The sequence below is a fragment of the Lynx rufus genome, unplaced genomic scaffold (genome assembly GCF_022079265.1).
Source record: "Lynx rufus isolate CCGP_SWC_20201006 ecotype Redwood Valley unplaced genomic scaffold, mLynRuf1.p SCAF_1, whole genome shotgun sequence".
In the NCBI taxonomy this organism is placed as follows: Eukaryota; Metazoa; Chordata; class Mammalia; order Carnivora; family Felidae; genus Lynx; species Lynx rufus.
In genome coordinates, this window is record NW_025814823.1 from 20,842,103 (window position 1) to 21,130,460 (window position 288,358).

At 39.5% G+C, this 288,358-nt stretch overlaps 1 long non-coding RNA gene and 1 pseudogene across 1 annotated transcript; one reads left to right on the forward strand and one right to left on the reverse strand.

Annotated features, from left to right (window-relative positions):
- Positions 1 to 13,231: 13,231 nt before the first annotated feature.
- On the reverse strand, positions 13,232 to 220,613 carry LOC124511004 (uncharacterized). Its single transcript, XR_006961807.1, has 3 exons — positions 220,495 to 220,613; positions 76,027 to 76,221; positions 13,232 to 13,352 (listed from the first exon to the last, which is right to left on the reverse strand). It is a non-coding gene; the product is annotated as an uncharacterized LOC124511004 (long non-coding RNA).
- LOC124523264 (uncharacterized) lies at positions 201,533 to 201,630 on the forward strand (annotated as a pseudogene).
- Positions 220,614 to 288,358: the final 67,745 nt, after the last annotated feature.

Genomic DNA, 288,358 nt, shown 5'->3' on the forward strand with positions numbered 1-288,358 from the left:
CCTTCAGCCAAAGACTCCAGAAGAATTCAGAAAGAAGTGGTGGGTTCTAACAACTGACATGGACTTTGAAGCTGAACTTGTAGAGTGACCAACCGCCAGTGTTTTTGCCCTGGGACTGTCTTGTTTTTGCACTGAAGGTTCCACAGCCCATCAGGACTGGACGAATCGGGATGATTTGTCACCCTGCCTAGGTTTCAAACCCAGCTCCACCGCTTTTTAGCTGTGAGACCTTGAGCAAATATCTGAACGACTCTTTGTGAGTTTCTCCATGCGTAAGACGGGGAGAATAATAGCACCCGATCCACAGGTTAGATGAGTATTTATAAGTGCTGGGAACAGTACTTGGTAAGAGCTGTATGAGTATTTGTCAAACAAAAGAAATTACGTCAAGCTTCGTGGAGTCTTATTGTGGCTTTTTACAACCAATGTGCGCAGCAGGGCACTGAGTGCTCTTAAGCTGCATGACTGCATTGGTGGAGACGGAAGCGTGAGGCTACAAGTATCTTTCACCAGGATAGCTATTCAGTGAGTCAACAGGCTACAAAACCAAAGCAAGAGACCAGCATTTCCTTTATCTCCACATCCTCTCCCGCCCTTGTCATTTCTCCGTTTTTCATGTCAGCCATTCTGACAGGTGTAAAGTGGTGTCCCATACGTCGTTGAGGCAAAGCTGGTGCCACGACTGTGAGAGACAGTATGGAGATTCCTCAAAAGTTTGAAAATAGGATTACCCTATGATCTAGTAATTCCACTACTGGGTATTTACCCAAAGAAAATAAAAAACGTTAATTCGAAAAGATATATGCACCCCTATGTTTACTTCAGCATTATTTATAATAGCCCAGATATGAAAGCAACCCAAGTGTCCATCAATAGATGAATAGGTAAAGATGTGGTATATATATATATATATATATATATATATATATATATATATACATACACAATGGAATACTACTTGGCCATAAAAAAGAGAATGACATCTTGCCATTTGCAACAATATGGATGTATCTACAGGATATAATGTTATGTGAAATAAGCCAGACAGAGAAAGACAAACACCATGTGATTTCACTCACAAGCAGAATTTAAGAAACAAACAAACAAATGAAGAAAAAGAGACAAGCAAAAAAAAAATAAGACTCCTAAATACAGAGAATAAACTAGTGGTTGCTAGAGGAAAGATGGGGGAGGGGACCGGTGAAGGGGATTATGTGATGAGCTCTGAGTAATAGATAGAATTGTTGAATCATTATATTGTACCCCTGAAACTAATGCAACACTGTTAAATATCAAACAGTGTTGCATTAGTTTCAGGTGTACAATATAATGATATATATATATATAGAGAGAGAGAGAGAGAGATAAAGATAGATAGATAGATAGATAGATAGATAGATACCAGCATTTCATTTGTCCCACCTCAGCCCACCCTTCTGATCCTTGCTGGTTCAAATCTCTTGCCCTAACTGATGGGCACACAATCAGCTCACGATAAATATTAAATGAAGGTGTAAATGTTTCTTACACAGGCCTATCCAGGGTGGCTCCAAGGAGTTTGTATCTTTGCTTTCTCCTGCTTATTTGCAAAGGAGTATAGCTAATGCTAAGGTTTCGGGCATACGGCTTACCTATGATGAGATTTCCTGATACTGTAAAATGAAGTAACTGCAGAGAAGAGAGAAGGGTCCTCTTCTTTGGCAGTTATTTACGGTTCTGATCTGTGGGTAGCCTGAACACAGAAATGCACGCATCAGTCATAAATCGGTCAGCGCTCCGGACACCTGAAGCCTTGAGAGCCTGTGGCGCGGCTTGGCAGGCTGCTTCTGCAGAGAAGTTTGCACAGTCGTCCACATGCACACACTCAGCCACTTCCATGCCCGCCTGGGCAAAACCGTCTGCATTCTGGAGACCCGCCAGGACACGTGGGTCTGCCTGCCTGCTGGGTTCCACCCCAGCTGAGTCCTGAGTCAATGGTGGGGCCGGTGGCAGAACCACAGACCTCAAGATGTGCAGGCAAGCTTTGCAGACGTCTCCACTCCTGCACTGCTTAACCAGCAGCATATGTTTTTTTGGCTAAAAGGTGTTTAAATGAACTCATTTTTTCCATATTACTTTGAAAAGTTTATTTCATCAGCATGAAAATGTTTAATAATATTATTGGGGGGGTTAAAAAAATAAATCATCATTTTGAAGATGTTTCTTTTTTATTCACTCAGGGAAAAGAACACAGTGATATTTAATCCTTTCCTTAAACGATGCAAGTGACTCCGACTTTAGATGAACAGTACTTTGGGAATCAAACAGCACAAATGTCTGTGCCAAAACAGAGAAGGAAGATTTGTTCCCTACAGACCGGTACTGGTGTAAGGTGACTGCTTGGGTTTGGTTTGAGTGATGATTGTAATAAAATAGAGCAGGCCCCCTACCCAGTCAGCTTTGCAAGGTCACTCGTGTGCCACTAGGAGAGTACGTGCCAAGGCCAGTATCCCAAGGCTGGAAGATTCTGGAACTGTAACAGCTGTTTCCCCAGAGAGCCACATTCCATCGAGGGGGCAAATGCTTCAATGGAGAAGCTCCAGGGATCTCTAGAAGGCTGGGCTGGGGGATTCAGCACCTAGCCTCCCCTTTCATTCAGCAGAAAGCACTCCTCTCTGATCATTCTCACCCTGAGCAATAAAATCAGACTGCCCCAAGCTGCTATCCCAAGCAGAATTACTCCTAGCATGTGCCCTAGTAAGCTGAGCACAAAGAATGCAAAGGAAGGCCTGCCTAGTATAATAGGTCTAGACACTTCAGTTATATAGCATGCTAACAAACGATTAAACGGGTCTACTCCTCTGTCTTAATAGATAAACCTGGAAGGCTTCCCGCACATTTAGAATTTACTCCTCAGAGCTCAGCACTGGAACTTGGAGGCTTAGGGAAAGCTGGACCCTATCACCCAGCTCCTGGCCTGTGACACATCTTCCTGCCCTTTCCTCCCCTGGTTCTGTCCAACAACACAGAGGGCTGACATCCCAGCCCTCACCTCTAAGCTCTGTCCTCACTGCCCACACAGCCCCCCATTGGCCACTGCTCAATGCCAGACACGTTTGCACACAGACCCTGGAAGGGGGCTTGGGCTATTGAGTAGTCATCCAGGGTCCTGGGTCGCAACTATCTAGAGCAACCTAGAAGAGGCAGTGTAAGTTCTGAGTGGTCATAGGGGCAGGGGCAGGCAGAGGGGAGCTGAGAGGAAGTCTCTAAAAAGCAGGACCCACATCTGGCCTCAAACCCAGGTAATCAGCACTGAAGAGAAAGAAGACAGACAGAAAACACCAGCAAAGGGCACAACAGGGCGATGCCCGGTCAGGACTGCTGAGCTCTCAGATTCAGGGGCAACTTGTGTTTCCCTGAGCTGGAGGGAGGTAGCGAGAGGAGAGGAAAGGACACCAAAAGGTCTCAGTGATGCTTTGCTCAAGGGGTGTGAATGAAAGAAGACAAGCATTTAACTTTAACAGGATGAATCAGGGTCGACTATTTGGGACTTGGCATGGGCTGAAAATGGTGGATCAAATTTTTATCTCTGGAGATATGCCCTGTCTCTCACAAACGCGATGTCAAAGAAAGGTCAGACATTAAAGTAACCACAAGGAACCTAAAAATATGTTCTTCATAGCTGTAGAACTTTGAAGAGCTTTTCTTTTTAAATGAAGGGGAGGGGGGCGGGTCTTAATCAAGTCTCCTTTCGAAGTCCTAATGGTTTTCAGGTTTTCTCAAGACCTTTCTATAAAACCAAAAGACACAGATGAATTTAAAAAACAATTTTTTTAAGCACATATGGGAGAAAAATAGGATCCAAAGCCTGAGGTTTGGTGAAAGAAAGAAATCAAGAACAGAGTAGCAGAACAGAAGTCTGTGTGTTGATGAGAGCAAATGAGGCACCGAATGAACATAAGGCAGAGAGGTGATCTCATGCATAGCCTCTTGAGACTGTATGTATGATGCAAGCACTGTATTTAGTCAACACTTTGTTCCAAGAGATTCAATCTTCCTCTACCTACATTAAATCCTATCCATATTCTATAAGGCAACTTGTATTTCTTCACACCCCTTCCCTTTCTGTGAGAATCACAAAACCCTATCTTCTCTTCTCTGTACCCTTAATCTTGTCCCCACAGCCCAAAGGGCCACATGGTGGGGACAGATTACTATAAGAATGAGGTACCTCCAGACTTGGGCGTAGGGATTACAGACTATGAAAAGAAACTCAATGGCCAAGAATTGAGAGAAGAGGCCAAAATTACTTTTGCCACCAGTGAGAAATTTTAGATTTCAAAAGATTTAATAACTTGTCCTAAAGCAAGAGTGGAAGGCAGAAGGAGACTGCAGACTCCCAGGTACTGATCCGTGCTCCAGGCATCGGGGTCCAAGCACAGCCCCATTACCATTATCCCTGCACAGGGTAGAGCCCCAAAGCATAAGAAAATGATAATACACAGAGGAAATTTGAAGAGCAGCATGAAAATAATTATGGGTTGGAAGGATTTACTCCAAAGGCTTAAATGTATATAACCTGGCCAAGCGATCACATCGCTATAAGGAAATACGATAGTGGTGGATAAAGAAACAAGCATCCAAAGGGCATAAACAAAGCCTTAGACTACTCCATGGGAGACATAAATTCAGTGATGTGATGGAAAATATAGGCTCACTATGGGAGGGGGGGGTAGAATTACTATATTGGGAAGATCTATTAATCTGTTGACAGTTTCTCAAAGAAAGTGATGGCAGCCTGCTAATTTGCCTCATTTGAAACCAGTCTGTATGAGGAACTGGAAAATCTATCTCAGGGAGCAGTACTGAGCAGTAGGCGAGGGATGAGTTGCCCTCATAAATCTTGTTCATTTTTCATCTTGACGATTTTTCTCTCCTGTTTCCTCTCATTCTCTTTTCCATTCTCTTGCCAAGCCCCCCTCAGATCTGCGAAATCCTCTTCTATGGAAAACTTTCTGGGCGAAGGGAAGCGGGGGTGGGGGGGGTGTGCTAACCAATGGCTTGGGATTATGAGCAGGGTCAGCAGATGGTCTGCATAACCCAGACCCTTCAAAGCTAACAAAGGGGTTTTCATCTCAGGTTACCCTCTTCTGCAGACCTGAGTTGTCTGCACCTCTGCTGTTTGGTACCCCAGGAATAGACCTTAAAGATGTCGACTTTTAAATCAGGAGTTCAGATCCCAGTTCAAACGGCTGACACGGTCTGGGTGAGCTAAGAGACTTTTTCAGCTCTGGTCAGAAGACTGAGCAACAGTCTCTCACACCTTTACAGCAGGAGTGTGGCAATGTCCCTAATGCTTTTTCAAGGGCTTTCATTTTTATCCAAATAGCCTCCAGTGTTGCCAAGTCAAAGGAAAGGTGTCGCTATCGTCCAAACTATAAGTGAGCAGTATAGTCTTATGTGAATCCAATTGAAAGAGAATTTTGCTGGAAGGTCCAAATAGCAAACCACTTTTTTCCAGATGTCAGAAAGCTTGAGGTCTGTGTGAAGAGAAATGCAGCATTCTGGACTTTTTATCTGGTGTGTCTATGGAAGGACATGGATGAAAGGCTGGTAAAGCAAATGTGTGCTTCAACGGCTGCCGCTTTGTGCTGTGAGGGCGCCCCAACGGCCCCTGAGTTAGTATTTCAGAAATACACTCTGTGAGAGGCAAAACTGTCCTGGGAAAAACAGGACTTGGCCCCTCGCTTTTATTTACTAAAATAAAGATTGCAGAAATAGATAGGGATGGAGAAAATGGTCTTGAAATATGTTCCTTGTTATAACCCTGTTGCCAGCACTTAAATAAAAGGGGGGTTTCAAGAAGAAAAATCCCTTCTCAGAGTCCCAGGGGAGCAATCCGGTCTTTGGGATCCCTGCCGACGCAGCTGATGCAGACTCAAAACGTCGGCCGGGATGAAATGCTCTGTGGCTAAAAGGAGAACCAAATCCTTCAAGTGAGAAGGAGTCCCACTACGTGAAAGCAAACCACATGAGGCTCTGCTGGTGACGCCTCCCCAAGAACCTAGCCTAGCTCCCTACACTCAGGAAGCACCTAACAAATAATAAAACCCAAAGAATGAATTCGAGTTTTTAGAGCATAAAATATTAACCTACAAAAGCCACAAGCTGACACAAGGTTTGTTCTCTGGAGCACGTAAAGGGCGCAGCTGGCCTCCCCACCCTCCTTCACCTGCGTTCCTTACTCACTGCTCTTTCTTGAGTCCGTGTTCTCGGCTTGTCTCCTGTAATTCCTCCCCAACCTGTTTAGCAGGCCCAATGGGTGTCCTCCATCAGAGAGTAAGTTCTGCTCTGTTCCTTCCAAGTAGGCAGATGTGCTTGCCATCTTTCTGGGGTTCTAAGTCCTCTAACACCCGAGGGGTACGTTGTCCTTTGGTAAGTATACCGGCCTCCAGGAGACCCGGCGTACTCTGTGATTTGTCTGGAGTTTCATGGGGAGCTTGGGTGCTCAGTACCCCTTCTGGCTCTAAATTCTGCTCCTGAACTCCCTCTCTTTCTCAGCTGTTTCTCACCTCTGGAGTGGCTGCCCCTTTTCTGCATACATGACCCTATGCCGGGCATCCTCCCGATTCCATCTATCCTTGAAGCAGCAGACTTCTACCGAAGGCTGGGGTTTGTGAAGTCAGGCGAGCAATTACATATGCAGAACAGCACAGAGAACAATTTAAAATTAGACACCAGATTGCCTAGGTTGAAATTCCAGCACTGTTGTTTAACAGCTGTCTGACCTTGGGCACGTCACTTAACCTCTTCATGCCTCCGTTTCTCATTTGGAAATTGGGAATAAAAATAGTACCTATTTCAGAGGGCTGTGGTGAGGATTAAGCAGGTAAATACATGTAAAGTACTAGAATAGTGTCTGGCATATGGTTAATTTTCTATAAGTGTTGCTGTCATTTCGTTTATTTCACCTGGTACCTTCCTGACCACACTCCTACTGTTTAACTATTGAAGGGTCTGAACAAAAATAAAAGTTTATCCTCTGCGGAGAATTTGTCCACTAATCTTGAGACACATTTCTGCTTTCTAGATGGTTAGCCACAAACTTCTAGGAACTGGAAGAAGTGCACCCTACTGGCAGAACGATCATGCTCGTTCAATATCCACTATTCAACAGGCATTTATTATGCACCATATTAATTTTCTAGGGCTGCTATAATGAAGGACCTCAAACTAGGTGGTTTAGAATGGCATAAATTTATTGTTCCACTGGTCAAGAAGCCAAAGTCTGAAATCAAGATGTAGACAAGGCCATGCTCCCTGTTGAAGATGCTAGGGAAGGATGTGTTCCAGGCCTTTCTCTCTGCTTCTGTCAGTTGCAAGCACTCGTTGGCTTGCAGATAGCTGTCTTTTTCCTGTGTCTCTTCACATCTTCCCTCTGTGCATGTCTCTTTGTGTCTAAATTTCCCCTTCGTGTACAGGCACATCTTGGATTAGGGCCCACCCTAGTGACCTCATCTTAACGTGATCATCTGAAAAGATCCTATCTCCAGATTAGGCCATGTTCATAGGTACTGAGGGTGAATACTCCAGCATCCATAGGGGGGACACAATTTAAGCCAGAACATGCATCTAGTATTTTCCAGAACATCTAGGTACTGCAAACATAACCATGAAAAAAAAAAAAAAAGAGTTTCTGCTCTCATGGAGTTTATACTCTGCTTGGAGGAAATAAGAAATATAAAAAGTGTCAGGTAATGAATGGTACCATGAAGAAGAATCAACAATGCTGAGGGACTGAGCATCATGGAGAGTGTGGTGTTGCTGTTTTATATTTGTGATCAGGAAAGACCACTCTGGTAAGCTGACCTCCAACAAGAACCTGAAAAGTGAGGGATGAGTTATGGGGACACATCAGGAAGAAAGCTCCAGGCAGAAGGACAAGAGGTTCAATGCCCTGAGGAAACAATGCCTGGCTTCTCAAGACATAGCCTGGAGGCTAGTGTGGCAGAAGAGAAGGTAGTGGGGACAGTGGCCAGAGGAAATGGGGTCAGGATAGGATGGGGGCTGAGGGCATGGCACACAGGGTCTGATCAAGAGCCATGGTAAGTTTCCCCTGGCTACTACACTCAGTTCTACGGTGTCGGAGTCCATTCGAGGTGGCATCATAAAATGCCACTGAGTAGGTGGCTTATAAACAACAGAAATTTATTTGTCACAGTTCTGGAAGGGTAATGTCCGAGATCAGGGCGCCACTGTGGCTAGGTGAGGGTCCTCTTGTGGGTCACAGAACTGCTCATTGTGTCCTCACATTATGGAAGGGGAGAGGAGCTCTCTATAGCTTCTTTTTTTTTATGTTTATTAATTTCTGAGAGAGAGACAGAGCATGAGTGGAGGAGAAGCAGAGAGAGACGGAGACACAGAATCTGAAGCAGGCTTCAGGCTCTGAGCTCATGACCTGAGCCAAAGTCAGACACTTAACTGAATGAGCCACCCACGTGCCCCTCGATAGCTTCTTTTATAAGGGAATTAATCCCATACATGAGGGCTTCACCCTCATGACCTCATCACTTCCCAAAGACCCCACCCTCTTAACACTATCACTTTGGGGGTTAGGATTTCAACATAAGGATTTGGGGGTTGGACACACATATTCAGACCCTAGCAGATGGGAAGTCTCAGGAGTGCTTAAGGCAGAGGAAGCAAATCTGACCTACATTTTAGAAGGCATCCTTCGAGCTTCTCAGTGAAGAGACTGGTAGCTGGTCAGGGGTAGGGGCAAGTGTACCAGCCATGACCTTTACACAGAGAACTGGGTATTCTTCAACCCCTCAGGCTCATGCAGGGAGGTAAGGACAGTTAAGCATCCCTTGCCTCTTCTAGAAACAGAATCCCTACTTCTTGTGGGACACCTACTCATGTGGGACACCTACTTCTTGTGGGACACCTACTCCCCCCCACCCAGCCACATGGGTAGCCATGTTTCTAATCCTGACCAGTTAGAGGACTGCTTGGCCAGGGCTCCAATGTCCACAGATGAGTGAGTCTGGACCAAGGAGAAGCTGGACCAACCCCTACCTAGGATGATTGTCTGATCCATGGGCTTGCTGAGCTATAGGCAGAGAGCCTGGGGCATGTTTACCAGTTATAGCTGTCTAAGAGATAAGGAAGCGAATAAGCCCTTCCCTTGAGCCTTCACTGTGAGCACCTTCTAAAAGCTACGTATAGAGAAATCATTAAACCCTCACAACCACTGTATGAAGTGTCTGATATTATTACATCATTTTAGAGATGAGGAATGAGGCATGAAGAAGTTATAAAAACCTCCCTAAGACTGTAATGCTAGGAAGTAGGACAGCCTCGATTCAAACCAATGACCTTTGGTTCTAAGAGCCTGAATTCCTAAACCCCACTCTAGATTAGGGAGGATCTCAGGACTGCAAAGGGGAGAAAGGGCCTTAAAGATGATTAAGTCCAGTGGTTTTCAACTCTAGCAAACTCAATGTTCTTTTTGATGACAAATATTTTCTCACATCTCATCTAGTATTCTAAAATGAACTCCATAGACAATATAGTTTACCTGCACAAATAATTGTTAGAAAATTAACACCCTTCTGTAATTATAATATAGAGTAAAACTAAAAGAAAATAGTTTATAATTTAAAAAGACATGTATGGGGCGCCTGGGTGGCTGAGTCATATATACATATATACAGTCGTATGTAGGAATTGGTCACATGCACATGGAGGCCAAGAAATCCCACAATCTGCCAACCACAAGGTGGAGAATCAGAAAAGCTGGTGGTTAATTCAGTCCTGATTCAAAGGCCTGTGAATCCAGGACCGGGGTGTAAGTCACAGCCTGTGTCCAAAAGCCTAAGAACCAGTTGCACCAACATCCCAGGGCAGGAGAAAATGGATGTCTCAGCTCCAGCAGAGAAAGTGAACTTGCCCTCCTTCCACCTTCTGTTCAGGCCCTCAAGGTAAGATGATGCTCAGTAGCATTGGTGAGAGTGGTTTTCTTTACTCAGTTTCCTCAATAAACTTTACTCAGGTTACTCAATTCAAATGCTAATCTCTCCCAGAAACATGTCTTACAAATGCATCCAGGAATAATGTTTCACCAGATATCCGGGCATCCTTTAGCCCAGTCAAGTTAACACATAAAACTAACCGTCACACAGGCTCACATTACAGCTGAATGAAAGCCATAATTGCAAGCACTTTCAAAAATTAGCTTTCAATATGTTATATGCAGAATTACTGCAAAATCAAACTAATGAAGACTTAAACACCAGGTTCATTATTACCATTGGTGATGCCATTTTCCAAAACAATGAACAATTCTTGGTAAAGGGCTGAATGAAACAAGGCACTATCTTCTCTCAGTATGCACAGTAGGACCAGTCTTGGTAAAGTCTTACATTTACTAAAACTCAAGGAAGTATTTGTGTGTGTTTGTGTACATACAGTCAGGTTTAGGTGCTACGTTTAGATAATTTAACATATTTGAGTTTGATTCTAAGCTTGGATAACTATAAACAGGGTTTTCCACCCACATGAATGTCCAAGCTATTAGCAAGCTGTGTGGGTATGAGATCATTCTTCGTCGTGCAGGACATCTCAGGGAATAGCAGGTCACTTAACATTGCCGGCCTCCACCGCAAGCCACTAGTTCACCCCAACTGCTGCAACAACCAAAAACACCCCCTAAACTTCCAAAACCCACCACAGAGGGTACTGCCCCATTTGGGAACCAATGGTCTAGTCCCAACACACACTTCTGGTTCTTAAACCTCCCCTATAACATCCTAAGCACACACTCAATATACTTGTTGAATGAATAAAAATATGAATGAAGGAAAGTGTGGAACTGTTGAATACTAAAAACTCTGGAGAGTAATTAATTATCAGTAAACAAATTCTTTTTATAGGCATAGAAAGTTTCCTTGAGGCAACCATGCACATATGATATTTGTTTGTCTGTCCTTTTATGGATTCTTAAACTACTCAACTATTTCTTGAATTTGGAGAAGTTTTAAGTTGCTTAGAGAACTACTAATGAGTTATAGTTACATAACTAAACTCTGAGGGAACCTTATATATTCTTGTCTTCTGCCTCTTTATTTTCAATCTTAAGGGCAAAGCCCTAAGTCCGTACCTTATATTATAGAAACGTGCTGGTCTCCGGAATTCACATCGTCCAACAGTAATGAAAATCACCTGTCCCTCTTCTAATGCTCTACAAGAGCTCTCAATTGCCTTCTGCACAATATTAAAACTCTAGTTAAAGGCTTTGATGCCTTCCACGGATGAATTCTTCTCACTGTAAGCCCCGGCTTCTACTCTCTGCCCTACTCCAGCAACATTGGCCACTCCTCTGCGTCTCTGTCCTCATGGAAAAGTCTCACTCCTTCCCACTTGCAAATCACTGCTTTGAGAATAGCTCAGCTAATGCTATTCACACAGACAGTTCTCAAAACTGATCATGCATTAGAATCACCTGAAGATTTTCAAAAATCTTAGCAGGATCCACCCAGGACCTACTACACCATAATCTTTCAGGGGTTGGAACCGAGACACGAATATTTTAAAACTTTCAGAGGTTCCCAGTATTCATCCAGGCTTGAGAACCACTACCCTGAGGTCGCACACTACACCTGTATTTTATTAAGCTTGGATTCTATCTGTTGCACCTGCAAATGGTTTCCTGGCATGGACTTTTTCTCTCCCTCTTCAGAAAGACAGAAAGCTCTCAAGACCTCTGAACCTTAAATCACTTGGGTATCTTGTCCAAATGTGAATTTTGATTCAGGGGTCTGGTGTGGGTGCCTAAGATTCTGCATTCCCAATAAGCTCTGAAGTGTCCCAAAATATGCTCCCAGAATACAACCATATATGTGTAATATATGTGTCATTACATGTATGTGTGATAGGTGTGCAATTACCATATATATGTGGAATTACATATATGTGTTGTAGTCCTATCTATGTTATGTAACATAAGAATTACTCTCAAGATAAGAATTTTAAGGCATGAAGAAAGGGAGGCCTATTCCTTAATTGGTTCTCTGAGAAGATGATTGGAGCTGTTACTAGGGTAGGTGGCACCCGGGACAAATATTTTTTACTGTGCCTATATCTAAAAAAATAATTTGATTAAAAATACATTACACCAAACAGAAACCACAGTGAGATACCACTTCACACCCATTAGGATGGCTATAATCAGAATTAATGTAAAATAACAAGTGTTGGTGAGGGTATAAAAGAAGTTCGAACCCTCATACTCTGCTGGTATGAATACAAAATGATGCAGCTGCTTTGGAAAACTCCCCTCAAGTGATTCCACATCCAGTTACTATATGAGCCAGCAATTCCACTCCTAGGTATATACCCAAAAGAGCTGAAAACAAAACCTATACACAAGTGTTCGTAGCAGCACTATTCACAGCAGCCAAAAGGTGGAAACGACCCAAATGTCAACTGATAAACCAAATGTGCTATAGCCATACCACAAAGTATTATTCAGCCACATGAAGGAATGAAGCACCGATCCATGATACAACATGGTGGAACCTCAAAAACATGCTAAGTAAAAGAAGCCAAATGCAAAAGACCATATATTGTATACTTCCATTTATACGAAGTATCAAGAATAGGGAATCCATATAGAGAAAGATTAATGGTTGCTAGAAACTGGGGGAAAAAAAAGCAAATGGGAGTCATTTCTTAGTGGATACAGGGCTTTCTTTCAGTGTGATAAAAGTATCTTGTAAGTAGATAGAGGTGGTGGTTGTACAACATTGTGAAAGTACTAAATGCCGCTGAATTGTACAGTTTATTCTCTTAATTTTTTATTTGAGTATAGTTGACACACAACATTACATTAGTTTCAGGTGCACAACTAGTGATTCAACAACTCTATATGTGATGCTGTGCTCACCACCAGTGCAACTACTGTCTGTCACCATCCATCACTATTACTCTGTCATTGACTGTGTTCCCTGTGCCGTGTCTTTCATCCCTGTGACTTACTCCTTCTGTAAATGAAAGCCTGTATCTCCCACTCGCCTTCACCCATTTTGCCCATCCTCCCACCCCTGAACTGTATACTTGAAAAGGATTAATTTTATGTTACATGAATTTAACTTCAAAAAAATATTTACAAAATCAGAGATCGCATGTGAGATATAGTGATTTCTCAGTGAAGATTTAGAGTACTAGGTAGAGATGAGCTACTTACCTACTCTTTGTCTAATTGTCCAATCGGCACGTGTGCTTTCTGGGCACCACCGCTTCCAGCTGAGGTCCAGGAACTCTCTCTTTAGGCTCTTTATTGTCGATTGTGCCCTTGCTGGTCAATTTCATATCTGCCATCATGAAGCAAAAGTAGCCACACTGTTATTAGCCACGGTATCATGGCTCTTCAGAGCCTGTGTATATTAAAACATTTCAGATCTTGCCCCTGAATTTACTTGATAATGATTACATCATAACCATGTGAATATTGGCTTCTAATAACTCACTCCAAGGTTGTTACCGTGCCTGATTCACGAATGAGGACCACAAATACAAGTCATATCCAGAGAATGTAGGCAAAATTAGACAATAATTTCTTTTCTGATCATGTTAAATTTACCGTTCAGAATTTTGTACAATAAACATAGAACAACACATCTTCCAACCGTGTCTGCTCCTGTACTTTTTAGGATGTAATCTCTGCATTCCCGCAACGTGACTTTTTCAGTGTTGGCCGCACCTCTGCTATTTTTAGACTGCCACCAAAAAAGACGACAAGAAGGGCCTGTAGGCAGACTGATAAAGGGTGGTCTCATTCACATAAGAAATGTCATTCCTGTACCCTGGGTAGCTTAAGATTGACCTGGGAGAGTGTGATATCACCACGTCAAGTGGGCACTACAAGAGAGAACATATATTGGTAGGGCCATTTGTCACTGAGGAGTGATACTATCGAAAGCTCTTGGAGGAAAAAGGCACAGGTGTTTGCTTGGGTCTGAAAGTGGTACCAGTTCAGAGGCAAGTATGGCCCTCCTGCTCTGTGAAGCACAGTTGTCTGTTTGGTGTATAAAAGAAGGTATCTTCATACATCCACCTCTCTCGACTTAGGATTTAATAGCTTTCTTTCTCTCTCTTTAAATTGTAAGTCTACCAAGCAAGATCAAGTCATGAGTCTTCAAAAACACAATCTTGGGGCTCAACCAAATTTGAGTTTTGATTTTCAAATGAATGCAAATTGTTGCAAATAACAAAATGGATTATCACCAAAATGCAAGATCTTGATGGCTAAAATTCTGTCCCCCCACCTTTCACCAATATAACATCAGTATTTGCCTGTTGTTTTTCAAATAAAAAAAAAAAACACTATAACTTTCTGGACACTCCAGTGGGATGAATCCTATGGACAAAATGAACTTCAAAACATTCTAAAACTGGGGTGCCTGGGTGGCTCAGTCAGTTAAGTGGCAGACTTCAACTCAGGTCATGTTCTCGTGCCCCGTGAGTTCGAGCCCCATGTCAGGCTCTGTGCTGACAGCTCAGAACCTAGAGCCTGCTTCGGATTCTGTGTCTCCTTTTCTCTGTGCCCCTCCACCTCTTGCACTCTCTCTCTCACTCTCAAAAATAAATAAACATTAAAACATTTAAAAAAAATAAAGCATTCTAAAACTATTTGTTGTTATCACAGTGTTAGTAGTAGACTTTATATTGTAATTTAGAAACTGTTGTGTGCAAATGAATACTTCTTTTAAAAATCTAATAGAAAATATAGGCTAAGAGAAAATAGATTGGATATTGGAAAATATGTTTAAATGGTGAAATGTCTAGAATTATCAAAGTTGCTGAGAAGTGGTTAAATTGTCCAAGTAGTATAAAGCAGTACTATTTGAGGCACTCTAGCACAGACTATAAAAGGCAAATGTAAACACGCTGTACGCAATTTTGCATCCCCCAAATTTTTCCTCTCTTTATTTTTTGTCAATGTATAGTAAGAATGGGAACAGAGTGGGATAGAAGGTGAAAGGCCCTGACAACACACTAAACTCACCAGGCCTGGGCATGGGTAACCTCACATTCTTACCACATTAAGTAGGAACTTAATCATCCACTCACCTGACTATCATAGACTCACACAATGTAAGACTTCCACAGATCAGACGAGATGATCTATTCAGTCCACCCATTTCCCAGATAAGTAAACTAAGGCTTAACCAGATGATACTCAAACTCAGAAACAAGGAAGCCTGAGATGAAGTAGTGTCAAAACCAAAACAAGGACATGGGCCTAGTCCCTGGGCCAGTCTACTGTACCAAACCTCGCTCCATTACATCAACCACAAGGCATTTCAGTGCTGCGTGGAAGGAACCTGCACCCCTCCACCACGGGAGAGTGCAAGAACAACTTTCTATCTGGACAACTGGCATTTTAAAGTCAACCAGATAGAAACAGAAGTGAAAATATTGACTTTTTTTCACAGTAACATTCTGCTGTCATCTCTGGTGTGGAAAAACACTTCACTGGAGTCTACATGGGATGAACATTGCCCTCCACAGTAGCACAGTGTGAGGCGACACAAGGCAAATGCTTCCACTTTGTGCAGTCCTAAGCATTTTCCTCTTGCCTACATTGGTTCCATGGAGTTCGAAATGCTTTTTGAAAAAACACAGACCTAGACTCAGACCAGATATGGAAGGTCCAAGTTTGCACCCACACCTGATTTTAACAACTTGCCTTCAAAACCTTGTTTTCAATGTCCTGAAAGAGAGCAGGGAGGGAAATCACATTTTTCTTCCCTTTATCAATTTATGACTTTCTTCTTTGTTGACTTATGGCTCTTTGATATTTATTTTGGAAATTTCCCCTAAATCAGTAGGGAAAAAAAGTCCAAAAGATTCCAAGAAAACTTTTCACTTGTATAGGTCTGGTATCCACATTAAGAACCAATAGCTTTGCTTACAAGCAGCCAGGGCCATGGAAATGACCTAACCCTTGAACTGCAGTGAAGGCTTTTTAGTCATGGCCCATAAGAGAGGCTCAATGACCATCATTATTTGGTTTCCATGACTCTGATAACCCTTCCCAATAGGATGTTCACAAATCTTGATTATAAGGAAATGATGAAGCTTGTCGACAAGTGAGAGATGAGCAATCTCATTTTGACATGGTAATTCCCCTTCAAAAATATAAACCCAATATAACTGAGTTGTTCTGTGTCAGTAGCTCTGTGTCAACTTATAGCTATAAATAAGCACTATCATCTGGAAACTGAGAATTTACTTCAGAAAAACATATCCTTAGTTTCAGCAGCCCGTCTAAAGAAATTTCTAGCTTTTGAAAGATAACTGAATTCATCAGACCAGTATCTCTCTGAACGCTTCCAACAAACTTAACGTACAAAGAATGCAGTTCTAACAACAAATTTAGTAGCCATTATGAAAGAGCTATTCATTCATTTATTCATTCACTCATTCATTCTACATTTTTATTAAGTTTCTACTTTCTGCCCAATAGGAGTTGGAAATATGTAGGTAAAGACGATAGACACCACCCCTGCCTTCATGATATCAAGAAAGATACTAAACAAAAACACAAGAGATTGTAGAATTACAGTTGCGATTAATATTGCAAAGAAAAATCCAGGGAGCTATGAAATTTTATAAGAGCAGGAACTAACATCTTATACAAGTCAAGGAAGTTCTGTTGGCAAGGAGAGTTGTAATTTATAGTTACTTAAGCTGAACCCTTGAAAGACGAGAAGGAGGTCACTGCTGTCCCCTTAGATATCTGTTGTTTTTTTTATTTTCTGAAAAATCTTCAGCATTTATTTTAGCGCTATTTTTCGTTATTCCCACCAAATAGTCACTCAATAAAAAAAAGGAGGGGGGGCTAAATTGGCACATAGATGAAGAAGCGGCACAACTCTTATTCAGGGCTACATTATCATCATTCTAAATTACCCAGATCCTAATTTAACATCCTAAATCTAAGCTAGTCTCCATTCCTTGCTCATTAGCATCAAGGAAAAGAAATTGAACTCAGAACTCCCGCCTCTACTGTTGACTCTTGCATGCTCATTAATCACATAAAGTCGCTGGACTGTTTAGACACCTTTCCAGGCAACTTAGAGCAACACGTCCCTTATGTCTGTCAGTAATTTTTCAGCTCCACAGTAATTGCAGTGTTCTCTGTGAGACACAGTGTGAGAAATAATTTACTTGAGTGTGATTATTTTATTTGGATAGAGATCAACAGGGAATAGAAAGGGAAAGTATTTTAAAAGTCAATGATGCAGGTCTCAAGCTCCAGAGATGGCTCTCCTTTGGAATATTTTTAGCAGAAATGGATTTATTTTATTTTATTTTTTATTTTTAAAAATTTATATCCAAATTAGTTAGCATATACTGCAACAATGATTTCAGGAGTAGATTCCATAGGGCCCCTTACCCATTTAGCCCATCCTCCCTCCCACAACCCCTCCAGTAACCCTCAGTTTGTTCTCCATATTTATGAGTCTCTTCTGTTTTGTCCCCCTCCCTGTTTTTATATTCTTTTTGTTTCCCTTCCCTTATGTTCATCTGTTTTGTCTCCTAAAGTCCTCATGTGAGTGAAGTCATATGAGTTTTGTCTTTCTCTGACTAATTTCACTTAGCATAATACCCTCCAGTTCCATCCACGTAGTTGCAAATGGCAAGATTTCATTCTTTTTGATTGCCGAGTAATACTCCAGTGTGTGTGTGTGTGTGTGTGTGTGTGTGTGTGTGTGTATACCACATCTTCTTTATCCATTCCACCAATGGACATTTGGGCTCTTTCCATACTTTGGCTATTGTCTATAGTGCTTCTATAAACATGGGGGTGCATGTGTCCCTTCAAAACAGCACACCTGTATCCTGTGGATAAATGCCTAGTAGTGCAGTTGCTGGGTCGTAGCATAGTTGTATTTTTCGTTTTTTGAGGAACCTCCGTACTGTTTTCCAGAGTGGCTGTACCAGCTTGCATTCCCACCAACAATGCAAAAAGCTGAAATGGATTTCTATATACCAATCATAGATGGTCTTATCTTCGTTGTCTCTTGTTCTTCTTTCGTCTTCTTTGAAGACATACTGGCACTTGATTATCTTCAATCGCCAAATGCCTCATTCAATCAGACAAAGAAAAACTGATTTTATACACTCAAGAACACTCACTTTATCAAAGACATTTTTCTAGGTTAGTTTTTGGATCTCCTGTGAGTTTTCATATGTGTATAGATTAGATCTTCCTACGGACTAATGAAAAAATACTACAAAACAGTCCCTGATGTTCACACTCCAGCTTTAGAGTGAGTAATTCACAGCAGAGCATCCCCAACGTCCTCCATGTAACAGGCTGTCTTGGCACATTGGGAACACTCTGCCCACGTGTCTCCAACGTCCATGCAGCAACATTCACAATCACCTGCCAGCTCCCACTATCCTGCACTTATCTCGGGCTCGTGGTCATGGCTTAATTGAATTAAACCTTTGTGAGATCCAAGTCAGAGCCAGGCAATGGACCCACAGCATCAACTCCCAAAGCCTCTATTCCAGTCTCTGAGGTGATAAAAGGAAACAACTCCGCTAATGGGCCAGTTCCAAGGGCTTCTGAGAATAGAAAACAAAGTGTTTCTTTAATCTGTGCCCAGCGTTGTGCATCCCTATCATTCTCCCAGGTATGAGGTTGTGAAGCAGCCTCTTCCATTTTGGCTGCCTTTAGTTTATTTTGTCCAGCATTTCAGAGGCGTCTCCTGCCTCTGTCCTCAGCCTGGAGAAGAGAAACTCAGCAGAAATAACAGGATTTGTTTGTCCTCAGTTGACCTCCAAGGAAACTAGGACAGTGAGAGGCTAAGAAGACAAGGTCTCTCAATAGCGCACCAGTGGTCGAAGCTGGCTCTCAGTGGCGCCTCTCCAAGCAGTCCAGATCGGTGTCAAACCACCAGTCCATGCAGCCTTTCCAAGATGCTCTGAGTGTTTATTCAGCCACTAAGTGTTCTGCCCAAAGTGGACTCCACCCAATGGTGAGCTAAGGCAAATCAAACACTCATTCACACGGTTGGGAGGGGCGTGCCCACCCAGCCCCGCCTCTGAGGCCTGCAAAGTCTAGCTGCAGCTGGCTCCAAGATCACAGGTGCCAGGAATCTGGCCAAGCACGGCAGTGATCTCGGGGGCCGGGGAAGGAGATGTTTAACAGGGCACCACCCCCCCTCTCCCACCAGGAGCAACAGTGAAGGACACGCCAGGTTGTAGAGAGAAGATATGTTCAAACCCCACCGACCAAGATTTGGATCCCAGCTCGGTCTCTTTCTACCTGTACATCCTTGAGCAAGTTCCTTAATGGGGCTGGAACTCAATTTGCCCATCTGTATAGTGAGCACAATGATCATACTACCTCATGGTGTTGCTGTGAGGATGAAAGAAGAACCTGGAAGAGAGTATGGTCACAGTAGGGGGTCAAATAGATGATAGCTATGAGCAAAAGGGCTTACCCAAAGGAGTGACCAGGTTCCCAACTGGCAGGGGATCCCCTTTGTCCCAAGTCTGCTGATGAGACCCCTGTGGGCTGTGCAGGCAGTCAGGTATGGTAGAAAGACTCTCCTGGGAGACAGAGGCCTGGCCTCTCTCTCCTTTTAACCTGTTCTGTGGCTTTGCTCTGAATGATTTACCTCACTTCTCCCGGTCTCACCTTATTCACTTACAGGATGGGATTGTTTTGAGTTGTTAATCTTTAGGCTTGGGGTTTTATTCATTCCCTTGTCAATCATTATGTAGCTTTTACAAATGAATTCTCCATCTTTCTTCTCAAAATGCTTGTGGCTGAGCGTCCACAGAATAGGCACATACAGCTACCCAGAATCTTAACTATTAGCTCTCAAAAAGGCAGGATGTAAGCCTTTATGAGGGATTTAGTCCAAAATTCACCACCTATGGACAGTCCTGTGCTATATATTTAGGCCACAGTTAATGATCTCCACTGTACCAGTGCAGGGAATTTATGTCCAATGATGCAAGATTTTCAAACATGAGCAAAGGTTCCATTACAGCTTCTAAATAGTATTTACTGATAAAGGTAAGCAGACTTCTCAGAAATATTTTCAACTCCAAATATGGGAATAAATAAGTTTTCCTATTAGTGAAGTTCATCAGAAAATCAAATGTCCGAACTTCCCTTTCCCCAACCGTTCCAGTTGTCCAGAGCCTCAATTGCATGGGTAGAAAGGGCCACCTAACCCTGTGCTCCCAGGAACTTTTCCAACAGCCCAAAGGGGTAGCACAACCTATCAACGCATTTTATAACTTCCACATTCACAACTCTCATGAAATACACCAACAGAGTCCACTCTTGGAACTAATGGAGAGGCAAAGAAATCTCTTCCAAAAAAACAAGTATTCCTGCTTCTGGAACTGCTGCTCTAATCTTGGTTTCAAAGAATCTGGGAAATAGTGAATGCCATTAATTTTCCAAAGTACTATGGCTTCTTCCTACCCACTTTCTACCACAGAATTCAGCTAACAACAATACATGATGTCATCTCAATAATTTGCTGATTAAAACGTCCCTAAAAAAAGACACCCTTCATGCCCAGGGGGCCACCGACTCAGCTAGTCTCTGAAACAGTGTTTATATTTCTATCTTTAGGCATGAAGCGAGGCTGAGAATTTTCTATACAATGTTGGCATAACCTTCCCTGTATCTCTGGGTTAGGCATTTCAGCCCGATGAAAAAAGGATAATAAAATACATAAGCATGTTCCTGTGTGCTGTTTATGCATATGTCATGAAACATCTGGTCCTGGCTTCTTCTGAGACATTCTTCTCGAGTGTTAGAATTTGTAGTTATTTTGATAGAGAACCATTGGCATACATAACCTCCCTACACATCTTACAGTAAAGTTTTCCACCGAACACCAGGATTAAGTGTCTATCTTTTGCAAGAGAAAGGAACATCATTTGTTTACTTTTTCTCAACATATTTCTTGGATGGATCTTTCGACTGGTATCTTTAAAAGTTCTCTGAGAGCTTACTCAGATCATAGAAAGTGTTCAAAAGGCTTTATGGGTTGTTTTGCTAGTGCTTGGAACTAGTGGGCACTCAATAAAAATTTTCTGGATAAATGAAAATGCCTTACAATTATTTACTATAAAACAGAAAATAGCACAGCTGGGAAGCCATTAAGTTATAGATGGAGAAGAAATCGTGGACAGTGAGATTATGCTTTTGCTTTGAGTTGTAAGAAAAGAAGAAAGAAGAAGTGGTAACAAATGGGAATGAGGCAGAGCTGCGAAGGAACAAAATGAAATATCTCTTAATTGTTTCTGGAATACACTTGCATGTGTGTGAATGTACACACACACACACACACACACACACACACCCCACAGGTCAGGCTGGTGAAAAGCCAAATTCACAGTCAGGGTTTCCCAGCGACACTCCCTCTCTCCAATATTTCTTCCTAACAGTGTGAAACCCACTGAATTACATAAATCTTTCCATGTCTGTGTCATTTGCTTGGGGCACAGTGAGGACCAGGGGCTTATGGGAGCTTATTTTTACATTGTGGTAAAATTTAACTGGACTCAAAATGTTGCCTCTCCCATTTTCTTCTCAGCTATCCTGTCAAAAGTTTCTTCAATTATTTCCCCTAATACTCTTGACAAAATTTTACTTCCAATGCAGAGCGCTGCAGGAAGTATGAGAATTCAGAAACAAAAAGCCATGAGATGTGTTATTTTCTACCTCTTCTTCCCCACACCCATAACTTTGTGGTTTTAGTATGACGTGAAATAAAAGTGCACAATATACTAGTAGGGGAACTATATTGTCAGGTGTTAACGGAAAAACCACAAAACGCAGAATTTCAGCTGATCCAATTGAACTGTACGTCCTGAATCATGTGCATGCCACGGCTTCTTGAACTTGTAGAGATCATAGCCCATCAGGGTTCTTTATCCAATGTTCAGGTAATTAGACCCCGAGAACAGCTTCTCATGGCCAGGATACAGCATGCAGATTTAAAACTTTATATTTACTTTAGGTGTAATGCACAATATATACAAGTCATACATGCAAAATTTCAGATAACATTTGAATATTCAAATTATATTACATTTTGGTTTTGGTTTGAGGAGGCAGGGCATGCCAGAGGCCCATTTACCCTGATCCCCATCCCTAGCATGCTCAGAAACCACAGGAACAGCTTTCTTCAACACATATTTATTGAGTGCTGTTCTGTGCCAGGCACCGTGGTGGGTGGTAGAGAAACCATGGTGAACAAAACAGACAAGGATCCTGCTCTCATGAAGCATATGGTCCATCACGGGGGCATATATAATAAATAAGCAAACACATGGAGAATACGTAATGTTTCACATGGCAGTAAGTGCCACAAAGAATAGTAAAGGACCATAAAGGGATGAAATGAGTATGTCCTTTCGGGGAGGAAGGTCAGGAAGAACCTCTATTATGAGATGACCTTTAACCACAGGCTTCAGTGAATTGTGAGACTGAGCCAACAGGTACACAGAGGAAGAAGTTTCCAGACTAGAGGAGGAGGTTGGGAAGATGGTGGAATTAGAGGACCCTCAGCTCACCTCGTCTCATGAATACATCCTGATAAGACTCACATCCGCAGAAATACCCCCAGAAAACAACCTGAAGACTGGCAGAATAAACTCCACAACCACAGGTGGAGAAGATGCCACACTGTAGAGGGCAGGAAGGGGGAAGATGAAGTGGGAAGAGAGAGGAACCGTGACTGCTGGAGGTGGTGGGGGCAGGTGGTGGAGGGGAGCCACAGACATGAAGAAGAGTGAGAAACAGACTGTCACACTGGGAGTCCATGGAGGGAAGGTGAATCCCCATAAAATTTGGCTTTGAAAGAGAGGGGCTGAATTTTGTGAGCTCTTATAGCCACAGGAACTTAACGCCTGGAATTTTAAAAATCAGCTACTTAGTTCTGGGGAACACCAAGGGTGAAGGAAACTGAGTTCTGCCCTTAAAGAGACTGCACGACAAACAGCCCATAGAGATACACTGTAGAAGCTGTAGTTTGAAAAACCTCTGGGACATATAGAGGGAGAGCTATTTACTCATCTCAGAGCACATCTAGGAGGGAAAAGAGATCACAGGAAGACCCTTCCAGGAACAAAGGAGCTGGTAGGTATCATTTCCCCCTCCCACCCCTCAGTATAAACACATGGCCACCTGCAGGAACCAGCATGGCACCTACATTCACCACCTAACTTGCTTAACCAACTCCCCCAGACACCACCCTCCATGCTTTGGCCCATCCACTCTCCCCAGTCAAACTTGCCTAAGTCCCAGCTCTGTGAGTCTCCTCCCCCAGAAGACCAGCACAAACCGTCCAACGCCACATCTCCTGACTAGCGCACCTTGTGGGACCTTGGTCATAGCGGTGGTGGCAGCGGCAGCAGGCCTGTGGAAGCCCAGGGCGCACCTTGTTAAAATTTCATGCTCCACCCACGCAGCCCCAGTCCCTGCACCTGCAACTGTAGTCTCATTTCACAAACAGGCTGGTATGCACACACCTTCTTAACCTGCATGCCGCACCCCACCAAATACTGCCCACAACAGGGAAACAGGATGACTGGATGGAAGGAAAAAGCAGCTAAGCGAAAACAGTAGGGCGCATGCAACACACATAGAAGACACCCCCTGAGACACCAGGTTCTGGGGAACGGAGGACACTGCCCTGCAGGGCACCACAGGACCTCTTCTTCATAAGGTCATTACTTTCAAGAGCAGGAGATGTAGCTGACTTTCCCAACACACAAAACAGACACAGAGAGTTTGACAAAATGAAGAGAGGGATATGTCCCAAATGAAAGAAGAGGACAAAATCACGGCAACAGGCGAAAGTAACACTGATATAAATTATATGCCTGTTAGAGAATTAAAAGTAGTGATCACAAAGATACTGTAACTGGACTTGAGAAAAGAGAGGAGGACATTAGTGAGACTCTTAACAAAGAGATAAAAAGAACCAATCAGAGGTGAAGAACACAAAAAATAAAATTTAAAAATTATCTAGTTGGAATAAATAGAGGCTAGAGGAAATAGAGAAGCAAATTAGGAACCTGAAAGACAGGGTAATGGAAATTAATCCCCCTGAGCCCATGAGAGAAAATAAAATTCTGCAAAATGGGTGTAACTTAGAACTCAGTGACTCCATCAAGCATAATAACATCTGCATTATAAGGATGCCAAAAGAAGGAGAGGAAGGGGGAAGAAAATTTATTTGAAGAAATAATAGCTGAAAACTTCCCAAATCTGGGGAAGGAAACAGATATGCAGATCCAGAAGGCACAGATATCCCCCCAACAAAATAACAACCCAAGGAAGCCCACACATAGTAATCAAAATGGCAAAAAGTAGTGATAAAGAATTTTCAAAGTAGCAAGAGAAAAGAAGACAGTTATATAAAAGGGAAACCCCATAAAGCTATCAGTGGAGTTTTCAGCAGAAACTTTGCAGGCCAGAAGAGAGTGGCATGATATAATCAAAGTGCTGAAAGGGAAAATTTTGCAGCCAAGAATACTCTATCCAATAAGGCAATCATACAGAGAAGAAGAGATAAAGACTTTCTTAGACAAACAAAGCCAAAGGTCATGACCACTGAACCAACCCTACAAGAAATATTAAAGAGTATAAAATATAGGAAACACAAGAGAAGTAAAAATAAGTGTATCTGCAAAAATCAGTCAAGGGATTCACAAACTAAAAGGATGTAAAAATATGACAATATATGCCTAAAACGTGGGGGGGAGAGGAGTAAGAATGGGTTCAATCTTAAGCAACCATCAACTTCATATAAACTGCTATATGCTGAAGATGTTATACACAATCCTAAATCAAAACTCAAAAACCAGTCATAGACTTGCAAACAATAAAGAGAAAGCAATCCAAGTGTATCACCAAGGAAAGCCAGCAGACCATGAAAGAGAGCAAGAGAAGAAAGGATCAGAGAAAAACTACAAAAACAATCACAAAACACATACCAAATGGCAACAAATACATATCTATCAATAATTATTTTGAATGTAAATGGACTAAATGCTCCAATCAAGACACATGGTGATGAAATGGATAAAAAAAAACAAGACCCATCTATATGCAGCCTGGAAGAGACTCATTTCAGACCTAAAGATACATGCAGATTGAAAGTGAGGAGATGAATAAACATGTATTGTGCAAAAGGATGTCAAAAGAAAGTCAGAGTAGCAATACTTACATTGGACAAAACAGACTTTACAACAAAGTCTGTAACAATACACATAGAAGGACACTACCTAATCATAAAGGGAACGATCCAACAAGAAGATGTAACACATGTAAATATTTATGAACCCAACGTGGGTTCATCGCAAACATAAATGAACTAATTGATCATAATGCAACAACAGTAGGGGACTTTAACACCCCGTGTACATCAATGGACAAATCATCCAAATGGAAAATCAACAAGGAAACAGTGGATTTGAATGACACACTGGACCAGATGGATTTAACAAATATATTCAGGACATTCCACCCTAAAACAGCAGAATACACATTCTTTTCAAGCGTACATGGAATCTTCTCTAGAATAGATCCCATATTGGTCCACAAAATAAGTATCAACAATTTCAAAAAGATCTAAGTCATACCATGCAACTTTTCTGACCACCACGCTATGAAACTAGAAATAAAACACAAGAAAAAATCTGGAAAGAGCACAAATACATTCAGGTTAAGTAACATGCTACTAAGCAATGAGTGGGTCAACCAAGAAATCAAAGAAGAAATACAATATTACAAGGAAACAAATGCAAATGAAAACATAGTCGTCCAATTTGGGATGCAGCAAAAGTGGTTCTAAGAAAGTTTATTGTAATACAAGTCTACATCAAAAAGCAAGAAAAATCTTGCAAATAAACAATCTAATACAAGTCTACATCAAAAAGCAAGAAAAATCTTGCAAACAATCTAACCTTATATCTAAAGGAGCTAGAAAAAGGAAAACAAAGAAAATCACAAAGCATCAGAAGGAAGCAAATACTAAAGATTAGGGCAGAAATAAATGATATATAACCTAAAAAAAAAATAGAACAGATCAATGAAACTAGGAGCTGTTTCTTTAAAAAAAATCAACAAAGCACACCTGGTGGCTCAGTCAGTTAAGCATCTGACTCTTGATTTTGCCTCAGGTCATGATCTTATGGTTTGTGAGTTTGAGCCTGCCATTGGGCTCTGTGCTGACAGCACAGAGCCTGCTTAGGATCCTCTCTGTCTCTCTGTCTCTCTGTCTCTCTCTCTGTCTCTCTCTCTGTCTCTCTCTGTCTCTCTCTCTCTCTCTCTCTCTCTCCCCCTCCCCTGCTCATGCTTTCTCTCTCTCAAAATAAATAAATAATAAAACACTTTTTAAAAAATCCATAAAACTGATAAACCTCTAGCCAGACTCATCAAAAAAAAAAAAAAAAACAGAGAGAGACAGAGAAAGAGAGAGAAAGACAGAGAGAGAGGAAAAGAGAAAGATAGGACTTAAATAAACAAAATAACAAATGGAAGAAGAAAAAAACCCAACACCCCAGAAATACAAACAATTGTCAGAGGATGTTATGAAAAATTATATGCCAACAAACTGGACAACTTAGCAGGAATGGATACATTCTTAGAACATATAACCCACCAAAACTGATGCAGGAAGAAATAGAAAATTTCAATAGATCATTACTAGCAATTAAATTTAGTCAGTAATCAACTCCCAACGAACAAAAGTCCAGGACCAGACAGCTTCATAGGTGAATTCTACCAAATATGTATAGAAGAGTTAATACCTATTCTTTTCAAATATTCCAAAGAAATAGAAAAGAAAGGAAAACTTCCAAATTCATTCTATGAGGCCAACATTACCCTGATGCCAAAACCAGATAAAGATACCACCAAAAAAGAATCACAAGCCAATATCTCTGATGGGCATGGATGCAAAAATCCTCAACAAAGTATTAGCAAACCAAATCCAACAATACATTATAAAAATCATTCACCACGATCAAGTATCATTTATTCCCAGGATGCATGGGTGATACAATATTCACAAATCAACGTGATACATCACATCAATAAGAGGAAGGGTAAAAACTATATGATCATTTCAATAGATACAGAAAAAGCATTTGACAAAGTACAACATCCATTCATGATAAAAACCCTCAATAAAGTAGGGTTAGAGGGAACATACCTTAACACAATAAAAACCTTATATAAAAAGCCACAGCTAGCATTGTACTCAATGGTGAAGAACTGAGAGCTTTTCCCGTAAAGTCAGGAACAAGACAAAGGTGTCCACTCTCACCACTTTTTTTTCAACATAGTACTGGAAGTTCTAGCCACAGCAATAAGAGAACAAAAAGAAATCAACGGTATCCAAGTTGGTAAGGAAAAAGTAAAACTTTCACTATTTGTAGATGACATATTATATAGAGAAAACCCTAAAGATTTCACCAAAACACTCTAGAACTGAAAAATGAATTCAGAAAGGTCATAGGATACAAATCAACACAGTAAAATCTTGGATTGTGAGTAACTTGTTTTACGAGTGTTCTGCAAGAAAAGCAAACATTTCTAATAAATTTTAACTTGATGAACGAGCGGTGTCTTGCAATACAAGTAGTAGGTGATGCCAAACGTCACAGAATCAAAGCTGAGCCAAAGGTTCTTCTCTCTCTCTTTCATTGCGGGACTGTGTGTGATCATCAATGAAATGTCATATTTCCACAAAATTCCTAAAAGTAACCAAAAGCAAGTGACATTGGATAGATTTCTTGTGAAAGGTGCACAAAAAGAAATATTCCATTGCTCCAATAGATAGCAGTGATTGTGTTAGTGATAGAGAAAGTTGTCCTACACAGTAATCCTCCTGTCTCTTGTCTCCCTCACACCAGCCACGAAGGCTTTCAAAGGGAAGTGCAAGTTAATTTATTTATTTTTCTTTGTAATTTGTATTTTATTTTTTATTTTGCATTATACTACAGTATTATAATCATTTTTATATGAATATTTTTGGGTTGTGGAATAAGTCGTCTGAGTTTCCATTATTTATTATGGGGAAATTCACTTTGATATACAAGTGCTTTGGATTATAAACATGTTTCCAGAACGAATTACGCTCGCAAACCAAAGTTTTACTGCATACAGAAATCTGTTGCATTTCTATATACTGATATTGAAGCAACAGAAAGAGAAATTAAGAAAAAAAATCCCATTTACAATTGCACCAAAAATTATTAGATACCTAGGAATAAACTTAACCAAAGAGGTGAAAGACCTGTGTTCTGAAAACTATAAAACACTGATGAAAGAAATTGAAGATGACACAAAGAACTGGAAAGATATTCCATGGTCATGACTGGAAGAATAAATATTGTTAAAATGCCTCTAATACCCAAAATAATCTACATATTTAATGCAATCCCTATCAAAATACCAACAACATTTTTCCCAGAACTAGAACAAACAATACTGAAATTTGTAGAGAACCACAAAAGACCCAAAACAGCCAAAACAATCTCAAAAAGGAAAAACAAAACTGGGCATATCACAGTTCCGGACATCAGGTTATATTACAAAGATGTAGTAATCGAAACAGTATGATACTGGCACAAAAATAGACACATAGACCAATAACAGGATAGAAAACCAGAAATATACCCACAATTATATGGTCAATTAATCTTTGACAAAGGAGGAAAGAATATGCAATGGGAAAAAGACACTGTCTTGAACAAATGATACCAGGGAAACTGGATATCTACATGCAAAAGAATGAAATTGGACAACTTCCTTACACAAAAATAAATTCAAAATGTATTGATGACCTAAATTTGAGACCAGAAACCATAAAAGTCCTAGAAGAAAATACAGCAGTAATTTCTCTGACATTGGTTGTGGCAACATCCTTCTAGATATGTCTCCCGAGGCAAGGGAAACAGAAGCAAAAATAAACTTACGGGTCTACATCAAAATCAAAGTTTCTACACAGCAGATAACCAACAAAACCAAAAGGCAACCTTCTGAATGGGAGAAGACACTCACAAATGACATATCTGATAAATGGTTAGTATCCAAAATATAAGTAACTTATATACCAGAACACCAAAAAATCTCCAAAGAACCCAATTTAAAAAATGGCGGAAGGGGTACCTGGTGGCTCAGTTGGTTAAGCATCTGACTTTTGATTTTGGCTCAGGTCATGACCTCATAGTTTTGTGAATTCGAGCCCTGCATTAGGCTCTGCATTGTCAGTGCTTGAGATTCTCCCTCTCTGCCTCTGCCCCTCCCCCACTCACACACTCTCTGGCTCTCTCAAGATAAATAAACTTAAAAAAATAGGTGGAATATATGAACAGATATTTACTCAAAGAAGAAATACAGAATGCCAAAAGACACATGAAAAGATGATCAACATCCCTCATTATCAGAGAAATGCAATCAAAACCCCAATGAAATACCACCTCACACCTGTCTAAAATCAAAAACTCAAGAAGCAAGTGTTGGTGAGGATGTGAAGGAAAAGGAACCCTTATGCACTGTTGGTTGGAATGCAAACTGGTGCAACTACTATGGAAAACAGTATGTAGGTTCCTCAAAAAATTAAAAATAGAACTACCCTAAGATCCAGGAATTACACTACTGGGTATTTACCCAAAGAATATGAAGGCACTAATTTAAATGGATACATGCATCCCTTTGTTTATTGCAGCATTATTTTTTTAATGTTTATTTATTTATATATTTATTGAGAGAGAGGGGCAAGGCAGAGAGAGAGAGAGAGAGAGAGAGAGAGAGAGAGAGAGAGTGAATCCCAAATAGGCTCCTTGCTCAGCATGGAGCCCAATATGGGGCTTGATCTCATGACTGCGAGATCATGACCTAAGCCAAAATCAAGAGTTGGATGCTTAACCAACTGAGCCACCAAGGTGCCCCTACTGCAGCATTATTTACAATAACCAAACTATGGAAGCAGCCAAAGTGTCCATCAATAGATGAAGAAGTTTGGGTATATATATATATATATATATATATATATATATATATATATAGGAATATTATTCAGCCATAGAAAATAATCAAATCTTGCCATTTGCAACAACATGGATGGCGCTAGAGAGTATAATGCTAAGTGAAATAATCCACTAAGAAAGACAAATACAATATGATTTCACTCATGTGGAATTTAAGAAACAAAGCAAATGAAGAAAAGGGAAAAAAGAGAAAGGCAAATCAAGAAACAGACTCTTAATTATAGAGAACACACAGGTTGTTACTGAGGGAAGATGGCTGGGGAGGGTGGGGAACGAGTGAAACAGATAAAGCAATTTAAGAGCACACTTATCTTGATGAGTATTGAGTATTATATGGAACTGCTGAATCACTATATTATACACCTGAAATTATTATAATACTCTATGTTAACTACACTGGAATTAAAATGATTAAAAAAAAAAAAAGGTTTCCAGACTACAGTTCAGTAGATGCAGAGGTTCTGAGGTAAGAACCAACCTGGGTGTTTCAGAAATGACAACTTGAATGGCTCAGTCAGTTAAGCATCTTTGACTCGACTTTGGCTCAGGTCATGATCTCACAGTTCCTGAGTTTGAGCCTCATGTCAGGGTCTACACGGACAGTGCAGAGCCTGCTTGAAATTCTCTTTCCCTCTCTCTGCCCCTCCCCCCCCAAAATACATAAGCTTTAAAAAGAAAAAAGAAATGACAAGCAGAAGGGTGTGTGAAGTAGCACAGCCAATAGTCAACTTGAAAGCACTTGGCCTTTAGGGCAGGTAGGTTCCGTTCATCTCCAAATGACTGTCATGTACAAAAGCAGAACTGATGTTGGCAAATCTATAAATTTTTTCAAAACAAACTGGGAAATGTGGATGTTTGTATAAAATACAATGTTTACATGTTGGCTCAAAGTTTTAAAATATTCTGTGAGCCAAAACAAAAATGTATGCAAGCCAAATCCTGCCTACAGCCGCCAATTCATAAACTCTTCTCTAGATAAATAGAAGAATTATTGATGTGTTAAAATGTTAGGTGTGTTCATCCTTCTTTTGGTTACCAAATTAAAAAAAAAAATACATTGATGTCCAATCCAAGCTAGAGCACTCTATTCTTTATATCACTACAGTTAGCTCTTATCACATTCTATTCGAGCTGCGTGAACCTCCATTTTCCTGATTTGAATATAAAGTTGCCCGAAGACTACCTTATTTGACTTAGTATTATCAGTACCCACTGCTTACCTGTGCCTAAGTGCCACATAACCCATCTCCACAACAAAGTTATTAAGATAATTAATCTGAATGAATCTTCTGAATGATGACATTTGACTGAAATAATTGATAAACTTATTGGCATTAATGACACATACAAAAATAAAATCAGAGAAGGAAAGATATTTTAAATGCTTTAAAAAAATTAGCATAAGAAATTGTGTTGTATTTGTAACAATTACAATTAAAATATAAAGAAGATGCACTACTATTTGAAAGAAAGTCAGAATCATGAGTAAGCATTTGGGAATCTAAAATATCACACTCTATGGAAACAAAAGTGAAAATCCAGAAAATGAACATGATGTAGCCACGATGATGCTATCTCCACAGTATAAAAATAGGGCATGTCTCAACCTACCCAAATTAGACATCAGATGAAAAGAATTTCTATAAGGAAAGGGGCCTATCTTTCATGAATTCTTTCCCTTCTCCCTTCTTAAACGGCCTGGTGGAGCTTTGCTTACACTCAGGCCTGAAGCACAGATGTATACACAAAGCTAACACAGTCACCACTTGGCATTGCTTTTGGCAGTTCCCAAAGCATCTTGCGTGTGTACTATCTCATATGATTCTCTCAATTACTCTTTAAGGTCAGGCAGATATTATTATTCCCATAAATACATGGGAAAACAAGCTCAGAGAATCAAGTGTCCAACCAAATATTACACAGCTACATCATGCTAGAGCCCATGCGAGAGCTAGAATCTTCTAAACCCAAAGCCAGTGATCTTTCTACTATACCATGTTGCTCTTTTCATACATATAAAGCTGAAGAAATATACATCTCTTCTAATAAAATAAAAATATAGAGTATGAAACAACTCTACATTACAGTTTTTATAAGTTTGTGACATTCCAAACATCAATCTTATGAGCCAGATAAAATGAAATACATTCTGATATTTCTGAGAAGAAAAATATCAGGACTTGTATAATAAAAAAGGAACTATTTCCAAGATTTGTTTTCATTAGGCTAAGGACCCTTTAAATAGAAAGCTAAATAATTATGGTCATGGTGTTAGACTAAAACATGAGCATCAAACCATGAATTTTTGTTTGTATGAATGGTTTGTACTTTTATGCCAACTGCAAAACACAGTTTCTCAAGCTACTCCACAGTATAAATTCCAACTACTATATATAACAATGTATCCAACCTCAGGAAATGAAATTAAGGCCAAAGAACAGAGTTAAAGCATCTATTCCCTAATGAAAAATTTCCTTATCACTGTAACATCAAAGTAAAAAAAATCAAGCATGTAACTTGCTTGAAAGTTTCAACTAAAAAAAAAACCTTGCCCCCACTTCATAGTGGACCTCTAGGGAGTCATAATTTTAAAGAATGAATACTGTTACCAGATTGTGAAATAACAGAAAGCACTGTTTTAGTAAACATGAATACAATCTTTATAACCTGGTTAAAAAGATAATAAAATTTTAAATCACTTAACCTAAAAATAGAGAAAAACACAAAATGAAATCTATAAACAATGCAAGAGAATTTTCAAATATGGTATTAAAAAGGACATCATATTATTTACTGACATCAGCCTAACCAGAATTATGAGGTTAAGACTATATGTAATTTACCCCTAAGAAAAAAGTAATCATAAGTGAAAATGATAGGGTTTTTTAGTAGCAATTCAAAATAGGGTAATTGGCACCAAAAATTATATGGCAATTTTAAAATGAGAAAAACTTGTTGGAGTATAGGTAAAGAAGACATATGGTGTTTGGTTGAATTTGCAGCTGGAAAGTGTGCTGCCTTGTCTAGTCCAAGGAAACTAAGTGCAGAACAACAGAGAAGTTATTCTATTTTTATAAGCCTCAGTTACCAATTCTGAAGCATAAGAAGAGTGATATAAATCTTAACTATTTCAAATGGACAGTACTAGGAAAAACTGAGTTTTAAAACTGAGTTAAAAGGCAAATATAAGATTGTGATTTTGTTCTTGATTTCTATGTCATTAGTAGGGTTTGCAAAGATAATGCAGCAGCCATTAACTTTTCATTATGATGTTCATAATAAAATAAGGAAGGAAAATGGATGTCTACTCTAGTGGGTATTTTTGGTTGTCATCTAGAATCCATTCCTCTTTTTCCCCATTCAAGCAACACTCTAGTCTATAGTCTTTGGGGAACCACTTGTCCCCCATTATTAGTCACCTGTTTTATTTAAGGCCAGATTGCCTCATTTATCAACACCCTGACCATAATAATTAGCACAAATTTGAGTACATAACTTGATACATAGATGAGCACAAACATAATCTGAATTAATGATATATGACAAGATATTTGCTGAGACTTCCAGAAAGAAAAACAAAAGCTTTTTAAAACCTTAGTAATTAGAAATTACAAAGCCTTCCCATTTTCTCTTTGACTTAAGAGTCAAACTATCATAACAAATAATTCAGAAGATAATTTAAGAAATAAGTTTATAAACTAAACTTGTGAGATACAGCCAAAACAGAAATATAAGGCAAAGTAATCATTTCAATTTTTATTAAATGAAATAGAGTGAAAATTTAAAAATTAAGCAAATAAATCAGTAAAATAAAAAGCAGAAAATAACAACTATAGAAGTTGGTTATTTGAAATCAACAACATGGGATATTAAATTATGGCAAGATTTACTACGAAAACAGAAAATTAACCAAATAAATATGAAGAAGATATACCACAGGAGAGATTCAAGTATTTATCGTGAAATGATAGAGAAAAAAATTTTTTAAATCTTAATAACCACTCTAGAACACAAGAAAATTTGGTTGGTAGAATAAACTTGTTCAGAAGCCCTTTACTGATAGATAGATAGATAGATAGATAGATAGATAGATAGATAGATAGATAGAAACAAAACATTAATGAAGTAAAAACCACTATGTAATGATACATGAGAACACTTTGCCTAAGTTGAAAGTGTATATAGGACACTCCAAACGCAGAAGTGATGTGTGTGAAAGGTAGAGTTTAGAGAATGAGTTAGCTGATTCCTACACCTGAAGCATTCAGGACAGTGGTTTTCTCTATGTACTCATTCATCCCTAATTTGGGACAAGATAAGTGGCTGACTTTTGCTTCTAAGAAGTATGAATGTGTAGGTCCAAAAGATAGGGAAGTTCCACAGAAGTTTAGCTATATTTTGGAGTAAGATATAACCCTACTCACCCAGAAGATGAGCTACCGTCACGTACTGCCCAGCTGAACAATTTACCTCTCCCCTACAATAACTCAAAGTAACTGCAATATATAACAGCATCTGTATAAAAATAATAAGGCAATTTGAAAGAAGTATAAGCCCAGAATCAACCAACACCTGGAGAAAAGTACCAAACCCAACAAAAAAAGAGCTAACATTTGAGGATACACAGTTAATAGAATAAATAAAAAATTTTTACAAAAGGGTAATAATATTCTCAAAGGAATAAGAGAAGATATCATATCTATGGTATAAGAAAAAGCTATTATGTAAAATAACTAGTTAGAGATCTTAAAATCAAAAATGTACAATCTTTGAAGCAAACTCAAAAGATTAGCTGAATAGCAAAATAAGTACTGATGAACAGCAAATTAGTAACCTCACATTAAGCTAAGGAAATCTCCCAGAACTTAATGTAAACAAAAATGTCATGGAAAGTATGAAATAAAGGTTTAGAGCATGAAGACAAGATTTAAAGTTTCAACATTTTTCTAATAACAGTTGAAGAAAGAGAACAGAGAAAATAAGAGGGCTGGAAAATCAAAATTAACTTAAAAATAATAGAAGACAATTTTACAGTTTACTCAATATCTGCCTAAGCGAAGTTTAAAAACAGATTTCAACAGAAGCACATTGATCTGCAGCAGCTTTAAGTGTTTGCTAAAACAAAGCTCAACACTCTAGAGGAGGACAACAAAATCCACTTAATATGCACCACAATGTTCAACATTCAATAAAAAATTAGTAAACATGCCAAGAGGTAGGAAATGTGACAGATAATCAGGAGAGAAATCTGTGAATTGATATCAACCCAGAGATAACAAAGATGATGGAACTAGTAGATAAGAATCCTAAAGGAACTATTATGATTATGTGCAAATATTTACAGGAAAACATGAACAGAATAAGGAGAGAAAAGGAAGCTATTTAAATGAACCTAAGGAAATGGTTAGAGATAAAAAATATATATGAAATTTGAAATGAAAAGTTTACCGAATGAGTTGAACACCAGATTAGACACTGCAAAAGAAAAGGTAAGTAAACTTGAAAGCATAATAATAGAATTTATACAATACAAAACACTAAGAGATATGAGGCGAAAATAAAATTACCGTAGTGTCCTCTAGGGTGATATCAAGAAGTCTAATATTTATGTAATTACAGTCTTAGAAAAAAAGGAGAGTAATAATGGCTGATTTTTTCAAAATTTTACTAAAGCTCTAAACCTACTGACTGAAGAAACACAATAAATCCCAAGCATAATAAACACACACACACACACACACACACACACACACACACACACACTCCAACAAACACAGAGTCATATAATAATAAAATTGTTAAAAATCCCTGATAAAGAGAATATCTTAAATGCAGCCAATTCTCACAAGAAAGTATGCAAGCCAGAAGACAATGAAATTATGTTTTTAAAATGATTTTAAAAATCCTTAAGTCCCATAATGCAATGTGCAATTAAAAATAGCTTTCAAAATGAGGGTGGTGTAAGAACTTCTGAGACCAAAAAGTTCAGAAAATTCATGAACAGTAGACGTACATTACAAAAAAAAATGTAAAAGGATATTCTTTAGGCAAAAGCCAAGTAATAACAAATGACAACAATAACAACAACAAAATGACAAAAGAGTTGATTCACCATGAAGTCATTACAATCCCAAATGTATGTGCACCCAAGAAAAGAATTTCAGTATATATGAGTCAAAAACTAACAGAACTGAAAGGAAAAATGGACAAAATGATGACTATAGTTACAAATTTCAACAATGCTCTCTTACTAATAGAAAAACAAGACTTAAAATTGGTAAGCACATGGAGGACTTGAGCAACACTAAAAATTTGACATGATTGACATTTTTGGAAGACTTTTCCCAATCACAGCAGAATACACATTTGTTTTTAAAAAAAATTTTTTTTAATGTTTATTTTTGAGAGAGAGAGAGAGAGAGACAGAGTGCGAGTGGGGGAGGGGCAGAGAGAGGGGGAGACACAGAATCTCAAGTAGGCTCCAGGCTCTGAGCTGTCAGCACAGACCAGGACACGGGGGCTCGAACCCACGAACTGTGAGATCATGACCTGAGCCGAAGTAGGACGCTCAGTCGACTGAGCCACCCAAGCGCCCCTATACACATTTGTTTTTTAAAGACACATGGAAGGGTGCCTGGGTGGCTCAGTCGGTTAAGCATCTGACTTCAGCTTAGGTCACGATCCCACCGTTCGTGGGTTTGAGCCCTGCATCAGCAACACACACATGCTGACAGCTCAGAGCCTAGGGCCTGCTTGGATTCTGTGTCTCCCTCTCTCTCTGCCCCTCCCTGACTTTCTCTCTCTCTCTCTCTCAAAAATAAACAAGCATTTAAAATTTTAAAAAATCAAAGATAACAAAAGCAAAAATAAACAAGTGGGACTACACCAAACTAAAAGGCTTCTGGGAGCACCTGGGTGGCTCAATTGGTTAAGTGTCCAACTTAGGCTCAGGTCATGATCTCATAGTTTGTGAGTTTGAGCCCCACATTTGGCTCTCTGCTGTCAGCATGTAGCCAGCCTCAGAACCTCTGTCTCCCTTTCTTTCCCCTCTGCCACTTTCATGCATGCTCTCTCTCTCTCTCACTCAAAAATAAACATTAAAAACTTTTTAAGGCTTCTGTACAACAAAGGTAACTATCAACAAAAAGAAAAGACAAACTACAGAATGAGAGAAAATGTTGGCAAATTATATATCTAATAAAGGACTAACAGCTCAAATATATAAAGAACATACAACTCAATAGCAAAAATAAATAATCAAACTATAAATGGGCAGAGGATCCGAATAGACATTTTCCCAAAGAAGATGCACAGATAGCCAAAAGGTACATGAAAATGTGCTTAACATCACTAATCAAGAAGGAACTGCAAATCAAAACCATAGTAAGATACAACCTCACACTTGTTAGAATGGCTATTATCAAAAATTATAAGAAATAATGAGAAAATGGAACCCTTGTGCATTGTTGGTGGGAATGTAAATTTGAGCAACAACTATGAAAAACGGCATGAAGTTTCTTTTAAAAAATTAAAAAGAGAACTACCATATACTTCTGTGTAGTTGTCCAAAGAAAATGAAAACACTAACTTGAAAAGATATGTGCACCCTATGTTCACTGCAGAATTATTTACAATAACCAAGACATGGAAGAAACCTAATTGTTCATCACTGAATGAATGGATAAAGAAAATGTGGTGTGTATACACACATACACACACACACACACACACATAGGACATATATTTGAGATACATAAAATTTGAGATATGTTAATATTATTCATCCAAAGGGAATTTGCCATTTTCAGCAACATGGATGGACCTTGAGAGCAGTATACTAAGTAAAATAAGTCAGAGAAAGACAAATACCATATGCTCTCACTTATATGTGAAATCTGAAAAACAAAACAAAATCAGACTCATAGATACAGAGGACAGATTGGCGGTTGCCAGAGGCAAGGGATGGGAAGTGGGTAAAATGGTTGAAGGTGACCAAAAAGTATAAACTTCCAAGTATAAAATAAGTAAGTCACGGAAATGTAATGTGCAGCATGGTTACTATGCTTAATAACTCGGAATCCCATATCTGAAAGTTGCCAAGAGTAAATCTTAAAAGTTTCTCATTGGAAGAAAAAAATTATAACTGTGTATGGTAATGAATGTTAACTAGACTTACTATGGTGATCATTTACCAACACATACAAATAATGAACCATGTTGTACACCCAAAACCAATATAATACTCCAATTAATAAATCTCAATTTTAAAAAAAAGTTGGTTCTTTGAAAACGGCAAATTTGATAAGATTCTAGTTAAAGTAGTCATCATCAGTAACAACAAAAACGATTGAAGTTACAAAATACCAATATCACAAACGAAACTAAAGGTGCTACTACAGACCATACAGACGTTAAAAGGGAAGTAAGCAAATATCACGACGAACATTAGAACAATAAATTGGACAGCTCTGGTGAAGTGGACAAATTCCTTGCAAATTCCATATTGCCAAAACAGCCTTATGAAGAAATTTAACATCATGAGACACCCACTACTAGTTAAAATTAAAAAGACTGGTTATACCAAATGTTGTCAGAATTTGCCACAACTGTAAATCTTATATACTGCTGGTAGGAAAATTGTACAGTCACTTCAGAAAACAAATGCACAGTTTCTTATAAAGTTGTACAGACTCCATTTCACCCAGAAACTCCATGTCTAAAGTATTTATACAGTAGAAATGAAAACATAGGTCCACACAAAGACTTACACACAAATATTCATAGCATCTACATTCATAATAGCCCAAAACTGGAACAAATATAAATATCCATCATCAAGTGAATGGACAAATTGTGGTATAGAAATACAAAAGAATACCACTTAGAAATAAAAAGAGTGAACTATGACAAGCTCAACAACATGGATGAATCTAAAAAAGATTATTATTGACTGAAAAAAATCCAGACACAAAAAACATATACTGTATGATTCCATTTAAATGAAACTCTATAGAAGGCAACTATAATCTATAGTGACAGAAAGCAAATTAGTGGTTGCCTGGGTCGGCAGTAGAGGGATTAACTGGAAAGGGGCACAGGGGAACTTTAGGGGATGACATAAATATTGTCTATCCCAGTTATGGTGTGGTTTCATGGGCATATGAGTTTGTCAAAACTCATCAAAATGAACATTCAAAATGGGTACATTTTATTGCATACAATTATACCTTAGTGGAGTTGATTTTTATGAAGGATTTTAGGATACCCTCTCTGGACTCCATTTCCCCTTTCAGCTACTTTTCTATTTCTTTAGCTAAACTTTTTGAAAGAATTATTCATACTCGCTTGCTCTAATTTCCCTCCTCTTCTCTCTTAAGCCTGCTCCAGTCTTTCGCTTTCACCTATCCCACCCTAATAAAATGACTCTGGTCAAAGTCACTAATGACTTGCCTTTTGCTAAATTCTTTTGCAGAACCCATTCTCATAGGACCTGTCTGTTGCACTCTATATCGTTGATTATTCTATCTTCTTGAGACACTTTATTTGTCTTCTAGTTTGTTACACTCCATGGTTTTCCTCCTATTACAAGCATTGCTTCTTCTTGGCTACTGGCTCTTCATCTTTCCCCCAAGCTTTAAATGTTGGAGTGCACCAGCACTCAGTCTTTGGACCTTTCCTCTACTCTGCTTATACTCATTCCTTTTGTGCGATTATCTATTGCCCTGGCTTACCACATGTTAACAACATCCATATTCATATCTTTAGGGCGACACTTTCCCGTGAACTCCAGATTCAAATCGAATTGTCTGTTCAGCATCTCTATTTGGATGCCTGTTAGATCATCTCAAGCTCAGTATCCCTCACATCCCCCCATAAATTTTTCCTCCCTCAGTGCCATATTCATAACGGCAATTCTGCTTGTTCAGGTTTTCGAACCAAAAACCATGAAGTCGCCGATTCTTTTCTCTATCTTACCCCCCACACACAATGTGGCCCTGTCTTTAACACATACTCAGAATCTGTTTATTTCCCACCACCTCTGTCGTCCTATTCCACGTTACCATGTCTTCTCGGTGTGATTGCAATAGTCCAACTACTCTGCCTGATTCCTTCCTTCTTTATAACCGGTTCTCAACACAGAGTGATTCTGTCAAGATACAATGGATCCTGCCAGGTCTCTGCTCAAAATTTTTTCCAGGGCTCATCATTTCGCGTAGAAGAAAAGTCAATGGCCTGTGAGACTTCACACACCCTTTGTTTTCTCTCTGACATCATCTCCTGTCACAACTGCAATATTGGGGTCTTTGCCTTTTCCTCAAACATATCGGGCATGTTTCCACCCTAGGGCCTTTTCACTTGCTGTTCCCCCTGCCTCTGACACTTACTCCTCGATTTTCCACTTGTACTCAGTGTCACCATAGCCTTCCCTCGTCACTCACTGCAGTTTCAACCTACCTCAGCACTTCTTTTTTCCATTCTCTGCTTTTCCAACTCTGCAGCACTTAGCACCCTCTAACATACTATATGTCTTCCTTATTAATGTTTAGTGTCTATCTCTCCCAACTGAAATGAAAGCTCCATACAGGCCAGAATTTTTGTCCATTTTATTCATCTTGGTATCTTCAGCACCTACAGCAATACGTGAAATGTAATAGGAGTTCAATAAAGATTTGTTAAATTAATATTAATGGGGGGCTGCTAACATTAAAATCAGTTTTAAAATAAGATTCCCCCCCCCATGACCATTATTTATCATTGTTCTGAAAGCTCTGGCCAACATAAACAAAGTTTTGATTAAAGAGAGAATTTTCCCCCTTTTTCAGATGGCATGACTTTATACCCAGAAAACTCAAAAGGAAAATAATTATATTATTTTAGAATTAGGAAGAGACTCAGTAAAGTAGCTGAATACTCCTTAAATATATACAAATAAATAGGTTTCCTATTTACAAGTTTTATGGGCTGAATTGTATCCCCACTCCAAGATTCATTTGAGTCCTAACCCCCAATACCTCAGAATGTGACAGTATTTGGAAATAGGGCCTATGAAGAAGTGGTTAAGTCAAACTGAAGCCATTAGGGTATGTCCTAATCCAATCTGATTGGTGTCCTTATTAAAGAGGAAATTTGGAAACAGGAGAGACACCTGACATGCATGTGTGCAAAGGAAAGACTATGTAAGGACAGCACAAGAAGATCATCAAGGAGAGAGGAGAGAGGTCAAGGAGAGAGGTCCCAAGAAACCAAACCCGCTGATACCTTGATCTTGGACTTCTAGCCTCCGAAATTATGAGAAAATAAACTGCTGTTGTTTAAGCCAGACAGTCTGTGCCATTTTGTTATGGTAGCCCTCGCAAACTATTACAACTAGCAAAAACCGATTAAAATATAAAACGGCGGAAGTAATTTCATTCACCTAAGCTACACAAGAACAAAATACCTAGGAATAATTCTAACCAGGAAAAATCAATGTCTTCTTTAATTATTATTAGCATCTATCATCCCCATAAGACTCTTGGCTACGGCAGGGACCAAGTTTGCCTTCTCCACCTTTGTATCCCAAGTGCCGAGCCCACACGGTAGTAGGATTATCTGCTATTGGCCACTAGAGAGGTCTCTGTCCAATACCACCATCATAGCTGTTAAGGGTGTTAAAAGGTTAGACTGTGGTCTCAGTTTTGATTCATTCCCAGCCCTCCAGATCAGGTGGGTTTGTTTTTCTTCATAAGAATGTATGCAGAGCAAAAGTAATAATTTCAATCACATGTCCTTTAAACAAGTAAAGATTTGAGGCACCAATGCTTGTTATAGTGGAAATGCCATGCCAAATTGCAGTGCAACCTGGTCTCTGAGTGCCATGGTGACCGGTCAGAGACCTCTGTGCCACGGTGGCTGGTTCACAAGAACACAAGGTGTAGGTTCAGGGACTCTTTGAAGCTATTCCTGCCTTGGGGACTGAGATGCCGCCTCTTGCAGCCGCCTTCTCCTTCCAGGTCTTCGCCGTGCTGATTCTTTCGCCTCATCGTTGGAGCCTCAGCTCAACGTGACCTCCTCAGAGACTCATCCAGACTCAAGAACCACCCCCAATCCCTCATCCCTTCCCATCGTCCTGTTCTACTTTTAATGGCTTCTCACCACTTAACAGTTATCTTTATTTTGTTTGTGATCTGCATTTCCTCATGCAGATAGCAAATTCCAAGAAAGCGGGGACTTTCTGTTTTGTCTTCAGTCTCCAGGGCTGATCCCCCGTTGCCTAGAACTATGCCTGCGGCAGGGTGGGCACAGAAGTATTTGCTGAGAAAATAAGTGATGAGACCAATAAAGAGAAGTCAAGCCTCTTTCTCTAGCTGAGATTACACAGAAATAAAGTTCCTGCCCTTGTCCTTGAGTTTTGAGAGGGAATGCCTCTTTTCCCTCCTGGTTTTCACAAGGATAGATTGTGCCTCTTTTCTCATCCCACCAAAGGGGAAGAGAGTTACTTGGGTTGAGAGTGATAGCCATTCTCCTGGAGTTGAGATAACCTATCAGAATTCTCAGAATAACAGACCTTCTTCCTCCTTCCTTCTGTAGCTCAACCAGTGGGAAGCTGTGGCTGAGGGGTTCTTTTGGGCTCTCATGCTGAGCTCTACCCTCAAGCTAGTCTCTATCAGTAATAAAGTGCTCCACCTGCTGACTCATGTTTTATTTATCATTTGGCTTATAAATCAGGCGGAGAGCGGTATCGGGTACCTTCAAAGATCCCAGCAATGAATGCTTGTTCATTGTTCAGTCCATTATATGGTTTCTACTGAGTTAAAAGGCTGCCACTCATAAAATGGACACCTGACCATTTATTCCTTAGCTGAAAAGGTTGAAGTCAGCCCTTAGGAAAGTTTGAGATTCACTGTTGCCACTGCAAATGGTCAAGGATGTTGAGATTAAAATATCATCTACAAAGAGATACTAGAGGAATGTTCTCTGTAATTAGAGGGGAGTCATTTACAAAGGCCAAATCTTAAAAAGAGCGGCAGTTTATGCCAGATGCTGAGCTCCCTCTGTGTGATTGTGTGTGTGCACTCACACACGTGCTTACACGTGCACCAAAGTGAAATAGTTTTGCAGGATCTTACAGTGGACAATGGTGAAATACTGGTGGACTGATGGTTCTCAAAATGTGCATGACCCATACAAAGAAAACAATAATAATATGTATCAGAAAGGATCGTGTCTTTATGTGAGAGATTTAATACTTTTAAAGTATTTCTTTTGTTCTAGTAGAAATTTCCTTAAGAAGAAAATGACCTAAAGTCCATTTATCAATATCAATGAGAGAAAAAAAACAGGTAAGAAGATTTTGAGAAGATAAAGTAATCCAGCAGACTTACTAAAATATAGTACTACTGTAGTTAAACAAAGTGGTATCGACAAGAATCATGAGGCTAAAAACAAACTACACTATATACTAATTTAACATCTGCTAAAGCAACAATAAATTATTCAACAAATAGTTTTGAGAAAATCAGCTGAACCATCAGATAAAAAAAAAATCTACCTAGAACTTCACTTCATGTATAAAAATAGCTTTTAAGTGGATTACAAACTTCAATATAAGATGATACCATGAAGTTTACGTACAGGTGTGTCTGTTGGGATGAGAAAAGCTTTCTAAGCCAAAGCAATTTTATGAATCGAAAAGTAAAACGGGATTCACCTGGCCATACAAAGAATTAAAATGCCTGTGTGTCAAAAATATCATTAATAAATAACAAAATGACAGAAAATCCTGAAAAAGTATTTGCAGTCTTTCTGGAAGACAATATATTAGTAATCTTAACATACAAAAAATTTTCCCAAGTCAACTGGAAATAACCCAAAACCTATAAACGCATGCACACTCACATGCATATACACACGCACACACCCTTCAGCACAGGCAGTTGTGAAGAGAAGGAAACTGAGACCCAGAAAAGCTAATTAACTTACACAGGTCACACAGTTAATAAGTAGCAGACTCTAGGCAGTCTGTTCCAGAATCCATGCCATGCCATGCCATGCCTTCATAGACAAAAGATAGGTTATAACGGCAGGGAAACAGCAAAATGCCAAAGGTGTTTCTTTCTCTCTGGCTTACAGACCTGTGGGTATTAACTTCCTTGGGTGAGTTGGAGGTAGGTCTCTGACCACAAGAGATCGAATGCTGGCATCTATGCTCTTATAGACAAAGACATTCTATGATGAATCCAGAATGATGTTCTAAGCTAAGCATCCCAGGCCCAAGTCAATTCAGTCCTCGATTGGACAATTGTCCAAAACACAGGTATGGACACCACAAAGGCCCCACCGGAGCCCTATCTCCTTTTGAAATTATGCTCTGAATCTCTGTCTTTCCTAGAGAAATTGATTCATATGAGATATTCCTCTAAGAAACAGATCTCTTCACCTATTATTTTTGCAAGGGCGGAGAGTCCCAGAATGTCACATTTTTCTTGGGAAATGAGACTGTTCTAGAACTGTTATATTGGCACATTTAACTGCATTCTCTTCCCTTTCTTCCAAACCCCGGTCCCCCAACCACTATGCAGATCTGGAGAGTTCCCTCTTCCCTAAGCAAGCAGGGTGACATCCTAGCATATGAAGTAAAACAGATGTCCACCTTTTATCATCTCTTCCTCCACCATTCCCCCGCGGCTTTCATTTACTGCAAACTTTCAGATAAATCACCTCCTGAATTAGTATCCCAGCCCCTGTATAGATGCTCTGTTTTTTCTATATTGGGCTTCTCATACCACATACCAATTACCCAGATTCATCCCATAATAGGCTACAAATGTCAGTGCCCTTTTTTTCTTCTTTGTTCCCTGTTGCATCTGCAACATCCCACACCAAGAAAAGCAAATGCCAGAGAGAGATATGGCCAGATGATTTCATAATTACTCAGACTACGCCAAGATGTCCCAAAGTCATAGATCTGCTTGAGTTTTCAGTGTTTGTTCCATATTTTAACCTTGACCTCTCTCAGTGTCTTTCTGCGCTTCCATTGCACAAAGCACCATCTCCTTCCCAGAAGAAGAATTCTCTAGCTGTGACCAAGTCTCTCCTATGTTGGAGGCCTTCAACACCTACCTGTTGATTCCCCTGGGGGCCAGGCCTCCATCCATGCTACTGGGTGGTCTTGAAAGTTCTCACAACTCCACCTCACTGCTTCTCCGTTTTCTGCTCCCAGATCCTGGGAAAGCCCACACTATCTTGTGAGTGAGAAGGGGTTTAAAGCAGCCACATGGCAACCCCGAAGTTCCCAGTTGGAACTTTGTGGAGAGGACCCTTTTCCTCCCAAGGCTGCACTAGACCCCCATTTTGACCACCATGTCAGCACACAGCAGTCTTCCCTTTACCTAGAATATCATCTCTGTCCTCTCCAACTTTGTCCTCTTAACAATCTGCCATTCCTTCTTCAGGGTTCATTCAAGGATTTCCTTCTCTAAAGAAACTTTTCTGCCTCCCTGCCACAATGAGGTCCCTCTGCTCTGGACTCCCATATTACTTTATAGAAATCCCCCACTATATCCTGTATCTGTTAGCTTTTTAATTGGCTGCATAAATAGAAAACTCCAGAATAATAGTGGCTTTAACAAGATAGAAACTTATTTCTCATGTTAAAAATAAAACAAAACAAATGAGAAGTAAGCAGTCCAGAGTTGATAAAACTGCTTTGTGGTATCATCAGAGACCTGGGCTATATCTCCCACCACTCTAGCACTTGACCTCCATAGTCAAGTTCCCTTCATGTTTTAAGATAGCTGCTTGAGTTTCCGGCTAGAAAAAGGAGTAAAGGCAACTGTGAAAAAAAGCAGTCCTTCGTCCTAAGTTAGCTTCCTTTCAGCAATCCTCTTGGAAAATCCATTATGTCTCTATTTACATCTCCCCAGACCATACCTAAGGGCAGAGCAAGCTGGGAAATATAACTGGTTGTTCTTGGTGATCACGTAACCAGATATAAACTGGGATGCATTTCTAAGGAGAAATAGGTAAGCAGATATTGGGGTAGGTAACTGTAGCCTCTGACACACAGCCCGTATTATGAACTACAATTACTTGTTTCTATTTATCTACCCTCCCTCTACATTATAAGCTTCTTGAGGTCCAGGATGTACTTCATTATCTCTAAGTCCACAGCAGCTTAAACAACGATCAGCATAAAAACAGGAGCTTTTCTATATCATGCATCACGTCACCAGAACAGATACTCAAAAAATACAAGAATAAATGAGGTACATCATTCCAATGTAAAAGTATGCCCTAATTATATGAAATCAATTCAATTCAACAAGCATTTATTAAGTACCATCTATTTTCAAGACTCTGGAAGAAAATAAGATCTAGCTTTAAGCAAAAGGCTCTGCACATACCTTATAAATTAAGTCAAAGTATTAACAGAAATTTAATCAAGCCAAGGTACTGTTAGAGAATCCAAACCAACATGAAAACTCTAGGAAGAACTTTATCTTGCCAGTGTCTGAGGCCCATGTCAAGTTGCCTCTTTTCTCTCTATTCTCCAGAACTTCATAGGGCATCCACAGATGAGGAGAAAAAAGCTAAATAATTTGCTCACCACTGACATAGTTGGAGAGAAAATCAAAATCTTCTAGCTTTAAGCCCATCAAATTAGTCACCATCAAATTGCCAGCCACATTGCCAGCTCACAGCAAGTTTCAGTCAACAGGTTCTTATTGATAAGTGAATGTCTTTCAATGGACATGTCCTGCCTTTTGGTTTCCATTTAAACTTTACCACTGGTGAGTCAGAAACCCATCTCACTCTGGCGACTGGATTTATAAATGTCAACCAGAAGACATCCATACTGGTTAAACAGGAGCTTGTAAAGACAATGCCAGGGCAGCAAAATTTGATTAATAAGCACTAATCAACCCAGTTTGGTGGGAACCTCCTATGAATATAACCAAATCTAAGTTCTACAAATTATCTTGATGACTCATTTTACAGGAAAATATGTTGCAGTCCCAGAGCTCTCTGAGAACCTAAATATTCTCATAACTCTCCTGAAATAATTTCCCCCTTGTAAAGATAGACTCAGTTAAAAGTAACTGCAAAAATAAATTATTTGACAAGTTATTCCACTTTGACACTATGAAAAGTCTACTTTCTAAGATGTTTTCATTATTTGAATAATTTCTATGAAAATTCTACTTCATAAGATGTTCCCATTATTTAAATAATTTTTTAAGACTGTAAATGGTTTTGAAAATGTGTCATATAAAAAATTAGGACAGGCTTTTTCAGCTTTTGGTTACCAAATTTGAGACCCTGTGAAATGGAACGCAATATGATCCTTGTTTAAAATGTCCATATTTATTGTGTATTTTATCCTGGGAACAAGGCCTAATCCAGAGACATTTTGAGCTCATCAGATATGTAAATTGTTTTTCAAACACTTTGGGGTTACCACAAAACCTAAATTGCTTTTAGCCAACCAAGCACTTTCTCCCTTTAGTTGAAAAGCCAATTGTATTTTTTCTAGGAAAATCTAATTCAGATGTTACTGATTCACTTGCACTTAAATAATTAAAATACTGTTTTGTAAAAACTGATCAGTGTGCAAGAAAGCTCTTATGTCTCTGGTCTAAGCCTCTTCAAGTCTGTTTTCTGAAAAACAGGAAGCCTTGCTTTGTCAAGAGTAAGCCAACTGCAATGGCACACTTGGGTTGAAAGTCTAATTTCGGTGCAAATCCAAAGCCATAATTTGAAGAGGGGTGAATCGTGTTAAGGCATCTCCTTCTGCCCTTTCCATCTCTACAGGATTGGCTATAAACCTGCTCCTGAGCGCAGGTAAATTCCCAGCTCAGGATGCTGAAAGGACCCACAGGCCTTTATCATGAACACTTTTGGAAACTTCTGAGGCTTGCAATATTTCTTTCTAACAACAATCTTGCTCTGGTTGATTTCTAAGCATCAGTAAGATTGTTTTTCAAGCCTGGATCAATTAAATTATGGAAATGCACGTGCATATTCCCAGGAGTCTACAGTGCTCTATCAGGATTTACTTTTTTTGTGGGGCAGTGGAGGGGTGGGGAGAAGAGGGAGGAAGGGATTACGCCTATCAAAATCTTCTGGAAAGCAATATAAGGATATTCTGGATCAACTGGGAGATAATAATGGAGCAAATAACTTTCGTACACACATACTTTTGTTTGGGATCTCCTTCTGATTGCAGCAATTAATTCTATTTCAACCACCCCCTATTAATGAGTAAGGCACCGGCTGCCTCTTCCCCTGCACTGCACCTTCCAATCCTATACTCACATTGTGAGGATTCGCTGGAATAAACATGTAATGAAAACCTGACACATTGGAAGCACTCCATAAAAAGTAGGTAATATTACTTTGCAGACTTTCATACAACACATGAACACTCAACAGAGTATATTTGTTGCCACTTCTTAAAGCAAATCCATTAAAAATAGTCTGTATCAAGTTATTGCAGTTAAGTGCAACACAATAAGCCCAGACCATATCAGTTTCCTGAACTGCATTGACTATGGAATTCAGAAGGTATCCTGTGGCCCTTAGCAAATTCTCACCTCCATCCAGACATACAGCTGGTTTAAGGGAAATCCAAACCCAGCTGCTAGCAATGAATATTCTTGGTGTCCATGTGGAAGGGTTGTCATGACACATGTGTCATGATCCAGAATTCTTCACGTTAACAAAAGCCCTTCTTAAATTTCGGAAGTTGATAATGGGAGTTTCCCTGTCTTCGAGGAAAAAACAATCTTCCATCCTGTGAAAGGTTTCCTTCTGGCTGTTAGCTGAATACCTTAGCTTCAAAAAAGTCTGGGGACACCGCTGACAGAGGGCAGCTGGACACAGACAAGAAAAGGCCATTAATTAGGATTGTGGCAGTTGATGTGATCGCACAAATATGTAATTAGCGCCTACTGTATTAGTCACTGTGCTTGATGCCATTAGAGACAGAAAACAGTAAGATCCAATTCAGTACCTGTCTTCAAGTTTAAGGAGCTTGAAAAAAAAAAAAGGACATTAGATTGGAATACAATTAATAATGAAAAGAATATGAAAAAGACTATGAGTGATACATGAAACAGTCCAGCGTAGCATTAAAAAAAAAACTGGAGGCATTTGGAGGAGATGACATTTAAAATGTGTCTAGAGGGGTGCCTGGGTGGCTCAGTCATTTATGTGGCCAACTTCAGCTCAGGTCACGATCTCGTGGTTCACGAGTTCGAACCCCACATTGGGCTCTATGCTGACAGCTCAGAGTCTAGAGCCTGTTTCGGATTCTGTCTCCCTCTCTGTCCCTCCTCCACTCATGTTCTGTGTCAAAAATAATAAATAAGTAAATAAATAAGTAAGTAAATAAATAAATAAATAAATAAAATGTGTCTAGAAATAGTGGTGATATTTAACAGGTAACTATGAAAGATAATACCATAAGTGAGAAATTCGTCTATACCAGTTTCTTCATTAGGGAAGTATTTTTATCTCCTTATATCTCAGTGCCTGGAGCATTATAAACACTGATTAATGTTGAAGTAAGTAATGGAGTGATTAACAGAGTGTTTACACTTAATTGATATTTGGAAGATGACAATAAATATTGAATCACTGAATGAGTCAATGGGTACAATACTCCAAATTAAGTAATTCTGGCGCAAAATCATACGATCTACTCTTATTCATTAGGTAGGAAAACTGAAGCCCAGAGAGCAGATTGATGGCATTAGCCTAGCTCACAGGACTAGAACTCGGACTGGAACCCATGTGTTTTCAATGTCAGTGATCTTTCCTCTCTTTCCAGCAGCTATTATTATTTATTTTAATTCAAATGCATTTCTGCTACATAATCTCTAATTCAGATTTCTGTGGTTCTCTCTGGAAAAATGGAGCTCACCTGTGTCAATCCCTTTATGCCCACAGTTGAAACCAGGTTGCTTTCTCCTCATCACCATGGCCATAACAACTACTCCCTTACAGAAACTCAAATCCAGACTTCCTAACCAGCTGTGGGTCCCACTGGATCAGGGCTGATTGAGAGAGGCTGGCATTCAGTTCCTGGGCATTGCCCTGCCCCCAAGCAGAGCCACAGCAGCAAGAGCTCAGAGATGGGGTAGTCAGGGAGCAGAGACTAAGCTTGGGGTCACTGAAAGGATTGTTTTGTTTTCTTGTGTTGTATTTCATTTTTTAGAAGTGATACCCACTTTTCAAAACACAAGAATAGGACTTCTGGTAGATTTCCTCAAAGGCAACTACTGAGAGATTTGCCAAAGCCATTGCCCTAGGGGTTGGTTTAGATAAACAAGGGCACAGGGAAGCCGTGTAATCTAAACTTTCCCCTCTGGCCTATGCCAGCATTTAGCTGCCAATAAGTAGACATGCCTTCTGCTTCCAAAAATATAAAGTGATTATACTCTTGCTACCCAAACCTACCCCTGGCCACTGCACAGACCATCACAAAGAGATGATGAAGGACGCACTTTGTGGTATTGTTTTTGGAAAACTCTTGTTCAAAAAACTTTTGAGGGTGTGCTGTCATGAAGGGGCTGACTGCTGTGGCCAAGCCGTGGCCGCCTAATGGAGCCCGTGGAAGTGGCTCTCCCACCGGGACACATGGCTTCCATTAGTCAAGAGCCCACTGGTTTTGTGACCTCGAGTCCTCTCTCATTGCTGTATGTGTCTGATGCTTCTCTAGGCTGGACATAAAGGTAAGAAGGAAAAACTGGAAAACTGGGTAACTATGAAAGAGAAAGAACATCTTAGGTTACTATTATAAAGGACTTCGAAATGTCATCTCTCTTCCGAAAGCGCAGTAAATATAGAAAGATCTGCAATCCCATCTCATACCGTTATTCTTCACTCTTCACAGAAGTCCACAGCCTCCCTTACACTCAGGGTGACTAGGTCATCCCAGTTTGCCTGCAACTTCCCTGGTTTTAGTACTGGAAGTTCCTCAAAGGCCCACTACTAGTAATGACCTTGTGCTAGTGATACACATAGAAAGAACAGAATGGAAGAAAGAGGAATATTAGGCCACCCTCTACTGCTGCAGGCATTGTCCAAAATTCTCCAAGGAATAAAGGAAATCTTCTTCAAGACTATGCAGGGTAGAGGGGTGCCTGGGTGGCTTAGTCAGTTAAATATCTGACTTTGGCTCAGGTCATAATCTTGTGGTTCAAGAGTTCAATCCCTGTGTCAATGAAAATCCCTGTGTCTGTAGAGCCTGCTACAGATTCTGTGTGTGTGTGTGTGTGTGTGTGTGTGTGTGTGTGTGTGTGTGTCTGACCCTCCCCTGCTCATGCTCAGACTCTCTCAATAAATAAATAAATATGTAAATAAACAAACACACAAACACACATACATTTTTTTTTTTAATTTTTAAAGACTATGCAGGGTAGAAAATAAGCATAGCATCAGGGGTCCTAAATAATAGCCTATTTTGAAAGATTTTGGGAATCTTGCACTTGACATGATGTGCAATAAATTATTAAATACTTGATTCTTTCTTCTCTTTTCATCATTACTTTCACATTTCCAAAGTTTATTTTCTTCTAAATAAGCAATACCGGTGAAATGCTACCTAGTCCAACATCAATTATCTGTTTTTTTTAAAAAATGTATTGGAATGAATAGATTATGTTCTGTTCTGGACCTCGTCTGTGGGCTCACAACTCTATCTTCTGTATGCCTCAGTGCAAGGAGTAGAAAACATTCAATAAATGTCTATTGAAGGGATGAATGGGTGAATAGATTAATGCACCAATAAAATGCTTTTGATATCCTTAAGGAACACATATTTATGAGAAGTCTTGAGGAAAAATGGCATATGCAATATGGAGTCTATTTTTTAATCAAAACACATTTTTAAAGGATTTACTATAAATGCTGGAAGCATATATTGTAGACCCCAAAGCATAAAAGCTGGGTTCCAAATACAATCAAATTTATCTCTTTATCATCATATACAATAATACAGGCTACATTAAAAAAGCTATTTATCTTTCTAACAACAGAAGCACCTTTATTATTGTGGATTTCCATCAAAGAAAACTCATTGTGAAAATTCAAATGACAATGCAAGTAAAAAAGTAGAAAATAAAAGTACTTCCTTAATCCCACCCATTAGTGGTAACAACTGTTAACAGCTTTCATGTATTCACTGATTTCTCTGTGAACATATGAACATAATGTATATAAATCTATGCATTTGTTTAATATGAATGTCATAGACTATTATGTACATCTTCCCATGTCAAAACATAGATCTAACATATTCTTATTAATTGTTGCATGATATTCCATTGTAAAAAAGTGATTTTAATATACAGATCTTATTAAGAATGAAAATTTGCATAATTTGAATCTCTAGGGAAATTACTAGCAACTTTAGATGATGATTTCTCAGCAAATGAGCTAAAACCTCATCACCTGTGATCAACAACATCACTCATTTCCAGAAGCCTAGTAAGGGTTGGGGAAAGTACTCTGAAAAGCTCAGCTTGTCACCTGTCCAACAGTATCCTGCTGGTTCTAGAATACTGAAAAGATCTCTTGGTCACGAGCCACACCCCACTAATGAGAGCTAGGGCCATATGAGCCTCCATACTGGTCATCTGCCAGGTAAGATCCCAGCACTCTCCCAGATCCTGCTTGCTAGATCTGTGGAATGAATCTACCTGGAAAACAAGCAACGGCTTTAGATTCGAATCATCTTTGTTAATAGGTATTTATTTAGTTATCACCTAATTATATTTCTGGGCATCAGCACAGTAAAAATAAACTGAACAAGCCAGGTCCTTCTCTTTTCAATTCAATGCAACTGCTATCTAGGGATTTAAAATGTTGCCATCAAGAATGACTCCGTTAATCGTGAATCAAAAATATATTTCATAGATGTTCATTGCAATGTTATTTAATACCCATCAGGAAAAACAGAATGGAAACAACCTAACTATTCAATAATATAGAATTGGTTAAGACCCCATCATGGAGTCATTAAAGAAAACATAGTTGCAAAAGAATACTTAGTACATCAGAGTTGTTCAAAACATATCAAGTAAGAAGAAGCAATTTTTACAAAACTGCATTTTCAAAGACCACTTGGAAGCAGAACATAATGAGTAAAAAATACGGAGCATAAAAGCATTATTTAGAAAATATCAAGTAAAAAAGCATTAGGAATAATATTAATACCAAAAGATTAACAGCAATTATCTTCTAAAATTATTAGTGATTTTAAAATTTTTCTTATGTTTCCTTACATTCTTTTCTAAAATCAGTACATATTACTTTTGTTATAAGAAAAAAAATTTTGTAATAAGAAAACAATTCAAGAAATAAAAACTAAACTCAGCACGGTTTATCAAAAGGCAGACATAATCCTTTTCTTCAAAGTAAGCAGATGTCCACTACAGTCATGATTCCCCCAAAACACGTTGGTGAGAGGGTCACTTAGGTCGGAGAGGTGGGTATATTAACAGACTGGCAATCACAGGATAGGATTCTGACACCAAGTATTCAAATCACAATTTTCCAATGAGAGAACAGAAGTTGGGAGAGACTAAGAGACTTGCCCAAGGTCACAGGAGGGAGCCTAGGTCCAAACCCAAATCTACCTGACTCCAAGCTCATCCTTTTTCCACTTATGAATATTATGGCTTGAGAAAAGGGTATGTGGGGTCAGTCTGCCTGGATTCAAAGCCCTGTGCTGCCATTAATGAGCCACACAACTTCAGGTGCATTTTTAACCTCCTCATGCCTCAGGATTTCACATAAAGTTGTTGTGAAGCTTAAAGGAGTTAACATGTGTGGAGCGCTCAGAGCATTGTGTAACACAGAGTAAATACTACATAAATGTTAGCTAATTTTACTACCGTATAGGTGACCCATGCCCCAGTCAGTGCTAACTGCTCTAGAGGGGGGACACTTGGCTCTAGGTAGACCAGTGGACTCAGGGACTGGGAAGGTTGTGCTGAGTGGGAGGTTCTCATAGATTCTATCTTCTCCAGACCACATCTTTAAAGAGTTTGCACAGTCACTGTTCAGGCCATTGGCTAGCAAATCCCCTGGGTCTGTGGATTTAAGGCCCCTGGCCACTGCATATCTATGATATATGAGTCAGATCTATCCATGTGAGTTTCAAATACATATTCCAAGAAGCCAGGTGGGAAACTGCCACAGATACACAGGGCCTATTGGATTCGTTGATTTTATTGCACCTCTCATCTAATCCAGGACAAGTCCACAGAGCCCAACACCTGGTGGCTGAAAGCTGGCTTCCCTGTCACATCCAGAGGCCAAACGGGCATTTGCTTCAGAGCACAGGAGAAGGATATCAGTATCTCAAAGACCCCAGGTATATCCCATAGCAGCTTTTCCCCGAGCCGGTTCCCTGGAACACCACTTCTGAGATATGTTCACATCTGTTTTACAGGAAAAAAAAAAAAAAAGTGTTCTGTGGCCAAATAACTTTGGAAAACATTACATTAAACAAGATTATAGAGTTTCTCAGGATCATCAACATGCTAATACGGACTGTGAGTCTCCAAGAGGGGGATATGAAACACAGGGTGTGTCATCACTGTATACCCTTTGTTCACATATTCCTAGTCAAGGACCTTATGTGCCATGAAACACATTTTGGGAATGTTACTCTGGCTCTGTAACCGCAGGTCCTCTTTGAAGGGCAAAACTGGCAAATTTCTTGGCCATGCAAGTATCCTGGTTTGGAGGACGGTTAGTTTAAGGAAGGGTAGGCAAATCCGTGGCCAAAAGGATGGAGGCAGGAATAAGAAATGTGAGCGAAGGCAAAAATGAAGATGGAGACAAAGTCAGAGATTTTGAACAGAAGGTGAGAAGGGGATGAAAAGGTATGTTAATTTCCTAGGGCTGCTGTAACCAATTATCACAGACTCAGTGGCTGTATCCTACACAAATGCATTCTCTTACAATTCTGGAGGTCAGAAGTTCAGAATAAGTTCTAAGGGGCCAAAATCAAAGTGTCAGCAGGGCTGATTCCTTCTGGAGGCTCCAGGGAAGAATCTATTCATTGCCTCTTTCAGTTTCGGGAAATGGCCATGGTTTATGTCCCCATCATTCCAATCTCTGCTTCTACAGTCACACTGCCTTCTTCTGTCTCTTACCTTGCTGCCTTCCTCTTATAAGGACCCTGTGATTACGATGGACTGCCTGGAAAATCTAGCATAATATTCCCATCTCAAAATCCTTAACTAGGGCTGCCTGGGTGGCTCAGTCAGTTGAGTGTCTGACTCTTAATTTTGGCTCAGGTCACAATCTCATAGCTCATGAGTTTGAGCCCCACTGTTAGTGCAGAGCCTGCTTAGGATTCTCTTTCTCCCTCTGTCTCTGCCCCTCCCCCCATAAACATAAATAAATAAACTTTTTAAAAAAGATCCTTAATTAAATTACATCAGCAAAGCTGTTTTTGCCATGTTACGGGTTACAGGTTCATAGGTTTTGGGGACAGATTTTGCCATGCCAGGTTACAGACTCATAGGTTCTGGGGACTATTCTGGACATATGCAGGAGACCACTATTCAGCCTGCTATAAGGAAGAAGAGACTAGAGGTGGGAAGGGAGGTGGAGAATCAATCGATAAACCGTGGTAAATCAGGATGGCTTAGTATCCTCACCAGAAGCAGCCAAGATCTCCCCCTGCCACTCTCCTTTTATAACAGGAGGGATTACTGTTCCCCACAGGTACATTTCAGCACAGAATGCAAGACAACCCCTCCGTGCATTACAGGCGGGGTCAAAAGTTTCACCCAAACTGCCGCAGATGGCTACATTTTCTTTCTAATTTGGGTGCTAGAAACAAAACTACAAAATAAACTTGTGTAGGAAAGAGGAGAGTTAATTCAGGGGTTTAAAACCTGAGTTGCTGTTTCTCTCATTCACCAGTTGTTATACGTATGCTATGCATAGAATTTTAAAGCACATCTTTTATTCTGCTAAGGATACACCCTGAAGAAGAAAACACACATACATGTACACACAAATTATATAGTGAGATTGAACCAAGGGTGTGTTGAATGACATGGATAAATTTATACAGAGCTAGGTTATATCTTGGACAAATATTTTAAGGCGCAGGTTACTCAAAGCTGCCAGTGTGGGGGCTCTGTCCATGTCTTGCCAGGAAACTCAAGGATGCACTTAACCAGCCAGCCGGTTACAGTCTGCGGCTTCCTTACCCTCCACAATCCCCCATTACCTAAGCAAGAATGGACAACGTCTTCATTGGAGGAACACTATTCCCATTCTCACAAAGCTACAGCCTTCCCCGGGAAGCAAGGGATGCTCCAGGTCCTGTCTATAAAGATCTCCACACAGGACACGCGGTATGGAGATAAACATAAGCCACACTTTCGTGTGACAGCATTGTTTTCCCTAATGTTACATTTTAGATCTCTTAAAAATCCAATTCCTGCAGCTCATGTGTCAACGTGAGAAGAGCTAGGCTATTTTCAATCTGCCAATTTCCCAAGGAGAAACAAAGATTTTTTTCATGTGTGCAAGAATTCCCAACTTTAGTCAAGACTGGAATTTCACTGTTTTTAGTTTTTATAGCAGCTGTGTTTTGCCCATAGAGGGGAAAAATAAAGAAACTGGGAAAAGAGACAATTTGCCATTGACCAGGAGACAGGACTGGGGCTGAGAGGTGGAAATCACAACAAATTTTCCATTTTCCTCCTGAGGGATTTGGTCAGTTATTTGGTCAAACCCATAGGAGGATGTCAAATAATGCTGATACAAGGACCTTGAAAAATCACCTTTTGTTTTTGTGGGGAAAAGGAGAGAGGAAATTGAGGTGAAACTGCAAAATGTTTCATTTTTTTTTCATGAGGCCAGCAAAAGACAAGGTCCTCTTTAGCCGCCAGTGCAAATGTTTTTGCAAAGTTCAACTGCCAAGTGTCCTTTCATGCCTGCCAGTTTTCATAATTGAAAGATACCTTTTTAAATGAACTTGTTGGTCTTCTATTGGGTGAGAGGAAGCCTTCCCACGTGTGAATCGCTCTCTTCCGTCAAGGACTTTGTTGAAGATCGGTGATGCTAGAAGGCACATCACCACAAGAACATACATAATACTCAGTGGCACTATTTTGGGCCAAACGGATGGCTTAAGACCTTATGCAACAAATGACATGATGACATGCAAATCAGTAATCTCTGAGCAGTGTCAGACAATCACTTTCCACAGGAGAGTCTTATTGGTCAATAGAGACAAATCTCATCTTCCTGTTGAAAAGCTTTGCAGAAAACTTTCCCTGGGAGAATAACCGACTAGAGTGAAGGCGAACACTAACGTCTATAAGAAGACTATTATTTTTGTAGAGGGAAAGCCTGCATGAAGACACCGAAAGCGTGTTTTCATTGCACTCCATCAAGACATTTAATAAAACTGCCATCCCTAACACACTACTAGCTACTTCAGGATTGTTTTCACAGTTACTCAGCAGGAAACTAACATTTGAACCCACCAATCTTTTGAGTTGCAAATTCAATTTTAAACTTTTTATTTAAAAGGCCTCGAGAATATCTATCACTCCAGGCCGAGGGATGATAATAACATTAAGCTTTATGAGTGATTACTTTCCGATCAAGGGTGACAGACTTGCTTATATGAACAGGGTGAGACTTTTCATAAGCAGCAGAGTCCCATCCAAGTTCTCCCTGATTCTATTTGCCAAAGAAAGGAAAAGGATATTACATTTTAAAATAAAATTCCTCCAAATAAAATCCTACCAAAGCTTAATGTCGGAGAGATCTTGCGGTGCCTTTATGTTGTAAATGCTGAGGTTTTATATTACTTATATAAGCTTTAGTCTCCAATAGAGCTGGCACACAAACCCCAAGAATGCTGAAGCAGCTGAAGTCCTGCATCTGAGTCATTTGGGCCAAAACAGGCACGGACGGGGACATGAAACAGAAGTGTTCTCTCAGCTCACTGCAACTCTTTGCTCTCCATTGCAGCTTCCACACAAAGAGCTAGTGATAGCTTCTAATCGCACGAAAACTCAGTGAGGCATACAAGTTGCATATTAAGGCTGATACTTGCTAATATTTTTAAAGGGTCGCTTCAAAGGAGGACTTCAGGTTCTTAGAACTAAATCCAATTCCTTAGAGGCTTTGACCGTATTACCATTACAAAGAACGAATCTCACAGATATCCAAACAGCCAGTCCCAGTCAACAAGACATGTATTTTAAATCAGAAAACCAAACAAGGATGGCTACAAATCCTCTACACAAAACTGCATTAGTCCATGCTCCCATTAATTTGGGCAGTTACTGGACGGGCCTGAAGTTTGCTAAGTAAATCAGGGATGTGAAGAATTACAATTTAAATAGCTTAAGACAAACTGTTTCTTAAAATCCTTTTAAAATAATCTACAAGTATTTCTTCAACTATAAATAACTGACATGTTAATTATAAATAATGCCTTAAGAATGACATGATAATTATACATAATGCTCATCTGTAGGTCCTCTAACACCCCCTAGGAGGCAAGGGTTCTCTTTCCTTACGTAGTTTAAGTTACTCAGTGTCTGAGAAGGTGGTAAGCGCTTTACCTTTAAACATAGTTTATTAAAGCATGTGTCTCACAAATTCAGGTCGGAAATAGCACATTTGTACTGCAATTCCTTAGTGCGCCTTTGTTCCTAGACCATTAACTCACTGAAGGACCTTAGGCAAGTTACTTAACCTCTCTGAGCCTCAGTCTATTCCTCCAGGAAAATAATACAGTAGTACCTATTTGATCACTGGGTTAACGTACATAAAATGCTTAGAAAATACACGGAACAACGTAGCCACTCGGTAAAGAACAGCCGTTATTCATATTGGTTGTAGTCATATACACTATGGAAGGCTCACTTGCCATTTGAAGATACCAATTTATAATTTCTCAGATTTGGGGGCCAAAATCTGTAATAATTAAAGTGACTTTCACAAGAGCCCAAGAGGGAGTGCATAACCCATGTCGAGGGAGGAAGGGAAGCTCAGGACCCATTCAACAAGCATCATATCCAAATAATCCATCACTGTAACTAGTCAAGCAGGGTCCTTTAAGGTCAAGGAGACTTAGTAAATACTGGTTGGGTATCAGGAAGAGAAGCCACGTGAATGAAGACATCCACACACATAGACTCAGACTGATTACTGAGATTACATTACATTCCACTACGTCCCAGTCCACCTTCTTCTTCTCTGTAGGCTAAGTGTCAGTATCTTGACTTTAATATGATTGCTTTGAGAGGCCTCTACCCACTCACCTCAATTTTCTGGAAACCCCCATTTTCTCAACTCTCCAAGGCAGTTTTGCAGCCAAAGCATCTGTGAGCTCACTGGGGACTTAATCTACAACAATGTCAGGTTCTTCTGGTGGCATGGCAAAGAGGGAATTTGTGGTTGTTCTTATATGCAGAGCTGTCTTTCATATGGAAAAAGAAAGCTTTGGTGGTGGCAGAATGCAAGTGTGGCTCTGACTCGAAGGATCAGTGAATGTCCTTGACCCCTTCTTATACCCATAAATACTCCCTTTCATTCCCATTCAACTCAACACATCTTTCTACTTCCAGGTATTGTGCTGCAGTGTGTGGATGAAAGAGGAATAACAATAAGTGGCTTCTGTCCTCCAAGTGCAGGTACCATTTTAAGCCCTATTGCTATTTGCTGCTCCAAGTCTTACAAGTGCAGTGGTGCCCTTTCACATAGAAAGAGACACCCCCACAGCACAGATCTTTCTCTCTCTCTTTTTTTAATGTCTTTCTTTGTTTAGGAGGAGCTGTATTATGTGAATTTCCTTTTGTAATAAAGGTATTTACCTGTCCCTTGAAGGTTAGAAGTGAATTCATTCCAGCTTCATTCAAGCCAGAGTATCTATATCACTCCTTTATAATGAATGGAGATCATCTTTGAAATATGACGCAATATAATTCTCCTTTTCTAGAAGTTCCTTTCTTTCTCGGCTCTGCCACTTGCTGGGAGAGATTGAATGAGCTGCCTAACCTCCTGCACCTAGTTTGCTCATCTGTAACATGGGATGGGCTTAGGCCTTGCCTCATAGGGCTGTGGTAAGGCTTAAATAACACGAGATAGAATCCTCAAGGAACAATGCCTGGTACGCAGTAAGCAACTAATAAAGGTTGGCCATCATTATCATTATCACTTTTCAAATACAGTAGTACTAATTGTAGTATTATCCTGCTAGCATGTCAGTGGACCCTTTCAAGGAGTATCACAGGAGCGTGTAATGGTTCAGTATATACCAAAGTATCTCAACGTACCAAAGTATATCAGAATGCCATTAAACCATCAACCATACCATGTACCTTAGAGAATAAAAGAACTGAATCGGAGTATGGAAACTTCAGTTCTCCTACTGAACTGCTAACAATTTTTTTAGTGTACAGTTAAATACTGTTATTTACATTGTTGTGCAACAGATCTCTAGAACTTTTTCATCTTGCAAATTGAAACTCTACACCCACTAAATGCTAATTCCCCTCCACCCTCTCCCACTCTTGGTGACCACCTTTCTACTTTTTGTTGAAATGATTTTGACTATCTTAAGTACTTCACATTAGTATAATCATACGGTATTTGTCATTCTGTGTTTGGCTTATTTCACTCAGCGTAATGTCCTCAAGGTTTACAGATGTTGGAGCATGTGACAGAATGTCCTTCTTTTTTAAGGCTGCATAATATTCCACTATATGTGTATACCACATTTTCTTTATCCATCTACCTTTCAGCGGACATTTGAGTTGCTTCTAGCTCTTAGCTATTGTGAGTAATGCTGCCGTGAATATGGATGTGCAAATAGCTCTTTGAGATCCTGCTTTGAATTCTTTTGTATATGTACCCAGAAGTGGGATTGCTGAATCATTTGATAATTTTATGTTTAATTTCTTTGAAGAAACTCCATACTGTTTTACATAGTGGCTACATAATTTTATATGCCCACCGATAGTGTAGAAGTGTTCCAATTTCTCCATATCCTTGTCAACACTTGTTATTTTCTGTTCTTTTGATAGTGGCCATCCTAACAGGTGTGAGGTGATATCTCATTTTGGTTTTGATTATGGTTAGTGATGTTAGCATCTTTTCACATACTTGTTGGCTGACAATCACAATCTTTTCTACTCCATCTATTCAGTGCCAGAACCTCCACTTAAAGACGCCCTTACTGGCTCCCTAGGGAATACTGTTTTGTTTCAACCTCACATTGTGCAAAAGTGAAGTAAAATATATCAAGCTTACATATTATTGAGCATTTTTTAACTGCAGTGTCCCAGTGATAATGCATTCAGTTAGTATCGTTTAGGGAATGACTAAGGCCTCAGATGACTGCTTTTTTACCACTTTTGCCAGGAGAGTTAAACCAAACTCTACCTTTGTTAAGACAACAAAAGTTTAAAAAAAAAAATCTGTGGTCCATGTAGGCATGGTGAACAGAAATTTTGAGAATTCTCCAAAAAATTTATTAACATCTAGAATGTAAGGTGTCATCAACAAAAATGGGAGAGTAAAGGACTCCCCAAATCCTCTCCTATATAAAAGCAATGAGAAAACTGGCAAAAAGTGTCAATGGTAACTATAAGACTCTGGAAATGAACCAAAAGCTTGCAGTGATCTGAGGAATGTTTGTCCATAAAATGGTTGAATCTCAGTAAGATGGAGAGCTTTGTAGCATTTTTAACAGGTCCTCTTCCCATTATTCTCCCACTCAATCTTCGTCAGATCCACAGTAGCCTTGAAAACTAACAGCCCATGTTGAAACAGCAGCATTGTAGCCACTGGAAGGGGCAGAAAGAGGTTACGCTTTCTTCAAATATCCATTTCCAGAGAATTGTAACTATTTGTCTAGGGATACCCTGGAAAAACCCACTTGCAAGACTGCCTTTATTTGATCTGACTCACAGGTCGCCTAAACAAACAGACTTTTTCTCAGGGCTATTGGTTAAAAACCATCAGAAGTAAATGATGAATATTGCAGCTGTCTGAAGCAATGGAAAATGGTTGTTACAAACCACAGACTAACCAAAAGACTTGAAAGGAAAAGTTGAGATGCCCATAGATAACTTTGAAAAACTCCAACCTATTCCTGGAAATCAAAAGGTCATATGCATATGTGGAGTCCTGCACAAGTCCATGGCTATGCACATGCTCAGAGAATACCAGCGAACATGGTAACTTCTCAACTCCTACTAAACTTGAGTTTCTGTACAAACAGGAAATGATGGCTAAGGCAGAGTTGTCAAGTTCTTGGCTGAGTGTAGAAGATGTAAATCAATATGTACACAGAGTCCCTCAGCAAAGATGGGGAGATTTGCTGGTTCTAGACATCGAAAAAATCTCTTTCTGATCATTAACTGACCAGGGAAGAGGCTTCAGTAGCTACACCCAACAAAAAGGTGATGTTAGCAGAATGGACAAAAAATATGACTTAATATATGCTATCTACCCCAGGCACACTTTAGATTCAAAGACACACACACACACACACACACACACACACACACACACGTTGAAGCTAAATAAGCTAAATACAGAGAGGGAGGCAAATATAAGAGACTCTTAAATACAGAGAACAAACTGAGGGTTGCTGGAGGGGAGGGGAGTGGGGGGGCGCTAAATGGGTGATGGGCATTAAGGAGGGCATTTGTTGGGATGAGCACTGGGTGTTATATGGAAGTGATGAATCACTGGGTTCTACTCCTGTAACCAATACTACACTGTATGTTAACTAACTTGAATTTAAATAAGTAACTTTTAAAAAAAGAAAAGGATGGAAAAATATATACCACATGAATGTTAAACAAAAGGGGGCAGGACTGTCTATACCAATAGCAGACAAAATAGATTTTTAAGACAAAAATAGTTATTAGAGTGAAAGACCAATCCCTACAGTAAATACAGCATTTATAAGCAAGTATGCACCCACAAAGAGTCCTAAAATACATGAACCAAAAATCAAATGGAGGAATAAATGGACAGTTCAACATTAATAGTTGGAGGTTTCAGTACCCACTTTCAGTAATGCACAGATCAACTATACATAAGATAAAAAAGGAAATAGAAACTTGAACAACATTATAAACTAACTAAAACTAACAGATGTCTACTGAACACTGCACACAACAACAGTAGAATACACATTCTTCTGAAATACACATAGAAGGTTTTTTAAGATATACCATATGTTAGACCATAAAACAAGTCTCACTAAATTTACAAGGACTGAAATCATAGTGTGTTTTTCAATCATAATGGAATAAAGTTAGACATCAATTACTGAAAGATATGTAGGAAATTCACAAATATATGGAAATTAAGCAACATGTTCTTAAGTAATAAATAAATTAAATAAGACATCACAGGAGAAATTGGAAAACACTCTGACATGAATTAAAATGAAAAGATAATATATCAAAACTTATGTGATGCAGCTAAAGCAGCACTAAGAGGGAAACGTATAGCTATAAATATCTATTATGAAAAAGAAGAAAGATTTCAAATCAACAATCTTATACTTTAAGAAACCAAAAAAATAAGAGATAAATAACCATCCCTCCCCAAAAAAGGAAGGAAATAAATAATATATATTTGAGTGGAAATCAGTGAAATAGAAAAGAGAAAAATAAAGGAAATCAATGAAACTAAACGTCATTCTTTGAAAAGATCAACAAAATTGAGAAACCTTTAGCTTAGAGTTACCTCAAAAAAAGAGAGAACTTTAATTTCAAAATCAGGAATGAAAAAGAAATCTTGCAGAAATAAAATAAGTGATTTCTATTTACATAAAAAATAAAAAGGGTTAAAATGAACTATTTTAGTAATTTTATTCCAACAAATTATACACAAGTTATTGTGTCCTAAGATACAAACTACTGAAACTGACTCAGGAAGAAATAGAAAACATAAATAAACATAAAGAAGCCAAAAAAAAAATGTAGTAATAAAAACACTTTCCATGAAAGTAAAGCCCAGGAACAGAGAGCTTCAGTGGTAAATTCCACCAAATGTTTAAAGAAAAATTAACACAAATACTTCACAAACTCTTCCAAAACCATAGAAGGAAAGGTAATATTTCCTAATTCATTCAATGAAATCAGTGTTACCCTGACACCAAATCCAAAGACATCACAAGGAAAGAAAAAACTATAAACCAGCATCCCTAATGAATATATATGCAAAAGTTCTCAACAAAGTACTGGCACAGATGATTTAGCAATATAAAAAGAAAAGGGGGCAATTACACAAAATAATGAACTGGAGTTTATCCCTGAAGTGCAAAGTTGGTTCAACATACCAAAATCAATCAATGTCATACTCTGCATTAATAAGAAGAAAAAACGATCACATGATCAATAGACACAGAAAAATCATTTGAACAAATCCAGGATGAAAAAAAATCACATAAAAATCGTATTAAAACACTCAATAAACTGGGATGGAAAGGAGTTTCCTCAACCTGATAAACAGCATCTAAGAAAAGCCCACAGTTAACATCATACTTAATGCTGAAAGTGTGAAAGCTTTCCTACTAAGAACAGGAAAAAGATGTTCTTTCTAACCACTTCTATTCAACATCAAACTGGGACGTTATCACCAGGTTGATTAGTGAAGAAAGAGAAATAAAAGGCATCCAGAGAGGAGAGGAAGAAGTAAATCTATCTCTATTTGCTGATGATATGATCTTGTAAACAAAAACTTCTAAGGAATCCATTAATATCTATTAGAGCTAATAAACCAGTTCATCAAGTTTGCAGGATAAAAGATCAATATAGAAAAATCAATGGTATTTCCATGCCCTAGTAATGAGCAGTCAGGAAATAGAATTAAGAAAATTTCACCTACAATAGCATTAAAAAGAATAAAATTCTTAGGAATAAATTTAACAAAATAAGTGTAAGACTTGTACAGTGAAAAATACAAAACATCATTGAAACAAATTAAAGAAGACCTTAATTTCTGGAAAGACATCTAGGGGTCATGGATTAAAAAACTTAAAACTATTAAGATGGCAATACTCTCTGTTTTAATCTACAGATTTCAAAATCCCTATCTCTATCAAAATCCCAGCAACTTCTATTTGCAAAAATTAACAAGATAATCCTAAAGTTCATATGGAAATTCAAGGGACTCAGAATAACCAAAATAACTGGGAAAAGAACAAAGTTGGAAGACTCACATCCCAATTTTGAAAGCTTCATACTCTAGCCAGAAAACACGTGAAAAGATATTCAACATGGTTAGTCATGAGAGAAACGCAGATGTAAACCATAACACGGTAAAACTGAACACCCGCTAGGACAGCTTTAATTAGAAATACAGTATATATGTATTGGTGAGGATAAGGACAGATTGGAACCCTCATACAATGCTAGTGAAAATATAAAATGATAGTCCCTTCTAAAATGAGTTGGCAGTTCCCCAAAAAGTTTAGAGTTATAATATGACTCAGCAATTTCACATCTAGCTATATACCCAAGAGAACTGAAGAATACGTCCACAAAAATGTTTGTGTATATTCATAAAAGCATTAATTATGATAGCCAAAAAGTAGAAACAACCAAATGTCCATTACTGAGGAGTAGCTAAATGAAATGTGGAATATTCAAACAATGGAATATTATTCAGTCATATAAGGAATGAAGTTCTGACACATGCTACAACACGGATTGTAACTTTGTAAAAACATCATGCTAAGTGAAAGAAGCCAGACACAAAAGGCCATACATGATATGGCTCCATTTATATGAAAAATCCAAAATATGTAAATCCATAGACACAGAAAGGAGCTTAGTGATTACCAGGCACTGGACAAGGGGGTGACAGGAAGTCACTGCTAATGGGTATGAGGTTTCTTTTAGGAATGATGGAAATTTTCTGGAATTATATATTAATGACAGTTGCACAATTTTGTGACTATACTAAAAAACACTGAATCATGAATGACTTTAAATGAATGACTAGCGTATGTGAATTACATTGCAATTTTTACAAAAAGACTAGAACTTGGCATATCATTCCAAGTATTCAAATTAGATTAGTTTGCTCCTAAGACAAGTAACAAGTAGACAGTAGTCATCAAGATCCAGCATGGAGCTTTTTAAATTTTTTTTTTTTTTCAACGTTTATTTATTTTTGGGACAGAGAGAGACAGAGCATGAACGGGGGAGGGGCAGAGAGAGAGGGAGACACAGAATCGGAAACAGGCTCCAGGCTCTGAGCCATCAGCCCAGAGCCTGACGCGGGGCTCGAACTCCCGGACCGCGAGATCGTGACCTGGCTGAAGTCGGACGCTTAACCGACTGCGCCACCCAGGCGCCCCATGGAGCTTTTTAGAAGATGAGGAAAATCAGAAATAAGTGGTAGGAGGCCAACCCACCATAATTTTTTAGGTGAGCAGCAGGGGGAGCCCTTGATAGCAAAGAAAACTGCAAAAAATAATATTTATATTTCTGATCATAAAGCTAATACATTCTTTCTGCAGAAAGTGTGGAAAAATAGCAAATAAAGATAATTTTTAAAACCACTGTTAATCCCACTATCCTGATAACCACTATTAACACTTCATTTGTGCAAATCCTTCCAGTCTTTTTTCTGTTTGTACATATGTATATACACATATAACCAAACCCACCATTTTTTACAAAAGATAAAAAGCATGTTGTATGTGAAGCTTTGTATCCAATTTTGTCACTTCACATTAATTTTTTACTTTTTTTCCAAAGTCTTAAATATTTTTGAGAATATAATTCTTACTGCCTACAGATGTACTGTAATTATAAACATTATTTGTAGAATGTTTCCCTTTACAGTCAACATTGCAATAAACTTCCTTGTACCTAGATCTTTATATCCCTTGAAAATATTTTCTAAGGATAGATCCCTAGAAGAGGAATTATCAGGTAAAATATTACTCACAGCTTTAAGTCTTTGGATACATATTGCCACATTTCCAGCCAGAAACATTCAAAAATCTTCACACTTCCCTCGACCGTGTATGATACTTTTCTTTTCCTGAACTTTCTCCAAAATATGTAATCATCTGTTTCATTGTTCAAAACATTCATCAATTTAATAGACAAAAATGACTGTCTTCCTTCAATTGTTTTTAAATAGTTATCATTTACATTGGTAGAATTCCGTCTTTTTCGGACACAGGTCTACGAGTTTTGACAAACAGACACAGTCAAATAACCACCCTTCTACCAAACAGATGTTTCTGACACCCTGAGAAGTTCTGTAGCTCTCGTAATCAATCTCCTTCCTCTTACCCTCACCCCCTGGCAACCTCTGCTCTGTTTTCTGTCCCTATATATTCTCTGTAGTATTTTTATTTCTCAGGCTTCCAATTGGAACCAAAGCCAGCCATCAGCAACTAGCACAAAGTCCTCTGCTGCTCGTTTAACAGCCATGTTTTCTTTGCTGACGACCAACAGGTCAGTTCCCAAGTCAGCAAACCTGAACTCCAGCTCCAGACCCAGGCAGATTCCTCCCCTGAGACTTGGCCTGCCTTCAGTTGGGCCGTCATGTGCAGACAAGCCTGACAAGGCGAGGAGCCGGCAGGAAGGGTGGCCCTCGTGGCATGAGTGCCAATGGCACATGCGTGTGCATGTACGTGCGCACGTATGCACGCGGCAGAGTCCCAGTATATTTTTACAGGTTTTGTACATCTCCAGTGTGAGTAACATACTGGAGAGGAGATGAGCCAGCGGGTTCTGAGAAATAACCCTCTTTGAACTTTTCCTCTCTGTCATCTGATTGCTGAATGGTGTGAGCGTGCGGTCTGTGGGTGAGGGCTGGACGGTCTGGGGAGGGTTGGCTTCTACTGAGTCAAAACGCAACATCAACACCTTGGGGTGATCCAAGGCCTGAGAACCAATTTCAGAAACATGTAAGTTGCCAAAGAAATGCGCCTTTAAGCATAACGTCTGGAGCAGTTAAGAAGGTTTCTCATTTTTGTCATTTAACGTCCATGGCCTCCCCTGATACCTCTTTTCCTGGTTCCACACACATGGCTTGGGCTGCTTTCCTAGTTCGCTTAAACACCATTGTAAAGAAACCTATCTGTGGTTTTATGTTACCCCATTGGAGTGTTGTCTGTGAATACAGGGCATAAAAGAGGATAAATTGCCTAACTCAATCTACCCTTGAGGCCTGCCACATTAAAAAGATATACCGTGGAACTTTAGTCTGCCCTGGAACTGCTGGGAAACGAAGAGATCGTGGTGTTTAAGGAAAACTCTGAGTCCCACTTGATGAAGCTAACTCTCTGATCTACTGTTGTGCCTATATATAACATTTTATATTTGTCAAGGCCTTTCAACATTTACAGTTAATAACTAGTCCTGGAAGAATATTTGTAGCTTATATTAACTCTTACCCTGGAGACACATGAGGACAAGAAACGTGGGAGAATAAGGCATTTGGTAGGCTTACATTCAAACCCACAGACACACAGACTTCATCATCCACCTAGGTCTGGAGTTGACCACTTAGGGCTACTTTACCTCAAGCACAAAATATCTGAATTATATGTCACACTAAGAAGGTGCCTTATTGATTTCATCTGTTTTCTTTTTCCTCTTACTATGTCCCGGTTAATTGTTTATATATTAGGCATTCATTTAGCAGTACGTACAGAGAGGGGCCATACATGTTTGTCTGTTTGTAGTTAATCGTGTGAGGGAAGTTAGAGAACCTTCTATTTGCTAACTTGGTCCTTTATTGAGAAGGACTCTTGCCACCTCGCTAAGTCCAGCTCACCCGAGGTCTGTGCCATGAGGACTCCTGGTTTGAGAATCACTGGTTTAAATGGTGTTTCACTGTATCCATGGCCAGTTCTGCTGCTCTGCTCGGCAGAGATGCTGATTGGCAGGGTCTATGGATGGCCACGCAGACTCTGGTGCATCAGTTGCCCAGCTTGTGGGAAGGAGCTGTAGTCTTGGAAGGCAAAGGTGAACATTTTCATCACCAGCCTTCTTTCAGGTACTTCACTGAGCCCTGGGCTACAAATTTTCACCAGCAGGAGAGAAAGGCTCTGGTTCATGGTGCCACGGGCGTCTAGTGATGCCTTGGGCATCACCTGCCAGTCCCGTCTGACCGTCTCCTGTGTGCAAAGTGACAACCCGGTGATGCCTGTGGTGAATAACCAAGTCCCCTCCCACGAGAGCTCTGTGGCCCTTGCTACTCTACCTTCTCCTGGGCTCCAGCTGAGGATGGCTCATGTGAAGGCAGCAGGGCAAGTTCTGGGCTGCCTTGGGCTGATGATGGTGATACGAGAGTTAAATGTGGCATTTGCTTCAAAGAGGCTCCCCTCTCCGCATTCTCCAAATCATCAGACCTCCCTCCCTACATACACAAACAGGTGTGCGCTAAGATCGGCTACGTTTTGGAGAAAACAAGGAAATGATAACAAATAGCAAAACTTGTATTAAAATAACATTTTCCCCTGTATCAGGCACTGTGCTAAGAACCTCACATTCATGATCTCATGCAAGTCTCACAAGAGCCCCGTACAGACTGATGTTGCTGCTTCCCCATTTTGTAGATGGGAAAACTGAGTCATAGAGGTTAAAAAAACTGACCCGGGGGCGCCTGGGTGGCGCAGTCGGTTAAGCGTCCGACTTCAGCCAGGTCACGATCTCGCGGTCCGGGAGTTCGAGCCCCGCGTCAGGCTCTGGGCTGATGGCTCAGAGCCTGGAGCCTGTTTCCGATTCTGTGTCTCCCTCTCTCTCTGCCCCTCCCCCGTTCATGCTCTGTCTCTCTCTGTCCCAAAAATAAATAAACGTTGAAAAAAAAAAAACAAAACTGACCCGTAGGAGCACATACTCAGTAAGTGACTGCATCAGAGTTCACACCTAGTTTTGACCCCCAAGTGTGTCCTCTGAACTAGCATCCTTCTGTGCACATTTCACGTCTAGGAGCCCCATCAAGCCTTGCGACTACCAAAACAGTCGCGCAAATGAGGGCATTTAGAGTTCTGACTAGGAGAAGACTCAAAGCGAGAGCCCAGCTCAGCAGGGATGGAGAACGTGGGTGTATCCCCGTGGCCTGCTGGGACCTTGTCTAGGTCCATTTGTTTTTATAACCACGGGTACTGCACAGTCATTTAAAAACATGTGCTGGCCAGGGCGGAACATCTGATGGTGGTAACCCGCCTGGTGCTGGCAGCGGGCGAGGAGGGAACAGATCGGGTGAATATGGGTCAGCCCTTCCAGGGCAGAAAGGAAGGGAACGTTAATTTTTAGTAGGAACGATGAGGAAAGCAGTCCTGAAATGTTTTTTTACAGAAATAGAAACCAGTGAAACAGAAGCCAGCACTCTACTACTTTAGAAAAAGAAAGAGCCCTGCAACAGACAGGCAAGCGATCGGCAGCTACTGCCAAGCTCAGAAACTTGTCATATTTAGTTTGTTCCCCCAAAGTAGCGCCTACCCAAACCACCAGAGGAAGGTAAGCGATAACAAACAGATCCAAAGTCGGGGCCCCAGTCACAGCAACAATCACCGCTGTAGCTCGCAAATGCCACCCAAGTGCTAGGTCAGGGCTCACGGCGCACGTATAAACGGCCCCTGCTCCATCCAGCCGACGGAGACCATCCCAGCTGCAGGCAATAACCAGGCACGCAGCTTCTAACCTGGCCTCCAGGACCCAGTAAGTATAGATAATGCTTGACTTTGCTCTAAAGCCCTCCTAATTCTCCAAGGATCTGTCCCAGAGGGAAGACGATGCTTTATGAGAAGCAGAACCTATCTCTGGCCCCAGTGTCTGTGCCCAGAGCTGGGGAGCCAGGCCTTATACGCAGAATAATTGCTACATCTCATGCTGTACTGCACAGACTTCCTTACCAGCTGTAACTTTCTATTTGCCTGACCCTGTTATTACTGGCTCCTGCTTGATTTTAGGGACATTAACCTGCCCATATGCGTCTGCTGGTGCCTTGCCTGTCAACTCCAGCTTAAAGCCTTCTTAAAAAGGTGCTTTGTGAGCTTTCCTTTCACACGTCTTTTGGGGCCTTTTTCTTTCCAGGTTCCTCGCTTTTCTTCCGCTCACTCCTTCCCTCCACCTGGTTGAAGCAGAGGATTTGAGCTTTCCTTAGGATCACTTTACAAGCTGGCCAGTCACATTACTTGAGGATATGTGGTAAAAGCCTGTTTCCAGGTCACAGATTCAGATCTGTGGAAACTTCCCAGACAGTTCTGAAATTCTGAGCTGGGGTTCTGGTATCCAGACTCTAGCTAAGCTAGATCCTTGTGGGCTGCAAGCAGTCCTGATGACGTAGGCCATCTATCTAAGCCTCCCTGGGCTCCCAAACCCCAGGGAGTGGAGGAGAAGGGGGAGTATGGGAGACCTGCCCCCACTCACTATCAACAGGTCTTGTTAATTTCTCTGCTCTAAGAAGAAACAACATTTCTGTGCGGAAGCCAGAGTCCAGCTTATTTTAGTCATTCTTCTCTGTACGGTTGGTTGTCCTTGCTGCCCTGCGGGGGGGGCTCCAGCTCCAACCTGAGCTCTTAAACGTAACTAGTTCTGATATCCTCATCTGTTGCTATAAGGTGTCCACCATGACAGGTGGATCCGAGCACAGAATACAGCGTGAGCACGTGAGTGGTCTTCAGCCAGTTCCCGTGGCCGGTCGGACCGCTGCATACAGACCCGCTGTAAGAAAAAGGGGTCACAATCTACCACAGAAACTGCAACATGACAGGGAAACTTGTTCTTAGATGTTGTCTCCACCGGAGACAGAATCAGGGATATGGTTTAAACGTGTTTTGGCTTAGAATCAAAAAACCAGGTTTTGTGTCCCGCCCTTTTGGTTCACAATTCTTGAAGACGGTTCTTGCACAATCACACCCCCACAGAACCTTGGTGAGACTCCTATCACATGAGGAAATGCGTGCGAGATTGCTTTGGAAAACACCACAAATAAAAGAGGCCATTGTTGTCAGGCCTTGGTTCTGAGGCAAGAGAACCAGGGCATAGAGAAGTAAGAGTTAGAAATCACCGAGTCTCAGCTGCTGGGGGGTAACTCAGGCCTTCGCAGACCCTCCCTCTGGGGTCCGTCCTGGAATGTGCTGCTGTAACAGCAGAGGGAACACAGTGCTGCTCACAGTAGTGACGAAACGGCCAATTCCACTATCAGCTGTGATAGAACTCAGCCCAAATTATTTTCTTGAAGCTTGAATCTCATTGAATAGTCCTCAGCTCATTGGAGACAGAGATAAGTAGTGTCAAGACCATGGGCCATGGGACCAGACTGCCTGGGTGTGCGTCTATCTCTGCATCCCCTTAACTAGGCAACTTTAAACGAGTGACATGACCTATCTTTGCTTCAGTTTGCTCATCTGTAAAATGGTGATAAAAATACTATCCACTTCATACAGTTGAGAATAAAATGAATAATAAATGTAAAGTACTTTGAATAATTTCTGATGTGTGGTAAGCTCAGTGTGGCTATTATGCTTTTCCAATAAAATAATCTATTCTTTTTTTAAAGTTTATGAATTTATTTTGAGAGAGTGAGAGAGAGCACAAGCAGGAGAGGGGCAGAGAAAGGGGGAGAGAGACAATCCCAAGCAGGCTCCGCACTATCAGCATGGAGCTCGGTCCCACGAACAATGAGATCAGAACCTGCGCGGAAATCAAGAGTTGGACACTGAACCAACTGAGTCACCCAAGTACCCCTCAAATAATCTGTTCTTAAAAACTGAAGTGTGTGTTCTAAATTGCAAAAAGAGATGGGAAGAGATGGATTTTTTTTTTTTTTAAGGCATAATAGAGACTGGGGTTTGACGTGGCTTCAAGAAATCCAATCTCTCTCCCCCGACTCCAGTGTGTGGTGTCTAATGTGTCTGGGTGCCCGGGAAGGCAGTGATGACTTCTCCTCCCCCTGGCGGAGCCCAAGACTGGATGAAGACAGCTATGGCTAAACCCAGCCTCCTCCTCCACCAACCGCTGGACGACCATGGACACTTGGCTTATCTTCCCGTGCGTCACTTCCTAAACTTCGCAGTGAGAGAACAACAGTACCTTCCTCACGGGGTTGTTGCTCAGAGCAGTGCGCAGAGTAGATTCACAATAAATTTCAGCTATTCCTGTTATTACCGTACCATTCGCCACTCCCCAGCTTTGCAATTCAGAGTTTCAAGAAATTACAGCAGTTTCCCTTTTCAGGTTCAAGTAGAAGAGCTAAAACAGCAGACAACTGCAACCTGACATCGGATCGTCTACTGAAGACAAGGACAAGAAATGCCACATCATTACAATCAGGCTGTTTGTTCACACAATGTGACAATATCTACAGTCACTGACTCATGGCAAACTTTTTATGAATTACAGTGAGTTAGCTGTTCACATTTCAAAACCTCTCCATACGTGAAAACCCACCCCCCCCTTAGACATTCCTTAAGGTTGCGTAACAAACTGGCCCAGAAGACATGGGAGACCCCTCGTCTCTGGTTTTAACATCAGGTATGGTGGATACCAGCTACCACACCAGTGTCGACTGATTCCAGGCACTTGAAGTGCCACTTTCAGTTTTGCTGTGGTTTGGCCCACCTTCCTATTTGGAGGCGATACATTTTTGAGAACTGCTCATCAGAATGTTCGAAAAAACTCGCAAATGGCAAGCACTGAAAATGCCAAGTGATTTCAATTTTTTTAAATAGCTGTGTGGGGCTGGTGACCTTAGTCAGGTCGGCCATCAAGTTTTGGATCTGGCAATAAAAGTCACAGAGTGAGTCAACTAACAGTGCGGAAGGGATGAGACAGCATGATTTTTTTTTTCTTCTAGCTTCTCTAGCATCGGGGCTGACCCTGCAGACAGGGTGCTTGGTTTCTGACATGCTGGGAGGGTCCCCGGAGAATGCTAGAAATCAGAATAGGCTGCCAGAGTGAAAAGGCTCGTATCAGTAAGTTCACACAACATTCAATAGCACTGGAACATAGCCACCCGTTCCATTTCTCCAGCCTGATAATCCAGGACCATCAAGGGAAAGAGCAGAAATTTTGGTGGCTTTTAGGATTTTTAAAGTTTCATCTGGGCAAACCCAGAAACATCAATGTTATCCAGACCTTTCCACTGTTCATTTTTGAGACTCCAAGACTAAACCTAAGACTGGCCTAGCACAGCAGATGTTTTGCCTTTGCCTGAGAGAAGACAAAAACTTGAGAAGAAAGAGGGTCTTTGGAAACACTGGCTTTCCTTGAGGATCCCCTGAAGGTTGTCAAGCACCAGACAAGATGTCCTGATCCCCGACATGCTAAACAGAGTTACCTCCTTCACAATGACATGCAAATTTGCAAACGTTTTATGCCTTATTAAGAAAATTATTCAAGCCCAGGAAATGTGAGGGTTAAATGCCTTGCTTTCATAAACACACTGCAATGAGAAAGAAGATTTCAGATATTATGTGGAAAAATGCAATAAAAAGTGCTGACTTAGCCCATTCCACTCCATTGAATTGTTCAGCAATTATGGTCATCCCCAATGCCCTAGAAAATTAAAGTGCATGATGAAATCCCAATCTAAGGATATCAACTGCTATGTTACTAAATAAACGACACATCCCATTTTAAAAGCATTTAAAACTGTATCAAAAGAGGTCGTGCTGAAGAGGGACTATAATTTTAACATCATCTGCTGCACACTTAAATTTTATCTTGAAGCTAAACGTTGCAAAGTTAAATCAATTTTATTTGATCTCACGGGGGAATTTACGCTCCTTCATTTGGGATGGATGGAACCCTTGGCACAGTCCAGAATTTATTAAGACTCCTGTCCCACAGGAACAGTTAACTCTTTGATCCTAGCACACTCCCTCCTCCTAGAAGAGTTATTTAAAAGTTACACGTCCCCCCCCCCTTTTTTTTAAACCCAAGCCCAGCAGGCACAGACATACAATTCCCCTTTCTCTCTTTTTCTGTCTCTCCTTCCCTGGAGTCTCTAAAGCAGTTCCTTCAGCTCTAGTTTTCTTTTTCTAAATTTAAAAATGTGGCTTGTGGCTATAAAAGTCTCCCCCACCTTGAGCAGCGCACCCCCCCACACACAGTCCCCTGGGGCTGTTATTGGCATGATGTGTAAATTAACTGGAGTCACTTAGAGCCCTCAGTTAGCTTTTAGTCAAACATTAGCAGCAGTGTTTACTCTTGTGTAATCTTCAGTTGTTACTTAATTTAATGCCCGTCAGCATTAAAAAAAAAAAAATGTTCAGCAAATCCTTGGCACAGGCTGTTGGGTTTCGTTCCTCTTCCCCTCCCCCACCTTGACCCAAATCAAGCTCAACTGAATCTGAGTAAAGGCTTTCTAATATTTTTAATTCACGAATGCAGCTTGCTCTCTTTAAGACTTTGCTTTCTGAGGCAATCCAACCACATTCTACTCAGAAGCCTTTGCTTGGCACCCCCCACCCCACCTTACATCAAAGCGGGGGAACTGTAAATTGTATAGTTTTTGTTTCTGGTTCCTCTAGCAGTTATTTGTGAGTGATGTAAGATGGGAAGCATCCTCAAACTCACATTTGGAAGAGGATGGTGTGGCCCCCTGAGAAAAGCCCATTGAAAACTAACTTTGAAGGTCTGCCCAGTGGCGAGCTAAAAGCTGAACATATCACATCATAATTCATGCACAACTTTGTCTCTTTTGAACCTTCTTCCTCAGCTGCCACCACCTCTAAAGTAAATAAATAGAGCCCTGGCCATTCTGTGGCCTTCTGGAGCGCTCTTTTCATAATGTGAAATGCATCTATGTCCAGCAGGAGAACTTCTCCAAGGCTATCATCAAGGCAAAAGGAATTAATGACTTCAAATGCAGCAGGGAGGCTCAGCTTCGAGAGCAAAGCACATTCTTAAGGGGAAAAGAATGCAGGGGAAATTACGAGACTACCTTTCAAAGACACAAAGTACAGTTCCTCCTCTGTTGCCCCTCTCGGTCTCCTTGGGCTCTGTGCAGGAGAATGCTTTCCTCAGTCCAGGGGCTCTGGTTAGTAGCACCATACTCTGTATTCTGGGCCAAGAAGAGAAATGTCACCTGGAAAGTCTCATGCTTGTTCGGGAGATGTGATCAAAAGAATGTGTTCACCTAAGAAGGAAAAAAAGATCCTGAGTCAGCCAGGTCTCAACTCAATGTTCCATCCTCTTCCTCAAAACCTTGACTTTCAAGTGTCACCGTGTCTCAGCTGTACCTCTGTTTCTTGGTGACTAGAAATGGGGCTCTCTTCCATACATCACAAGGGAAAGTCCTACTGCTGAGAATCCTAACCATGGAAGGGTAGCCCCACTACGTCTCACAACCCTCTAAGAAGACCCTGGAGGGGTACGTGGGACAGGGAGAAAAAGAAAAGCAGAGACATGGGTCACTGAGGTTTCATCCAACGGCTGCAAATGAACAAATGCCAGAGGACGCACTTTTGCTCTCTCAGATAGGAAGGGAATTCCTGGACTGAATCCACGGAGAATTCGTTGTTGGATTTCTAGGAAAGCATCGCTGAGGGGCTGAATTATGTTCTATTAACTCGAGCTGCAGCTGTCCTGGGGGTCAACAGATCTGTCTGAGCTCATGTTACAAGTGCACACTGGTGGCCCACGGCCGGGGGCGGGTGGCACGGTGGGTGATCTTCAAAGCAGCCCAGGAGACACATGCGTCCCTGTCACCGACCACCGCCTCTCTCTTCTCCCTCATGCCCACCTCTGGGACATTGCCGACTAGGCTCCCAAATGCAGCTGTTAGGCTACACAAATGATGCAACTTCTACAATTTTCTTGAATTACCTGGACCGGGCTCATAGCACAGGGCTACACTGATAAGGGCTTTTAAGGCATAAGCACTTACTCCCAGATGACAGCTCCTCTCCTCTCAGCAAGGAGACTTGCCCAGGTCCCTCGGGGGTCCAAACCGGGAGCTCTCCTATAGAGAGAGCTCTCCTGTTGTTTTTCCCGCTGCTAAGCGACCCTATCGCTGGCACACAGGGTTCATTCTTCCATTTGCTTTCCACCACTTTTCTCAGCTCCCTCTTCAATATCTCTTTCTTGCCAATCCTTAACCCAGCTTATTCATTTGATGACGAATTGCTCAGTTCTCATGGACTGGTATGTGCCTTTAAAGCTCCTCAGAGGAGATCACTTGACAAATATAAAAAGGAAGCTTTTTATTTATTTTTTATTTTTTTAATGTGTATTTATTTTTGACAGAGAGACAGAGCACTAGCAGGAGAGGGGCAGAGAGAGAGGGAGACGGTGAATCTGAAGCAGGCTCCAGGCTCCGAGCTGTCAGCAAAGAGCCAGACGCGGGGCTCGAAGTCACGAACCATGAGATCGTGACCTGAGCTGAAGTCGGATGCTTCACCGACTGAGCCACCCAGGCGCCCTGAATGGAAGCTTTTTAGACAAATGTTCCATTAATTGAGGCGTCAGCCTTAATGATCAACAACAATAAATCCATTTCTTTTCTAGCTAATCCTGTGTGTGTGTGTATGTGTGTGTGTGTGTGTGTGTGTGTGTGTGTGTGTGAGAGAGAGAGAGAGAGAGAGAGAGAGAGAAATAGAGAAGTGCTGTGTTGTGTGACACCCTCTTCCTCTCTCTCTGCAGCATGGGCATGTGCATGTGTTTGTTTTGTTCACTGTGCAACGCCCAGCTTTCTAGGTTCCCCCAGGTCTGCTGCTCTAGTCAATGAGAAATCCAACAAATTGGCTGGGTTAAGCTGTTTCCACCAGTTCATAAAGGGAAAGCTTTGGGCGCATTCCCAAAAGGCCGGGCATGTGACTTAAGGCAGCAAAAGGAGGCTGGCTTGCAACGCCCCCACCCCCCATGCTCAGGGTTTACTCTGTTTATTCTGTCGACCCTGTTTATCCTTTCAAGTCTGGTTTCTCAGCAGGGCAACTCATCACACTACACCCAGATTGTGGGGACACATAGACAACATCCCAAAAGAACCATAGAGCACAGTCCTGCTGATTCATTCACTAAGCCATTTGTTAGCAAGCTGATTTGGGGTTTCTCTTTTCCAAATGTTCCAACACTTAAGGAATTAAAACTGCTGGCTGTTCTCATCTTTAAACAAAATATCCTAGATAATTGGCAATTTCAAATAAGTTTCACTATTAAAGTCTCTGTCAGAAACATGTCTGACAGTTAATGAAATATTTGGAAATCCACACCATGCAAAAGGACATGTAAAATGTTAAGGATAGAGTTAGTCAACACTCGGCAAACATTCGCCGATGCAGGGCTGGTTTCCTCAGGTTTAAAATGTATAACCAAGTGATGCATAAGTCCTGAAATATCATGGCACTGAATGAGAACTGGCAAGAGGCAATCAAAAAACAAAGGACATGATATAGCAGTGAGGCCATGGAATCAGACAGAACCAGACTCGGATTCGTTTCCGAGCTTGTTATGCGGCCTGGAACAAATGGCATGTTCTCACTGAGACTCAGTGTTCTCATCTCTAAAATGGGGATCATGAGGGTCGTCCCTCAACTCAGTGGGTTAGTGTGGGGATTAAAATTCGGAAATGCTTGTGAAACACTTGACTAACCACAGTTTCTAGCTCATGGTAAGCAGTTAATAAATGAAAACTGCTAAGTACTCAGGTCTTACAGAGAATGTCTTTAAAAATTGGGAATTTAATTTTAAAACTTAGGAAACAACACAGATCTCTTTGGAAATCTCAGACTCCCAACCCAGGTAACGGAACATCTTGGAAATCCAAACCACTTGAAACAGACTTGTTCAGATGCCAGAGACAAGGCTCCTACCCAGCTGACACTCAATAAACATTTATTGATACTGACCATGGTTTGTTGAGGTTTAAACTAAAACGTCTGGAAGAATTACAGAATCACTTGTGGTTATTCCTGAAATATTATGATATCAGAGTAAGAATTAAAAACACCACCACCAAAAAACAAAACAAAACAAAACAAAACCCTAGGTCCTAATTTTGCTTAAAGACTGAAATGACCCTAAACACATGTATCACAAGGAAAGTGGAGGTTCATAAAATTCTAAAACCAGGATTAAGAAAGAGTTCCCAGAAACAGACATTAGCCTCATGCGCTTCAGCAGAGAAATTTCTTCATTTGTCATCCCTTTGACTCCACAGAGTAAAGTCACAATGCAAGGGAGTTATCTTCGTAGTCCTTGGGTGAGACCATCAACCCTTTCCATCTAACCAAAGGGCCACCGAATTAGAGTGGAACACCAGCTGACTGAATAATTTAGAGTCACATTCAAACAGACCATCTCCCAGAGGGTAGCTCCCACACATAGAGAAAACTGAGGAAGGCAGTAGTTTAAAGTTTTTCTTTTTGTCAAAGAAGAGTTTGCAATGTGACAATGATTAAGCTATATGGGAGACTTTTAACAAAGTTTACTATAGCCTTGAAAATACTCACTAAAAAGACCTAATTTGCTTTTCTAATCCTCCTTTTAGTCTCGAAATTACCACTTCGTATTCTCTCTTGCGTGGCGCAAAAGAAGAAACAAAACCTACAGAATTCAATAAAGCTCTGATTAATTCAGGCTGGTCTCTCTTCTAGGTATCAGATATTACAAAGGAAGTCAACTAAGATATTACCTCCGTCCTTGAGAGTAAGTCCCTGATCTTTAGGGACACATTCTTAAAATGAGCCACTTAATCCTCACTAAATGCCAAATAAACCGATCTCTGGAATACTTAAAATCCCACGCTCTGTGGCTATACCGTGCAACAATAACAACAACAACAACAACAACAACACACACACAGGTAGAAAGCAAAAGGGGTCGGTTGTGTCTCTGGCTTGCTTTCCACAGTGACTAGCACTTTGCCAGTGCAGAGTAAAGCCACAATAGTAAACCCTTTGCAAGAAAGGGGCACATCTCCAAAGGAGGGAGGTTTGGCTGCAGGTGGCTATGGGAATGCAGAGTTTATGGAAACTTAGCTTGTTATTTATTTTATAATCTTTCCTGCAACCTGTGAGCTTAGCCAGCCTTCCCACTCTGACTTTTGGGAAACCCACCTTGAGGCCTTCCCAGACTCGTGGCTCAGGTTACAGACTTCAGTTGTGATGGACAGAAGCCTAGCCGTTCTACATGTGTCAACATGGAAATGTACCTTGCCCTCATAGTAGATTAAAATGCTCGGACACACTTACAGGGTAAATGCATTGTTGCATTGTTGACCAGTTTTCTTAAAAAAAAAAAAAAAGACGGAAGAGAAGCAAAGAAAAGAAAATCATGCTATACGTATATTTAGCAGGAAGCAGGATTTATTTAATTCATTAACGTGAAAGCAAGCAGAATGGTGGGGTTGATGCAAAGGGCATTTGAGGAACTGAATATATAAGAAAACTGAAGAAGAGACATCCAAATTAGATTACTAGATTACATAGAACACTGGTTAATGTCACACACGGCAATAAAAGTACAACCTGTAGGGTCATCTCTTCAATTAGATCAAAAGCACCTGCATTGCATCACTACCCAACAAAGTTCTACCAATAAACAAACACGTCACTTCACAGAGTCTGAGCCTTTATCAATAGCAAAGAGTTTGTTGGATAAGGCACCTTCCCTCCATGAATCTGTTGATCCTTGGGTGGGCCTGTTAGAAAATGTTCCAGTAAGACAGTGAAAGAACATACAGCTACGCTTTTGCCTTATTTCAAGTTGATACTTTCTTAATATCAGCAAAGGGCTTTGGGGGAAAAGATGTCTCATGTAGTAAGACAACTAAGGCCTTGGGACAGAGTTTTGTAGAAATTTAAATAGACCAGCATTGCCACTCAAACTGATGAATCCTAAGAAATAGAGTTAGAGGTGAAAGCAAGCCAAGTGTCCACTGAGAAACGAATGGAATAAAATGTGGCATACACACACAATGAAATATTATTCAGCCTTTAAAAGGAAAGAAATTCTGGGGCGCCTGGGTACCTCCATTGGTTGAGCGTCCAACTTCAGCTCAGGTCATGATCTCACAGTTCGTGAGTTCAGGCCCCATGTCGGGCTCTGTGCTGACAGCTCAGAGCCTGGAGCCTGCTTCGGATTCTGTGTCTCCCTCTCTCTCTCTCTGCCCCTCCCCGCCCCTGCTCATGCTCTGCTTTCCCTGTCTCTCAAAAATAAATAAACATTTGGGGCACCTGGGTGGCTCAGTTGGTTGAGCATCTGACTTTGGCTCAGGTCATGATCTCACCGCTTAGAGCTTGGAGTCTGCTTCGAATTCTGTGTCTCCCTCCCTTTCTCTTCCCCTCCTCCACTCATGCTTTCTCTGTCTCAAAAATAGGTAAACACTAAAAATCTAAAAAAATTTAAAAAGGAAGGAAATTCTGACATATGCTATAGAATGGATGAACCTTGAGGATATGCTCCATGAAATAAGTCAGTCACAAAAGATAAATATTTTATGACTCCACTTGTATGAGTTATCTAGAATATCAAATTCCTAGAAATAGAAAGTAGAATGGTGGTTACCAGGGGCTGGAAGAAGGGGGGGATGGGGAGTTTAATGGGTATAGAGTTTTAGTTTTGCAAGATGGAAAAGTTCTGGCGATTGGTTATGCAACAATGAGAAGGTGCTTGACGTTACTGAACTATATACACTTAGAAATGGTCAGGAGGGTAAATTTTATGTTATGCAGTGTTTTTTTTACCACAATACAAAATAATTTTTAAACATTCCAGAGTTGGTCTCACCAAAAAAGATGTGTGTTATACGGCAAGGGATTGACTCCCACCAGAGCAAAGCCAAAAGGTGGAGTCTAGGGGACCATCAGAAGTGCTAGATTGTGACTTAACCTACAATATGACACCAACCAGCAACCTAGCTATGCTGGACATAAGCCCACGTCGTGGAAACAATCAAGTAACGGGGCAGAGGTGGCTGCCTGAGCGGCCCATCCTGTCATGCCCGGAAAACCCAGCAGGAGCTGAGGCTGAGGTGTGCTGGCCAAAGCCCAATGTAGAGAAACCCCCCACAGCTACAAAGAACTATCTGCCCTTTTTTTAAGGATTTGTCCTTCATTTAAAATCACACGTCTTCCCCCCCCACATTTTACAAAAATGTATTCAAATGGATCATAGGCTTTAATGCAAGATGAAACAGTAGGACATTTTTAGAAGACAATATACGAGGAAATCATGCAATTTTTAGGTTGGCAATGAGTTTTTTGTTTTTGTTTTGTTATATAAAATTTGTCTCTTGCTAAGGTGTACAACTTGATGTTCTGATATACGTGACACATTATGAAATGATCACCCTAATCTAGCTGGTAAATATTCCATCACCCTACATCATGACCTTTCTTTTTCTTTTTCTTTTTTTTTATGGTGAGGACACTTACATTCTGCCCTCTTAGCAAGTTTCAAGTGATAATACAGTATTATTAACCAGAGCCACCACGCTGCATGTGGTGAGAAGTTATTGAGTCTGCACAACTGAAATTTTTGAATAAAAACTAAGAGGGCTCCCTACCACCACCCCTTTTAACTTCCCTTACCCCCTACTTAAGAGTTAAATGAGAAAAGATTCGACAATGTTCACTCAACAGTGGAGCTAGCTTTCTGACGGCTGAATTTGCTGCTTTTCTCAACTGTCCACACGCTTCTGTGTCAGGCCCTTGGAAAACTAGGCCTCCTGCAAAAAGTATGAAGACTCTTTTTCTTGTGACTTCCTCATGGCTGGTCTACACCCTCCAGCAGAACACGAGAGCCCTCGTGTAGCTTTGCCCCATACATACAACACATTTTTGCTCCCTCAAACTTGATTTAACTTCTCAGTAGAGCAATTCTGTCTTTACTTTTTTTCTTTCTTCCATTTTTCCTAACAGATACTTCTAATTTTTATGGTGGATTGACATGAGGCCACAGAAGGACGATTAAGACAGAATATGAAATCCAACTGCATTTTAAAATCCAAGTCTTGGGACGCCTGGGTGGCTCAGTCAGTTAAGCGACCGACTCTTGATTGTGGCTCAGTTCATGAACTCACGTTCCTGAGTTTGAGCCCTACATCGGGGCCTGGGATTCTCTGTCTCCCACTCTCTCTGCCCCTCCCCTGCTCATTCTCTCTCTTCCTCTCAAAATAAATAAACTTTTAAAAATCTCTAAAAATAAATAAAATAAAGTCCAAGTCCTTCATCAAGTCAGAGGACAATGGTGCCTGCCTCTGGCGGGCAGTGTCCTTCAATGCCTTACCTAATGCCACAGCCAGAGCACTGTACCATCTGCTCATTCAGTTTTCAGCATTATAAAAACTGAGAAAATTCATTCATTTGCAAAAAAACATCTGCCTAGCCCTAACACTCAACCCAATACTAAAACCAAAAACCAACAATGCCTAGAAACATTTTTTTTTCTTCCATCATACCTTCCACTGTTAAAATGAGCATTTCCTTGGGGGAAAAAAAGAGAGCACCCCCTTGAAACAAACTGCTGTTAAAATCAAATGCTCCTTAGAGTCAAAAGAGATCATTCTCTCTGACTTAGGAGGAGCCCTTCTTGGTATGATTTGTTTCACCATAAACTAATTCATTGAGGATTATGGAGGCTGTAAATTGAGGTATCACTTCTAAAACCCAGACAAATCAAACACACACAAAAATGACAACTGTAGAGAGAAGGAGGCATGCAGCTTAGCAAGGCTGGCTGTTTACTATCTTGTATTTTATTTGTTTTTGTTTCTGTGTTCACAAAGACTGGCTTTTTAATAGCAGGTGTAACCCAACTCAACCCACACAAAAATTCCTGTCTTTCCAGTTCCAACTGTCCCATGGCATGGAATGACTCTAGATGGTCAGCCAAGAAAATGATTATGGCAAGCTCAGAGAATTCTATAAAATGTTTAATAGTTACCTAACAAATTAACTATTGGAGGAAGCAGTCAGAATTAAATGCAAAAAGTTAATTTTGAGTGAGAGGGGAAAAAAAAAAACATGGCAGAAAGAAAGCAAGCCAAAGGAACGGGAAGGGAGAGGAGAAGGGAGCCGGAGAGAGAAGGGCAGTTATCTGTTCAAGCAGTTACAATCTAAAACTGTGGGTGCTGTAAAATATTTACTCGTCCTGAGTGCTTTCTCCTCTCCTGCCACATTGTGCCAGCTCACGGCATCTTGTAAACTCTTCCAGTTTTTATGGTCCTTTAAGTACAGATGCTCATCAGCCCAAAGGTAAACTGCAACTATTTCACAGGAAATAAACTCGGGGTATTTTTATGTGATCATTGCTCTGAGACAGCAAGGGAAGAAAAAGAAAGATCAGGACACTGACCATTTTTAAGTTTTGATCCCGGCCAAACCTCAGACCAAATCTGAGTCTGAGACTGGTCACCTTAGACCCCTTTTGATTTCCTCTCCACCAGAACATAATAACCTGACACTTCAACAAGTCACGAGTCCAGAAGTCACTATTGGTGCAGCTTGGTGGGCTGCCTGAGATTCTCGACACCGCCCTGGGTCCCATCCAGGGAGCACAGGGGTCACTGAAAGGATTGTATTCAAACGTTATTTTGGACCTTTGGGTGTTGCAGCTATGAAGAAAAGTTTCAATACCACACATGTACTGGGGTCCAAAAATCCCTTATGGGATACCTGAAAATAACTTTTGGAATAATGCAAATGTTGAAAGTAGCCCGAAGTGAAACTTCCATGTTTAATCAGCGGCCCAGCTGCCTGTGAAGCTGGCGCTGGGGCTGGGGGAGGAAGTAGTGGTTTCTCTTTGAAGCCTGGCTGCTCCCAGGCCAGGAGTGGCCAAGTCCGGCGATGGCGGTGGAGGGTGCGGGGTGGGAGGCTGCCTCCCCAGTCCACCCAGCCTTCTCTGGAGTGATGGAGACAAGCGAGTTGTCCTCTTGCTTCTTTCCTGAAGGCAGAAAAGAAGCAGGAAAACACGAAACACAAAAGGATGCGTTGGAAAATGCAGGGCTCTGGACTGAAACATTTTGTGGCAATTAAGTCGTAAAGAAACCAAGCTGCCTGCAGCAGAAGGAACTATGTTAACACCCAGCACACAGAGGTGGTTGAGAGTGGGTCTTTTATTTTCTGCTTTGATAAAAAGAAATTGAGATCCAAGAAATAAAAGGGAGAAGATGACCAAGCGGGACAAGCTGTCCAGTGGGTTATTTCATTTTATGTCTTTGGTAATGAAATACCAGTGAACCCAGAAAGTACACCATAATGTCCCTTCCTTCTCTTCTAAGCTAGTCTACAGCCAGGCACCTTGTGTCAAACTCTGCGGTCTATAGTGTGATTATAAAAGAGAACCTCCTCCCCCAAGCTGTTTCTCAGCCGAGGATTGGCTTCCTATGTCACTAAGAATGCAGAAGAGAAACTTCCATAAATACCCACCTCTCTGCTTCCAGACCATCACTTCCCTCCGGTTACTCTGTATGAATAATCCACTCCCCCCATGGTGTGGATTCCTCTTAACCCCATCTCACCAGCAACTACTACCCATTTATCTGTTTCCCCTTTACAATAAAACTACTTGAAAACATTGTCCATACCAGTGCTGTCCAGTAGAAATATAATGAGCCACATCTGTAACCTTGATTTCTCTAGTAGCTACCTTAAATTCTTTTACTAAAAAGGAACAAGTGAAATTAATTTTAATAATGTATTTTATTTAGGGGCACCTGGGTGGCTCAGTCGGTTAAGCATCTGACTTCAGCTCAGGTCATGATCTCGTGGTTCATGAGTTCGAGCCCTACGTCAGGCTCTGTGCTGACAGCTCAGAGCCTGGAGTCTGCTTCGGATTCTGTATCTCCCTCTCTCTCTCTGACCCTCCCCTGCTTGCACGCTGTCTCTCTCTCTCTCTCAAAAATAAATAAACACTAAAAAAATAATATATTTTATTTCACCCAACATATCCAAAAATAGTATCTTTTCAACATGTGATTGTTATCAAATTATTGAGATATTTTATATTCTCTTTGTAATTCTACTCTGATGCCTATGTTACCCTTATAGCACATTTCAACCCAGAGTACTCACGTTTCAAGTGCTCAATAGCCCCCTGTGTGCGGTGGCTCATACTGGACAGTGCAATTCTACTCTGTCCCAGTTTCTCCTCCCATCTTCCCTTGAACCCACTCCATTTAGGCTTTTGCCTTCACCACTCTTCTGAAATTGCTCTTGTCAAAGGCCCTAGTAATCCCCATTTTGCTCTACCCACAGATCAGCTCTTAGCTCCTATCTTGCCTGACCTGCCAGCGACATTCAACCCAGTCAATCACTCTTTCCTGCCTGATGAACTTCCTTCACTTGGCTTCTAAGACACCAACTGTCCTGGCTTTCCTCTTGTCTCTCTGGTTGCTGCCCTCAGTCTCCTTTGTTAGTTTATCCTCATCTCTCTGCCCTCTAAATAACATCCCGGTGGCAGGTCCCAAGGCTCAGTCCTTCATCTTGTTCACTCTTCTAGGTACCCTGACCTCTTGGTGATCTCACATATCTGTTTGTTAACAAGTCTCTAGCCTGTATCTCTTCTGAGCTGCAGCCCCATAATCTCCATTTGGACCTGTACATTTCTATTTGATATGTCTCACGGCATATCAAATTTAACGCATCCAAAACCTGATCTCTTGATCGCTATCTCCCGAAACTTCTTTTTCTGCTGTTCATCCCATCTTAGTATATGGCAACTCCTTGCTCCAGGGGCTCCTGGCAAAAGTTTTGGGGCCTCTTTGCTTCTCTTTTGCTCATGGCCTACATCCAGACCTTCAACAAATCCTGTCAACTACACCTTTGAAACATACCCTGAATCTATGTCCTTCCACCTTTTTTGTTTTGCCCCTCATAGTACATAACGCGGTAGTCAATAATAAGTAAGTGACTGCTTCTTAAACCCATGAGAAACAGAAAGAGTCTGGTGTTCTTAGTGGCTTATTCCCAACCAGTGTTACAGACCCTACAGCAATACGACACGACTGAGGGTAGGAGCAAGACAGGCTCAGAGACATCCCTGGGTGAGAAAGAGAGACAAAATAGAATGGCCGAATTGTGATCACTTACAGCGTAACCAGGTGGAGTGCCATGGCTCAGTCACTGCACTTTGTCCACTCCTTATCCACCCAAAGCCACCAGCCTAGGTGCGCTCATCATTACCCCCCGAGCCTTCTAGGAATCACCATCCCTCTCTCCTGCTCGGGTTGCTCTGATTGTAAAGGCCCCTATGCGAGTCCCGTGTGTCATCTTTCTTTCTCCCTCAACATGGTACAAGAGAAGGAAGACCTTCGTAGGCTCCTATTTTATCAATCAGCTTTTTACCCTAAGAATTTTTCCATGTCATTGAATCTAAAATACTTAAATCAGGGGGTAGAAATCACAAAGTAGGAAATTTGCAGATTTTACATATTAAAATGAAAATGTTCTGTATACATAAAAAAACTAATCAATACTAAAAATTACCCAACAAACCATGAAAAAATGTCACAGACACTAAGTTAAATGATTAATTTTTATACGACGCAGTAGGACAGGAAACAAATAAATGTGTAAAAACTACAAATAGTCCTTGAGAGCCAATACAGGTGGTTAGCAAACATGTTGAAAAATGTATTTGGGTATCCCTAAGAAAACAATTTGAAAAATGAAACCTGTATTCAAAAGGCTTAACATCAAACATTATTTTTCCAATAATGATAGAATAATTAAACTGTGATATATACATTTGGTATTAGTCATTAAAAAAGATGTTTTGCAAGAATCTATAACAATATGAAAAAATTCTAACTTACATTAAGAGTGGGATATTAAATTATATATCTGACGGGATCACAAACTGTAAAATAAGTGATAACTATGCATTGAAAAGATTAGAAAAAAGTTGCCAAAATATAAGCTTCTTTGTCTAGTGACCCTTTGGACATGACTGATATTTCTTCTACAATGAACATATGTTATCTTTATAGTGAAAAGAACTGCCTTATTTTTGTAAATAAAATGGCAAAAATAAACTCATTCCGCTGATCAAATTCTCACCTAAGCCCCCCCTTATTCATTAATAGGTTTGCATGGATGTAGTAAACACAAATCCTTTGTATTTATTTAATAACATCATTTTACTGTCTTTGTAGAATCTAAATTATTTGCAAACATGTTTCTAAAAAATGTGACATAGAATTCTGGTGAAAAATAAGCAATCATAGTTTCTTGCTGACTTAAAAAAATAAGAAAGAATTTAAAAGAATATGCCCCCCATTCCTCTCTGTTCCCCAAGAGGCAAAACAAAACAAAGTTTTGGATCCCTGAGGTCTTTCTTCTCTTCAAGGGGATAGTTGAAACACAGAATCTCCTTCTTGAAATTCCAGAAGGAATTTCAGCAATCAAATTTTTGAGAAGATATGGGTCAGAGGCTTAACAAACAGAAACGTTGATGTGCCCCTTGATCCAACAAAGCCAATATAAAACAAAATAAAACTAATACTATTTTTTAAATCATTAAATGCCCAGTCCATATTAAAAATGTCCAAGTTATCTTATAAAAATCTTTTTACTTCTTGTTTCTTCCAATCAGATGTAAATAATATCTACTTACTGGATCCAGTTATGTTCTCTTAAATCTAAAATCAAAATATTCAAAGCAATATAAATTCCCAATTACAGAAGAATGTCTAAATATATCATGTCATAGTTATGAAAAGAAATAATACACAATCAGTAAAAAATAATTGTTTCAAAGACTCTTTACTGGTATGGGGAAATGTTCCTGAGATCAAATTAAGTGATGGAAAAAAGTCACCCTCTTTTTTCTATAAGTTCTTAGATGTGGGATTTCTGTGTCAGAGTAATATATTTAATCCCAGCAACAGTGTATGAAATAACTCATTTCCCCTCATTCTCACCAGCTCTGGAGATTATAGGTTTCTGAACAAATTGATGAGCAGAAAATGTTATCAGCCCACGGAAACTGGGATGTTAAGTTGGGGTAAAGGTAAAAATTCTACATATATTTATTGGTCATTTTCATTTCTTCGTTGATGAAATACTTATTTCTAGACTTTATTACTCTGCCTCCTTTTTCTATATAAAAATATGTCTATGAATATAGAAGCTTTATGTGTGTGTTAAGAATATTAATTTCTTGTGTGTTACAAATATTTTCTTCACTCTGTTGTTTGCATTATAATGATAAAAATTTTAAAGTTAATGTAATATCATTTGGAAAACAGAAGTTTTAAATCTTTATGTAATCATATGCAGCTTTCTTTTGCCCCATGTCTTTCCTATTCTGAGCTTACTCTTAAAAAGTGTTTTTAAGTGTCTTCTATCTTTCTCTGTATGACTTATTTCACTCAGCATAACACTCTCCAGTTCCATCCACGTTGCTACAAAGGGCCGTATTTCATTCTTTCTCATTGCCACGTAGTATTCCATTGTGTATATAAACCACAATTTCTTTATCCATTCATCAGTTGGTGGACATTTAGGCTCTTTCCATAATTTGGCTACTGTTGAAAGTGCTGCTATAAACATTGGGGTACAAGTGCCCCTATGCATCAGCACTCCTTCATCCCTTGGGTAAATTCCTAGCAGTGTTATTGCTGGGTCATAGGGTAGATCTATTTTTAATGTTTTGAGGAACCTCCACACTGTTTTCCAGAGTGGCTGCACCAGTTTGCATTCCCACCAACAGTGCAAGAGGGTTCCCGTTTCTCCACATCCTCTCCAGCATCTATAGTCTCCTGATTTGTTCACTTTGGTTACTCTGACTGGTGTGAGGTGGTATCTCAGTGTGGTTTTGATTTGAATTTCCCTGATGAGGAGTGACATTGATACCATATGTTTTCACTCTTATGTGGATCCTGAGAAACTTAACAGAAGACCATTGTCGGGGCGGGGAAGGAAAAAAAAAGTTAGAGAGGGAGAGAGCCAAACCATAAGAGACTCTTAAAAACTGAGAATAAACTGAGGGTTGATGGGGGGGTGGGAGGGAGGGGAAAGTGGATGATGGGCATTGAGGAGGACACCTGTTGGGAGAAGCACTGGGTGCTGTATGGAAACCAATTGGACAATAAATTTCATATTAAAAAATAAAAATAAAAATAACTTTCATCTAATATTATACCTAGGCCTTTAGTTTATCTACAATGTGGTTTTATATGTGTTAGGAGAGGAAATCTAATAATATTTTCTTCTAAAATATCAATATATTAATATATATTTCTCAATAATACATTATTATCCCACTGATTTGAAATACCATCAATATCAAATCTTAGACTTAAATATATATTTAGTCTGTTCTTAGGCTCTTCTCTGTTCCACTGATTTACTGGTCTTTTCCTCTGCAAGTTCTGTATGATTCTTATTATAGCAGCTATAGAGTACTCTGAAATGTTTGGACAAATGTCTTTTCACTATTCTTTTCCAAAAATCTATTGCCAAGTTTTATACACTTTCTCTTTCATAAATCTATAGAGTTCCTTCAAAATCTTCCTTTATTTTCAGTTAAAAAGTATTACATTTACATATGCATTTGAGAAGGCCTGACAAAATCACATGAAAAGGAAGTTCTCTGCAGCAAAGTTAATAATAGCAACAAATTTAAGTAAACCATACCTATCATAATCAATAGAGGAATGGCTAAATAAGTTATGGTTTATCTACATATAGTAACTATTCTACAAGGAAGACCCTCCAATGAACCACACCGCCTAGGATTCATGTTGCTGTCCAGGCCCTCCCCACATTGAATCAAGGCTGGCATGTGTGTCCAACAAAATGTGGCAAAAGTTGGTCTTAAGAAGTTTTAAGATATCACCTTGGTCCTTGGGAACACATACTCTGGGGAAAGCGAGCTGCCATGTAAGAAGTTCAGTCACCATTGAGACTTTCCTGCTATAAGGTATCCTAAGCCCTACATGAAGAGGCCAAATGGAAGCAATAGCATGCCCAGCCAGTCTCAGCTGTTCCAATTATCGTAGTTGAGGCATCAAAACAATGTTAATGAAGAAATCATCTTAGATATTCAATTCGGTCAAGCCTTGGATTCCTATCCCAGCTACTTTCTGACTATAATCTCATGAGTAACTTCAAATGACAGCCTCATAGCCAAATTTAGTCAACCCATAAAACTGTGAGGCACAAAATAATTGTGTTAAGTCACTAAGTTTTGGAGTGAATGCATTTTCAGCCACAGATAGCCACAACAGAGATTGGTACCTGGGACTGGAGTGTTAACCATAACAAAATCTAAAACAGGTGACTTTGGCTTTGAATCAGGCAGTGGGCAGAGGCCAGAAGGTCTTGAGAAACTGTAAATGAAGGCTAAAAAGACATTGAGGATAATGTTATTGGAGACTGAAAGAAAGGACTGGTGTTATGTAGGGGTGACAAGTTTGCAATTTGTCATGCATGATAATATGAAAAACAAAAAAATATTCCTAATGAATTGGTGACTTTGGCTAGAGAATTCCAGACATAGCATTAAAATTGTTAAATAGTTTCTTTTAGTAACATATAAGGTACAGATTTAAAAAAAATTAGTTAGGAACAGAACTGCTCAGTTTTTTAATAGAATTTAAAGAAACTTCAAGATACCTAAGATCATCTTTCCTCACAGAAAAAGGGTCTCAAAGAAAGAAATGGCCTCAGGATAAAAATAAAAGATGTAGCTGTTAGACATTTTGTGAAATTCAACACATATACATGTTTTATGTTTGCATATATCAAACATAGATAAAACATGTCTGTGTGTTACATTTGTATACATTCACGATAGTTTTAAAATTTAAATTTTATTTCATTTTTAAGACATTTATGAATGTTGCTTTCATCGAATTAAATGAATCCCAATAAGATTCATAGGCAATACACAAAATTGTTAAGAGAATAGTACTCAGAGAAAACAGCTTTGATCAAAAGGAACAAAAACAGTTCAAAATGAAAAGAGATCCCAAAGCCCCGACATTCTACAGACTGAGATGGCCACTCAGTTGCAAATAAGGACTATTTCCAACAGATAAGGAAAAATGACTCAGAAAGCAGAGAAAAGAGTCATGGAGACTTAAATATATATTTAGTCTGTTCTTAGACTCTTCTCTGTTCTACTGATTTACCAGTCTTTTCCTCTGCAAGTTCCATATGATTCTTATTATAGTAGCTATAGAGTATGCTGAAATATCTGGACAAACGTCCAGGTAATAAGATTTGCCCCTAATATAGCAATTGGCATTATGTGCCTGACTGAGATGGAGAATTGCTATGGAACAGTAACTATATGCCTCCAGTTCTCATCTTTTTCATGTCATCCTATGTCTGTTTTATTATTGTAGCTTGAGTATGGGGTACGCATAGCTTGTCTCACACAATGGAATACTATGACAAATTGAAAAGAATGTGATAGATCTGGAATAAAGCTTGTAATACGACATGAAATGAGAAAGACTTTAATCTACTTGTTATTTAAATATTTAATATAGCATGATTTCATTTTGATTAAAGTAAATATGTATTCATACATGTATCTTCTATGTGTATCAACAGAGAAATAGATCCATAGACAGGTATAGGGCAGGTACATGTATAAATATATCTCTATAAGCATAAGAAAAATTACTCAAGAGTACATACTACAAACTGCTAATAATGGTTATTTCTAAGGATTGAAATGGATGGAAGTGAGACTTTGTTTCTTTATATAAATTCAAAACATGTGCTGGGATTGTAGGTAATTTTTGCTTTTGGATATTTTAGAGGTAATTTTAACTACAATAAAAGTTTAAAACTATATATGTATATATATATATATGTATATACATATATATATATGTATGCATATGTATATATATGTATGTATACATATATATGTATATATACATATACACATATACACACATACAAATGTGTGTGTTTAAATTTTAAAACCTACTCTATTTACATATAAACATGTATATACATAATACTTATATACATTATACTTATATACACTTATATGTGTATATATACATACACACTTATGTATACTTATACATGTATATATACATACATACATATGTATGTTACACTGAAAAGAGTACTGTTATGTGGAAGGCAGTATATTCCTTGTTACTTAGTTACAATACCAACCATACTTTAAAAGAAAAAAATCATTTAAAAAATGACGTTTTTATGATCAAAAGAAAACTATGTATTCAATTAAAAAGACTGGAAGATACACAGGCAATATGCTATAAAGCTATAAACCCCCAAAATCCCAGAGTTTGGAAAAATCAAGCTCTGGCAATAATAAGCCTCAGTAAAAATAAAATCCAGGCAGCCCCCTCTAAACCTATAGAACTTTGTAATGAAAATAATCAAAACAATAGCACAGGTGAGTCTTCTCAGGCAATTGACCCAGCATCACAAACAGATGTGATGCTATTTTCAGCTTTCAATACTGGGACTCATGATTCCTACTTCAATGGTTAAGTCCTTTAGGGTATTTGCTCAAAATAGATACCAGTCTCATCAAAACTTAAAAATAAACTGCAGAAATTCATTAAAGAATGTATTCGCAGTGTGAATAATTTTTATTCTACTTCAGTTTTTTTTCCTTGAAGTATATTGATAAGGCCTTTTTATTATTTTAAGAAAGCTCACCCCGAATATCTTCAAAATGTTAAAATTCTGGGGGAAAAAATCTCATATGAAGCTACACGATTTCCACCTTACATGGACACATTTCCCTACTTATCAATCGCACATCGGTTAATTGGCATTAAAGTAACTCATGTTATTGTAGAACACACTGTGCAACAAAATGTTAACATTAGTTATTCCTGGAATGTGAAACTATAATTATAATTTCTTTTGATAAGTTACATTTATCTTTTAATTTTTAATAATATGTATTATTTTCATAATTAGGACAAAAAGGTTGTGTTGGGTTTTTTTTTTTTTTAATTGGAACTGTCTCCTTCCTTTGTAGCTTCTCACGCTTGTGGAATAAAGACCTTAGTTCTGTGGCCAGTTTCTCTCAAACAGTACCTTCAAATGGTTGGCCACTTTGGCCTCAGCGAACTTCTTGGTTTTTTTACAGAATTTAGAATTTGTTTGAATTTAGGAAATGGTGGGAAAATATTGATCTATATTAGCTATGGGATACAAAGTGAAGAACTAAGGGGCAGTCCCAGGTTTTCTGAGATTATTTTTACTACAGAAAACCACTGCTGATGGTCCAAGGCAATTTCATTTTTTGTGAGGGTGCCTAGCTACTCTAGAAGCATCAAAGTGTTTTGGCCAATTTACTCTTCTGAAGTTGGCTTCATTGATCAAAGTCTGGAAAATCAGGCCCTCTAGAAATGAAAACCTTCAATAAGCAAATGTACTCTGCTCCTTTTCCAGCTTTAACCTGGCCTTTTATGACTCCATAAGCAAAGCATAGAATTCTTTCACTGTCACAAGTTGGAAGCAGACAAGGAAGGAATGGTCTTGGGTAGAAGGGGAAATGGTTTTTAGTAAACGTAAGACAGTTGTCAAATTGCAAGAATTTTATAAGCTATCCAAGAAGTGGTTGTTTTTAACCTGCATCTTAGAATATTAATTTAACTCTTCTGAAGATGACTGCTCGATCTCAGCTCTAGTTTTCTGAAATAACAGATTCAACTTCTATCATAACTATGGACAAGTTTATTTTCTTGACCTGAGGTCACAGGATATCCCTTTTTGGAAGTTTATGTTGATACTTCAAGAAAAATCACCCCACACTGAGAGTGGTGCAAGGATTTTAGCCTATAAAATGCCAGGCTGTGCACTGGAAGTCCTGGAATGATGTCCACCACAGGAGTCCAGGTAGATGAGATTATAACTGCTGAAACAGATGAATGACGCCATGGGCATAGTCCCACCATCATCAAAACCACAAAGTGTAAGCCCACCTTGCATCAATCTCATATCAGAACACCATCCAAATGATCCTTCCCTGTCTATTCCAACCTTAATATTTCATTTCCCAGAGCCTTTAACCAGGCCCACTAGAACTGTTTTTCATCGAACTTCCACTTGCCCTTGACCTTCTTTCTACCCACATGTCTTTCTCTTGAAAGACTTATACTGCATGTGTCTGTAGGATCGGCATCTTCTTTGTTCCCCATTGTTGCTTCTAGTCTATTAGCTTCTTATAAAAAATGTTAATTGTATGAATTAATAATTAATTTTGGGGACTCGGTTATTTGTTTATGCCATTTTTTCTACCATCTTGATGCTATCTTCTACTGATCTCTCTAATGTTCCCTTTATTCATTAAAGACTTTGTGACCTTGATCATGGTTTTTTCTGCCAGGAAACACAAAGCCTCTGGATAAGAGAACATAATATTTATTACTCACAGAGCATCTTAGCACCAGCTCCCTGAGCCCCAGTCCCCATAAGGTGACTTAATAAGAACCAAAAAGAAGTATCCTGTGCATACAGCAAAGTTGTACACAGGAGAAGGTCCCTAAAATGATAACCTTACAGTGGGTGGCTGATACATCTGTCCCTCCTCCCTTCTGGAAGGAAAAAGAGAAGGAGACTTAATCTGGAATGTGAATAAATCCTCTCTGAGAATTTGGGAGAAGGTCCTTGGGTTTTTACTATTCAGAAATGTAAGTATGTGATTCCATGAAAAATAAGTCTCTAAGTCTCTCTGGAGTAATATACTACCTCTAGCTTCTAAGGTATATTTGTCATTCAATCATCATTCAACCAACCTTGCTAGTGTTGTTTTCTTGGAAAGCCCAGATAGAACAGAAAAACATAAAAATATGCATGGAGAATTATCTCCCAGAGTTACCCTAGAACTAGTCATCACCCAAAACTTCTGTATAACCAAAATCATTAAATCATGTTCCTACTAACTCCTTTCCATCCAGCTTGTTTCTTTGGCTCCTCAGATTACAAATGTTCTTTAACCTCTTTAGGATCTCCATTCTACTGACCCTTCTGTTTTCTCTCAATCTATCAGCCTCCTTTTCCAAATCCCTCCTTTCCAACCTGATTTTCATGTTACATAATTTTTTTTAATTTTTTTTATTTATTTTTGAGACAGAGACAGAGCACGAGCAGGGGAGGGGCAGAGAGAGAGGGAGACACAGAATCTGAAGCAGGCTCCAGGCTCTGAGCTGTCAGCACAGAGCCCGACCTGGGGCTCAAACCCACGAACCATGAGATCATGACCTGAGCCAAAGTCAGACGACCAACCAACTGAGCCACCCAGGCGCCCCCATTTTACATCATTTGAATAACATATTTGCCAGTGTCCTATAATCCCTCCTTTTTATTTACATTTATATCAGCAGCTGCTAACAAAATGCCAATGTTACCTGAACCCAACTTTTTTCTTCCTCCATGCCCGAGGCCAAATAGACAAGTATTGATGGAGAAAGTGACATATGGAGTTTATTGGCATGTGAAGTTATAAGCACCAAAACCAGTGTGTTCTCAACACATCTTAGCAAGATTCCTATATGCATCTAAATCAGTTTTTTCCCCACTTTCTAGTAAATATTTCAAAATTTCTCCACCCTCTTTGGATCTCTAATTTGCCCTTTTATCCCCCACCTTCCCTCTCACACTTAACAACTGGCCCCACTTCCTACTTCACAAATAAAATAAAAGCCATAAGACAGAAGCTCCTGTGGTGAACTCCTTACATGTATTCATCCCCCCTTTCTCCTCTTCTGTTAGAAAGTAGAATCAGTCCTTCTCCTTTTCTAAGACAAATTTCTCCAATTATTACATTGGCCTTTCAAGGTACCTTTCACTGTCTCTTCTCTTTGTTTATATTCAGCATTTCCTCCAACTTGTATCTTTCTAATTGACATTTATACCTATTCAAGTTTCTCCCATCTACAAAGGAAAAAAGAAACCATCCTCATACCTCCTAACTAGTCTTCCCACACTTACTCTTGCTGTCCTCACAATCTATTCTCCATCCTGCAGCCTTTGTGATCTTTTCAGATTAGACCATGGTCACCCCCTCCCTATCCTGCCCCACGTACCATTCTTCAGCAGTTTCCCTTGCCCTTTGAATGACAACCTAAACCCTGCAAATGCCTTATCAGGTCCTGCTGGCCTCACCTCTGCCCCCTTTCCAACTTTGTTTTGCACCACCCTCCTCCCTCATTCTCTATATTGCATTTTCACTGCTCTTCTTTCTGCTCACATTTGCTGTTTCCTTTATCCCCAGGACCCTTGCACATGCTGCTGCAATTACCTGCAGTGCACTTCTTTTTATATGCTTCACCCATCCCTGACCAGCTCATCTGGTTCAGAAATTACCTCATTTGGGGAAGACTTCCCAGAACCCCCAAATCAGATAACTCTTCCTCCGAGTAATTATCTCTGAAATATGTTTATCTTTGTGATTATGTGATTAGTAGCTATGTGCCTCCAAGAAACTCTATTAGAAAAGAAGAAAAATCCAGCATTATTCCTTGAAGTTCAGCCAGTCATAAACAAAGTATTGAATACATTTCAGCTGAAGGAATAAATGAATGAACAAAGACTGGCACAGAATTACCCCTCATCCACCCAGCTCCCATAATCTTAACCATAGTCTCCATTTGTGAGGACAAATCTTGGTTTTCTAAGGAAGAAGTTGTCGTGGCCATATCACTGGTGTTCAGGTCCTAAAACAAGCTATATTGTGTACTAAAGGAAGAAGCAGGGCAAAGAGAGCTAGTCTTGCCTACTGCTCATCTAACCATCTTGCTAATCCCCCAAAGGAGGGCATTCACCACAAGGCAAAGTAGTCATCTCTGCTTCTATTATTCTTAGCATGTTCGTTGAGTGACAGGCCAATTACAGCCCTCTTGCCCCTGATTGCAGGGGTCATTTGAGCCTAAGAGAACTCACTCTTAATCCTGTCCAGAAAACACCATATCATATTCCAGTTTGGTGGTTGAATGTACCAGATGGGTACACATGGTCAAAACATTGCAGGGTTATGAACTCTGTGGGGTCTATATACTCACAGGAAAAAATTCTGAGATTTAAGCTCTTGGAAGAGATGACCACAGGAGCTGAGTTTTTAAATACACTTTTACAGGATCTTATTTTTTAATTTTTTAATGTTTTATTCATTTTAAGAGAGAGAGAGAGAAAGAGAAAGAGAGAAAGCAAGCAGGGGAGGGGAAGAGAGAGAGAGAGGGGGAGACACAGAATCCAAAGCAGGCTCCAAGCTCTGAGCTTCAGTACAGAGCCCAACATGGGGCTCAAACTCACAAACAGCAAGATCGTGACCTGAGCCAAAGTCAGATGCTCAACCAATCCAGCCACCCAGGTGCTCTGAAATCTTATCTTTTTAATGTTCATTGATTTTTGAGAGAGAGAGAGAGCCCGGGCAGAGAGCCCAATGCGAGGCTTGAACTCACAAACCCATGAGATCATGACCAGAGCACAAGTCAGATGCTCAACCAACTGAGCCACCCAAGTGCTCCTACAGGTTCTTATTTTTAAGCTGCTTCTTCACCATTAGTATAGAATCAGATGCTTGGGGAAGAACTTCTACAGAAAAAATGGATGCTTCTATTTCCAAGTGGACTCTTCACAAGACCTTGGAGTGAGCTCATCATTAGTTACCTAAAGACTTAAAATATTTAAATTAGGGGCTGCAAATGACAATGACAGCAACAACAGATACTCATTATGGATCTTCTTTTTAGAAGCCAAGGGGCTTCATATAATGTTCACAGCAATCCTATGAAATAGGAACACTTTTACCATTTTATATATAAGAAAACTGAATCTTAGGAAGGTAGTTTTCCCCAAGGTCCTCGGGTTGTAGGAGAAAGGTGTAAGTGAGAAAGCCAGATTTCGAACCCAATTTGTCTGAATCAAAAAATCTTGATGTTTCCTGATGATACCATGAAGATACCTGAAGTAACACAGAGACTATGACTTCTGGAAAGTGCTATATTTTTCCATAGATCCTCATCTACCTCCTGAATCCTTCAGATTCTCATGTCTTTCCCTCTCTCATTGCAAATCCATTTTCACTTGCCTACGGGAACACACAATAAGATCTCCTAAAGAGACGGCGACTTGCCTGGTTTCCTCCAGGAAAATTCCCTGAACTTCACCATGAACTACATTGAGCTAAAAAAGGCCTCTGTTGTATTTCAAAACACCTAGAGTCTACTCCTACCATTACATACACTAGGTTATAATGTTTACCAGTTTGTAGTTCCCTACTACCGAGCTTCTGAATAGAACAAGTCAAGTCATAGCTACATTTGCATCTCAAGCATTTAGCACTGTCTTGGCATAGAGTTGGTGCTCAGATACGTTTCTTTGGATTAAACTGCCTCAAGATACCTCCATACTTCTCCCAGATCCTTAAGAATGGACACCATACTTTTTAAAATTAAAAAATAAAAAACAAAACAAATTTGTAGAAAAAGGTCTTCAGGGACACAATGCCTGCCTAAAACAAGTTTAATGAGAATAACAGACAATGTAGTCCTGACTCCAAATCACCAGGCTAATAAGCGTCAAGTAACAAGCAACAGTGCAGAAGAATTATATGACTATGGAAACAGACTCCCTCTGAGGCATGGCTCAAAGGAAAAACCTAAAGCTGAAAATGAACATTGAGAAAAAGCCTCTGGCAAGCCAACCTCCACCCTAAACACAAAGTATCACTAGAGAAATTTGAAATCTATGATGTACTGTGGGTAATCGTAGCAACAACAATCCCCAGGACCAGCTCGATTCCTGACTAGGTTGACCAATAATCCACATTAAGGCCCATCAGGAAGAAGTGTATTTATTTCCAGGCACAAAAACCACACGTGTATGTACTGTCCTACACAAGATGTCCAGCTTTCAACAAAAAATTACGAACATACAAAAATAAAGCAAAAAGAAACAACACGCTGTCTAGAGTAAATAATTACAATCAGACTCAGATATGACACAAAGGTTGAAACTGTAAGATAGGAAATTTAAAATAACTATAATTAATATGTTAAAGGGTAAGGGGGTAAGGGGGACATGCAATCTTGGACAAGTAATTTCAGCAGACAGATGAAAACAACAAAGGAAGCTCAAATAGAGATGCTAGAAATAAAAAAACACAGATACAGAGATGAAGGTTGCCACTAACTGGTTCATTAGTAGATTTGACACAATCAAGGAAAGAATCAGTAAACCTGAATATAGGTCAATATAAATTACCCAAATTGAAACACAAAAAGAAAACAAGAGTGAAAAAGGCAGAATGGAACATCCAAAGAATATAGGACAATGACATATATCTAAGATATGTTTAAATGGAATCTTATAAGAAGGGAGAAGGAATAAAGCAGATAAAACATTTGATCATAAAATGGCCAAGAATTTTCCATAATTAATGACAGATACCAAGCTACAGGTCCAAGAAATACGGAGAACATCAAAAAGGATACACACAATACAATACAAAGCAAACAAACCCTAGACATACCTTAATCAAACTGCCAAAAAAGAAAAAAGAATAAACAAAACTGTCAAAAAACAAAAAAAAAAGAGAAGAAAATTTTGAAGGCAGACAAAAGTAAATGATACATTAGCACTGATATATATAAATGACTGAATAAGTAAAAACTGGAGGAGAAAAGACAAATCTCCCTTGCAGATGAATTCCAGATAAATTATGCAAATACCCTATACCCAAGGAGAGAGAGCATAACTCCCCACTCCTTAAATATGGGCTTTTCATACTCACTTCCTTCCAAAAAGTTCAGAAGGAAGGGAACAACTTTATAGTGCAGAAACCTAACAAATGCTACCTCAGTCAGATGGTCAAGCCAACATTAACAGTGATAATTCATATTGATTACATGCACCCTTGATGTGATGTGACAAAAATATCACTTTGCCTCTGCAGTCTTCCTCTCAAAACTCCGTAACCCCAGCCTAATTATGAGAAAAACATCAGAAAAATCCAAATTAAGGGAAATTCTAAAAAATACCAGACCAGGGGCGCCTGGGTGGCGCAGTCAGTTAAGCGTCCGACTTCAGCCAGGTCACGATCTCGCGGTCCGTGAGTTCGAGCCCCGCATCGGGCTCTGGGCTGATGGCTCGGAGCCTGGAGCCTGTTTCCGTTTCTGTGTCTCCCTCTCTCTCTGCCCCTCCCCCGTTCATGCTCTGTCTCTCTCTGTCCCAAAAATAAATAAACGTTGAAAAAAAAAAATTAAAAAAAAAAAAAATACCAGACCAATAACTCTTCAAAACTACCATGCTCATCAAAAACAAAGAAAGTCTGAAAAACAGACAAGAGGAGACTAAGGAAAAACGATGACTATATGTAACCTGGTATTTTAGATGGTATTCTAGAATACAAAAAGGACACAAGGTAAAAACTAAGAAAATCTGAATCAAGTATGGACTTTAGTTAATACTAATCTATCAATATTGTTTCATTAGTTGTAACAGATTTGTCATACTAATATAAGATATTAATAATAGAGGAAAATGGGTATGGTGTATATTGAAACTCTGTTCCACAAGTCACAATTTTTCTGTAAATCTAAAACTATTCTAAAAATAAATTTTATTAGAAACAACATAAAATTAAAGACATATCACATGGAGAGGAGCAAAGATAAAAACATACTTCTCAAACTGTGAAAACCAGAGAAAAAAATGGAGTGACATCTTTAAAGTGAAGATTTTTTTAAAAAAATCAACCCAGAATCTTGTACCCAGAAAAACATTTTTTTTAATGAAGGAACAGATTTTTTTTTTAACTGAGAGAATTTATTGCCAGTAGACCTGCACCTACAGGTCTTTTGAGCAGAAGGACTATAATATCAGCCAGAAAGTTCAATCTATGCAAACAAATGAAAAGGGCTACAAAGAGAATGAGTAAAGGTTTTTTTTTAATGCATTTTCATACTGGTAAGTGTTCTAAAAGATAACTATGTGAAACAAAAATAGTATCGGTGTGTTGTGTGCTTATAGCCTAGTAAAACTAAAATGTAGAGCACAAGCTATAGGATGGAGAAATTGGGAATATACTGTTGTAAGGCCCTCATACTATATGTGAAGAAATATTATTTGAAGGTAAACTCAGGTTAATCAAAGACACGTGTTGTAACTTTTACAAAAAGTAAAAATAAGGAAGAGGCATAAATAATAAGCCAACACTGAAGATAAAATGAAACAATAAAAAATTTTAAATTATCCAAAAAATGGCTGAAAAGGGCAAAATAATAAAGAACAGATAGAGCAAATAGAAAACAGCAAGCAAGTGGGTAGATTTTAATCTGACCATATTAATAATAACATTAAATATAAACATTCTCAACAAAATAATTAAAACCAGAAATTGTCAGGTTGAGTAAAAAAGCAAGACCCAAATTATAGGCTCTCTACCAGAAACTCATTTTAAATATAAAGATCAATTGGGGCACCTGGATGGCTCAGTCGGTTTAGCATGCGACTTCAGCTCAGGTCATGATCTCACGGTTCATGGGTTCAAGCCCTGCAGAGGGCTCTGTGCTGACAGCCCAGAGCCTGGAGCCTGCTTTGGATTCATTCTCTCTCTCTCTCTTTCTCTCTCTCTCTCTCTCTGTCCCTCCCCTGCTCATAGTCTGTCTCTGTCTCTCAAAAAGATAAAAATAAAATGTTAACAAATTAAAAAATATATATATATGAAGATCAATTAAAATAAAAGATAGAGAAATGTATACTATACCAAAAATAATCAAGGGAAAAGCTGGCATACTCAATTAATATAAAATGAAGTATACTACAAAAGGAATATTACCAAGGAAAAAGGAAAAAATAACCTCTGAACAAAAAGATAAATTCTCCAAGAAGATATAACAATCCTAAATGTGTATTTGCTTAGCAACAGAGCTTCAAAATTCTTGAAGTAAAAATTTATGGAACATAAATGAGAAATAGGGAAATCCAAAATAACAGTGGAAATTTCAACATTCCTCTTTCTGTAGAACAAGTAGACAGAACAAGTAGACCAAAGTCCTCATCATTAGTATCAACCAATTTGACCTAAGTTGACATTTGTAGACTATTACATCCAATTATACATTATACATTACATTATACATATTCTCTTCAAGTGCACTTATAACATTCAGTTAGATCATATTCTATTCCACAAACTTTACCAAATGTAAAAGAAAGATATCATCCTAAGAGTGTTCTTTTACCATACTGAAGTTAACTTAAAAAATTAGTAACAGAAGGGCACCTGGGTGGCTCAGTCGGTTAAGCAGCTGACTTAGGCTCAGGTCACCATCTCACAGTTCGTGAGTTCGAGCCCTGTGTCGGGCTCTTTGCTCACAGCTCAGAGCCTGGAGCCTGCTTCGGATTCTGTGTCTCCCTTTCTCTCTTCCCCTCCCCCACTCACCCTCTGTGTCTCTCGAAAATAAATAAATGTTAAAAAAAATTAGTAACAGAAAGATTATCTGTATATCCTCAAATATTTGGAAATTAAACAAGTCACTTTGAAGTAATGCATGGTCAAAGAGAAGGTCTCAAGGTCAATTTTAAAATATTTTGTACTGAAAGAAAATTAAAAACCAGCATGTAAAAATTTGTGGAATGCATCTAAAGCAGTGCTCAGAGAAAAATGTTAGCATTAAACCCTTATACAAACAGTCACAAAAATCCTGTATAAATATTAGTGAATGTAAGGTAGCAATCTATAAAAAATACATTTTAAAAGATAGTACATCATGGCCAAGTAAGGCTGGTTCAACATTCAAATAACAATTGATATAATTCACCAAATTACAAAGTAGAGAAGAAAATAATATGATCATCTTAATAGATGAAAAGAATGGGAACAAGGTAAGGATGTTCTTTATTGCTACTTTTATTCAACATCACACTGTAAATTCTAGCAGATGCAGTAGGAAAGAAAAATAAATAAAAGAAGGGCATACAGATTGGAAAGGAAGAAATGAAACCCCCTATCTGCAGCTTAAATGTTTGTCTAAGGAGAAATATGGAATCTACAGAAATAAATCTTTCTGAAACTAAACTAAACTAAACTAAACTAGTTTAGCTAGGCTGTAGGATAAAAATCAATATACAAAAATCCATTGTATTTCTATATATCAGCAATGAACAACTGAAACTCAAAATATATAAAAGGACACCATTGATTTTTTTAATGTTTATTTATTTATTTTTGAAACAGAGAGCATGGGAGGGGCAGAAAGAGGGAGAGAATCTCAATATCAACACGCAGGGCTTGATCTCATGAACCATGAGATCATGACCTGAGCTGAAATCAAGAGTCAGATGCTTAACTGACTGAGCCACCCAGGTGCCCCAAAATGATTACATTTACAGCACCCCCCCCACCAAATACTTAGTTATAAACTTAACAAAATACATGCAGAATAGATACGCTAAAAATTACAAAACACTGATGAAAAAGCAAAGTCCTAGGTAAGTGGAGAGATATATTCATAAATTGGAAGGTTCACTACTGTTAAGATGTCAATTTTCCCCCAAAGTGATCTATAGACACCATGCAAACTCAATCAATATCTCAAAAAGATTTTTATAAACATCAAATAGAATAGCCAAAACAGTTCTGAAAAACAAAAACACAAAGTTAAAGAGCCATTCTCTGTTCTCAAGTTTTATTATAAAACTTCAGTTAAAAAAAAAGCTTTGTATTTATAAAAGGATAGATATATAGATCAGTGAGACAGAATAGAATCCAGAGAAAAAATATGCACGTGCAAATATAGTCAACTAATTTTTGATAAAGGTGCAAAGGCAATTCCATGGGTAAAAAATAGTAGTTTCAAGAAATTGTATTAGAGCAATATATACATATATATGTATACATTATTATATATAATATATATACCATAATATGGTGAATATATATGATATACACATATATTCAAATGCATATATGTATGCAAAAAAATGAGCCTCAATCCATACCTTGCACTCTATGCAAAAATAACTTGAAATTGATCATGGACCTAATGTAAAAGATAAAACTAGAAAGTTTCTAGAGGAAAACATAGGAGAAATCTATGTGATTTTGTGTTAACTGATGAATTCTTAGATATACCACAAAAAGGACAATCTGTAAAAGAATATATTTATATAGTGTACTATATCAAGATTAAGAACTTTTGCTCTGTAAAAGATACTGGAAGGGAATCAAAGGACAAGTCAAATCCTGAGAGAACATATTTACAAATAATATATCTGACAAAGGGCCTATATGAGGAATATATAAAGAATTCCCAAAACTTAATAAGAAAACAACTCAGTTTAAAAATTGATGAGATTTGAACAGACCACCAAAAAAGGTACACAGATGGCAAAAAAGCACATGAAACATACTCACATCATTAGTCATCAGAGAGATCTAAATTAAAACCACAATGAGATACCAGTACTTACCTACACAAATGATTTACATTAAAAAACAAACTGACAATACCAAGAGTTGATTAGGATACAGAGCATCTGGAACTCTCATATCTTGCTGGCATGAAAGCAAAATATTACAGCTCCTTCGGAAAACAATTTAGCCATTTCTTACAAAGTTAAACCTATACTGACCGTATGACTCAACAAGTTCATTCTCAAGATTCTACCCAAGGGAAGTACAAGCCTATGTTCACACAAAAACCTGTATGCAAATGCTTATAGCTGCTTCATTCACAATCACTAAAAACTGGAAACAGTGCAAATGGCTCATGAGTGAATGGATAAACCAACTGTGGTACATCCACAAACGGCGTACTACTCAGCAATGAAAAGGAAGAATCTGCCGGTACATGAAACAACATGGATGAAGGTCAAATGGATTTTGCTAAAAGAATCATACCGAAAAGACTGCATACTATAGATTCCCTTCAAATGATTTTCAGCCAAAGGCAAATCTACAGGATGGAGAACAGCTCAGCAGTTGCCAGCAGCTGGAGGTGAGATGGAGAATTGACACAAACAAGCAGCATGAAGACAGTTTTTGAAGCAAAGTTACTCTCTGTATGTGGATCATGGTGGTAGATACATGATTCTACGTGTTTGTCAAATCTGGACATCACAAAGAGTGAATTTTACAGTTTGCAAATTTAAAAGTGAAACAGAATGAAAGGACTTCCATGCAAAGGAGAAGATAGAATTGAAGAAAACCAGTCCATTCTCTATAAATCTGGTCACCTTCCAGAAGGGGTCCTGCTCTCATGAAAAATCATGGCCCTGTCACACGGCCTCAGGCAAGCCATTTAGCACTGCGCTTCGCAAAAGCATTTCTGGGGGGAGGGGGGCAAGTGTACTTGGAGATAGCACAATCAAATCAGATATATCCTAATACTCCCTCTCCATGTATGAAAGGCCCTGATAACAGACCAGCACTGCAGAATGTTTGGGCAAACGTAACTCTTTTCCTCTTCAACAAACCAAGGACTGGAAAGCCTGTAAATGTGCTATTTCAGCTGTTTTAAGCAGCTTATCGTGATTTTCTGAGAGTCTGGCCTCAAGACTCTGGATCCCTTCTTAATAACATTTAATGCTACCATTATGTAATTGAATCCATTTTGTCAGTGTAGTGGGAATATCATTAAACTGTAATTCATTTCACTGTCTTCTAGCTTTCAGACCCTCAAATCCCAGAGTCCAGAACACCAGGAACTTGAAGCAGGGAGCGATCCTAATCCTCTCTCCTCCCACCGCCCTCCTGGGCCAGGCTGAGTTTTTCCACACTGCAGGGTAATCCATTTCATTATCGCCAACACTCTGGGATGCTTCAGGTTCTCTGAGCCATCTGCTGGGCCCCTCCTGACGTGTTAGTGCCTTAAACTCCCTGATACTGAATGACACCCCCAATTTGCTGAGTCTCAGTCTGGGCCCAGAGCATTTTTGGAAATGTAATCATATCAGGAGATGGTACTCTTTACATCAGTTGCCCCCTTGACGTTAAGAACCTGGCACCTTGCCCCCTAACGTGCAAGTAGCCACATGATTATTGAAACCACATGTTCATTAGCAAGGTTGGCACCAACTCAACCTCCACTGTCCGAAGTTAATGTTATATTCCATTATAGTCCAGACAAGGGGACAGTGTAGGATACAGTTTGGGCATGAGAACAAACAGTCTTCTTTGACGAAATCTGAGTCTTCAACTGTTAGAAATATGATCCGGTTTCTATCTTGACGTATGTCTGCACTGATGTTTCAGAGAGGGACATGTTTTGAAAGAAAATACCATTCTTTCACTGTTATCTTTGCAAAATTGTATTGATTCTTTCCACCACTTGCAGAGACAACCGGAGTCTGCCGGCTTCTTGCTGTGCTAATCACTTCATCCCTGGAGATTCATGCAAGAGTGTTTCACTTAATATAAAGGAGTGACTCAGAATCATTGCTTTCAATTAAGAAAGCCTGAGAGAGTTCTGAGAACAGTGTTCTCTTCTTTTGGAAGTAGAGAGGAGGAGGGGCACTTGGACAGGGAGGGAGGGAAGGAAAGAAGAGAAGAGAAAAAAATATAAGCAGAAAAATGACTTGTGCACTCAGAATGAAATCATCAATTCCATGCACTATTTTCATCAAATTTAATTCAGATTGCACAAGTTCTCAGCCTTTCAGACATGATTTATGTACAATGAATATTTACTTTTTCATTCCATCCTGATAGAAAGACATCCTGGGTTTTTAAAGCTTTTTTATCATTATTTATTCTTCATGTGCATCAGACACATAGGTCAGAGGGCTTTGATTTTCCAGTATCCCTTACTGGAGAAGCAAACCCCTTTATGCATGTGTGCTCAATAAAGCTGTCAAAAGCTTTTGTTTAACCCCACTAGTTGTGTTTTGGGGGGGTTTTGGGGTTTTTTTTTTTGCAAAAAAAAAAAAGTCTTCTACAGCAAAGCATGCATTCAAGCCCCTTCTTGTTTATCCATGGCAATCATAACGCAAAATTTTACAAATTTAGCAACGTGCATTGTGGGAAATGGATTAAAGTGTTTTTATGTTCGCTTCTGGAAATAGTAGTATTGAAGGCCAGTTTCTTCCCCCAGATGATCCATGAGATATTATAATCCTCCCATGTATGGCTAGGTCTATTATAATAAAATATTTTCCAGAAATCTGAGGGTGATCTAACCTTGCCAGTTTCTCCCCCAAAGCAGCTGTATTCCAACCAAAACTATACAGTGCTTTTAGATCACTATAAACGTATCAGTCAATAAACTACATCGGTGAGCAGACCATACTAACCAGTTTTTTCTTGACAAGTTATTACATTGGCTTCCTGAGACAATGGATCTGAGCTTTGGGCAATGGTGTGATATTGCCCAAAGCAAGGCAAGTATTCGGCTCTAATAAAGCAAAAACACTAAATTATGAGGGGGGAAAAAAAGGAAACCTTTGAAAGAATTTGGTATTCGCTGTTTCACAAAAATCACAGGTAAAAAGTCAGATAAAAGTCTACTTCTACTATCTTCTACTTATTTGTAGAGTACTACTATTTCTCTTTTGACTTGTGTTGGAGGGGCACAATCTTCATAGAGCTTTAAAGGTCTTCCTGTAGCTCTGGTCTGCTTATTGTCCTGAGACTAAGAGGAAAGATCCAACCAAACTAGTGAGTGAGTGCCTTCCCTCTCCCTGGATTCAGGCATTATCTCCACACTGGGTCTCTCCAGAGCTCCCAGCACTAACAGATCAAGTGAAAATTTCAACAATTCACTTCTGTTTTCTATTTCACACAAATTCAATTGAAAACCGCCTGAAGATAAGAAAACAATCTTCTTTCTTCTGTGTCAACAAAGGGTTAACACTGACAAACAATGTTCTAAATGTGTTCATTTATGCATGTGCTTGCATGTCTAGTTGGAACCACTCTGCACATGCTCATTTTCCATATGACCTTTTACAAGTAGCTAAGAAAGACGTCTATTGTTTCCTTGCATTTGGTGGGTTTAAAATCATAGTCCCCACAACTGAAAAGGCACGTCAGAGATGGAATGCCTAAAGCAAAGATAAAGCATTCTCCCCCAAGACAAGCCACGGAGCAAGCCAGTCACAAGATAGTGGTTAACTTAGAAATTGTACCCATATCGGGGCGCCTGGGTGGCTCAGTCGGCTAAGCGTCCGACTACAGCTCAGGTCACGATCTCACGGTCTGTGAGTTCGAGCCCCGCGTCGGGCTCTGGGCTGACGGCTCAGAGCCTGGAGCCTGCTTCCGACTCTGTGTCTCCCTCTCTCTCTCTGCCCCTCCCCCATTCATGCTCTGTCTCTCTCTCTCTCTCTCAAAACCAAATAAACGTTAAAAAAATTTTATTTTTAAAAAGAAATTGTACCCATATCTGTGAATTCTGTAGTGGATTGAATAGTTCTAAAATATAGCCTGTATGCACTCTTAAGCCCTCGTCCGGGTCCTTACACATTCTTTCTATGCCATGTAATTTTTATTTGCAAGCAAAACTGAGGCTATGTGACATTCATATGGGCTTACCTGGCTGAGCTGGCACTGAAGCATACTTCATTTCTTATATATGTATTGTATTCTAGTTATATTTACATGTATTATATAGAGGAATGATTATACACACACACACACACACACACACACACGATGGGTGGTAGTCTCTGATAAGTAAGCATGTTCTGACTTTCGCATTAACTATTGTAGCAGCTAGTGCATCTCCAAAGATGGCCCCAAATACTCCCACAATCCCACTCTTCTTTCTACATACATGCTGCTCCTCTCATAAAGACACTGAGCATATTTCCCTGCCCCTGAATCTTGGCTGGCCCCAAGACTACTTTGACCAATAGAATGTGGAAGAACGTTCTGGGACTTCTGAGCCCAGGCATGAAGAAGATCTGGCAGCTTCTGCTTCCTTCCAGAAGTCTTGAGCTGCCGTGCTAGAAGTCTAGGACATGCTACTAGACAGAGTGGTCATGGGGCCAGACTCTGAAAACTGAGACACCCTTTAGGGAGAGAAGCAACATGGAGAACTCCAAGGCCTGAGACACCCGTGTCAGCCCAGCTGCAGCCCTCAATCCACGAGAAATTCCATGAGAAACGCCAAGCAAGAGCACAGCTACCCAGTAGAGGAGCCACGAGATAAAATAAAATAGTTGTTTTAAGCCACGAAGTTTTGAGGTAGTTTCTTCTGCAGTAATCAATGAGACAGTATTTACTCAAGAGGCAGTTTTTGTCTATTTGGGCAAAATGACAACTTCAAATTTTAAATAGAAGACAACTTAAAAGATAAGCATTTATTGTTTGTCTTTTGGTTTGGGGATTTTTTTTTTTTGGATGAGTGGAAAACGAACATCGAGTAGTTCACATACAATAATATTTGAGCTAAGTAGAAACATCTAAATTAAATTACTTTTAAAATACAAATGATTTGTCAAATAAGAGGGAAAGTATTTGGCATGGTGTTTAGGACTTCAGTAATTCCAAAACGAGTTTTGAAGGAGTTCTCATGTGCTTGGTTACCACCACCTAGACCTAAAGCCTCACCAGTGTTTTAAGAGACACTCCCTCATTTTTCTAAAATTATTACAAAAAAATTTCAAACGTATTCAAACCACCATAGAAGAGTATAATAACCTCTCACACATCCAAAACTCAGTTTCAACAACTATCAACTTACTGCTACTTGTGTTTTATTTACACCCCAAGCCACTCCCTCCTCCCTTGATTATTTGAAGTACATACAAGAATATGTATCATTACACCCATAAATATTCCTGAGGATTCTTAAATAAAAGATAAAGATTCTTTTTTAAAAACAAAACTGCAGTACCATTATCATGCCTTAAAAATGTTCCATAGTGGGGGGCACCTAGGTGGCCCAGTCGGTAGAGTCTGACTCTAGATTGTAGCTCAGGTCGTCATCTCAGGGTTCATGGATTCAAGCCCCACATCAAGCTCTATGCTGACAGTGCAGAGCCTGCTTGGTATTTTCTCTCTCTGTCCCTCTCCTGCTTGCATGCTTTCTCTCTCTCTCTCAAAATAAATAAACATTTTTTAAAAGAATCTCTTTAAAGAATGCTTAACAATGATTTCTTAATAGTATCAGATATCTTATTAGTGCTTGAAAGAGTTTTATTCTGTTTTTATTTCTGAGATTCAAATAAGATCCATACATTTTTAAAAATTTATTTATTTAAATTCAGGTTAGTTAACATACAATGTAGTATTGGTTTCAGGAGTAGAACCTAATGATTTATCACTTCCATATAATACCCAGTGCTCATCCCAACAAGAGCTCTCCTTAATGCCCATCATCCATTTAACCCATCCCCATACCCAACACCCTTCCAGCAACCTTCAGCAACCCTCAGTTTGTTCTCTGTATTTAAGAGTCTTTTATGGTTTGCCTCCCTCTCTGTTTTTATCCTATTTTTCCTTCCCTTCCCCTATAGTTCATCTGTTTTGTTTCTTAGATTCCACATATGAGTGAAATAAAATATTTGTCTCTCTGATTGATTTATTTTGCTTAGCATTATACAGTCTATTTCCATCCACATTGTTGCAAATAGCAAGGTTTTATTCTTTTTCATGGCTGAGTAATATTCCAGTGTGTATGTATGTATGTATGTATGTATGTATGTACGTATGTGTATGTATGTGTGTTATATAGGATGCATGTGCACCTTTGAATCAGAGTTTTTTTATCCTTTGGATAAATGCCTAGTAATGCAATTTCTGGGTCACACGGTAGTTCTATTTTTAATTTTTTGAGGAGCCTCCATACTGTGTTCCAGACTGGCTGCACTAGTTTGCATTCCCACCAACAATGCAAAGGGGTTCCTCTTTCTCCACATCTTCACCAACATCTGTTGTTGCCTGAGTTGTTAATTTTAGGCATTCTGACAGGTGCAAGGTGGTACCTCATTGTGGTTTTGATTTGTATTTCCCTGATGATGAGTGACATTGAGCATCTTTTCATGTGTCTGTTGGCCATCTGGATGTCTTCTTTGGAAAAATGTCAATTCCTGAGTCTGTCCATTTCTTCACTGGATTATTTGTTTTTCTGGTGTCGAGTTTTGGAAGCTCTTCATAGATTCTGGATATTAACCCTTTATCAGATATGTTACTTGCAAATATCTTCTCCGGTTCCATCAGTTGCCTTTAAGTTTTGTTGATTGTTTCCTTTGCTGTGCAGAAGCTTTTTATCTTGATGAGGTCCCAATAGTTCATTTTTGTTTTTGTTTCCCTTGCCTTCAGAGTCATGTCTAGTAAGAAGCTGCTGCAGCTGAGGTCAAAGAGGTTGCTGCCTGTTTTCTCCCATAGGATAGCGATGGTTTCCTGTCTCACATGCAGATCTTTCATCCATTTTGAATTTATTTTTGTGTACGGTGTAAGAGTGGTCCAGTTTTCCCAGCACCATTTGAAGAGACTATCTTCTTTCCATTGGCGCTTCTTTCCTGCTTTGTCGAAGATTAATTGGCCATCCATTTGTTGGTCCGTTTCTGGGTTCTTATTCTGTTCCATTGATCTATGTGTCTGTTTTTGTTGCAATAGCATAATGTCTTGGTGATTCAGTTTTGTAACACAGCTTGAAGCACAGAACTGTGATGCCTCCAGCTTTGCTTTGCTTTTTCAACATTAGTTTGGCTACATTGGTTTTGGTTGACATGTTTCTTTATGCCATATCTCTTTCTCTCCTTTTCTTCCTTGCTATTTGTTATTTGTTGCTGCTGTCGTTTGTTGTTGTTGAGAATACTGGATTGCCTCCTCTACAGTTTTCCTCAATCTAGGTTTTGCTGACTGTATTCCCCGGGCCTCATAGAACATGTCCTGTTGTTCCTTGTGATCCTATTTTTAGGTAATTATTAGCCTTTTACCCCTCTGTTTGTAGAAGCTCATTTTATGTAATGATCTTTTGCCAACAACATAATTTTCAAACATTTTTAAAAATAAATTTGACATAAATTTCAAATATTTTCTATGTGTCATTTGTCTTCTTGCTTTTCTTACAGTAGGTTTTTTTCTGCCATGCAACATTTGCTTGTATTTATATTGTTTATCAATCTTTTCTAGTGTTGCTTCTGAGTTTTGAGTCACAGAAAAGTTTTCTCCACTATATTTCCTTCTTGTACTTGTAGAGTGTTGTGCTTTACATTTAAATCTCCAAAACACTTAAAGTTTATTTTGATGTGCAGTATGAAGAATGGACCCAATTTTATCTTTTTGCATAAGGTCATCCAGCTTTCACAACACTTTTTAAAAGTCCACCTCTTTCCCCACTGATGTGCATATGTAATTGAATCTATTTCTGGATGTTCTACTCTAGTGTATGAGTCTGACTGTTTATTCATGTACACAAACCACTCTCCTTGTAATGTGTTTTATTACCAGTTTGTGCTAGCTCCATTCTCTATCTTTGTTCTTTTCCTGGCTCTTCTTGTTTGTTATTCCAAGTGAACTTTTTATTCGACTTGTCTAACTGATTACAAAAAATTAAAAACCTGAATGGCATTAAATGTATAAACTAATTTAAGGAGAGTTGGCAACTTTATAATGTTGGATCATCCTATCCAAGAACATAGTATGCCTTACCATTTGTTCAAGTTTACTTTTGTATGTTGGCCAAAATGTTTATAGTTCTCTTTATATAGTTTTTTAATATGTCATTTTAAATATACACTTAGTTATTTTCTTTTACTTCATTTCATTTCTTTTCATTTCATTTTATTATTTTCTTTTATTGGCCACTATAAGTGGAGTCTTCTTTTATACTATATATATTTTTATATATATAGTATATAAACATATAATATATAGTATAGTAAATAATAAACTGCTTATTTTTGTATGCCTATTTTATAATCCATCACTCTATGAAATTATTTTATTATTTACACTAGTTTTTCAATTGATACCTTTGAGATTTCCAGACACTCAATCCAATATAATCTCTAAAGATAATCTTGCCTTTTCAGTTCCTTACTGTTAATTGCCTTGTTTTGCCTAATTGCGTTGGCTGATACCTACAACATAATGTAAAATGGTGGTAAAGGTAATAAAAGTCATTGTTTCATACCAGACTCTGCCTTTATCAGTAAACACACTATATTTGTCCATCAAATAAGAGGTTTTAACAGTGAGGTATATTATCACGTTTTTAAAATATCCAAGATTGGGGTGCTTGGGTGGCTCACTCAGTTAAGCATCTGACTTCAGGTCAGGTCATGATCTCACAGTTTGTGAGTTCGGGCCCCACGTCAGGCTCTGTGCTGTCAGCTCAGAACCTGGAGCCTGTTTCGGATTCTGTGTCTCCCTCTCTCTCTGCCCCTCCCCGCCTCACGCGCTGTCTCTGTCTCTCAAAAATGAATAAACATTAAAAAATGTAAAATATCCAAGATTACTGTTTTGTAGAATGTTTTAAAACATTAAAGAAGGGTAAATTTTGTTGAATGCCTTTTCCACATTTGAGAAAAATTTTTCCTTGATTCTTTGGATTTCCTAATATTAAATAAACTTTGTGCTCTTGGAGTAAACCCAACATGGTAATGATGTATTATTTTTTAATATGGTGTTATATTGTTTGCTAATATTTTTTTTAGAAATTTTATAAATCACTATTCATATGTTACATTAATCTGTAATTCTCTCCTTTTGTGCAGTCCTTGGCCAAATTTAGAAATCAATATTATCTCATAAACCAAATTTGAAAATCTTCTTTCTTTTCTTATATCTTGGTTTAATTTTATTAGAATTGAGATTGTTTTATATTTGAAGGTGTAGAATTCTCCTGTGAACATTTAAGGGCCTGGTGCTTCTTTTGTAGGAGAGCTCTTTATCTACTTTTCTATTTCTCCTACAATAATAGATCAGTTTATTTTGTCGCTATTGGGGTTAATTCTGCTGTTATTTTCTTTAAAAATTATACTTTTCATCTAGATTTCTTTTCATGCTTATTTATTCTGAGACTAACACAGACAGAGTGCGAGTTGGGGAGGAGCAGAGAGAGAGCAGAACCCAAAACAGGCTCCAGGCTCTGAGCAGTCAGCACAGAGCCCAAAGCTGGGCTCTCAGGAGCTGTGAGATCATGACCTGAGTTGAAGTCCTATGCTCAACCAACTGAGGCACCCAGGTGCCCCTCGATTTTTAAATTTATATGCATAGAATATGCAAAATAGTCTATGGTTATTTTAATTTTCTCTATTTGGATGGTTCCTTTCACCTTTTCATTTCTAATTTTGTTTATTTGTGGGGTTTGTATTTCACTTCTTTCTTGATTACATTAGCTAGTGGTTTGTCCATCTTGTTGATTTAAAAAAAAAAAAGTTGTTTGTTTGTTTTGGTTTTTTAGTGAGCTGTTCTACAATTTTTTTTTGTTTCTATCTAATTTCTGCCTTCATCTTATTATCTCCTTCTGCTTTTCATTGTTGATATTTTAAGTTGAATTTTTCGTTTATTTTCTTTTTTTTTCATTTTTTTATCATTGTAGGTATTTTTAAAGTTACAAATTTCCTTTCATAACTGTATTGATTGTATGCCGTGGATGCTAAGTCATGGTTCCCTTATCCTTATTTTCAAAAATTTCTCCAATTTAGTTTATTTCCCCTTTGACCTGAAAGTTAACCAGTAGAATTTTTATGGCTGTGTTAATTTCTATTTTATTGCTCCGTGATCAGAGAATTTTATTTGTAACTTTCTATTCTTTGAAATTGAATGAGGTTTTCTTTCTTGCTTAGACATAGTAAATTTTTGTGAATGTTTCACGTGCGTTTATAAACATAGTGTATTCTCTATTAACTGGATTCAGAATTGAACATTTCTCTATAAACTGTATCTTGATGATTATGTCATTGATATCTTCTATATCTTTATTAATATTTTTATCACTTGATCTATATTCAATTGAGAGAAGTGTGTTAAAACCACCTACTATTGGCATATTTTTCTCTGCTTCCTTCTTGCTCTGTTTTATAAATTTCATTGCTATATTACTGCAAATATAAACATTAATGACTTATATTTTCATTGTGGATTGTAGCCTTTAGTATCATAAAATGTTCTTTCTCTTTCAATACTTTTGTGTTTGAACACTATCTTGTCAAACATCAACATAGCAAGCCCTACTTTCTTTTTATATCTTTGTTATCTTCTGAATGTCTTTTTTAGGTGCATTGCCCATATATAACATACAATATTAGATTTTGCTTTTAGACAACGTCAATTTTTATTTATTTTAAAAAGTGAGTTAAGCCCATTTACATTTACTGATGTATTCAGTGCATTTGGCTTCAGTTTATATTGGTGTATGTGCTATATATTCAGTCTTTCAACGTGTGGTTTCTTTTGTTGCTCTTATTTCTTTTATTTTCCCCCCTTTGGTGTATCGTTCAATATTTACAAAGCTTTATATTTTTGTTCTAACGATTACCTTTATAGTAATCTAATATAGTATACTAATCTAATATAGTAAACTAATATCCTTAGTTTTCTCTCAACTTTTTTTTTTTTACTATTGCCTGTTGGTTCCCTATTCTACACATGGTTGAATTCAACTAATAAAAACTTCTCCCATTCTTTCTACTTCTTTAGTATCTAACTTGAAAAGTTTTCCTTTAGTCCCAATTTTACCAAGAAGTTCGGTAAGTGAAATTATTTTACTTACATTAATAATTTCCTGATTATCTCCTAAATTCTTTATAATTAATTACACTTATCTAGATTGTTAGAGGATATAGCCATTATGTATTATAAAATGTCTCCCTTATAAATATTATATAATCTTAATTAATCAAATAAATATACATTAAATGCTCTGAATTCATTCTCTCCAGTCATTTCAGTTGCTTAAAGCTTGTTTTTTTTAAACACATTTTTAAAGTTTATTTATTTATTTTTGAGAGAGAGAGACAGAGAGAGAGGAGGAGAGGGCCAGAGAGGAGAGAGGGAGACACAGAATCTGAAGCAGACTCCAGGCTCCGAGCTATCAGCACAGAGCCTGATGTGGGGCTCGAACTCACAGACTGCGAGATCATGACTTGAGCTGAAGTCGGACGCTCAACCGACTGAGCCACCCAGGCACCCCAAAGCTTGTTTTTTAGTAGAGCCTTCATGAAGTCTCAAAAAAAATATATTCTAAGAGTTTTTTCTATAGGCATAATAGTTTGTCTATGACATTTATAATTAAATGTCACTTTAACATGTTATAATATCTTTGGCTCAATTTCAATTACTGACTCTCTTAAATGTGTTATAATAAATGTTTTGCTTTGATGGCCAAATGATTGTTTCCTTTTCTTTAAAGTCCATAGTTTAGGTGAAATATATTTTGCATCAGTTTTCCCAGGTGTGCAATATTATCTTTCAATAAGTATATTCAAGTCAAGAAATGTTTTTTTGTTTTTTTGTTTTTTGAATCATGCTTTTGAGTACTTGTTCTATCCCATTGCCCTGGTTCTTTTCTTTCCTCGGGGACTCCTATTATATACTTGTTGGATTTCCTTGGCCTGTTTTTATAGTTGCCACCTTCTCTTCAGTTCTTTTAATTCCTTCATTTGTTTTTACAATTTTTTCCTTCTTTCCTTCACCTATTTATGTTAAGGTGTTTATTTGCTTTTGAGTTTCTTCTAGTTTAGATTTCATTGCTGAACTTGATTTTTTAATTTTATTACCAACTTTTTCTAAGTTCTGTCATCCCTCTTTCCAAATTTTATTTTTTCCAATCACCTCATCTCTGAAATGTGTATTATTCTTTCATTATTTGTTAGTGACTTCTCAATCTCCTTTGGCTCATTTTAAAATTAGGTTCAGTTTTTATCAACCTTGTAGGCCAGGCTTTCTGGAGTGATTTCATTGTCTTTAGATACAATACTCTACTCCTTCTTTTTTTTTCTTAAATAACTTCACACAAGATGGGACTGTAATCTTTTCCTGTTCCTCCTGTTAAAGTGAAATGAGTGTGCTTATACTTTTACAACAGTAATGAAGGCTTAAATTGATACTCTAGCACAATCTTTTCTCTTTTTTTTTCCATGAATGATCCCAAATTATAGCCTTTGAGATTTGCTTCTTCTACTCCTCCACCTCACTCTTGGTGGGACCTTCTCTTTCCATGCCCTTATGGTCCTCATTCTGTTCAATTTGAGTCCCACTCCCAGCATGTCAATGCAGGGCTCTGTTCTGAAAGTAAGCTTCACTTGGTTAGTTTCAAGAGTTCATAGAGCCAGAGAGCCACAGCATCATCTGCTCTTACCATGGTCTCACTGCACTCACCTAGAATTGGGTCCTACAAAGCCCCCTCCCAGAATCCAGTTGTTCTTCTCAGTGTAGACCACTGAGCTCCCATGAGTAGCACTGGTGATTTGGAGATTCTCCAGTAGCCAGGTCCAGTGTGAGTCTCAATGCCTTCCCTCCGTTTCTTTTTTTTTTTAATTTTCAGTTTATTTATTTATTTAGAGACACACAGAGAGAACAAGAGAGAGCACAAATAGGGTAGAGGGAGAGAGAGAGAAGGGGAAAGAATTCCAAGCAGGCTCTGTGCTTACAGCACTTTTTCCCCATAGGCGCATGTATTAAGGCATGTGTTTTGTGGGTTTGTTGTAGGTTTCATCTTTGCACTCTTGGTTTCGCTGCACTGCCTATGTTTCCTGGAGAATTCGGGGATAGTCATCAACTATACTGCCACTGCTGTCATCTCCCCAGAATTCTTATTCCCTTAATTTCTTACATAACATAGCTTGAAAATATAGTCACTTTTCTCCTCTACAGATTATATCTCATCTCTACCTCTATGAGACAGCTAAGAAATAATGAAAGCTTGGAAGATGATAAAAATGTAAATAAAACGTGTTCTGAAGCAGTACCTGGAAAGGCCTGTGAGTTCAATTCTTCTAGGTATTTTTGAATATTCTAGGTATACAGACATACATTCTGCGGAGGTTCAATGAGTGCTAAAGATATTAAATTCCTTACTTCTCTATATGGCTATTCTTTTTAATTGTGTTAGGTTTTTTTCTAACTTACTCTCTCACCCTTTTGTTATAGAACAGCAACTTTTTCCAGTATACAATGTGAGATAGTTTATTCGGCCATTGTTAATAGTTTCCTATAAATACACAGTTTAGATTTGTTGTAGGATTAAGTGAGTAAATGTATATAATGTAGTTAGAACAGTTAACAAACGTTATACCTGGAACATGGTAAATACTACATAAATTTTAGTTGCTATTATTATGATAATTGTTAAATTATTGTTTTTATCAAGGGAACATGTGTTCCAGCTCTTCCCCACTTGGCCTTCTATTAACTTGGAAAAAGGAGTGGGCTATGTGTTACATAGAATATTACTTTTGTAGAATATTAAAAAACATTGTGTTCAAAACTAGTTCTGTTATTGACCAAAAAAAATTGGAAAACTCCAGATTAAAGGAATATAAGATTTCACTTGTTCATCTGACAGTAAGTCCAAAGCACTTCTTTGTCACTGTGTTCACCTACTTTCCCGTTCTCCTCTTCCCACCACACTGTCCCCAGAATTATCAACACTTGGAGCTCACCCTCAAAGATACCATACTCATGCATAGTATTCACCTCAGATGCAAACTTAGCATAGTTCTCTTCACCTCAAAAGAAAGAATGGATAGAAAGGATACAGAAGAAGATTTGGGGGTTATGTTGTTTTTAAAGAATGGAATTTGCTTCCACTGATGTCTATAATTACTTCAAACATTCCATACAATCAATGTAATATAATGTTTCATCAGTTAAAGCTTTAATTCTAAAGGTGGTTAGCTACTATGACATCCAGAATGCAGATTTCATGTGTAGTCACCTACATTACTTCAGAAAAGATCATGCTCTAGAGTATGATCCTTCAGCTACCATCATTTCAGTGAATAAGCTACTTTACTAGTTAGCATCCATAATGTCAAAAATGGGTTCTATTGGTTAAACTAGTGACTATTGAGCATAATAAATATTAGAAATGGGCTCTCACTGGTGACATTAAGAGTACCAAGATATGCAAATAGACCACAAATGTTCAAAGATACTTGTATGAATGGAGTTTGAAAATCCAATGAATCCTGCAACCTGGATGATAGGAATTATGCCTCGTTCCAGTCATTGGCTTAAGAGGATTTCTGATTCATGGTACCTACTGGAGGGCACAAAATCCTGACCCTGGAATATCATGCCTGCTTGGAGCACATCTTTCATCCAAGATGTGGTTAAAGTGCCAAAAGGAAAGTTTAGACTTCATCAAACTTCAGAACAAGTTATGTGAACTGTTGTGTGCTTGCTTGTTAATAAAAGATAGTGCAATAAATGTATGGAGGAAGAATCTCTCCAAAGACTTATTCTTACTAAAGCCATGTAGGAAATTTGTGGGGGAGTAGCTAATCCTAGCCACCTCAAATTTCTTTGGTAGCCAATACTACCTACCAAAAAACAAATAAACAAGCAAGACAAAGCCCTAAATGTTGTGAATTAATCAAAGTACCACTTTTGGTCATTAAGGAATGCAAGAAGAATTTTGACAGAATTTTAATTACTAGAAGGATATCAGCTGGACAGTTGTCAAAGTACCTTTTTAAAAAAAAAGACTTTTTAAGAGTAATTTTAGGTTTATAGAATAATCAAAATATAGTATAGACAATTCTCATATACCCCACATCAAATTTCCCCATATTATTAACATCTTACATTAGTATGATACATTTGTTACAATTAATGAACCAATATTGAAACAGTATTAATAATCAACAATTGATACATTATTGGTTTATTACTAATAACTGAAGCTAATTGTCCATACTGTAACTTTGGAAAGAAGTCATGTGCAGATCATACCTAAGGAATGGGAGTTGTGATCCCCCTCCTTCAGGTGGTAGGAATATATATCTACATAAATTACTTGGTATTCTTCTCCATAGAGTCAAAGTATCTTTTAACTTGAGCTTTTATGATACTGTGAATGAGCTTTAGAAATCCCAACAACTCCACAAATGTTCTTCCTAGTTTTAAATGATTTGAAATATTTTCTAAGTCTCCTATGTAATTATTAGCAAACATATAGATTTAATACTTCATCAATTACTTGATTGTCAGACAAAATGTTAAAAAGTCAAAGAAATGGCTAGTAGTTTAACATAATGTAAACACCGCCCTATTACTGATTTCCTGGGTGTGAGAACAGCATCATTACTAAAAGATACACATGGATTACTCCCCAGAAAGCAATCAGATTCTGCGGAAAACAATTCTGTAACACTCTTCCTTGTTTACTGCAAGACAATATAAGCCATCCAAAGACATAAAAATAGACAGAGATCAGCAAGTGGTATTTTCCTCTGTTTATGTTTTAGGAACAAGAACTCAACTATGATAATTCCATAAATTTCCAGCAGTTAAGAAAACATACTAAACTACTAATTTGGAGGCAGAAACCCAGTATTTAACCATAGAGACACAAGCTTGTACAATAACTTGATGCTCTATAAATATCTCTCCCTTCTTGCTCCACGACTGTCAGATGAGGGCTCTCCATGAGAGCAGTATGGAAGAGATCAAAGGTCAAGAGTCCAATCATGAATTCCCAAGGGAGGAGACAAGCTCCTGGAAGGTTCGGAGTTTACAGCTATCTGTTTCATGCCAAAAAGACACCAGAAGCAAAAGGAGGAAGTCTGAATAAGCAGAAGAATGTTGTTTTCAGAGATAGGGTTATTTTCGAGCTGAACATTAAATATCCCCATTGCCCCAGAGAAGAGGCTAAAGTTAAAATAATTCTTTATGCTCTCAAAAGTATATTCATGCACAAATCATTCACCATCAAGCATGGGTGGCTGGATAAACTTAGGACAAAAAAATGGTTGTTGTGCTTTCCTTCACCCATTTCAAAGTACTTCTTGTCCTTTTCTCTAAAGTGAGGATAGAAAAAAACGTTTTTGTTTTTTGTTTTTTGTTTTTCTTTTTAAGAGAGAGAGAGAGAGAGCAGGGGAGAGAGGCAGAGGGAGAATCTTAAGACAATCTTAAGCAGGCTGCATGCTAAGCACAGAGCTCGACGTAGGACTCAATCCCACGATCATGACTTGACCTGAAATCAAGAGTCGTAAGTTCAACCAGCTGAGCCACACAGGCACCCTGAAAGAATATTTTTTTAAAAGACTATTTTAGCTCAAAATAGAAGAATTATGGTATATTTAACAATATGTGTGTATCTATATATTGACAATAAGTGGGTTTTTGTTGCCTACTTCAAGATAAGTTCAGGTACAGCAGTAGTGGTATTATAATAATAACATCTTCATTTTCAGCACTTTACAATTTAAAAAGCATTTTGACATTATATGTATATTTCAGCTTTACAGGCCATTAAAAGATGTTACTATTATTCCCATTTTACAGATAAGGAGGCAAGTTTGATTAGTTAAGTGACTGCTCAAAGTTTCAGAATTGGAACCCCAGTTCTACAGGAACCCAGTTCTTAAATTTCTGATCCTGGAATTTTTTCACCATCCTAGTTTTCCTTGTATGGGCATAAACAGATTGTCCCAGTCAAAAAGTTTGATCTTCCTTCTGCTAAGGTCTTGAACCTGGTTCATTAAAGATGAGTGAATATATATGTATCAATGTGTATCTATGTACACACACACACACACACACACACACACACACAGAGTCTTCCCTCTAATATATTATGACATCCCTTCCTGAAAAACCCCTAAGAATCACTGCATCTTTTCTATAGCAGCCAAAATTTTGACAATCTTTACTTTAAGTAGCTTGTATTAGGAAAGTGAACGTTTTTATTATTTATTTTCAAAGGTAAATAATATAATATTGAAAATGCTTTTTTAAAGACCTACTGTGTCCCAATCCCCATATACTGTTGTGGCTTTGTGGGGAGTGCTAAACTTCCCCTCCATGACTTCTACCAATGAACCTAAGTTTCTTCCTTCTGGCAAAGGAAAAATAAAATTGAAAGTAGAGACCACTTATCTGACTATGACCTGTCATTTGTGTTTGGTTTGACACATTAAAAGATGCCAAGAAATATCAAAATACAGCAAACATCCATTATTAAGGCATGTCAGAAAATGCTCAATCCACAAACTTGTTTTCCAAAATACCTAGAAGTCAGGAATGTTTGCAACATGCAAAATGATGGTAGAAATTAAAGTAATTTTCCAGGTAATTTAAATTGAAAAACTTCCTTCCCCTCATTTTGCTGTGGCATTTTGGCCTGAATTAGCCAGGTGGTTGATTCCATTCTGCACCTAACTTTGGAACCTGAAAAGTCCCTACCTTTGTAAGTGATGATGGATGTCAACACTAAGCTCGGAACCACATTTCTGACCAAAGCAGCACAAACTTCCTTGGCATAAATGCTTAAAGTAGTTCCCTCCCTGGAAAGAACAATCTGTCAGTCTCTCCAGCTCTCTCACCAAGTAATCAGAGAAATTCACGGTGAAAAACACTTTATTAGGTCATCTTGTCCATAAACGTACACACATAAGAACACTTCCTGTGGCTTACTCCCCCATACATTGCCTGAGCTTTCATGAGACTCCAACGACAGATATTCTACCTTGTCCTCAGGGACTCTTTTGCAGCTTAATATTCCTCACTGTCAGCATTTGCTGAATGCTGTTGACATTTTTCTCCATTTCTCATCATGACTCTTTGCCCTACTCTCCTGACACCTTTACTATGATTTATATGTCTTCATTGTCCTCAGCTAGATTGTAACAGCGGCTAATAATTAACGCGCATTTACTACGGAGCTAACATTTTCAAAGTACTTTAAATGTATTACTGCCTTTACTCCTCACGACAACTGTCTTGGGTGGCCGGGTACAATTATGATTCCCATTTTACAAATAGTGAAGCTGAGATTCAGGAGGATTAGGGCTGCACAGTTAGTACAAGGCAGATCAGATTCAGGATTTGGAGCTCTGCAGCCCAGCTTCAGAGACCATGCTGTAACCAACCACGCCTCCATGCTGAACCAACAAACTCCGTTGTCTGTTTGGCTCATCTGGACACCACACATGCAATTTTTCCTTGTCAGTGAATGCCTCTACCATTTTCTGTTGCAGAGAGTAGAAGGATCACTCTTAAGTTCATTCTACTGTCTAATGATTAAAAAGCAGGTCTTGTCAACTGAATCCTCTTTATCCATGCCCTAAGTATAAAATCTGGTCTTCTGAGCATAATTTTCAGAAAGCCTCCCTTAACAGAATAACAGCAACAAAACAACCAGATTTCTTCTTTCTCCTCAAGAAAACTTGATAGGTCACTTGGCCACTGTGATTATTTCCCCAAAGTCTGTCAAGGCTTAAAGGTACTTCTATTTGTCCCATTAAGACTATTTCTAAGCCTTTATTCCAAGTGATGGTCTCTCTGTCTCTTAAGCCAAGTTTTCCATATTAATAATAATAATAATAGCTAGCAACAGCTTAAACTTAAAATGTTCTAGGCACTCCTCCAACTGCTTTAGAGGAATTATAAACTCTACAACCCTATGAGATAGGCATTATTATTATCATTATTATCATATGCATGATATATACACATGAAAAGTGAGGCACAGAGAGTCCAACCACCTGCCAAAAGGCACACAGCTGGTAATAGGTAGGCCTCTAACTTCTGTTAATACTTGGGGCTCCACTAGCATACTTGTCGCTAACTATCTTCTGTGGAGAGATGGTAGTACTCACCAAATGTTCCATATGATCCTCTACCCTTCCCAGGTGCCTACATTCAGGCAGGGCCACGTGACTCGTTATAATCAACAGAGTATGAGAGAAAACAATGTGTAAAACTAAGACTCCTTGTGCTTATGCACCCATGCATTGAGATGGTGGCATCATATGATGAAAGAAATTCAGATCATCCACTTGAACAAGAAATGCTTTCAAGGATTCCTTGACCCGCATCAGACTTTTTGTGGCAAAAAAAAATGAGTTGTTATTCTGTTATATCATGGGATGCAGATGTCTATGTTATTAGTGCAATAGAGCATGGTAATATAATGTTACTCCAGTGCATTGATCATCTTCCTATTCTTCTGCTGGCTACGATCTTATATCTGGATTTTTCGTTGTAAGAATCTAATTTTATTGGGAAGGAAGAGATTCAAAGAATTTCTAATTCTACCAGCAATCAGTAGGACCACTGATTTAATGAAAATGGAAGAAATCTCTTAAAATGTTGGTCTCACATATGGATAGTAAGACTTCTATGAATACCTAATCCCTAACTCCTATTAATAGTATAATAGGGAGTACCTAATCCCTCCTATTGGCACTTAACTCCTGTTAATAGTATTTTAACTCCTTCATAAAAACCCCCAACAAATTAACTTTTCACATTCAAAACTCAAATATCCTGATTCAACAACTCATGTTGTGAGTACTGACCACAGACATTGAGTTCAAAGCAGAAAGAACAGTCAAGAAGATGAAAGCATGGATCAGAGTTCTGCCTTGCTAAATTATAGAGTATGCAAAGTTCCACGGAGCCAAAAGGAAAGATTCTTGTATGCAAGGATAGGTAATTGGGAATGTCTTCTATAGGCAGTAAAAACCACTGAAGGTTTCTGAGCAGAAGGGTGTAAGAGCTGAGCTTCAAAAAGACCTAACCTGACAGCTACACATCAGATAAGTTCCTCAAAGAGACTGGAAGGGAAGAGCCCAGTGGAGAGGCTATTGTCTGAGATCAGGGAGAGGCAGTAGAGAGACAGGAGAGCTTGCAGAGATAAGAAAGTCACCAGGATTTTTGTATGCATTCAGATGTGGGTAATAGTGAAAGGGAATGAGCAAAGATCCCCTTGAGATTTACAACATGGAAGACAGACAGGATGTTGGTTCCATGAATACACAGAGGAACACAAAAAAGAAGCAAGTTTAGAGCGAAATATATATGTATATATATAAATTCAGCTTATCATCCTACCAAGCTATTCGATGTACATTTAAACAAACTACATCGCACTAAAATATTAGAAAGCTTCCTATAGAGATGTCTGTGTCCTCAGAAAAGTTATTTGTAAGTTATTTTTCTCTCTTCCTAGAACTTGCTTTGTCTTCTGCTCTAACAAGCTCTCTTATCAGGCAAGGGTTAATCCAGTGGAGACTCCTCCTTAGAGCCAAAACTAACCTCCCCACCCACATCCCTTCCCTCCAGGCCATTTACTGTCAGAATCCCTCCTATTGGCACTTAACCAGACTGCTCACCACATACCTGGATTACAAGTCTCCAGAAGACAGAAAAATGTATGCTTCTTATGATGCCTTAACTTCATCATAATTGTATCATGATTATGTGCACATACAGAGAGATAAGCTGCTGCTGAGACAAGGGGGAGGGGTTGGTTGTTATTCATATGTTTGAACCATGGCATTCTTTTTTTTTTAAGTTGGTGTGTGTGTGCGTGCGTGCGTGTGTGTGTGCGTGTGTGTGTGTGAGAGAGAGAGAGAGAGAGAGAGAGAGAGACAGAGACAGAGAATGCGAGCGAGCCCATGCTAGAGCTGAGAAGAGGCACAGAGAGAGGGAGAGAGAAAATCCCAAGTAGGCTCTATGCTCCTGTTAGTGCAAAGCCCTGTGCAGGGCTGGAACTCACAAATGGGAAGTCAAAATCAAGAGTCCGACGCTTAATCAAATGAGCCACCCAGGCGCCCCCGAACCACAGCATTTTTATGCCCGATAAAATATGTATCCAATATTTGACAAATATTACAAAGTAAGCACTGTTAAAATATCTCTACCATATGTAATTTGTTACAATTATTGAGAAATACATTATGAAGTAATATATATGAGTGATGCAAAACAGGTGGTTTCTTCCTTACTGACCAAAATGTCACCATTAACCCCACTCATGTGTTCCAACAGTTAAGGATAAGGAATGGCCATCAAAGAATCGGTTTAAGAGATGGCAGTATGGACACAGAGAGAAGTTTTCTTAACTTCTTTGCAGTACCAAGAAGAAAGTTTCTGCTTCCTGTACCCAGACCCTCCATCCTTTTTTTTCTGAGCTCTCAGAAATGCTCGCATTGCCCAAGAGATCATATGAAGCATATCTCACACAATCTGAAACTTTGGGTAGATATATTTGTCTTCTCCTTGGCTATAAAAATGAAGTGCAAAAGTGAAGTAAGCAATCTGAATGACTATTAAAAGCAAAGTTGCTTTGGAAGCCAATGCCAACTTTCCTCCGAAACAGGACTCAGACTCACCACTTCTTCCCCAAACCATCTAAAATCAGGCTCAGAGCCCATTTCTAAATTCACTCAGAAGAGCCAAAGGGTTAAGAGATGATCCAGAAAGCATAACACACACAGTATTTCAAATTACTCTATTTCCAACTGAAATACAGCACATATTATTCAGACTTCTTTTCTCCCTTCTTACTCCCCTTCCCTCCATTCAAAAGGCATTCTCTTTTTTTAATAAAAAGAAATAAATCCCTATCTTAATTTAATCACGCAACCAGCATGAAAATGAACTCAATGAATAAAATTGTCAAAAGTGGTAAATGATAGGATTCCCTCTTAGCCAACTTCTCTGCCTAAAATTAGACTGCCTTTTAGGATTTACTGCCGTTATTAAGCGAACATCCTTTTGACGATAAAGCAGTGCTTCTTGGATGTAGAGTGCTATGGAACGCAGGCTAAAGTGCTCGGTGATGTACGACTTTGACGGACTCCAGGGATCTTACTGTTTCAAAGCTATCGTCTGTTCTTTGTTCACCAGACCAAGACACTGCAGTGGAATACACAGTTCAAGACCGGCGCTTGGAGAAGGATGAGTGTAAGGACGCAGAATACCTTGTTTTTGTCATGCTAACTTGATGAATTACAGTGTATTAAGAAAGTGTTGACACAAGTGGGAATAAGCTTTTGACAGGCTTGCCAGTAATTAACGCACATTGTATGTAAAGTCACTACAAAACATTGCAGTCTGGTTCTTGGTTCAGGGTCTTCTGCCAAGGGGTGTTATTCATAAGCTTGATGGAAAATACTTGTATCTACAAAATCTCTGTGGTTCACTGGATGATGAAGGCAAGAAGGAAGAGAGATTGGGTTTTACGAAAGCTTGCAATGTTCCTGCAGCTAGGTATAGTGATGGTCATCCTACTGCCCCAGAGGGCTGCAGATTTTAAAGATAAATCACCAAAAATAAACGGGGACTAACAGAATTGAGGAGATGTTTGGGAAAGGCAGCAAAGCTCCCCCTCTCCACTCCTTCCCCGACCAATTATCCTTACTGCCCCCGCCTTTAAAGGTTCAATCAAAAAAACCAAGGACTGTCTAATAGTGTTTCCCATTGCATTCCTTAAGCCCACCTGGCTCCTTACTCTTGGCTACTGCCAAGAAACTGGGCTTCCTATCTGTGATAATAACCAAGTGGATCTAGAGCTTACAAGCCCAAAGCCCATAGCCAGGCTTCTGACTGGAGCCAGCAACCTTTGTCCAGGCCCTTCACACTTGGCTTCCAATCATCTGCACAATCTCATTCTCCAGCCCAGCACAGACCTCAGCACCTAGCTCCCAGCCAGCAGCCATAAGGAACGGCATATCTTAGTTACCTCTCTTGCTGTCCAGCAAGATTTAGGACATTTATGACTTGCAAGGGCCGTATTGTATGTAGTCTGGCACTTTTAAACCTTATTTTCCTAATAAATTGTTTTATTGAGTGATAAGAAATAGAATTGACATCCAGGCCAGGTGTAATGGAAATTCTTGGAATTGCACATCACTAGGAACCAAACTAAACCTCTCATTCCCTAAGAAGGGTTGAACTGAAGAGTTCATGTAAACAATAGCCTCATACTGAGTAATTTTCACTAGAGAGCTATTATCCCAAATTGCAACTCCGTGAAGGACAGATATTCAAACTGGATACCTGACAACCACAGTGGTGAAGGAGAGGTTCTGCCCCGATACTCAAAGGGCCAGAAACACAGACCAGAGGTGGGGATGGGTTTTCACTTGCCTCAGTTTATCCTGCCAGAGACACCCTTGGCTTCTGCTCCCTTCCCTGACTGCTGAAATGGGCCAAAATGTCAGAACACTCTAACATATACTGTGAGCCTCTGACAACGGTTTGAACCTGGATGCACATTAAAATCACCCAGGAATTCTATGGCTGGGAGATCACTGTTAAAGGCTCCTAGGTGATTCTAACTTGCAGCCGAGGGGGAGGGCCACCAGCCCAGGGGATTTGTTCAAGTCATAGTAACAATGGTGACAACTCTAAATACAAGGTGGACATTTGTCATAGGCTTTGCACACAGTGTTCAGAAGACCGGTCACTTACTGTGTTCACACCTACTTTCTTTCTTCAAAAAAGATGATGCATTAATTTTGAATTATGAAAGTATAAAGTTATTAAAATATTCCTTGCTTAATACAGAAAATGTTTGGAAAATAAAGTGTAAAGAAAAATATAAAACCTCAAATCCGACCAACCAGATATAAATGCCTTTAATATTTTGAGGTCTTTGTTTCCAAAGTTTTTTTTTTTTTTTTTTTTTTTTTTTTTTTACAAATAATAGCATGCATATGCATTTTGTTTAAAAAATATTAGGATAATTCATGGTTAGACAGAAACAATTTATTTATAGTATTGGAATTATTTGTTCCTTGAAAGTTTGAAATAACTTACCCATAGAATTCCAAGGCTCTAAAGCCTTGTGTTGGGGGGAGACTGGGTGGCTCGGTTGGTTAGGCATCCAACGTGGGCTCAGGTCATGATCTCATGGTTTGTGGGTTCGAGCCCAGCGTCGGGCTCTGTGCTGACAGCTCGGAGCCTGGAGCCTGCTTCAGATTCTGTGTTTCCCTCTCCCTCTGCCCCTCCCCTGCTCACACTCTGTCTCTCCCTGACTCTCAAAAATAAATAAACATTAAAAAAAATTCTTTTAAAGCCTTGTGTTGGATATAAATCTCTGGCATTAAAAATTTTTAATGATATTTGTCTATATGATATCTTTTTCTTTTAATATCAACCTTGATAATTCATAATTTTCCAAGAAAAGAGTACATTTATTTGGAACTTTCCATTTTATTGGGATAGAGTTTAGTGTTACATTTCTTTATACTCTTTGCTATGTTATTCTCAACAGGAGCAGGGACAGCGGCACTGGGGGGGAATAGTGGAACATAATCTCCTGAGGGGTATTTTTAGAGCATGTGCTCCAACATTTTGCTAATGTTCCTAGTGTGCCCTATGCCCCTACCCCTCTGCCTCTGCCATTGTTGAATCACTGAAGAGAAAGGAGAACATCTACTGACAGGTGCACCTTACATATGCAAACAGCATGAAGTTATTTAAAAAAAAAAAACATTCTGAGAAGCACCAAGGTGCACTCTTACGCCAGACCTCCTTTTAGTGGAAGTCCTGAAATATCACCAGGACAGTGTGACCGTCATCTGGTTTGCCAGCATGCTCTAGCAATAAGGAGCACAACTTAAAGTAATATAGTTTATTTATGTGGTTACTTGGGGCTAACACTACTTACATTTAGAGGGGAGTAGACCATCCAAACTCATAAATTCTACACATGTTCCTACTATAAACAACTGGGCTTCACAATTAGATCCAATTACTTTCCACTTCCAAGAACTCAATCACCTCTGTCATAAGATGTTCATTACATCTGAATTTTTATTTTTGCTTTCTTGGCAATTTATAATCCCTCTTAACATTGGCTCTGAGGAAGACGTGGAGAGCTTCCAGGCCTGTAAAAAGACTTAGGTGTCTTTCTGGACAGCTCAATGAAGATGTATTCTCAATACACAGTGGTAATCAAAAAAAAAGTCAGAAATAGAATTTGAAAAAATACGGAATATATTATTATTCTATTTCATAAATCATCCATGATTTACCTTTATCACTCAGGGCCATCTTCTCTCAAAAGGGAAAACAATTCCACAAAAGAGCGATAAAAAGGAAGCAAGGCAGAATGAGGAGTTTCACATACAGAGGGATTAAAAAGCCTAGGACTTTCTTTTTGGAAAAGGACGATAATACTTAAGAATAATTAGAGAAACGTGAAATAATGTTCAGAGATGTAACAAAGTGAATTAAAACAAACAAAAGAATGAATGATTGCCATGCTATGCAAACACCAATTCACTTTAATCAAAACATACATAGGCACAATCACAATAATTCAGAATTTTTAACTCAATTTTTATCAACCTACCTGGGTTATTATAGTATTTATTTAAATGGAATTAAAAGCAATGATCTTTGGTATAAAATTCCAGGTCCTAAATGACTAGCAAAACAAATTGGTTTCTGACTTCTTCTGTCCTAGAAAACTATCAACCTCTAATTTAAATGTTATCAGCTATGCTTTAATACATGATACAAATAGATCAAATTAAGCAGTTTTAAGTGAAATATGGTCCCACATAAACAAAGGACCACCATGAAAATGTCATTTTCCTGGAGGACAACCCAGTACATAAAATGAAATCTGAAAATCATACAACAAAAAAAGAAGCTTTGTTAAAACAACACTCTCTGGGAAACACTTAATAAAGATGATTAACTCCCTACTTAGAACAACTGAAGGATGAAAGCTTTGGCACATTTATGAGAGCAATGATGAGTGGCCTCATATAAATGGAGTACACACAGCAGAGTGTATAATGTACCCTTCCCTATTTTTACATTCCACTTGGTCTATAAATGAGTTGAGAACAAACTACATGTGTTACAGACACAAAGATTAAAAAATTAAAACGGAGTCTCTACTAGAAATGCCCCAGCAACAGACAATCACCCTCACGTCTATGCTTTAAAAGCAAGCTGAAAATTTCTTGGACGTGGAGAAGTATTGTGAAGTCTCCACAATGGTGAAGGCTCACCATTTAGCTCTGTAGAACTCTACAGAGCCAGCGGACGAGGGGAAAACCCGATTCCAGGGAATACTGGTTCCGGAAGTGCCATCCACATCCCACAAGCCTATGTCCTCTAAAATGCCAGCACTACTCAGACAGAAATTATTTTTCCTATTTCTACAATTCTCTTAATCCCTAGATTGCATGCCTAGCAACTGACAGGTAGTCTAATAAGCGCATAAGATAGTACAGTGGTTAGCACACTGGCTTTAGCATTAAATGAACCCGGTATGATCACGTCACTTGCCACTTGCCACTTTCCAGCATCAAACCTTGCACGGGTTCCTCAACTTCTCTGAGTTTGTTTCCTCATTCATACAGTGAAGGCAACGACGGGCCTATCCTCTAGGCCTTCCGGGGGCCGGGGGGTGGTTTCACATGAAGGCAAAGTGCTTAAAACAGTGCCTCACGAATGGCAAGGTGTTAATAATATTGGCTATTTTCATAGAAAACTATAGTCACGACCTACATTACCTGAGAACATAGGCACATACAAACTGCACAAATCTTCCTGAAAAGCAATTTGACAATGTGCCTCGAAAGTCTTAAAAGTGTCAGTACAATTTGTGGGAGAAATCTCACTTTTAGGGATACAGCCTAAGGAAACAGAGACTCACATGCATAGGAATGCTCGCTGCAGTGATGTTTTTCAATTTGAACTTCTAATTTACAGATAATTGTACATTCGCAGCAGTTGTATAAAATAATACAGGAGATCCTGTATACGTTTTATCCAATTTCCCCTGATGTTTACATTTTACAAAGTATAATACAGTATCACAACCAGGATATTAACATTGATACAGTCAAGATGCTGATTTTTTTTAAAAAATATAATAAGGACATTAACTCCATGCCATCATCACAAGGAACTCCAAGTTACCCTTTATGGCCATATCATGTCCTTCCTACTCTCTCCACCTCCTCCTCCTTAACTCCTGGCAATCACTAATATGTTCTCAATTTATATAATATTGTTATTTCAAGAATGATACATAAATGGAATCATATAGTATGAAATCTTTGAGATTGGCTTTTTCCACTCAGCGTAACTCCCTGGGGATTCATCCAAGTTGCATGTCTCAATAGTTCATTCCTTTCTATTCCTGAGTAGTATCCCCTGGCATAGATGTACCATGGTTTGTTTAACCATGTACCCATGGAAGGATATCTAGGTTGTTTCCACAGTTTATGTCTTTTAATGAATAAAGTTGCCAAGAACATTTATGTACAGGTTTTTCTGTGAATGTAAGTTTTTATTTCTCTGGGAGGAATACCCAAGAGTTCAATTGCAGAGTAGCTACATACTTAGTTTATTTAGAAGCTGCCAGGGGCGCCTGGGTGGTTCGGTTAAGCATCCAACTCTTGATTTCAGCTCAGGTCATGATCTCACAGTTTGTGAGTCTGAGCCCTGTGTTGGGTTCTGCACTGACAAGCACAGAGCGTGCTTGGGATTCTCTCACTCCCTCTCTCTCTCTCTCTCTCTCTCTCTCTCTCTCTCTGCCCCTCTCTGGCTCTCCTCTTCTCACAAAATAAATAAATAAACATTAAAAAAAAAAAGAAGAAGAAGCTGCCAAATGTTTTCCAGAGTGCCTGTACCATTTGGCACACCCACCACCAATGTATGGGTAATCCACTGCATTATTTTAAACACCGAAAACAGTAAACCACATCTAGCGGCAACAACAAATAATGCTACAGTCTCAGGATGGACTAATATTAAGGTATTTAAAAATACTATTTAAATACATTTAATACACTTATAAAATCCTGTTTAATGCAATTTAAAAATTCAAATATAAGTAGGAATAAGTACAGTTTACTCTTACATGGTATGGGTGTAAAATATGCAGATTATTCCCGTAAATACAGAGCAGCACTGTAAATGCAGTTTTTCTTCCTTATGATTTTCTAAATAACATTTTCTTCCCTCTAGCTTACTTTATTGTAACAATACAGTCTATAATACATATAACATACAAAATATGTGTTAATCAACGGTTTATGTTATTGTTAAGGCTGCTAATCAGTGGTAGGGTATTAATAGCTAAGTTTTGGGGGAGTCAAAAGTTATATGCAGGTTTTCAATTGCACAGGAGTCAGCTCCCCTAACCCATTTTGTTCAAGGGTCAACTGTATAACCATATAAATATATATTACGTATATATGTACACATGTACACAGACACAGACATAATTGGAAAACTGGTGAAATAAAACTCTGAGAAACATAAATTAAAAATCTGGATTTTTTAATTCTTATTTTCTGAATTTTCTACGTCGGCTATGCGCTTTTATAATTTAAAACTGTTTCTTTTAATTAATTAATGATCTTCCCACCAAATCAACATCTCTTTTTAAAAAAAATGATACAGGGGCGCCTGGGTGGCGCAGTCGGTTACGCGTCCGACTTCAGGTCACGATCTCGCGGTCCGTGAGTTCGAGCCCCGCGTCGGGCTCTGGGCTGATGGCTCAGAGCCTGGAGCCTGTTTCCGATTCTGTGTCTCCCTCTCTCTCTGCCCCTTCCCCGTTCATGCTCTGTCTCTCTCTGTCCCAAAAATAAATAAAAAACGTTGAAAAAAAATTAAAAAAAAAATGATACATATGAATGTATCATTATTTATTCAACTTATGATCTAATTATACACATTGATGAGTTTTCCAGCTTTTTGCCCCTCAAACAATGGTATAAGAATCCTTGATTATATAGCCTTATACTCTGATGACTTTATTTCTGTGGGAGAAATGCTTAAAGGCAGAACTGATAGGTCAAAGAATATTATTCTTACTTTAATCTGCCAGATCACTTTCCCAAAAGAGAACATTTCATATTCTCGAGAGCAGTTTATGAGAACTACTTCCCCACATACTTTTTCCTCTAGATGTTATAAATTTTGGACATTTTTGCCAAATGCAAAATGCAAAATGCCAGATGCACGAAAATGACACCTTGCTGTCGCTTTGATTGGTATTTCCCTCACGTGTGATCTTTGCATCTTTTCATTTGTTTGTTGCCCATCTGATTTCCTCTTCCATCTAACCTGTTGATATACTTTGTCCAGTTTAAAGCAGGGTTACTTAGTTTTTCCTTATCAGTTTGTAGGATGTTTTAATATAATACGGACATTAACCCCTTGACCATTACATGTATCACACGTATTTTCTCCCTATATGATTTGTTTTCCACTTTGTCTATTGCCTTTATCCAAGCAAAAGTCTTTATTCTATAGTCAAATTTGTCAATCTTTTGGACTTCTGGATTTCTTATGTTGTTTAGAAGTCCTCCCAACCCACATGCACACACACCCAAGGTTATACAAAGGGTGTCCTAAGTTGCCTTCTAATATTGTAAATATTTTATAGTTAATTCCTTAAATTTACTTTTATTTTTATATAATAGTCTGTATACACAATACATGGTAAGCATCTACATAGATGGGAGGGGAGGGGATTATTTTCTTACCAATTTAAAAGGTCAAATTCCCATATGAACTTAGAATTGTTCCTGAATTCACTATTGGGGTTTATTTTATATATCTATTTTGTGATGCTGATACCACACAATTTTTAAAAACAGTTTTATAATAGATTTTAATATCTGATAAAGCAATTTTCAAAACTGCCTTCATGTTTCAAGCACACGTATTCTCTTACATGAAATTTAAATTTAGTTATATCGATGATATATTAGGTAAAAAAATGTCATGCTGCTGAACAGCATATATTGTATGATTTTATGGTCTAATAAACAGAAAACACTGGAGGCAGAGGAAAGGGAATGGAGGGATGGTGTGCATATGTGTGTTTGCATTAGTTTTTACCAACATAAAGAAAGGTCCAGAAAAAAGATCACAAAACCAAGCTGTCAACATTGGTTACCACAGAAGGATAGGATTAGGAGGTGTGGAGATTGGCCTTCTCATCCCCACTCCACCCAGTTGTTGGGTCGCCTTGTGGTTTGGCTTTTTGCAAGAATGCTAGTTTGAAAGAAAAACCCAATTAAATATTTCAAATAAATAAAATATAGTTACATTATTAGACCTGGAAGAGACCTCAGAGTTTATTTCTTCCAACTCTTACCCAAATAGGAGTCTCTCTGGCAGTATCTCCGCCAGATGGTCCTCCAGACTGTTTAAAAATGTCCAGAGATGCAGAGTTCTCTTATTTTTGCTCAGCTGCCTGCTCTATCATTGGAGAGCTGTAATTGTTGGAAGGCTCTTTCCTACCTTTATTCAAAATGTGTCAGTTCCTAATAACCACTCAGGTCTGTCTTCTGAAGCAAAATAGTATAAAGAAGACTTTTGCTTTGTTTAATTGTGTAACCCACTGTGAACTTGGTCAATCCTTCAACTGTGTTGATAGGTGTTGCTATACATGTGTTTAAAGTGTATCATGTACTAAGAACTGTGTCATTAAGCATTTTACGTGGATTTACTTAATTCTCACAATAGCCTAATGATGTGAGCTAGTAAATGATGATACCAAGACTCAAACCTAAGTCTGGGGATCTAGGGAAGATGGAAGAGTAGGAGGACCCGAAACTCACCTTGCCCCATAGATACAACTAGATAATACTTATATCAGTGTACATAACCCAGAGAACAACCCACAGACTGGCAGAACAAACTCCACAACTAAATGCAGAGAAGAGGCCACATCAAGTAGGGTAGGAAGGGCAGAGACACGGTGAGGAGCTAAATCCTGCAGGTCTGCCCCCACCCCCACCCCCCATCAGAGGAAGAGAGGGAGCCAGGGATGCAGAGAAGTAAGAGAAATAGAATCACACCAGGGAGTTTGTACAGGGAGGCTTTGAAAATCAGAGGGACTGGATTTTATGAGTTCAGCAGGACTTAAAGCCTGGTACTTTAAAAATCAGCAGCTTGGCTCTGGGAGGGCAATAGGACGCTCAGCCCCCACCCTTAAAGAAACAGTACAAGACACAACCAGGGAGATACAGCTTAAAAACAGTAGTTTGAAAAATTCCTGGGGCATACAGGAGATACAGTTAATTACTAATCTCAGAGTTCACTGAGGGACTAGTCTAGGAACAAAGGAGCTGGCAGTCACCACTTCCCTCCCCCAGCCCCCAGCATAATCACACAGGAACCTGCTCTAACAAGGGTGGCTCAGGCATTCACTACCTAACTTACATACACTGCACTCTGCCCCTCCAGCTTGGCCTCTTTGCTTGCCTCCCAGTGCCGCAGGCCTCCTCCCCCAGAAGACCCAGCACAAACTTTCCAATACTGTGACTCCTGACCCCTGTGGAAGACACGCACACCTTGTTAAAACTGCACCTCCTGGCTGCCTGTGCTGTGTACAACAGCCCCAACTGCCTGGGTCTCTACAGAGGCTGTGTGTCCCCCGTGGAAGAGGACAGGCACCGCCTTGTCAAAAGTGAAAGCCCATCCCACTACTTTTAAGAACAAGAGACTAGCTGAATTTCCTAACACAGAGAAACAGACACAGAGAGTTAGGCAAAATAAGGAGATGGAGGAATATGTTCCAAATCAAACAACAAGACAAAATCACAGCAAGAGACCTGACTGAAACAGAGATAAGCAATATGCCTGATGAAGATTTTAAAGTAATGATCATTAAGATACTTACTGGATTTGAGAAAAGAGTGGAGCACATCAGTGAGACCCTTAACACAGAGATAAAAAAAAAAGAACCAATCAGAAATGAAGAACATAATTATTAAAATTAAAAATACGTTTGATGGAATAAACAGCAGGCTAGAAGAAGAAGAGGAATAAAGCAATGACCTTGAAGACAGAGTAATGGAAAGTAATCAAGTTGAGCAAGCGAAAAAAAAAAAAGAAAAGGAATTACACAAAATGAAAACAGACTTACCGAATTCAAGCATAATAACATTCACGTTATAGGGATCCCAGAAGAAGAAGAAGAGAGAGAAAATGAGTCCGAAAATTTATTTGAAGAAATAATAGCTGAAAACTCCCAAATCTGGGGAAAGAAACACATATCCAGATCCAGGAGGGACAGAGATCTCAGAACAAAATTGACCCAAAGACATCCATGCCAAGACACATAAAATTAAAAAGGCAAAAAGTAGTGATAAAGAAAATTTTTTTAAAGTAGCAAGGGAAAAGAAGACAATTGCATACAAGGGAAACCCCATAAGGCTCTCAGAAGAGTTTTCAGCAGAAACTTTGCAAGTCAGAAGGGATTAGCATGATATATCCAAAGTGCCAAAAGTGAAAAGTCTGCAGCCAAGAATACTCTATCCAAGAAACCAATCATTTAGAGTAGAAGAAGTGATAAAGAGTTTCTCAAACAAACAAAAACTAAAGAAGTTCATGACCACTAAACTAGGCCTACAAGAAACATTAGAGACTCTTTGAGTGGAAGGGGAAGACCATAAATGAGAGTATGAAAAGTAGGAAACACAAAAGCAGTAAAAATAAGTATATTTGTGAAAATCAGTCAAGGGATTCACACACACACAAAAAAGGATATAAAATATGACAACATATATCTAAAATATGGAGGGGAAAGAGGAGTAAGAATGGGTTCAAACTTAAGCAACCATCAACTTCATGTAGATGGCTATATGCAGAAGCTGTTACACACAAACCTAAGGGTAACCACAAGTCAAAAATGAGTAATAGGGGGCAATTTGGTGGCTCAGTCAGTTAAGCATCCAACTCCTGGTTCCAGCTCAGGTCATGATCTCATGATTCATGAGTTTGAGCCCTGCATCAGGCTCTGCAGGGTGGAACTTGCTTGGGATTCTCTCTCTCCCTCTCTCTCTTTGCCCCTCCCTGACTCATGCATGCCCTCTCTCTCTCTCTCTCTCTCTCAAAATAAATAAACTTTAAAAAAAATTGTCTGAAAAGAAAAACAAAAATGGTAATAGATACACAAAGAAGAAAGAGAAAGCAATCCAAGTATATCAGTAAAGAAAACCAGCAGACCATGAAAGAGAGCAGGAGAAGAAAAGATTGGAGAAAAACTACAAAAACAATCACAAAACTAGTAACAAAATGTCAATAAATACATGCCTATGAGTAATTTACAATTTCACCAAAAATAATAAAATACCTAAGAATAAACTTAACCAAGGAGGTGAAAGACCTGCACTCTGAAAACTATAAAACATTGAAGAAAGAAATTGAAAATGACACAAATGGAAAGACATTCCATGCTCATGGATTTGAAGAACAAATTTTGTTAAAAAAATCTATGTTACCCAGAGCAAACAATCCTGAAATTTGCATAGAACCACAAAAGATACCCAATTGCCAAAGCAATCTTGAAAAAGGAAAACAAAACTGAAGTAATCACAATTCCAGACTTCAAGTTATGTTATAAAGCTATAGTAATCCAAACGGTATGGTACTGGCACAAAAATAGACACATACATCAATAGAACAGAATGGAGAGCCCAGAAATAAACCCAGAAATAAACTCATAACAATAAGGGCAATTAAGGAGGAAAGAGTATGCAATGAAAAAAAGTCTCTTCAACCAATGGTGCTGGGAAAACTGGACAGGTACATGCAAAAGAACAAAACTGAACCACTTTCTTACACTATACACAAAAACAAACTCAAAATGTGAGACTTGAAACCATAAAAATATTACAGGACAGCATAGGCAGTAATTTCTCTGACATCATCCTTAACTTTTCTAGGTATATCTCCTGGGGCAAGAGAAATAAAAGCAAAAATAAGCTATTGGGACTACATCAAAATAAAAAGCTTCTGCATACTGAAGGCAACAAGCAACAAAACTAAAATACAACCTACTTAATGGGAAAAGATATTTGCAAATGACATATCTGATAAGGGGTTAGTATCCAAAATATATAAAGAACTCAAAAAACTCAATACCCAAAAAAGAAATAATCCAATTATAAATGATCAGAAGACATGAGTAGACATTTCTCCAAAGAAGACATCCAGATGGCCAACAGACACACGAAAGGATGCTCAATATCACTCATCATCAGAGAAATGTAAACCAAAACTACAATGAGATATCACCTCACACCTGTCAGAATGGCTAAAATCAGAAACACAAGAAAGAACAACCATTGGCAAGGATATGGAGATAAAAGAACCCTTGAGCACTGTTGGTGGAAATGTAAACTGGTCCAGTCACTGTGGGAAACAGTATGAAGTTTCCTCACAAAGTTAAAAATACAGTAAAACCTTGGTTTGTCAGCATAATTCATTCTGGAAACATGCTTGTAATCCAAAGCACTCGTATATCAAGAACCATTGCTCAGTTGTGACATGTCACATGCTACTCATAGTGCAAGACATTGCTCGTTTATCAAGTTAAAATCTATTCGAAATGTTCGTTCATCTTGCAGAACACTCACAGAACAAGTGACTCACAATCCCAGGTTTTACCCTATGACCCAGTAATTGCACTACTGGGTGTTTACCCAAAGAATATAAGAACACTAATTCAAATGGATACATTCACCCCTATGTTTATAACAGAATTATTTACAATAGCCAAGGTTAGGAGCAGCCCAATGTCCATCAATTGATGAATGGATAAAGAAGATGTGGTATATACATATGCAATAGACTGTTATTCAGTCATAAAAAAGAATGAAATCTTGCCATTTGCAACAACACGGATGGAGCTAGAGAATATAATGCTAAGCGAAATAAGTCAGAGAAAGACATTTCCCTCATGTGTGTAATTTAAGAAACAAAGCAAATGAGCAAAGAAAAAAAGAGAGTGAAAGAGAGAGAGACAAATGAAGAAACAGACTCTGAACTGTAGAGAACAAACTGATGGTTACAGAGTGGGGAGGATGGAGGGACGGACACAATAGGTGATAGGGATTAAGGAACGTACTGTGATGAGCACAAGGTGATTTATGGAAGTGTTGAATTACTATATTGTACACCTGAAACTAATAAAACACTGTATCTTAACTGAAATTAAAATTTAAAAATTAATTAAAAAAATCTAAGTCTGGCTGGCTCCAAAGACTATAATCTAACTACTGCATTGCATTACAGTTCACTGACCCTCTGTTATAATATTATGCGATTTTTTTTTTCCTAGCACGAACAATGCCGCAATGAAAATCCCTGGGCGTGTATCCTTGGTACATGTCCCTGAGGTGAAAATCCAGTTCACAAGATATGTATGCCATCAGTTCTATAAGATACTACAAAATTGGCCTTACAATGTAGCTGGCCAACTTATACTTTTAATCTTAACTTTCTATGGGTAGTTGAATAATAGCCACAAGGATATCCAGATTCTAATCCCTAGAACCTGTGAATATTAGTTTTATGGCAAAAGGGGCTTTGCAGAAGAGATTAAGGTACAGAGAGGTTGAAGGAAATTTGACTAAAGCAATTAAAAAAAAATCAATGTGATGATGGATGCAGAGAGAGAAGAGATGATTCAGTTTGAGGGAGTAGTCACAGGCAAGCAAGGAATACAGGCGATTTCCAAGAAGCTGGAAAAGGCACAGAAATAGATTGTCCTCTAGAGTCTCCAGAAGGAACCAGACCTGACAACACCTTGGTTTTAGCCCCTTAAAACTATTTTTGGATTTCTGACCTCCAGAACTATAGGAGATTAAATTTATTTTGATTTAGGCCACAAAGTTTGCAATAATTTGTTGTAGCAGCCACAGGAAACTGATATAATATCTAAGGCAGTTTTTAAAAAATCATAAATGTGCTGAATTGTATTTATTCATTTTTTCTATGCATATTTCATCTTCTTGGTTAATATTCTGAATTACACTGATGACGCTGATGGATTTTCAATATCAAATAATCCTTACATCTCTGGGAAAAATCATACCTGGTCACGATGTATTTTTAAAATACATTGTTGAATTCCATTTGCTAATGTTTTGCTTAAAATTTTTGTACCATGTAAAAATCTCTTCTCGTTTTCTTCTACATCTTTTTTTAAACTTACTTTGAGAGTACAAGCAGAAGCAGGAGAGAGAGAGAGAGTCAGAGAATCCCAAGCAGGCTAGGCCCTGTCAGTGCAGAGCCCAGCCTGGGGCTCAATCACCCCCAACTGTGAGATCATGACCTGAGCTGAAACCAAGAGTCAGATGCTTAAATGACTGAGCCACCCAGGCGCCCCTTGTTTTCTTACTTATACTAACATTTCTTATTATACTAACATTGTCTGGTTGCACTGAGATTACTGGCCCAGTAAACCCTCTAGCACGTCCTCTCACGACATTTCAACTTTTTTCTCCCAGAGTCTTTTCCTAATAAGTTGTTGTCATTTAAGTATCCCCTCCTCTTGTATTGAGATAATTAATTTTTTTAAATGCAGTGTGTCCATCCTTTCATTTAGTAAAAATTAATTAAGTACCAAGGTGCCTGGCTAACTCAATCAGAGGAACATGCAACCCTTTTTGTCTGGGTTGTGAGTTTGAGCACCACGTTAGATGTAGAGATCACTAAAATAATAATAATAAGTGAGTAAGTAAGTACCTTTTGAGTACTTAATTTAAAATGTAAACACATAATCCACTCCCTCAAATAAAGTGCTGTCTGATGAAGAGAAAGACATATAAGGAGAGACTAATGGAATAAAGCTATTTCTTTAACAAAATATAGAAGAAACATCAAGAACAAAGGATAACCGATAACCGTGCAAGGTACATATCCTCTGCCTGGCCACAATTTCTGTCCCTTTCATAGTTCCAACTCACACTCCTCTGCAGAAATTGTCCTTGGTCCTCTTTAAGATTGATTCCATCAGCCACATTTCCACTAGACAATCCCCTAATTTCAGGCAGTCTGCTCCATCTTCCTTCATGACTACAGCACCTGGTCAGTTGTTCAGAAGGACTTCCCTGCCATCTTAAAAGATTTCATCTTCAGGGGCGCCTGGGTGGCGCAGTCGGTTAAGCGGTTAAGCGTCCGACTTCAGCCAGGTCACGATCTCGCGGTTCGAGCCCCGCGTCAGGCTCTGGGCTGATGGCTCAGAGCCTGGAGCCTGTTTCCGATTCTGTGTCTCCCTCTCTCTCTGCCCCTCCCCCGTTCATGCTCTCTCTCTATCCCAAAAATAAATAAACGTTTAAAAAAAAAAAAATTAAAGATTTCATCTTCAGAGGCACCTGGGTGGCTCAGTTGGTTAAGCATCTGACTTCATTTCAGGTCATGAACTAGCAGTTCATGAGTTCAAGCCCTGCCTTGGGCTCTGTGCTGACAGATTCTGTGTCTTCGGATTCTGTGTCTCCCTCTCTCTCTGTTCCTCCCCTACTTGCTCTCCCTCTCTCTCTCAAAAATAAATAAAGACTAAAGAAGTTTTTGTTTTTTGTTAATAAAAAGTTTTCATCTTCATCTCTCTCTTTCCTTTCTAATCCCTAGAACTGGGTGTCTTCCCTCCTCATGGCCCTCAAACCCAGGTTCCTTCTACTATTCATCTTCTCAAATAAAAATGTCCTCAACTCACCATCTCCCCAAGAAAACTGCCCTCTACTCGTTCCCTCAAATACAAGCTGCAAAGCTGTAAGAATCAAAGCTGTAAGTTCATAAACAAAGTTTTAAACTTTGTTGTAAGTTTATAGGACAGTAAATACACATAGCAAGGTCTCGGTAGTTGTTAATTGTTCAAGTGGTGTTTTCTGTTGTTATTCTTGTCGCTGTTGTTGTTACCATATCTTCCAGATTTATATTCCACCCTGCACAGAGATGACTCTGAACCTCCACTCCCCTCATCCTACCCCCACTCAGGCTACTCTTAGAAAGTCAACATGCTTGGTAGTTTCACTCATCCCACAGCCTTTTCTTTTCCCCATGACCACAACTTTTATTCTCTTGACCTTGTCATCTACAACACAAGTCCTGGCTCCTCCAGTACTAATGTGTTCAAAATTATGCTATAACTCTTTTAAGAAACTTAGACTTTTTGGAGGCAGTTTAGCATTATATAGGAACATTTTAAATATATTTACCCACTCAAACTATTTCTAGGAAATCATCCTAAGAAAATAATTGGAAAGATTTAGACAAAAGAGATGTTCATGACAGCATTGTCTGTAAACTAAAAAAATAAAAACAGCCTATATCAATAAAGAAATGGCTAAACAAATTTCAATATGGCTGCATTCTGGAATACTATACAGCCTTTAAAATTAGTGAAACAAATTCATATTTGTCAACATGGAGAAATGTCCATGACGTATTACCAATGAAAAAAGAAGGCTGCAGAGAAGTATGTGTAGTATGATTTAATATATGTAGAAACTGTGTGTATGTGATTATACATATACGTACATGCAGAAAAATAACCTTTAACACACTCAGCAGAATCTTTTTTATTGGAATATAATTAACATACAATGTTATATTAGTTTTAGGTGTACAACATGCTCATTCCACAACTTTAAAAATTTTTTTTAAACGTTGATTTATTTTTGAGAGAGAGAGAGACAGAGCATGAGCAGGGAAGGGGCAGAGAGAGAGATGGAGACATAGAATTCAAAGCAGGCCGCAGGCTCCCGGTGTGGGGCTTGAATTCACAAGCTGTGAGATCATGACCTGAGCTGAAGTCGGATGCTTAAGCAACTGAGCCACCCAGGCACGCCAACAATTCTATACATTACTCTGTACTCACCACAGTAAGCATAGTCACCACCTGTTACCATACAACGTCATTACAATATTATTGACTATATTCCCTATTCTGTACTTTTCATCTCCATTACTTACTTTTTTTTGAGTATAGTTCACACATGATCTTACATTAGCTTCCGGTGTACAACATAGTGATTTAACAACTCTAGACATTATGCTGTGCTCACCACACATGTAGCTATTGTCTGTCAACATGTAATGCTATTACAATACCACTGACTATATCCCTGTGCTTTATTCATTACATATCTGGAAGCCTGTATCTCCCACTCCATTTCACCCATTTTTCCCCATTCCCTTACTCCACTTGCCTCTGGCAACCAACAGTTTGTTCTCTACATTTATAGGTCCAAGCAGAATCTTAATTTAGGTTGCTATCTCTGTGTGGTGAGATTCTCCGTTGTCTTTGTAGGTATGTATGCGTATATGTATGCATGTGGGGTTTGTATGTGCGTGTACACAAAGTCGCTGTTGAGCCATGGTGGTGTTTAACAAAAATATTTTGGCAATCAAATGCTTATCTAATACCACCGTATTTTTTGCCTTTTTATATTAACTATGTTTACTTTTATAACCAGAATGAACACTAAAGCTACTTTCACTTTGAGAAAACGTAAGCTAGTATACTGGTTATCTACTACCAGGGCAATATTGTAGGACAACCAACCACAAAACGCAATGGCATAAAATAATAAGCATTTATCTATCTCACAAATATACTGGGCAGCTCTGTTCTCAGCTGAGCTCAACTGGTCTTGGCAAGTCTTACTCATGTACCTGCAGTCAACCAGTAGCACGGCCAGGAGCTTGCTGGTCTAGGTCGGCCGCAGCTGAGATGACCTGTCTCTGTTCTGAGTGATTTCTCACCCTCAGGCAGGTTAGCTTAGGCTTGTTCTCATGGTGGAGACAGGGTTCTAAAAGATGGGGTGCAAGTTCCCAAGGCCTCTTGAGGCCTCAGCTTGGAACTGGCCCACTATCACTTCCATTGCTTTCTTGTAGCTGCAGCAATTTACAGGCCAGCCGGATCCAAGAAGTGGGGAAACAGATTCTTTACTGGAGGGGCAACAAAGTCACAATGCAAAGGGTATGGGTACAGGAAGGGCACTCATTGGGGTCACTGACACAGTCAATCCACCAGAATCAGATTTACTCACAGTGGAAATGTATGGCAAAGGGAGACAAGGATAAGAAACCAATGGAAAGCATTTGACCACATACATTCATGGGAGAAAGATGAATCCATGGCCTCTGGAGTCAATGTGAAATAATGACATCATCCCTCCACCCCAAGGGCTATATCACCACTGTCACTTGGTAAATGGCTCTGCCATACTTTTTAATTCTGACATTTCTTATGGTGTGTGTGTGTGTGTGTGTGTATGTGTGTGCACGTGTGTATGTGCGTGCATATACAAGGTCTCATTTGACCCAGGGGCAAGGTGTGCTAAAAATATTTTAGCAACCAAAAGCTTTATCTAATACCACCATCTATAAAGCATAGGACTGGCCATAAAAAGGGAAAACTGGCCTACATGAACATGAATAAAGCCCCAAGACTTCTAGACAGATCCACTGTTGAAAAATCTCTATTTTTCATGTGTTCTCTTTATATAAAATTTGTATGTTATCCAAGATTCAACTGGATGTGACTTTCACATGATCACTCCAGAAATAAAGATTTAGTGATTATGTCAAAGGATGCCACCTGTTAACTTATAAATGTGAACAGTGACAGTTGACAGGTAGATAGAAACTGTTTATAGCAACTGCAGGCATTTCTAAGTGTACATTTACTCAATCTTTTAGAAATTAAACTTAGAATTTCTATAATGTGTAATGCTAAACACACCATTTTGGACTTAACATGGTACATAAACATGCTTATAAGAATTGTATTCATTTCTGAAAGGTTTCTTCTTAACCCAAAGAATTTTTATGTATTTTGGAGCATGTATTTATTTCACCAAAGGCTTAAAAGTTTTAAAAAGTGTAAAAATGGCTGAAGCATATGAGGGAATCCTGAGAAGCCATGGATGAAATGCTAAGGAAACACTGGAGAAGAGGTCCAATAAATACCAGAATTAAAACAAAATTCTAGGATGGTAAAGACAGAGGAGAAAAAACTTTAAAGAAAGAGAATGGCACTTGGAAAAGAGAAGGATGGGGGGAAGCATAGAAATACCAATAATTAAATTGGAAAAGTGCTTCAAGGAAAATGTATGGGCTGAAATAGGACACGGCAATACGGATATTGTCAACAAGTTAAACACAGAATAAATACAATCATGTTTTGTTAATAACTATTAAGGGCTGATAGACTAGATTACATTAAGTCAGGTATGGCTACAATACAGCAATGTGAGATGATCACGTACTACTCTTTATTAATCTGAGGGTTATAAATCACCTCACATATGCTAGTAAATTCTTATACCATCTCAGCTGATATTGTGGTGTCTTCCATACAGCTAGGAAAATAGGACGAGGCACAGACCCAGTCACACAGCATATTAATAGCAAGCTGGAAGAAGACCAAAATCTTAACCCATGAACTTCATTCCCACTCTTGGATCCACTGCACCAAACCATTCCCTTGAGATGTTAGATTGATTGCCTCTGAATTAAGTTGCCAAATTTTAACTGTTACTTTTATTCATGTAACCCTGCTGGGCTCCAGAAACTCAAGTTTAAAATCGTCCCTAGCTTTGCCTGCTAGCCCAACCACAGGAGAAATTAAGTGCTGGAAACCAACACCTTCATGCATTTCCTCATTTGATTTACTCGGCCTCGGAGGGAAACTCATGCGCCTGTCTCTATACTTGGAAAGCCAGTTTGATGACCAGAGCTGTATGAGGCAGGAGCCTTGATGCAGGAAGCTCCTGGCCATTCCCTCCTCTGGTGCCAGCCCACCTGGTCACATCACTGGGGGGGTGGGAGGGGGCTTTTGAGTTGACTGTGTCAAAAGAAAATGCTCCAATGGGAAATTAATGCCTGGAAACATTCCTTGATTTTTTTTAACAAAATAAAGTGTATAAGTCATTCGAGACTAGCAGGATAACCACAAAGTGTACCAATCAACTGAGTCCAATCTTCAGCCCTAGAGGTACCATGTCATCTTCTGTGTGCACAAGACCATGGGATGCCACTTTCTAAGAGAAAGTGTCCATAGACACCTTATTCAAAAGAGAAGATGTGCCCCCTTCTTATTCCATTATATATACATGTATACATGGAAAGAGAGAGAGAAATTTGAGGAAATGGAAAAAGCTTTGTCAACAGCCTTTTAAGCAAAGTTTAAAAAGGATTGAGGCAATGAGAAAAGACATTATGGGGAGAGGAACCACAGCACCCATTATTATTAATTCAAGGGAAATCATTATAGCTAGCAGGACCTTATGTGATGAATACAGGAGGAAGACTGTAAGAATAATGAGGGAGCAAAGGTAGAGAAAATGTGGAATACATAAACAATAAACATGTATGTATGAGAGACTCAGAGTCCGAGACCCAGGGAGTGGAGTGTCACAAGAGAGCGAGGTTGACTCACACATGTACTTTTTTTTCTCTAGAGGTTTCCCTGGTTATAACAATGAAGTTATCGTCCAGTCCCACTTCTGAGTAGGAGGAGCTGGAGATGACAACAGGGCCGAAATCCAGGAGGAGAATGGAGGACAGCATTTACATTGGCAGTAGCTGCTGAGCTAACCAGCTAGAGCCCAGGAAGAGAGTGTTAGAGGGCACTGGACACACGTGGGGCAGAGGAGATCCCTCAGGTCAAGGCACAATGGACACCGTGGCGACTGACATTAGATCTGAAGAACGCGGATAACTGGGCCTTCCCATGAGGACATTTTCTCCTCAGATGACCAGAGATCATCCTGGCTCGGCCTGACTGCAGGCTCAGCACAGGCATGTTCCTATTCATTTACAAACCCGTGGTGGTCTTCATTTCTGGCTCTGCCTGAGGAAAGGATCAGAGGACACGGTGGCTCTATCCACTTGTACAGCAGGACCACACTGACTCACCGTCTCATGGGTCCAAGCCACCTAAACTCCCCCTGTCACCCTCTGGGTGTTTCTTCCCCACCCGATCACACTGCTAGGTTGTTCCTGGAATGGAGGGGGGCCATAACACTGTCTGGGCACCACACACAACCTCACAATGCCACAGTGTGATTTGGAGAATGAGTTCAAGCTACAGTGATATCCAGCCAAGAGCAACACTTGATAAAGGAACTTCAGGGCAACATGAAGACAATTACCTAAGAGAAGGCAAAAGGAAAGGAGGCTTTCTCGGTAGAGTATTTTGTGTTGCCACTCTACTGGTTTTTAGTTTTCCTCTTTGGTTACCACAAAACGTTTAATTTACCCTCACAGTTGTGTTTTCTTAAAATATTCCTTCTGATACCTGTGAATTAGTTTCAGATTTGAATTTCAAGCTGTCCCTCCTGGTTAGCTTATGTCCCTGAGTTTTTGCTGTCCTTCGTGGCATGTCTCTCTCACCTGAATAGTTTAACTGACACCAGAGGATTTTGCCACCCTTTCCTCTCACTGGCAACGCATTACAAAAAATTAGCAACCAGTTCTCTGGTTTGTAGCATTATTAATGCTTTGTTGTTTTTCTTTTGGCCTGGTTCCTGGTCTTGATTTGAACTGTGTGATTTTCAATCCATGGTCCATCACTGTTACAGTTAAAAATATCTATGCATATGCTATAGAGATAGATTATATGCAGATACTTACATCTATCTATCTATGTATATATTATTCTAAATAATGATGTGTTATATATACCATTTTTTAAAAATTTCATTTATCTTTTTTCTTTTTTAAAAAATAAGCCTAACAGGGTGCCTGGGTAGCTCAGTCAGTTAAGCGGGTGACTCTTGATTTTGGCTCAGGTAAAGATCTCATGGTTCTTGAGTTTGAGCCCCACATCAGGCTCTGTGCTAACAGCTTGGAGCCTGCTTGGGGTTCTTTCTCTCCCTCTCCCTCTGCCCCTCCCCTGCTCTCTCTCTCTCTCTCTTTCTCTCTCTGTCCCTCTCGAAAACAAACAAACAAACAAACTAGGGGCACCTGCCTGGGTGGCTCAGTCGGTTAAGTGTCCAGCTTCGGCTCAGATCATGATCTCACGGCTGCTGAGTTTGAGCCCTGCGTTGGGCTCTGTGCTGACAGCTCAGAGCCTAGAGCCTGCTTTGGGTTCTGTGTCTCCTTCTCTCTCTGCCCCTCCCTCACTTGTGCTCTCTCTCTGTCTCAAAAATAAATAAATGTTAAAAAAATGTTTTTAATTAAATAGATAAACTAATAAAAAATATCTAACTCATATGAAAAGTATTGTTTGCCCCTATGAAGATGCACGAAAGTATATTTTGTTGGATTTTCTTGGCCACTTTGTAAACTCTTTCAGAAGACTCTCACCTGAATTCTCCAGTCTCTCCTGAAGACGGGCAACAATCCCAACATCAGGCAACATCATCTAGAATTCTAATTCCTGCAACAATAATGCCACGCATCCCAGACAGGCCTCCTACTGAGAATGTTTCAATTACTGAAAAGGCCCTTTTAAGCCAAAGCAATTTAAATACAATCTAATGTTTTCACACAACAGAATAGAGGAGGTTAAATTCTTGATCAATTAACGAAAGAATTTACCACAATGTCACAGATCATAAACTATGAATCATTTTTCAGTGAATTGTACAGTAAAAGACTCTCTTTTGAAACAATAAAGATTTTTTTTAAAAAAATCATACATACTTATAGCAGAAAACTATAAACTAAAGAGAAGGAAGAAAATTTTCCATTATTTATAATATAACTGATTTGTTTGTTTCGTTAGAAGTGATCACTGACAAATGTTATGTGGTTGAACCGGATGACTCATTTAAGCAACTGAAGAAAGGACTCAGTTGGCCTCAGCCATTGATTTCCCACAGAAAGTCAGGGCCTTCAGTTTGTTCCAATCTCCCTAATAATAGTACTGACAATAACAACACTCACAATAATCGTTATTATCAGTTCAGCTAACATGTATTGTTCATCATATTAAGCCCTTAATTTAACACTATACAGACATTACCTACTTTTAATGTTCGGAATTGTTTTATGAGAAAGGTATAATTATTCTCCCCATTTTGCAGATGAAGAAACTGAATTAAAAACCCCAATTCCCACAGCTGAAAGTGGTGGGGCCACGCTGGGTGATACCTGACTTCAAAGGCAGGTCTTTTGTTTTCTTTTCAATGTTTATTCATTTTTGAGAGAGAGGGAGAGAAGTCACGAGTGGGAAGGGAAACAGAGGGAGAGAGAGAGAGAGAGAGAGAGAGAGAGAGAATCCCAAGCAGGCTCCGCACTGTCGACACACAGCCCCACGCGGGGCTTGAAATCCTGAACCATGAGATCACGACCTGAGCCAAAATCAAGAGTCAGATGCTCACCCAACAAGCCACCCAGGCGCCCCCAAAGGCAGGTCTTATTACCGAACCAGTAGACTGTCAAACTTGAATAGCCGTAAAAATCACCTGGAAAATTCATTCAAATGCCAGAGTCTCCAGCTTCAGTTCTCGAGGCTCTGATTCTGTAGGTCTGAGCTGGGGCTGAGGAATCTGCAGTTTTGAAGCAGCCCAGGGGACTCTCGGGGAAGCAGCACCCCGGCAAGACACTGCTCTTCTGCCCGCATACATGCAGAAGCCAGAAACCGCCTTCACGTAGCTCCCTAGACTCGATGTCTGTAACCACAGTGGTCCGTAAGGTTTTGAGGGGATCCCAGGCCCCTCTGAGAACCCAGTGAAAGCTGTAGGCCTTCTCGCAATCAAAATGCACCCAAACATTTTTTTGCCTTCATTTTCTGGGAGTTAAAAGCCCGTACACTTCAAATTAAGGACTCCTGTTCTAGTCTCTCTCTACCCTTTCATTCTAGTGCCTCTTACCTCGTTCCCACCTCTAAGATAAAGACACTTATGGTCCTGGCTCCCTGCTTTGCCAGGCTATTAAGAGGATCTTTTTTTTTTTTTTAATACAGGGCTTTTGAGATACAGAAATAGAAACACCACATGTAAACTGCATGCTTACAACAAACAGAGAATTAAGGAAGAACAGATTTGAGTAGAAGGGGCTTCTAAAAAGAAACTCAGAACTAGTTAAGGGAAAACCCAGCAAATAACCATGAGCATGATCAGAATGGTCATTTACCATTTGTGGAGTACCTACTATGTACTCAGAGTACCTAAGGCCATTTCTGCCTTAACAGCATTTTTTCTAGTGCTCACAAACTCCTGGATGGCATCATCCTCTTTATTTTACAGTTGAAGAAAACCAGGCTGAGAGAGATTAAGCAACTTGCCCAATAGCAAACAGCTAGTCAAGTGACTCAGACCCAGGTCCGTCTGCGTGCGAAGCCCATCCACTCTTTATGATACAGAGATACGACCCGGATTCCATACGCGGACCAGGTGGGGTCTGAGGCAAGTCCCAGAATGGGCAACTGGGAGCCTTAGTCTCCACTTCACCCTCTTCGCAACCATCAATTTACCTCCTGGGATAATAGTTTGCAACCCTGCAATAGACTTCAGTTACTACTACCAATCAGTTGCTTTGTCCTCCCGGTGGAAGCAAAACAGCAGAAGGTACCAGAAATGCTTGGGTTCCTAATGGCAGGGCCACCAAAGACAGATCTGTAGCTTTGCGAAAGTGAACGTCTTTCTGTTTGCTTTGTGGCAAGTTTCTACTCTCAAAGCTCTTGGGACCAGCTCCGTGAGTCATACTTGTAAGTGCTGTTCCAACTAGTAGGAAACAGCCTTCCCTCTAAATAAATTTCGCTTTCAGAAAAGGCTTTAAAGCCCATTACAGATAGGGCCATGAAACATTTGGCTACATGTAAATCCTTCCACAGCAAAAGGAAACTTCCTCATGTACCAGTAAAGCTAAAACTAAGTCCAGGAAAGTCTTAGCCAGGAGGGCCGAGAAGATATCTGGTAGAAAAGAATGCTTTACTTCCATTCTGTTTCAGGCCCACAGCATTCTTTTGAAGGACTCTTTAATAATAAGAATTAATAGTGAGAACACACACACACACACAAAGTGTTAACTGAGGTACTAAGCCCAGCAGGTAGTCTGCTCTCCTTCTCCACAAGTCACCCTGCACTCCTCCCCTCCTGCCTCAGCCCATCCTAATGTCTTTTCCTTAAGGCTTTTTCTCACATCCTTGTTTTATGGAATAAAACTGTAACCCAAGCTTGCCTCAGCACTAACAGATGTCGTAAGGAATCACTTCGGCTTGAATTCTGACTCTGTCTCTTCACCCCACCAGTCCTGTCGATGCCACAGTCCTTTGCACAGAAATTCAGAGCTCTAAAGGTACCAGCCACTTCCTGCAGCATCCAATGAACCTTCTTCAGTTAATGTTTTCAAAAGGGGACCCAGATCCGTTAGATGTCTCAGACTACTCTTGCCTGGGTATTGGAGGAAATCTGTTACATCAAGCAGTTGCTTTTCTTGGTATTGAAGATAAGCTTTTCTGACCTAGAACTGGCCTGATTCTGTTATTTATTAACTCACCACATGCCTTGCAACAACTTATCTTACTTTTCTTTTCTTGCAATAACTTCCCTTAACTCTGACATAAGGGATCATGTTTTCAAAAACCATTAAAAAAAAAAAGGTCACAAACATAATGTTTCATTATAATGGTTATTGCTCTTGGCTTTTGTACTAACGTCATCCAGAGGTTTCTGAGACACCCAGGAACAAAGGCTCATTAACAACAGACAAGGCAAAGCTAGGCTCAGGCCCTGGATGGAGAAGTTAGTAGGCTCAACACTTTTCTAAACATATCAGAATTTAATATGCAACAGATTCAATATTTTATTAAACATAATAAAACCTCTAACCTTGGATTTCTAATTGCTTACCACTTACTAGAATACAGTGGACAAATATACAATAGCTTGGAATTTAGGAACCAAAAGTAACACATCAGTGGTTTCACCAATAATTGTCTAAAGCCAAGGCAACAGCAATGAGGGAGGGCAACCCTTGATAATGCCTAACTCATAAAGCTTGGTTTAGTTCTTCATTCCTGAGTCATAGTGGTCAGGGTTACACTGCAGAGAATAGAATTCAATCTGGCTAGGTTAAGCAGAACCAGGTTTATTACGCTGTACTAAATAGCTTACAGAGCATTGGGAGCGCTAATGAAACAAACTCCAGGTTCTTCTAGGGACAACTCCCAAGCCACCCAGCAGGACCAGGCCACCGAGGTTGCTGCCTGCTGATTGGGAAGCTGGTCTACAAACACACTGCCTCTGGCTGCCGTGAAGAGGAGACCTTCATGAGCCCCACTGTCGCTGCTGGCTCCAGGACTCCGCCAGGCCTGAGACCATCTCCACTGGCATTGGGGGGGGGGGGGGGAGGAGGGGCGAGCCCTGCCTCTCAGCATGCATGACGTTAATGGCCAGGCCCTGGGGCCTTTGCCTGTATGGCTACAGGGAAACCACCTGCCTCCCAGTCTTCCCAGCCTCTGCCTGCCTTCTGCCTTCCAAGTAAGAGAGCATCTAAATCCACCCACAACTCTGGGTGCAAGGGCACTGGGAAACATAGTTTTTAGCTTTTCAGCCCCGGCAGTATAGGAAAGCACAGCAGAAGGAGGCTGAAATGGATGTTGAGTGATAACCCCTCGCGCCCACCACAGAAGTCAATGCTAAAAGACTCACCTTCTCTTCCCCACCCACCCACCCACCAAGACTGCTGAGAGAGATATGGGAAAAGCGGGTGATAAATGTAGCGAGGATTTGGTTATACAAATGGATGGCTCACAGCACAACTGTTTACGTGAGGCTGCTTCCGGAGAGAAGTTACAACCAAGCTGAGGGAACTTTCTCTCCATCGGCCAGCAAAATTTAAGAAAAGGCATTTTTCTTCTTCTTGGGACCCTCGGGAAATACGGGACTATTCTCCCCCTGTCACTCTACTATATGCCCTACCCAAGATTAATGGAGGGTAACATGGTATGTCTTAAGTCTTCTCTTCAGAATGAGGCCATCAGATTCCTTATTCTGAGATTCACTTAACACCACTAGGCAGGCATTCCAGACTTACCAAGAGCTCTACTAACAGAAAATTATCCATTTCTTAATAAACCTGTAGCCAAAATAGCCTCTCTCTCTCTCTCTCTCTCTTTTTTTTTTTTTTTGCAAGGAGAGTTGCTATCGTACTATTGATATTTGCTATGTGCATGTATTTCCCAGCAGAGTCTTTGCTCTCACCCATGATGATGCTCTGTCTGCTATATTTTAGCACCTTCTGTCAAGTGACTCCAAATTCCACATTCCCATCAGGCATGAACAAAATCCTGTCAAGTGCTATTATATGTCAAGTACAAGAGACACAGAGATAAATAAGACAGATGTGGACCCTGCCCTTGTAGAGTATGCGGTCTAGAGATGAGTTCTGAAAGGTGCTCAACATCATAAACAATATCAGTCCAGCCCTCAGATCTGTGTGGAATTTCTGAGTAATAAATGTTCCAGTTACTCTCCTTTGGACTTTGTTCACACACATGGAGAAGTTTTAGCTATACGATAACATTGCTTCAACGTTCAAATGTGGAGAGTCTTCTAGAAGAACACACTAGCTAAGGGTGATATATAAGCCAAATGTAGTATTCCAGGCCCCAGTGCTGATGCTGGACAGGTGTTTCTGTCATGAAAGAGAGAGTCTGGAGCTGATATGACCATAAGTGAGGTGTGGGGTTTCTGGTCGAGGGTCTGGTCTAGAATCACCAGTGGAGACGCCTCACAAAACTCGACCTCAGTGACAATTAACTGGCCACAGGTCACATTTCAATTATCGTCCTGAGAAACAGGGATAAGAAGCAAGCCAAACTAACTTAGCCATGGTTTTCTTTACTGTCTGAACAGCACCTGCATCCATTTAGCTAGGGGGAAAAAAGCTTTAATTAAATTTCCCTCAAAATTCATGTGGGTTTAGATTAGGGAAAGGTGTTAAAAAAAGGGGGGGGGAATTTTGCCAAAAAGATTTAAAAATAGTTCTCTAGAGATGTTATGAAATCCCTCAGGCTATGAAACCCCACCTACCCCACCCCACCCCAGGTCAATTCCAGTTTGGTTTACATATAAGCTGAAATTTTAGATGACATTTCATTATATCAAAACAAGACCAACTAGTGGTCACATTGGGCTTTCTGGTTCCATAGTGGAAAAGAAAGGACCTAATTCTTGTCAGGGAGACCTCCTATCCCTCTTTTCAACAGTCTGTAGTATGAGTCAGGCAGTGCTGGGCACTAGAAATACTGAGATAAGTAAGATACGATCCCCGTCTTCCAGAGAAAGAGCCTGTACCTCACAAAAAGAGATCAAGTAAAATTCCATCAAAGACAAAGGGCCCCGTCTGACAATGGTCACACACGAGCAGCCTGACTTGGTCATCAAGCAAGTGTGGAAATAAGCGAAGACAAAGCAAATAAGAAAAACAAAGGCTGTTTGTTCAGAGCTCAGGACAGCAACATTGTCAGTCACCATCATTTGCGTTTTGACAGACTCAAAGGCAGTCAGAGGAATGGGAAAGTTCTGCGGTGAAACAAGGGAAGGCTGTGGGTGTGCCCTGAATGGAGGCTGGAAGCAGGAGGTGGTGCGACCAGCGGGGTATCCTATGTGACTAGTTGAGGGTGCACATTCTGCTCTCTTTAGTTAGTCCTAAGTTGGGAGTGGGGACTAAAAGAGGGACGCTGTCGGTTATTAACTAAGTCCTGGGCATTTGAGGCTCATGGTTACGGAAGTCATTGCTTAGCTTCCTGGATTGTTACCCGAGATGGCAATCTGGCTTCCTGAAACCTGGCTTCCTTCCTGTAGCAGGCTGCCTTCCAGGGATGTTTATTGTAGATAAGGGGGTTGCTTTCCTGGGCTGGGTGCTGCAGGTTGTGGGTCAGAGTTCTATTTTAATGTATGTCCAGGAACTGTCCCATTTGTATATTCACTCTGTCACAAGCCTAGGACTCTATTCTGTTCTGGCCCTAGGATTCCACTTGACATTAACTCCCCCTAGCAGTGCAGGCATCCCCAGAGCACCGCCCCCCCCCCACCCCCAAACCTCCTTAGTGTCTCCCAACATGCTCAACTTCTGGCCTTCACAACAGTGCTGGGAGAATGTTTCTGCCAGACCTCCCCAGGCAAGCCTCTTCCTGCCTCATTGCCCTAACTCCATTCTGTGTAAGATAAGGAGAACGAGATTTGCCCACAAAAGACAAGCAAGTTATCTTACATAAAACAGCAAGTCTTTGAATCATACGTGGCCCTGTGGCAAGGGCCTGGTTTATCTTTAATGGGATTAAACATCTATGAACATAAGCATCCATTTGCAAGCATAACAGCGAGACTATAGCAAAATAGAACATATAAACATTACTGATGAAAAGGCATTTAAAGAACAGTATGGTATACCATCCCATTCTAAATAACATGTATGTGTGTGTATGCAGAGGAAAAATACAAACGATAGAAAAAATTAAGTTCTCAGTTGTAAGGTGATTTTTTAAAACTTTTGCTTGCTCGATTTCCTAATCCTTTTGTTTTTACAACCAACATGCATTACTTGTGAAGTAATAAATAACAATAAAAGTTTAAACTTATTAAAAAGCCATAGTATACTTTAAAAAGACAGCCCTCTCATAGCAACACGTCTGACTCATTAAGAGCTGCCATTGTGAGCACTTACCACTTCAATGGCTATTACCCTCATAATTACAACGAATCTACAAGGTGAGTGTTTCTATCTATATTTTTTTTTGAGAGAGAGAGAGAGAGAACATGTGCAAGTGGGGGAGCGGCGGAGAGCGAGGATTCTGAAGTGGGCTCTGTGCTGACAGCAGGGAGCTCAATGCAGGGCTCAAACTCATGAACCACGAGATCATGACCTGAGCCGAAGTTGGCCACTTAACCAGGTGCTCCATCCTATTTTATAGAGGAGGAAACCAAAGTGCAGAGAGTAGAAGCAACCTGCCAGGGCTGTCAGACCCCTATGTTGGAGCTCTCAGCCACCATTCTGTTCTGCCTCCCTTCCAGGATGCATGGCCTTAAATTGTGACTCATACCAATTACATGACCACAGAAACTCACTTCCCACCTCCAAAATGGGAATGAGAATTGTACCTACCTCATATACAGTCATAAGGACAAGGAGATAACGCACATGCGAAGAGTTAACACAGGGCCCAAGGCCTAGGAAATGTTTAGTACATGATCATTGATATAAGGACCATTGTTTTCAGCATTTTATGAAATACTTTTAAATACAAATACTTTTATATTTAAGTTAAAAGAAACAGTAATGCATAATAAGAACCATTGTAATAGACACTTATGAAGAGATTTGGCTTTAGAAATAGCTAATATAATTAAGAATGAGTGTGAAGGATTTCTTTTTAACTCACTCTTGGAATTATCTTCTTCACTGTTTGACATTTATCTATTTCAGAAATGAGTTATGGTTTCCTTTGATAGAAAAATACAATAGAAAAAAGAAAAATTTGAAACTTCCTCAGGTAATCTCACCTGTGGCCAAAGTCAGGTTGCCTTAGGCCTAACAGTCAGGTCACCATAAGGCACTGGGAGGCCACACGCCCTGACTCTGACTCTGGCTGTCCAGCAAAGTAGTCAGGGAGCCTATAAGACATCCTGATGCCCAAACTCACCTCAGAGGTTTTGATCAAATTGGCAAGGGTGGGCCCTGGCTAAGGGAGGACTTAAAAGTATCCCAGGTAATTCAATGTGCAGCCAGCTGAGAACCACATGAACCTAAAACCACAGGGAAATAAACTTCTTTGGGACTCAATTTGCAAACCTAAATATAGGTGACAACAGTAACAATGCCCAGAGGCAAGCGGTCTGGTTAAAAGCAATTAACACTTACCTTGCGTTGAACACATTTTCATTAATTTTATTTTTAAACTCTCCACTAATGGGGTGCCTGGGTAGCTCAGTCGGTTAAGTGTCCGACTTCAGCTCAGGTCATGATCTCATGGTTTGTGGGTTCGAGCCCCACATCGGGCTCTGTGCTGACAGCTCAGAGCCTGGAGCCTGCTTCGGATTCTGTGTCTCCCTCTCTCTCTGTTCGTCCCCTGCTCTCACTCTGTCTCTCACTCTCTCAAAAATAAATAAAGATTAAAAAAAATTTTTTTAACTCTCCACTGACAAAAATAATATCTAATATTTACTGAGCACTTATTGTGTGCCAGGCACAGTTGTATACACTTTTCAGAGTGAAGTGGATGGCACACAACTGAACCCAGGCAGTCTGGCCCAAGGCTCTGCGGGACCAATCCCTACTTTATGCTTTCACCAGTGCAAACATTCTTAAACTTTCAAAGTGGTTTGAGTGTTTAAATTTATTAACTTAAAATCTGTCAATAGATGAAACAATTTTTTTTCCCACTTGACCCAGGCTTTTTACAAACAGGCGGTTTCTGCTTATGGGCAATACTGCTTCATTTGTCTGCTTGAGCCAATTGTCCTAAAACCTCTGGACAAGCAGACGCATTTAACGATAACGAGAGGGGACAGGTCATTCTAACTCGGCAACTGTCATGGTTTTCACCCAGAAGCTGAATTACCATGAAGCTGGGCTCAGGGCCCCTCAGGTACCCCTTCTAAGGCCCAGGAAGAAATACACTGACTTTTTACTTGTAAATGTGTTGTATTTTTCCTAAGGAGGTCTCCCCCAAATTGGATAAGCTTTAAGCCCTGGCAAACCTGGGTCTGTCCCTTACCTAGAGACAGAGCTGCCATCTTCCTCGAGATAGGAAGACACGTGATCTGAGTCCCAGTTCGAGACTCTAACACCAGACTAATGCTAGAGCTTTCCAGCTGGACTCCGTGCCTATAGACTGCTGACTCCACCATGGAAGTACCCTGCAGATACCACAGATAGTCACTGTGTTACTGCCCTGCCCCAAGTCAGTGATTCCCAAGGTCTACGAAGCCCAGTCACCAAAGACTCTTCATAATGTGACCTCCACCTGCATCCTCCTTCTTCTCCTTCTTCCGCATTTGTGCAGCCTCCCACCTTTACTCCCTTGATGACATCTGATACCCCTTTCTACCCAGCATAACTGGCTTTCCCTGGTTTTGAGCGAGACTCATTCTTTTCTTACTTCCTTCATCTTGCTCATGCACTTTGTTTTACTTACAATCATGTTCCATTCAAAGTAGTGCTCATACCACTGAAACATGTTTGCCCTTTGATAATCCCTACCCATCCCTTAAGGCAACTTCCTCCATAAGGCTTCCTGGGTCAGAAAAGGTCAATTTGCCAATGCTGCTTGTTTGCAGTGTTCATAGGATTCTTATTCTGTACTGCTTGGAATTCTGGTTGCCAGTATATATGTTCATCTCTCCCACCAATTTGTAAAATGCAAACTATAGTTTTGCAACAACTTTTTGAATATTTATAGTATCTTTAAACCAAATAAAAAAATTTTTAGCCTCTGTTTTTTGTATAAATTTCTTGCTTTCAACTTTAATGTCTGTTGGGAAAGGAAGGGTGGTACCTATTATTCTTTTTGCGATTATAATGGACAGGGACCGCCTTTTAACTGGGCAACTTCTAGGCAAGTAAAGATGCCCACTGACAGTGTATGGCAGCTTTGGGGCTCTTTTATATTCTATTCAATAGGGAGAGAAACCAGCATGGCATTCACTAGTGAGTATATACAGACCAACCAACTAGTTAAGCAGGTCCACATTCTACCAACAGCGGCAGGGTAACTCGACCACCTTCAGCCAGGAAGAAGAAAAGTTGCTGATTATCAAAAAAAAAAGGCACACGAAGGGAATTTTAACAGCAAGATGGCCTAAAGCCCCAGCATTTTGGATCTACCTTGGAAGGGATTGGAGTTTAAAACGAATTCTGAGTAATTTAGCAAAGAGACTTATAATCAAAATTTGGACGCTATAGTTGGGTTAGATTATTCTGGAACTCATGTAATTAAGCATTAGTCCTAAAGTGAATTCCGTCTAACTGGAGTCTTGTTCTTGCCTCCTCCAAAAAATTAACTCTGACATTATCACATAATCTACTGCTAAATTTAGCAATTTTGACTCTATAGTGTTGAATTTAGAAAGGTGATGGAGGGGCGCCTGGGTGGCTCAGTTGGTTAAGCGTCTGACTCTTGATTTCGGCTCAGGTCATGACCTCACGGTCATGAGATTGAGCCCTGTGTGGGGCTCTGCGCTGACAGTTAGGAGTCTGCTTAGGATTCCCTCTCCCTCCCTATCTGTCCCTTTCCCACTTGCGTGTGTGTGAGCTCTCTCTCTCTTTCTCTCTCTCTCTCTCTCTAAACAAATAAATAAACATAAAAAAAAAAGAAAAGAAAACTAATGTCTATTCATGGAAGGGATCTGGTGTTACACCTACCCAGGTGGAATCTGGAGCAGTAGAATCTAGTAGCGTGAAACTGACCAAAGAGGAAAATGCTCAGGCTCAAGTGCAGAATTTGTAAAGCTTGTTACAAAGTTTTTGGAGACTGAAAATATCATATAGTCTTAGATATCGAGTTTGTATTAGGAAACCAAAATTTAAAATTGTGAAATTACGGATCATTTGGCACACCCTCTCCATCCCCCATGAGCCCTCACATTTGCATAAACTAAATAAAAGAGAAAACATGTTTGTATGAGTTGGGGAAGGGCAGAATCTTGAATCGTCTGGGTAATTGTCTGTTTTACTAAAATAAATCTCACCATAAACTTTGCCTGTTTTCTTCACCCCAAATTAAGAGACCTGAATGTAATAATGGAATGAGAGGAGAGGGGTTACGTTTCCCTTATGTTGATGAGAGAGCAGCATCTTTCACCGCAGAGAATGTCACTGCAGGGGCTGAAGAATAATTTTCATCATAAGCTCCCTTTTGTTGATTACTTATAACTATATGTACTTTAAAAAAAAATACAACTAGTTCCCTTTTAGTCTTGAATGTCTCAGACTCGGTCTCTACTCCCCAAGGTAAATTACTTTGGAGCAACTGAGCAAAGTAGCCTTCAGCAAAATGCTATTTTTCACATTCAGTGAAAAGCACCTTTACCTCTAGAGTTCCTCCAAGATGTCTGAGTCCAGGACCTCAGACTTGGCAAATGGATTTAGAAGCACCAATGAAGAGAAACAGAGCCAAACATGACCCCACTAGCTGAGTGTTTTATTTAAGATGCAAAGGTTTTCATCTACAGATAAACTGAGCGCTGTAATAGGAGTATTTCTGCTCCATGGTGAAGTCTACCAGAAACAAAATCTCAGAGGGAAAGGCTACCAGGTAAATTGAACTCACTAAAATTTCCTCCAGACAATAACAACCAGTTAAGTAAGACGATTGGAATAATTCATCCTCCTGGAACACAAAACACAAAGGGCAATATGAAATGTGATATTAAGATTTTAAAAAGAAGTATACAAAAGTCAGGAATTTCCTTCCAAAATAAAAGTGTGGGTGGGAACTGATCAAATGTTAGAAGTTTCTCTGATATGCTTCAGTCAACAAAAAGAATGCCTTCCTGCCAGGATTCAGTGTCAGGTAGCAAATTTCAATTCTAGCCACTTTTCAAACAAATACACAGGTATGGCAGCAGTTAGAAACAGTGGCTGCGAATTACATCCAACTGACTTCATCGTGGACCCCCTTCTTATGCTTTCGTTCTTCATCTAACACACAGATCCTAGTATGAGTCTGTTTCCCATGAGTTACTGGCAGACATAATCTGGCACTGCTTTTGTGACAACACTTGGCTTAAAGTTTGAGAAAAAGCTTTTCTTCTATGGCTCCTCTGGTTTTTGTCTGTGGTATCTGACATCTGCCAAATCATTATGCTATACTTCTATACCCATCCCTATAGACACTTGGCTACATTCACTTAACAAGATAACTTCAAAATATATAAATTGTAAATTTGTGAGTGAAGAGGATCTGAACCATAATGAGAGTACTATAATGAGAGATTTTCACATTCTTAAAAGAGATTTAAAAAAATAAGATGTAGAAGATTCAAACAAAAGAATAAACAAGATTGATGTAGTAAGCATGTATCACATACAGAACGACATTCTTTTTGAGTACACATGAAATGATTCCAAAAATATCCTCGAAGTAACTTAAGGATGTCTCAGCAAATACCAAAGACATCATATCATATAGACCACATTCTCCTACCATAATACAGTAAAATAAGAAATCAATAAAAAATTAATTCATGTACTTTGAAACAAAACATCCACTTATAAATAATCTAAGGGTCAAAGATGAACTATAATGAAAGTTATTAAATATTTAGAATTAAACAATGCATTTGCGGTATGCAACTATGGTGATACATGAATAACCTTAAATTCAGATTCAGAAAGAAAGTTTGAAAATCAATAATTAATGCATTCAACTCATGACATTATTTAAAAAGCTATAAAATAAGCCAATAAAGGGGAGACAAGGAAGAGAGTATGAGTAAATAAGAAATTAATCAAATAGAAAAAAAACAGTATCAACAAAATCAACTGCTCTTTCTTAGAATGGATAAATCTTTGGTGAGAAAGTAGAAGAGGAGAGAGTATATGCAGAATAAACAGTATTAGAAACGAAAAGAGAGTCAAAATAGAGATATTTTGTAAAGGTTTATGATACTGTAAGAGAATACCATGAACAAATTAACCAGTAAGTTTTAAAAACTTAAATATAATGGACAGTTTCCTGGAAAAAGATTGCAATTTCCCAAAATTAACTGAAAAAGAGGCAGAAACCTGGAAGAGACATTCATCGTTTAAGGAAAGTGAATCAGAGTAGTTAAAAATTTTAAAGTATCCCATATAGACCACCAAAGCATCAGAGTCAGGTTTACAGTCATATTTTACCACGGCTTTAGTAATTTTATGATGTCTTCCTTATTCACACTATTCCAGGGGCTACAAGAAAGGAAAAGCTCTCTAATTCCTCTTATGAAGCTAGCAAAACCTTAATATCAAAACTAAATGAAAACAACATAAGAAAGTGAGATTACAGGCTTAATCACCTATATGGATATAGATCATATTTGTAAAACTTCAGCATATAATGCTAGCACCAAGCAAGCTTTAAATAGGAATGTAAGGATGATTTACATTTACTTAATACAAAATCTATTATGTGAACACTGTATTAATAAAGAAAAAAATCTCAGTAGTTACAGAAAATTACATAATGAAAAAGTCAACATCCTTTCATAATAAAGAGTTTTAATAAACTTGGAAGAAAAAAATATATTTCACCTAGAAAAACTACAAAAATTAAGTGTCATACTTTGTAATCAATGACAGAAGCACCTGCTATAAAGTTGGGAATATAATAAAGAGGCCTGCGATTAACACAACTATTCGACTTGTAACTGGAGGTCTTCATCAATTCCATAAAACAAGGAATAGAAAGAAGAAGAAAGTGGAGGGGTGCTCAAAATTGTCTTTAACTATAGAATATTATTATTGTCTACAGAAAAGCCAAAAGCATTCACAAACTTAGAACTAATAAGAGAGTTTAGTAGAGTCACTGAATACATCAATGAATTAACAAAAAATCAATGAGATTCCCATGCACAAAAACTACCTATTAAAAATGTAAAAAAAAAAAAATGTAAAAAAAAACTACCTTTTAAAAACTACCTATTAAAAAATGTCCAATTTGGGGCGCCTGGGTGGCGCAGTCGGTTAAGCGTCCGACTTCAGCCAGGTCACGATCTCGCGGTCCGTGAGTTCGAGCCCGCGTCAGGCTCTGGGCTGATGGTTCAGAGCCTGGAGCCTGTTTCCGATTCTGTATCTCCCTCTCTCTCTCTGCCCCTCCCCCATTCATGCTCTGTCTCTCTCTGTCCCAAAAATAAATAAACGTTGAAAAAAAAATTTAAAAAAAAAATGTCCAATTAAAACATCCATTCCATAATAAATGGAAAAATCTTTTAAAATCTGATAAGTTCCTAGGAATAAATCTAACAAAAGCAGTATATTAACTGAAAGGTTAGAATTTTAATGAAGGATATAACAGAATACTCAAGTAAATGGAAAGATATGTCATATTCATTTACCAGAAGGCTCTCAGCATAATAAAGATGTCAGTTCTTCTGAGATTAATCTGCAGATTCAAGGGAATCCCAACAAATATTACAGCTTGTCACGAAAACTGACAAGCTTTTCCTGAATTTTATTTAAGTGAGTAAAAGTCAAAAATAGCTAAGACCTCCTTAAAGGAGATTAAAAAGGGGATTTCCTCCATCAGATACCAAAGCCACTGTAAGGCTGCAATAATTAAAACAATGTGCAGGGGCGCCTGGGTGGCGCAGTCGGTTAAGCGTCTGACTTCAGCCAGGTCACGATCTCGAGGTCCGTGGGTTCGAGCCCCGCGTCGGGCTCTGGGTTGATGGCTCAGAGCCTGGAGCCTGTTTCCGATTCTGTGTCTCCCTCTCTCTCTGCCCCTCCCCCGTTCATGCTCTGTCTCTCTCTGTCCCAAAAATAAATAAATAAAAAAAAAAAAAAAAACAATGTGCAAAAAGACTGACAGATAGGCCAATGGAAAAGAATGGAGAGTTCAGAAATCAAAACTTGTTGAAGAAAATACCTTTATGACCTTGGGTAGGAGATAATCTCTTAAAGAAGACATAATAAGCCCAAACCTTAAAGGGGAAAATTGATCAATTCAACTACATTAAAAACAAACCTATATAATTAGAACACTATTTTTCAAAAGTCACAGACTAGGAGAAGAGAGTTACAATCACTACAAATAAACAAAATATTAGTAATTAAAATATATAAATAACTTTTACATAAAGAAAAAGAAGGGCGCCTGGATGGCTCACTCAGTTAAGCGTCCGATTTTGGCTCAGGTCATGATCTCGCGGTTCATGGGTTTGAGCTCCATGTCAGGCTCTGCACTGAGAGCATTGGAGCCTGTTTGGGATTTCTCTCTCCCTCTCTCTCTGCCCCTCCCCCATTCACATTCTCCCACCCTCCCTCCCTCTCTCTCTCTCTCTCTCTCAAAGTAAACATTAAAAAAAAAAACAATAGAAAGTAGACAAAGACGTCAACAGTCAACTCACAAAAGAGCCATGTGACTCACAAATACACATATAAAGGATGCCTAACTTCATGAATAATCAAGGACATGCAAATTAAAACAACAATAAAATAGCATTTTATACTTTGAGATAAGAAAAAATTAAGAAGTCTGACAAGAGGTATGAGGGATGTGTAATAATGAAAATTCTACTGATGGAATTTAAAATTTGTGTAAACATTTATTACAAGAGTAAACTGGCAATATCTAATAAAACTGGTGATGAATATACCATACCAGCCAGGAATTCAAAGCCCAGACATGTATCCTAAAGCAACTCTAGCACATATCTGCAAGGAATCACACACAAGGAGGCTCAACCTTGTGGCCTCATTTGTAATAGTGAAAAAAATGGAACTCCTTTTTAATGTCTATTACTCTTTATATGAATAAACAAATTGCAACGCATTTATTCAATAGTACATCAATCAGAAGTTAAAATGAATTAACTAGATCTACAAGTATCAACATGGATACGTCAGAAACAAAAAAGAGAAAAAAGCAAGTACCATTTATGTCAAGGATGAAGCACATCACATGATGTAATATAGTGTTTACAGACATAAATATGTATATGCATATGTATGGTAAATTTAAGGAAAGGATGAACACATGCTAACTTCAAGAAAGTATACCTCTGGCGAGGAAGGAAGGGAAATGGGAGACAAGGTGATAAAATTAGACACATGGCTGCTATGGACTGAATTGTGTCTCCCGGGAATTCACAGGTTAAAGCCTTGATCCCCAGTGTGGCTATATTTGGAGACAGGGCTTCTAAGGAAGTAATCAAGATTTAACGAACCACAAGGGTGGGGCCCTATTAAATAGAATCAGTGTCCTTATAAGAAGAGACACGGAAGAACTCACACTCTCTCTCTATGTACACGCCATTGAAAAAAGACCAAATGAGGACACAGTGAGAAGTCTGTAAACCAAAAAGAGTTCTCACCACGAACGGAATCAGGTGGCAGGTTGATTGGGACTTGTAGCCTCCAGAACTGTGAGAAAGTAAATTTCTGTTGTCTAAGTCACATGGTCTATGGTATTCTGTTACAATACCCTGAGCCAATACAATGGAAAAACACTGAAGTAGGTTGGGGTGCCTGGGTGGCTCAGTCAGTTAAGAGTCTGACTTCAGCTCAGTTTGTGGGTTCTCTCAGTTTGTGATCTCTCAGTTTGTGGGTTCAAGCCCTCCACTGGGCTATGTGCAAACAGCTCAGATCCTGGAGCCTGCTTCGGATTCTGTGCCTCACTCGCTCTCTGCCCCTCCCCCATTCTCTCTCTCTCTCTCTCTCTCTCTTAAAAATAAATAAACATTAAAAAATTTTTAAATAAAAAACATTTAAGCTATGTTAAATCTAAATAATGGCCATGTGAGTGTGTTATAATATTCTGTATGCTTTTTTTATTCTAAATATTCCCTTCACATATACAGTCATTCTTTAATCTGACAGATGCCACAGGGAAAACATTAATTATTTTAATCACACTAGAAACAATGATACAGAACTAATTCATAATTCATAAAAGTTTTAGGTTTCAATAAATAAAGGTTTATTGAGGAGAAGGAGCACTCCTGCAAACTGGTGAGGTCATCCTGGATGCCACTGGAGTCAGGACTGATGGGCACTCAGGCCCCTCCCCCTGCACTGGGTCTCCTTGCCATCCAGCTGATAAATGCCCAACAGGATTGACACCATCATTAGGTTTTTGTTCCATGCCTTGAATTTTAGGAGACCTGACAGTGCTGACCCCAAATACTGTCAATCGATCTCTTGACATGAGAGGAAGAAAGTCTAACCATGCTATTTTCCAAACAAGAAATAAACAAGGTGGTGCCTTGCTGTGTCTTACCTATTTGCCTACCGTGCCAAATGCAGTGACACTAAATGGACATCAGAGCACGTTAGCATGATGCCTTGCACCTCGTAAGCACTCAACACACATTTAATGAACCAGGAGTTTGTGTTTTTAATATTACCATTTGATTTTCGTTCAGTATTTACAGGCTGCTTAAAAGCGTCTACACAAAACAGGGCACCAACTAAACCAAGTATGTTTTGGATTGAAAATCACTGACACAGCATGGAGACATGCTCTGTTCCAGTGGTTCTCAAACTTCACAGTCCATCAGGATTACCAGGAAGACTCACTGAAATAGATTTCTGAGTCCCATTCCCAAAATTTCTGGGATGTAACTAAAAAAATCAAATTTCGAATTTCTACCAAGTTCCCAGGTGATGTTGATGCCACTGGTCTGGAGACTACATTTGATTTTTAAAAATTTTTTTAAATGTTTATTTATTTTTGACAGGCAGTGGGGGAGGGGCAGAGAGAGAGGGAGACACAGAATCTGAAGCAGGCTCCAGGCTCCAAGCTGTCAGCACAGAGCCCGACGTGGGGCTCGAACCCACGAACCATGAGATCATGACCTGAGCTGAAGTCGGATGCTTAACCCACTGAGCCACCCAAGCGCCCCTGGAGACTGCATTTTAATAACTACTGGTCTAGGCCTTCGGAGGTGCCTGGAGAAAGTAAAGTACAGTTGACCCTTGGAAAATGTAGGAATTAGAGGTGCTGACCCCTGCCTCATGCAGTTGGAAATCTACATATAACTTGTGGCTTCCCAAAACTTAGCTATTAATAGCCTATCATTAGCCAGAAGCCTCATCAATAACATAGTCAGTTAACACGTTTGGTATTTACATGTATTATACGCTGTATTCTTAATAAAGTAAGCTAAAGCAGCTACAATAAGCTAAAGAAAATGTTAGTAAGAAAATCATAAGGAAGAGAAAATACATTTATAGTGCTGTACTATAGTTACCAAAAAAATCTGCATGTAAGTGACCCCATGCAGTTCAAACCCATATTGTTCAAGGGTCAACTGTACCATTTTTAAAATATAAATCTTACTTTATTCATATACATGCATACATACATATACATTCATTATGCACACGTATATGTACATATAATATTTATATAACATACGGTAAGACATAAAATAATATTAACTATAACAATCTTATTTTACCATACCCCTTAATTTCTTTTTATTTATTTATTTTTTAATATATGAAATTTATTGTCAAATTGGTTTCCATACAACACCCAGTGCTCATCCCAAAAGATGCCCTCTTCAACACCCGTCACCCACCCTCCTCTCCCTCCCACCCCCCACCAACCCTCAGTTTGTTCTCAGTTTTTAAGAGTCTCTTATGCTTTTTTACTATACCCCTTAAATTACAAATTAATAAACCAAAAAGTAATTGAGTTTTTTATTATATACAGGGCACTATGGTAATTGTATAAGATACGTTACTTCCTTTAACCTTCACAGCAACTCTATAAGGTAAATACTATTATCCCTATTTTTACATATGAGTAAGTTGAGTCGCCGAGAGGTTAAGTGACCTGGGCAGCTAGAGTGGTGACACTAGGATCCGTACCTGAGTGGAACTCCAGAGCCCAAGCTCTCAACATTGCTTTTACCCCTGAGATAACAGGTGGGCTTCTGGACCTGGCATGAATCCACAAACTGGACACCATGTGCACGCTAAAGCACCAACAATGGGAGCCATCACATTCATGTTGAGAGCCTGAGTACGGGAAAAAGCACTCCAGCACTTGCCTCCTTCCACCTGAAATTAACCATTCGCCCGACCAAGAAGAAAGAAGACAAGAAGAAACAAACCAAAGACATTAATAGAAGATCCAGGTGCCATATTCCTCTTGATCTCCCCAAACCACAAAACAAAGATTCCTATACAATACATCCATTTCCCGCCTCAGTCCCAGTGGCATCATTTGAAAACACAATATGACTAAATTGCATTTTGGGGGGAAATATGTTAGCATCCTCTTGTTCTATTTTTTCCGGTTAGTGAACTGCTTTGGGAACTTTTGAAGTCTTTCCACTTCAGGGGACAGAAGTGAACACAATTGTTCCTTAGTAGTCCATAAGTGTGCTGATGAAAAAGAAATGAAGTAGCCTGCAGGTATGAAATGAGACTGACCCGGTCAGAAAGCTAGTAAAATTTCAAGAACAGAAAGACGGCGAAAATTGAGACAGGCTGTTCTTTAAAAGGGAGGAGCGAAGTGTCATCTTTCTTTGTAAAGTTGATGGCGCATTCATTTTTCAGACTTTTATAGTTTTACTTAAGTTTTAAAGAAGGAAAAAGTGAAAACATTAAAATACTAAATGGACAGAGCAGAGCTTCCCATTAAAATAAACACACTCTGTTTTATTGTTTGGAAAACTCTAATGAGCTCCAGACTATTAACTGAATTCTGTCCTTTTTTCTTTTAAAAGAAGACATTGCTAGCACTTTTCTAGAAGTTAGGTTAAATTACTATCTACTTAATTAATCTTGAAATTACAAAATTAAAAGAAAACAATGCATCTTAGACTCCTGTGTGGTAATCTGCTTCCTTTTTTTCTGAAATATGAGGCTTTTAGCAATGTTAACCTACATGGGACTATTGCCTCCGTCTACAGGGAGATCATTTTGCCTTTTGGCTGAGGATGTCAGCATAGTTGGTGTTGATCTTGCATATGTATTGGAGGCTGAGAAACCTGAAATGTAATTGGCACTAACATTCACGCACTGCTCAGGATTAAACTTTAACTTCATCCTTGACGCCTTTTTCACACACTCTACTTGTAATTGGTAAATCCTGTCAGCTATGCCTTCAAAATCCAACCCCTTCTCACCTCCTTGGCCACTTCCACCTTAGTTCAAGCCACTAGCATGTTTCACTTAAACTACTGAATGAGGCTTCTTGCTTCTGTGGAATATTCTGTACATGAATGGTTAAAGTGACATAGCATCACCACACAGCATGAAGCCTCCGATGGCTGCCCATCTCACTTGGGAAAAAAATCCAAAGTCATTACCAGAGCCTGTAAGGCTCTCCTAGATCTGCCCCCACTTATCTCTCAGATGCTAATTCTTACATCTTTTTAAGTCCTTTGGGTCTGTTATACCAAAAGTTACCCAGCAATAACGGTACCATTTCTTGCTCCATTCATTCTCCTTCTCTCATAGACAATTACATCACACCTTGTCTCTCCTCAAAACTCCAACAGTCCTCTCCCTTCCCACTCCCAGCTGATGGCCTTGCCCCCTCTTGTACTGAGAAAAGAATAGCAACTAGAAGAGAATTCCAGATGCTCCCACCTCTACTTTCACCCACTTACCAGCATGGGTGCCCATTTATTCTGCCCTCCCCATGGATGCACCGGCCAGGCTTCCATTTAAGAACGAGATTTCTACTCATGCACTAGGCACCCTCCCACTCACCTCCGTTAATTCTCTCCTCTCGTTTTGGCATCTATTTCCCCTTTCCTAGATTATTCTCATCAGCATACAAGCATGCTGTAACTTCTACCTTCTCAAAAATTTTTTTAAAAATGCTCTTAACTCTTCTTCCCACATCTACCACCCACCGCAGCAAAACTCCTCTAGAAAGATATCTGTACTTCCATTCCTCCCCTTCAGTATTGATCCCATTACAACTACTCAACACAAGTGTAAATCCAATGGTCATTTCTCACGCTGTTATCTTATATCACCTATTAGCATCTGTTGGCACAATGTATCACTCCCTCCTTCACTTACTACACTTGACTGACTATACACATTCTTCACTTGGCATCAAGGGTGCCACACAATCCAAGTTCTGCTCCTGGCTAGTGCCTCCTTTCCTCGGCTCCCTCGTGCCTAGCTCACCCCTGAGCTAGGATTCTCTGACCTCATCTCCTACCATGGCTCCCTCATTCACTTTCACTGGCCACACAAGTTGACTTCTTTGCTAACTGAAATATACCAGTTTAGAACCCTTCTCCTTACTCTTCTCTCTGCCTGCAGTGCTCCTCCTTCAGTTCCTTCAAGTTTTTGTTCAAATATCCTATAATTAATGTTACTGTCACTGATCGCCCTATTTAAGTCTGTAATATCCACCATTCTGAAACTTCCCATTTCCTTTTCTTTCTCTCCAGGGCGCTTACCAAATTTAAACATACTACAAAATTCATTCAATTTATTTTAAGTCCTCCCTTTAGTCTGAATATGGTCACCTTGTCATTCACTTGATAGATACCTTTGATTCTAGATACCTGCCCACAGTAGGCATTCAGCAAATCATTGTCAAATTAATAAAGCTACAAGCCTTGGCTCCTAACATACAAGTTCAGACAGCTATCACTGCCAAAGACTGTATATTAAGCAACTGAGACCAACTTGGGACCCCAAATTCATGAACAAAATATCCAATACCAAAACAAGCATGATATTAAGTTCCCAACAGGTTGCTGAGAGCTGATTTGGCCAACAGACAGAACCATTTCCATGGTCATGTTGGGAAAGACTTAGGATTTTGGGAAAGGGATGCCACTCAAATCATTAAATGGGTTAGTACCTAAGATAACTAAATGGGTAGAGACAGTTGGCCCTTGAAATAAAGGATCATATAGTAACTGGCCCTCGAAGGCTGTCGTCCCCACAAGTAGTTTGTCTTAAATTCTTCAGGTCTTAAAATAGACACGGTCATTTTACAGAAGCCCAACTCAGAAATAATTTTAACATAACACAAGCAGCAGGACCATTTCATGCCAAACTAATGACTCGAGGACATGCGAGGCATGACTCCTCTGTACAAATCCACTTCAGAGCAGGGGTCAGAATCATTAAACTAATGTTAGACTGGAGTCCCTGGGCCCAGAGTACCCCATGACTCCAGAGGATTGGGATTTGTAAGAAAAATACTAAACACAGAGACATGTATAAACACTTTAAAAGATTCTTTATACAAATGCCTTTTTGTCTGAAATCAAAACTCCAGAAAACAGAACTTTGGGTTCCTACTTTTAAAAGAAAACTAACCTTAGAAAGACATTTAAGAGTTAATTTTAAAAGAGAAAGGAAAAAAAAAAAAAACAACCTTTCAAGATGAAGTTTGAGACACCACTGCTTGACTTTAACAAATGTTAATATTTAAATGTTCATTGTTAAGGTTTGGTCCCATTAAGACATTTTCTTAAAAATTCAAGTTTAGCAACTTCTGAGAGCTTTGATATTTGTGTGATGAGTAATCTACCCCCCCCAACCCAGCCCAAAAAATGTCCCTTATTGAGGGCTGAGTTAGAGGTGAGTGACTATATCACCTGGTCATATGATGTCAAGATACAGCCACAGAAAAGAGGATGACAGCCATATTCACTGAGGTTTAGTTTCTAATTTAAATACATGGCATGCTTGCAATAAGGAAGCTTATCCTACACAGAAATTAGCCAGCTCTTTACCAAATTGTTTCTGTCCTCCTTTGGCATACAACTATACTATATGTCTAGCGACCTTTGCAGGTAAGTATAACTGAGCTCTAGCCCCTGAAATGTGGGCAGGAGTGACGTATGTCACCCCTAGGCCGTAGCCTATAAAAGTATCTCCCCAAGAAATTCCAGCTTGATGTAGATGACTGTGGCAACCTTAAAGGGTATATGTCAAAGGTCGCAGAGCCACAGACGGAAGGAGCCCAGGAAGGAGTCCTTAATCACTACTTAGAAGAGAGCTGTCTTTTGAAAGGGAACCAATTTTAGATACTACATGGGTGACATAATAACACTTTTAAATTTTTTTAAAAATATAGTAGCTCACATTACCTCAACAAATATCCTATCTTAGTTCACAATAAGACTTGATGAATTAATTATTCATTAACTTAATAAGTTACTAATGACCAGTCGATTTTAAGTAAACAACTGTACGTCAATTTTTAACATCCATTGCCTCTAGCATTCAAATCCAACAGGCTTGTAAAAGTTGTAAATAGCCTGATACCGGGATCCGCTTTTCAATATTAAAGGCCTTCAATGAGCTAAATACATGAGACTTCCACAAATAAACTAAAACAAAGATTTTTGCTTGCTGTTGCTGCTGTTGAATGAACAAATGCATAGTCTTTTTTTACTCTAATCTAGCTTCCCCTTACCTTGATGCTGGAGACGCCAAAAGCAACAAAAAACAATTGAGAAAGAGAAGTAAACGAGTTTTCAGGAACAGGAAGGGGTCCTTGAGCAATGGGTCAAAACTGGGCAGGGTGAGGGAAGAAGTTTTAAATTCAAAATAAAATTGAAGTTCTAATTTTGCCAGGACAGGACTTGTAATGCCTGAAATTTTCTTAATGATCAAAATGAGGGAAAAGGGAAGAAAAAAAGATGGGACAAGCAGGAAACAAATAGCAACGGGATAGATACAAATCTAACCATATCCATAATCACATTACAAGCAATGTGATACTTTATGACACAGCATAAGGAATAAAGACAGTACTATCATAACAGCATCGTATGGTGCAAATGGTAGCCACACTTGTGGTGAACATAGCATAATGTATAAGCTTATTGAATCACTATGTTGTGCACCTGAAACTAATGTAATATTGTGTATCAACTATACTGAAATAAAAAAGAAACAAGAAAACAAAATAAGAAAAAATATAAATGGACGAAGAAAGAAATCAAAGAAGACACAAATAAATGCAAAGGTATCCCATATTCATGTATTAGAAGAATTAATATTGCTAAAATGTCAATACTCTCAAAAGCCATCTACAGATGCAATAGAATCTCCATTAAGATTTCAATGGCATTTTTTACAGAAGTAGAAAAAAAACCAAACACTGCTAAAATTTAAATGAACCCTAAAAGACCCCAAATAGCCAAAGGATTGCTAAGAAAGTAGAACAAAGCAAGAAGTATCACAATGCCTGATTTCAAGCTATACTATAAAGCTATCGTCATCAAAACAGTATGGCACTGGCATAAAAATAGACACATAAACAAATGGAACACAAGAATCAAGAGGCCAGAAATAAACCCAAGCATATAAGGTCAACTAATATTTGACAAGAGAGCCAAAATATTCCACGGAGAAAAAACAGTCTCTTCAATAAAGGGTACTGAAATAATTGGATATTCACATGTAAAGAATAAAAATGGACCCATGTCTTACACTACTTATAGAAATTAAATTGAAATGGAGTAAAGACTTAAATATAAGACCTGAAACCATGAAATACCTAGAAAAAACATAGGAACAAAGTTTCTTGACATGGGTCTTAATAATGATTTTTTTAATATGACACATAAAGCATAAGCAATAAAATAGAAAATGAACAAGTAGGACTACATCAAGCTAAAATGCTTCTGCACAGCAAAATAAACAATCAATAAAATGAAAAGACAACTATGGAATGTGAAAAACTATTTGTAAACCATATATAAGATGGAGTTAATATCCAAAATATAGAAAGAACTCATAGAACTCAATAGCACAACAACAAAATAAAATAAATAAACAAAACACCCAACTAAAAGATGGGCAAAGGACCTGGATAAACATTGCTATAAAGAATATATACAAAAGGTCAACAGGTACATGAAAAGGTGCTCAATATCACTAGTCATTATGGAAATGCAAATTAAAACCACAATCAGATATCAACTCATACCTGTTCATATGGCCACCCTCAGAAAGACAAGAGAGAACAAATGCTGGTGTGGATATGGAGAAAGGGGAACCTTTGTTCACTGTTGATGGGATTATAAATTGGTTCAAGTACTATGGAAAATCATTTTAAAATGTAAAGTTAAAAAAATGTAAATTGGTACAACCACTATGGAAAACCATTAAAACTACCATATTACCCAGCAATTCCACATCTGGATATACATCTAAAGGAAACAAAAACACTAATACAAAAAGATTTGTACCCCCTTGTTCACAGCAGCATTATTTACAATAGCCAAGAAAATAAGAAAAGTGTCTATCTGTGGATGAATGGATATAGAAGATGTAGCATACATATATGCAATGTTATCCAGCCATAACAATAACTAAAAGTTGCCATTCATAACAACATGGGTGAACCCTGAGGGCATTATGATAAGTGAAATAAGTCGGAGAGAGCAAAACAAATACCGTCTGGTCTCACTTATATGTGGAATCTGAAAACAAAAACAAAAACAAACAAACTAATAAAAAAAAAAAAAGCTCAGATATATAGAGAACAGACTGGTGGTTGCCAAAGGTCAGGGGTGAGCAAAATAGGTGAAGGGAATCAAAAGTTACAAACTTCCATTTATAGAATACATTAGGGGTATTTAATGTAAAGCATGGTGATTATAGTTAATAATACTGTACTCCACTTTTGAAAATTGCTAAGACAGTATATCTTAAAAGTTTTCATCACAAGAAACAAAAATGTGTAACTATGTATGGTGATGGATGTTAAATAGACCTATTGTAGTGATCATTTTATAATATACATAAATACTGAATCATTATGCTATACATATGAAACTATTATAATGTATGTCAACTGTACCTCAATTTTACAAAATTAAAACAAAGAAGTAAAACAAAAAAATATAAAGAATAAATAATTGACAGGTAATCAAAAATATTTACTAAGAAATGAAGAAATACATACCAATAGAAAATCATTGGAGGCAATAAAAAAGAGAACATTTTATAACAAAACCAATAGGACACAAATAAAAGGTATCGTCAACACAAAATACATAGCTTTAAATGCCTTAATCTGTTTTAAAAGGCAGTAAACAAAGAAAATTTGTGTTAATACACAAGAAAAAATGATAAAATTAACAAAAATAAGCTGGGAAATAGCATTTATAAAGAGTAAAGATAAAATTCACAAAATGAGAAATAACAGCAAAAATAATAGAAAAGATAATTGAATCCAAAAGCTGATATACCTTAAAAAAAACCAGTAAAATGTAAAAGACCTTGAAAACTTGATAAAATAAATCATAAAAAGTACAAAGTAAGCACAATTTAGGAACGAGAAAGGAAACGTAACCATTGATTCACGAGACATGAAAGAGGAACATAAGAATATTAAAAGCAATTCTCTGATAAAAGATTTGAAAACCCAGAGGAATAAAGTATTTCTTAGCAAAATATCAATTACAAAACCAGCCCAGTAATAACTGTACAATTTTAATAAATCAATTACCAAATAATCCACAATATGATCAATATCTACCATTCAAAAAGATGATGTCAACATAACTTTCCTGATCAAATTTGATAAAAACAGAAGCAAAAGAGAAAACTGTAAACCAATTTGACTTATTACTATCAAAGCAAAAACTCTAAAGAAGATATTAGCGAAAAGAATCTATAATATATCAAAAGACTAAGTGGAACATATTTCAGGAATACTAGAGAGCTTTCATATCAGGAAATGAACGTATCCACTTAATTCAGTCCAGCAAAAAACTAGAAGATAAAAGCACATGTCTTATCAGTAGATACTTAATAGGCATTTGGCAAAAGCCAATAGCCAAACCTAATTAAAAATAGCACCAGAAAAAAAGTATTCAAATTCAATAAAGATAATTTTCTAAAAACTAGTACCAAATTCTAAAATCAGAAGCAGACAAAGATGACCTGTTATGTTGAACATTGTTATAGGCAGTGTAGTAAATACTAAAAGACAACGAGATAATTAGCAAAGAGCATTGAAAAAAGAAAAAACCTATCTTTCGCTGATTACATGACAGTATACTTGTATAGACAGAAAACTCAAGGGGTGCCTGGGTGGCTCAGTCAGTTAACCATCTGACTTTGGCTTGGGTCACGATCTCCTGGTTCTGAGTTTGAGCCCCGCATCGGGTTCTCTGCTGTCAGCACACAGACTGCTTTGCATCCTCTGTCTCCTTCTCTCTCTGCTCCTCCCCTAATCATGTTCTCTCGCTCTCTCTCTCTCTTTCAAAAACAAATAAATAAAAATTAAAAAAAAAAAGAAAACTCAAGGAATTCTAGTACAAAAAAAAATTCTAAAATTAATAAAATGATTTATTCTAATTTCTGGATTAAAAACAAACTTTTTAAAATTGACAGCTTTTCTCTGGCAATTAGGATCAAAAAATGAAAATTCAAATCTTTTTACAATAGTGACAGAAACCATAAAATACTTTATAAGTAATTTAATAAACAAGACATAGGATGTCCGAATCTTATAAAAATATATAATGTATGGGGGCGCTTGGGTGGCTCAGTCAGTTAAGCATCTGACTCTTGACTTTGGCTCAGGTCACCATCTCACAGTTCAGGGGATCAAACCCTGCGTCAGGATCATGCTGTCAGCGTGTGCAAATACTATCTCTTCTCTCTCTGCCCCTCCCCCTGCTCTTTCCCTCTTTCAAAATGAATAAATCCAAATTTAAATAAATAAAATACATATGTATAATGTATGATCTAAAAAATATAAAAATGTATTCCACATTCTTAGAAGGAAAGAATACATAGAAAAAAATGGCAATTCTCTAAAACTTAATGTATAGTTGCTACATTTCAGTTGGTATTCCAATATGTTTTAATTGGGTATATTATTTTTAAATTGTTAGGAAAAAAACATACCATCCAAAAAACATGCAAAAAATTAACATAGGAAGACTTGCCTTACCAAATATCAGAATATATCATAAAGCCACTGTAATCAAATAGGAACAAGTAAATGGAGCCTTGAAATAAGAAAAATACTCCAGAGTTTAGAATTTATTTGGATTATAAAATGGCATAATTTCAATAGGAAAAAGTTGTGGCATACTTAATAATTGATACTAATACCCTAGATACATATCTGGAAGATAAATATGGACTGTTTCTTATAACAAATACAGAAATAAAGTCCAGATAGATTAAAATTCTATGTAACAAAATTAAGCAACTGTAAGAAAATCTGTGACCTCGCAGTCTATGAGTGTCTACAATTCATGACTTCTTAATTATGACTAGAGACCCAGGAGTTAAGTCTAAATGCATTTGGCTAAATAAGAACTAAAAGCATTTCATGCACCTGGGTGGCTCAGTCAGTTAAGCATCGGACTCTTGATTTCAGCTCAGGTCATGAAACTCCGTTGCAGGCTATGTACTTACAGGGCTGTCTGCTTGGGATTCTTTCTTTCCCTCTCTCTCTCTGCCCCTCCCTTGCTTGCATTCTCTCTCTCTCTCTCTCTCTCTCTCTCTCTCTCTCTCTCTCTCAAAATAAATAAATAAATATTAAAAGAAAAAAAAAAAACCTGAAAGCTTTTTAATCCAGAAAAAGAAAAGCAAAGCTGAAGGCATCACGATTCTGGACTTCAAGCTATACTACAAAGCTATAGTCATCAAGATAGTATGGTACTAGCACAAAAACAGACACAGATCATTGGAACAGAATGGAAAACCCAGAAATAGACCCAGAACTACATAGTCAACTCATGTTTGACAAAGCAGGAAAGAAAAATCAATGGAAAAAAAGACAGTCTCTTCAACAAATGGTGTTGGGAAAACTGGACAGCTATATGCAGAAGAATGAAACTGGACCATTTCCTTACACCATACACAAAAATAAATTCAAAATAGATGAAAGACCTAAACATGAGACAGGAAACCATCAAAATTCTCTAAGAGAAACAGACAGAAACCTCTTTAACCTTGGCCAGAGCAACTTCTTACTAGACATGTTGCCGGAGGCAAGGGAAACAAAAGCAAAAATGAACTATTGAGACCTCATCAAGATAAAAACCTTCCTGCACGGTGAAGGAAACAATCAACAAACTAAAAGGCAGCCTATGGAACAGAAGAAGATATTTGCAAATGACATATCTGATAAAGGGTTAGTATCCAAAATCTATAAAGCACTTATCAAACTCAATACCCAAAAATCAAATAATCCAGTTAAGAAATGGGCAGATTCAACCAAAGATGTAAAATATCTGTATGCTGAAAACTACAGAAAGCTTATGAAAGAAACTGAAGAAGATATAAAGAAATGGAAAAACATTCTGTGCTCATGGGTTGGAAGAATAAATATTGTCAAAATGTCAATACTACCCAAAGCTATCTACACATTCAATGCAATCCCAATCAAAATTGCACCAGCATTCTTCTCAAAGCTAGAACAAGCAATCCTAAAATTCATATTGAACCTCAAAAGGCCCCGAATAGCCAAAGTAATTTTGAAGAAGAAGACCAAAGCGGGAGGCATCACAATCCCAGACTTTAGCCTCTACTACAAAGCTGTAATCATCAAGACAGCATGGTACTGGCACAAAAACAGACACATAGACCAATGGAATAAAATAGAAACCCCAGAACTAGACCCACAAAAGTATGGCCAACTAATCTTTGACAAAGCAGGAAAGAACATCCAATGGAAAAAAGACAGTCTCTTTAACAAATGGTGCTGGGAGAACTGGACAGCAACATGCAGAAGGTTGAAACTAGACCACTTTCTCACACCATTCACAAAAATAAACTCAAAATGGATAAAGGACCTGAATGTGACACAGGAAACCATCAAAACCCTAGAGGAGAAAGCAGGAAAAGACCTCTCTGACCTCAGCCACAGCAATTTCTTACTTGACACATCCCCAAAGGCAAGGGAATTAAAAGCAAAAATGAATTACTGGGACCTTATGAAGATAAAAAGCTTCTGCACAGTAAAGGAAACAACCAACAAAACTAAAAGGCAACCAACGGAATGGGAAAAGATATTTGCAAAGGATATATCAGACAAAGGGCTAGAATCCAAAATCTATAAAGAGTTCACCAAACTCCACACCCGAAAAACAAATAACCCAGTGAAGAAATGGGCAGAAAACATGAATAGACACTTTTCTAAAGAAGACATCCGGATGGCCAACAGGCACATGAAAAGATGCTCAACGTCGCTCCTCATCAGGGAAATACGAATCAAAACCACACTCAGATATCACCTCACGCCAGTCAGAGTGGCTAAAATGAACAAATCAGGAGACTATAGATGCTGGAGAGGATGTGGAGAAATGGGAACTCTCTTGCACTGTTGGTGGGAATGCAAACTGGTGCAGCCACTCTGGAAAACAGTGTGGAGGTTCCTCAAAAAGTTAATAATAGACCTACCCTATTACCCAGCAGTAACACTGCTAGGGATTTACCCAAGGGATACAGGAGTACTGAGGCATAGGGGCACTTGTACCCCAATGTTTATAGCAGCACTCTCAACAATAGCCAAATTATGGGAAGAGCCTAAATGTCCATCAACTGATGAATGGATAAAGAAATTGTGGTTTATATACACAATGGAGTACTATGTGGCAATGAGAAAGAATGAAATATGGCCCTTTGTAGCAACGTGGATGGAACTGGAGAGTGTGATGCTAAGTGAAATAAGCCATACAGAGAAAGACAGATACCATATGTTTTCACTCTCATGTGGATCCTGAGAAACTTAACAGAAACCCATGGGGGAGGGGAAGGGAAAAAAAAAAAAAAGAGGTTAGAGTGGGAGAGAGCCAAAGCATAAGAGACTCTTAAAAACTGAGAACAAACTGAGGGTTGATGGGGGGTGGGAGGGAGGGGAGGGTGGGTGATGGGTATTGAAGAGGGCATCCTTTGGGATGAGCACTGGCTGTTGTATGGAAACCAATATGACAATAAATTTCATATGTTGAAAAAAAATTTTTAAAAAGAAATGGGCAGACTCAGAAATAGACACTTTTCCAATGAAGACATCCAGATAGTTAACAGACACAAGAAAAGATGCTCAATATCACTCAACATTAGGGAAATACAAATCAAAGTCATGATGAGATGTTACCTCACACCTGCCAGAATGTCTAAAATTAACAACACAAGAAACAACAGGTGTTGGCGAGGAACACTCTTGCACTGTTGTGGGAATGCAAACTGGTGCAGCCACTCTGGAAGACAGTATGGAGGTTCCTCAAAAAGTTAAAAATAGAACTACCCTATGACCCAGCAATTGCACTACTAGGTATTTACCCAAAGGATACAAAAATACTAATTTGAAGGGATACATACACCCCAATGTTTATAGCAGCATTTTTACAATAGGGAAATTATGGAAGCCACAAGTGTCTATTGGTAGATGAATGGATAAAGAAGTTGGGTATATATGTATATATATGGATATACAATGGAATATTATTCTACCATTAAAAAGAATAAAATCTTGCTATTTGCAAAAACATAGGTGGATCTAGAAAGTATAATGCTAAGTAAAATAGGCCAGTTAGAGAAAGACAAATACCATATGATTTCATTCATATCTGTAATTTAAGAAACGAAACAAAGGGGAAAAAGAGAAACCAAGAAACAGACTCTTAACTATAGAGAACAAACAGATGGTTTACCAGAGGGGAGGTGTTTGGGGGAATGGGCGAAATAGGTGAAGGGGATTAAGGCTACAATCGTCTTGATCAGCACTGAGGAATATATGGAATTGTTGAATCGCTATATTGTACACCTGAGACTAAAACAACAGTGTATATTAAATACAATGGAATAAATAAAATAACATAAAATAAAATAAAACAAAAACTAAAAGCTTTTGTATGGCAATAGATCTCATAAATAAAGATAATAGACAAAAAAATAGATGTGGGAAAAAAAGTATTTGTAACAAATACAAAAGTTTAAATTAATACACAAAAATCACTTACAAACACACAAGAAAGGGGGTACCTGGGTGGCTCAGTCGGTTGAGCGTCCGACTTCGGCTCAGGTCACGATCTCGTGGTCCGTGAGTTCAAGCTCTGAGTAGGGCTCTGTGCTGACAGCTCAGAGCCTGGAGCCTGCTTCAGATTCTGTGTCTCCCTCTCTCTCCGCCCCTCCCCTGCTCATGCTCTGTCTCTCTCTCTCTCTCTCTCACTGTCAAAAATAAATAAACATTAAAAAAATAGACAAGAAAGAACAAATAACCCAATAAAATGATGAGCAAAGACAATTCACAGATGAACAAATCTGTGGTAAGCAAAAGATGTACAAATTTATAAGTAGTAACCATGAATATGCAAAATACAATAATAGGATTATCACTTTATATCCATTGGACAATGTACAATGTATATGGTACATTATATGAGGATTGTATGAGAACACAGAAATATTCAAACAAAGATGTATTCGGTGCTGTGTTTTTTTAAGTGTATTCATTTAGAGAGAGAGTGTGTGTGTGTGCACAAAGGGAGGCAGAGAGAGAGGGAATGAGAGAATCCCAAGCAGGCCCCGCATTGTCAGCACAGAGCCTGATGCAGGGCTGGAACCCACGAACCATGAGATCATGACCTGAGACAAAACCAAGAGTCAGACACTCAACTGACTGAGCCACCCAGGTGTCCTTCAGTGCTGTTTTAAAGGCTACTTGGGAGCCAGAGAGGCTGAGGTGAAAGGAAGGAAGAGGGTGAAGCAAACAAAAAAGAAAAAGAAAAATTTCAGTAAAAGGAGCATTTTATAGTTTTACAAGTATGCATTTGACAAAATTATGTATGTGTCGGTACATATAGTTAAAATATGGATTCTTTCAAAATATATATTAGATTTAAAATATTTTTAAGGAAAAAAATAAACACACCAATAGAAAAATATTTTTCTCCTTTAGCAATCAGAGAAATTCAAGTTAAAATAATGAGATATCACTTTTCTATAAAAGATTAGAGAAAATTTTAAAAACTGATAACACCTACCAGTTGTGTGGATGTGAAGAATTAAACACTTTTGCTGCTTTGTGAGTACAAATTGTTAGAAACTTTCTGAGAGGTACTATGGCCATATTTAAGAGAAGCCTTTAAACAACCACTGCATAATCATACAGAAAGGTACATACAGATTAAGCATTGTCAGTAATGGCAAGAAGTTGTAAGCAAGTTAAAGAAATGAAAGCACATATGTAAAGTGCTCACCATGAGCCTGGAATATCATTAGCACTCAATAAGGGTCCAAAAACAAGGGGATTGGGTAATCAAGTGGTAGTCCAATGCAGAAAAAAAAAAAATAATGAAGCATTTAATAAGTCATTCCAGCATCCTGGAACGGAAAACAATGCAAGTTTAAAAATGACAATGCTGGGGATGCCTGCCTGGTGTAGTCAGTAGAGCATGAAATTCCTGATCTCAGGGTTGTGAGTTTGAGCCCCATGTTGGGCATAGAGATTACTTTAAAAAACAAAAGAAGGGGCGCCTGGGTGGCTCAGTCGGTTAAGCGTCTGACTTCGGCTCAGGTCATGATCTCATGGTCCGTGAGTTCGAGCCCCACGTCAGGCTCTGTGCTCAGAGCCTGGAGCCTGCTTCAGATTCTGTGTCCCTCTCTCTCTGCCCTTCCCCCATTCATGCTCTGTCTCTCTCTGTCTCAAAAATAAATGAAACATTAAAAAAATTTTTTTAAAAAGCAATAAAGGTCATGGTCTATATTCATGATATAGAAAGACATTAACAAAACACAGGATATCATTAAAGGTGAAATGAAGTTGAAAGTAGTATCCACTTTTGAAAAAGCATTTGTATTTATATTTGTATAAAAAAATATCTGGAGGGGCGCCTGGGTGGCTCAGTCGGTTAAGTGTCCGACTTCGGCTCGGGTCATGATCTCGCGGTTCGTGAGTTCAAGCCCCGCATCAGGCTCTGTGCTGATGGCTCAGAGCCTGGAGCCTGTTTCAGATTCTGTGTCTCCCTCTCTCTCTGACCCTCCCCCGTTCATGCTCTGTCTCTCTCTGTCTCAAAAATAAATAAACGTTAAAAAAAATAAAAAAAAAAATATCTGGAAAGAAGTGAACCAAAACGTTAACCGTGGTTATCTCTGAATGGTGAACTTTTTGGTTTTTTGAGGTTCATTTTTTTATCCACCTGTGTTTTCTAATTTTTCCACAATAAGAATGCATTTTTGCATAATTTTTAAACTTAGCAAGATAAATGAGTATTTAGAATGTAGAATCAGAATCCCAGCTCCTTAACTTAATAGCAATGTGACATTAGGGATTTTCTTGCAAAAAAATGTGTTTTTTAATCTGCTGGTTAATTACATGGAGCCAAAATAACCAATCCCCCGGTCATTCCAAATCAATAGACATTTACTGTACTTGAATCCATGGGAGGGATAGAAAAGGGGGGCATGCTGACATTTGCTCACACTAGCAAAACTTTTATGTTGCCCTAGTAGGTATTCAAAAGGCTGGATCAGACACAGGAACTTATGTGGTTATTTTCAAACATCTCATGACTTGAAAGAACAGGTGTTGGAGGAAACTGTGTCTACATATTTGCTAGGAAAGCATTCTCAGGTTTCTTTTCTAATCATGGAAAAGATGATACATTAATGTGACTATTACCCCTACTTTCTGAAAACAGCCAAGTAACCAGATGCATGAAACCCACATTCAGGAGAAATGAAGTCATGAGTAAGAGTCCCAAGCATTCTAGCAATGAAGCTATTAGAGTTACATAACCTACAAGTTCCAAGACATTTTTCCAGTTCCACCACGTACCTAATAAAACTTTTCCAAGGACTACTGAAAGACAATTCCAAATTCATATATCATGACCTTTGGGCTGACTCCAATGAAATACAGAATGTCCCTGATGGGACTATTTATGAATGCAATTGATGCATGCTCAAAATTACTTTGGAAGACTAATGGAAATTTTTGGTTCACAATGGAAAGTGAGAAAGAGGAGAGGACATTGAGTTCTGAAACCAGAAGACTATCAGAAATAAAGAGCAAGTAGAGAGATTGATACCTCCTTGGGAAGAAGGGAGGAGAGAAGACCTGAAACATTGCAGGAGGCATCTGCCTTCATCCACAAGCCCAGCACCATCCTTGGAAGAGAGACGATGAGAATCACTGATCTTTCTGATTTTCTTTAATATTGAGAGCAAATAATTCTGCCTCGTGAATGAAAAAGAGGGCTAAAAACTCAGGATGAGTTCAGTGTGGAGTCAAATTAGAATGATGGAAGTCAACCCTACTTAAAGATAAGCTGTCATCTCCCATCTGGGCTTTTGCAGTGGCCTCCTAACTGGTCTCTCTGTTTCTAGTCTTACCTTCCTATGGTCTACCTTCCATATGGCAGCCAGTATGATCTTTTTAAAACAAAAATCAGATCCTATCTCTCCCTGATGGCTTCCCTTCATACCTAGAATAAAATCTGAAGTCCTCACCAGGTCCTACAGGTTAACTATAGGTTTTAGTTTTCCTGGACAATCCTGGTTTGTGGCTAAAGAGGTCCTTCCGCCGATACCCTTTTGGCTCTTTTCCTCACTTGATCCCAGTGTCTGATCAAACATTATCTACTCACAGAGGTCTTCCTTGATCTCCCTGTTGAGTTGTTGAAAACAACTCTATCCCCTTTCCCTGCTTTACTCTGTTTCAAATACTTTGTATTTGACTTAACATTATGTCACATTTTAATTTCTTAATTTGTTGGTCTGTCTGACTGGAATTGTGCTGCCTGAGGACAGCAAATTGTTGTCATCACTAACATATCCCCAGTATTGGTCCTGGGGAGGGGCTCAGGAAATAATAGATGGATGGATGAGTGAGTGAGTGAGTGAATGAGAGAATGAGTGAGGGAAGGAAGGAAGGAAGAAGGAAGAAGTCTTCAGCTCTGCTTGGCCAAGTATTTACTCATTCCAAGTTTGTATTAAACACTGCTGGAGCTAGTGATTTGTAGACAATGATAAGTATGTACCGTGACAACTACTTCTTATACACTGTCAAACCAAATGTACATTTTACCTCTGATTGCTATTCTAGGTGTTATGCAGATTATCTGTGGACAATATCTCCAGGGCAAACCCTGACTTATGGATTCCCAACGGTCAAGGTTCTGTAGTGGGCCAGATTCCTCCAGCCCCATGGCACAGGCTCAAGCGTTCTTGCTGACCCTTGAACTTTACCTCTCTATGTGCAAGCAGAACTAAAAAGAACCTGATTTGTTTTTTTGCTTTTTATAAAAGTATCCTGAAATGCACACACACACAAAAAGAAGTCACCAAAGTCACAACACATATGATTTCTGCCAGAGCAAGGCAATTATTCCCATCATAAGGGTAAGGTAATTGAGTCTCCATGAGTTTAAGGGACATGAACATGTTCATATAACTTAAAACTGGCAATGCCCAAACTTACAGATAATCACGTCTGATACCAAAATCTACACTACTTTTCAAAAAAAAAGAAAAAAAAAAGGAGGAAATGGGCCTTTCTATAAACTTTTTTTAAAATGTTTATTTTGAGGGGCACCTGGGTGGCTCTGTCGGTTAGGCGTCCGACTTCAGCTCAGGTCATGATCTCGCGGTCCGTGAGTTCGAGCCTCGCATCAGGCTCTGGGCTGATGGCTCAGAGCCTGGAGCCTGCTTCCGATTCTGTGTCCCCCTCTCTCTCTGACCCTCCCCCGTTCATGCTCTGTCTCTCTCTGTCCCAAAAATAAATAAACGTTAAAAAAATTTTTTTTTAAATAAAATGTTTATTTTGAGAGAGAAAGAGCACACATGGGGGGAGGGGCATAGAGAGAGAGAGAGAGAGAGAGGGAGAGGGAGAGGGAGAGAGAGAGAGAGAGAGAGAGAGAGAGAATCCCAAGCAGGCTCCACACTGTCAGCACAGAGCCCAACATGGGGCTCGACCCCACAACCCCGAGACCATGACCTGAGCTGAAACCAAGAATCCAAAACTCAACATGATTGAGCCACCCAGGAACAACCCCCCCATAAACTTTTAAAGTAGTCCATGCACCAAGGGGGGTCCACAGAGTTGAACAAATAACCTGAAAACATATTCTTTTTTTTTTTAACATTTATTTATTTCTGAGGGAGAGAGAGACAGAGAGAGAGAGAGAAAGAGAGAGAGAGAGACTGAATGTGAGCAGGGGAGGGACAGAGAGAGAGGAAGACACAGAATCTGAAGCAGGCTCCAGGCTCTGAGCTGTCAGCACAGAGCCCAACATGGGGCCCAAATTCACCGCAAGATCATGACCTGAGCCGAAGTCGGACGCCCAACCAACTGAGCCACCCAGGCACCCAAACATATTCTTGACTGGACAGCAAATAGTTGTCAACCATGGCCCCCCAGTGACCCAAACTCCAGTGAGCCTATCAACCAGTTGAGTTTTCCCAAACTTTAAAAATAGGCTATAGATGATATGCTCCAACCACACTGAAGCCCTGGGCTTCTCTGTCTGGAAGGAGTAAGAGGCAGGGTCTGCCCTTTATACTTCTTTTGCCAACACATGGTTGCCCTTGAATAATTACACTAGAGAGAAAAGTCGGCCTTCAGTGCAGCTCTCAGTGAACTTATAGTTACCACTTAAATTACTCAAAAACTAGAATGTCTGTTTGCAGGCCTGAGAATCTGACAGCAAGGCTTCTATGGGAGAAACTCCATCCCCCATGGGAGGGTCAGTGAGAGGCTCCCTAAAGTTCCTGTTTCTTTGCTCTCTCTCAAAGCAGGCACTTGGGATCCCAGCCAGCAGCCCCACAGCACCCAAATTTGTTTAAGCCCTGGACTCTCTCTGGTATTGTCAGACTTTCAGCAATGGGAGGGGGCGTGCTCCATTGTACTGTCTTTCTCTTGAAAAGTATTCACCTGCTGATTATTAGCCTTGCGTGAGGATGGCTGTGCAAACACACTGGCTTATAGAGCTCTCCTCGCCCTCACCCTTTTGTCTGTCTTGTGGCTCCATTGTACCTCCAGTTTTATGCATGCTACATTTCGTGGGTCTGAAAAACTACCCCAGAAGGTGGTTTTCTGGAGGCCCTTGGTGGTATCCACCTGACCCCAGAGTGGGTGGAGGGGACTGTTCCTGTGAGAAGGAAACATAGGATGACTGGGAGCCCAGGAGCCAACCCCTGCAGAAAGCCCACCCTCTCGGAGTGGGTCTCCGAGGCTTTGCACACTGCCCTCAAGGATCACAAAGTGCATGCTAAGCTCCAGGGGCGTTATATGACAACTCTTTCCTAAGGCTGAGGAGGGTGTGGCTGAAATCCAGAGCTAAGCAAGCAGGAATGTTCACAGGTGAGGAGAACAACAGAGGGGAAGGAAGTCTCACCAAGGTCTCATCAAGGGCGCAGGGCCAAGACCACACTGCATCCAGATGACTTTTACAGGACCACGACAACATGTTTGCACGTTCAAAACACTCTGTGATGCATTCATACATCGACCCATCCAGTGTGACCTAACAATGATGGGAATCCCCTCTTTCGAGTGCCCGGAATGGTGTGCAGCCCAGAGAAGACATTGAATGGATATTTGTTGAATAAATTGTATAACGAGTGAAAGGAAAGTGAGTTGGGGACAGAAATTTGAGGGTGTCATCTGTAGGTATATGTGTGAGGGGATCGCAATTCCAACAACTCATCTCTTGACAACCTGATGCCTTGTCTACCACCCTGCAAGGCGATTAAACCGAAAGTCTGCAATTACTGAAATGTTTACAAAATAAAAGGTAGCTGAAACAGCAGCTCCTTGTCACTGCCCTCGTTTTCAGATTCCCCTTTGTTTTGTATCTCTAAGTCGTTCTACACTTGGAAATGGAACTACATTTTCTTAATGTATTTTTCAAGAATAAAGGAATTCTACTCCGTGTATTTTCCCTAATTTTACTCAGTTAGGGTTACCTAGCTTGAAAGAAAATTCAAGATAATGTAACAGGGTACCTAGCACAGTCATTGATTCTGCACAGACAATAAATGTTGTGTCACTGACTGAAAAAAGAAATGAGTGAAGGAGGCACCTGGGTGGCTCAGTCAGTTAAGTATCCAATTCTTGGTTTCAGCTCAGGTCATGATCTCATCAAGGTCATCAGATCAAGCACTGCATCAGGCTCTGCGCTAATCATCTGCGCTGATATCTCCCTCTCCCTCTGCCCCTCTCCCACTCACACTCTCAAATAATAACAATAATAATAGTAATAAATAATGTTTTTTAAAGAAATTAATGAATAAACAGAAATTTGGGGGAGTAAGGGCTTATGTGGGAAGAGGCCAGAGGTAGAAAAGGGAAAGTGAGAAGAGTGTGTTTATCAAATGTTGTTTCCTGGAATTAAAGAAGAGGAGAAGGTGATATAGGAAGTTTATGATACCAGGTTTTAAAACCCAATGGGCATTGAAGTAATGAACGGCCCATGGACTTTGGAATAGGGAAATACTCAAATTGTGCAAAAGTATCATAGACATTACAAAGTACTTTCCAGGGGTGCCTGGGCAGCGCATTTGGTTGGGCGTCTGACTTCGGCTCAGGTGGTGATCTCATGGCTTGTGAGTTCAAACCCCGCATCAGGCTCTGCGCTGACAGCTCGGAGCCTGGAGCCTGCTTCAGATTCCATGTGTCCCTCTCTCTCTCTGCCCCTCCTCTACTCATGCTCTGTCTCTCTCTGTCTCTCAAAAATAAATAAACATTAAAAAAAGTAATAAAGTACTTTCCAAACATGAATATTAGTATTACTGAGTGATGGAAAGCATCACTGTTCTTTAAACTATTTACTCTTTTACTGTTCATTTATTGATCACCTAGAGATTGCAACATTTGCATTTTTAACAAGCTCTGCAATCAATTCTGATACACATTAATGTTTAAGAACTACGTCTACTTTGAAGGAAGTGCCCCAAAATAAGCAAGCCAACAAATGTGGGGAAGAGAGTTTGCTCTGAGGAAGGTACAGAAAGAACTAAATGAGGAGTAACACGAGCAATGGGAAATTATAGCGAATGGGAAGGGGGAGCCCCCCCCCATCACAGTATTCTCTTTTGGACTTGTTGCATGGTGCCCCAAGTTATAAAGATGCATAGTCTTCTAGGATGTATTTGAAACTCATGAGGCAAGACTGTCTATTCTGAAGCACTGCCACGGGCTAAACTTTACCCAGAGCTGGGTATCCTTTATCTTTAATCAGTGAGCTATGAGGTACAGTGTTGTCTGGACCACAGAGGAGATAAGAGCTAGGCAATGTTTTCCCTAATAGAACCATTTGGTCATCCCAAATACAGCATGTATACGAACACTGTCTTTTTGATAATTCTCAATATTTTTAAAGGACAAAAAGAAAAGTTTTACTTAAAAAAAAAAAGCTCTCACCTAAAACTAGTTTTTAGAGCATTACCATTTTTCTTCTACCTACCACCAAGGTTCCATGACTCAAACGTGGCCGCAGATGATCAGCACCCAGATTCCACATAGATGGAGATGATCGGGAGAAGCTGGACACTGTGTTGGCCCCCAGACCAACAACCTGGTCTCAGTCTACTGCATTCTCTACTGGTGGATGACAGGTCAATGGATATACTACTGAACTCCTTTTAAATCTGTAATATTTTTAGGGGCGCCTGGGTGGCTCAGTCGGTTGAACGTCCAACTTCAGCTTAGGTCATGATCTCACAGCTCGTGAGTTCGAGCCCCACGTCGGGCTCTGTGCTGACAGCTCAGAGCCTGAAGCCTGCTTCTGCTTCTGTGTCTCCCTCTCTCTCTGCCCCTAATCCACTCGCATTCTGTCTCTGTCTCTCTCAAAAATAAGTAAACATTCAAAAAATAAAAAATAAATAAATCTATAATATTTTTAAATATTTCCAGCAAAGGAGATTATATGATTGTTTTAAATTTTTAAAAAATCTTTTAGTGACTAAATGGTCTAAGAATGGAAAAGAGAAGCCCCGCATTTTCTGACAAATAGACTATTTCTCCGGAGGAATACCTGCATCATTTTATTCTCTGTAAACTTTAGACACAAGCCTGATTTATGTCTATTTTGCATTAGCCATTATGATAGAATCTCCTTACATGTTTGCTATCAAATACCTGCTGTTTTGTTTTGTTTTGTTTTGTTTTGTTTTTCTTTGTGTAGGGGGCCATTTTTAGTTTTCTCTGCAACAATATTGACAAGTAGGGATGGGGATGGGGGGATGAGTCTCAAGAAATCACAGGCAAATGCCTGAGACCAAGGACATAAGCTAAAAAATAGTGACCTTAACCATGCATTTGAAAACCTAGATAGCAAACAAGTATAGATAGATACCTTATCTGGAATATTTATCTTCAAAGATATACTTACTACTCTTTAAAAATGTATTATCACAGGACCATCCAAACTGTATTTTCTAAAACACTGTCTCCAAAAAAATGTGCTCTGGCAAACACCAGACCTACGAGATGCTTTGTGAAGAAAAAAGCAGTTTGTGAACAAATCGATTTGCAAAAGCTGTGTTTTCTGACAATGAGGATAAAAATAGTAATTATAGCATTTAACAGAGACTCAGAGCCCTAGCAACATTATTATTCGCGAGTAAAAAAAAAACAGCAATAGCGATCACTTTGCTCATTCCAGTTGCACAACCCAAGAGAAAAGACATAGCTGGTATCAACATTTAAGGACGAAGAATCTTCCCATAGTCTTTACCATAGAGGAACTAACTAGAATATCATCTCCAACCTTATTTCTTGCAGAAGGACAAGCTTCCTCTTGGAGCAGTACACAGAGGTCAAGGTTCTCACACAAACGCTGCCTAGCATATGTTTTTCCCTCATAGCATTTAATACATGCAATTATTTTCTTTCTTTGTTTCACTTGTTTCTATCTCTTCAACTTAGAATGTAAGCTCCAGGGGAGGGGAACCATGTCATTTGTGTTTGCAGCTGACCTAGCCACATGCTTGACACACCACAGACATAGATATTTGTTAAGCGAATGGTGAAGTTCCCTAATAAAGGTCTGGCTTCTACGATCTACAGCTTTACTAAGAGCCATCAGAGGGATTGATTTCTAAGAGTAGCTAGAAAATCCCTTCATGCAAGTGTCTAAAAATTCTACCTAAAATGTATCAGTTTCTCTCTATAACTTGTCTGCAAGCCCACCCAACTTCTGTCCACATTGGTCTCATGGAGTCCCATGGAGTCAAACAAACTCAGGCCACTGACAAGGGGTCACAGGGAGGCACCTGACTTCCACATTCTGCCAGTCAAGACAGGATCTCTTTGTGCTTTATTTTATTTTTCCAACCGTACTGAGTTAAAATTGGAAAATAAAAATTATATGTATTTAGGGTATACAATATGATGATTTAACATATGTATAAATTGTAAAACGATTACCACAAATTAATAGATACATCCACCATTTCACATAGTTACCTGTGTGTGTGTGTGTGTGTGTGTGTATGTGTGTGTGTGTGTGTGATGAGAATTCCTAAGATCTACTCTCTCAGAAAGTTCAAGTACATATACAGTATTATTAACTACAGTCACCCTGGTGTGCAATGGAGCCTCAGAATTTACTCATCTTATAACTGAAAGATTATACCCTTTGACCAGTATCTTCCTATGTCCCCAACCTCCAGTCCCTGAACCACTGTTCTACTCTATGGTTCCATGAGCTTGACTGTTTTATATTCCTCATATCTTTATATTTTAGATACTGATTGAGGTTCAACCACTGGGGTATAAGGAGCAGGTTCTCCACCTAAGCTTTGCCCTTAGTTCTGAGAGCCTGTCCAGATAAGCCTGTGCTCAAAACAAGATGCCCCATGGCTCTCAGATATGAATGAGTTGAGTTTCATGGAGCCCTCGGGTAGAGATGGAGGGGTAGTACTCCCCCACAGACTGACATATCCTCACCAGCTCAAACTGATTTCTTGCCCTCTAATGTGGAAATTTCATTTGCTGCTCAGTCTTACTTAGTTTTGCACAATTCCCTTGAGAGCAAAGGAATTTAATCCAAAGGCCAAAGTACTAATCTAAAAACGAAAGTTAAAAAGAGTTAATTACAACAGTCAACACTTATTTGGTGTTATGTTAAGAGGCTGCATTTTGCTAAGCACTATGCCTACATCATTATTGCTTTTAATCCCCTCAAACACCCTATGATGCAAATTCTGCTACTGTTCCCATTTTACAGATGAGGAAAGAGACGCATGATACTTACTAAATCAAACAATAGCAACTCAAGGCAACAATCATAAAGCATGGCAGTCCCCTTTCTGCCTTCCACAGATCCAAAACACAACTTAAAGTGACAGAGGAGGTGGAAAAATCGGGATCTAAGCAATGTTCCTGCCTCTTCTGGCCACCCAGTGGCCACCCCAAAAGACTTTATTGTATTGCTTTAGCTCATCTCAGATGCACATACCATAGGTCCAAATAGACTCGTATAACTGCATTAGTCATTCTAGATACTTTAATCCATTACTTAATGCATTACTCAGATGCTGGTACCAGGAGGGAATGGCAGGAAGTCAAGGTTGGTTATACATGGATGAAACAATAATAGTCTCAAAAACACCTGCACCTGTGAAGAAACAGACAGAATTTTAAAACATCTGACTGCCTAAAGTTTTAGAACTTGTCATTTAAAATGCTTGCCATGGATCTTACTTTTAAGCACGTAGTATCTTTGTGTTACTGATCAACTTCTAAATTTCATCCTCTAATTAGAGGAACCCCCAATCAAAAATGAGTCACTGACCTTTTCCTCAGCATTTTGTTTCAGTAAGCCAGAATAAACACATGGAATTGTTACTATGGAGACCGAAGGTACTGAAGGGACCCAGCCTCTCATTAAAAAATTGACACACCAGCAGGAAAAAAAATGATGGATGTTGTGGTTATTTTAGGGAAAATCATGTCCCAAATGTTGAGGTTAAGTCAGCCACCCCTTTTCCTCCAGAAAAGAAAAAAAAAAAAAGAAGAAGTTTCCGATGCAAATGGTTTGAATTAATGCCATGGATATTTATAACAACAGTCTGGTTAAGGGAACTTATTTGCTATTCATCAAGCAAATGTCCCCTAGGATTAAAGGAGCCCAAAGAAAATATTTTTAAAATAATAAATAAAATGCCTTTTGGGGTGGGAAGCAGTTATATTCGTATTCAACAGCATGACTGCTGGGTTGAGTCCTCAAAGCCCAAGGCCACTGGGACTGGACAATTCTGCGGAGCTTTTGGAAGAGATCAGCAAGACACATGTGTCCCAGCTGACGTGCCAGCAGAAGGTCCAGTGTTTTCTTAAGTTGACACCCCAAGCAGTGAATAGGAAAAGAGAAACCAAGAGTAGCCCAATACACAGACCTAAAATTGGAAAGACACTGACAGCCTCTTTGTTCAACAACTCCCTTGTTTGTGTTTTGGAGAGAAAAGGTAGAAGGGAAAACGCTTAACTTTTTTAGCGTATCACTGGAAAATGCCATTCTCACTCCTTAAAAATAGCACCAGATGAAGAAATAGCACTTGGGTGATGCCTACAGAAGCACTTCCATACAGGCTCCTCTCCTTCATGGTGACTCTGGGAGGGAGACCTGTGCGCGCACTGGTGCGGAGAGCCGACACAGGGCCCAAAATGTGAAGGGTCCACCAAGGACCTGTGAGGGTAAAGATGGCAGTGGTGGCCGTGAGCAGAGGCCCACCGTCGGACTCACAGTCCTGTCTGATCTCCATCCAGAGGCCTGGCACCCAGTGACCCAGGACCATACTGGCCCTGCCTTTATTTTAACTGTTGATATTATGTTCAAGTATGGATTTTTTTAAGATGTTTTTATTGTAAATATTTAATATATATAAATAATATATAAATAATAATATTTATATTAATATATAATAAATAATATATAATAAATAATATATAAATAATATTTTATTTTTATTATTTTAACTGTTGATATTATGTTCAAGTATGGATTTTTTAAGATGTTTTTATTTTAAATATTTAATATATATTATATTTAAATATATATATATAATTTATAAATAAATATATATTTATATATATAAATAATAATATTTTATTTTTATTATTTTAACTGTTGATATTATGTTCAAGTATGGATTTTTTAAGATGTTTTTATTTTAAATATTTAATATGTATTATATATAAATATATATATAATTTATAAATAAATATATATATTTATATATATAAATAATATTTAAAATATTCCGTTCAAATAGTATTGATCTGATTTATTGAATTTTTGATGTTCCCTTAAATTTCGTGCCTGAGGCAAGCGCCTCACTCCTCTTACCCTACCATTCTACCTCCTCCTGTGGAGGCCCCTCAAAGGAAGAGCACCTTCTTTCCAGGGCAAGCACTGAGGCATCGAGTGCTGCCTCAGGACAGCCGCTTCTGCTTCAAGGACTTCCCTTCTCTCAACAAATCAGTCCAAGCCGAACCTACCGGACACACTTCTAAACCCCAAGCTGAAAGGCAAGATCACAGTTGTGGCTTCCGACCCCTGGACTCAGTCCCTCGTCTGCCATTTGATTAGTCAGGCCTCCAAACTCCAGCTTCCTCCTGCGTTCACCTGGCATAATAAAGAGGCCTACTTCTGGGATCACCGGAAGAATTCAACGGGATGATGCCTGTCAATAGCTGAGAAGCGTGTAACATGGTGTCCGTCGTTGTTCTTATTCTTCAAATGGTGGTTCCCCAATGGTTACTTCGCCCCTCACAGCCTTTGTTTCCTCTTCTGTAAGAAGGAAATAACAGTGCTACCTCTCAAGTTTGCTGTACAGATTGCACGTTGCTGTATAGGAAGTGCCTAGAACACCGTCTGCACACAGCGTTAACGATGGCTACAGCGGCTACTAGTACAGCTACTACCGCTGTTGTTACCATAGCAGCTTATCCTTCTTCCTCTTCCTCCAATTCCTCCTCCTATGAACGACTGCTGCCTCAGCCGCTGGCCCCTATTCTGGGGCTTAGGTAGTTAATACAGTTGCAACGACATCTAGAAACAACTCCCTCCACTGTGTGAGGGATCCTTAGGCTGTATATAAACATTAAAATCAATTTACTATATGCTGTGCTTTTAGAAATGTTTTAAGCTATTCAAACATTATTATTTTCTGCATCCAATGCCAAATAACCTGCTGAATTGATTTTGTCATTTTTTTTAAGCTTAGTTGTTTGGGTATGCTGTAGACAGAACCCCAGACAACAGAAGAGTTAGTGTACTTTGATTGTTTATAAAGGAGCGGCATAAAAATAATCTTTAAAGCTAAGGGAATGTTAATATTTAGATCCATCTAAGGGAAAACAATAACAGTTTGTGATTTCCTCCCTCCTCGCTCCTAGGGCAAACATTTTTAAGGGAGGATTTTATTTTGTAACATAAATTGTTTTCTATATCACCCTAAAGACAAGAGTGATTAATAGTGAGCTATAGAAAGAGTTGCCCATAATTAGCAGCTTGGGTACAGTCAGATATAAACATATATTTTGTTTATGAAACATGCAGCTCGAAAAAAAATCTCATCTTGCTAGATGTCAAAACAGGGTCAAGATGCTAAGGAAAAAGCCATTAAGACAAAGATTTGTAAATAAAGTTAAAATTGGATCGAATACATATGTGCGTACCTGCACCACACAAGCCTGAGACAAAAGTTTACCCAGGTTTACTTCTTCATCATCATCAATATCGTTGGAATTGTTTCTAATTATTATTTGTGTCAACATTGGTACAACATTGTGATTTTGATTTCAATTGTAACTATATAGACCTTTACCAAATACATAGCAATTCCCTTGGATGCAGATTTAAAAAGTGGGTCAAGATTTCATGACTGTTTAGTTTATATGGTTTATTATCACGATAATAGAACTGGCACTTAGTGGGCACCGGACACTGGCCCAAGTTCCTTAAATGTATTAAATCATTTAATCCTTGTAAGAATCCCTGTAGGAAAGAAATTATCATCCCCACTTTACTGATGAAGACACTGAGATTTAGAGAAACCAAGTAACCTGACCACCATCACATTTTATAAGCAGAGCTGGGATTTGAACACAGTTCTGTTGAACATCAAAGCCTGTCTCTAAACCACTGTACTAACCAGAGAACCACCCAAGTTGACAAGGTAGCTAACTTCTTTCTGTTCACATGAACATTCACCTATGCTGATCCTCCTACTCCTCGTCCTACTCCGTGCATTCATATGGCCACATGGCACGTTAGGAAGACTTTCACTCAAGTCAAACAACAGTTAAGTTCCGCCATTTTACTGCATTCGTGAAAAGAAGGATAGCAGGGCTCTTGGGCAGGACTGCTGCTTCTGGTTGTGCGGAATGCGCACTATACAAATCCAGGCAGAGCCATTCACAAAACAATATTTGACCAGCACCCCCCTGAAGTTGTTCAACTTGGCAGCCCTGCCCTTGCTGCTCTAAACCTGGTTTGTGACTCCTCACCAACAACAGTGATTGGACCAGAAGACACCTGACCAAAAAGAGCCAATCAGATGCTTGCTGTGTGGACGCGGAACTGAGAGGCACAAAGGAGCCTCCCCAGGCGGGCAAGTGAAGAGGCGGGAGACCTGGCGCCCCGCCGTCACAGACTGCCCAGGCGGAGGAAGCCAAAAATGAAGGCACACAGGGAGAGATGAAAGAGTTCATGGAGCCCTTAGAGACAGTGAAAAAAGCCCCATTTTCGCCTTTCCAAGAATCTCCTCAGACCCAGTTATACTTTTCTGCCCTTGATTTCTAAGAGACTTTTGTGTATCCTTTCCACAAACCCCTCTTTGTATTTGCCTAAGTTTAAGGGCATCCTGATCTTTGCAGGACAGAGAAGTGCCCGTTCTTGCCCAGACATCATCAAATGGAATTTTTCATTATTATACAAAAACCAGGCCTGAATCTCAATCCCCAGACTCATGTGTGTCAGAAATGCAACTTTATTTCTCTATAACGCAATGGAATTTCTATCCTGAGACCGTGCTGAAGGAGTGGCACACTTAGTGCAATCATCTCAGGATCTAGAGAGTCAGAGTAGTACCAAGGCAGCGGGGATGAGGACGGCAGACGTTGAGTTCCCCATCATCCACAGGGGCATCTGCTTCGATGCCCCTGGGCTGCCCGGTCCTGCTTATCGACCAACAGATTCACTGCTGTCTGGCCCAGCTTCCCATCTGGGCCTTTGCTTTCGCTGCTCCTGTGCTCCTCTCTGGTACCCAGGAATTCACTTGCTGCTCTACACCATGCTAGGCTGTGAGAAACTGGGGCCATTCAGAAACCCATCCACTTAGCTCAGAGAGAATGTTCTTCCCACCAGCCGAGCCATGGGAACCTGATGTTGTCCAAGGCCCCTCTTCCCCATACAGTCATACATCCCCGAGGCTCGACCTGGGTGAGGATTGGGCACCAGTCCTCCTTCTCAGGGATTATCCATACAGAAGCTTCTAAATGTGCCCCCACGACACCCTGATGCTTCCTGCTCTATGGACATTCGTCTCCCTCTGGGGTAGGCAGCTGGCCCCCAGGCTTATGGCATCCTAGGCTCATCTACTATTAATGTCCAAGAGTTATTTTCTCTCCTTGGGGTTAGATTTTGGAGCCCAAGAGCCAAGATATGACTTCGTTTCCTGGGCTTGTTCCACCTTCCCCAAGGCAAGGAACCCAGACTGGCCTAATTAACTGACTGGAAGCCGGAACCAAGTGACCCAAGAAAAAACTAAAGAAATCTTCAAGTTGAGATTTTAAAATATTGCCACACCACGCTGCATTGGGACCCTTTAGGCTCACAGAGCTTCGTTCTGGTCATAGGCCTTGATTTCCCCGGGCATTTCCTCTAGGTGATGTTGGCCAAGCTGAAGTGGGGCAACTCTGATCTTCAGGTAGGCTAATGCGTCTATGATTCTGCCCTTTCAAATGTGATGGTGGTGGCAATGTGTGCTGAACCATTTATCTAGTTTTCCTTAAGATTCACCTGTAGAGCAAGTCTCACACTGAGAAATCTGGGGGCAAAGTAAATTGTAAATAGAGATTTGTCCTTTTTCCTGGCTTCACCTTTTCTATGAAAGTTGTGATGAAGAGAACTTTTCCTTTACCTGTGAAAATAACTGTCACTCCACACCGAAAGGACCATAATTTATCATGCCTAATGTGCTTCCCCATCTTTGTGACTATATCAAATAATACTTTCCTTTATATATTTTATTATCTCATAAGAATAAGACACATATTTCAAGGTGGACAAAATAATTTATTGGTGATTTACAGAAAACATGTCCACATGAAATACTACACTTTATAATTTTTTTTTAAATTTTTTTTTAACGTTTATTTATTTTTGAGACAGAGAGAGACAAAGCATGAACGGGGGAGGGTCAGAGAGAGGGAGACACAGAATCTGAAACAGGCTGCAGGCTCTGAGCGGTCAGCACAGAGCCCGACGTGGGGCTCGAACTCACGGACCATGAGATCATGACCTGAGCCGAAGTCGGACGCTTAACCGACCAAGCCACCCAGGCGCCCCTAATTTTTTTAATGTTTATTCATTTTTGAACGACAGAGAGAGACAGAGCATGAGTGGGGGAGGGGCAGAGCGAGAGGGAGACACAGAATCTGAAGCAGGCTCCAGGCTCTGAGATGTCAGCCCACAGCCTGACGCAGGGCTTCAACTCACGGATGGTGAGAGCATGACCTGAGCCAAAGTCAGACGCTTAACCTACTAAGCTACCCAGGCGCCTCTACACTTTATAATATTTTTAAAAAATTAGTCATACTGCTTATTAAAAGTCCGTATCAAAAGTGAGAGCTGTAGCTACATCTGATTCAGACATTCACTTTTTTTCTTTTCTAGCCCCCAAAGAATGCCCCTAAATGAGCCTCTAAGAGGCCCATATCTTCATTAGGATTTCTGAACCAAACAGCCATAGTAGGCTCATTCTTCCCTTGATTCATCCAACATAGATGTAATCACAAACTACTATGTGTTGGTCTTGGGATGCCCAGATGAGTGGAGGAAATGGAAGTTATAGCACCGAGTAAGTTCTGTAACAAAGAACTTGCCAGCATCAGGTTCAGTCTTCTGTGATGTTCTAGCGCCAGGCCCATCACCCTTCCTGCCTCCACAGGTTCCCTTCCCCCAGTACATTCCAGACTAAATCCCCCTCCTACTAAAAAACTCAATGGCTCCCCTAGAGGAATTTCCCAATCTAGGTTAAGGAAGAGTAATTTCAGGAAATCTGAGCAGGTATTGCCTGGAAAGGAGGCCTCCAGTAACAAGTTTGGGAAGCAATGAGTAAAACAAAGTTGGACTATTTGGTTGTGTTACGTTTTCAGGAATTCTCAGAGCTTTTACAACGTTGACATGCATTAGGGCAGTGATACACTTATGCATATCCAAGAGGAAGAATGCATCTTTACAGTATCTCCCCAGCTTATGGCTATAGAACCCTTTTCTTCCAGGGCATATTACTGGACTGGTCTTGAAAACAAAACAAAACAGAACACCTGAGAAACACTAGCCTAGAGAAAAAAGTTCAAATTTCTTAACAAGGTATTTAAGGCTGTTGCTGTCTGCCTCTAGTAGATTCTTACAACCCCACTTCTTATTCCTTCGTTCCCATACATCACGCACTACCCTTGTTAGGCTATTAGTTCCCTAAGCAGACGGCACACCTTCACATGCTTGAGGTGTTACTGATACGTTCCTCTGTTTACAATGCCTCTCACCATTCTCCTTTGTCTCACTTCTCTCTTCTCCATCTGAACTCCTATCTATACTGCAAAAACCACTCCATATTAACTCATCTACCCAGTCTGTGAGTCACTGTTCTATAAGCACTTGTGCATCAGAGCACCAATCGCTATGTATCATATATTTCTCTGCTGCCTTCAATAGATTATGAGTTCCTGGGACTTCCTCTTTGTATCCCCAGCACCTAGTGCACTGTCGGCCACATAAATGATTATGAACACACTGAAAATTTCATATCAATTTTTCAAACGTTTCACAAAATTCCCTTACTTCCTTTCAAACCAAAAAAATGCAGGTGTGAATTTGGTGTGCACCTTTCTCTTAAATGTAGGTCTCATGTTTGAAACAGGACTCGTACCAGTAGAGAAGCATCCACGATCACTAAAGAAGGGATTCTTAAGTCACTCATTAAATCTTAGATTTTTCTTTTGCCCAATTATAAAACCACAAGTCACAATCACTTTAAAACCTGTGTAAAAAATTGCACAGTATCTCCCTATAAACAAAAGGGGAGCGGAAATTTTACTTTATGCCTTCACACTTTATGCCGTAGTGCCTGGCCCAAGAAAGACTTGTTGCAAACATTTAAAAAGTTATACTGTGCTGGCTTCAGCCGCACATATACTAAAATTGGAACAATACAGCGAAGATTAGCGTGGACCCTGCTCAAGGATGACACTCAAAAACTCATACTCTCTGGGAGTGAGGCTAAGCCCCTGCCACAGATCAGTTCTTCCCCCCACCCCTCCCCATCATCCCAAGAGCTGGTCTGCATGCTCCCTGCTCTTCCCTGGGCTCATCAGGATTTCCCCCTGGATCTTCTTTCTTTCATATTTTCCTCTGCCTCCTAGTGCCCAGGCATCTCCTGAAAATCAGAGAAACTGCCGGAATGGTGGTCTGCGTGCATGTGTTCCTTTACTTGCCCCACTGCCCCTCTGCCATTTCCCCCGCCCACCAAGAGGCAAAGGGAATTTGTTTATTTTGCCAAGAACTCTCAGACACTTTCAGTTCAGCAGAGAGGTTGACTTAACTCTATTCCCTGATGGGAAAAGAAACGTGACATTCTCCTCATGATTAAAGCACCACTTTTTCTTGCTACGAAGGGAAAATTCAACATCATACAGCCCCCAAATGTTGCAACTTTCAGTTCAACGGCACTTTTTCTCCACATTTTAAAACCTTCTCTGACACACACATGGGGGCTGCAGGGAGGAGTTTCTCACAAGGCTCTAAACACCTCCATTCTGCATCCAGGGTCTTTCACCGTCTGCCCCTGCCCTACACCTTCCCCTGCTTCCCACTGCTCCCCAGCCCTACAGTCCTGCCCCTGGCAATCAGGTTTCCTGTCCATTCTAGAAGCTTATGCCCTCGATGCCCTCGTGCCTGTGATGTCTGCCCTCATCCTTCCAGGCTTCCAAACACAGCCCAGGTGCTCCTCCAGAAACCCTTCAGTGAGCACAGGGTACACAGAGATCCCTCTCTAATCCACGTGGTGTTTTAATGCTATAGTGCCTAAGTTTGCATTTATTCACATTTTTTCCAGCCTTGTGTTCATTGTTATGTCTTGCTCTCCACCAGCCAGACAGTGAGCTGGAGAGAGGGTGTGGGCTCTGAAGTCAAGCAGCTGTTGGCTCTGGAGCCTAATTTCTGAGCTACGTGAGGCCCAGTTTCATTATTTGTAAAATGAAGAAGTAAACACCCACCCCTGCGAAGCTGAGTTGCCATGAGCACTGAATGAGGTCTAGCATGTGAAACTCCTGGCCTTCTTGCCCTCCGTGAACTGTCTCACTGCTTTCCTGAGGGCAGGATCACATCGCTCACTGGTTCCCGGGTTCGTAGAACGCCGAGCACAGTAAAGCGGGACACGATCGGCAGCAACTGTTAAAAGTGCACGGAATTAACAAAGAGCTGGGAACATAATCTCGGTTGGCAAGGAAATGAGACAGACCTTTAACCACTCAAAACCAATGTGCCACTAGAATTGAAACGTGAAATGAGATAGCATAAAAAAGCAGACCAGTCACGACACACAGACCACTTCGATGCTTAGAAGGATATTTTGCTGAACACACATAGAAAAACAAATGTCCTGTTTCTAATACCTTTAGCAAAGTCTGCCTTGACTCTTGCGGGGGATATGCAATAAAAAGATGCCTCCTTCAGCCTTTTCAATTAAATGCGTTCTGATACCGTACCATATACTGGTATGAGCTCATACCATATATTAAATCACAAGTCAGGGACTTAAAATACCGCCATCAGATATGAAGCACATTTCTTTAGTTTCTATGTAAGCACAGAAGGGCTGCACAGTCAAGCAATGGTCATTTTCCAGCTGTCTCACTCTTAACTCTAGGAGTGGGACAAAACAGGCCCTTAGTTGGAGCCCTATCAGCTACACAATGCGTGTGAAGAGAGTGAATAGCTCCAATTTGCACAATTCTGATAATTTCCTATCACTGACTGGGGGGTGGGTGGGGGTGGGTGGGGGGGGAATGCCATCCGCTCACTTAAGAGGCTTCATTGGAAAGCAAAACACTTCTTTCTATTTACTTAAGCACCAGGCTAGAATATGAGGAAGCACAATACATTCTAAACATGGTGCACATCTGGTCTAAAAACCACAATCAATTTATTGCCGCGTCTGAAACATTTTCAGCGACTGTCATATAATATATTATCACACATTTCTAACAAGACGTTTTCTTGGAACCAAAATAGACAGGTAGATCTGTCCGTTCAATTTCTCACAAATGAAAGAGAAAATTGTTTGGCTCAGATGTCTGTACTGTCTTTGGAGTAGTGTAACTATCATATGAGAAGGGTATTAGTCAAAGATGCCAGGAGCTCAGCAATTACTTCCAAAGAGTGAAATTACTGGCTACACAGAAAGAAAAAAAAAAAAAAGATGTATGCATGTATGTATGCATCTTCTCTTTTTTCCCATTCCAACAGAACCATTTATTGCATTTACTTGAAAGAGATGTACCACAGTCTTGTTAAGCCCATCTATCTCCCAGTGCTATAACCCTAGACTCCCTATTAAATGGAATCTTTTGATCTCTGTGGCTCCTAAAGCAGAACTTTATTAAAAGTTTTATTAAAAATTAAAATGCAATCGAAATCACGTTAAAATGCTTAAAAGCTCTATATTTTCACCCTAACCCCTCATGGGCATTCACAAGGAGAGTCACAATGGTATTGAATAGCCAGAGAGCCCCACGCCCAATAAAGAGGGCTGCCAAAATATCCCAGGATTGGCCCCAGTGAAACCATTTACTGGCTCACCGTTGGCTGCATAATCCGCCTTTAAGCACTTTCTCCTCTGTAAAAACCCCAGAGCTCCTTTAAGAGCCTTGTCTCAGCACACAAAACTTTCAAGTGACTAACCCTTCCCTACCCAGCCCCTGAGCCCCTCACACCAGCCATGCAGGCTTTGACCTTTCCTGATAACCCACTCAAAGCACGTTCTGCTTACAGGGCCAGCAAAAAAAATGCATAAAGCCTAGATTATCCGATCTTTGGCAAGGTTCATAAACAGACTGGACATTGTCAGCCCTCTTTCATACGTCTGAGCCTTTGACAGTGTTGCTCCCTGAATGAATGCTGTGGCTGACTTTGCCTGGTGAAGAGCTCATCATACTTCAGAACTCAGTTCAACCAGGACTTTGTAGTGACAGTTTTCCTGACAGCCCTCCTTTGCTGAAATAGGTGGTCTACTCTTTTGTATGGGATGGAGCATCCCACACACTCCTCCTCCAACTGTACCCCACCATACCCCAGTAGAGCGTAGGATGCGTCATTATGTCTATCTTCCCACCAGCCTGCAAGCTCTTCTGGAAAGAACCTGTGTCTTCTTCTCTGTACCTCTAGTGCCCACGATACTGTCTTGCATGAAGAAGGGACCCCTCAAATATTTACTGGATGAAAAAACAATAGCCGTAAGCCAGAAAAATCCTGACTCTGTCAGAATAGTTAAGAGCTTCACTTGCTTCTCTATGAGCAAAAAAGAGAATCTTGGGAAAGGGCAAAGTCAGAGTTTTCGGGTCTTTCAACCACAGGAGCTGTTAGTAAGGAAAATTCAACTGATCATACAGAGATAAAAGAGGGGAATGTATGCTTTTGCAACTTGGGCCTGCAGTCCTCCTGTTAGAATTAGAGAAATACAAAAGGAGCACCCAAGAGGAGAGGACTTAAGGGATTGTAGTGAATGGCAGACAAAATGGTGGGCACTCGAGACAGGGGGCACTCAAAAGCTAAAAGGACAGCATCAAGATGAAGAAACCAGGAAGGGGGGTAAGTCAGATGAGGAAGGATGGGGAGGCACTTTAGGCTCATTAGTCATATTGTAGGACCTAGAACAGCAAAGGGTTTCTTGAATATAAAAGGACGTACATCCAGGAGAAACTTAGGAAGGCTCTCCCTGTGTCAGCAGATAAGAAAAGGAGGAAACCAGTGGGCAGACTGCTTGTAGCCCATTAAATGAAGTAACCTCATTTGTGCTGAGTCGAACTGAACAAAGAAAACTGCCCCAATGAATAAATATGAGGCTGATTCTGTATTTCAGTTCAGTCTAGAAGCGAATTCTCACAGAACCCAGAAAACTTCCAGAGAGCTCGGTGAGTTGAGGCAGAGGCACAGGTGGGATCACAGGAGCCCACAGCCCACAGTGCGTAGGACCCCATCGCCTTCCGCCTGCTATGGTGCTGTCTGGAAAGCAGTGCAGGTGTGTTTGAAGGAGAATGTCTAACAGCAGCTGAAATAACCAAAAACAAAGTGGTGAATGGCTGCCCTGGGCCAATATGGGGACAAATTGGCAGAGTGGAGTGTTCCTCCACAGACCTGTCCAACTGTTTGAGAATGCCACCATCTCTCCAGAGGTGCCCTTGAAAAGGCTAAGTGGAAAGGTAGAGCCTTTTAAAATTTTATGTGGTTTCTAAAGCATCTTAATTTTTAATAAAAAGTTCTTAATAGCATTCTGGATAAAAGACTATGGTACTTACAAGATCCTTTTTATAATGCCAAACTCTTTGTGCAGTATATGTATATATTTTTAAAAAGACCATGGTTTGGCAAATGCTGACGGCCTTTAACACTTACGATTATTCTCCTTCCGTTTACTCTACTGCTTGATGCTGTGGCCAAGAGCAAATCCATCCAGTTCTCTGCCCTGACTTTGCTTCGTTTTGAGGTAAGGAATTTAAAGGAAAATGTAACATAGAGGTAATTTCCAACAGCCTTAGCCTCTGAAAGTTTTCATCCGGCCGATGCTATCTGACCCTGGCTTCCGATGCATGTTCCCAAGGCCCAAGCATGTCCAGAAACATGTAAGTAAGGCACGTTTCTGGGGATGATGGCCCTCTAGGTGTCAACAATTACGACTAAATAAGACACCCATCCCTAAGTGTAGAATAGAATCCTGGCGCTCTCCTGGCGCTCTCCTGTCGTTTGGTTAATGCTTTACAATTTACAAAGTGCCTTCTTTGAGTCTCAGAGAAGTTACATGATTCACCCAGTCTGTGGCTTGGTGCCAGAGCCAGAAGCTTCGCGGACTTCCTTCCTGCAGGTCCAGGCTCTGGGAGCATCCTGACTAGAACACCTGTGGCCAGAATTAACGTAGCAATAAAGCGTAGTGATTAACAGCTCACTTCAAGAGTCATTCGGAGAAGCAGAGCATAAGCTAGATGGGAGGAGGACACCGGGAAAATGGCCCAAGCTAAGACATCGGCTGAGGACCGACACCGTATTCAAAGGACATCCCAGAAACCCTCCTCAACCTGGGAGACAGGTGGTACCAGATCATCTGCCAGGAATGAGTGGTCGGAAGCCATTTTGGAGAAGGCCAAGCATTTCAGGAAGAAAAAATTAAATTTCATGCATCCTAAGCATTAGCAAATTGCTAGAAGCTCAGATTTGCAAGAGTAGGTGAATGTGTCATTCACTTAGAAAATGAGTCAGTTGGTTGCATCTTGTTACCTTTGATCTGAAAAGGAAATATAAGGGGTGCTTGGAAAGAAAGACAAAGCCCTCCCACCCCCACCCCAAGAACAAACCCTGTGAAAATAAAATTTCCCAAGCTGTTAGTATCCTATTTGCAAAATCAGATTTTCTTTTAACTTATTGAGTTCATGCTGTGAATTTCAAAACTCTCTTGTGAATTCAAATTTTTACTTTTCATTCAGGGACTAAGAAGTTATCAATATTCTCACCACACTTGAGAGAGAAAACTAAACAACAAGGAAGTAGGAATGCTCACATTTATTCACATGTATGGAGCTTGACTCATTTTTTTTTTGTTTGTTTGTTTCTTTATTTTTGAGAGAGAAAGAGAGAGCAAATGAGGAGCAGAGAGAGAAGGAAAGAGAGAGAGAAGGAGGGAGGGAGGAAGGGAGGGAAGGGGAGGTAGAGAGAGGGAGGGAGAGAGAGAGAGAGAGAGAGAGAGAGAGAGAGAATCCCAAGCAGGCTCTGCACTGTCAACGCAGAGCCTGATGCGGGGCTTGAACTCATGAACCATGAGATCATGACCTGAGGCATGAATCAAGAATGAGACATGTAATCGACTGAGCCCCCCAGGCACTCCTGAGCTTGACTCATTTTCTAAGTGAAAGACACATTGATCTATTCTGTAATTCAGCCTTTTTGTGCCTCAATGTTCTCATCTGCAAAGTAGGAAAAATAACAGTACCTGCTCACGGTTTGTCATTAGGATTAAATAAGTCAATGTACATAAAGTACTTGGCATAGTGGCCAGCATAATAAATGACAAGTAAATGTTAGCTATTATTCATATTCCAATGAGTGCTTTGGTTTCTATAAATCATAAAAAGTGATCCTTGAACACACGCAGGCAAGAAGTTTCCAGTGGTTTGTTAGGTCTATGAAATTTGATCTTCCTTGCCTTTCTTGGCAGGGATCTTAACTAGCTAAAGTTATTGATCCAGGTAGCAAGATCCACACCTCTACATGACTGTTTCCACTCACTGAAAATTTCCAGAAAGTAATCATTTCAGGCTGAAGTTGTCCATGCTTGGTCTCAACCCAATGGAAACTCACTTGCATTGGAAGATGGGAGCACAGTCCATCCCCTGATTTGCAATGGCTGGAGTTGAGGGACAACCGGACTTTTTCTACCCCAAAATAATATCTTTTAGCTGAACTTTTAAAAAAATCACTAAACATTGTGAGTTTAATCTTCCCTTAGCCGTGAATACAATAAATGACCACCTGCTTTAAAGCTCCTATTATTTTTAAGATCTTTTTTAAGCTCCTTTGAGACAAAGAGGTCCCAAGTAGAAATTTTTTTCTTTTATATCCAAGTTTCTCAGCTGAAATATCTACATTTTAATAGCTGCTTCTCTGATTTTTCTCTTTTAACTTCATAACATATTTTACAGCTCCAAGGTGCTGGTAAAACGAGTTTGGAAGGTTTTTTTAACAGAGATTAAATGCCAAGAGTCCTCCACTCTACCCACCAGACATACACAGCCTCAAGTCCTTCTCTTCACAATGCCGAGATAGTCAGACCCAGTGTTTGGAAACATCAGTTTCTCAATCACAGACTGAGAAGGGCCTGCAGCTTATGTGCAACCCAGCTCCTTCTCCAGTGCCCACTACAACGGATGGGTGAATGAGCAAATGAACAATTGGGCATTGTGTGGACCAGCCTAGCAGATGGTCCTCTGAATAGTTTCCTTATCTGGATATTTCTTAGAAATGTTATAACGTTTCTTTCATTATAAATACTTCATTTCTCTAACATGAAGGTTTCTTCTCTCTTTGTCCTTATCACCACCAGCTACCAGTAGCCAAGTTACAGAAGCAATGCCTATATATCCTCAAACCCATGACCGCTCAGAATCAGAGCTGCTTTGACTGCACAGCAATCATAGTGCAACATGCCCGAAGAAAAGGGACCCTGAAATGGGACCTCTCTGGACTTCATCCCCAGACCAGGAATCAGTTCTGATCTAAATTGGAAATGCTTGGATAGAGAGGAAAGATGGATTTGATGCAGGAAATACAGGACACAGGAAACAGGAGAGCAGCACTTAAGCACCTTCTCTCACTTGACTCTTCATCAAAACAGTCACCAGGCTCTGTAATCTGTAAACCTTCCAGGGTCAGGGATGCAAAAATGATGGTCCAGAAGGCGTGCACTCCATTCACAGCTCCATGTTGACAAATTATGAGCTTTAGTGAGCCTTATGCTCCTAAAAGGCAAAAATCATGTCATTTGCTACTTTGTATTCTCAGGGGCCTACTGCAATGTGGGGAATATAGGGAGGGGGGAGCTTAAGAAGTATTTGTAGGAGGAAGAAAAGAAGGCCTGAGAGAGATGGGAAGGAAGGAAGGTAGGTAGATAAAAAAGGAAGGAGGGAAGGAAGGAAGGAGGGAGGGAGGGAACAAGGGAGGGAGGGAAGGGAAGGAGAGGCATAGGAGAGAGGGAGGGAAGGAAGGAGGGAGGGAAGGAAGGAAGGAAGGAAGGAAGGAAGGAAGGAAGGAAGGTAGGAAAGAAGGAAGGAAGGAAGGAAGGAGGCAGATGAGTCTCCTCTGGGAGAGCATGGCACAAATTCACTCATTTGTGCCTGGACCATTTTCAGTCGTCTGGATAACATGGGCCAAAAGGAGGATCTGAAATTCATATAAATGATACCATTCTGAATATCAGGTTGGTGAGTTAGCTTGTCTCCTCTACATATGTGGTTTACTTTAAATGTAGTGTATAGCTGGAGGCAGGGAACAGGCATGGAATTCTATAAAAGATGGAACTGCATTATTGAAACTCATCAGAGGCCTTCACTTGAGCTTTCGAGGTTTGTAGGCATGGGAAATTAGAGCCCTGGAACATGTGATACTATCTTCGAACCAGAGACCAGATTCTTTGATTAAACTTCAGACTCTTGGAATCTCCTGATTGTTCATCTCATACTAATGATCTGGGAGAAATACTAGAAGGCAAGTTAATGATCCTGCTGAGTCTGAATTGGGAGGCAGCCACCTGAAATATTAGTAATCGACCAAAGTAAAGAAACAATTACAGGCTGACTAGATTAGAAATATAATCTCCACAGTACTTTCCCATAAGTAAATAAGGTTCAACTTATAAAACATCATGAAGAAAAAAGGCACTACACAACTCATCACTGTGTACCTTAGAACACTGGCTGCATCCGGACTCAGCTATGCCCTTCTCAGAGCTACCTGCCAGAGGGATGGTCCCCAAAACAGTGTAGTCTCCAAACAGGAGATACTTAAAAACATAAACCCTCAGTCCTAACCCACCAGGACTGAACACCAGCATGTCCACCGCCCTTCATGACCCAGTGAACACCGAGCACCCACCATGCGCCAGCCATTTGTGCTGGATGCTGGGATACAGACAAGGAATATCCATCTCTGGGCAGCTTAGCCTATGCTGGCAAATGGGCCTTTCCATAGAAGAAAATAACAGGGAATTACTTTCCTAACTTGGTCCAGAAGAACTTTGGATTTCCATGCTGGGAAGCCTTGCCTAGGTGCAAGTTTCTCTAGCCTACCTCGTGAAGAACTACCTCTTTTGAGTCAGGACACCAGACAGGTCTAGAGAGGCTGTGAGCCTCTGAAGAGTGGCTGGCCTCCCTCCAAACTGTCAAATAGGGAACTCTGACCTCTATATCACTGCCCTTTTCTTGTTTTCCCTCCTGTGTTTCCCAACAAGCTGTACATCAGAATCACTGAGGGCACTTTTTAAAAATATAGATGCCTGACCCCTACCTCAGTCTTGCTGAATTAGAATCTTTGGATTGGGTGAAATCTGCTTGTTGGACAATTTTGCAAGAAATTTTAATGTCAAGTTAGAGAACCACTGGGTAGTAGAAAGAACACAGGTTTTGGAGCCAGATAAACCAAGATTTGAAATCCAGCACTGACAATTAATTGACATAATTAACTCTAGGGGACCTGGTTTAATTACTTAACATCTTTGTGACCCAGTTCCCTGTGCAGTAAAGTGGAATAATGCCCAGAGTTATTACAAACTTGGAATAAAATACGAAAAATATTCAGCACTGCAGCCACTATCATAATTTCCTCCCACCTCCACTAAATCCCTGCTTCCCAGAAAACATCTTATACCAATATTTTATGATTTGGTTCAAATTTAAGTCAAACTTCTCCAGGATTATCCTATGGGTTTATCTCTAGCTGTGGAAAGAAGAGTTTTGCTCACTAATTTTACAACTCCAAGAAGCATATTGTAAATAGGAAAGATTCAGGGGATTGAGTTGATTTTAGCCATAGGGACGAGTTATAGGTACCCTTCCCTAGAGAGACAAAGTCAATTATATACTAAATTACTGGGAGCAAGAGGTACAAATCTAGTGAGAATTATGGGAAAGGACAGAGGCCACCGTTTTGTCTCCTTACGTTTCTATAACAAGTTACCCTTTATTGCATGATGAAGATGAAATATACAAAGAACACTGGACTAGGAACTCAAAGACCTGTGTTCAAATCCTAGCCATGCAACTTTGGACAACTCAATTCTCTCTGAACCTCAGTCACTTACCCCATAAAATGAGGGATCGAGGCTGCTAAAATCTTACTACATTGACTTATGGATTTCATATCTTTTCAAAGTACAGAATATTCAGCTAACAGTCACATAAGTGAAGCAGGAAGGTTCTGGCAGGCATCAGTGTACTGAAGAACAACGAAGACCTTTCAGAGAAGTGAGCCCCTAAGAAGCACAGATCTTGAATGTCTCACGGGAGTCTAATCTTAGAGTTTACCCTGAATTTGCCAACCCTTGACCACTCTGACATTCAAACGAGTCGTCTGCAGCCCAAGTTCCTGGTAAAAATAGGAGTGGGCTAAGTGTCCACATGCCACCTGTCCCTGGATACTCCTGGCAGGAGGCAGCCAGAAAATAACTGAACCTAAACTTGGATAGAAATGAGCTCTCTCTGGGGTGCCAGGGTGGCTCAGTTGGTTCAGTGTCCAAATTTGGCTCAGGTCATGATCTCATGGTTCGTGGGTTCAAGCCCTTGGTCAGGCTCTGTGCTGACAGCTCAGACCCTGGAGCCTGCGTTTAATTGTGTGTCTCCCTCTCTCCCTGCCTCTCCCCTACGTGCGTTCTCTCTCTCTCTCTCTCTCTCTCTCTCTCTCTCTCTCTCTCTCTCTCTCTCAAATATAAATAAACATTAAAATTTTTAAATAAAAAAGAAAAAGAAATAAGCTCCTTCCAAGATAAATAGACAAAAGGTAAAACTGTGCAGTTGGTTTTCCAAGAAAGTCTGAAGAAGATCATCAGGGGGTGAAAACCACCCAACAGGGTCACCTAAGAGCTGTAACCACAATCTCTACCACCAGTGACCTAGCAGAGGCTCAAACATGCCTCTCCCTGTCATTATTTTGGCAGAGTCCACAGCTAGTTTACTCTTGGGTACAGGTATTCCTGCTGAAGCACCAAGTGAGAGGAGCTATTAACAGGATACTTTGGGAAAGAGAATTGAACCAGAAAACCCCAAAGAATATTCTACTTCATTAATAATATACAGGCCTTGAAATAACCTTCCCTAACTTTTTCCCTACTTTCTAATGTATCTGAATTTCTTTCCATCTTTCCTTTCTTCTCTTCTTTCTTAAGGACAAGATGTCACCTAACCTGGCAGCTTTGTATCATTTCACCCCAATGACTCCTCTCTCCTGGATGACCACACCCCAACATCTTCTGGATGACCACATAACCCTATCCTGGATGACCACATCCCACCCTTTCCTGAATGATCACACACCATCCTGTCCTGGATTACCACACCCCACCCTCTCCCGGATGACCACATAACCCTTTCCTGGATGACTACATCCCATCCTCTTCTGGACGAACACACCCCATCCTGTCCTGGATAATCACAGTAAAACTGACTCTTCTCCTGGACCTTCCTATTGGCTCATCTTCCTCTACACCTCCCTTAAATGTGCTTTCCAGGAATCCAGCCTGAATCCTTTGATTTCTTGGTCACACCTTCTCTCCTCAGGCCATTGTATCCACACCCAGGGCCTCTGACCACCACCTTTACACCACAGATTCCCAAATAAATGTCAGAGTTCCAAATCCAGTATGGAGGTTTTGACTCTTAGATCTTAATTGTCCCCTTAGTCTCTCCTTTTAGGACTAGAAGAAAATGGCCTGAGCTACAAGTAGGATGCCCCTCAGAAGGTCTTTCCTGAAAGGAAGCCAGTCTGAGCACATTTTCTGTTTTCCTATTCCAACCACTCCCCTGTCCTGATCCCGTGGCTACTGAAGCAGTATAGAAAGTGGTGCAAAGGTATTAGCACCTAAATTTGAATCCCATCTCCACACATAGGCAACTTACCTAACATCTCCAAGTTTTATTGCATCATCTGTGTTGAGCGGTTTATAATAATATCCACCTTATGGAATCATTATGAACATAAAATGAGATGATACTTATAAAGTGCTTAGCACAGCGCTCAGCACTTAGAAAGAGCTCAATGCTAGCTATTATTATATGCCTGTAGTCATTATGCAAAAATGGTGGTTTGCATTCAAACTTCTACTATCTCAATAGGAAAAAGAAATCCATTTCAATGCTTCTAAGTCTTTTAACCCTTTCCTACCTCCATAGCTAAATATAATCCAAATGGTGGCAGTCAAGTTCTGAGGCTGCTAGTGGAAAAGGCTCATGAAGGAAAGGGCTTTCTTTCTTTGGAGTTTCTTTGCCAAGTACAAGATTCTCCTATCAATTAGAGTGAGCTAATTCATGCCAAGCATTCTTCACCATCCAAGGTGAAGTTGAAGGGAAAGACACACTAGTGAATTCAAACACAATAAACAAAAGAAACATACATCAGGCAAAGCCAGGGAAACAAGGTGCTGAGCACAGGAACCATGTTTTTTGTCTAAGAATTTACTTTTGACAAATTTGCTTTACTCCAGAATTCCATCTTTTGCCCTGTAATTGAAATTCCCGTGTCCCCAGTCCCAATCAAAATGGGTAGGAAAAAGGAAGCTTGACATCCCATAGGAGACAAGTGACAGGAGAGACAAACTCTTGACCAATTAAAATAATTCTCTCACTTGCCTCACTTTCCCCTGTAAAAAAAAAAAAAAATTACAAGAATCTTCCTGCAGCTTCATTCTATGTGGCTTCCCTGGGGTTATGTGTTTGTGTGCACTCATCATTGTTGAATTTCTAGCTTTCATTTTTCTTTAGAAAGCAACACTTAGTTCACTGAAGCCTGCTGATTATGAGGGTACACAGACCCAAATGAATCATAGAAGCAGCCAGATTGCACAAATACAAATCCTCCGCATTGTGTCTTCCGCCCGCCCTAACCTTCTCATACGGCCTCTCTTCCCAGCATCCCTTTCTCTGATTACCTCATCCACACCCAAAGTACAATTAGTGCATTCAAGCACTAGAGACAGCTAATAAGGCAAGGAAGAGTGCAGCAAACAACCCCATGGTTCCTAGAATCTAGGCACAACACAAAAGCAAAAGAAATTTAAAAAGTAATAATATCTACAGCTAGTACTGTGGGGTACCATCCAGATCTCCCCATCAACTCATTCCGTCAGCTACCAGGAGTGCTGGCTGCTGATGGGACAACTGAGTCCCTTTCTAGGTTATGTACTTAAGCTTAAAGAGCCACCTCTCCTGAGTTTACACTTTCTTCCTAAAGACAGACAGCATCCAATACCTGGTCAACGTGGAGGGTTCAAAGCTGAATCTCTCTGCCTAAATTCAGAGCAATTCTGAATGGCTGTCTCAGGTCCAGCACTCCCATAGGTTGATGAGGGTCTTTGTTTGGACTGCACTACACTTCAACTTCTCTACCCAATGCCATTCCCCTCACTCCCAGTAAACTCCTGTGTGCAAATCTATCTCACTCTTTGTTTGCCATTGAACATGACCTAAAACAACAGCCCAGAAGGCTAGTGTTTCAAAGATCAGTGAAACTGATATTTCAGAAACTTCCATCGAGTCCTGAAGCATTCCTTAAGGTCCAAGGAAATAGTCATGGGTAGTCTTTGGTATCACACAGCCAGCCATCAACTTGCTCCACAATGAGAGGATATTGGGCTCTGGGGAGTAAGAAAGTTAGTTGGCTTAGAGCTAACATGTCTAGGGCTCGGTCCCAGAGCTTCTTGGGTGTGCCCTTAAGCAAGTTTTTTAGAGCAGTGTTTTCAAATGACCTTTCTTATTTTCAGTCTATCACAAACCAACAATATTTTTTATATCCAAATATATATATACATATATTTAATATACTTATAAACTAGATTTTATAAAGTACAATAAAATGGATGATAATTCCCTACTTAAGTAGAGGCTGCACATAGTGATTTCCTTCAAAGGGGTACACGGTAGGAGGGGGATGTGGGAAGATAATATTACAGCAAAGGGGCGCCTGGGTGGATCAGTCAGTTGAGCCTCCGATTTCGGCTCAGGTCATGATCTCACGGTCTGTGAGTTCGAGCCCCGCGTCGGGCTCTGTGCTGACAGCTCGGAGCCTAGAGCCTGCTTTGGACTCTGTGTCTCTCTCTCTCTCTGACCCTCCCCCATTCATGCTCTGTCCCTGTCTGTCTCAAAAATAAATAAATATTAAAAAAATTTTTTTAAATATTACAGCAGAGAAACCTGATAAACATGACCTTATCCAAATGATCAAGGTCAACAACAGTAATAAGTCACGTTGGCAATATGTTGCCTTGATTTGATGAGATGAAAATGGCCCTATGCCTTTCTGGTCTTCCTGCCAAAAACTCATAAGCCCAATTTCATCATGAGGAAACATCATACAAATCTCAACTGAAAGACATCCTATGAAACTCTTGACCAGTATTCCTCAGAGCTGTCAAAGTCATCAAAACCAACAAAAGTCTGAGAGATTGTCACAAGAGGAAGCTAAGAAGACATGACAACGAAAGATAATGTGGCATTTTGGAAGAGAACCTAGAATAGAAAAATGACATTAGGTTAAAAACTAAGGAAATATCAATAAAGTATGAATTTTAGTTAATAATAATGTATCAATATGAGTCCATTAATTACAACAAATATACCATACTAACGCAATATATTCATAATAGGGGAAACTTGGTGCAGAGGATATGAAAACTCTCTGTATTATCTTCTCAATGTTTCTGTAAATCTAAACTTGTTCTAAAAAATAAAGCTTGTTCTAAAAAATAAATCAAATATAAATGAATTTATTTTTGAGACAGATAGCACAAGTGCACCTGTGTGAATGGAGGAGGGGCAGAGGGAGAGGGAGAGAGAGAATCTCAAGCAGGCTCCTTGCTCAGCTCAGAACTCGATATGGGGCTCAATCTCACAACAGTCAGATCATGACCCAAGCCAAAATCAAGAGTCAGACACTTAACCGACTGAGCCATCCAGGCACCCCAAATATAAATGAATTTTTTTATTTTTTTAAAGGTTCATTTTATTTTGAGAGAGAGAGAACATGAGTGCGGGAGAGGGACAGGGACAGGGAGTGAGGTGGGGGAGAGAGAGGGAGAGAGAGAGAGAGTCCCAAGCAGGCTCATTGTGAGCATCAAAAGTCAGATGCTCAAGCGACTGAGCCACTCAGGCACCCCAATAAATGAATTTTTAAAAAATATATATACATAAGCCCTGTCTTTTTATTAGTGTCAATCAACAAAATGTCTCTGTCAAATTTTTACAAACGTTTCTAGATGCTTACTCTCACATTCTGTACCTACACTGCCACCAACCAGTAATAAGTGGTTCCCAGAGAGACACCAGTCTGAAGACCACAGTCTGAGGAGCTGAGGGCTCATTTTCCTCGTCAGTGAAACGAAAGCAGGGAACCAGAGGATCGGAACTTTCATGTTTCCTCATATTTAACCTCGCGAATGCTGTAAGTGATCACCTTTTGCAAAACAATAGGTACTCAGAACCAGATGCCTAGAACCAAGCCCCTTCTCCATGACGAATGGCATAAGGTAAACACTGTCCAGCTGTATAGACACCTATTTTCTCCAAAATTTCTTTAACTCGAGCAGCACAAAGGGTACTATCTCTGGGTGCTTTTTTTTTTCAATCCAGAACTAAAAAAGGAAGAAATGAAACATAAAAGTAATAACTACGTGTTCAGGCTGTCACAGATGGTCCTCAAGCCAGGGTGCGTGTTCCTTTTCTCTCACTCAGAAGCCCTAGAAAACCAGGAGAAGCCTCTTGTGCCAGGAGATTGTTGGAGTCATAAGCCAGCTGTGATTGGCCAGGAACCAAAGGTCTGTCAGCAAACCATGAATTGTCAGAGTTGAGACAGGGCACAGCATGAGAGAAGACATACCACAGTTTGGGAAGTTGGTAAAATGAGTGGAAAGCACACCTTCCGATGAGCAAGAAGGAGGGGGGCAATTGTAGTTGAAAAACAGATGGTATCAACCTGTCCCACCGAATAGGTTTTTGAGATGTGAATGGAGGGTTTCAAAACAACCCAGGGAAACAATTATACGTCTGAGAGGGCCAGAGATGATTCAGTTTCTTGTGGGTCTTGGAAAGCCTAAAGTTGATGCCCACAACTGAAGCCCCAAGAAACAGGAAGCAGACATAGCAAAAGCCAGTAGGGAATATGAACCATGAGCACATGCCAAGATTCAACCACCACGAGTGAGATTAAGGATATTTAAATATTGGAACTTTGGAAAGAATTTAAATATTAAAAACCTTAGGTTCCACGTACTATTCATATATTATCTCCTATTAATTACATATTACTTCTTTTTTTTAATTTTTTTTTAATGTGTATTTATTTTTGACAGAGAGAGAGAGAGAGCATGAGCAGGGGAGGGGCAGAGAGAGAGGGGGAGACACAGAATCTGAAGGAGGCTTCAGGCTCTGAGCTGTCAGCACAGAGCCCAATAAGGGGCTCGAACTCACAGACCCCGAATCATGACCTGAGCCGAAGTCGGACGCTTAACCTCCTGAGGCACCCAGGCGCCCCATTAGACATTACTTCTTAATTAAATTTCTATTCTAACTCCTCTGTGGTCCATCTCCTAGCAATAGAGTTCATCTAGATATCTGACCTATATTTCAGAAATTTCTAGAGATGGGATATGTCAGCAAGGTAACATTCCACAAGAATAATTCATTAGTTAGAGTATGTTCATACCTACAAGAAACAACCTCATATCTCAAAATTCTAGTAGCTTAATACATCAAAGGTCATTCAATGCAGTCAGCAATAAGAGCTCTGCTCCAGGTAGTCATTCAGGAACCAGGTTCCTCCCAACGTTGTGGCTCCCCTGTCTTAAACACAAACCAGTATGGGAGTGGAGAATGGAGAAAGCCCACCCATTCCCACCTACCTTAATGTACAAAGGATACAACCACTTTTGCTCATATTCCATTGGCAAGAACGAGCCACATGACCTCACTAGATACAGGAGCTGGAAAATATAGTTTGACTATGTGCCCGGGAAGAAGAAACAGGTTTGGTAAGCACTGAGCCAGATGCCAGGAGTAATTACAAGAGGAACTCCCAGAAAGCCGCCCAAACACGTTGGTCTTCAGTATTTTCATGTATCTCAGATAATAACATCCTAGAAAACATGGGCACTGTCTGGACAATTTTCTTACTAGCACTTGAGTCAGTGCCTCATCTGTTAACACTTATTCATAGGATGAAAAGTGTGTGGAGTTTGACTGCCTTTATGTCTAGATTCTGCTACTTGCATCCTGTGCAACCAACCTGGGATAGGTCATACATCCTCTTGGCACCCCAGTTTTCTCCTTTGTAATACAAGGGTATTGGTACCTATTTTACAGGATTATGAAGTTTAAGTAAGGTAATTCTTATAAAACACTCAGCATAGTGCCCAATACATTTGTTTAATGCTCATTTATTTATTTGGAGAGAGAGAATCCCAAGCAGGCTCTGCACTGTCAGCACACAGAGCCCCATGCAGGGCTGGATCTCACGAACTGCAAGATCACGACCTGAGCCGAAATCAAGAGTCAGATGCTTAACTGCCTGAGCCACCCAGGTGCCCCAGCACAAGACTTTTTAACATTTGTTGAATCCTTCCTATATGCCACAGAATACCAAAAGGGTATTAATAAGCTAACAATACTTATAACAACTACATTTTACATACAGAAAAACAGGTCCAGAAGAGTTAAACCATCCCAAGTCATACAAAGAGTAAGTAGAAAAGCTGGATTCGGAGCTCAACCTCTATACTATCATCTCCTGCCTCTCAATAAATATTCCTGGTTGATTATTGCTATTTTACCATCTTTACTGAAGTATAATTGACATACAAAAAACTGCACTTATTTAAGATGTACAGTCTAAGGTTTGACATGTTATACATCTGTGAAACTGTCAACACAAGTCATGAACATATCCATCACCCCCCAAGAATTTCGTCAAGCACCAAACTGTTGGAAAGACTACCCTCTCTCCACTGAATTGCCTTTGCATCTTTATCAAAAATCAATCGACCCTATATATATGGATTTATTTTTCCACTATATCCATTGACATTTGTCCATCTTATCATTGTTACCCTTATATTCGATTATTATAGCTTTATAATAAGTCTTGAAATTAGGTAATATGAGTCCTCCAACTTTGCTCTTTTTCAAAGTTGTTTGGCTATTTTAAAGCCTTTGCATTCTATGCGAATTTTAGATCAGCCTCTTAATTTGTACCAAAAAAAGTATATTTTTCATCTATAGATCACAATGAACATTGTGAATATTTTATTGGGAGGACTCTGGGTTCTATTATACTTCTCCCAAAGGGTATGATATTTTTGTTTTGGCAAAGCTGCAAAAATAAAATAAAATTTAAGTACTCCATGTTTCAGGCAATAGTTCATATTTCAGTTCAGTTTACTTACCTTTTACTGAGTGGCCTGTAGTGTGCCACATGCATCTATGGTTCAGGGGCCAGCCAGAAATTTGTGAAGTTTGTAAACAGAATTCAGGACTCCCCTCTCTGGCTCTTTCCTTGTAGAGATTTCCTCCTCACTTTTTAATGGCCGTGGTTGCTCTCAACTCTCTCCTCTAATTCTTCATGCCGAAAAGGCTATCGACATTTCTTATGAACTACTCTTCAGCTAAAAACCATAACTGAGGAATGAATTCTTTGTCTTATTCTCTCATCCAATTACCCTCCATAATCTGTTTGTATGTATCCACTTTCCAGTGCCTCCAAGTAGTTGTTCTTTGTATTTTTTTCATCTGCAATTGGTCTGGTAGCAAACTTAGCCATCCCAGGGGTGAAAATCAGTATGCATTTTTAAAATAACAATTAGGCATAAGACATTTAAGTGTGAAAATGAGCATCTTGTATTAATTTCGTTTCATAACAAGAAGACTTAGAGAACCAAAAGAGCACAAGGCAGCTTAGAAATAAAGAGTGAATATTTCTAGAAGTGGAGAAAATCCACAAGGGGAGGAAGAGTCACCAAAGAGAACACAATGCTGAATTAGGGTTGACTAGGCCAAGTCTGACCAAAGTGATAAAGATTATTGGTTAACATATTTGGAAGGCCACATGGCTGTGCTCAGTACCTTCTACTTGCCCAGTGCTGCTTTCCACTCTTCTCCACCTGCCCTCTGCCCCAGGAACCGACCTATACGGGCTGCAGGCTGCATCAGGAGCTCCCTTCCCCTGTGGCTTCCATTTGAATTCAACCAGTGGTGAGTATCTGCAGAAGATCAAAGGGAGGGAAGAAAGTGAAGTCAGAAAGAAATGTTTCCCAGGATCTTTCCCAGGTAAGTTTTTGTGGGTGGACCGCATCCCTCCACCAAAGGCCACAGTTCTTGTCAGGAGGACCTCTCCAAAAACTCTGGGTTCTCGTAAACCCTCCCTCCCCTCGTCCCTTCAGGCTTACTGGTAATGGCTTCCCACCAGGATACTACAACATCCTCTGTTGCTTTTCCTAAACCCAGCACACACCTAAGTAAATAGGCCCTTTATTAAACTCTTCCCAGTGTGAGTGCACCATCTGTTTCCAGCCAGGTCCCATTAGAGCGAGCACTCTCAGAAAAAAAGTGACTTTAACAGATCCTTAGAAACAGAGGATGGTAAAGTACCAGCCCACATGTTATCAAGACAGTGGAGGAGAACTTCAATGTCTCCAAAAACAGTAACTCATAAATTTCATTGACGCGTCTTGTCTAATTTAATGCTAACACTCCAGTTGAATAGATATTGACATCATCTCTATTAAAGGTAAGAAAACTGAGATTTTTAAGGCAGAGTTGAGCCACTGGGATTCCTGACCTTCTTTAGACTACAAATCCTATCAAGTCTTCACTACACCTGACTCTTCCCATTCAGACAACACATGCCACCAATGCTAAAATTAAGAGCTCTCCGCCCGTAGAGGCAAGACATTAAATTCTTTGAAGCCCAGGGAAGGGAGTGGTCATTCCAGCTTTGCCATTTGTTAGAAGCCGAATTCTGGGGAAATAACATATGGCAAATTCAGCCAGTTTGGAGATCTGAGTTTATTGGTCAGAGACCCCTCTTAGAGTTATTTTAAAGAAACTTTAAAAGGAACTGCAATATGGGGGTTGTCACATGTACAGCTCATCAACCCATGGCTCCCCAGTTCTCAAGTTTATGACATTGAATGAAAGTCAGCAGAATAGATTAAGATCTCAGGCTCTGGAGACAGGCAGATCTGAGTTCCTGGTACAAAGCTTGCTAGTAGCTGGGAGCTTGCTAGCAAGCAGTACAACTTTTCTCATCATCCTCAGTTTCCTCATCTATACTATGGAGATAATAATAATCCCTGCATCATAATGTTAAATAAGTTAAATAAACTAGTGCATTTTAGTGCTTAATACAGGACCCGGCTCACTGTAATCACTCAATAAAATGTGGCCAATAATAATACCCAGATTCTAATACACAGCAAAGGTTCATTTTACCGTAAGATGGCCTGTAAAGATTCAAAGAAAAAAAATCCTCTTAGACACATATTAAAGACACAATTTGAAATTCACAGAGAAATAAAAACCTAAGCCTTAAGTGTATCCAACACTGCTCCCACTTCCATTTCAATAAAAAAGAGAGAGACTCCAGAAGTTGCTGGCCCTCCAAGTAAGCCTGTCATTTCCTAAAGTAAAAGCTTTAGGTATATATATCCTGGGTATAAAATGTAACAGAAAGCTGTGTGCTCAATTTATTTTATAGTTTCTTACTTATTGTTTTCCATTTCCTGTTTTAAAGCTGTAAACTTCCCTTAAGCTGCAGCTAAAAATATTATTGTCATTGAATTACCTAATTTCTTAGTATAGAGTCTGGATTGGAGGCTGTCCCCAGACCCACACCCCTACAGAGCTGCAAACCAGTGCATTGCTGTTTGGACAGCGCAGTTTGCCCTTGTACGTGGTTATAACGCTGCCATTTAATGTTCGTGAGTGAGTTCTTTCTGCAGATGAAGTTACTCTAATGAGCAATTCTGGATCAAGACTTTGACCATGGAAGGCATTCTGTAAGTATTTGGAAATTGATTTATTTACCAGAAATGGGAATATTTTAATAGTATTTGATCATCTTCCACAGGGAGACCAGAGATTACCCCCTTTTAAAGGCTTTTTAACCTTTAACATATTTTATCCTAGAATTACACAAAGTGTGAGGGGTGGCTCAGGTCTATCCTCTTCCTCTTGGTAAGCACAGGAACAAGGCCAGGGTCACTGAGTCTGCCCTCCCAGACCTGCTTGTGGAAAGCTTTGGGATAGCCTACTCCCCAGGCATTGACTGTCAAGACACAAGTAGGGCTTTCTTGGGGATGCCATCCTGCAGGGTTCAAGGTCAAAGTCTTGTCTGTTGCAGAATCAGAACCCAATTAATGTCACTCACACACTCACAAATGGAAATGGTCACAAAAATTAATGTTATAATCCAGTATTTGGTTGGATTTTTTGTTTGTTTGACTCCTTCATACTCAATTTCTGTTCTGAAAAACTAGAGGTAGGCTGAGGCAGTTGGGATTTGCTCTTCCAAGTATAGCGGGTATGCGCTCTGCACTCCACCCATCCGAATCTGAACCCCCACCATCCTCCTCCATCCTCCTCTTGGACACTCCAGATAAACACACATTTCTGTTGTGTGCAGATGGTCTCTCAAATGGACTGCAAGACCCCATAACTCAAGATTTTGCACAGTTGTTACTATTTCTGTCAATCATAAACAGATATCATCTAAACCACAATGGCTTTAGGACTCCCAAAACTTGGATCAAATAAGTTTAGATATCTCTACAGATTTTAACTTTAAAATGTTACAAGAACTTCCATGACTCTGAAAACTTTATATTTCTTTAAATTTGTTTAAAAATTTCTTTATCTATTTTGAGAGGGAGGAGGGGCAGAGAGGGAGAGGGAGAGATAAAGAATCCCAAGCAGGCTCTGCACTTTCAGCACAGAGCCTGACACGGGGACTGGACCCACAAACTGTGAGATCATGACCTGAACTGAAACCAGGAGTTGGATGCTAAACTGACTGAGCCACCCAGGTGCCCCTGAAGACTTTATATGTAATTTTTCCTTCATAGTATAACTCCTGATAAAACAGAATTCCTTTTTTTTAATATATATAGTTTATTTTGAGAGAGAGAAAGAGAGAGCACAAGTGGGGGAGGAACAGAGAGAGAGGGAGAGAGAGAGAAAGAGAGAGAGAGAGAACCCCAAGCAGGCTCCACATTGTCAGGGCAGAGCCTGAATCAGGGCTCAGACTCACCAACCATGAGATCATGACCTGAGTCGAAATCAAGAGTCAGTTGTTCAACCGACGAAGCCACCCAGGCGCCCCACAGAACTCCTAATATTACTGAAATACAAGTTACTACACTGATAAACAGTCTTCAGCAAAAAACAAATTTCCATTTTCAGTAACCCAGAATAGCACATCATTGTGGCCACTATCATCTTAGGTCTTGCAACCACTGGTTAGGGTATCATTAAAAAATGGAAGCAACTGAGCTCAGTGGTGCCGCATCTGGGAACTGCCAAGACTTACTGCCAGGAAGTCCGGATATCATACAAAATAGCTGGAAAGCAGGTTACCTGTTACATAGCGGTGAATTGATGGTATCATTAGGCACTCTGCCCCACCCACCACAATCTACATCTCAATGGATGTAAAAACATGGCGCCAGCTTCCATTGCTGAAGTGGCTCCAATTGTCTCCATCATCAGACACACCCGCCAGCCCCAGCTTCTGGGAGGTAGCCTGGCAGACCAGGTGGGGCTCCTTCCAACCTGAGGAGAGCCTCCTGCTCTCTGCAAACAGAAGGCTCTCTCAGCTCCTGCTCTAATTTGCCTTGAAAACCAGCACACGTCAGACATTGGAAAAATCAAAACCTCACAGCAACGATAAGAGCACTGAGAAGCAGCCGACTTCCTGAATCTTGAAAAGACATGTCATTGGAAGATATTTTTCTCGCTGCCGCCTGTGTTTTCTTAGGCACAGCTAAATTCAAGGCCCGCCTCTCCCAGTCTTACGTACTCAGGCTCTCCGGTGAAGGGAGGGCAGACAGCTGCTGAAAAAGTGTGGCTGTGAGTCCAAGGAAAGGATACGAAACCCTCAGGAAGGTGTGTAATATTTTTGTTGAATCAAATCATGATTTTGTAAGGGGAAAAAAAAGACACACATAAAAGTCCATTTAATGTTTGGCAAAAAGGGAGAAAAAAAAAAGCTTTCTGTGTTCAATGCAGACTCACTTCAAGGGAGCTGTAGGTCAAATTACCAGCCTGTGACATGTGGAGATTGGCTGAGCGGGCTAACGGTAACTCAAATTCCAATGCTCCTGGCCTGTTCCCGAGCCCATAAACTACACAGAAAATGATCCTGTTTGCTGAATTATTTTCAATTGCAACAGCTGCTGTAACAACTCAGAAAAATTTAATATGTATATACAGGCCTGGTGAGTAACCACTTCAATATATAAATTTGGGGGGGTACGCAATTTTATATATATGTATTATATATATAAATAAAATATTGATACATAATATATATGAAAATATTGAAATATATATTAGTCCACAATATTAGTCCACAAAAACTTTCTCCCTATAAAACCTTCTTTAACCAAACATACCCATAACAAATCATAATACAGAGCTTCACAGACCCTTCCACTAAGACTCCTGGGAATCTTAACGGCTATCTCAAAAACAGTCTTCAATAAGCATGAAATTCCTTTGGAGCCACCATTGTGCAAGCTAGTCTACAATATACCCATGTTTCATTTATTTTCTCTCATTTTTTATTTAGGTATAACTGACATTAGTTTCAGATGTAGAACGTTTGGTATTTGTATATATTGCAAAATGATCACCACAGTAAGTCTAGATGACTTAACTATGATGCATAGTTAGAACTTTGTTTCTTGTGATGAGACCTTTTAAGATCTACTCTCTTAGACTCATGTTTGTTTTTGTTTTTGTTTTGTAAGTTTATTTTAAGAGAGAACGAAAGCACTAGTAGCGAGTGGCGGGGAGAGAACCCCCAAGCAGGCTCTACACTGTCAACGTGGTGCCCGATGCAAACCTGAGCCAAAGTTGGAGGCTTAACCAACTGAGCCACCCAGGTACCCCCTAGACTTGTGTTTATTCTAATATAAAAGCAACTTCCCTCAAATCTTAAAGTGAAATTCATGCTTTAGGAAATTGCATTGCGTTCTGCCTTTGGCTTTGCGTTCCCTTTGACAAGGCGCACGTCCGCCTGGGCAAGCTTTGAGCCTGGTTGCCCTCTTAGCAGCAGGAGCGTGTGAGGGAGATGTGCTGCTGTCTTCCAGCATCAGAGCCACCCCACACCCAGGTCGTTGGACACCGTCCTGCACTTGTCCTGCTCTTGCACTTTGCATTTCTGTTATTGTCGTTTTCACGAGTCTTTCAATGGGAACACGGAATTCCTAAAATGAAACTTCTCCACTTGGGGCTCTCTGGTAATTTAGGAGAGAGATGTTAACCTGTGGCTTCCCTGGTTATACATGAGTTTTTGGGAAAACCAACAACGAAGGGTGGGTGGTCTGACAAGGAGGCCAGAGAAAGCACCGGATCCCCAAACTTCATCTGATTATCTTGGTCAATATATGCATGCTGTTCCTTTCCCCCAGCCACCACCTAGGCCCAAAGCCTTACCTGACTTGATAAAACAGACCCTAAGGACAATGTAAAATAAGACAATGACAATTGAAAATGTTAAATTAAAAATACAGAAAAACATAATATAAATAAAAATATGCAAGTTATGAACAAAAATTAAGAGATAATAAAGGTAGATTTTGTTGTTGTTTGTGCTTCGTTTTGTTTGTATTTTCTAACCTTTATCATGAAAACGTTCAAATCTACAGAAAAGTTGAGGAATAGTTAAAGTCAATACCTATGTATTTTTTGTTTAGATTCAACAATCATTGGCATTTGTGAAATTTGCTTTATCCATCTCTCTCATGCATGACCTAAGACTAAGGATATTCTCCTCTGTAACCCTCATACCATTATTGCAACTAAGAAATGAACAATTATTCCAGTCCATATTCAAAAACTGTTTTGTTTTAGAACCAGCATCTAATCAAGGCTCACAAGTGATATATGGTCAATTCTCTTTGATCTCTTTTATTTAGGATGACACAGTCACATCCCCACCTTTTTCCCTCCATAATGTTGGCTCTTTCCTGCGTTTGCCTGAATATACCCTCTTGCGATTGTTCATTTTTTTTCTCAATCTCCTATGTGAAAGAAAGCATTTATAAAAGACGGATTAAAATATACAAATAATATTAAACCTAAGGCACCAAAAAAATTACTAAATGTAATTAGGCAAGTAAAATACAAAAATAAGAGAAAATACTGGTGAGTAGAGCTTAAGACAAAAGAACATTTTAGCAACAAAAATTTAAGAATGATAAATTTGAAACTTGAGGTGCAAAACTGGATAACAACCAGAATTAAAATCTATTTTAATCAAAAGAAAATGTTTGAGTACACATCCATTTATAACTGAGCAGTAGCAATAGGCCCCCATGTGTTATATACATAGTCATTGCTATGTGACTGTTTTCTATCATTGTCATCATCATCATCATCATCATCACCACCACATAAAGTAGATATTGACGAGTAAAAGTTATAACAGGAAACCTGAAATAGAAGCAAGAAAACAAAGGGAAGATAACACTATACTGGGAAAGGATTCTTAAAAAAAAAAAAGAAGAAGAAGAAGAACTTAAATCATTATAACAAAATAGTCTTAATGGAAAAACACACACTAAAAATGTCTTAATTATACAAAAATTTAGATATCATAGGATATCATAGGGAAAAAGCAACAGAGAGGAGAAAAGACATTCTCAAAAGGGTCACCTGGGCAAAGAACTTGGATCAGCTCTGGAGAGAGAAACATCTTTAATGATGCCAAGTGAAAATGTCCCCAAGGCAAGAGCACAAAGCTGAAGGCCCTTAAATAAACCCCACATCTCTTAGAGTCAGAGGTCCTAGGTTCAAGGCCAGTTTCCCAGACTGTCTAGCAATGTTCCCGAACCTAGAAAACAGGTATTTGTCATGAAATATCTTCATTCTATTTTCTCATCTATAAGACAGTAAGATAAAACTAATTCTAAGACAATTTTCAATTCCAGAAGCCACTAATATTCTGATTCAAATTGTATTATTTATTCATTTTTTTAATTTTTTTAATGTTTATTCATTTTTGAGAGACAGACAGAATGCAAGTTGGGGAGGGGCAGAGAGAGAGACACAGAATTTGAAGCAGGCTCCAGGCTCTGAGCTGTTAGCACAGAGTCTGATGCAGGGCTCAAACCCACAAACCATGAGATCATGACCTGAGCTGAAGTTGGACGCTTAACCAAATGAGCCACCCAGGCGCCCCTCATTTCTTTAATTAAGCCTCCTGGTGTTCCATTGGTTGTGTCTCAGTCAGACTTGGCGAAATAGCTGACATTTTAGGAATTTGTATGCCCTCTTTAAGTTCCAAAGACTGCTTGCCTCTGTTTTTTTTTCACCCACATATGTTTATAACACCAAGCAAAAGAAAAGACCTCCACAATCCCCATTTCCAAATAGAGAAACTAAATTAAAACCCCCTAAGTCACTAAGACAGCTCAATTGGACCCCACACAATTCAAAAGTTTGTTGCCCAAAATGAGACAAGGCAAGTGCCTTGGAAAAGCTCTTAGGAATTTCAACTATACTTCAATTTATGAAGAAAGAAAAGAAGAGTTTACCAGGAAGAGTTAGAAAGGTCTAGGACTTTGAGCCTGTATAGATATATACCACTACTGACAAATGACAGCAGCCATTTTACAGCAAAGGACACGTCTGTGTGAACATTTTAGAAATGACAGAGATTAGATCACTCCTGAAGGCCTCCCAGGCTGGCACAAACCCTGCACCACTCACCCACACTTGCAGACATGCCCATGCTCAGGGCGAGTTCCAGCCCCCAGAGAAGAAAGACATACATCCACATTTCTGCAGACCCAGAGGCTGCTTACCATACCCAAATAGGCATTCTGGGAGAAAACGAAACTTGGAGGTCTAAGGCATTCAACTTTTTGAGGTTTTTCCCAGTTATGTCCATGCACAGCAAAAGAAAATCTCTACAAAGAGATTTTGAAATTTCTGTCAAATATAAAATATGGCAACCATTCTCTTCTCTCCTACACTTGGTCATCTTTCTCCAGCAATGCCCACCCACCCCACCACACACACACACACACACACATCAATCTCCCAACACCCCTATGGCTATTCCTTCCTAAAGTGTGGCCTTCGAAAGAGCAGTCACAGAGTACAAGGCTTGGACACCAATCCATAAACTTTGCAAGGCTGACCACTTGTTTAAAAACGACAATAACAATCTTTTTTTTTTTAATTTTTTTTTTTTAATTTTTTTTTTCCAACGTTTATTTATTTTTGGGACAGAGAGAGACAGAGCATGAACGGGGGAGGGGCAGAGAGAGAGGGAGACACAGAATCGGAAACAGGCTCCAGGCTCTGAGCCATCAGCCCAGAGCCTGACGCGGGGCTCGAACTCACAGACCGCAAGATCGTGACCTGGCTGAAGTCGGACGCTTAACCGACTGCGCCACCCAGGCGCCCCTAATTTTTTTAATGTTTATTCATTTTTTGAGAGACAGCATGAGCAGGGGAGGGACAGAGAGAGAGAGGGAGACACAGAATCCAAAGGAGGCTCCAGGCTTTGTGGGTCTTAAACTCATGAACCATGAGATCATGACCTGAGCCGAAGTCAGACGTTTAACCAACTGAGCCACCCAGGCGCCCCTAAAAACAACAATAACAATCTTAAGTGAATTTGTCCTGGCTTCAAATTTTCCTGAATGCTTTTGCCCAGATACAATGGTTACCTGATCACAAAACTTCCCAAATGAACAAAGTATTGTTATTGGAATGAAAATAGCGGCACAGCTGTAACTGGCAGCCATACGAAATGAATTGAAATCAAAGAGGCTTTCACAAAAGTTCCCCAGTGGAAGAGCACAGGTTGGAGAAGCATAGCCAGCTTTGCCAGCTTGAAATGCTCTGCAGTCCTCTGCTCATCAGAGCTCTAGAATGGCCCCATCTCTTTGTCAGATCACAACTTGTCTGTTGTACTATCCTTCTTCTCGATTTTTTTCTACCTGGGACAGAAAAGCTCCAAGTGCCCTTCCAGCTCTAAAACACTAAATTCCAGATAGAGCCTATCTCTGTGTTTTTGTTTGCTCATTTACTAAACTACACTATGTAGAGCAGTTTACCATTCTTACTAGTTCTCTTAAACTTAAAATTTAAGCAGTCATACTAAGAACCACTGGCTAACAATATTTAACAGAACGTCCCAGTTGGATATTTAACAGAATGCCCCAGAGGATTTTGTAACTCACTTCTTTTCAACATGAATAATCTCTGGTTTGCACTGTTCCGTCATTGCTATGAAATCCATAAATGGTCTGTTACTCTTCTTAGTTGAAAAATAAAAAAATAGTTTGATTTGATAACTAAAGTAAGATGGTTGGATTCTTTGAAAATGTTTCTAAAGGTAAAGTGACTTACTTTGTTGGGCAATAACAAGAAAAGGTCACCAATGATTATAAAAGTAATATAATTATAAAAGTAGCTCATGCAATGGGGGAAAAATCCTTATTTTAAACCAAACCAATTGCAGTTACAATTTTTAAAATATTTGCCCACATATTTACCATCTTGTTCATTGTTTAGTTGTTCACTCCACTTTTCTCATGTATCTCAGACTTTCCTTTTAGTAGGGGACTATGGGGAAAGGTTCTATTTACATAAATGGATTAGAAAAAAAGCTTACAGAAAGCCAACACCACAGAGCAAAAGTGCCCAAGGTTAGCTAGTGAGATATTGTAATGGAATCACGAATAACTTGTTATATCACCTGCAGGAAATTACTTTGCATCTGATGCCAATATACTATTGCACTTTGATCACCAACTCCACTTGCCCCCCAGACTCTTTGCTTCTTACACACACAAGTTAATGATTACTATCTGATTGTTTTCTTCACGTTCACCATGTGGGTAATATCTTGTGAGCTCAATAAATACAGAGATGAAAGCCTTGTTTAGGGCTCTTGTCTCCTCCTGGACATTAGCCTCTCTCATATTCAATTCTGTGTCCACTCTCTTGCTGGACAAGAGAGAACTCCAGACTCATAGTCTGCAAAAAGGGACTTTTGATAGTGGAAGTCTTTCAGCTTTTGTTTGAAACTGTCTTTATTTTATCTTCATTTGTGCAAATGGTTTCACTAGGTATAGAAATCTATGGTTGATGGCTACTCTCATTCAGTATATGCCATCTAAAGGAGTGGTCTGACTTAGTAACAGATGATTCTTTAATTGAGGAAAATACCTTATGGGTTTTGGTGGGCCTTTAGGACAAGAAAAGGGAGGCCTCCAGGCTCAATCTGGTTGTACTAAGGCAAGTCCAAGAAAGATGAATTGCTCTGTTTAGTAAAGTGAGAACTGTGCATTTCTAAGGGTAACCTAACAAAGAAAACCTATGCATCCAGAAATTAGGTAAAAGGGAGACAATAAGAAAGTATAAAGAAAGAAACTCAAAAAACACAATAGAAAAGGAGTGTGACCCACCCAGTGAGATTAAGAACGACTAATAAGTTTCTAGAAATTTCCCATTAGTGTAATTTATGTAGTTAAGAATTAACCTTAACCAAAAAGAGGTCTGTCTTTTGCCCCTTGGCTACTTGGAGATGATCTCCACACCCCTGAATTGTCTTACATGATGGAATCTCTTTGTTTGCCTGAGGCATTTGGCTACTGACTAATGATGTGACTTATAATGGAGGCTTTGGGCCATGTTGCATAAACCCTCATATCCAGAGAAAATGAAGACTAAAGGTGTTAGCCCTAGAGGACTGGACACTAACAGTCAGTCACATAGGCATTGTGTGATAGAGCATCTAAAAAAAAAAAAAAATTCTGGACACTAAAGACTCTGGTGAGGTTTCCTGGTCGGCAATACTCTGAACACTGTCACACATCGTGGTCTGGAGGAGGTAATGCCACCCAGGACCCTAAGAGGGAAGGGCAATTGGAAGCTCCACATCTGGACCCCTCCTTGACTCTGCTTGTTAATGTTAACTTGTATCCTCTCCCTGTAATAAACCACGAGTATACTTCTCAGTGAGTTCTGTGACTCCTTCTAGCAAACTGTCCAACCTGAGGGTAGTTTTGGGAAGCCCCTGAACTTACTGTTGGTGTTAGAATTGAGGGAAGTCTTGTGAGGACAGTTCCCTCAGACCTTGCAGTTCAGCAAACTCCACTGTAATTACCCTGCACTACCCCCAAAAACCCTCAGGAAAATCTACTTCATGCAACAGTCTTATATTAGCAGTGCTTTGGGGGAATTGAGGGGAGACCCAATATGGGAGAAAGCAGTTTAAACAAAAGAACTCTGCCTCAGGAAGTAAGAGAGACTATGGCAGCTAAGTGACAGCAGGTCCCAGATCATAGCGTGAGTCCCCACCCCCAACCCCACAGAAAAACCTTGGAAATACATTGGGTAAAGCTCTGATCTTTCTGTCATGACTCATCCCTTTTTATTTAAAGAGCAATCCCCCAGCCCTCCCATCCCACCAATAAGAGTAGAGGATCTGAAGGGTTCTGAAGGGTAGATTATAAGGTTGTAATGAAACCAGGCATAATAATATCTAAGAACCTAAAACCCTTGTTTTTGATGGACCTTAAATTCTGAAATGAAATACATACAAATATTTTTTTATTTAATTTTGAGAGAAAGAGATAAAATGCGAGAGGGGGAGGGGCAGAGAGGGAGGGAGACACCGAATCCAAAGCAGGCTTCAGGCTCCGAGCTGTCAGCACAGAGCCCTACAGGGGCTGGAACTCATGAACCACGAGATCATGACCTGAGCCTTAGTCAGACCCTTAACCAACTGAGCCACCCAGGCACCCAACATACAAATATTTCTTAAAACCATGTGCAAAACATGCACCATAGTGGAGACTCAATAGATGTCTTTTGAGCAAGAGAAGTGAGTGAAAAGGTAAATGCATGAAAAACAGTTTATTCTCAATGGCACAGACTAATTTGGTTAGGGAGAATATAAATAACTAAAATAGGTAGTTCACAAAATTAATGAGTAACCTCAAACTTCTCAGACTTTTCAGAAGTTCTCATAAGAGAGGCAAACAGGCAGTAAAAATAACTGTTTTTCCAGCTGGCCTTTGCTTGCTGCACCAGAACTTCCAAGTAACGGTAAAATTCCCCAAATGCCCTTTTGACCACCAAGGGCAAAAGAAAGAGTCTTATAGCCCATAAATAGGATTCTCGGGCCCTGCTCCCCTAAACATATAAGATGAAAAGTTATGCAATAAAAAACAGGACTGATGTTTTTATTCCTCTCTAAGCTATTGTCATGCAACATTTGTCACAACCATCTTTGACTGTTGACTAGGGCCACAGGTGGTTGGCCCTAGCTAGTATATCAGGAATATAACTGAAGTTTCATTGTCTTTTATACACATTTCAGCAACGAGAGCAACCATGTAATACCAAGCTGCAAGCTGCAGGCATTCCTTATGTTTATGCTCTTAATTTACTTGCCACTAATGGACTCCTTGAACCTTATGAGTCTTTCATTTCCCAATAGAAGCAAATCTTGAGAGTTTCTAGTTTAAATTGCCGCTACTACTGCCTTCCCAAGACTGGATGGGGTACAAATAAAACTGGGTACGCTTTTCTCCTCCACTGCTCAGTAACCAAATCGATAGAGGGAGATCCAGTGGCAGAAAAAGAGAAGATTGTGGTAGATTCTGAGACGAAGTGGCCAGAGCCAGAGCTGAAAAGTTTAGCACAAGCAATTTGGTTCGAAAAGCAGTGAAAAGCTTGGAAAGAGAACCCACAGAAAATAAAGCTTGACTGTCAGAGACTGCTTGATTGTTGTGTAAATTAGTACAGACTTTCGGGAGGGCAATTTGTCCATTAAGAATCAAAATCCTTAAAATTGTGCATACACTTTGATCCCATAACTCTGCTTCTAGAACTTTATCCTGAGAGATAATCACATATGTGTGCAAACATTTAGTTACAAAGTTATTTATCACAGAAGTGTTTATATGAGCAAAAAAATAAACAACCAAAATGTTCAACATTGGGGATTAAATAAACTATGTACACAGCAAAATAAGACTTAACCATTAAATATGTTGTGATAAAAAGGAAAAGATATTTATAATAGTTAAGTAAAAAAATACAAAATAGGATATATAGTGTGCTCCCATTTTGTAATTAGAGAAAAAAAAAGATGCTACACAGATCAAAATTTAACAGCAATTATCCAAGTGGGGAGAATTGTAGTAATTTTTGTTGTCTGCTTTGCATTTAGTTGGGCTTTTAATTTCTCTATGCATCAGTTTTGCAGGAAGAAAAAAGTTTTTCTAATTTCTAATAGGAAAAAATAGTCTTTACAACAAACCAGAAGTATTCATTGGACTTTTTAAAGTTGCAAGGTGCTGAGTTGTCAGGTTATCTCAAATTATGATGGAATAAATTATAAGAATGCAGTGGATAAGGAGGGAGTTTATAATAAGAAGTCACTGGAAATAAGAATAGGAACATCATGAGGAGCCCAGGAAGTTGCACAGCCCAGCCTGGCAAAAGCAGTTTGAAGGTTTGAGAGCTGATCTAGGAATGGGGTTACCTCTTTGCCCCTCCAGGTCAAGTAGTCAAAATTAATCTCCTCTTTGGTGACTCACATGCTCTATCTCTGCTTCCATGGCCCTTGACATAGCTCATCAGCCACCTCACCCTCTACTCTGCTTGTCTTTCCTGCCTTGTTCTCAAAATGTCTGCCTCCTCATGACCATGATTTAGTCAGAGACCCTCAAGGAGCCGACTGCCTCATGGCAGCTTCTTTATGTGTCAGCTAATTGACCCTTTCCACATATCTCAGTTCTGTCTAGTCCATGGGCTTGGTCACCTGGGACTTGGGTGCCCACTTCTGCTCCAAACAGCCATGAGGAAGGGAAAGGTCAAATTATGGCTGCCTGTGATCAGTGGCTTCTTAATTGACCAGTTTTCCTTGTAAGAAAACTATGAATGTCAAGGCATCACAACTGACCTACCAGTATGGGCCAGAGCCAATATTTCAAACACCATATTGCCTGCAACTTTGGGGTCCATGAAATATTGTTTTGGCAAAAGGAAAGTTTTCATGTTCAAATAGTCTTAGGAGTTCCTACAAACTCAGTCCCCTCTTATAGTCATAATACAAATTAGTATATTAAAAGCTATTGAGGGTTTCTATAGGAAAGATACCCGCTTCATTTTGTTCAAAGCAAAGTTTCCCAAAGTTATTTGAGCATAGCACCCTTTTTCTTTTTTCTGAAATACCTACCGAATACCAATTAACCATGGGACCCAGTTTAAGAGTTACTGCTATAGATCATGCAATCTTTCAGAAGGAAAGAACAATTAACAATGATATTTGTTCCATTTTTCTATGCCTTTATTATCACCATAAATTATTTGGTTAATCAAAATCTTCCATGTTCAGCAGAAGAATTACCTTGAAAATATTTGACAAGCCTAGATTCATTCCTACTAAAAAAAATCAGGAGTTAATAAACATATTAGTGAAATAAAAGCAGCTTTCAATTACTAAGGTCCTCTCAGGGATATAGAACTTCTTAATTAAACAAATAAATAATTGGCCTGGGAAATGAACTTGTAAACAGAATGTAGTTTATGAGTTTGTTGGGTTTTCGGCCACTGTAGATAGTCCATAACATTAAAATCTAGAATGATCTGAGAGAATGGCTGAAAGGTCTGCAGTCAGAAAGAGATTTAGAGAAATGGGGCCAGGAAATGGAGTTACAAGCAACAGCTTATTTAAATAGGTGCGATTCTGAAGTGGTTAGCAGCTGGCTGGCTGCTGTATGCTTTGTGTGTGTGTGTGTGTGTGTGTGTGTGTGTGTGTGTGTGTGTGTGTGTGTATGTGTGTGTGTGCACCAGTTCACCATGACTTTGGCCTGGATTCTGTGCTGATCCAACTCAGATCCCTCTGACTCAGTCCAGACTGCCAGGGCTGGAATCCCAGGTCACCAGAATCAGAAGTGGTTAAAACACTCAGGTCTTGCTGTGAAAGAAGGGCATGGGACTACAAGACAAGTAAAATGCTTGCTGCCTATTTTGCTATTTTTGTTTTTTTTTTTTTTTTTTAATTTTTTTTTTCAACGTTTATTTATTTTTGGGACAGAGAGAGACAGAGCATGAACGGGGGAGGGGCAGAGAGAGAGGGAGACACAGAATCGGACACAGGATCCAGGCTCTGAGCCATCAGCCCAGAGCCCGATGCGGGGCTCGAACTCACGGACCGCGAGATCGTGACCTGGCTGAAGTCGGACGCTTAACCGACTGCGCCACCCAGGCGCCCCGCTATTTTTGTTTTTGTTTTGCTTTTTATCTTTTTTAAGCAAAGCCCTCCTGCCCATACATAAGTAGATGAAGCTTTAAAAGCCTGTTCAGTATCCAAACCAGGTCAAAGATGACCATTCACATTACTTTTTTTTTTATAAGCAGGGATTTTAAGGTAGAAGCCCTCAAGGAGAGAGGGAAGGAGGAAGGAGGGAAAGAAAAGAAATAGAATAGAAACGGAGCCAAAATATGTATCAACCCAAAGAATCCCAATAGTGATAATAATTTTTAATTAAAGTATCTGATTATTTTTTATCTACAAAACAAAAATGTCTTATGTCTCAACCTAATAATAATAGCTACTGTTATCACACATTTATTATATGCCAGCACTATACACAGTTTATCCATTGTAGCATTTTATTCTTATTATACCTCTTCGGGACAGATACAGATACACAATCCCTCATTTATAATTCCTAAATCCCAAAGCTCTGAAAACTCAAAGTTTTTTAACAAGTCTATAGCAAACTCACTTGGCAGCAAAACCTGACTTGACCTGATATGAAGCTACTTGTATTATTTATGTAACCCATTTAGTGTACATTTCGCTACAGAGATATTAATATGTGTCATTAGAGGATAATGTCCCAAACCCCTCTTAAGGTTCTATACAATAAATGATACATGAGCTTTGTTACTTTTCTAAAATACTAAAAATCCCAAATTGTGAAACTCATTTGGCTCCAAGAGTTTCACAGAAGGAATTGTTTCTCCCTGTTTTACAGATAAGGAAACAGGTCTTTGCTGATAATATTATCCTGGTATTTTAGTTTGGGTCCTTGAGACTTTACTTTTTAATTAATGTTTTAAAATTTTTTTTCTCTACACTATTTCAGTTCACATATCATGTATCACTGACGCGATTTTAGCAAATTCTCCTAAAGAAACATTTTAAAAGACATCTTTTTTCCCCAAGATGGAAAACGCTGACATCCTCAGAAAATTTCCTTGAACCCAACTGAACTCATTTTTAATTCCCCACCCTTCATTTTCAGATTACTCAGTGTATTTAATGCTACCCTTCCTCAATTCCACCCAAAGCCCGCACAGCGATGTTAAGGGTATTGGTTAAGAACCCGTCGAGGAGTCTGCATGGGCCTGAGGCACTGCTAAGCATTCTGACATCTGTGGTTAGAGTGTCTACGTGAAGATTACCCATACTAGGCTCCAGTGTTTCAATCACAGCCCCAGAATGAGCGCCTGGTCACTCTGTGGTCTAAACTCTGAGAGAGGAGAGCATTTCATACTACACTGTATTTCGTAAACAATGATTTGATACATTGAAGAAACCATAAATATTATTTATCTTACCATAGGCCTCAGAATGTCCAAACACCACAGCCAATTAGGGTTCAATAATAGATTCAATAAGCTGAAGCCTGTTTTTCTGGTTTATCGTAACAAGTAAAGCAATGGTCATTACTTTCTAATTTGTAAGCGTTCTGTTCGACAGCTCTGAGTGGGACGTGTGTAGCATTGCTCGTCCAATAGGAGGCCTTGCCACCTTCTAAAGTCAGCACTAAGCTACATCTGTTGCCATTTGTGGTACTTTTTCCATTTGTTGAAGCACATTATTTGTTAAAACCAAAAGACCATATTCGAATACAGATGGTGCTTTTGCTAAAATAGAGAAGGCCATTTTTTTCTAACCAGCAAAAAGAAGAATTTGGTAAAAGGAAAATAGTGAGAATTTCTCATTTGATTAGTCTTTCCCCAGCAGCTGGCACTTAGAAAGATCTTAGTTCACATGCTACGGATGAAAATAAAGTTGATGCTATGAAGCACTGGTAACACACACTGGAACATCTCGCAGTAGCACAGGTGAAACCTTTTAATCAAGGCCCCCTACGCCAAGGTTTCTCAATCTCAGTACTGTTGACTTTTTGGGGTAGAAAAGTCCTTGTCATAAGGGTTGTCCTTGTGCCTTGCAGGATATCAGCAGCATCCCTGGCCTCTACCCACTAGATGCCAGTAGCATCCTCCTCACCAGTCATGACCACCAAAAATGTCTCCAGAGAAGGGAGACTTCTGGCAAAGACGGCAGAATAGGAGGGCTCAGGGCTCACCCTGTCCCCACAAATACAACTAGATAACACTCAGATAAGCGTGAATAACCCACAGAATGACCTGAAGACTGGCAGAACAAATTCCACAGCTAAATGTAGAGAAGAGACCACATGCAAAAACAGAGCGGCTGCATTTTGTGAGTTCGTACAACCTGAGGGACTTAAAGCGCTAGAACTTTCAAAATCAGTGGGGTCGGCTCTGGGAGAGTCTGGAAGGCAATCAGAAGCTGAGCCCCTGCCCTTAAGAAGACAGGACAACAAACAGCCACAAAGATACAGCATAGAAGCAGCAGTTGGAAAAACACCCGGGGCATTTAGGAAGGAGAGTTACTGATCTCAGAGTTCACTGAAGGACACTCGGGGAACAAAGGAGCTGACAGGCCTCATCTTCCTCCCCTGTCCCACATAAACACACAGCCACCTGTAGGAACCAGCATGGCACCCAGCATTCATTACCTAACTTGCTTGCACCACAACCTGTTACCTTCAGCTGGGCCTGCCTCAGATCCAAGGCTGTGGGTCCCCTCTACCAGGGAACCTGCAAATGCCTTGCTGGCACGTCTTCCAACCTCAAATTCTGCGGGGCTGCAGTCACAGCAGCGGTGGCTGGAGGATGCACACACCTTGTTGGAATTACGCCCCCCATCAGCATGCTCTATGGAGTGGCCCCAGCTGCCCTGGTCTCAGCACCACCTAGGCACCCTTGTAGAAGAGAACCAGCACCACCTTGTTAAAAGCGCACACCCTTGAACACTACTTTCAAAAGCAAGAGACTAGCTGACTTTACTAACATATGGAAACAGACACAAAGAGGCAAAATGAGGAGACAGAGGAATATGTCCCATACAGCAAGAGACATGAGCAAAATGGAGATAAGTAATATGCCTTCTAGAGAATTTAAAGTAATGATCATAAAGATACTCACTGTACTTGAGAAAAGAGTTTAGGACATCAAAACCTTAACAGAGACAGAAAAAAGAACCAATCACAGATGAAGAAAACACTAATTGCAATTAAAAATACACTAAATGTTGGGGCGCCTGGGTGGCGCAGTCGGTTAAGCGTCCGACTTCAGCCAGGTCACGATCTCGCGCTCCGTGAGTTCGAGCCCCGCGTCGGGCTCTGGGCTGATGGCTCAGAGCCTGGAGCCTGTTTCCGATTCTGTGTCTCCCTCTCTCTCTGCCCCTCCCCCGTTCATGCTCTGTCTCTCTCTGTCGCAAAAATAAATAAACATTGAAAAAAAAATTAAAAAAAAAATACACTAAATGCAATAAATAGCAGGCTAGATAAAGTAAAAGAATGAGTCAGTGATATAGAGGACAGAGTAATGGAAAGTAATCAAGCTCAGCAGGTGAGAGAAAAAAAATTATGCAAAAGGAGAACAGACTTAAGGAACTCAGTAATTCCATCAAGCATAACACATTATAGGGATCCCAGAGGGAGAAGAGAGAGAAAAAGGAACAGTAAATTTATTTAAAGAAACAATAGCTGAAAACTTCCTGAATTTGGGGAAAGAAACAGAAATTCAGATTCAGGAGGCACAAAGATCCCCTAACAAAATCAACCCAAGGACATCCACACAAGACACATAGTAATTAAGATGGCAAAAAAGCAGTAATAAAATAAAAACAATTTTAAAAGCAACAAGAGAAAAGAAAATAGTTACTACAAAGAAACCCCATAAGGCTATCAGTGGATTTTTCAACAGAAACTTTGCAGGCCAGAAAGGAGTATGATATCTTAAAAGTGTTGAAAGGAAAAAATCTGCAGCCAAGAATATTCTACCCAGTGAGGTTGTCATTCAGAATAGAAGTAGAGATAAAGAGTTTCTCAGACAAACAAAAGTTAAAGGAGTTGGGGTGTCTGGGTGACTCAGTCAATTGAACATCCAAATTTGGCTCAGGTCATGAGCCACATGGTTCACAGTTCGTGGGTTCGAGCCCCATATCAGGCTCACAGCTGTCAGTGAGGAGCCCACTTCAGATCCCCTGCCCCCTCTCTCTCTCTGCCCCTCTCCTGCTCACACTCCCTCTCTCTAGAATAAATGAACATTTAAAAAAAAGTTAAAGGACTTCACGACCACTAAACCAGCCCTACAAGAAATGTTAAAGAGGACTCTGTGAGTGGAAAGGAAGACCATAAGTAAGAGTAAGAAAAGTAGGAAGCACAAAAGCAGTAAAACTGAGTGTATCTATAAAAATGAGTCAAAGGACTCACAAAATAATAGGAATAAAGTATGACACTGTATGCCTAAAACATGGGGAGAAGAGGAGTAAAGAATGGGTTCAAACTTAAGGATTCATCAACTTAAGATAGACTGCTATGTGCAGAAGATGTTACACACAAATTTAATGGTGACCACAAATCAAAAACCGGTAATATAGATGCAAAACATAAAGAGAAAGGAATCCAAGTATATCACTAAAGAAAGCCAACTTACGGTGAGAGGAGAGCTAGGCAAGAAAGGAACAGAGAAGATCTACAAACACAAACTTAAAACATAACAAAATTGCAATAAATGCATACCTATCAATTATTTTGAATGTCAAATGACTAAATTCTCCTCTCAGAAGACACAGGTTGAGGTACCTGGCTGGCTCAGTCTATAGAGCGTGTGACACTTGATCTCCAGGTTGTGAGTCTGAGCCCCGTGTTGGGTGTAGAGCTTACTTTAAAAAATAAAAATAAAATGTATATAAGAAAAGTAAAAAAAAAAAAAAAAAAAAAAAGACATAGGGTGACAGAATGGATAACAAAACAAGACCCATCTATATGCTGCCTACAAGAGACTCACTTCAGATCTAAAGACACATGCAGATAGAAAGTGAGGGGATAGAGAAACATTTATCATGCAAATGAATGGCAAAAGAAAGCCAGAGTAGCAATACTTGTATCAGACAAAAATTAACTTTAAAACAAAGACTAACAAGAAACAAAGAAAGACACCATATAATAATAAAGGGGACAATCCAACAAGAAGACATAACAATTGTAAATATTTATGCACTCAACATGAAAGCACTCAAATACATACAGCAATTAATAACAAATATAAAGGAACTAATCAATAATAATACAAGAATAGTCGGGGACTTTAACACCCCACTTACATCAATGGACATATCATCTAAACAGAAAATCAACAAGGAAACAGTGGCTTTAAACAACACACTGGACCAGATGGATTTAATAGATATGTTCCGAACATTCCATCCTGAAACAGCAGAATACACATTCTTTTCAAGTGCACACAGAACATTCTCCGGAATAGATCACATATTAAGCCACAAAACAAGTCTCAATAATTGCAAAAAGACTGAAGTTTATACCGTGCATCTTTTCTGACAACAATGCTAGGAAACCAGAGATCAACCAAAAGAAAAAATCTGGAAGGAGCACAAATACATCAAGGTTAAATAACATGTTACTACACCATGAATGGGTCAACCAAGAAATCAAAGAGGAAATCAAAAAATACATAAAGACAAATGAACATGAAAACACATGGCTACCTCAAAAAGCAAGAAAAAAATCTCAAATAAACAACCTAACCTTACACCTGAAGGAGCAAAAAAAAGAACAAACAAAACCCAAAACCAACAGAAGGAAGGAAATAATAAAGATTAGAGCAGAAATAAATGATATAGAAACTAAGCAACAACAAAAAAACAATAGAACAGATCAAGAGTTGATTTATTGAAAAGATCAACAAAACTGATAAAACTCTAGCCAGACTTATTAAAAAGGAGAGACTGGGGCACCTGGGTGGCTCAGTTGGTTGAGCGTCTGACTGCGGCTCAGGTCATGATCTCACAACTCGTGAGTTCGAGCCCCATGTCATGCTCTGTGCTGACAGCTTGCTCAGAGCCTGGAGCCTGCTTCAGAGTCTGTGTCTCCCTCTCTCTCAACCCTACCCCTGCTCACACTCTGTCTCTCTCTCTCTCTCTCAAAAATAAATAAACATTTAAAAAAAATTTTTAAAGGAGAGAGGTAGAGTCCTCAAATAAACAAATTATAAATGAAAGAGGAGAAATAACCAACACCAAGAAATGAAAAGGATTAAAAGAATATTATGAAAGATTATATGCCAACAAACTGGACAACCTGGAAGAAATGGATAAATTCCTAGAAACATATAACCCACCAAGATTGAAACAGGAAGAGATAGAAAATTTGAACAGACAAATTATAACAATGAAATTAATTCTGTAACCAAAAAATCCAACAAACAAAATTCCAGGACCAGATGGTTTCATAGGGTGAATCCTACCAAACATTTAAAGGGGTGTTAACAACTACTCTTCTCAAATTTTTCCAAAAAGTAGAAGAGGAAGGAAAATTTCCAGTTTCATCTATGAGGCCAGCATTACCCTGATGCCAAAACCAGATAAAGATACAACAAAAAAAGAGAACTACAAGCCAATATCCTTGATGAACATAGATGCAAAAATCCTCAACAAAATGTTATCAAACAAATCCAAAATTACATTTGAAAAATCAGTCATTACAATCAAGTGGGATATATTCCCAGGATGCAACAGTGGTGCTGGGAAAACTGGACACCTACATGCAAAAGGATGAGACTGGACCACTTATCTTACACCATATACAAAAATAAACTCAAAATGGATTAAGGACCTAAATGTGAGACCTGAAACCATAAAAATCCTGCAAGAGAAGACAGGCTGTAACTTCTCTGAAATCTGTCGTAACATCTGTCTACATATGTCTCCTGAGGCAAGGGAAACAAAAGCAAAAATGAACTATTGGGATTACATCAAAATAAAAGCTTCTGGGGGCACCTGGGTGGCGCAGTCGGTTAAGCGTCCGACTTCAGCCAGGTCACGATCTCGCGGTCCGTGAGTTCGAGCCCCGCGTCAGGCTCTGGGCTGATGGCTCAGAGCCTGGAGCCTGTTTCTGATTCTGTGTCTCCCTCTCTCTCTGCCCCTCCCCCGTTCATGCTCTGTCTCTCTCTGTCCCAAAAATAAATAAACATTGAAAAAAAAAATAAAAAAAATAAAAATAAAAAAAAATAAAAGCTTCTGCACAGCAAAGGAAACAACGAATAAAACGAAAAGGCCACCTTGAATGTGATCAGATATTTGCAAATGACATATCATATAAAGGGGTAGTATCTAAAATATATAAAGAAGTTACACCTCAACACACAAAAAAACATAATCCAATTTAAAAAAATAGAAGACATGAAAAGACATTTCCCCAAAGAAGACATATAAATGGCCAAAAGACACATGAAAAGATGCTTTAACATGACTTATCATCAGGGAAATACAAATCAAAACCACAGTGAGATATCACCTCAAACCTCTCAGAATAGCTAAAATCAAAAATACAAGAAACAAGTGTTGGCAAGGATGTGGAGAAATAGGAAACTTCATGCATTGTTGGTGGGAAAGCAAACTGGTGTATCCACTGTGGAAGACAGTATGGAGGTACCTCAAAAAGTAGAACTACCCTAAGATCCAATAATCACACTACTGGGTGTTTACCCAAAGAGTACAAAAATATTAATTCAAAGGGATACATGCACCCCTATGCTTATAGCAGCATTATTTACAATAGCCAAAGTGTGGAAGCAACCTGTTTCCATCGATTGATGAACAGATAAAGAAGATGTGGTATATATACATGCAGTGGGATATTATTCGGCCATAAAAAGAATGAAATCTTGCCCTTTGCAACAACATGGATGGAACAGATTGTGATGATAACATACAATTATCTTAAAATTAAAAGTTTAATTTTAAAAACGGTGACTTTAAACACTTAAATATCTCATACTATCATATAGGAACAAAATAAAAACGCTTTGTCTAGGTCATATGTTGCGAATATGCTTCCCAGTTTGTCTTTTGACTTTGTTTATGGTTTTTTAATGATAATAAAATATTTTTATGTTGTTCATTTCATTAAACTTTCCTTTGACAGCTACAGAAGTTTGTTCCAGGCTTAGAAACACCTTTCTAGAGTGAATTATTTCAAATGCTACCATGTTTTCCTATAGAATGTTTGTGACATTGTCTCCTATTTAAATCTTTGATGCATTTGGTGCACAAAGTAGAGTTGTGATTGTATTGTGTGTGTGTGTGCGTGTTTACAAATGACTACCCAATTATCTCATTGCTTCTAACAGAATAAGCAACTTTTCCCATCAAATATAATGTGCAGCCTTATCATATGCCACATTCCTATCATAGGGGTGTCAAAATTTTCCACACGTACTCTCTATTCTGCATCATTAATATCCTATTCATTGAACCAGCACTCTAACATCTAAACTATTATAGTTTCTTGGAATGCTTTAACATCTGGGGGCTCTAGTCCATTCTTATTGCTCTACCTTTTCAGAATATTTTAGTATGAACTTTAAAAATCTAGTTCCTAGTGTCCAAATTTATTTTTCAGGGAAGGGAATGCAAGGAGTATCAGCAGCTTAAATTTATAGCTTACTAATAATTAATAATCCTGGAATTTGCTGGGATCATGTCAAATTTAGAGAACACCTGCTGTACCACCTACAACCTTAGGCAAGTTACTTGCTCTGCTAAGAAGTCTGTTTCTTTACCTGTAAAAATGGAGATGATGAGAACGGCCATCGTAGAGTTGTTGGAATAATACATACAAAGCACCTAGCACTGTGTCTGGCACAAAAGTGTTCAATGGGTGTTCATGGTTATTATTCCTCCTTGTTCTGAGTTTTTGTAAATTACTTCAACTAAAAACCTTCTGCACAAATTATTCGTTGGCTTGCCTATTTCTCTGTCTCTGAAACTCTGAGGAGAGGAACCATGTTTTTTATTCCTCTTTTATACTCAGTACCTAGTATAAGGTACCTGCTTTGTCTTTAGTGGCCCCTCACCTCTCCATCATGGCATGTGTCAATCTCTGCTTCTCCCCAGTTGCCTCACACCCATCCTGACATTCAATGCTACCCTCTCACTGTTCAGAAACCCCCCCACCTGCCTACATCTGGCCTGCTTCAATTGCTCTTTGTAGCTCACAACTTCAAAAGCCCTCCCCTCGTCTCACCCTCCTATTCCCACCTTTTCTGCCCAAGGTCTATTCCCTGAGAGTTGTTGATCCCAGTTGACTTACTTGACTATATTGTAAGTCATAATAAAATGTTATGGATCTTAGGTTGAACACTAGAATCCAGAAGCACATTAACACAAATGTATTTCTGACTAATATAATGTACCCAATGGTGTTTGTGAAGTTATCTTGGCTAAAACTCCTGAGCTCCAACTAGCCCGCTACTGCATTAACTTCCTTTTAGTCCTCATCTCCTTTAAGTAGTTTTTCTGCAAGTTGAAATGCATTCAGGGGTGCCTGAGTGGCTCAGTCTGTCAGACATCTGACTCTTGGGTTCAGCTCAGGTCATCATCTCACAGTTCGTGAGTTTGAGCCTCACATCAGGCTCCACGCTGACAGCACGGAGTCGGCCTGGGACTGACTCTCTCTCTCTCTCTCTCTCTCTCTCTCCCCTCCTCCGCTCTGTCTCTCAAAATGAATAAACTTAAAAAAAAATTTTTTTTAAGAAATTCATTCAGTCATATATCTTCCCCTTCCTCTTTTTAAAGAGATCTGTACAAACATTACCACTTGCCTGAAGAATTTTTGATTAGCACCCAAATTAAAACTTTAAAACTGTAAAAGGGAAACCTTACAACTCTTAGAGCCTCCTGAATTCTGTCTAAAGCTTGCCTAGACGGAGAACTAAGAACTACATGCCCAAAGTACAGTTTTAACAAGATGATAAGCTTGGGTTTACTGGAAGAGCAGGTCAGGAAACTTCCCTTGGTTCTGGATTCCCAGATATAGCCCTAAGATGGGACTTCCCAGGATAGCATTTCCAGGGCTTGAGAGCTTCAAAAAATTTATACTATTCTTCCAGATCCAAACTAAGGCTGAGTTTGAGATGCCCACTTATGTGTCCTCTAATACTGCAGACCCTGGAGTAATTCCTGCTGACGAGGCTACTCCTGTAGGGGCCTAGCTCAATTCTGCAAGCCATCTCCACAAATATTCTTTTCCAACTCCCTCACTGGGTCCTAAGAGAGGAATTTCAGAGAAGGGAATGGGGGCACTGTCAGCAGCTTAAGTTCACACCTTTTTATGTTTTTATTATACTTCCTAATGACATCTAAACAATTCATGGTAAGAAAGAAATGCCTTGGCCCTTCGTAGTATGAGGTGGAGTCACCTAGTCTCCACCCTCAGCTGTCCCTTTCTCTCCAACAGCACGTCCTCCACTCTCCACCTCACACTTCAGTTCCTATTACAGCCTCACCAATTTTCCTCTCCTTCCTCCAGTTCCCCTCTGTCCCACACACAACTGTCAGAATAATCTTCCAAGAATTCCACTTAATTCATGAAACAAACGTAATTACTCCTGGTCCTCTCTCCCTTCTCACCCTTCAGGCTCAGTCTGAGCTCCCTCACCTCCCTGAAATGTCTTGCAGTGGCCCCTGTCCCCAGGGCTCTTCTCTCCTCAAAGCTCCTGAAACCATAACTGATATTCTTGGTCATGGTGGACTGACTCTTCACTCTGAGAGTATGTTCTGACCAAGTCACATCCATTCTAATCCCGCCAAATGCCTGTGCAATATACACCTTGTTAAATACAGCATTCATTTTCTCTACCACTCATCTGGATATTTTATCAAAAACTATATGCCATTGTTATTTAAGTATTTGCAAGGGGCATATGTTTTGGATTTCCTACTAGATTATGCCACTCCCTGGGGACAGCTTCTATTTCTATTCTGAGCCCCAGGAACTAACCCAGAGGCACATGCAGAGATGACCTTCAGAACACTTGCAGAAGGAGTCATTGGATGGCGTAAAAAGTAGTTAACAATAAGGATCCTGTGCTTACTCACCATCACCTAGCCTACCAGTTTTAGAGCCTGCTGCTCTGCCTAAAGCTACTCACCCTGCCGAGTTACTTCGCTTCTGTTCCCACCTCTCCCACTTCACTGTTTGTTATTTCCTAATGTGCACACCCCTCCTGTCTCCCTCACACATTTGAAAAGAAACCCCTCTGAGTGTTTCCATATGAAAATCCACTGGCCTCATGATGGTGTCTGAAAGTTATTCCTGAGAGACTTGAAATTCCCATGTGAGACTCCACCAAGCCAGAAATTTCTAGGCAAAACATGGATCCCAAGGAAGATATCACAATTTCAGGGCTGACACACTTCATTGACAGCATATTGAATTCAGCTGAAGAAGACCACAGACCTAACCACCTTTTTTAAAAACCGAAGATACTCTCTCCCTGCCCCCAGCCCTCTTTAACCTTCTCTGTTTTCCTCTATATAGCTCATCTCCTTCTGACAAAAGTTTATGGTATACATTTTAATCTGTTTATTGTTCATTGTCTATCTCCCCCAATTAGAACATGAGCCCCATAAGGGCAGGGATATTTTTAATTATAGTAAAATACACACAACATAAAACTTACTGCTTTAAAGTCCATTTTCAACTGGACCATGCAGTGTATTAAATACATTCACATTGTTGTGCAGCTATCACCACCATGTCTCCACAGTGCTCTTTTCATCTCTGCCACGGAACACCAACTCTCCATTCTCCCTCCCTCCAGCCCCTGACAACGACCGTCCTACTTTCTATCTCTATGGATTTGACTACTCTATGCACCTCCTCCAAGTGGAATCACACAGTATTGTCTTTTTGTGACTGGCTTATTTCGGTTAGCATAATGTTCTCACGGTTCATCCATGTTTCAGAATCTCCTTCCTTCTTAAGGCTGGACCGTGCTCACACTTTGTGTATCCACTCATCTGTCAGTGGACACTCAGGTGGCTTCCATCTTTTAGCTGTTGTGAATAACACTGCTCTGAACGTGGGTGTACAAGTATCTCTGCAAGACTCTGCTTTCAATTCTTTTAGGTATATATCCATAAATAGAATTGCTGGATCATATAGTAACTTTATTTTTAATCTTTGAGGAATTGCTGTATTGTTTTTCATAGTGGCTGCACCATTTTACATTCCTACCAGTACTACACAAGAATTTCAATTTCTCCACACCCTCACCAACACTTGTTATTTTCTGTAAAGGCAGAAATATTTATCTGGTATATTCACTGATGTATGCCAAGCACTTAGAACAGGGTGTGGCACAAACTCAGCACTTCACTGTATTTACTCATTGAACTCAACTGGAGAAATGGTGTTAAGTAGGTGGCTGGCATTACTTGAATTTGAATCTTCGCTCACACCCTCAGACACTACACTATGGACACATTATTTGACAGCCCTGAAGTTCAGGTTAACACTCATCTAAAAAGCACCTATCTCAAGGATGTTATAACAATCCAGTAAGACAATGTAGGTAAAGCTGCCAGCCCAGTTTGTCTCATTAATCCCCTTCCTTTCACCCTGATTCCAATAGCGCATTATGCTGACTTGAATAAGAAGGCTATCAGTAATCGAGGTTGACTGGACAGAAGTCTCTGCCCTTTTGGCAAGTTTCATTTGACTACCTCTTGACTTGTGAACCTGAGAGAATCTCTATCAACTATCTACCTCTTACATTCTTTTGTTTTTCTTTATACCAATACTATTATCAAAACTATATACCATATCTATCTGTTTACTTGTTTATCCATCTTCTCTACCAGAATGTGAGCTCTATGTAGGAAAGATCTTTATCTGTCTTGTTTATGGCTTTATTTGCAAGGCCCAGAACAGCTGGCAGATTAAAAGCCTCAATAAATATTTGTTGGGGGAATAAATGCATTTAAATAGTTGCTAATCACCTGCTATAGGCACTGTGCTGACTACTGGGTATCCTGATATTAATAAGACATACTTCCTTCCCATAAGAAGCTCACACAGCTTAATTAGGAGATGATTTATAAATAAATCATTAAATATAATGTGAGACACACAGTAGAAAAACGGGGTGCCTGGGTGGCTCACTCGTTTAAGTGTCCAACTTCAGCTCAGGTCATGATCTCGTGGTTGGTGAGTTTGAGCCCCATGTTGGGCTCTGTGCTGACAGCTCAGAGCCTGGAGCCTTCTTCATATTCTGTGTCTCCCTCTCTCTCTGCCCCTCCTCCACTCATGCTCTGTCTCTCTCAAGAATAAACATTAAAAAAAATTATTTTAAATAATAAGCAAAAAAAGAAATTATTAAATCTATTTGGAGGCCTAAATGCTCCATTCAAAAGACATAGGGTGGTGGAATGGATTTCTAAAAAGCGAGACCAATTTATATGCTTCCTGCAAGAGACTTACCTCAGACCTAAAGATGCATACAGACTGAAAATGAAGGGATGTAAAAACATTTACCATGGAAATGGAAGAAGAAGAAAAAAAAAGCCAGGACAGCCATACTTATATCAGACAAAATAAACTTTAAAACAAAGACTATAACAAGAGACAAAGAAAGGTAGTACAAAATGATAAAGGGATCAATCCAAAAAGTTGATAGAACAATTTTAAATATCTACACATGCAATACTGGAGCACCTAAATACATAAAGCAAATAATAATGGACATGAAGGTAGAAATTTATGGTAATACAATAATAGTAGGGACTTGAACACATCATGTACATCAATGGATAGACCATCCAGGCAGAAAATCAATAAGGAAACAATGTCTTTGAATGACACATTGGACCAGATGGACGTAACAGATACATACAGAACATTCTATTCAAAAGCATCCAGGAACAGCACTCGTTTCAAGTGCATGGAACATTCTCCAGAATAGATCACATATGAGGCCACAAAACAAGTTTCAAAAAATTTAAGATCAAAATCATACCAGGAATCTTTTCTGGTCACAGTGGACTAAAACTAGAAATAAATCCCAAGAAAAAAACTGTGAAGAACACAAAAATGTGCAAACTAAACAACATAATACTAAACAACCAATGGGTCAATGAAGCAATCAAAGAAGAAATTTAAAAAAAAATACATGAAGAAAAATAAAAAGAAAAACACAATGGTCCAAAATCTTTGGGACATAGCAAAAGCAGTTGTGAGAGGGAAATATATTGCAATACAGGCCTACCTCAAGAAACAAGAAAAAGCTCAAATAACCCTGCACCTAAAGGAACTAGAAACAGAATAACAAATAAAACCCAAGGTGAGTATAAGAAAGGAAATAATCAATATCAGAACAGAAATAAACGACATAGGGACTAAAAAAGGAAACGGAAAAAGGAAAAAATTAACAAAATGAAGAACTAGTTCTTTGAAAAAATAAACAAAATTGATTAACCCTTAGCCAGAATCATCATGAAAAAATAAAGGACTCAAATAAATAAAATCAAAAAAGAGGAGAATTAACAAGTGACATCACAGAAATATAAGAATTATAGGAGAATATTAGGAAAATCTATATGTCAACAAATTTAACAACCTAGAACAAATGGATAAATTCACAGAAACATAACAATCTTCTAAAACTGAACCAGGAAGAAATAGAAAATCTGAACAGACCAATTACAAGTAAAGAAACTGAATCAGCAATCAAAAAACTTCCAAGAAACAAAAATCCAGGTGGATTCACAGGTGAATTCTAATAAACATTTAAAGAGGAGTTAATATTTATTTTTCTCAAACTACTCCAGAAAATAGAAGAGGAAGGAAGGCTCCCAAATACATTCTATGAAGCTAGCATTACCCAGATACCAAAACCAGATAAAGACACCACAAAAAAGAAAAAGAAAAAGAAAAAGAAAGACAGACAGACAGAAAAAAAGAAAGAAAGAAAACTACAGACCAATATACCTTATGAAGATAGATGCAAAAATCCTGAAAAAAAATAGCAAACTGCACATAACAATACATTGAAAAGATCATTCATCACAACCAAGTAGTATTTATTCCAGGGATGCAAGGATGGCTCAATATTCACAAATCAATCAATGTGAAACACCACAGCCACCAAATGAAGAACAAAAATCATATAATCATCTCAATAGATGCAGAAAGGCATTTGAAAAAATTCAATATCCATTCATGATAAAAATTTTCAACAAAGTGGGTGTGGAGAAAACATACTTCAACATAATAAAGGCAATATATGACAACCCACAGCTAACATCATATTGAATGGGAAAAAACTGAGAGCTTTTCCTCTAAGATCTGGAACAAAACAAGGATGTCCACTTTTGCCACTCTTACTCAACATAGTACTGAAAAGTCCTAGCCACAGCAATTAGACAAAAAAAAAGAAACAAGAGGCATCCATATTGGTAAGAAAGAAGTTAAACTGTCACAATTTGCAGATGGAATGATACTACACATAAAAAATCCTAAAGACTCAACCAAAAACTACTAGGAGGAATACGTGAATTCAGTAAAGTTAAAGGATCCAAAATTAATACCTAGATATCAGTACTATTTCTATACACCATTAATGAAGTTGCAGAAAAAGAAATTAAGAAAACAATACCATTTACAATTGCACCAAAAAGAATAAAATACCTAGGAATAAACTTAACCAAGGAGGTGAAAGACGTGTGCTCTGAAAACTATAAAATACTGATAAAGGAAACTGAAGATGACATAAACAAATGGAAAGATATATCATGCTCATGGATTGGGAGAATTAATATTGTTAAAATGTCCATATCACACAAAGAAATCTACAGATTCAATGAAATCCCTATTAAAACATCAACAGCATTTTCCACAAAACCAGAATAATGCTAAAATTTGTATGGAAGCACAAGAGATCCCAAATAGCCAAAGAAATCTTGAGAAAGAACAAAGCTGGAGGTATCACAGTTCCAGATTTCAAGATATACTACAAAGTTGTAGTAATTAAAACACTATGGTACTGGCACAAAAATAGATACATAGATGAAAAGAAAAGAATAGAGAGCCCAAAAAGAAAAGAATAGAGAGCCCAGAAATAAACCAAAAATTATATGATCAATTAATTTATGACAAAGGAGACAAGATTATACAATAGGGAATAAATAAGTACAATGGAAAAGTAACTAGACAACTACATATAAAAGAATGAAACTGGACCACCTGTTTTTAATGTTTATTTATTTATTTTGAGAGGGGGGAGGGGCAGAGAGAGAGGACAGAGAGAATCTCAAGCAGGGGCTCCATTCCACAAACTGTGAGATCATGACCTGAGCCTCAATCAAGAGTTGGATGCTCAACTGACTGAGCCACCCAGGTACTCCTAAAGCAGACCACCTTTTAACACCATACACAAAATTAAACTCAAAATGGATTAAAGGGCTAAATGTGAGACCTGAAACCATAAAAATCCTACAAAAGAACACAGGTAGTATTTTCTCTAACATCAGCCACAACAATGTTTTTCTAGATGTGTCTCCTCAGGCCAGGGAAACAAAGCAAAAATAATCTGTTAAAACTATACCAAAATCAAAAGCTTTCACATAGCAAAGGAACCCATCAACAAAACAAAAAGACAATCTACTGAATGGGAGAAGATATTTGCAAGCTATATGTCTAATAAAGGATTAATATCCAAAATATACAAAGAACTTACAAAACTCACACCAAAAAAACAAACAATCTGATTAAAAATGGGTAGAGGACTTGAATAGACATATTTCCAAAAGAAACACAGATGGCCAACATACACATGATGTCAACATCACTAATCATCAGGGAAATGCAAATAGAAACCACAATGAAATTTCACCTCACACCTGTTAGAATGGTTAGTCAAAAAGACAAGAAATAATAAGTCTTGGCAAGGATGCGGAGAAAAAGGAACCCTCATACATTGAAGGTGGGCATGTAAATTGGTATAGCCACTGTGGAACACAGTATGGAGTTCCCTCAAAAAATAAAAAAATTCAGGGAGAAATCACAGCCAACAAATTGCTCAAAACAAGTATAAACAATATATCTAAACAAAAATTTACAATAACAGTCATAAGACAAATTGCTGGGCTTGAAAAAAGCATAGAAGACAGCAGAGAATATCTAGCTGCAGAGATCAAACCTAAGAACTAGCCATGATGAATTAAAAAATGCTATAACTGAGATGCAAAATAAATCAGATACAGTGACAGAGAGGATGAAAGAAGCAGAGGAGAGAATAGGTGATATAGGAGATAAAATTATGGAAAATAATGAACCTGGAAAAAAGGAGGGAAAGGAAATTACTAGATCACAAGGGAAGAATTAGAGAACTAAGTGATTCCATGAAATGAAACAATAGCTGTATCATAAGAATTCCAGAAGAAGAAGAGTGAAAGAAAGGGGCAGAAGGTTTATTTGAACAACTTATAGCTGAGAACTTCCCTAATCTGGAGAAGGAAACAGGCATCCAAGTCCAAGAGGCACAGAGAACTCCCTTTAAAAGCAGCAAAAACAGGTCAACCCCGTGACATATCATAGTGAAATTGCCAAAATACAAAGATAAAGAGATAATTATGAAAGCAGCTAGGGGCAAAATGTCCTTAACCTACAAGGGTAGACATATAAGGTTAGCAACAGACCAGTCCACTGAAATGTGGCAGGACAGAAGGGAGTGGCAGGAAATATTCAATGTGCTGAATAGGAAAAATATGCATCCAAAAATCCTTTACCCAAAAAGGCTATCATTCAGAATAGGAGAGATAAAGACTTTCCCAGACAAACAAAAACTGAAGGAGTTCATGACCACTAAACCAACTCTGCAAGAGATCCTAAGGGGGTCTCTGTGAGTGGAAAGCAGCAAAGACTTCAAAAAACCAGAGACAGCTCAACAAACATGAAATCTACAGATAACACACTGGCACTAAATTCATAGCTTTCAATAATCACTCTGAATGTAAATGGACTAAATGCCCCAATCAAAAGACTTAGGGCATCAGAATGGATTAAAAAAAAAAAAAGATCTATCTATATGCTGCCTACATGAGACTCATTTTAGACCAGAGGACACCTGCAGATTGAAAGCGAGAGGATGGAAAACCATCTATCATGCTAACGGACGTCAAAAGAAAGCTGGAGTAGCCATACTTATATCAGACAAACTCGGTTTTAAAATAAAGACTGTAAAAGGAGATGAAGAAGGGCATTATATCATAATTAAGGGGTCTATCTATAAAGAGCTAACAATTGTAAATATTTATGCCCCCAACATGGCATACCCAAATATATAAATCAGTTAATCACAAACATGAACAAACTTTTGGATAATAATACTGTAATTGTAGGAGACTTTAATACTCCACTTATAGCAATGGACAGATCACCTAGGCAGAAAATCAATAAGGAAACAATGGCACTGAATGACACATTGGACCAGATGGACTTGACAGATATATTCAGAACATATCATCCTAAAGCACCAGAATACACATTCTTCTCAAGTGAACATGGAACATTCTCCAGAATAGATCACATTTTGGGTCACAAAACAGCCCTCAACAGTTACAAAAAGACTGAGATCATGCCATGCATATTTTCAGATCATAACACTGTGAAACTTGAAATCAATCACAGGAAAAAATTTGGAAAGCCCCTAAATACATGGAGGTTAAAGAACATCCTACTAAAGAATGAATGGATTAACCAGGAAATTAAAAAATACTGGAAGCAAATGAAAACAGAACAGTCCAAACCCTTTGGGATGCAGCAAAGGAATTCCTAAGAGGAAAATACATGGCAATTCAGACCTATCTCAAGAAGCAAGAAAGGTCCCAAGTACACGACCTAACCTTTCACCTAAAGGAGCTAAAAAATGAGCAGTAAATAAAGCCCAAAGCCAGTAGAAGAAAGGATATAATAAAGATAAGAGCAGAAATAAACAATATAGAATTAAAAAAAAAGCACAGTAGAACAGCTCAATTAAACTAAAAGCTAGTTTTTTGAAAGAATAAACAAAATTGATAAACACCCAGTCAGATTTCTCAAAAAGAAAAGAAAGAGGACCCAAATAGATAAAGTCACAAATGAAAGAGGAAAGATCACAACCAACACTGAAGAAATATAAATAATTATAAGAGAATACTATGAAAAACTATATGCCAACAAACTGGACAATCTGGAAGAAATGGACAAATTCCTAGACATTCACACACTACCAAAACTTAAATGGGAAGAAATAGAAAATTTGAACAGAATGGAATAGAATAGAAACCCCAGAACTAGACCCACAAAAGTATGGCCAACTAATCTTTGACAAAGCAGGAAAGAATATCCAATGGAAAAAAGACAGTCTCTTTAACAAATGGTGCTGGGACAACTGGACAGCAACATGCAGAAGGTTGAAACTAGACTACTTTCTTACACCATTCACAAAAACAAACTCAAAATGGATAAAGGACCTGAATGTGAGACAGGAAGCCATCAAAACCCTAGAGGAGAAAGCAGGAAAAAACCTCTCAGACCTCAGCCACAGCAATTTCTTACTTGACACATCCCCAAAGGCAAGGGAATTAAAAGCAAAAATGAACTATTGGGACCTCATGAAGATAAAAAGCTTTTGCACAGCTAAGGAAACAATCCTAAAAGGCAACCAACGGAATGGGAAAAGATATTTGCAAATGACATAGCGGACAAAGGGCTAGTATCCAAAATCTATAAAGAGCTCACCAAACTCCACACCCGAAAAATAAATAACCCAGTGAAGAAATGGGCAGAAAACATGAATAGACACTTCTCTAAAGAAGACATCCGGATGGCCAACAGGCACATGAAAAGATGCTCAACGTCGCTCCTCATCAGGGAAATACAAATCAAAACCACACTCCGATATCACGTCACGCCAGTCAGAGTGGCTAAAATGAACAAATCAGGAGACCATAGATGCTGGCGAGGATGTGGAGAAACGGGAACCCTCTTGCACTGTTGGTGGGAATGCAAACTGGTGTAGCCACTCTGGAAAACAGTGTGGAGGTTCCTCAAAAAACTAAAAATAGAACTACCCTACGACCCAGCAATTGCTCTACTAGGCATTTATCCAAGGGATACAGGTGTGATGTTTCGAAGGGACACATGCACCCCCATGTTTATAGCAGCACTATCAACAATAGCCAAAGTATGGAAAGAGCCTAAATGTCCATCAACTGATGAATGGATAAAGAAATTGTGGTTTATATACACAATGGAATACTACACGGCAATGAGAAAGAATGAAATATGGCCTTTTGTAGCAATGTGGATGGAACTGGAGTGTTATGCTAGGTGAAATAAGTCAGGCACAGAAAGACAGATACCATATGTTTTCACTCTCATGTGGATCCTGAGAAACTTAACAGAAGTCCATGGGGGAGGGGAAGAAAAAAAAAAAAGAGGTTAGAGAGGGAGAGAGCCAAAGCATAAGAGACTCTTAAAAACTGAGGACAAACTGAGGGTTGATGGGGTTGGGAGGGAGGGGAGGGTGGGTGATGGGTATTGAGGAGGGCACCTTTTGGGATGAGCACTGGGTGTTGTATGGAAACCAATTTGACAATGAATTTCATATTTAAAAAATTTTAAAAAATTTTAAATTTTTAAAAATTTAAAAAAAAAAGAAAATTTGAACAGACCCATAGCCAGTAAAGAAATGGAATCCGTAGGGCGCCTGGGTGGCTCAGTCAGTTGAGCATCCGACTTCGGCTCATGTCATGATCTCACAGTTTGTGAGTTCAAGCCCCACGTTGTGCTCTGTGCTGACAGCTCAGAGCCTGGAGCCTGCTTCAGATTCTGTGTCTCCCTCCCTCTGCCCTTTCCTCGCTCATGCTCTCTCTCTGTCTCTCAACAATGAATAAAGTTTAAAAAAAAATTTTTTTTTAAAAAGAAATGGAATCCATTATCAAAAATCTCCCAACAAATAAGAGTCCCAGGGAAATTCTACCAGATATTTAAAGCAGAGTTAATACTAATTCTTCTCAAACTGTTCCAAAAACTAGAAACAGAAGGAAAGCTTCCAAACTCATTCTATGAAGCCAGCATTACCTTGATTCCAAAACAAAAGATCCCACTAAAAAGGAGAATTACAGGCCAATATCCTTGATGAACCTGGATGCAAAAATTCTCAAGTTACTAGTAAATCAAGGGGTGCCTGTGTGGCTCAGTCAATTAAGTGTCCAACTTTGGCTCAGGTCATGATCTTGTGGTCTGTGATTTCAAGCCCCACATTGGGTTCTGTGCTGACAGCTCAGAGCCTGGAGCCTGCTTCAGACTCTGTGTCTCCCTCTCTCTCTGCACTCCCCTGCCCCATCACACTCTGTCTCTCTCAAAAATAAATAAACACTAAAAAAAATTTTTAAGATACTAGCAATTGAATTCAACAGTACATTAAAAGAATTATTCACCGTGACCAAGTAGGATTCATTCCTGGGATGCAGGGCTAGTTCAATATTCACAAATCAATCAATGTGACACTCCACATTAATAGAAGAAAAGATAAGAACCATATGATCCTGTCAATAGATGCAGAAAAAGTATTTGACAAAATGCTTGATAAAAACCCTCAAGAAAGTTGGGATAGAAGAAACATACCTTAACATCATAAAAGTCATATATGAAAGGCCCACAGCTAATATCACCCTCAATAGGGAAAAACTGAGAACTTCCCTCTTAAGATCAGGAATGACAGGGATGTCCACACTCACCGCTGTTGTTTAACAACAGAAATAGTGTTGGAAGTCCTAGTGTCAGCAGACATTAAGATGAAATAAAAGGCAGTGGAAGAGCATTTGACTGCAAAATGAAAAAAGGCATCCAAATTGGCAAAGAAGTCAAACTTTCACTCTTCACAGGTGACATGATACTCCACATAAAAAACACAAAAGACTCCACCAAAAAACTGCTAGAACTTATCCATGAATTCAGCAAAGTCACAGGATGTAAAATCAGTGTACAGAAATTGGCTCCATTTCTGTATACCAATAATGAAGCAAAGGAAAGAGATATCAAGGAATCGATCCAATTTACAACTATACCAAAAACCATAAAATACCTAGGAATTAATGTAACCAAAGAGGTAAAAGATCTGTACGCTGAAAACTATAGAAAGCTTATGAAAGAAATTGAAGAGGACAGAAAGAAATGAAAGGACATTCCATGCTCATGGATTGGAAAAACAAATATTGTTAAAATGTCAATATTACCCAAAGCAACCTATACATTCAGTGTAATCTCTATCAAAATAACACCAGCATTCTTCACTGAGCTAGAAAAAAAATCCTAAAATTTGTATGGAACCACAAAAGACCCTGAAGAGCCAAAGTAATGTTGAAAAAGAAAACCAAAGCTAGAGGCATCAAAATCCCAGACTTTAACCTGTATTAATTACAAAGCTGTAATCATCAATACAGTATGGTATTGACACAAAAACAGACACATAGACCAATGGAATAGAATAGAAACCCCAGAACTAGACCCACAAAAGTATGGCCAACTAATCTTGGACAAAGCAGGAAAGAATATCCAATGGAAAAAAAGAGACAGTCTCTTTAGCAAATGGTGCGGGGAGAATGGGACAGCAACATGCAGAAGAATGAACCTGGACCACTTTCTTACACCATACACAAAAATAAATTCAAAATGAAGGAAAGATCTAAATGTGAGACCAAGAACCATCAAAATCCTACAGGGGAAAACAGATAGCAACCCCTTTGACTTAGGCCATAGCAACTTCATACTTGACATGTTTCTGGAGGCAAGGGAAATAAAAGCCAAAATGAGATATTGGGACCTCATCAAGATAAAAAGCTTCTGCACAGCAAAGGAAATAGCCAACAAAACTAAAAGGTAACCGACAGAATGGGAGAAGATATTGGCAAATGACATATCAGATAAAGTTAGTATCCAAAATCTATGAAGAACTTACCAAATTCAACGCCCAAAAAAAACCAAATAATCCAGTGAATAAATGGTCAGAAGGCATGAATAGACACCTTTCCAAAGAAGACATCCAGATGGCCAGCAGACACATGAATAGATGATCAACATCATTCATCATCAGGGAAATACAAATCAAAACCACAATGAGATACCACCTCACACCAGTCAAAAGGGCTAAAATTAACAACTCGGGCAACAATAGATATTGGCAAGGAGGTGGAGAAAGAGGAACCCTTTTGCACTGTTGGTGGGAATGTAAACTGGTACAGCCACTCTGGAAAACAGTATGGAAGTTTTTTAAAAAATTAAAAATAGAACTACCCTCTAACCCAGCAGTTGCACTACTAGGAATTTATCCAATGGATACAAAAAAGCTGATTCGAAAGGGCACATGCACACCAATGTTTATAGCAGCACTATTAACAATAGCCAAATTATGGGAAGAGCACAAATGTCCATCAACTGCTGAATGCATAAAGAAGATGTGGTGTATATATATATATATACATATATATATGTGTATATATATATATATATATATATATAATGGAATACTACTGGGTGATCAAAATGAATGAAATCTTTTGCAAAAATGTGGATAGAACTGGAGGGTATTACGGTAAGTGAAATAAGTTGGTCAGAGAAAGACAGATATCATATGATTTCACTCATATGTGGAATTTGAGAAACTCAACAGATGACCATAGGGGAAGGGAAGGAAAAATAAGATAAAAGCACAGAGGAGGCAAACCATAATAGACTCTTAAAAACAGAGAACAAACTGAGGGGTGCTGGAGTGGGGGCTTGGGGTGGGTTAAATGGGTGATGGGCATTAAGGAGGGCACTTTTTGAGATGAGCACTGGGTGTCATATGTAAGAGATGAATCACTGGGGTCTACTCCTGAAGCCAAGACAACACCGTATGTCAACTAACATGAAAATAAATTAATTAAAAAAAAAGTTTTGAAGATTAACTAGGGTTTTCCCAATAGAAAAAGAAGTAAAGGCATTTTATGTTTGGGAGATAGTAAATTAAAGTTACAGGGGCAGGACATTTAAGGTTGTATTGTGTAAACAAGTAATTTTGTGTAGCTAGATATAAAATTAAAGGGAGAGTATGGCAGGAGAGGAACCCAGAGAAGGAATGGATCATGGAGGCTTGTTATTACATCATGCTAAGATTTGATCTGTAGGCAGCCAGAGCCACCAAAAGGTTGTATAGAAGAAGTTATGTGGCGAGATACTCATTTTAGAGAGCTGATGTGGCCCTTGTACGGTGGGTAACCAACCAGGAGAACCAGAGCTTTGTGGAGCACCCTACCATAGGCATGGAACCAAGCATTCTGCTTTCACGCTATGAGGGCTGGAATGGGCTGTTAGACCGGCACTGGATCCACATTTGCACTAAATCACCAAATCCAGAGAAGTGGAATTTCTGTTCATCACATTAATTTTTTTAATGTTTATTTATCTTTGAGAGAGAGAGAGAGAGAGAGAGAGAGAGAGTGCAAGCAGGGGAGGGGCAGAGAGAGGCAGGGGGACATAAAATCTGAAGCAGGCCCCAGGCTCTAACCTGTCAGCACAGAGCCCAACGTGGCGCTCAAACTCGCGAGCCGTGAGATCACGACCTGAACCGAAGTAGGATGCTTAACTGACTGAGCTACCCAGGTGCCCCCTCTGTTCAGTGCTTTAAAAGAAAGTTTTCTCAGGGTTCTAGCCATTTAGGTTTTAGAACAGCTACTAGGGTTAGGATAGTTACATTGAATGCGGGATAATTAGCTACTGGATCCTTGGCTCTAACATTCCACATTTCAAATTCCTTTTTATCTATGTAATTAAGCTAGTCTGTACTTTTGTTGGCTCACTAGTAATAAAGAGGGTGTCTGTCAAGCTAGGGCTAGTTTGTATCATTTGAATCTGTATTGTGGGAAGAGAAAGATCTGGACATTTCATCCGTTTTACAGATAGCCTTCTCTTGGTTCCAGACTTCACAAGGGGAAAAAAGTCACCTCCAATGTCTTTGAGGACTCTCCTCATGACACTTTGAAATCAGATTAAAGTTGACCTCCTCTAGTATCTTTGTCTTGACTGACCCTCCCTACATTCCACATTTCATTCTCACTACACCCTGTGTATGTATCACATCCATCCCAGATTCCATGTGTCCTGAAGACAAGAGGCATTCCGAATTATATTAGTTTCTAGGGATGTCAGAACCAAGTACCACAAACTGAGTGGCTTAAAGCAACCGAAATTAATTGTCTCACAGTTCAGGATATTAGAAGTCCAAAATCAAGATGTCAACAGGGCCACATTGTCATTAAAACCTATAGGTGACAATCTTTCCTTATTTCTCTACTAGCTTCCAGTGGTTTGCTGTCAATCTACGGCAGTGGTTGGCTTGCAAATGCCTAACTCCAATCTCTGCCTTCATTCATGCATAGAGTTCTCCCTGTGTCTGCGTCTTCACATGGCCATTCTTATAAAGACACCAGCCATATTGGATTCGGAGCCCACTCTACTCCAGTATGACTTCCTCTTAATGAATTACAATGATCTTATTTCCAAATAAGATCATACAACAGTATAGAGTATTAATTTCAATCACAACATCACTATAATTAGTAATGGCAATATTTTCTTCAAGTTGCCCTTAAGGGCCATAGAATCTCAGGCTGCACCCGTGGCAATTAGACCAACAGTGGGCAAAGAGCCAAATTAGGGAATGAGGGGAGAGTTATGCTACCAAATCAAATATGGGTTTGTTTTGAGTTAAGCACTCAAACTTGTGGTAGGGAAATCTGCTCTGATTGCACCCTGTCATTTATACATGTAAAATATGTTAAAAAATATGTATATATATTACATCCCCTTTTAGCCATCGACAGTTTTCAGAGTTCTTTCCATTAGGCTCTTTCCAGTGGGACCCACAGGACTTCAGTTAATGATTGAGGGAGCTGCCCTTATGCCAGAGAAGTGTCCCTGAGAGCAACCAGGAAGACATGGTTTGTGTGCCCCTCATTTACTTTATTTTGTCCAAGCAAACAGTTGGCAAGAGGAGGCATTTCCTATTGCCTGGGCAATGTTTTAATCACTGTTTAAATATTTGCCATCCTGTCTTTGTTTTAGTTAAAATGGTAGAGTTAATGCGATACAGATTTGTACCTTCTGCTGAGTGAAATATAGATTTCATCTTGGGAACTAGAGCTATGTTCACTGCAGATAGCTTCCCCACTCCTCACCTCCACTATTTGTCTTTCATTTTATGCATCGTATTAATGTTTTTATATCTTCCCAGTGCCTACAGGTTACCAACAAATTGCCTCCAGGCAGTTTCAGCACATTAAGTTTTAGCAAACCTGACCTTATGTGTGACTCATTTCCAAAATTTAAGAACTCTTAAGTCAATCTCTCTGCATATCAGCCCAGAACAATATCAGTCCCAGGAGAGAACCTTGCCATCTGGTGGATATTCTGGGGTCAAGGTAAAATGAGTTTCTGGCATCAGGCTAGTTTCTAACGGATAATGGGTCTGTGCCAAGGACTACTATTCCTTCTAACTACTATTTCTTCTAACGAAGCTCTGTCAAGTTTCAGCTGCACCCAGGCTAACTTGGTTTCTTATAACCTGATTTCTCCAAGCCTCACCAGCTGGGGTGTGAGTAAAGAGTCATATGAACAGTAAAAGCTCAAATTACACTGATTCCCACTCCTACATGCTGATGAATGGACTTTGCCTCCCTTAAAAAAAAAAGTTTAGTAAATGTGCCCTTTCTGTTTTAACATACAGTGAACTCTCTCTATATATACAGTCCTCATAAACCAATGGGAGCTGGACAGAAATGTGAATGACTGACATCATTCTCAAGCCTCCTCCTCGCTGATAACTAAGATTTCATTCTTTTTTTTTTTTTTTTTTCCCTAGAGAGAGAGAGGGAGACCACGCACAGCAGCAGAGGAAAGGGGCAGAGGCTGAGAGAGACAGAATCTTAAGCAGGCTCCATGCTCAGCACAGGGCTAGATGCAGGCCTCGATCCCATGACCTTGGGATCACGACCTGAGTCGAAATCAAGAGTCAGTCACTCAACTGACTGAGCCACCCAGGGGCCCCAAGATTTCGTTATTGAGTCAACCTTACCCGGCTGGCTCTGGGTGCCACCCGGGATGAGCACCCTCTCAAGCATCTCCTCAGTCCTCATCAGAAGAGAGGTTTCCAGTTGGCTTTTCCACCAAAACTGCCAGACATGTCAGACGACCAGTTCTAAATCCCACTTAGATTCTACCCGAGGACCCCTCCATACCTGAAACAACTGCTCTCTTATCTGAAAAATACTTGGTTGAAACGAAAAGGTTTGGGGCTCTTATTCTAACAATTGCAGACAGTAATTACTGCCAAACCTTTTACAAAAGAATACTAGAGTAACAGGATAAACTATTTTAAAAATGTTTGATGCTGTGAGAAAGTTAACGTGATAGTGAATAATTACCAGAACAGAACCTAAGAGAAGACAGAGGACAGAAAAAGAATGAGGAGAGCCCTACAACAGCCCCAGCCCACTGCCATGAAATAGTTTCCAGGCCATGGCACAGGAAGGGAAAACTGAGATGCAGTCTGCAGACTCCCTGTGGTGTATAACATGCACCTGAGTTTGGAAAGACCAGTGTGGCTAAAGTTATCAGGATACATGGGGCGCCTGGGTGGCTCAGTCAGTTAAGTCTCTGTCTTCGGCTCAGGTCATGATCTCGAGTTCAAGCCCCGCATCAGGGTCTGTGTTGATAGCTCAGAGCCTGGAGCCTGCTTTAGATTCTGTGTCTCCCTCTCTGCCCCTCCCCTACTTGCACTCTGTCCCTCTCTCAAAAAATAAATAAACATTAAAAAAACATTTTTTTGACGTTATCAGGATACAGGGAGAAGCAAGAGCTGTATAGGGAAAGAGAACTGGACATTTGTAGAGGGTCTCCGCTTACTCAAAGTACTGACCAGTGCACACATGGGAGGAAACTGGCAGAGGCCAGGGAAGAACTATACAAAAGAATTACAAAGAATAGTAATCCTCTCGCTCCTCCAGGATGGGTCCCATTGAGTGAAGATGAAAGGGGTGTGGAGAAATAGTATTCATCTGTCTTTACTATTTCATAACACTCATGAGCCCACCCTGCCCTGGAGATGCCGTGGTGGATGAGACCCAATGTCCATGCTACAGAGCCCATAGTTCAGTGGGGGACTTACATGCATCACCATCACCAGGAAGAGAAAAGGCCTACAGGTTCAGGCAGGTGCTGGAATCCCATGAGCTATCACTGAGGGAGAGAAGACATATCTGAGAACATGGGGATGTCCCTATGGACCAGAAGAGGATGGAGGGAGATTATTTAAAAGTGGAATACAGGGTGTTCAGTGTTGAAGATCCTCAGTACTAACAGGAAAAGATCATCAAGACCTTGTGTGATATCACACGAAAAAAGTGTGATATCAATGTGTGTGGACATATATGTACATGAAGATGCATAGAAGGGAAACTAAAAAGAGTTACAACAAAATGTTAACAGCAATTACCTTTTAGAGTGGAAAATGATACCATGAGTAGCCATAAAATGAACTCCTCTTCTCCTCCGTAGTCTTTGTATTACTTGATTCTTTATGAGAATGTATTTGTGTGAACATTATGTAAATAAAAAATCCCAAGTAAATAAGTAAACAGGTTGAAAGATTTTTAAAAAGGTGGGGGCGCCTGGGTGGCTCAGCCAGTTAAGCATCTGACTTCGTCTCAGGTCATGATTTCATGGTTCATGAGTTCGAGTCCCACGTTGGGCTCTGTGCTGACAGCTCAGAGCCTGAAGCCTGCTTTGGATTTGGTGTTTCTCTCTCTCTCTTTTTCTCTCTCTCTCTGCTCCTCTCCTGCTCACGCTCTCTCTCTCTCTCTCAAAAATAAACATTAAAAAAAATGTAAAGCCCTTGTTAGCATTTAATGAACCTCCCTCTACATAGCTTCAAGTTTCTAGGACTCAGCACCGCCCCCTCCCCTTACACCCTTAATCTTCTCCTCAGCTCTTCTACTAAAGAATTTGGCCTTCATGTTGACAGGCTGTTTTGGGAGCTGTCCCAAACACACATGCAAAGCAAACAGGAAAGTATTGAGGAAAAAAATCAAACAATCCAAAACTGAAAGAGATGTTAAAATTAATGGACAAGGGCATTTAAAAGAACATTATAAGTATATTACATAAATTCAAAAAGTTAAGTAGAGACAGAAAAGATATTTTAAAAAATCAGACTACTAGAGATGAAAGCTACACAAGAAGAAATTCAGAAGCCAGGACACTGAGAAGAAAATATCACTGAAATAAAACACAAAAAAAGACTTTAAAAATAACTACAAGTGAACTATAGTACAACTTCACACAGGCTAATATACAGGTAATTGGAGTCCCCAATGAAAGAGAGAGAAAGGAAGCAAGAAAAATAATGCCAAAATACTGCAAAAGAAATAATGGTCAAAAGTTTTCCAGATACGATGAAAATCATAAATCCACATATCCAAGAAGCTCAAGAAACCTCAAGGACAAGAAATGTAAAGAAAACTACACCAAAACCCATCATAATCAAATTGCTCAAAACCCCTGGTAGATTTGAAAGAAAGAAAGAAAGAAAGAAAGAAAGAAAGAAAGAAAGAAAGAAAGAAAGAAAGAAAGAAAATCTTACAAAATAGCCACAGGAACAAAGATCAGACTGACAGAAAATTTCCTGTTAGAAATCATGAAAACAAGAAGATAGTGGATCAACAACTTTAAAATAAAAAAAAAATAAAATTAGGACAAGGAAAATCTCTTCAATAAATGGTGCTGAGAAAACTGGTTTTCCACATGCAGAAGAATGAAATTAGGCCCTTATCTCACTCTGTATACAAAAACCATAAAACTGTTAGCAGAAAACAGAGGAAAAAGGTGCTTTACAATGATCTGGACAACTATTTTTGGGGTATGATCCCAAAAGCATAAGCAACAAAAGCAAAAATAGACAAATGGAATTGCATCAAACTAAAAAGCTTCTTCACAGCAAAGGAAACAATTAACAAGGTAAAGAAGCAACCTGTGAAATGAGAGAAAATATTTGCAAACCATATATCTGTCAAGGGGTTAATATCCAAAATATATAAGGAACTCAACTCAATAACAAGAAAACAAATAACCAGATTAAAGAATGGGTAAAGGACCTGAACTGACATTTCTCAAGAGAAAACATACAAATGGCCAACAAATATATGAAAAGAAACTGAATATCACTAATTATCAGGGAAACGCAAAACAAAACCATGATTAAGTATCACCTCACACCTATTAAAATGATTATAATCAAAAAGACAAAAGATAACAAGTTTTGATGAGGCTATGTAGGAAAGGGAGTCCTTGTGCACTGTCAGTGGGAATGTAATTGTTACAACTCTTATGGAAAACAGTTTAGAAGTTCCTTAAAAAATTAAAAATAAAACTACCATATGATTCAGCAATCTCACTTGTGGGTATATATTCAAAGGAAATGAAAGCAATATCTCAAAGAAATACCTGCATTCATGTTCATTAGAGCATTATTCATAATAGCCAAAATATAGAAACAACCCAAGTGTCCACTGATAGACGAATGGATAAAAGATGTGTGAAATATGTATATATGCATGTGATATGGTATTTTTATACATATGCATACCTCTGTTAATACATGAAACATTGTATTAGATTTTTTTGTTTCTAATTTTTTTTGTTAGATTCTGTCCATATCCTTCTTTGAATCATTATTTCTCTTTGAGTTATTCTTTCAATCCTACTCTTTTTCTTTTATGAAATTGTGAAATCCTTGAAGTCAAGGGCCTTTGTATAACTAGTGCCAAACAGAGGATTAAACATGTAGCAGGGCCTCAGTAAAGACATAAGTGAACCTGATAATCTTAGAATAGAAGGGAGATGTGGAAAATAGGAACCTGAGAAACTTGAACAGCCCCTGTGGACTATGGAAAAAGCTGTTAACTAGGACAAAGTAAAATGGTACCTGAGTGATACTGAAGTTCAGCTGAGACTGAGAACCTTCAGTATGGGTCTAATCAGCAAGTGCTTCCTGGAGGTAAGGGTGGCAGAACAATGAGGAAGAAAAGAGAATTTAAGTTTTGGTAACAATGATTAGCCAGTGGGTCCCAGAAAGTAGTCAGATAAATGACTCAAGATGGACTAATTGATTAAAGTGAGCCTGAGAAACACTACGAGTAGTCTCCACTTGCCTGACTTTCTAGAGAAGCAACACCATCAAAAAAATCCAAGCAAAATCTAGTCATCATGTAAAGTGTGGGATAAAGTTAATGTTCTAAGAAAAATTAAATTTGTGGTTAAAACTCTTCCTACAAAAACAACCCCAGGCCCAAATGGCTTTCCTGGTACATTCAACTAAACATTTAAGGAATAAATAAGACCATTTCTACACAGACTCTTCCAGAAAGTTAAAGAAGAGGGGATATTTCCCAATTCATTCTGCAAATCATCAATACACTGATAGCAAAACCAAAGGCATTATGTGAAAACTACAGTCAATATTCCTCATAAAAATAAATACAAAAGTTCTAAACACAGTTTTGGTGAATCAGATTCAACAACAGTTAACAAGGATAAAATTTCATAACCAAGCGGAGTTCATCCCAGGAATTCAAGGCTGATTTAACATTCAAAAATATCAATGTAATTCGCCATATTACCAAACTAAAAAAGAAAAAACATGTATCATTTCAATACATCTATAGAAAGTATATGACCAAATCCAAACTTTATTCTTATAAAAAAAAAAAACAAAACAAAAAACTCCCGGAGCGCCTGGGTGGTTCAGTCGGTTAAGTGTCCGACTTCGGCTCAGGTCATGATCCGGCGGTCTGTGAGTTCGAGCCCCACGTCGGGCTCTGTGCTGACAGCTCAGAGCCTGGAACCTGTTTCAGATTCTGTGTCTCCCTCTCTCTGACCCTCCCCCATTCATGCTCTGTCTCTCTCTGTCTCAAAAATAAATAAACATTAAAAAAAAAAAACTCCCAGAAAATTAGGAATAGAAAGGAACTTCCTCAAATGGACACAGGATATCTATAAAAAAAAACCTAGAGTCAACATCACACTTCGTAGGGTGGATTCCTTCTCTCTAAGATCAGGAACAAGACAAAACGTCTACTCTCACTGCTTTTAGTCAACATTATACTGAAGGTTATAACAAGTATAAAAAGACAAAAAACAAATCAAAGGCATAAAGATTGGAAAGGGAAAAGTAAAAAGAAGATCACATGATCATCTGGATGAAAATTTGATGGAATGTAGAAAGAAGGTACTAGAAGTAATAATGAGCTAACTAATACAGCAAGGTCACAGCATTATCATATCAATAAATAAGAATTAATCATATTTCTACATACAATGAGCAATCAGAATATGAAATTTTAAAAATATTCACAATAACAACAAAAAAATAAGAAAATCTTAGAAAAATAACATAACACTGCTGAGAAAATTTAAGATCAAATGAATGGAGAGCTATATCTTGCTTATGGATTAGAGTACTCAATATTTTTAAGATGTAAAATTTTGCTAAACTGATCTATAGATGCAACACACAATCTTAATCAAAATATCAGTGGGCATTTTTGTAGAAATTAACAAATTAATTCTAAAAAAAAATCATATGGAAATGCAAAGGACCTGGTGTAGCCGGAACAATTTCAAAAAGTAAGAACAAAGTTGGAGGATTTACGCTACTTGATTTTAAGACTTATAAATTACAGTAACCAACACAGTGTGGTATGGGCATAAGGATGACAGATCACTGGAATTGGACAAAAAGTCCAGAAATAGATGCAAACATTTGTGGACAACTGATTTTCAACAAAAGTACAAAGTCAATTCAATGGAGAAATAATAGCCTTTTTAACAAATGGTGCAGGAACAATAGGATGTCTACATGCAAAAATTAACTTTGATACGTAACTTACACCATACATAAAAAATAACACAGAAAATCCAAACATTATTGAAAAAATAAAGGTCTAAAAAAATAGAGAGGACTTGTTCTTAGATCTAAAGACTTGATATAGTAAAGACATAAGTTCTGTGTAAATTAATCTATAGAGTCTACAAAATCCCCATGAATATCTCAACTTTGAAGATGAAGAGTTAAGATTTGATAAGCTGATTCCAATACTTACATATAAATGCAAAAGCCTATAATAGTTAAGATATGGTTTAAAAAGAATAATTTTGGAAGACTCCATCTACTCAACATCAAGACTAACTAAAAAGCACAGTAAATAAAACAGTGTAATATTAACCTAAAAATGGAGAAATAGAATGAAATAAAATAGTCCAGAAAGATAGGTTTATGACAAAGATGACACAATAGAATATCAATATGGAAAAAAAGTTGAAATTCAACTTCCTTTCTCACACTATACACAAACATCAATTCAGGTGGACAAATGAAAAAGATAAAACAATAACCTGTTAGAATATAACATTGGCAGGGCACCTAGGTGGCTCAGTCTTTTAAGTGATCAACTCTTTATTTCGGCTCAGAATCTCACAGTTCATGAGTTCATGAGTTCAAGCCCCACACTGGGCTCTGTACTGACAGTGTAGAACCTGCTTGGGATTCTCTCTCTCTCTCTCTCTCTCTCTCTCTCTCTCTCTCTTTTTCTCTCCCTCTCTCTCTCTCTCTACACCTCCCCTGCTCTCTCTCTCTCTCTCTCTCTCAAAAATATATAAACAAAAAAGTATAAAATATTGGCAAATATATTCATAATCTCTGGGGAGAGAAAGACATCTTAAACAGAACACAAAAAATATTAACTGTAAAGGAAAACACAGATCAAATTGACTCCATTAAAATTAAGAATTTCTATCCATCAGAAGATACCATTAAGAAATCACAGAGCATGAGAACATATTTGCATATATATCTCACAAAAGGCTCATATCTAGGATATTTAAACAGCTCCTACAAATCAATAAGAAAAAGACAAACAACTCAGTAGAAAAAAAAAAAAAGGAATAAGACACTTGAAAAGATACCTCCAGAAGTTAATATCCAAATGCTAACTTACATAAGAAAAGATACTCCACTGCACAGGTACTAGGTAATCAGAGAGTGGAAAATAAAAACCACAGTGAAATACCAGAATGACTAAACTTAAAAAGATTGACAACACCAATACTGGCAAAGATGTAGGCCAATGGGAACTCTCTATATGTCTGATGGGGAAAGGGGGAAAAAATTTAGTACAACCATTTTGGAAAACAGTTTAGCATTATCTACTAACACTGAAGATACTCCTGTCCTCTGGCTCATCAATTTCACCAAAATATACATGCAAAGATGCTAAGAAGAATGTTATAGAAATATTATTTTTCATAGGAAAAAATGAGAAAAAGTCCAACAGTAGATAAATAAATTGTGGTATATTTATATTATAATGGAATACAACACAGTAATAAAAAAATAAGCTATAGCTATTCATAACAACATGGATTACTCCCAAAAAGTAACAGTGTAACGAAGAAGGCAGACAAAATAAAGACATATACTAAATGGCTTCACTTTAATATAGTGTCCAAAAAATAATAATAATAAACCAAACTAAATCTTTGCATCTGGGGACACAAACATTTTCAGGTGGTAAAACATAAAGAAAAACAAAGATGTTATTATAATAAAAGTTGGGGTAGTGGTTACCTTTGGAGGGAGAAAGGAATTGATGATTGGGAAAGGTCATGAAAGGGGTCTCCTAGAAGCTGGTGATGCTCTATTTCTTGGTAGTAGTTCAACAACTATTTGGTTTATGATACATTATTAAGCTGTACATACTTGTTATATGCAGTTTTTGTGTATGTAATATTCCACAACTTTTATGATACTAAATTAACAACAACAGCAACAAAACCAGACTTCTCTGGGCAGATTTCTATGGCTTATGTATGAGTAACGCCTACAGTGAGAAGCTGTTGGCCAAACACCAATCACCCACTGCCAAAACTAGATTCACCAGAGAAATGACTCTCAATTGTTTTTTCACATGTGCTGATAGTTGTCAGGATCTAGTGCAATAAACCAAGCCAGGGCAGGAACCCCTGTGTTTTTACTAGTCCTCATTCATTCCTATCAATTCATTCATTAAACACAATAATATTAAACACCGTCTACAGCCCAGGTGTTGGGCAAGGTGCTGAGGTTGAACCTCAGTGTTGAACAAGTCAGGCATGATCACTGTCCTCATGGAGCAATCCCAATCCAGGGCAGGGTGGTAGGGGTGGCCAAGAGGAAGTAAGGGGGTTAGGGGAGAAAATAAGCAATATTAAAAATTGTGTGGAATGAATGAACAATGAAAAAGCTACCGCTTTTTTTGTCAAAAAACTGAGTGAAGATATTATAAGAACATCGTCATCTGAGAAGCCACCTCCATGGAAGGTACCTCCTTGAATTCCTTAACTAAAGATTAAACAGCAGACCAGAAAGATACCATATTAAGCTTCCCCCATTTTGGAGAAAATTGTGGATCCCCACTCATAGATTTAGTCCATTTTGGAAGCTGTCTCCATGACCACACTATTAAAACGTCAAATGGAAGAAAAGTAGGTATACTTGAGTAAGAATATCAGGATGGGTCCTTTCAAAGAACCATATGTTTGGGGCACCTGCGTGGCTCAGTTGGTTAAGCGTCCAACTTCGGCTCAGGTCATGATCTCACAGTTTGTGGGTTCAAGCCCTGTGTCGGGCTCTGTGCTGACAGCTCAGAGCCTGGAGCCTGCTTCGGATTCTGTGTCTCCCTCTCTCTCTGTCCCTCCCCGCTTGCACTCTGTCTCTCTCTAAAAAAATAAATAAACATTAAAAAACAAAAACTATGTTTTACATCCCTGGGATCATTGAAACATTAGGATGTATCTATAGCTTCTGTTTTCATGTTCAGGGTTTATTTTAGATAGCAAATTTTAGTTGATTTCAACAATTCAACCCATCAAGTAGTTCCTGAGTGCCTGTGTATTGCCCAGGCTCTACTCTAGGCACAGGATACAAATTGAAGGTACCACAGTGTGTTTTCACTAATCATCATTCATTTGGTCGCCACTGGGGCTAACACGAGGTCCTCTTGAGGTGGCTGGTCCTCTGGGAATGTCACATCAGATAATGTGCCTAGTCTCAGACCAGATCACAAACTCAAAAGAACTTAGTGGGGTGGGGCAGGTCAGGTAGTGCCTGTGCGCTCATTATCTGGAGCCCCTCACCTGGCCTTCTAGATAGGGAAGATTACCCAAAACACTTGTTCACCAAATTAGTTCTTTTACTAATTAAACCAATACTTGGTGAGCACAACTGTATCAGTGCTTATTGTCCCATTGGCTGCAGGTACTGATGGCTCCAGCGAGAACTCCTCTTCGGAGCCAGAATTCCAGGACAAAGGATACACATCTTGTGTGGAGCTATGGTTCTTGCTCAGGATCACACGGGCAGTAGTAGATGGCAAAGCCTCAGGGAAGGGTTTGCTGAGACACGCTCCCATCACACACGTTGGTGGATGTACACGTGCACGTCAACTTTGGCGGACAGGCTCCCTCTCCTCTGTACCTCCAGCCACCAGCATCTTCCCTAGGCTGCGTCTAGTGTGATGGCCCTGCCGGTCCCGAGCTTGGCACAAGCTTGGCATGAGCCTAATTTAAGCAGAAGATTCCAGGAGGGAGGTATGGAATGGGAGGCTTTCCCCGCTGGGGGTTCTGGGGGGAGTTGGTGAGACAGTGGACAAACTGGGTGGTTTCGCCTTGGTGGTGGTTTAGCCATCTCCCAGGAGGAAAAGTACTCAGCAGACTAACAGCAAAGCGTGCTCATCAAAGGTTAGTTTGCAAAAAGCAGGAATAAATGCAAACAAATAAATGCATACAATGCACAGACTACCTAGCTTGCTACAGACACTGCCAGCCTTTCCTGTCCAACTACAAAAGCAAACATCTCTCTGTCTTCTCAGGAACAGAAATAAAGCACTCTCTCTCCAAGGACCACCCCGACAGTGTGCGTGGGAAAGACACAGGGCCCATCAACTGCTGGCTCCTTATTCCAACCGCCCTCCTCCCTGCCCAAACAGCAGACGTCCACCACTACTTTTCATCTCCAAATGAGACTACAACCCCCTGTCCGTATGAGGCATTTTACTGCTAGGAAGGAGGACTTCTTCCAGACTTCTCAGCCAAATAAGAAGGTTCTACCATCTCATTTTCAAGAAGCTTACAGACAGCAGGGAAGTGGGAAATTCCAATTCCTCACGAGTATTTATTTGGGGGGAAGGGAGTAAATATGGGTGTGTCTAAAGCATGTGCGTGTATAAAGTATGCGTATGTAAACAGTCATGGCTACCAGAAGAGAATAAGTAAGGCACAAGAAGGTTTGTTTTTGTTTTTTAATTTTCACTTATTTTAATTAGGTTGTGAGGGTTTTTTTTTTTCCTGTATTCTTTCTCCTATTTTTTTCTCTGCATGAACCAAAGAAGAGAATGGCATTGAGAAAGAGTTTGTAAAGAGGGTTCTCTAATATTTCTACCTCCTTGGAGATGCAGCAAAAGGAGAAAGAAATTTATTGTACTTTATATTAAACCTTTAAAAAAAAATCTAATATCTTTGTATATCCTGAGCAGATGTGAATGGTAATAGTGCCAGCATCTTAGACTAAGATTCCCCCAGTTTCCTCTGTTACAGCCAGTCTCCCACCCCCACCCCCACCCCCACCCTCAACTAAAACAGATCTGAAACTCAGAAAGCCTAACCATTCCTGCATTTAAAAATATATTTGCAAGTCATTCAGTGACTTTATTTCCTTCCCCAAAAAAATCCTCTAAATTTATTTTGTGAAGAGGAAGGGGGAAAAGAGTATCTTCTCAGTACCCCTGTAATCTGTAGGCTGACCCCAAAACTAAATATACGTAGTCATGACTATCTGAAAACTGCACCATTCTTCTTGGAAGGGTGAATAGCTCTATTCATTGCTTTCTTTCCCTTCAATATGAAATGAAGATAAATAGTGAAAGTGGCATTGTATTGGTTCATTTAAACACCAGTCTCTCCTCTTAAAAATACTGTTAGTATGAAACTTCCCTGACACAATTTTAAACCTCAGTGTGTACCCTGCTGGTTATGTCCACCAGAAGCTACAGTTGACTGCCAAGAGCCATTAATCAGAAAAGGAAATGGATGTACCGGATCCTGGAAATGGTGGAAGGACTGTGCTTCTCTGCAGAGAGGCTCCCCTCCTCTGCCCCATTTTGGCTTAGGTCCCAACAGAAGACACAGGACCTCAAGTACAGCACATTCCCTCCCTTCAGGGGTGGGAGCCATGGGAGAACAACAGGGCTCATGGAGGCACTGTGACATTCTGAACCCCTGGTAACATAACTGGGTGTCACCACAGTCCGTACATAATAGAAAAAGGGCAGTAAAGGGCATAAAATGTGCTTACACTGGCCTCTGAGACTAGACAAGCTCCAGGGACCCTTCCAGTCCATGTTCCGCAATACCTAGAGGCATGCACACCTCTGTCAGCATTGGACAAGTGCACAGCAACACCATCTTGGTCAAAGCCAACTCTGGGCACTCACCCAATAAACCTGAGTTGCTTTCCTGCCCACTCTTTATTTTTTCATGACATTTGAAAGGCAAAGTATAGGAAATGGTTTTAGAAGGCAAACAAGTGACTCTCGTTCACAGAACTGATATTTTAGAACAAGGCCAAATTAAGTTATTTCAAAGATTTATATTTAATTTGTGCCATCAGTAACCAAACATTTTCGAGAGTTAGTGGGTATAGTGGACTGAAAACTATGAGGAAGAGACTATCAACATTCAGGCCACATAAAGAGAGAAGAGAGAGAACAATTAGAATATCAACCCAAAATACAGTGGAGGAATCCCACTAATCTTTTTATTTTATACCTGGGGATAGGATGCAGGAGAGTTGATGTTCGCTTTTGGGTTTTTGCTTGTAATAAACACATTTCACTTTTGAGCTGGGCTGTGCCAGTTAGTGACATAATGTCCACACAGTAATATGATATGGTAAGCACAAATGCAGTGCACAGACCAGACTGCGGCCTGGGAAAGACAAGCTCTGTCCATATATCAACGGGAATGGCCTGGAACTCAGGGAGTGAGTATTTTGAAGCAATCGCACATGAATTCACCTTCAGGAGATTAGAGGCTGATGTCACCAGGAGAGTGAAGTCATCAGAAATGACCTAAACCGATGGGATGCTGCCAGAACAAAGCCGCACTGTGCAGACACACAGCTTAACTCCTTCTGGGCCTAAGATTTCTCCAAGGCATTTTTTGGTGAATGCAAGGAGACTTCAATGGAGACAACAAAGCCAACAAGACTCCCATTCTCCTTGGCATCAGCTGGTGTTACTTGATGGAAGAGGCTTGAAAATAGATTCTACTAATTAAATGCCCAAGAGTAAACCCCCTTCTTTTCATCAAAGAGTTCTACCCTGTCTCTATGCTTCCCCAAGGGAAAAGTACTAGTAGGCTTGTAACAAATAGCACTGATTTGGAATGAAGGGAATTGTTAGCAATTCCAGAGTGGAATAGTTGGGCCCCTGGAATGGTAATGGAATGACACTACCAAAAACAGTCCCTTCAAAAGGCAACTGGCTGCCTGAGTCTGTCTGTGATCCTCAGTGGAGCATTCCATGAGCCAGTAAGCAATAAGATATGGAGCCATCCCTGCCTCCATGGAACTACCTAGCATCCAGGAACCATTTCCTTCTATGTGTTACCTTTATTCTTTTTTTTTTTTTTTTTAGAGTGAGAAAGAGAGATCAGGAGAAGGGCAGAGGGAGAGGGAAAGAGAGAATCCTAAGCAGGCTCCATGCCCAGCATGAGATCACAAACTCAAGATCATGACCTGAGCCAAAATCAAGAGTCAGAGGCTCAACCGACTGAGCCACCCAGGCACCCCATGACCTTTGTTCTTGAGAACCAGTGCCACCTGCTTGTTTCACTCCCTTCGAATAAACCCTTGGCTACTGGAGATGTCATATAGCCAATCATACCTTACTTAGGCCAAGTAATAGCAACATACCTTCAAAACTTAAAAGTTAATTGGAAACAGGAAAGACTTTCAGATAAGTGCGCCCCCTTCAAGGCAGTAGTCATATTAACACTGACTCATCAAAATAGACTAGAGAATACCCTGCTGGAGGCCTTCTTAGAGGCTGAGAGTTGAACCTGGCCTCTTTTCTGGGATGAACATAGCATCTAGAATCTAGAATGCATAATCAAGTGGGTTACCATGGGCATCTTATAAGCTGAAAACTATTATTTACCGAAAATATTTTGATTTCATGATGGTCTTCTACAAAGCAAGGATAAAAGAACAACATCAAAAGGTTTGACCTTAGGGGCACCTGGGTGGCGCAGTCGGTTAAGCGTCCGACTTCAGCCAGGTCACGATCTCGCGGTCCGTGGGTTCGAGCCCCGCGTCGGGCTCTGGGCTGATGGCTCAGAGCCTGGAGCCTGTTTCGCATTCTGTGTCTCCCTCTCTCTCTGCCCCTCCCCCGTTCATGCTCTGTCTCTCTCTGTCCCAAAAATAAATAAACGTTGAAAAAGGTTTGACCTTAATGAGTTGGCAAAGTGGGAGGCTGACTGCCTTCAGGGGGTGGTGGAAGCTATGCACAGAAGGTCTCCTGCCCCTAAAGCTCTCTCTCCTAATGCCTATCACATACCTAAAACTCTACCTTCAAACAATCTGCCTTAAATCAGTGCTTTATCACATTTTTCTCATCACAACTCATGTAAAGAATGTTTTACAGCAATGTTCAGTACTCATACACACACAACAGAAACAAAAGTTCTGCCATAATAATTCCTTTCTGCTGCCTAAGATATGCTCTGCTAATTTCTACTCTGCTTCATTCTATATTTTTCAGTGCTGCTTTGACCCATTAATTTAATTTAACAACCACTAATAGGTCAAGATTCGCAATCTGAAAACATTGAGATTTAAGGCCATTTTGGAACAGAACAGATAAAATACAAATTAAGGTACTCAAAATAGAAAACTAAGATCATCTGGGGGGAAATCCTACAGTGCTTTAAGGCAAAGTCACAGGAGACCCTCATCAGATCCTATCAGTCCTCTGACTACATAACTCTTCCTCTGTTCATGCCCTCCCAAACTCATCCCCAGTCACAGAAAGACAATGTACCCTCCTGGAAAGAATCTAACAGAAATCATCACGCATTGTTTAACCGAGGCCAGTTGAAACCACTGAACGGAAGATCCAGGGGTCAATGCCCAATGAATGGACTGACACCATTAGGAAGCTGAGACTTAACTGGGGCCACTTTTCTAGGAGGGAGCCAAATTACACTGATTTTAGTGCACTCTTGCATCTACTTGCATAGTAAGTGGAAAAGTTAACTGTGCTTTCTTACACTAAAGTATCTGACAAATCATGGGAGCCATTGGCTTTGGAAGCTAGGGCTGGCTTTCAGTGCCACTGAAACATCAAGAGATTTAGGCTGATTCCATCTTGGGCTATTGGGTGAGCTACTCTGACCAAACATGGGATCAATTTTTAAAATACAGTAAATATTTACTCAGCCCTCCTCGGTGAAGCACTATAAGAAATTTGTGGAGCCTTTTATTTGGTTGTATTCAACCAAATTCAGGTGTCCAGGTGTTTAACTGAACTAATATAACACAGAGTTGTGGTTAGGCTTATTACCGTCACCCTAAGCCTGAACAGCCTTCAAGACCCTGGTACAATTTGCAGGTCTTTAAAATACTGTTCAACATCTATCATTTTCCGACAAAATGTTACTTTTGATCCTTCCAACGTACTTTACTAAAATATCAATAACTTTCAAACATTCAAATTAACATGTGAATAAATGTATCATTGGCTGAGAGAGGCAATTCATAGATCTTAAAAGGGGGAACCAAAGTGGTCAGTTTCACTTTCTGTTTCCACTGAGACTAATTTCCTGTGCACTTGCCTTCAGATTTAAAATGAGTGAGAAATAATCTAATTTTAAATCATAACTCATGTTCTTTACCTTTTTTGAAGTATTGCACCAGCCAGTAGGAGAAGCCCATCCCTAACGTTTGTAATATCCGGACAAAAGCACATATGGAGACCAGGCTCAGGTGCCCCTTTCTTTGCCCACCTGAGGAGCACTGATTACATGCATGTGGACACTCCAACCAGCATGTGCAGGCTCTACACCCCTTCATTCCACCTCCAAACATAATCACTCCACAGGCGCACACCCAGGGTAGACACAGGGCCAGGGAAGTCTAGGTACTGGTCTCAGAGCGTAGTGTAGAAGTGGGCTGTCAGGAGAGGTGTGAGGGACTGGTCAGAGGTGGGCCAGAGCAGGCATGGGGCCCAAGGAAGGAGCCCCAGTTACCTGAAACCTAAGGGGGTGTGTAGGAGGCAGGAGTACTGCCCTAGTATCGATATATTCAGATTAATGAATTCAATGCTACACACATGATGTCCACAGCCCACAAATGAAACCTCGTCATTACGTCCTCAGAACAAACATGAATACATGCCCAGCCGTATTTAGAACCCAAGTCCTAATACATTTGTTCTTAGAAAATAAGGCAAAACAAAAATAAAACCAGCTTTCATTATTTTTACTCAAGTAGCATTTTGGGTTGGTTTTTTTTTTTTAAGTTAATTTTGAATACACTCATTTTTTCTTTTAGTGGCTTTTCAGCATGGAACCCATTTTAATCAGCGCTTGCCTGGAGCAAGTTCATAAAGATCTTATACCTGATGTTCACTTCTGCTGTCGACGTATCCTGCCCATTTGCAGAGATCACAGAAAGGAGAATAACGGGGAAATCCACAGAAAGCAGGTCTTTTTCAGCAAGTCTGTACATAAGAGGAAGGAGAAAGTAAGGACTATTAAACCCAGGTCTCCTGACATCAGCCAGTATATCATAATAGCTCGTCTGTTAGAGTGTCAAGTAACCCGCAGGAAAGAAAACATTTCTCAAACACCTGTAAGTCCATTCCAGGGGGCAGATATGGCATCCTCTCCCACCTGGGACCACTGCAAGGCTAAAATCAACAATTAAGAACAGCTGCAGCCTTGCAGCCAGCTGCCCTTGGTAACCCCCTTGGAGGGAGGGCAGGGAGAGTTCTGGGAGGGGTAATCACCAGAGAAGACTGAAATTCCTCTTTCTCTGCACTACTTTTCTCTCTTGTGAAATGTGTTGGAACTTCCCCCTGTATGCTGAAGATGTTCCCAAGACTGCTTTTTATGTTTACCAAACATCCTGCAATATTTTCAAGCCATGTAGACTGTGGGGATGTCTAATCTTCCATTTCACAGAGCTAGGGCTCACAGCTTCAAACTGCTGCAGGAACAGATTCCAACGTGCAATTCTGTTGCTTTTGAATAAACTCCTTTGGGAAGAGATCACCAGTATATGTCATTTAGTCACAGGCTGTGGGATTGTTCAAGAGCTAAGTGAAAAACAGAAGCGACCAAAAGCGTTGGTAAATTTATATGTGCAGCAAATTCTCTCAAAGGATTTGACCTGCCCACACTTGAGAAAAGAAAGAACCATAGCCAGATGAAGGGAAGGCTAAAATGGTGAATAATGGTTTGTAGGTATCTCAGGAGAGCAAATGCATGAAGGAAAAGAATTTCAGGGTTGTTCCAGGAAGATTAATGCAGTAAGAGAATTATCTGCAAAAATGAAACTCATCTGAGAAAACTTCAGGTATTGATGACTTTTATTTATTTATTATATTTTTGAGGATGATCTCCCTGAGGGAAACAGCAGAAAAGCCATGAGCTAAATCATTTATAACGAAGAGGGGAAAAGAATCAGCAAATAGATTACTTAGAACATCCTCCTCCTCTGCCAGGCCTTTCAAGCAGTAAAATGGTGACTTAAGTGAGACTATCTCATGAGCTTTATCACCTCTTAATCTTGTTTCTAGCTGCATTTCTCCCACCCCGTTTTGCCTGTGGCCCTGCTGCTAATGGAGGTTTTCAACACATAAACCTGGGGTTCACTCAATTTTCTTTGAGCTTCTCCATTTCACTTTTAAATAAATTAAGTCACCTTATCAGCACAAATTGTGATTTAGAGAGAACACAGAAGAATAAATCAGGTTTGAAGGCCCTTTGCTGTCAGTTTCATGCCTGTCTGGGTGATGTTTTGGTGAACTTAGATTTGTGCTTGCCCATCCTAGGACCTGGTGGTGTGAAAAATAAAAATAAAACTACTAGCGAAAAGTTGATTCTCAGATACCTGATATCTTGATTATGTGCCTAGTTTGCCTGTTTTTAAATTCTTTTTTTTTTTCAACGTTTATTTATTTTTGGGACAGAGAGAGACAGAGCATGAACGGGGGAGGGGCAGAGAGAGAGGGAGACACAGAATCGGAAACAGGCTCCAGGCTCTGAGCCATCAGCCCAGAGCCCGACGCGGGGCTCGAACTCCCGGACCGCGAGATCGTGACCTGGCTGAAGTCGGACGCTTAACCGACTGCGCCACCCAGGCGCCCCTGCCTGTTTTTAAAACAAGAACATGATCATCTGTGAATCTGTCAACAAGTCACAGGTCAGAGATCCTGCCCTGTATTTGTTTTGCTCTCACGACACAGAAAATGCCTGATGCGGATGTGAGAAATTGATTTATTTGAAAAGTTTTTGTCTAAATTTTTAATTTAACAATTATAAAATAAATTGATAAAAATCCTTGCACATTTAATCCCATTTAGCGTTTGCTTCTCAGAGAAACCAGAATAACACAGCTTGCTTTTTCATTCTTGGTCCTTTCTAATAAAGATAGGAAGGCAGGGTCTTAGTATGCAGATATGGGCTCCTTACTTTCTGTTAGATTGGGTCACAGTCTAGAGGGAATAGATTAAACCAGTGTAGTAGAGAACAGATGATTTCACATTTTCTTTCTTTCAAGGCACAGATTACCCTGTCTACTAGTCCTTGCTCCTAAATTCACTAATTTCAAACAATCTTAAAATGTGGGGTGGAAAGAGTGAATTAGGGTTGATGAGGGATACTAAAAATCATCCTACTAAAAATATAAGCAAGATAGTCCAATGACTTAAAGGTTTGGCTTTATTTTTAGTTTTATTAAGTTACATGTGACAATGTGAATAAAAGCTCATTCCTTGAAGTATCTTTATAATCTTTTGTTCCAAAACTATTAATTTTCTTTTAGCAGTGGATGAATTGGGCTATAATGCCATGGAAACTTTTCTTTTAAAAAAAAAAGTTTATTTATTTATTTATTTTTGAGAGAGTGCACAAACAGGGGAGGGGCAGAGAGAGAGAGGGAGACACAGATTTGGAAGCAGGCCTCAAGCTGTCAGCAGCAGGGCCCAATGCAGGGCTTGAACCCATGAAACGTGAGATCATGACCTGAGCCGAAGTCAGACGCTCAACCAACTGAGCCACCCAGCCACCCCACCATGGAACCTTTTCTGGGTCCACCCTAGGTCCATCAAACTGAAAGTGATGGTGTGGCAGAAAATCTTCTTGGCCTATTAATTATCAATGGAAACCACCATGGGCCACCCTATAGTCTTACCAGATTAATTGCTGGGACCTTCATTGCTGTTCAGCCCGATCCTAACAGACAAGAGAATAACAGGAACCATCAATTCCCCTGAATTGCACCAATGTGATTCCAACTATGACAGCAAAAGCCCTGGAATTCTGCTCATTTAATAAGCAGGGAGGGTAACTCTTATTCTCTTCTTCCCTTATCCCCACTAGTTTTGAAAGAATTAGCAATTTAGTCAGAACTTGCTGGTTGCCTGTGCAATGTCCATTCTCCTTTTTTATTCCTAAGAAAATCTCAATTTCGTTCAGAGTATGATATGTCCAGCTAAAAATATTACATTTTTCCAGTCACTCTTGCAGATAGGGATGGTCATGTAACATAGGTCTAGCCAATAGGATGTAATGAGAAGTCATTGGTTGGAACTTCCAGGAAACCTCTTTAAAAGAGAGTCATATAAAGGATTCTGCATGTTGAAAATGATAAACTGATTCTAAAATATATATGGATTATACAACAAGTCCACAGCTAACATCATACTCAATAGTGAAAGACTGAATGCTTTTCCTCTAAGATCAGGAACAAGATGGTGGTGACCCATCTCACCACTCTTATTCAACATAGTGCTAGAAATACTAGCCAGAGAAATTAGTAAATACAAAGAAATAAAAGGCATCCAAATCAGAAATGAAAAATAAAATAATCATTATTTGCAGATGATATGATCTTATATACAGAAAATCCTAACGACTCAACCAAAACATTGTTGGAAGTAATAAACATATTCAGTAAAGTTGCAGGATATAAAATCAACACACAGAAAGCAGTTGCATTTCTATACACTAACAATGAAATGTCTGCAAAAAAATAATAAAGCTACCCCATTCACAATAGCATCAAAAGTAATAAAACACTTAGAAATAAATTTAACCAAGGAAGTAAAAGATTGTACAATGAAAACTACAAAACTTGGATGAAAGAAATTGAAGAAGACACTAACAAAGATATTCCATGTTCATGGATCTAAAGAATTCATTGTTAGTAAGTCCATTATACCCAAAGCCATCCATAGATTCAATGCATTCCCTATCAAAATTCCAATAGTGTTTTTCACAAAAACAGAAAAAAAAATCCTAACCAAAGAAATCCTGAGAAAGAAGAATAAAAGCATTTCCTGATTTCAAACTATACTACAAAGCTATAGTAATCAAAACAGTATGGTACTAGCAGAAAAATAGACACATAGACCAATATACTAGAGGGCCCAGAAATAAACCCCTGCATACACTGTCAACTAACATTTGATAAGGGAGCCATGAATACTCAATGGGAAAAGACAGCCTCAACAAATGGTGCTGGGAAAGCTGGATGACCACATACAGAAAAATGACATTGGACGCCTATCACAAACCCCCACAAAAATTAACTCAAAATAAATTAAATACTTAAACAGAAGACTTGATACCATAAAACTCCTAGAAGAAAACATAGGGAAGAAACTCCTTAACATCAGTTTTTTGGATATGATACCCAAAGCACAATGATAAAAGCAAAAATAAGTATGTGGGACCACGTCAAACTAAAAAGCTTCTGCATAGCAGAAGAAACAATCAACAAAATGAAAAGGCAACCTACAGAAGGGGAGAAAATATTTGCAAGCCATATATAAGGGGTTAATATCCAAAATTATAAAGAACTCACATAACTCAACAATAACAACCACAATCGATTAAAAAATAAGCAGAGTCAGGGCTGGGACAAGATGGAGGCTGGAAGGCCTGGGAGGGAGCTGTGCAGCTTGGAAGTGGGGGGCAAGTGCCCAGAGATGCAGCTGGGGCCTGCAGCCAGGGTACCAACCCAGGGCAGGGCTGCCTATGATCCTATGAAAAACCAGCTCTACAGCCTCCCAGTGCAAGTGCGCATGTCAGCCTCTGGGGCATTGGTACTGGGGACACCAGGAAAGGGTAGAACCCAATGTGATTAAAAACAAAACAAAAAAAAAAAGGCAGAGTAAGCACATCTTTCCAAAGAAGATATCTAAATGGCCAATAGATACATGAAAAGATAGTCAACATCACTAAGCATCCATCAGAGAAATGCAAATCAAAACCACAATGAGGTATCACCTCATTAGAATGGCTATCATCAAAAAGACAAGAGATAACAAGTGTTGTCAAGGATGTGGAGAAATGGGAACCCTAGTGCCCTGTTGGTAGTTATGTAAATTGACTCAGCCACTATGGAAAACAATATGGAGGTTCCTCAAGAAATTACAAGTAGAACTGCCATATGATCCAGTAATCCCACCTCTACGGTATATATCCAAAGGAAATGGAAAAGAAAAAGATGTCTGCACTCCCATGTTTATTGCAGCATAATTCACAATAGCCAAGATATGGATTTAACCTAAGTGGCCACAGATGAATGGATAAAGAAAAAACCAATTCTTCAAAGATTTATTATACAGACGTGAGAAAGAAGAAGATCCTGCCATTTGTGCCAACATAGATGAATCTTGAGGGCATTATGCTAAGTGAGATGTCAGTCAGGGAAAGACAAATACTGTATGGTATCACTTGTATGCAGAATCTAAAAAAGCCAAATTCATGAAAACAGAGAGTAGAATGGTGGTTACCAGGGCAGGTGGTGGGAGTGGGGGAATGGAAGGGGTGAAATGGGAAGATGTTGTTTAAGAGTACAAGCTTCCGGGGGTGGCTGTGTGGCTCAGTCAGTTAAGCGTCTGACTTCAGCTCGGGTCATGATCTCACAGTTTGTGAGTTTGAGTCCCACATTGGTCTCTGTGCCAACGGCTCAGAGCCTAGAGCCTGCTTCAGATTTTATGTCTCCCTCTCTCTCTCTCCCCCTCCCCTGCTCACACTCTGTCTCTCTCTCAAAAATAAATAAATATTTAAAAAAAATTTTTTAAAGAGCAAGCTTACAACTAGCAGATAAATAGGTGCTAAAGATCTAATGTACAGCATAATTATTATAGTCAATAATATTGTAGTTAAATTTCTAAGTTGCTAAGAGACTAGACCTTCATTGTTCTCACCATAAGAAAAATAGTAATAATTATGTGACATGATAAAGGTGTTAGCTAACACCATAGTGCCTCTCATATTGCAATATATCAATGTATCAAATCATCATGCTGTAACACCTTAAATTTACATGTTGTTATATGTCAATTATATCTCAATTAGAATAAAATTAAAAATAAAAAAAATAAAATGTATATGGCAGTGAAAAGGATAACAAGGCAATCCTGGAAAGGAGCAAAAAACTGCAAGGTTTAAACCACTAGCTCTCAAGACACATTTTATTTTTTTTTATTTTTTTTTAATGTTTATTTATTTTTGAGACAGAGGGAGACAGAGCGTGAGTGGGGGAGGGGCAGAGAGAGAGGGAGACACAGAATCTGAAGCAGGCTCCAGGCTCTGAGCTGTCAGCACAGAGCCTGATGAGGGGCTCGAACCCACGAACCGTGAGATCATGACCTGAGCCGAAGTTGGACACTCAACCAACTGAGCCACCCAGGCGCCCCAAGACCCATTTTATTAAATAAGGCAGAGTGGTATTGACTCAAGGATATGCAAAGAGACCAATGAAAGGGAATAGGACCCAAAAACAGATCCATAAAATATGGATGCCTGATTTACAACAAGGATAGCACTGCGATGCTATAGGGAATGCATGTTTTTTTCAATAAACAATGTTGTAAACAATGTTGGGTCCACACAGAAAAATATAAATCATAACCACTACTTCATACCATAAATAAAAATTAATTCCAGACCTATTGCGTACTCAAATGTAACAGCTAAAACAAAAGCTTTTAGAAAAAAAGAGAACAAATTATTTTTCTGTCTTTGAAATGGGCAGAGTCTTTTAAATAGACTTCCCAAAAGTGCTAACTATAAGGAAAAAATTGATAAAGAATATTGAGAATTAAGAACCTCAGTTCATCAAAAGACACCATTACCATATGACAAATACCATGATTTCACTCATACAAATGAACAAAGGAAAAAAGAGACAAACAAACAAAAAAAGACTTAAATATAGAGAACAAACTGATAGTTTCCAGGTGGAAGGGAGGTGGGGGGATAGGAGAAATAGGTGAAGGAGTTTAAGACTACATTTACTGTGATGAGAATTGACTAATGCAGAGAATTGTTGGATCACTATATTGTACACCTAAAACTAATATAACACTGTATGTTAGTTATACTGGAATTTCAAAAATAATGGTGTTTTTTAAACACCATTAAGAGAATAAACAGGTAACTAACAAACAAAGTGGGGAAAATGTTTACAATATATATATCCAACAAAAGACTTATGGATGGAATCATGTCCCCCAAAAATTCAAAAGTTGAAGCTATAGCCCCCAGGACCTCAGAATGTGAATGTATTTGGAAATAGGGCCTTTAAAGAGGTAATTAAAGTAAAATGAGGTCATTAGGATGGGCCCTAATTCAATTTGACTGATATCCTTGTAAGAAGAGATTAGGACACAGAGACGCAGCAGAGGCACCCATGAATAGGGGAACAACCATGTGAAGAGGCAGCAAGAGGGTGGCCATCTTCAACACAAGGACAGGGGCCACACGGCAAACTAATCCTGCTAACACCTTGATCTTGGATTTCTAGCCTCCAGAACTGTGACAAAGGAAACTTTGTTGTTTAAACCACCTAATCTGTGGTGTTTTGTAGTGGTAACCTCAGAAAACGAATACAAGACTCACATCCAGAAGATGCAGAGAGCTCTTCCCAGAGTACCCCTGGAACCGTAACCCGTACCTCACCGGCCCCTTCTCCAAGCTTCCCCCCTCTCTCTAACCCCCACACTTCTACCCCAACCCTCTGCCCGTTTCCCTGGGCCACCTGCCCTCAGCAGGGGCAGGGGGAGGCCCCACAGCTTCATCCCTGCTGGCTGCGACAGGGGAGGGCCTGGGCCCTGAGCGCCCCTCGGGCCTGGCAGCAGCCCTTGCCTGGCACTGCCCAGAACTGGGGGTCCAGAGGCTGCACTGGGCAGGAAGGAGGACAGCAACTCGGAGCTGGAGATCACCGATGTCAGCGGCTGCAGCTCTGACAGCGAAGGCAATGAGGGCCTCCCTGTGCCCCCCCAAGGCCAAGGCGAGCAAAATGGGGAATCGGCAGCTGAACCATTGTGGGGTAAAGGATTCTGCCAGGGCGGGGCTTGGGGGGGGTGGGATGCTCTGCCATGGTCCAGTGTGCCCTCCATGTCCCGCCCAAGGCCAAGGACCTGCCCTCGGCCCCTCCTAGGACCAAGCATGTGGTCGTCCACCTTCTTCCCAGAAGATGTAGAGAGCTCTAACAAAACAGTATGAAAACAACAGACAATATAACAAGAATAGAACAAAAAAATATGAACAAATAGTTTACAAATATAGAATATCCAGATAGCCAATAAATATATAGATATGAAAAGTTGCTCAACTTTGGTTGATAGACTAGTTATCAGTAAAACAAAAATTAAAAACACAATATATCACCCACCAGAATGGCTAAAATGAGTCAGATAATACCAAGTGTTGACAAGGATGTAGAGCAACCAAAACTTTTATACACTGCTGAAGGAATGGTAAATCAGTACAAATACTCTGACAAATTTTTTGCCAGTGTCATTGCTAAATATAAGCATAATCTGTAATTCAGAGATTCTTCATCTAGGGATATACCCATAGAAATGTGACCATATATTCACCAGAAGACTTGAACTAGAGTAGATATTGAAGTACTATTTACATAATAGCTAAAACCTGCAAGCTATCTGAATGCCCACCAATACTGGAATGGATTTTTAAAAATTTATATTCACACACTGGAATAATATAGCATTGAGAATAAATTGTTCTAAAATTACATGCAATAATATGGGCAAATCCCACAAACATTATAGTAAGCAAAGGAAGCCAGACACAAAAGAGTAAATGCTGTACATTTCCATAAAGCTCAAAATCAGGCAAAATTAATCTATGCTGTTCCTTTGGGTGTACAAGAGGGACCTATGGGGCAATAAGGAGGATTCTGAGGTACTGGGAATTACTGGGAATGTTCTGGCTCTTGTTTGAGGTGCCAGTCACATTAGTGTGTTCACTTTGTAAAAATTCATCAAGGTATACACTTGTGATTTGTGAACTTTTCTGTATATATGCTATATATCACTATAAAACTTTTATGAAAATGAGGGAGCCAATTCATTTGGCTTGCACTTTTTCCTTCACCTTTCCCCCTGTTCCTGCCTGGAGCACAGATGTGATGCCTGAAGTGGAACCATAAGGTGACAAGCATGAGAACAAAAACCACATGCTGAAAACTGCTGGGCAGAAAACAGAGGTAGCCTAGGGGGTCCTTGAGTGCGCTGTGGAGCTCTGTACTGCCTCCTTCCAGCCTTCTTGTTTCACAGGGAAAGTTAAAATCCTAACATGTTGAAGTCACTGTCTAGTCAGGTTTTCTGTTATTCACAGCAAAATGCAATGCTAATCGATAAGACAGTACCTCAGCAGCTTCTAAACATTGAGGTAGACGAAGAAGAAAATGTCTATTGCGCATGATGACTAAAGATGGTGGAGAGGGATGATCTGGACCAAGGCTGAGCCTATCCCATCCTTCCCAGTTGGTACTTTTGTATGTAAGTATCACTCTGAGTTAAGCCTCAGACAAAGGGATTTTATTTCACGGGGATGATGATCTCTTTGGAAGCCTTTAACATAGGACTGAAACAAGCAAAGAATTCGGACATCATATAATACTGGAAACGTTTATTAATTCTGCAGAGAAAATAGTCTTATTAGTCTTATTACTGGCAATGGAGTACATAGCTCAAAGGCTGGAAAATTAATCCAAATTAACAAAGGCTTATGAATGGTAGCCCCTCAGCATTAGGGACTCAAACTCC